Source organism: Homo sapiens, chromosome 14 (genome assembly GCF_000001405.40).
Source record: "Homo sapiens chromosome 14, GRCh38.p14 Primary Assembly".
In the NCBI taxonomy this organism is placed as follows: domain Eukaryota; kingdom Metazoa; phylum Chordata; class Mammalia; order Primates; family Hominidae; genus Homo; species Homo sapiens.
Window position 1 is genome coordinate 55,233,014 of NC_000014.9, and position 288,358 is coordinate 55,521,371.

A 288,358-nucleotide genomic window follows, 5' to 3' on the forward strand; every position below is an offset into this window, starting at 1 on the left:
TTGGCCTCAAGCGATCCTTCCACCTCAGCCTCCCAAAGTGTTGAGATTATAGGCATGAAACACTGCATCCAGGCTATATTTTATCTCATACTTTATCGTTTGATTCAGAATTTGAAAGGCATGGTAGTTATTGGCCCCCTCAAAGACTTCAGCATGGGACAGGAGAAGCAGCAATTTACAAAAAAGTTTTGGACATGTGCAATAGTAATGGCTAAAGTAATAATTACATTCTTAGACTTTTTTAAGAGTCAGAAGGGATCCTGGAGATAATCTAGCAGCTAGATTCTAACTCATAGAGGTTAAGTAATGTGTCCAAAGCTACCCAGCCTTCTAGTGACATATCAGAACTACAATCCAAATTTTCTTTTGGCCCACTGCACTTTTCACCATGCCCTGCTGCTTCCTTAATATGCTGAGATGTTTAAAATATCACATTCTGCTATTTTGTTCTCATTTTATCTGTTTCCCTGAGTATCAGACTTTTGTCATTGTTATAAACAAAGAAATAAATGCACTTCAGGTTAAATAAGTTTCCCATGGCAATAGGACTTATCAGAGGTAGCGCTGGAAGTGAAATATAGTACTCTAATTTTAGTCCAAGGTTGTACTCATGAGATTTATTTTTTCTGTCAAAATGCCAAATTGAAATAAATAGAAGAGTTGGGCACCATGGAAGTAGAGTTGCTGTGGTGGAGGCTGTGGTTCATATATTAATTCAGCCAACGATCTCTGGTTCCTTTTCTGCCATGAAGTCACAGTATGTTGTGGGATTAAAATTTCCTCCAAAAGAATAGAAGGAAATAAGTAGAATGGGGTGTCACTGCCTAACTCCCAAAGCCTGTGATCTTAATTAACTCTGACGTTGACTGCCTTCTCAGATCTGTAAGGTGCAAAGGTAAACTTTCAGACAGTACAATAAAAGTTTAAGCGAATTTCTAGAAGCAGTTAATTTATACATTATTCATCAAAGTAATATTAATTTAGCACTTGTATAGTATAGGTTTCTTTAAATAACCGTCCCTGCAGTTTTATTGCTGGAAATGCATTAATGTGAAAGATACACATTAGGCTGCAATTAGGACAGCATGGAGAATTACTTTACAGACTGGCAATCTGTTAATGAAGCCATTACTCCGAGTTTCTACAAAACCTACAACTGAATTTCATTTGATTTCTGACCAACGGTCTTTAATCTTACCTGCTTTCCATGTTGAGAATTAAATCATTCATTCATTCACAAAATAGCTTTTAAGCTGCTGTGAATCTGGCACTGTTTTAGGCATTGGGAATAGGGTAATAAGTAGAACAAAGTTTCTGACCTCATTGAACAGAATGTGTTACAAAATAATAAGCATAATAGAACCCTTTTTTTGCTGCTGTTAAAGATAGGCATACATCCTGTTTAATAAAGATATTACACTTGTGTCCTTAAAAAAGAAAAAACTATGGTCAAATAAATTTGAGAAATAATGCAATTATAGTCCCTTTTTAATGCTTCAAAATACACACTAGCTTATTAAAGACCTTAAGATATTACACAATAAAGGAATCTGTTTGACTTCTTTGACTACTTAAACTTAATGTTTCTCTTTTGGAATAGTTCTTCTTCTTCTTCTTCTTCTTCTTCTTCTTCTTCTTTCTTCTTCTTCTTCTGGAATAGTGCTTCTTCTTCTTCTTCTTCCTCTTCTTCTTCTTCTTTTGGAATAGTGCTTCTTCTTCCTCCTCTTCTTCTTCTTCCTCTTCTTCTTCTTGCTCTTCTTCTTCTTCTGGAATAGTGCTTCTTCTTCCTCTTCTTCTTCTTCTTTTGGAATAGTGCTTCTTCTTCCTCTTCTTCTTCTTCCTCTTCTTCTTTTGGAATAGTTCTTCCTCTTCTTCTTCTTCTTCCTCTTCCTCTTCCTCTTCCTCTTCCTCTTCCTCTTCTTCTTCTTCTTCTTCTTCTTCTTCTTCTTCTTCTTCTTCTTTTCTCTTTTTTCGAGACAGAGTCTCGCTCTGTCACCCAGGCTGGAGTGCAGTGGTGCGATCTCAGCCCACTGGAACTTCTGCCTCCCAGGTTCAAGCAATTCTCTGCCACAGCCTTCCGAGTAGCTGGGACTACAGATGCCCGCCACCACGCCCAGCTAGTTTTTGTATGTTTAGTAGAGACAGGGTTTCACCGTGTTGGCCAGGCTGGTCTTGAACTCCTGACCTCGTGATCCACCTGCCTCGGACTCCCAAAGTGCTGGGATTAGAGGTGTGAGCTACTATGCCTGGCCGGAATAGTGCTTCTTAACCTCCTGTGAATGAATGTTTCAAGAAGTCATTTTTAGAAAATACTAAGCTGTAAGAACTCATTATTATACACGAGATAAGGAGCTAATATCCAAAATATACACAGACCCCAGACTATTCGATAACAAGAAATCAAGTAACCCTATTAAAAATGGGCAAAGGACTTGAATAGTTACTTCTCAAAAGAAGACATACAAATGGCCAATAGATATATGAGAAGATGTTTAACATCTCTAATTATCAGAGCAATGCAAATGAAAACTACAATGAGATGTCACCTCACACCTGTTAGACTGTATATTATCGAAAAGATGAAAGATAGCAAGTGTTGGTGAGGATGCGCAGTAAAAGGAAACTTGTACACTGTCGGTAGGAATGTAAATTACTACAGCCATTTTGGAAAACAGTATAGAGGTTCCTCAAAAAACTAAAAATATAATTACCACAAAATCCAGCAATCCCACTATGGGGTGTGTGCACAAAAGGAATGAAATCAGTATGCTGAAAGAATATCTATACTCCCACGTCCATTGCAGCAGTATGCATGTTAGCCAAGGTATAGAAACAATCTAAATGTTCATCAACAGATGAATGGGTTTTTAAAATTTGATGTATATACACAATGGAGTACTATTCAGCCTTTAAAAAAATAGGGAATTCTATCATTTGTGACAAGGATGAACCTAGCAGATATTATGTTAAGTGAAATAAGCCAGGCACAGAGAGACAAATACAGTATGATCCACTTATATGTGGAATCTAAAAAAGTTGAACTTCTAGAAGTAGAGGGTAAAATCGTGGTTACCACAGTCTTGGGGAAGGGGCGGGGGGTGAACCAGAAAGGAGGGATAATTTATCAATGGGTACGAAGTTACAGCTAGATAGGAGGAGTAAGTCCTGGTGTTCTACTGCACGGCAAGGTGACTATAGCTAATAATAATGTGTTGTATACTTCAAAAGAGCTAAAAGAGAGGGTTTTTAATGTTCTCACCACAGAGAAACAATAAATATTTGAGATGGTGGATATGCTAATTACTCTGATGTGATCATCCCACAATTTTTACATGTATTGAAATATCACTTTGGGGCCAGGCATGGTGGCTCATGCCTGTAATCCCAGCACTTTTGGAGGCCGAGGTAGGCAGATCATGAGGCCAGGAGTTGGAGACCAGCCTGATCAACATGGTGAAACCCCATCTCTACTAAAAATACAAAGATTAGCCTGGCATGGTGGCACATGCCTGTAATCCCAGCTACTCAGGAGGCTGAGGCAAGAGAATTGCTTGAACCTGGGAGGCGGAGGTTGCAGTGAGCAGAGATCAGGCCACGGCACTCCAGCCTGGGCAAGAGAGCTAACCTCTTGCTGAGGCATGAGAATCACTTGAACCTGGGAGATTGAGGCTGCAGTGAGCTGAGATGGTGCCACTGCACTGCAGCCTGGGTGACAGAGCAAGACTCAAAAAAAAAAAAAAGGGAATATCACTTTGTGTTCCATAAATATATACAATTATTACTTGTCAGTTAAAAGTTAAATAAAATTAAAACCAACAACCAAAAACCAAACCTTGGAATTTTGGAATCAGCCATTTCTCCAAGAAACCCTGGTTTCTTCTAATGGGAAATGATATTTCAAGACCACAATGGAGTCACTGTTTCTAAGTCTTTTCAGTGGAAAGAACTACATATAATAGGTATAATGCCTTATGAGTTGTGAACTCCAAAAATCTGAGGCAGTTCTCAGTTAATTTAGAAAGTGTATTTTGCCAAGGCTGAGGACCCACACCCATGACACAGCCTCAGGAGTCCTGATGACATGGGCCCAAGCTGGTAGGAGCACAGCTTGCTTTTGTACTTTTTTTGAGACTTGCTCTGTCACCCAGGCTGGAGTGCAGTGGCGCCATCTCGGCTTACTGAAACCTCCGCCTCCTGGGTTCAAACGATTCTCCTGCCTCAGCCTCCCAAGTAGCTGGGATTACTGGCATGTGCCACCACGCCAGGCTAATCTTTGTATTTTTAGTAGAGATGGGGTTTCACCATGTTGATCAGGCTGGTCTCCAACTCCTGGCCTCATGATCCGCCTGCCTCGGCCTCCCAAAGTGCTGGGATTACAGGCTTGAGCCACCGTGCCCGGCCTGGTTTTGTACATCGTAGGGAGACATGAGACATCAATGTGTGTAAGATGTACATTGGTTCAGTCTGGAAAGGTGGGACAACTTGAGGCAAAAGCAGGACAACTCTAAGCAGGGAGGCGGCTTCCAGGTCACAGGTAGATAAGATTCAAATGGTTGCATTCTTTTGAACTTCTGATTAGCTTCTCCAAATGAGGCAATCAGATATGTATATATTTATCACAGGGAGCAGAGGGGGGTGACTTTGAATAGAAGGGGAGGCAGATTTGCCCTAAGCAGTTCCCAGCTTGAGTGATTTTGGGGCCCAGAGATTTATTTTCCTTTCCAGAGTTTATACTAACATTTGCATTTTAAATTATAACTACAAGGTTTTTAGTTAACTTCTATATTAAATCTATATCTCCTTTCCTCCATGCCAAGAACCCTAGTTCTCAAGGTAACAGGGGATGATAGAATTTGAAAATTTCATGACTTTCATTTACTTTTTCCCACATAAAACCAGCAATCTCAGAATAATAATAGTAGTTATTTTAGAATAACAACTTTACTACTGGCAATTAATATTCATAATACAATCACCACCAACTACTGAAAATGGTAAATAATTTTTTATATGTTATCCCCATTCTTACCCCAGTTTTAAATTGTTGTATCATAGCTACCCTGTCAGAGCATATAACCTTTATATTCTATCATCTGCCTCCCTTTTAAATTTTATTTTGTCTTAGTTCTACAGGCAACTTCCTCCTTTCATCTACTACTTCTCTTAAAGCATTTTGTGTGTGTGTGTGTGAGTGTGTTTCCCTTTTTTCTTCTAGTTTAGTGTTAATCGTTACTATAATTTTTTTTTCTTTTTTCCTCTTTTTTAGAGATGGGGTTTCCCTATGTTGCCCAGGTTGCTCTCGAACTGCTGGGCTCAAGCGATCCTCCTGGCTCAGCCCCGCGAGTAGCTGGAACCACAGACGTGCACCACCACACCCAACTAATTTTTTGTAGAGACGGGGTTTCGCCATGTTGCCCAGGCTGTTCTGGAATTCCTGGGCTCAAATGATCCACCCACTTTGGCCTCCCAAAGTGCTGGGATTATAGGCATGAGCCATATGAGTCATTGCGTCTGGCCACATTATAGTTTTTAGTCTTTTTTTTCGCATTATCGTTTTGATCTGCTTCTTGAATATGTCTTTATGGTGTACTTTCATTTTTTGCAGGAATGTTATTCTGCTCCGTATTCTCTTTTTTTCTTTTAGTAAATTTGGAATTTGACCTTAGTATTTTTCTATTGTTCGTTCTTAAGTAAAATTAGTTTTTCTGAACTTCTAATGGTGGCTAGGTTCAGATAGATTTTGCTAACATCACTGAGGTACTTCTTCGCTTTTGTGTAAAGTTTTAAATATATAACTGTCTGCAGTTTTGAGATTTCCTGGCTCTGCTCTCCTTATTTACTTTTTATCTGGATCTCCTTTTTTTTTTGAGATGGAGTCTCACTCTTGTTGCCCAGGCTGGAGTGCACTGGCGCGATCTCGGCTCACTGCAACCTCCGGGCCTCCTGGGTTCAAGTGATTCTTCTGCCTCAGCCTCCCGAGTAGCTGGGATTACAGGCATGCGCCACCATGCCTGGCTAATTTTGTATTTTTAGTAGAGACGGGGTTTCTCCATGTTTATCAGGCTGGTCTCGAACTCCCCACCTCAGGTGATCCACCCGCCTCGGCCTCCCAAAATCCTGGGATTACAGGTGTGAGCCACCATGCCCGGCCTGGATCTCCTTTTTATGTGTTGTCCCTATCTTGATCAATTTTGATCCCACACCCAGCAGTTTCTCTCAGAGCTGTGTCCTGGAAGTGAGATTTGGACATTCAGTATTGTAAATTCAGAGGGGTTAGAATGTCCCCACCCCTTTAGGTCTTACTGAGTTTCCTTGTGCTCTTCTGCAATTAAAATGGGCAAAACCCCTACCAGTTTCAGTTGCCACTCATGGATTGACCCATTGTGCTTTCCAGTGAATGCTGTTGCTCTTTGGATTCTCCTGTTCTCACTCTATCAAATGTCTCATGGGCTCCCTTTCCTGTCTCTTACACACACTCCAACATCATGCAGGTCTTGTGGTTGACGATGGTGTGTCCCCATATGCTTCTATTCTGTGGTTTGTGGGGATGCCTTGCCATCTTCTTTAGCTGTAAATGTTATCCTTGAGTTTTAATTTTGTTGTCTAGTTTCTCTGTTCATATGCAGGGGGTTTGAGAAGATCCAAAACCATGCTCTCACTGTCATGTTTCTAGAAGCCCTATAACTTTCAGGGAACTGAAATTTAATATATTTTATATGATACATTATGCTTTTAAAAAATAATTCTAAAATAATTTCAATCTTACAGCAAATTGCAGGAATAATTCAGAGACTTCTCTTTATCCTTTACTTAGATTCCCTAATCAATTAATATTTTACCATATTATCTTTTTCTCTCTCATTTTGTATATAAAACATATAAAAGTCCAGTAAAATCATTATAATCAATAAATTAAAATTAATACAATACTAACATCCAATCTGCAGACTAGATTCAAATTTCACTGATTGTCTCCATAATGTGCTTTATAATCACCCTTTCCTTTCTGACCCAGGAACCAATAGAAGATCATGTGTTGAATTTAATTGTTATGTCTTCTTAACCTCCTTCAACTTGGAGATTCCTCAGTTTTTCCATGTCTTTCATGTTGACCGTTTAAAAGAGAACAGGCAATTAATTTGTAGACTGTCCCTACGCTTGAGTTTGCCTTAAGTTTCTCATGGTTAGATTCAGGTTATTTGTTGGTAGTGGGTTTTTATGGAGGCGTACCACAGAAGTGATGCTATGTTCTTCTCAGTGCAGCATCAGAAGGCAACAACGTAATTTGTTCTATTTCTATCAGGGTTGACTTTTATCACTTGGTTAAGATGGTGTCTGCTGAATTTCTTCACTGTAAAATTAATTAATAAGTATTTTGTACTTACTAGGTTAAAAGTTATTAATAGGTATTTTGTGGAGAGCTACTTTTTTTTTTTCAGTTCAAACTCATTTCCCTTTTATTAAAGTCCAGGTTACCATTACATGGGTTGGTACTCAATAAAGGAAAACTTGTTCAAATAAGGTATATATTATCATCAGTATTTCCAGGTAACTGTTTACACACAAGTAGCAATATCAATAAATCCTTGCAAAGCCCATCCATGGGGTTTACACCTTGTCAAGGCCCAGATCCTCCGGAGTGGAGATTCCCAGTTCATTTAAAGTTGGTCTGAGTTCCTGTATGACATAGGGGTAGATTTCCTTATGAGGTCCTGCTTTGTCCTTAACAGCCTCTAGGATGCCAACTGCACTAGCAAAATCGTTTAACCGTCTGCATGCCCGCAAAGCAGCATCAACAATTTTGGGCTCTGGAACCGGATCATAGCTAACAAGTGTGTTCATCCCTTTACGCAATTGCCAGGCATCTATATCTGGCTTGTTGAAGTATGTTACTCAGAGAGCATCAAACTCCTCATCTGTCTCGTGACCCATGGGAATAGCAGTGAACTGACTGGATAGCCGCGGCGGGGCCGGGGGTTGGGGCGGAATGCAGGAGGCCTCGAGGGCCGGCCCGGGCGGTTGCAGTCACCGCGCAGCGGTGGAGAGCGGCCCCAGCACGACGGCGATGGTGGCGCGCAAGCTGAGGATGGAGAGAAACCGGTGTGAGCTCGCTCGCGGGTTGCTCCGCAGCTGGCGGGGGCCGGCGAGAGCTACTTTTATGTTATATGAATATCGTGTTCTTCATCACATTCCCCAGCACCCCCGCCACTGGCTTTAGCATCCATTATTGGTTCTTACCTAAATCAATTATTACTATAATGGTTGACAAACGATGCTATTCTAATTACATTATTATTTCTACATTTATTAGTTGGCATTCTATTATAAGGTAAAGTTTTCCTTGGCCTGCCTCAGTGGCTTATGCCCGTAATTCCAGCACTTTGGGAGGCAAAGGCAGGTGCGCTTGAGGCCAGGAGTTCAAAACTAGCCTGGTCAACATAGTGAGACCTCATCTCTACAAAAGAAAACAAATCAAAAGATTAACTGGGAATGGTGGTGCATACCCGTAGTCTTACCTACAGGGGAGGGTGAGGCAGGAGAATCACTTGAGCCCAGGAGTTCGAGGCTGCAGTGAGCCATACTTGTGCCACTGCACTCCAGCCTGGGTGACAGAGTGAGACTGTCTCTTAAAGAAAAAAAAAAACAAAACAAAACCTTTCCCTTCTCCCTTATCTGTTTTATTCAATGGACGATAATCTGTTGCTATCATTTATTTTGATATTCAAATTTTTCCAGATTTAGCTAATGAGAGCCCTTCAAACTAGGACTTCTCCTTCTAACATGTCCTCATCATTCTTTCATTGCTTTCCTACTTTCGTGACAAACAAGATGTTCCAGGAACATTTTGTACTGTCCTTGTTCCAGTCCTAAAATCAACCATTTCTTCGAGGACTTCTGGATTCTGTTAGTGGAGAATGGTATTCAGAAGCCTCCATCTGGGTGCTGGGTGTGATCATTGCTACTAGGAGATCACTGCTTCCAGGTTTAGTTTTCACCCTTTCCGAACTGTTAATTCCCTTCTGTGACAGAGAAAAACCTGGCTCTGGCTCTCATCTCAATACACTCACTTAATTAATCTCCCTGTATGTAACCAATCTCCTGACCTTATGGCTGCCTTGCAGACCAAGACATCACCTTACATGGAGGCCATTGTGTAGTAGAAATGAGACTAGCCCCTTTGCTTTTCCCACTATAACTTGTAAATGCACTACACAAAGCCAATGAGACCCTTTTCTAAACTAATTCCTATTCTTTATGCAAAAGAGATTATGTATGAAATTTGGGACTCCATTGATTTAATTTATCATAATTTTGTGAAATTTATTTTGCTATAGAATGAATGTATATTATAATATTGGAATTAAAATTTCTTTTTAATCTGAAGTTTCTGGCTTTGTGTTTCATGAGTTTGTTATGATACAGTGAGAATATTTGCTCAACTGCTTTTTGGATATACAATTTAACAAATGAGGCCTGACCAGCAGGAAAAAAATTAGTGAGAATTTAAAAAAATTAACTACAAGTTCAGTTATGTTTTTAAAAAGTGATTTTAAAAGATAACAAAAGTCTCATATCACTTTTAACTCAATCAGTGTTTTCTAAAATATTTACTACATCATTGTAAGCTTTGTTATTACTAATAATAACTTTGATCTGTATGAGCATTATTGTTTACAAAGAACCTAATATTATCTCAATCTTTTCCCAGCTTTGTGGAGTAGATGATGTTATCTCCATTTTACACACAGATCGTAGGCTTATTGAAGCTATGCAACTTGTTAAAGATTGCCCAACTGTTAGGTGGCAGAAACGGTATATAAACAGAGTTATTTTAACTTACCATTTATTCTTCCCTTTTCATTGTTTCATTCCTCTGAATTGGGATTTTTTCTCATCTCGCCTGTCCTGTTTGACAGATTATAAATGAATAACTACTCTCCTATGTAATTTACTAATTTTGTCACCTAGGTTTAGATCAATCAATTCTAATAGGTTCATTTATTCAAGTTGCTGAAAGTGCCTATTGTCCCCCAGTATTTATATCCCCTGCATTGCACAGTAATAGAATGTTTAGCCAGACAAATGGCCACCTCAGAAAAAAGTTCATTTCCGGCCGAGAGCAGTGGCTCACACCTGTAATCCCAGCACTTTGGGAGGCTGAGGCAGGTGAATCACTTGAGGCCAGGAGTTCAAGAAAAGCCTGGCCAACATGGTGAAACCCTGTCTCTACTAAAAATACAAAAATTAGCCAGGTGGTAGTGGTGCATACCTGTAATCCCAGCTATTTGGGAGGCTGAGGCAGGAGAATCACTTGAACCTAGGAGGCAGAGGTTGCAGTGAGCTGAAATTGCGCCACTGTACCCCAGCCTGGGCGAGAGAATGAGACTCTGTCTCAAAAAAAGAAAAAAAAGAAAAAAAGAGAAAAGTTCATTTCCTAGCCTACTTGTCAGGTGGGTATGGCCATGTGATAAAGGGTAGTGATGCTGACAGCTCCTGGGAACCTTCCTTCAAATGTGCCCCCTGTACTCCTTTTTTGTCACTTCCTCCATCCTGCTTCCTGGAGCAGAAATCCTGCCTTGCATAATGAGAATTAGGCTCTACCCAAGGAATGTCATCAGGGTGGTGAGCTAGAAGGAGGCTCCTGGGTCCAAATAACTTTATGGGGCAGGGCTACCATATCTATCCGGACTGCAAAATTCCAGACTTCAGAAAACTCAAAAGCCACTGGATGTTTTTAAGAGATGGCATGTCGCTTTGTCACCCAGGCTGGAGAGCAGTGACTATTCACAGGCACAATCTTAGTGCTTTGCAGCCTCCACCTCCCAAGAGATCTCACCTAATCCTCTGGAGTAGCTGGAACCACAGGTGCAGGCCACCATGCCCAGCTAAGCCACTGATATTTTGACTTGGCCAATCACAACCTAATGTATACATTCAGTATCTATCTGCAGATCCTACCTAACCAGTCTCAAAGTTGAGTGAGACTGGCCATTCACCCCACATCCAGAGGCAGTTCCTGATTGCTTTAGTGCCCTTCAGGGTGATTTCAATGTACGGGGTAGGGCCGTAGTAGTCGGTTCAGTAATGAGCGCCTAAGCCAGTCAGCTTATAGCCTTCCCCTAGCCCCAGTGGCTGGTTCCCTAAGATACAAATCATGGTAGGTTTGGAAGAGGCGCCCTCTCTTAGGGAAGGATGTAGCCCAGCTATAAACACGGAAGCATGTAGCTTTAGAGAAATCAGGCTGAGGATGTGGCTGGCTGGTGGAGGAAGGTAGAAATAAAAGAATTGTGGGTGTTTTCCTTTAGATTCGATCAACCCTAAAACCTGCCTAACTTGTGGTCTTTTCAGAGAATGAGCCAACAATCATCCAGTTATATTGTTTAAGCCAATTTCAATTGAGTTTTCTGTTCATTGTAACCAAGGTCGTATAACTGATATACCTTCCAGTGTCTTCAGGATTACATCAATGTTTAATAATGTAGATTGACATTTTTAGGTAGTATTTTTAAATTTTTTTGACCAGTTTGAACACAACTGTAGTGGATTCCTATTTTATTCAGTATGTGATCACCTTTTGCTATCTTTTTTTTGTGTGTGCGTGTGTGAGTGGGGTCTCACTCTGTCATCCAGGCTGGAGTGCGGTGGTATAATCACGGCTCACTGCAGCCTCAACCTCCTAGACTCAAGGGCCCATCTCAGCCACCCAAGTAGCTGGGACTACAGGCATGTGCCACCATGTCTGGCTAATTTTTTAAATAATTTTTTGTAGAGATGGGGGTCTCACTGTGTCGTCCAGGCTGGTCTTGAACTTCTGGGCTCAAGTGATCCTCCCGCCTTGGCCTCCCAAAGTGCTGGGATTGCAGGTGTGAGCCACCACACCCAGTCTTATTTATTTTCATGTTCAAATTGTCCCAATTTAACACAACTTTTTCACACAGTTTGTCCCATTGCTTTATTCTCTGATTTTATTTTTTAAATCTTGAAGGATGGTTTTGTAAAGGCTGCGATGGCTGTGTTAAAATTCAAATGTGAAGCTTACCCTTTCTGAAAAATCACTCCTTGGTTTTCTTATGCTGTCTCATTTCTCTACTGTCTCATTTCTCTACCTTTTTCTTTGCCCATTTTTCAAATTGTTTCTGTACTGACTCCCTTCACAAATCTGTTTTCTTCTCCATCTCCTGAAAGGTGGTAGTTTTTTGGTTTTGTTTTTTACATCTTATTTTTTAAATTCATTTTTTAAAAATCTTGTATGTTCTTCCAATGAAAAAATTATTTCTTTAATTGACAAATTAAAATTGTATATATTTATGGTGTACAGTATGATGTTTTGAAATATGTATACATTGTGGAATGGCTAAATTGGGCTAATTAATACATGCATTACCTCATACACATCATTCTCTTGTGGTAAGAACGCTGAAAATCTACTTTCTTAGCAATATTCAATTATGCAATTCAGTTTTGTTAATTATAGTCATTGTGCTCTACAGTAGATTCCCCAAACTTTTTTACCTTGCAGTTGAAAGTTTGTGTCCTCTGACCAACATCTCCCCATTTCCCTTCCCAGCTCTGGCAATCATCAGTCTACACTCTTGCTTTTCGGTATTCCAAATTTTTAGAATCCACATATGAATGTGATCATGTGGTATTTCTTTTTGTGCCTGGCGTATTTCACTTAATATAATGTCCTCCAGGTAAATCCATGCCGTTGCAAATGACGAAGCTTAGTTCTTGACCCACAGATTTAATGTGAAGTCTTTCTCAGAGGTGTCACTCACTCATAACTTCAAATAATCACCTTTGCAATTGTCTCCAATCCTTACTGTGTTTCAGGCCTCCATTTCCAACTCCACTAGGAGGCACTGTAGTGATCTAAAGGCAGTACACCTCAAACTGAAATCTTTCATCCAAAACTATTAATAGCTGTCTCTAAGTTTTTCTATTCTTACCTAAGCATGTTATTCTCTCAATCTTTCAATTTTAAAACTTTGAGGTCATTCTTATCTTCTACTTTTCCTTTTCTACCACATTTAGCCCATAAGCAAAGTGTAGTTTCTTCTATAAAGTTTTCAAGGACCACTACTAGGACATAGCCCTTCACAATCTCACATCTGAATAACTGTGTTTATTTTTTAACTTGTCATTTTATCTACCCTTACAACTCATTTTATATGTGAATTATGAAAAACCGCCCTGCTAAGAACCTTTAAAGACTTCTTAAATCTCTTATCCTAGCACTTAAGGCCCCCAAATTGGTTCTTTACTTAGATCTCCAAACCCATCTCCCCCTACTTGTTTACATCAACTGGACAAAGTGGTGTACCAATTTCTTCCCAAATGCTATATTTGCCCACCTTCTTTGCTCCCTCTTTGTGAAATGCCCTCTGTCCTCTTACATGTTTAATCTTATCTGTTTTTCAATTATTATTATATTTTGAGACAGGGTCTCATGTCTCACTCTGTCACCCAGGCTGGAGTGCAGTTACATGATCTCAGCTGACTGTAACCTCTGCTTCCCAGGCTCAAGCCATCTTTCCACCTCAGCCTCTTGAGTAGCTGGGACAACAGGACTGTGCCATGCTAATTTTCATGCCTGGCTAATTTTTGTGTTTTTTGTAGAAATGGAATTTCACCATGTTGCCCAGGCTGGTCTCAAACTCCTGAACTCAAGTGATCCACCCATCCCAGCCTCCCAAAGTGCTGGAATTACAGATGTGAGCCACCACACCCAGCCTAATTTTATCTCTTTTTCAAAGCTCAGCCCGAGTCAGTTTCTTTGTTTTTCCTTTGGCTTTTTGTTTTCTTTTCTGAGATAGAGTCTCACTGCCATGCCCAGGCTGGAGTGCAATGGTGCGATCTGGCTCACTGCAACCTCTGCTTCCCGGTTCAAGCGATTCTCCTGCCTCAGCCTCCCAAATAGCTGGGATTACAGGTGCATGCCACCACGTCCAGTCAATTTTTGTATTTTTAGTAGAGGCAGGGTTTCACCACATTGGCAAGGCTGATCTCGAACTCCTGACCTTGTGATCTGCCCGCCTCAGCCTCCCAAAGTGCTGGGATTATAGGCATGAGCCACCGCACCCAGCCTCAAAGAAATAGTTCCTAAGGTGGTAAGATGGGGGTCCGCTCTCCACTTTTTCCCTTTCTCTTCCTAGAGTCAACCTAATCAAAGACACCCAGCTGTCTCGCACACCTTCCAGCAAATGCAGGAAATACCTACAGGATGTTTAATCTTACCTGTTAAAACCATCTGATTATTTTATAGACACCACAATCTGAGGGCAGACCACCAAGAAGGCCTCTTTTTTATCCTTCTACCTTGAGCTTCCAGTGTTGGAAACCCCAACCCCATCTGGAAAAACCAGACCAGGTCCAAAGACTGACAGTCAGCACCAGGAGTAGTGGGTCCCTGGAGTCAAGAGAAAGAGAGATTAAAGAGAGAGAGAGAGGAGGGAGGGGGAGAGAGAGAGAGAGAGGGAGATTACAGGGGAGGAGGCTTCTCTGCGAAGGGGATGGGAGAAGGAGAGACTGAGACCTGGCCTCAGTGAGAGAATCTGGGGGAGTAGAAACTACTAGAAGAAACAGGAGTTTCCTGTATCTCCAGTGCTAGAAGTAAAAGGCTGTTTTGTACATTCTTTCAGACTGTGTGAACTTGCCCTAATTGGTAAGGTCAGGCAGTAAGACTACTTGGGGACAAGTACAGAACTATTCCCTCCTTTTTGGAATATGAATACAATGTATCAGTCAGGGTGCTGGCTAGAAATAGATGACACACTTAATGGGTTTCACTGAAGAGTTTAATAGAGGGACTCTTTTCAGAGGGGTGGACAGGATTGAGAGACCCATCAAAGGCTAGTAAAGTACCCAGGGATTAATGACAGCTAAAATCTATTACCACTGCAGGCCTGAAGAGACAAGGGAAAGGCACGGTGTCACCAGAGACTGGGCAGCTACAGCTGTGGAAAAGAGACAACCTGGCAGTACCTGTGGCCATAGAGGGTGGTAGGAAACCAATTCCTCTTTCCCTCTTCCCATTACCAGGAGCAGTGCTTCTCTTTGGCCATTCCCAATAAGAAGCCACAGAATAAGGGAGGACAGGGCATGCAGACCTTGGAAATCATCCTTGTAAGATACAGAGGAGGGCAGAGGAAAGGCAGATTATGGATCTGTGGTGAGAGGATAAACCCAGCATATGTAGTGCACTACAGTTATCACAGTGATTGTTCTCTACTCTGAATCCCATAGCACGTATTGCTAAAACCCTCATTTCAATTTTCAACGACCATCTCCTGAGTGCTTCCCAAAAGTACTAGATGCTTGGGCATGATACACAAATTAACCACACACGGCCCCTTTAGGAGCTCAAATCTGGTGGGCAACCTTTGGACATAGAATTTGCTGCTTTATATTGTGTTTTATCTTTTCTAGTGGGTGCGGTGGGTTGGATCTTTATAGATTACAAGAGCAGAGAAGTTTTCAAGTCTGATGTGATGGGAGTTCTACATCAGGCTCCACATCAAATTAGAATCTTAGTCCAGATACTGTGGCAAATGTAGTGACACCATAGCAGGTTTCGTAACTATCGCATGTAACTCAGATGATGGTGTCGCTCTGCTTCCTACTTTTGTCTGACTCCCATTCTTGTAACCTGACTTTCTCTGCCTGCTCACTGCTGACCCTCTTTGTATGTCTCACTTTCAGATTCCCTGAAAGAGGATTAAATTGGGCCAGTTTATCCTTCTCTGTTCCTATTGGGCAGAGTTCTGCTACAAGCCATCTTAAATGGCAATGCTTTGCTTTATGTCCAGTCTATAGATGAGCAGCTTTGTCCTGAGTAGCCAGATCACATGAGACAAGTACGGCAACTGTCATGAACATCTGTCATTCGCAGCTGCCCGAAATCTTCCAAATAGTCTATCTTCGTTATCATAGTTCCTCAGTAGAAATCCTGCCTTCTCAATGTAGAACCCCAAACTCCCTTTCCAAGATTTCCTTCTTGTTAGGGTGCATACGAGTGATGTAGATTCCACTACCTAGACTCAAGCATTTGTTTCAAGATGGAGTTACATGGGGAAGGAGGGAGAGTACAGGGCCTGCATTTTGCAGGTGCAGATCCTGGCAAAGATGGTGTGGTTCTGGAGCCGGTGAAGTGAACCACAGAAACCAAAGAAGCAATGGACATTCACATCTGCACTTACTCTATATCCCAGTTCCAGATAACTTTTTCTTTCTCTGAGGATGAGGACTTCATGGAGACAAAAGGCCATCAAAATAGTTGCTGACATCCTGCAGCCAGAGAAAATGTTTCAAAAATGCAGATTGGATCATTACCCTCCAAAGACTTTCTTGTGCCTCTGCTATAGCCAAGGGAAGTCAGGAGTGAGCTCTCCTGTTGTTCTAGGAAGAGGATGAGAGACAGGTAAGGCAGGTCCCAGTGCATAGCTAGGGCCAGCATACATCACTGACTCCCAGCTGACCGAGAGATACATTGAGCTTGCCCAGCCCAGCCCACATCAGCTGACCCCCTGCTGACCCCAAAACACATGAGCAAGTCCAGCTGAGATTAGAAGAGCTGCCCAGCTTAGCCCAGATCAGCGGACCTCCGGGTAACCCTGGGACACATGAGCAAAGCCAGCTGAGGTCAGCACACTTACTCATCCCTACCCAGTTAAAATCAACCAATCCCCAGCTGAGCCACAGTTTCATTGTTAACAAGATAGAGCTACTCATTGAACTGGACCAGTCGTGGCTCCAGGACTGGAGACTGGCACTTTTCAGGTGCCACATTGAAAAGATGCTCAGGTGGCCCAATACTCTTGCCTCTGTGAGAGAGAGGAGATCCCTCCAGCACTCAATACCCCCTCAGATTATTATTTTGAACAGCAGCAACCTGAAGGGCTTCTGTCATCAAACATTTCACCCCACATGCAGGAAACATGTGAGAATTATTAATTATTTCCATGATCACAGTTGGACTCCACATTCTAGAAATGTGAAGACTTTGAAAGTACCACTTGCTTTGTCCTTAGGTTTTTTTTGTTTTGTTTTGTTTTGTTTTTTTGAGGTAGAGTCTCACTCTGTTGCCCAGGTTGGAGTGCGGTTGTGAGATCTTGGCTCATTGCAACCTCTGCCTCCCGGGTTCAAGCAATTCTCCTGCCTCAGCCTCTTGAGTAGCTGGGATTACAGGCATGCGCCACCATGCCCGGCTAATTTTTTTTTTTTTTTGAATTTTTAGTAGAGACAGGGTTTCACCATATTGGCCAGGCTGGTCTCGAACTCCTGACCTTGTTTTCTGCCCTCCTCAGCCTCCCAAAATGCTGGGATTATAGGTATGAGCCACCGCGCCCTGCCTTATCCTTAGCTTTTTAAAGTTAAAAGTAGTGAAGTAAGTTGAAACCATTTGTATGACTCCTCCAGTAAATTGCCCCATTCACATTCAAAGGCTAGACAAAAATCAAGGAGGGAGCTGAGAATGGGGAGTTTTCTTTGACCTTTGTGGCAGAATAAAGCCCTCATGGCCTCGGAATGAAATATGTACTCAGAAGAGGAAGAGCTTTTGGCCAGCGTTTTATGGGCTTCCCTCCCCTGCTTCCACTGAGGTCTGTGCCTGTTGCCAGCTTCTGGTTTGGTTCTAGGTGCAATGCTCACTGGTGCTCTCTGCATCTGATGTGGCTGGCAGTGTCCTGGCAACCTGAGGGGTTCAGAGTGATGGTGATGATGCTGTGTCACACCTGTCCTGGGGACACTGTGCCAGGTGGTGGAGGCATAACCAGGTACCTCATCCCAGGCCCAGGTCCTCATGGATTGCTGTGGAAAATGGTGGTATTCCTAGTCATATTTCTAATTATTAGAAGTCTACTTTATGCAAGTAGAGACAAATAACTGGCCACTTTTGCCCTTCTGGAGAAAGACATTAAATATTTTACAATCTTAACCTCATTCAGAAGAATTTTAAAAAGGCCACTATGGCTGGGTGCAGTGGCTCACACCTGTAATCGCAGCACATTGGGAGGCTGAGGTGGGCGGATCACGTGAGGTGAGGAGTTCGAGGCCAGCCTGGCCAGCATGGTGAAACCTCGTCTCTACTAAAAATACAAAAATTAGCCGGGCATGGTGGCGGGCACCTGTAATTTCACCTACTTGGGAGGCTGAGACAGAATTGCTTGAACCCGGGAGGCGGAGGTTGTACTGAGCCAAGATTGTGCCACTGCACTCCAGCCTGGGCGACAGAGACTGTCTCAAAAAAAAAAAAAAGGAAAGAAAAGGCTAAATACGTATGATTCCAAGTATATGACATTCTAGAAAATGCAAAATTATGGAGATGGTAAAAAGATGAGTGGTTACCAGGGATTGGAGGAAGAGGTGTGAATAGTCAGGACACAAAGAAAGGACTTTTAGGGCAGTGAGGCTATTCTGTACAATACTGCAACGGTGGATACATTCCATTAAACATTTTTCAAAACCCAAAGAATATATAACACCAAGAGTGAGACCTAATGTAAACTATGGACCTTGGGAGATAATGATGTATCAATGTAGGTTCATCAGTTGTAACAAATGTATCACCGTAGTGTGGGATGTTGATAGTGGTCGAGGTTGTGCATATGTGGGAACAGGGGTATATGGGAACTCTCTGTACTTTCTGCTTAATTTTGCTGCGAACCTAAAAACTGCACTAAAAAGAAAGATCTTTTTTTTTTTAACTTGAAACTTACACTAAAGTTGCAAGTGCAGCACAGAAATCTTTTTTTTTAGACTGAGTCTCACTCCGTCGCCCAGGCTGGAGTGCAGTGGTGCGATCTCAGCTAACTGCAACCTCCACCTCCTGGGTTCAAGCGATTTTCCTGCTTCAGCCTCCCGAGTAGCTGGGACTACAGGTGCCTGCTGCCATGCCCAGCTAATTTTTTTGTATTTTTAGTAGAGACAGGGTTTCACCGTGTTAGCCAGGATGGTCTTGAGCTTCTGACCTTGCGATCCACCCACCTCGGCCACCTAAAGTGCTGAGATTACAGGTGTGAGCCACTGCGCCGACCAGAAACCTTTTTTAAAAAAAAAATATTGGCTGGGCGCAGTGGCTTACGCCTGTAATCCCAGCACTTTGGGAGGCTGAGGCAGGCGGATCACTTGAGGTCAGGAGTTCAAGACCAGCCTGGCCAACACGGTGAAACCCCATCTCTACTAAAAATACAAAAATTAGCTGGATATGGAGGCACATGCCTGTAATCCCAGCTACTCGGGAGGCTGAGACAGGAGAATCGCTTGAGCCTGGGAGGCAGAAGTTTCAGTGAGCCGTGATTGCATCACCGCACTCCAGCCTGGGTGACAGGAGTGAGACTCTGTCTCAAAAACAAAACAAAACAAACAAAAAAACAAAAAACAAACAAAACAAATCTTAAACTGTTTGGGAGTAATCACTATTTGTGATGCCCTATCACCCACCCCCAAATATTTTCGGGGGTTTACGTAGAATACTCTCCTATTTAATCACAAAAAAATCAGGGAATTAACATTGGTAATTAGCGGTATCTAATCCTGAAATCTCATTAAATTTCATCAGTGGTCCCAGTAATAAGGCAAAATAAAGAATCCACTTCAAGAAGAAAAAAAAAAGGAATTGAGAGACCTTGAATAATTTTAACAGAAGTCACATTTGAGAACAAATGATCAAAAACAGAAAAACTGGAGGCCATTAATAAAGAGCTGGAAATTTTCAACTCTTTTCTTGGGCTTAAAGAGTTTGAGAAAAGGACCGATAGAAGAGAAATCTGAACATTTAAAACAAGTTGAGGTATGATTGACATTAAAAGAAAGATTCAGTCTTCAGAAGATGCATCAAAACACGTACAACTTCAAGTAGTTGCAACCAAAACAGCTTTCAAAATACATGACAAGAATGAAAACAAATTCAGAAGCACTAAAAGATGCTTTGGATGAAAATTCTGGTTTTCAAGAAAACATAAAGGGCTGGACGTGGTGGCGTCCGTTGTTAACAGTGTAATCCCATATTCCCAGCACTTTGGGAGGCTGAGGCGGGTGGATCACTTCAGTCCAGGAGTTTGAGACCAGCCTGGCCAGCATAGCTAAACCCCATCTCTACTAAAAAAAAAAAAAAAAAAATACAAAAAATTAACCAGGCCTGGTGGCACACGCCTGTAATCCCAGCTACTCAGGAAGCTAAGGCAGAAGAATGACTTGAACCCGGGAGGCAGAGGTTGCAGTGAGCCGAGATTGCACCACTGCACTCCAGCCTGGGTGACAGAGTGGGACTCTGTCTCAAAACAAAACAAAAAAAAGAAAACATAAAGTGAAAAGTGGAATGGGAGAGTAAATTACCTTATCTAACAGAAAAAAAAATTAGAAACTCTAAATTGCATGAGACAAGGCTTTTTGTTTGTTTGTGTTTGAGACACGGTCTTGCTCTGTTGCACAGGCTGGAGTGCAATGGTGCAATCTTGGCTTATTGTAGCCTTGACTTCCCCAGTTCAAGCAATCCTCCCACTTAAGCCTCCCAAGTAGCTGGGACTACAGCTGTGCACCCACACGCCCGGCTCATTTTTTAAATTTTTTGTAGAGACAGGGTCTCCCTATATTACCCAGGCTGGTCTACGAACTCCTGGGCTCAAGTGATCCTCCTGCCTCGGCCTCCCAAAGTGCTGGGATTACAGTCATGAGCCACTGCGCCCAGCCACAAGGGACAAGCACTAAATGATAAAAAGCAAGCCCCTGGGTGAACATGTGCTAAAAGTGGGAGATTAGGCTGCCGTTCTTGAAGAAGCAAGCCTAGATGGTGGGAACTTACAATTGGATATAATGAAGATAAACCAAAACGAGCTTGAATAAATGGATTGGTACTGATAAATTAATTGTTTAAAACCTCTTGGCCGGGTGCAGTGGCTCACGCCTGTAATCCCAGCACTTTGGGAAGCTGAGGCGGGTGGATCACGAGGTCAGGAGATCAAGACCATCCTGGCTAACACGGTGAAACCCTGTCTCTACTAAAAATACAAAAAATTAGCCTGGCGTAGTGGCGGGCACCTGTAGTCCCAGCTATTTGGGAGGCTGAGGCAGGAGAATGGCATGAACCCGGAAGGCGGAGCTTGCAGTGAGCCGAAATCGCACCACTGCACTCCAGCCTGGGCGACAGAGTGAGACTCTGTCTCAAAAAAAAAAAACAAAAAACAAAAAACAAAGCAAAAACAAAAAAACCAAAAACCTCTTGAAGAAAAAAGAAACCAAATGTACACTAACTGAAAGAAGGTAAATTAATTGGCACACTTAAAGATCATCTTAAAAGTCTCCAAATGAGTAGGTGTCATTGCAGGAAACAAACAAACAACAACAACAACAAAACAGGAAGGGAGAGGCCAAAGCTTTGGCAGAAACTTTAAGTTCTTTCAGAATTGCATCAAGGAAAAAAATGAATTTTCACTGAAAAAACAATTCAGAGAAAGTTTGCCCTGTAAATACAGAGCAGAATCTTTTGAAAGCAGATATGAAGAGCAGTCATGCATGTAAAGAGCTGAACACCTATAAAATAGAAATCAAATTCTTTCCGAAAAATCCAAAAGAAAAGCTGGCTATTATCAAAGCTAGCTTATTACCTATAAAAGAAAGGCTTATGATAATGAGCTGGGAGCTGTGTTGGTTGAGAGAAACCCTGATAATTTAAGAGGAGAAAATGCATACATTCATATGTCTGGAAAAGAATCCTTATATTCCAAATGGGATATTTGGCAGAGGCCCAAGAGGTTCACTAGGGAATCCTCTGGATGACCAGATCCCCAGGGAAAAAGGAACATTCAACTGTACTGTCATGGAGATCCAGGGCTCAGCATCTTGTATGAATCATATGCTGCCCTTGTTGGGTCAGGATCCCAGAGAAAGGCTCCCTTCATCAGGAGGCCAACTCCATCTCAACGTGAATCTTCTACAGGAGCAAGTGAGACCTTGTCTTGGTGTTCTTCACACTAACAGACACTTGGGATCTTCTTTTGGCTTACCTTCCTACATGACCCGGGAGCCGCTGGTTCCAGTTGATTCTTCTCTCATCCTCCTGTCAGGGTTGAGATGTTATAGAGGGGACAGAAGAGCACCAGGACGTACTATGTTGCCTTTCCATCCCTTGCTGTAACTTCATCATCAAAAGCTCCTGACTGTGGTGTGCTGGAGCTAGCACTCAGGTGCTAGTGAGAGCAGATTGTGCGCATCTCTTCCCAGCTTCACATCAGTAGCTTGAAACTGGCCATGATGGGAGTATTTACACCATGAAATAGGCAAATGTGATATAAATCAGGCTTTCCTGCACAGCCCACCCCCATCTCCAAGACCGGCACTTTGGCCGGCACTCCCTGTCCCTTTGGCAATAATTCTTCATTGTTCATCAAAATCACCCATGCCTGGGCTCCTCCTCCCACAGATTCTAATTCAGTTGCTCTGGGGCTGTCACTATGCATCCTACTTTTCCAAAGCTCCCTAGATGATTCTAAAGTGCAGCTAAGGTTGTGAACCACTGCCTGTAAATGCTTTCAACCAGCCTTTGATCTGTTTGTTGTAAAAGAGGCCTTTAGATGTTACCTTAACTTTCTTTAAGGAAAAACAAATCTACCTTGAGTTCTAAGTTGCCATCTACTCCCCTGAGGCAAGTAAAGACCAGCATGGGAAAAGGTAGAATGCCTTGCACCGAACCCAGGGTGTTCTCAGCTAGCAAAAGCCCTCTGAGTGTACTTTGGTGTTACTAGCTCTCCTTCTCATCAGGTATCTTATATTATCCCAGAATGATTTCTTTATGTTGGGTGGTGCTTTTGAAATAGGTCTCGGGCACTCCTTTAAAAAAAGTGATGCCTTTTCTTTTTTTTCACAAGACTTTTACACGTTTTAGGCAAAAGTAAAAGGTTTTAATAATTTAATAGTTTAGAGCCTGGTGAGGCTTCATTAGCCCTAACAATGTATTTGCAATTTATTTTGCATGAAGCATATGGATCAAGAATGTGGGCATTTGATGCAGTGTGACCACAGACTTTGCCGTATGTCCATAAAGACAGGCTGGGATCCTGTGCATTTCTCCTTATGTATTTCTGGGCTCCCTGGGCCCTCCACTGTGCTTGGTCATTGAATGGTACTGTTTTGTAACAGGTCAGCCATGTATCTCTTTGCTTTGTGTACGCATTCTGAGAGTGATATGGACAGGAGCCAGGGAAACAATGGGTAGAAGAGGGCAGTTCCCTGGCAAGGCCCCACCCCCAAGCCTGGAAACCCATGGCCCTAAATGAAAACAGCCATTCCTGTTTTCATGCCCAAATGTTGCCTTTTGGCCCACCACGCCCCCCATCCTGTACCCATATAAACCCCAAACCCCAGGCTCCATGGGCAGATGAACAGAAGAGCAGAGGAGCAAAAGAGTGATGTGGCGTGGAAGAAAAGGAGAGAAGAGAAGAAACATTTAAACATTGAGAGAAGTTCGGCTGGGGACGGTTGGATAGGTGATCGGCTGCGGGATGGCTGAACTCCATGGCAAGATCATCTTCCCACTCCATCCTCTTTCCAGCTCTCCATTTGTTCTGCTGAGAACCACTTCCATCTGGCAATAAAATCCCCTGCATTTACCATCCTTCAGTTTGTCCATGTGACCTGATTATTCCTGGATGCCAGACAAGAACCCGGGTACCAAGAAGGCACTGAGCTGGTTAACACTTAAGCTGTCTGCGGATGGCAGAGTTAAAAGAGCACTGTAACATGCCCTCTGGGGCTTCAGGAGTTGCAGGCACCCAGCCCTAGATCCTACCATGGGGCTGGAGTCCAAAAGCTCTCACCCCAGCTCCTGCACCTGCCTGTCTGCGTGCTCCCCCTCCCATAAGGAGACACACCCCTGTCGCACGTCCAGTGAGGGGGGTCAGGGAACTCCCCTTTCAAGAGTATGGAACCAATTAGAAAAGCAACTGACAGAAGGACGATTTAGGGATGAGAGGAGAACTTTGATATCCGTCTCATTGCCGTTTCTGTGTATGCTTTTTACAGCATTACAGAAGCATTTGCTTGCCCCTAGACTTCAAATTCCACGTGTCTTATAAATGCCTAGGATCTGTTATTGTCTTCTCAGTGGAAAAATAGAGCAGTCATGCCCATAAATAGAGGTAGAAATCACAGCTTCGCTTTTTTCACTTAAAAAGAATTATGTTTTATATAGTAAGGCTTTTAAATGTTTAGCTAATAGTGTCTATGTTTCACAAATGATTTGGGATAAGAGCAGAAAATAAGAATGAATCTAAGGTTTTTTTTTGTTTCATGTCAATATTACCTAGAGGTAATTAATAAGTTTATTGGTTTTCTTCTCAAAGGTATTCACATCACAATTTCTTCTAAAATTTTCAAGTGAAAAATTTGCATTTACTTGTTACTTTTATGAAATATATCTAAGATGCAAAAAATATCAGAGTTATTTTACAAACATCCACAGATTCACCATATTTTGTTCACATATTTTCTTTCTTAAATATGATGTTATGGATAAAATTGAAGCTCTTTTGTTCCCCATTCCAATTCTCTCCCCCTTCCTTTCTCCCCAGGGGTAACTATTATTCTGAAGTTGTTTTGGGTATTTTTCATTGAAGTCTTTAGGCTTTTATTGCAATGGTAGCTGTCCATAAGCAATACCAAGTATTGTTGTGTGTGTGTGTGTGTGTGTGTGTGATTTGTATGTTTTTAAGATTTGAATAAATGGTAGCATATAGTGTATGTTGTTTTGCAATTTGCTTTTATCACATGAACAAAACGTTTTCTGGCCCTTTCTCTATTTTTTTCCCTAATGAATAGGGAAAATAATACGTAGGGAAAAAATAGTTTGCATTTTCTTAAGTATTTGAAAACAGCTTTTAAAAAATAATTAGGTACTTGTGAGTCTGGCTCTGGATTTAGATTTTACCGACAGTTCCATAAGACTGACAGGGAATCAAATAAAAGGGTACTCAGACTGGACTAAAATGTTGTCAGGTTTTTTACTTTGATCTCTATTGCTAAAAAAAAAATTGTCAGATTCAATTGTCACTTAGATGAATATTAAATTGTGTTTTTATTTATTTATTTTGAAACAGGGTCTCACTCTGTCACCTAGGCTAAAGTGCAGCGGCATGAACATGGCTCACTGCAGCCTCAGCCTTCTGGGCTCAAGTGATCCTCCCACCTCAGCCTCCCAAGTAGCCGCGAACACAGGTGCACGCCATCATGCCTGGCTAAGTTTCTTTTTTTTTTTTTTGAGACAGAATCTCGTTCTGTCACCCAGGCTGCAGTGCAGTGGTGTGATCACAACTCACTGCAGCCTTGGCCTCCCAGGCTCAAGTGACCCTCCCACTTCAGCCTCCCTAGTAGCTGAGACTACAGGCACGTGCCACCATGCCTGGCTAATTTTTGAATTTTTTGTAGAGATGGGGTTTCACTGTGTTGCCCAGGTTGGTCTGGAGCTCCTGGGCTCAGGGAGTCCTCTCCCTCAGCCTTCCAACTAGCTCAGACTACCGGATGTGCTAACATGCCCTGCTACTTTAAAAAAAAATTTTGTAGGCCTGGCGCGGTGGCTCACGCCTGTAATCCCAGCACTTTGGGAGGCTGAGGTGGGCGGATCAAGAGGTTGGGAGATGGAGACCATCCCGGCTAACACGGTGTAACCCGTCTCTACTAAAAATACAAAACGTTAGCCAGCTGTGGTGGCGGGAGCCTGTAGTCCCAGCTACTCGGGAGGCTGAGGCAGAAGAATGGTGTGAACCTGGGAGGCAGAGCTTGCAGTGAGCCGAGATCCCGCCACTGCACTCCAGCTGGGCAACAGAGTGAGACTCCATCTCAAAAAATAAAAATTTTTTTTTTTTTTAGAGATAGGGTTTTGCTATGTTGCCCAGCTGGTCTCAAACTCCTGGCCTACAGTGATCTTCCTGCCTTGGCCTTCTAAAGCATTTGGATTCCAGGCATGAGTCACTGTGCCTAGCCTCAGATTCATATAATTTATCTTTGATAACAATGTGCAAATTTTAGTCCCATCCATGATAATAAGGTCCAATCTGCCAACATTTGAAAAACTCCCTGAAAAGAACATGTAAGTCATCTTACCCTTGAAAAGGCACCAAGAAAAATGTCAGCCTTTGGAAAGGCCAGTAAGATTCACTCCAGCACATTCAGGTAACGATTCAGGTTAACGATTCAGGAAAGGATCACAAAGCTATGGCCTTTAGGGAGGGTCATACTCTTTAATTTTGTTCCATTTATGTAATATCGACAAATGTGGCAATTTAAATATCACTGCACTTAATGAAGAAGTATTTTTGTCTCTGACTAGTGTGATGTAGTAAATGAAATTGTTCTCATTGATTATTCATGCAGTCACTGATTCAATAAATCAGTAGTGTATGCCCTTAAAGAGCTCACATAGGGAGAGGGGTAGCTCTATGTAAAAATTACATTAAAATGTTTTAAATGAAATAGCAAACATGGAAACAAAGTATACAACACGATCATAGATCTTGGGAATAATTTGTTTAGAGAGTGAGGGAAGAAGTCATGGGGATGACATTGCAGTAGGTGGATAGGAACATGTTGGTGTGCATCACAGTGCTTGTGCCTTCTCTGGATGGCTTGACAGCCACCCAGGAGAAGCGCAAGGGTGGAATTGAAAGAGGCAAAGAATACCAACTTTACTCATTTTATACTTTGTACAGGCTCTTGAAAGAAGGATGGCTCAGCCAATAATTTTGGAGCTTGAAAAACTCCACGTTTCTTTTTTTTTTCCTGTGATGTTCCAATAGGGCTTTTACTTATCAGAACTCAACTTCTTCCTTAAAGCAGGAAATTAAGAATTAGATGTGCCGGCTGGCCACAGTGGCTCATGCCTGTAATCCCAACACTTTGGGAGGCCGAGGCGGGCAGATCACAAGGTCAGGGGTTCGAGACCAGCCTGGCCAACATAGAGAAACCCCGTCTCTACTAAAAATACAAAAATTAGCCAGGCATGGTTGTGCATGCCTGTTGTCCCAGCTGTTCAGGAGGCCGAGGCAGGAGAATTGCTTGAACTTGGGGAGTGGAGATTGTGGTGAGCCAAGACTGCGCCATAGCCTGGGCAACAGAGTGAGACTCTGTCTCAAAAAAAGAAAAAAAAAAAAGAATTGGATGTGCCAACACACAGAATAACACAGATGTGGAAACATATTTAGGGTATTTTTTAGAAGGATTTAATGAACTTAAAAATGGAGCTAGTGACCACACTGTTTTTTTTAGAAACAGGGTCTCAATCTGTCACCCAAGCTGGAGTGCAGTGGTGCAATTATAGCTTGCTGCAATTCCGAACTCCTGGGTACAAGCAATCCTCCAACCTCAGCCTCCCAAGTATCTGGGACTACAGGCACACACCACCACGCCCAGCTAACTTTTTCTATTTTTTGTAGAGACGGAGTCTCCTTATGTTGCCCAGATTCGTCTTGAACTCCTAGACTCAGGCAATCCTTTCTCCTAGACCTTCCAAAGTGCTGGGATTACAGGCATAAGCACCCGTACTCAGCCATTACCACACATATTAGCATTATTCAGAGGACAGAACTCTATAGAGTTTTGCCAGTACTGAAAAATGTAAAAAAGAAAATGCATGCATCCATGCAAAAGCAGCCCCCGAGTAGCAAGGAATGGAGGAAATAGTTGAGAAAGGGAGAGGATTCAGATCTATACTCGACATGCAGAGACCAGAGGGATGTCATGTGTAGATCAACAGGAGTCTTCTTGGCTAGTGATGACTATAGAAGTCAAGCCTATTGGAAAGAAAGTCAAAATATATTGGAGATACGGTAGGGACAGAGGCAGGAGAGAGAAAGAAACACAGAAAGCTAGAAAAGTGCAGCAATAGTAAAAGTAACAGATGGCAGAAGCCACAGGAGCAATGGGGCATTAAGGAGCATATAATCTGCGAGTGAAAATGTCAGCTCCAAGATAAGAAAACCAGAATAGCTCTGAATCAGGAGGAGCAATGAGATGCTCACACCTTCAGTAATTTTATAAGGTCGTCCTTATGCTACTTTGAAGGTACACTTTGGCTTTGCTGAGGGGAGGGACATCAAGAGAAAGGACAAAAAGGCTCAATTGACTTTAGTGATACATATAGGCATTACTGTTCAGAGTGTGTCTTGCTGAAGGCACACAAAAATATGTATAGCTCAGCAGTCTTAAGAAGGGGCAAGGCGTGAGTTGCTGTGAAAGGTCAGTGGGATTCTCTGTCAGTGACAGTGAACTATAATATAGTGGCATGATCGAGCCTATATAATGGTACACTAAAAAAAAAGCCAAATTGGCCTGGCGTGGTGGCTCACGCCTGTAATCCCAGCACTTTGGGAGGTAGAGGCAGGTGGTTCATGAGGTCAGGAGTTCAAGACCAGCCTGGCCAAGATGGTGAAACCCTGTCTCTATTAAAACTACAAAAATTAGCCAGGTGTGGTGGTAGGCACCTGTAATTCCAGCTACTCGGGAGGCAGAGGCAGGAGAATTGCTTGAACCTGGGCAGCAGAGGTTGCAGTGAGCCGAGATCATGCACTCCAACCTGGGTGACAGAGTGAGATTCCGTCTCAAAAAAATAAAAAAGGCCAAATCACCATAAACTTTTCCAAGGAAAGTATCTGAAGGCACCCCTATTCAAGTTCAATACTAATTAACAAAACAAATGCTTTTTTTTTTTTTTTTTTTTGGTAAGGAAATCTTGATATCCAAGCTCCGCTTTTTGAAAAGTTGTCTTTGGTATTTTAAAGTAAGACTTGGCAATAAAAGCATAGTTACGCCTGGTAAAAAAATGTCAGCAAACCCTAAAACTGCAGAATAAGTTGCTGGGTTTTTTTTGTTGTTGTTATTCAAAGAACTCAATGCTGAGCAAAATCTATCCCTAGGACCATTTTTAGCAGGCTGATGTAACTAGGTTGTTTTAGCCAGGCAGCTCCTCCTTTGCTGTAGCAGGTGCCTGTGAATTAGGTGTGCTAGGGCTTGAGAAGAATAAGGACAGGCTGGCTGGTCTCATGCTAATGCTGCAGGCTCCCCCAAATTAAATTGCAGTGACTGGAAAATATCATTTTCTTGAAGATTTCAAAATGTCACATGAGTGCCTACTCATTTACTTAAATAACACAATCTTATGCATTAATAGACAGACTGTTTCCCCCACTGATTTTATCAACTTCTGGTATCATTAGTTTAAGATCATTCTGGAAGCACAGCAAAGAAAATTATTTTATTACTGGACAATTGTAGAGCCTGCCCCCAAAGGAGGTTAGTGTCTTTCCTCCCATATTTTATTTTCTCTTCCACATATCAAATAAAAATATAAAATATATATCAGGATGTTTTCAGCTATGAAATGTTTTAAAGCCCTATACATGACTTAAATAGCAATAGAATTTATTATCTCATATAACAAGAAGTCTCAAGGATTGGTTAAATCAGAGGTGCACTGATGTCCTCAGCCTCAGGTAACTTCCATCCTTCCGCTTTGCCATCCTCCTGTTTCTTCAGCTAACTCCTCTCATGGTTCCAGGATGACAGCCATAGTTCCAGATATCACATTGCAGACACAATGGCATCTAGCAGCAAACAGATGGTTTCTTGCATGTTTCTCTTTTTCTCGTTGTTGGTAAATATGATTTTATTTAGGAAAGTAATGCATTTCAACAGAAAATGAATGTCTCTTTTTAGGGGTAAGAGAAGATTTTTTCAGAAGTATCTCGGCCAACTTCCCATTGCATTTTATTGGCTAGAATTACATCACACTCCCATAAGATTATTATGTGAGTTGAATCAGTTACTGACAGGGAGATTGGGACCACACTGATTACCCTAGAGCAGGTTCTCTCAACCTTGGCACTACTGACATTTTTGGTGGAATAACTCTTTGTCGTAGAAGCTGTTCTGTGCATTATAGGATATTGAGCAGCGGCATCCCTGGTCTCTCCCTTCTAGAGGCCGATCACGCTTCCTCTCAAGTAGTGACAACTGGAAATGTCTCCAGACATTGCTGATGTCCTCTGGGAAGCAAAATCAATCACTCCATGAGAACCACTAGCTGAGGTCAATCATTATTCACACGATGGTTCTGGGCCCACCTCACCAGAAGCACAGATAGGGTAGCCCAGATCAGGATTCTGTTAACAAGCAAGAAAAGGGGAAATTGCTGTTCAGTAGGCAGTCAGAGGGCAGTGACTCCCACGCTCACACCATTTTCTATCTTGCTATTCTCAACAAACAGACCAGGGGCTTATTAAAAATATAAAAGATGTTAACACAAGTTATTTGGCATTACCTGATGAATACTGGTGGTTATCTAAATGCCAAGTGGCTAATGTAAATATCCTTGTAATCAATGGGTGAGCTAGGTAATTAAATCACGGGTAATTTGTGTTGAAGCATCAAAATCATGACTGGCTGGTTGGCTAGGTTCTGTAGGGCTCAGATGTTCCTACTTTTGGTCATATATTTGCAGCAATGACTTAGATTTTGCCTTTATTCAGGTCCTATTTTTAATGTACAAGTCGCTCTACTCATGTTACTTTTATTAGTCATCCACTGTAACATTTGTGGCCTGGATTAAATCTTTTAGTAAAAGAAAGTATATTTTTATTAATTCAACAGATATTTATTGGGTGCCTATTATGTACCAGGCATGAGGCACTGCAAAGGAAAACAAGGCTGAAATACTACACTGGATAGTTAAGGAAGGCTCTCTGAGGCGATGACATTTTAGCTGAGACAAGTTGGGAGAATAAAGAGAGTTGATAAAAGGAACATGTCTGATTATACTGGGCCACAGTAAAGGGTTCTGATTTTATTCTAAGAGCGGGGAGAAGAATCAAACGGCTTCAAGATTTTGTGTGTGTGTGTGTGTGTGTGTGTGTGTGTGTGTGATGAGCTGCTTCCCTTTGCCTGCTATATTTTTGTACTTGGAATGCAGCTGGGTTTAATTCCTTCTGTGCTATAATAATTAGCGGGCTATGCAAACCTGCGTTCTCATTTTGTGGTTTTTTTTTTTTTTTTGCCTTCTATTTCTTAAGGCAATGTTACCGTTTTGTCTTCTAGTCTCCTATGCACAGCTCTTCCATCTCCTGGTTCTTTAAAAGGTCCCAACCTCTGGATTCAAGCTCCAGGGTCTATGGCCTCATCCGAATCATGTCTTTTTTATTTTATTTTATTTATTTTTTTGAGACAGGATCTTGCTCTGTCGCCCAGGCTGGAGTGCAATGGCGTGATCTTGGCTCACTGCAACCTCCGCCTCCCGGATTCAAGAGATACTCCTGCCTCAGCCTCCTGAGTAGCTGGGATTACAGGCGCACACCACCACACCCAGCTAATTTTTGTATTTTTAGTAGAGATGGACGGGGGGGGGTCTCACCATGTTGGCCAGGCTGGTCTCCAACTCCCGATCTCAAGTGATCCACCCACCTTGGCCTCCCAAAGTGCTGGGATTACAAGGGTGAGCCACCGCGCCTGGCCTGGATCATGTCTTTTAATCTTACTCCATTGGCTTTGGAGAGAACACTTCCTGGGGAACATCCCACTTTCCTAAGGAGCAAGGTCCCTCATTTTCTTCCATCTTCCTTTCAAAAACGTCTTCCATCTTTCATAATTGCAAGGGCTAAATGATTCTAAATATAGATCACTGTTGTCCTTGCAGAAAATCTTTCTAGCATTTGAACATAAATTATTCCATTGTTGTTGTAGAACCCCAAAAGCCAGATTCAAGTACCTGGTGCGCAGTAAGCCAAACACAGATATGTCAGTCTTAGGAGCAGAGAAGGCTTATTCAATTTGGCCAAATTGTGAGGATAGGACAGGCAAACTCTCAAATCCAACCTGCCTTTGAACATGATTGAGTGTTTCCATGAGAAAGGTAGCTACGTGGAAGGTGAGATCCCTAGGCCGATCAAACTTCTGAATGCCATCAAGGCCGATCAAACTTCTGAATGCCATCAAGGAGGTCTGAATGACCCAAGAATCATTGTTCTTTGGAAAAACAAGTTCATTAATCTTGTGGGCAGCCCCTGAGGGTTAGGATATGAAGTTAATCAATTAGTAGTGACTACCCTCTACCGAAATGACTATGTGCGAGCAATCACGCATGGGGGAAGAAAAGAACAAAGAAAAAAGGAAAACAAGTGTTAAATCAAGTTTAGTCTAAAGCTGCCTCCTTACATATTTTAAGTTCAGCCCAAAAATTTCTCCATGCATAGTAAACTGAAACCTAACTGAATGTGCAAACAGACTAACCTACCTATTAGTACTAAACCCCCTGGCTTGTACCAGCCACCGGGTTTTGGCCAATAGGTGGCCAACTATTGAAACTGTGTTCAAATAAGGCAAACGCTGAGCTGTATCCAATGTGGCTGTTTCTGTACCTCACTTCCGTTTTCTGTATGTCACTTCCCATTTTCTGTCCACAAATCTTATTCCACCACGTGGCTGTGCTGGAGTCTCTCTGAGCCTACTCTGACTCAGGAGGCTTCTTGACTTGTGAATCTTTCTTTGGTCAGTTAAACTCTGTTAAATTTAACTTGTCTAAAGTTTTTCTTTTATCACAAGTAAGACAAACACCTTATGATGTGGTCGTTTTTAAAAAATAATATAGGCTTGGCCGGGCATGGTGGCTCACGCCTGTAATTCCAGAACTTTGGGAGGCCGGGGGCGGGTGGCGAATCACCTGAGGTCAGGAGTTGGAGACCAGCCTGGTCAACATGGTGAAACACCATCTCTACTAAAAACACAAAAATTAGCCAGGTGTGGTGATGCACCCTTATAATCCCAGCTACTTGGGAGGTTGAGGCACGGGAATTGCTTGAACCTGGAAGGCAGAGGTTGCAGTAAGCTGAGATCACGCCACTGTACTCCAGCCTGGGCGACAAAGCAAGACTCCATCTAAAAAAAAAAAAAAAAAAAAAATATATATATATATATATATATATATATATATATATATATATGCTCAATGACATCACCATTACTTATTGAGTACCTTCTAGGTATTAGGCACCGAGGTTGGTATTGGGATAAAGTGATGAATAAAACTCAGTTCCCATGTTTTCCAAAGCTCTCATTCTACAGGGGTTATAATAAATAAACTCTAGTGTAATTAGTGTTATGAAGGAACTAAACAGCTTTGTGAAAGAGAATAATTTTGGGGCGACTAGATAGGAAGGCTAGGGAAATCCTGGCTTGAAGAAGCTCTAACTGCATTCCCATGCCACCCCAAATAAAAATAATATCTAAGTAAAAATTGTGCTGGCTAGGCAAATGTTCCTAACATTAAGTTCCCCAGTTTTGTACCCCCCTCCCGCCCCCACCACCCCCAGTGCCTCCAAAATCCCTCTAAATATAAAGTCTGGCACCTTCAGTGCCCTGAGGAGACTGTTAAGCCAACACCTAAGGTAGTGTTGGGGCCAATGAGGTGCAGAGGGGAGAGGAAGCTTCCGGGCTGAGGGACCTCGAGATGGAACAGAGATTGCCTGACTTGACGGAAGAGCTAACATAATGCTGTCATTGACTTCTGTTGTACTGCACTTGAGTTCCATAGACTACATAGAGCTTTTAAATGTAGGGACATCAGGAATGCAGATTGTTACTTGTGCCTAGAATTCTAGTAAAAATTCAAACATTAAGGAGGGACTTGGAGACCACTGTGGCCTGTTATCTAATCTGCCCAAGTGTTAATTTTGATGAAAAGAATGTGACGATTTCAGTCTAAGCCTTGCTTATAACTTTAGCAAGAGAAGGAATTTCTCCTTTTTTTTTTTCTTTTGAGACAGACTCTCGCTCTGTTGCCAGGCTGATGTGCAGTGGCGTGATCTCAGCTCACTACAACCTCTGACTCCCGGGTTCACGCCATTCTCCTGCCTCAGCCTCCGGAGTAGCTGGGACCACAGGCGCCCACCACCACGACTGGCTAATTTTTTGTATTTTTAGCAGAGACGGGGTCTCACCATGTTAGCCGGGATGGTCTCGATCTCCTGACCTTGTGATCCACCTGCCTCAGCCTCCCAAAGTGCTGGGATTACAGGCATAAGCCACTGCGTCCGGCCAGAATTTCTCCTTTTATATGCTATCAGAAGTGAAATATGGGCACAGTGACTTATACCTGTAATCCCAGCATTTTGGGAGACTGAGTTGGGAGGATCATGTAAGCCTGGGAGTTTGAGACCAGCCTGGGAAACATAGGGAGACCCCATCTCAACAACAATAAAAAATTAGCCAGCCACAGTGGCGAGCATCTGTGGTTCAAGCTACTTGTAAGGATGAGGTGGGAGGATCACTTGAACCTGGGAGGTCAAGGCTACAGTGAGCCGAGTTGGTGCCACTGCTGCCTAGCCTAAGTGACAGAGCAAAAACCCTGTCTCAAAAAAAAAAAAAAAAAAAGAGAGATACCTATGGAAATTGTGTGGCTCACTGTATTGACAGTGTAGAAACCACCTTCTGAATGTTCTGAGGGCAATACTGTGGGGATAGGAGGATCTGGGACCTTGATTTGTTTCCCATCCATTGTACTGGAAGGGCTGCCCTTGCTCTACATGTCTCTTACACCGCCCCACCATGAGAGTGCAGATCACTATAAGATAAGTTAATCTAAGGAACTTTTAAAAAAATTAAAATTATCTTCTAAACTGTCTGTATATATCAGGGTGTGCTTTTTTACTTCTGCTAAGAGTCTCCAAAGAGACTCTTGATTTTTAGCTCTTATCAGATTTTCACAGGGGCACAAGATCTAAAAAGAAGGATAAGAAGGATAAGAACTATGATTTCCTGGGTTTCAATACTTATTCAACTTTATGTCCCTCACCATCCACATCTTAATTATAAGATAGAATCATATCTGTTAGACAGTGTGCTGCCTTGGTGCTCTAGTTTTCCCTGAGTTGTTCTATTTATTGTGGATAATATTTATATTCTCATGGCTGAGTAGCTCCTGCCCATCCCCCCGTCATCACCAATGAGCTTCACACATGCATAAACCTGGGCATAAGCTCAGGGCTTGAAGCATGCTCCAACGGCCACATTCCAGGCATATTTTTTAAGTACATGCTTTACTTTTGCAAAGTTGAAACTTTTAAAAGCACTTCTGCTTCTCTTTTCTTATTTGGTCTTTATAATAACACAGTCAAGTAGGTAGGGAAAGGCATTATCACACCCAGCGGCCTAGGTTCTGCAGCAAAGTAGGTCTAGATGCAAAGTCTAATGGAGCCTGTCTCTTGGTTTCCTTTCTCCAGCAGCGGGGAAGTAAGTTTGATAAGGAGGGTTGGGGGGTGAGAGAGAGAAGATGAAATGGTGGGTGTCCTAGTCTGTTTTATGCTACTATAACAGAACACCTGAGACTGGGTCATGTATAAAGAACAGAGATCTATTTCTTACAGTTCTGGAGCCTGGGAAGCCCAAGGTCAAGGGGTTCATAACTCTTGAGGGGCTTCTTGCTACATCATCCCATGGTATAAGGTGGAAGAGCAAGAGAACACCTAACAGAGTGAGAGATAGAGAGGGCCAAGCTTGCTTTTATAGTAACTCCCTCTCTTGATAAGTAATCCACTCCCTTGATAATGGCATTAATCCATTCATGAGGACGGAGCCCTCATGACCTAATTGCTTCTTAAAGGTCCCGCTTCTTAACACTGTTGCATTGAGGATTAAGTTTCTAACACATAAACTTTGGGGGACACGTTCAAACCATAGCAGTGGGTGTTTTTATTTGGAGGTTGGAGTAAGCTTATTAAGGAATAAGCAGTAAGTTCTTAGTTTTTTTTTTTTTTTTTTCTGAGCAAAGAACAGAAATGAAACCAAGTCTATACAAGACAAATCCCTTGAACTGAGTTTTAATTAATATGTTTGCTGGCTTGAAACAACTAAGTTTTAATTACTAATGGAATAACCAAATATATATACTATATATATTTAGAACTTTTCTGCTGCTGTGCCACCTCAGTCTTGTTCTTCTTTCGGCTCTCACCAGTCCCATGGCCTCAATGTGCCACCCCATGCCCACCTGGGGAGCACCTTCCTGAAGACCTACCACAGGACCTGTGGGTTGATAAACTATACTGGCTCTACTGGCTTTGCTTCTAGGGGATCATTGCCATTATACAAATGGAGAAACAAAATCAAGGGAAGTTCTTGCCTAACATGGTTATGCTCTCTCCTAGTTCTTTTCTCCTAGACTGGGGCTATTTAAAGTGTGGTTCACTGGCCAATCTGAGACAAGAACTGAAATTGAGAATCAGATTTTAGAAACTTTACTAGCAATTTGACAGAATAATTTTATGTCTGTGGACTTTAATAATCAATAATTCATAGGCTAGGCATGGTGGCTCACTCCTGTAATTCCAGCTATTTGGGAGGCTGAGAAAGGAGGATTGCTTGAGGCCATGAGTTTGAGACCACCCTGGGCAACATAGTGAGACCCTGCCTCAAGAAAAAGATGAAAAAATATAATAATTAATAGTTCGGGCTTTTATTATGTCTTTTAAAATTAATTTCATTTTTATATCAATTTTTTGAGTCCTCTAATCAACAGGAATCAAGTTTTGTTTGTTTTTTTTTTTTTTTTAGATGGAGTCTCACTCTTGTCGCCCAGTTAGGAGTGCAGTGGTGTGGTCTCAGCTCACTGCAAACTCCACCTCCCAGGTTCAAGCGATTCTCCTGCTTCAGCCTCCCAAGTTGCTGGGACTACAGGCGTGCCCTGCCACACCGGGCTAATTTTTGTATTTTTAGTAGAGATAGGGTTTCACCATGTTGGCAAGGCTGGTCTTGATCTCCTGACCTCAAATGATCTGCATGCCTTGGCCTCCCAAAGTGCTTGGATTACAGGCGTGAGCCACCATGCCCAGAAGGAATCAAGAGGTTTTAAGAAGGACAGTGTTTGAGATGAATCTGAAAGGATAAACTGAAGTTTTACAATTTTGAGCTAACTATGACATAAAGAAGCTTCAAATGATCATGATATATTGAGCTAATATTGCTCACATATTAAATCAGACATACAGTTTGATGCCACGGTGTACCATATAACACCCTTCCTTAATTTTTTTTTTCCTTTTTGAGATGTGAGCCACCGTGCCTGGACTTCCCCTCTCCAATTTTTATTAAAAATATGTATATAGATAAAGGTCTAGATGGAGATACTGAGTGGTTATTTCTTGGTGATGAGATTATGGGAAATATTTTTATTTTGTTTTTACGTTTTAATATTTAAGATTTTACACATATATTTTACAACAGTAGTTTTATAATTGGACAAAATTATTTTTGTTAAGGACTGGCTAAAATCAAAGTTGCTGGTTTAAGTGTAACTTGGTACAACCTTTTAAAAATCATTTGGCAGTTTGTATTAGTAACTGTGAAAGTGTTGATAGTCTTTTTCACCTAGTAATTTCACTTTTGGGTATCTTTAAAAATCTACATTCATGAAGATGTTCTATGATTTCTTTATAATGGCAAAAAGTGAATGAAGGAAACAAGTTATGTCCAAAAATAGAGAATTACTGCAGTAAATTTTATGTCCACTTAATGTAATTTTATGCAGCTGTTAAACTGGTTATGAAGCTTATGTGGAAATATGAGGAATGCTTATAAAAGTGAAAAGAGGATGCAAAATCGCGTACAACTACTATTACAGTGTAGTAAAATATATGTGATGGGGCAAAAGGTCTAGAAGAAAATACATTGTCCTCATGTTTTTCAATGTGGTTAATATTATTTTCACAATGAAAACAATAATAAGCTTAAAGATTGGGAATCAAAAGTTCCTCACTGGCCCTCTGATTTGAATATAAAGTGTTAAAAATTTATATCCATCATTAACCAGCCCTTAAGCTTCTACAGACTTTAACAGTTTCGTGTCAGCCTCAACGTTTATCTACTTTCTGACCGGTATCCCTGCCATGATTTTCATAGGAAAGAGAGTCAGAAGGGACCTTTCCAATTTTGTCATTTTACAAATTGAAACTCTGAACCCCAGCCTTCCAAGCTAGCAGCAGAACCAGTATGAGGATCCAGGTCTACTAGGTTATCTAATAGTATCTGAGACCATTTACAGCTTCAGGTCCACCCACGAATATTCATAAACTTGACATGTCTGCTGATTGAACCCTGGCGTCACTACCCTTCTTGGCTGGCCTGGGAGGTTTGATTCCTTTCCCTACAGTCGTGCTCAAACTTTCATTCTCTACCACTTGGGGGCCGCAGACGCGTCATCCAGGTCTCCCTTTTCACTTCCCCCTTCCCGCCCCCAGTGTCCGGCAGGGGGCGCCGTGAAACTCTGGATCCGTGGCCCCTCCCCCGGCCAACCGTCGATTGGGCCGGCGCGTGACGTCACTCCGTTTTAGCCAAACAAATGGGTTTCGGGGCGAGCGTTGGGCGCCGCCGCGCCGCGCTGGGTGCTCGGTCCGACTCAGCGGTGGGGAGTGAGCCAGGCCTCCCGCCACCGCTGCTGCCGCCACCACTGCGTCGGGCTGGTGCAGCCCCGGGCCAGGCCGCGGCCGGGGCAGGAGCGCAGGTGGGTCCGGGCCGAGGTGGGGCGTGGCGCGAGGGCCGCGCGACTGGGGTCCGGCGGCGGCCACCGTGGCCGCTCCCCGCCCCCTACCGCCGCCTGCCTGCGCTCCCGGGGCGCGGGGCGGGTGGGGGTGGGGGCGGGGGCGCCGCCCGCGGGTCCGGGGTAGGGACCCGGCCGCCTGCGCCTCCTCCGGTGCGGCTCTTTCCGCGCGCACGGCCCGGGCGCTGAGCGTCCCCGCGGGCCACGGAGGGTCGGGCGGGTAGGGAGCGGGGTCCTGGGTCCCCGCTGAAGCCGAGGAGATTCACGGATAGGCCGTGAGCTTGCACCGGACCGGCGCTCCCACTTACGGGACCCAGGGCGGTGAGGAAGTCAGCCTCTGGACTGGGGTCGCCTCGCCCCTGTCGCGCCCTCCCGGGCTCGGCCACTCTGCCCTTCCCTGCCCCAGCGCAGGTGAGCTGGCGCTTGTCCTTAACCTTCTTCAACGACGAGGCGGGACGGAGGCTCGGACGCCTCCCCAGCCTCTGGGCTGGCGCAAGTCGACTGCGGTTCGTCCTCAGTCCACGATGAAGTCATAGGGCTGTGGGTCCGTGTGTCTGTGACGTCAGAAGATGGGTCCTGGGATGTCACTGCAGGCCCGGGCGGGGACCTGGGCTCACGGAAGGGCCGGGGGGACCCGCAGGGTAGAAAAAGGAAGTTGTCTTCCACGAACGCTTGGAATCGCAGTGGATTTGAATCGAAAGTTGTTCGGTATCAGCATTTTGCAATTTTAATGTAATAGTTGTCAATTTCTTTAACTTCTTGTCCAGCAAGCGTTGCGAGTACAGCTCAGTATAAGACATTTGATTTAGAAAAACTTAAGTCAGGGTAGGAGGTTTTTTGGAGGGTGTAATGTAAAAAGCCTTTTAGGAAGCTAAATTCGTAGTTTGATAGTTTGCAATCAGAATTACTGAAAAAAAAGAGAACCACTTCTAGTGTTGATAAATCAGTTTGCTTTTTTTTTTTTTTTTTAACTGGACATCTATCTGCTTGTTAGCATTTTTTGTTAGAAAATGGCCAGGAGGAGGGAGAGTGGATCTTACATGATTTTTTTTTTCTGTTGTAAAGGGAGGGAGGAGTTTGAATTAATCCAACATTTGTCTTAAATAATAATTACCTGAGGAGTTAATTTATCCAGGTTGTCCCTATCCCACCCTATGGTACCATGCTACCACCCCATGCTACCATGGTTTAGAAGTCAGCAACAAGCTGTTTTCTTGCTTTCTTACTGAGACCCGGCTATAACTTAATATAAAAACATATTCCAGGACCGCTTGTCTGGATAGGTAACTAAAATTTTGTCTGTAGTGCTTTTAAATATGAAATTAGAGAATAAAAAAATGATTTGTCTGTGAATACTGTTTTTCTTCCAAAGCTTTCAGAAGAGATCTAACTGGAAGAGAAGCTAGTCACTTTGTCATAGTGACCCTCTTCGGGTATTCCAGCATATCAGTACTTTTCATTTCCTCCTCTGTAGAATAATGTAAATGGAATCTAGTTCAAAAGGTAGATGGCTTAAACTTGAAGCATAGTTAGTCTTTAGCAGGAAGCTTGGGTAGAAGTCCTTAATCCTTCCTCACTGACCTTGACTTGTAATGGTACGGTTTTTTTTTTTTCCTCTCTCTCAATACTTCCTGCTCCCCATTTGCCTTTTAGAGGTGATTGATAAGATACTGTCTCTCTGGGTTTTACATCAACATGCAGATGGAAGTTATGCCCATTTTCAGGCAGGAAATAAAAGCAAAAATTTACCCGTTAGGTACTATTGGATTTGACTGGAAGTTCACAAAACAAGGCTTTCCTGTACATGTTATTTTGATCCTCACCACAACCTTGGGAATTTGACAGCATTGTGTGCGCTACTGAAAGTTGTTCTGGTTTTTTCTTCCTTCTTTTAAGAAATGAGGAATTTTATGCTGACAGTGTTGAGTGAAGTCTCTAAAGATACAATTTTGTATACAAATTATTTTTCGTATGTACAAATTTTGTATACAAAATTTTGTATGAAAGATACACATTTGAGCCTTTGGATCACCAGAGACTGAGAGGCACTTGAATTATTATGCAACTGCTGATATTGAGAGTGTTAGTCAACCTTTAAGATGAAAGAATCTTGGCAAGATACTATGTAATGCAATTGAAGGAGGTCCAAAATGGACGCTTGCATGTGTCTTTCCCGAGCGGTAGCGATTCTGGGGCCGGCTACACGGCTGTATGTAAGTTAGGTGTACTAGTTTTTTTGTATGTTTTTTTGAAACAGAGCCTCGCTCTGTCACCCAGGCTGGAGTGCAGTGGTGCGATCTCGGCTCACTGCAACCTCCGCCTCCCGGGTTCAAGCGATTCTCCTGGCTCAGCCCCTCGAATAGCTGGGACTACCGGTGCGTGCCACCATGCCCGGCTAATTTTTGTATTTTTAGCAAAGACGGGGTTTCACTGTGTTGGCCAGGCTGGTCATGAACTCCTGACCTCGTGATCCGCCCACCTCAGCCTCCCAAAGTGCTGGGACTACAGGTGTGAGCCACCGTTCTCGGCCAGGTGTGCTAGTATTAATGGGAAAGGATGAAAGTCAGACTAAATAAGAGTTGAAAGACCTGCAGCTGATAAGGAGATACCTGCTATTCGGCAGTGCATTTTTCCTCTCTATTTTGCTTAGCAGTTAGGAAGTTTTTATTTTTCCTCATGGAAAATGAGTTAATAGGTGAAGAATAAATGTCATAGTGCATACTGATGTGACTGAGGGACAACGACAGATATTTAAAAAGCCAGCTTGTGAGTGTTGTGTAATTATCTAACAAGCCAGAACTCGTGTGAAACATTTTTACAGTCTGTTTCTATTTTTGGCAGGATCTTTTTCACCCATGCTTTCCAGTTTTGGGTCTGGGAAGCAGCTTTTACTTCATATAAATGGTTTTATGGAAATTAATTTTGAGATTGGTTTATTATTTTAAGTCATTTTATTCACTTATATAATTTGAAGGCACTAAATTAAACAGTCATTCGTTATCCATCTTTCTGATGGATAAAAGCAAATGTCAAGATGAGAGTGCTGTATTGTAGAAATTCCTCAGGATATGTTTATTGGATCAGTTATTTTATTAACATTTAGAATTTAAATTCTTAAAAATTTTTACTTTATTTTTTAAACTTAATTTATGTTCAGCTAGCTTAATTTGACAGTTTTTATGTTCTAGTAACTTTAATCTTGTTTTAATATTTGTTTGGGAGAAAACATACTTATCTTTAGAGACATCATTTAGTGTTATCTTCCAAAATTTGCAGCTGTTTAGAACCAGATACTTGAGGGAAGCTACTATGGTATGATGAATGCCTTCCTTGTTAGGTCATGTGTGACAAAGGCAAAATTCAGCAAGTGCATAATCTGCAGTCCTTTGGAAGCAACAAAAACAAAAAAGAGCAGATTAACTCGAAATGCATTTAGGTCATCTGGAAATTGAATTCCTGTCAGTTCTTATCTTTGCATAATTTATCTTCTCCCCTTTAGTTAATGCTTATGGTATTTTGAAGCTGATGACATACTTTATTTTCCAGGAGAGCATTAATACAGTGTAGTTGTTTGTTAGTGTTGGTTAAAAGAACTTATCAACCTTTCATTCCCACCTCCATCTTCTAGTTAATGCTCCACAGAAGAGGCTCTCAGTAATCCATTTTAAAATATTCAGCTTCAGAAACCTAACATGTACATTTCCTATCCTCAGTAGAGTATAGGTGTAAATATGAAACTAAGTGCTATGTAAGTGTGGTTATTGCATTATTAGGTATGGATTTCATTCATCCAGCAAACATTTTTTTGAGTATTTCTGTGCCAGGTACTCAGATAGGGACTGTGACACAGAGATGATATATCCTTGCTGCAAGGACCCTTAACCTTTGTTTTAACATTGCCTTGCTATGATGGGTCTTGGGTGTGAGAGGCTAGAGTTGGGTCAAGAGGATAAACTATTGGCCGGGTGCAGTGGCTCATGCCTGTGATCCCAGCACGTTGGGAGGCTGAGGCGGGCAGAACACGAGGTCAGGAGATTGAGACCATCTTGGCTAACACAGTGGAACCCCATCTCTACTAAAAAAAAAAAAAAATACAAAAAATTAGCCAGGCGTGGTGGCGGGTACCTGTAGTCCCAGCTACTTGGGAGGCTGAGGCAGGAGAATGGTGTGAACCCGGAAGGCAGAGCTTGCAGTGAACCGAGATGGCGCCACTGCACTTAAGCCTGGGTGACAGAGCGAGACTCTGTCTCAAAAAAAAAAAAAAAAAACGAGGATAAACTATGTTATGCTAGATTGGCCAGAGGTGTTAGTTAAAGGTCAATTTAAGGAGGTATTAGAAACTCAGTTAAAAAGAATAGGGAATAGCTTATCATAGCCCAAGACAGACAAAGGGCCTAGATAACCACAGATTGAGATTGTGCTAGAATGAATGGAACTTGGTGAGTTCGGGCTTCCTTAGAGGCAAGAACAAGTGCTCAAGGCCAGAACTAGTCTATCTAGGCAATCTAAAATTAGAAGCATAGAAAAGAGGGACAACCCGAATACCTTTTCTCCTTTTCTTTCCACTCTCAGGCATGCATATACCTTCTTTTCCTTTAAAGTCAGTCCTTTAATTGATGAACTTGGGAAATACGCAAGCCTCTCACAGCCTTCATTTCCAGTGTTTGCTTTCTTTCTGGAAGATTTCATAGTGAAACATTTCATTCATTACAGAAAAGTGGAAAGAATTGTTTGTACATTGCATACCTAAATACCCACCACCCCTATATTGTTAGTCATATTTTGGTGTATTTGCTTTATTGCCTATCTATCGGTCTATCCATTCATCAATCCTTTTGTTTTTGTTGTATTTCAAAGTATACTTTACACCTAGACATTTCCCCATGCCTATTATTAACTATTTGTTTACTTGTTTTGTTGTGCCTGAGCGAGTTAGAAAAATGCCACACTTTGAGACGAATTAAGAGTCCTTTATTAGCCGGCGACCGAGAGACGGCTAACGCTCAAAATTCTCTCGGCCCCGAGGAAGGGGCTTGATTAACTTTTATATCTTGGTTGAGGAAGCGGGGGGGTCTAGTTAAAACAATTTTACAGAAGTTAAGTAGTCAAAAAAATTAAAAGGATAAATGGTTACAGGAAAGTAAACAGTTCCAGGTGCAGGGGCTTTAAGACTATTACAAGGTGATAGATTCGGGGCTTTGGGCATTATCAATCAGACGAATTCTTGGGGACTGCGGATATAGCTTCCCACAGTATCTTATCAGTTAATTGCATTCTTGGATGTGCTGGGAGTCAGCTTGCACAAGTAAAGTCCTTGAGGGAAGGGGCTGCCAGTGAAAGCCAAGATGGAGTTTGTCTGGTTCTCTTAGCTAAGGGAGAAACAAGGCCAGGTGAATAAGGATAAAACAAGGTTGGGCATTACAGTTTTTAGGCAAAACTTGTATATAGTAAAATGTACAAATCTTATGTATACCATTCCCTTAGTTTGAACAAGTTCATACATCTGTGTAATCCATATCCCTGTCAAGATATAGAACATTTTCATCACCACAAAAAGTTCCTTCCTGCACCTTCTAGGTTAATTTCATTAGCTGTTTAATCTCCTGCAATCATATTTCTACTAGTTCCTTCTGAAACTACTTGTTCAAATGGTCTACTTTGTTAGAAGTACATTAGGGTCGCATTGTGCTTGGTGTTCAGAGTATAAAGAAATGAAGAACATAGCCCTTGCTATATGATTTAATTTTTTGTTTTGTTTTGTTTTTTGAGACAGTCTCGCTTTGTTGCCCAGACTGAAGTACAGTGGTGCAATTCATAGCTCACTGTAACATTGAGCTCCTGGGCTCAAGCCGTCCTCCTTCCTCAGCCTCTTGAGTAGTTGGGTCTACAGGTGTGTGCCACCATGCCTGGCTGCTTTTTTTTTTATTATTATTTTTTAAAGAGACTAGATCTTGCCCAGTTTGGAGTGCAGTGGCTGTTCAAAGGCCCAATTATAGTGTACTGCAGCCTTGAACTTTTGGGCTCAAGTGATCCTCAGCCTTCTGAGTAACTGGCATGTACCACGGGCTTAGTCTGGGTTGTAATTAGGTATCTGAAGAGAGATAAGTAAATGTTACATGAATTCAGAGGACGCAAGTTTCTTAGGAGTGGATCTTGAATTAGGGCTTCTCAGTTATAATTCTATCCAAGTCGTGCCTACATTTTTATTCATAAACTGTTAACTCTTGTTGGGTTTCTGACTACTAGGAAGATGCTTCTTTTGTATATCCCTTTTTACTTTGGCTTATTCAGGATCCTGTAGCAAGATCATTTGCTTTAAGTAGTTGTAGCAAACAGGATTTATTGAGAGAAAGATATGTAAACTTTGAGCGGGCTGAATCAACAGATTAGTCTGAACTTCTAGAAACAAACCCCTGAATGACACTGCAGAGCTTGCCTGCCAAGGGGGCTACTGCCACCGCAGCACCGAGAACCATGTCGTTGAATCAGAAAGCCGCTACCAGAAGTTTAACTTCCTTGGGTAGGACTGTTGTTTCTGTTCTCTGTATCTTATGCAGGTATGTCTGCTTGCCCATACTTAGGTCATATGTGAAACCTTAGCATTGCCTATATGTAAAACAGGAAGTGCATGTGAGAGCTTTATTGCATTATTGAGTCTGCAGTACATTCAGTTTGTGAGGAACTGAACTCATTTTCCCCAGATTCCCTCACTGTGACGAAGTTAAGCTTTTTCTAAGTTTCCTTTTTCAGTCCAAAGGGATGGGTATTGTTCCAGTTTTCTGAGGTAGAAACTATTGAAAACTGTATCATTTAGATTTTTTTAATGCAGATGTAACAGAAAACCAACTCAAATTCACTGGCTCACAATATTAAAAAGTCCAAAGTTGAGGCTTGATTCAGTTATACTTGTGTGATCAGACTTAATCTTTCTCTTCCTTTATTTAATGAGCTCAGCTTCCGTGGTTTTGGTCCCTTTGTGTTCACATGTTTGTTGCAGCTCAAGCCCTACAACCTCATGCTATCAAGTCCAGAGGAAAATACATAGGACTACTGTACAAAGAAAACTAGTTACATTAAAATGTAGTTATAAAAGTATTTTAAAAAATTGTTGGTAATACCTGTTTCTTTTTTTGAGACAGGTGCTTGATCTGTTGCCTAGGCTGGAGTACAGTGGTGCTAACAAGGCTCACTGCAGCTGAACCTCCTAGGCTCAAGTGATCTTCTCACCTCAGCCTTCTGAGTAGCTGGGACCACAGGTGCGCACCACCACACGCAGCTAATTTTTAAATTTTTTGTAGAGATGAGGTCTCGCCATGTTGCCCAGGCTAGTCTCGAGTTCCTGGGCTCAAGCCATCCTCCTGCCTTGGCCTCCCAAAATGCTGGGATTATAGGCGTGAGCCACCATGCCCACCCTGTTTCTTTATTAAAGAGATTTAGTGAAGGCCGGGCGTGGTGGCTCACGCCTGTAATCCCAGCACTTTAGGAGGCCGAGGTGGGTGGATCACGAGGTCAGGAGACCAGCCTGGTCAAGATGGTGAAACCCCATCTACTAAAAATACAAAAATTAGCTGGGCATGGTGGTGGGTGCCTGTAATCCCAGCTACTTGGTAGGCTGAGGCAGAGAATTGCTTGAACCCGGGAGACGGAGGCTGCAGTGAGCTGAGGTCATGCCACTGCACTCCAGCCTGGGCGACATAAGCGAGACTCCGTCAAAAAAAAAAAAAAAGGAAAAAATATATTTAGTGGGGTCTAATAATTTCCAAGTGGTGATGAGTATTATTACTATTTGGAGGTATCTGTAACGAAAGATCATGTGATAGGAAAATAAATAAACTGTGATTTCTACTGGTGACAAAATGAACAGATATTGCTAATATAATACTATTGTGGTGTTTTGGCTGAATTCACAGTGAAAGGAAATGCTAAATTTCAGTTAGAGGTTAAAGTAAAGATGTAATTTGTTTTTCTCAGTTTAACGACACCCTGAATTCTATATATAAACCCTTGGAGTATGTGTGAACCTCAGCTTAAGAACCACTGCTAGAAGAGTTTCTCTTCCTAGAAGTTCAAGAAATGTATTCTTGTGTCTCATTGACTTTGGGTTATGTTGTCATTTCTGAATGAACCATTAAGGCAAGAGAAATAGGATTTGCTAATTAGTTTAGCCAGCCTGGGCCTACCTCTGGAGCTGGGGGTCATTCCCTCCTAACCAGCATCATGGGAGAGGAAGTGGATTTCCAAGGGAAAATCAAGAAGCAGTGGATGGCAGGATCTGGAAGAATTTGCTAAGTGCCCCTAAATAAAGAGCCAGTAGATACTGAGTAGCAAATAGCATTATGTCCATCCTCTCCCTTTACCTCCATGGTCAACCAGTCATTAAGTTTTAGTGAAACTTTCATTTGCATTTGCCTTTTTGTGTTTAGTCTCTTTGATAATATCTTAAACCTCCAGTGTGGTAGTGTGTGGATTAGTCCATTGGATTGTGGAAAGAAAAATATTGAAACTTCTGTTTATTCTTCTCATCCTACTAGTATTTATATACATTTTATATGTATGTAAAATATATTAGTACATGATATATGTACATACATGTATATATATCACATCATATTTGTGGGTACATGTTAAAAATGTTTTAAAAAATGGGAATGGGAGAACCAGAAAAGTTGAGATAACTATGTAGAGCAGCGCTGTTGAGTAGAAATAGCCCTCTATCTGTGGGTTTATCATCCATGGATCCAACCAACCTCAGATGGAAAATACCTGAGGAAAAAAAATTACATCTGTATTGAACGTGTACAGATTATTTTTTTCTTGTCATGACAGTACAGCATAACTCTTTACATAGCGTTTACATTGTATTAGGTATTTTAAGTAATCTAGAGTTTGTTTAAAGTATGCGGTAGAATGTGCGTAGGTTATATGCAAATACTACACCATTTTATATCAGGAACTTTTTTTTTTTTTTTTTGAGATGGAGTCTCACTCTGTCACCCAGGCTGGAGTGCAGTGGCGCGATCTTGGTTCACTGCAAGCTCCGCCTCCCAGGTTCACACCATTCTCCTGCCTCAGCCTCCCAAGTAGCTGGGACTACAGGTGCCCGCCACCTCGCCCGGCTAATTTTTTGTATTTTTAGTAGAGACGGGGTTTCACCATGTTAGCCAGGATGGTCTCGATCTCCTGACCTCGTGATCCTCCCGCCTCAGCCTTCCGAAGTGCTGGGATTACAGGCGTGAACCACCACGCCCAGCCATATATCAGGAACTTGAGCATCCATGGAGTTTGGTGTCCAAGGGAGGTCCTGGAACCAATCCGCCATGGATACTGAGGGATGACTATAATATGAACCTTGTATGTATGTAATTTACCATTTTCTAGTTAGCCACATTAAAAAAGGAAAAAGAAACAGGTGAAAAATATTTAAAAAATACGTTAACACAATATATCCAGAACATGATTTCACATTGAAATCAATATAAAAATTACTGAAATAGTTTACAGTCTGGTGTGCATTTTAGACTTAAAGCATATCCCTTTGGGCATGGTAGCCCATGCCTGTAGTCCTAGCTGCTTGGGAGGCTGAGGCAGGAGAATCTCTTGAACACAGGAGTTTTAGGTTATGGTGAGCTATGATCGTGCCACTGGACTCCAGCCTGGATGACAGAGTGAGACCCGACTCCTTAAAAAAAAAAAAAAAAAAAAAGCACATCTCAGTTCAGACTACTAATATTTCAGGTGCCAAAGGCCACATGTGGTTAGTGGCTGCTGTATTGGATAGGACAGATCTAGACCAATGATCATTGTGAATTTAGATTTCTGTAATTGTCTCTATGACGTTTTTTTATAATTCCATATTTGCCCCCTTCAATCTTATACACAGTTGGCAGGTTAGTTGGACAAAAATTCCAGCGGGATGATGTTACTCTCCAAATGAGAACCTGCTCTAGGTTTAGACGTCATAAGATAGTCCCACCCTTCCTCTTCATTTTCTGGGACTCCCTGCAATAAACCTGGTATTCAGGCAGTTTCCTCAGCCTTGCTTTCTCCTTTCATTTCTCCAAATATTACATCTGTTTTACGAAGTCTATTCCCATAAAACCTTGTTGGACTCACCAATCCCTCTGTAACATCCTTACCATTTCCCAAATTTCTATGGTGTATATTGAGTACTTAGCCACTCAGCACGTTGGCATTTCATTGTATACTGTTGCTTGTTGCTCTTTGTTTCACGTGTAATGAGCCTTATCTCCCCTAATAAATTCTAAGCTTCATATATTATCCCTGAATTGTAGGCACATATCGAAGGCTTAGCTTTTCCTTATCTTTAGAAAGGACATAGCTGGGCTATGTAAATTTGTAGCTTTACGTTTTTTTGAAATGAATTGTTTATTCCAGTAAGTTTCATTTTTAAATTTAGCTTTTTTTTTTTTTTTTTTTTTTTTGATACAGAGTCTTATTCTGTTGCCAGGCTGGAGTGCAGTGGCACGATCTCGGCTCTCTGCAATCTCCGCCTCCCGGGTTCAAGCGATTCCCCTGCCTCAGCCTCCCGAGCAGCTGGGACTACAGGCGCATGCCACCATGCCTGGCTAATTTTCTGTATTTTAGTAGACAGGGTTTCTCCATGTTGGCCAAGATGATCTTGATCTCCTTACCTCATGATCCGCCCGCCTCAGCCTCCCAAAGTGCTGGGATTACAGGCCTGAGCCACCGCGCCCCGCCAAATTTAGCTTTTTGACTCTGTGCTTGTGCTTTCAACACTTTCACAATGATTTTCTGCTTCTTGATAAGGAAGGCACCCTTGATCCTGTCATGGATTCATTTAGCACACATTGGACCACGATAGGCCCTGCTGACATGTTTTTTTCATTGTAGACAGCATTATAAGAACTTTAAATCTCACGGCACAAACCCCTCGAAGTCTGTCTGGGCACATGCCACATGCCAATCTTGTGCCTTTCCCAACCTTCTTGGTTGGTAAACAGTTCTATTGCCAGGGGCTTGGGACACCCTATTTCTGTTGAAGGCTGTGTTGTAGGAAAGCTGATGATTGTATGTCATACACTGGACCATTCTGAGTGACTGTAGACAATGTCCCCGGAAAAAAAAGCAGTTGCTGTGTTTTCTACTCTGCTTGTTAACTTAGACACTTTTTAGCAGATTCATTTGTAGGAGTTGGTGTTCATTTGCTTTATGACAATTAAAAAGATTAATTTTGTTCATTGAGTAGTTTATTTGAAACTGTAGAATCATTCTTGGAACTACAGAATAGGGAATTATTGATTAGTTGGAGTTTCTGAAGATGAAATTTGAGTTTCGTAAGGTAGTCTCAAAGGACACTTTTGCTTTATTGTCCAGAAACCAGGAGAGGCAAACTTGTTTCCAAAGTAGGGCAAGAGGTTTTATTTCAAGTTCAGTCATCAGGATTATTCTCTGGAGGTTGTCAGTACTTTTTTACAAACCCTAGTCACTTTAACCCTAGGGAATAGGTTTCTCTTGTTCAGGCTGTCTTCTTTCTTGGATGAAGAGCTCTACCATCGTCACTATATTTTAGCTCATTTGTGGAACGAAGGACTATCAAAATGTTTCCTGAAAATAAGTCCAGGGAGGGCCTTAAGAGCTTTATGCTTTATTGAATCGTCTTTCATTTGACATTTTCTTTGCTGTATTTTACTTAACATAGGCTATGATTAGATTGATAAAAAGCTAAAAAAAAATACACCAACATTTTTAACTTGTGGAATTTCACAGCCGATTTATTACAACCTATTTTATATGCGAGGTAGTATGTTAAGTGTATTAGTTATATTTCCATCACTTTTTCTTTTAGCATAATTTTACAGATATTTATATTCTTTGGCAAATAGCAGTCTGTAAGAATTTATTCTTTTTTTCTTTCTTTTTTTTTTTTTTTGAGACAGTCTCACTCTGTTGCCCAGGCTGGAGTGCAGTGGTGTGATCTCAGCTCACTGCAACCTCCACCCCCTGGGTTCAAGCGATTCTCCTGCCTCAGCCTCCTGAGTAGCTGGGATTACAGGAGCCAACCACCATGCCCGACTAATGTATTTTTAGTAGGGATGGGGTTTCACCATGTTGGTTAGGCTGTTCTTGAACTCCTAACCTCATGATCCGCCTGCTTTGGCCTCCCAAAGTGCTGGGATTACAGGCACGTGAGCCACCATGCCCAGCCAAGAATTTATTCTTTTTATTTAACACTTTGTGTTTTCCCCCCTTTTAGGTAAATATAATAAAATTGGTTATTAAAGTCCAAAAAAATACTAACTTTACTGGAGAGTTCACATTTTTGTTTTATTAGCTGGTAGGAGGTTATAACTTTTCCTAAAATTAAAACGTGACTTTACATTCTAAGACTATGTGTGTGTGTGTGTGTGTGTGTGTGTGTGTCTGTGTGTGTGTGTATGTGTATGTATGTGTATGTATTTTTAGAGGTAGGGTCTCATTCTTTTGCTCAGACTGCAGTGCAGTGGCACGGTCATAGCTTACTGCAGCCTCAGACTCCTGAGCTCAAGCAGTCCTCTTGCCTCAGCCTCTTGAGTAGCTAGGACTTACAAGCATGCACCACCATGCCTAGTGCTAATTGCATGTATTTTTAAGACTGTAGGGTATAAAATTTTTTTACACTTAAAAATTACAGTATATGGGTTGGGTGCGGTGGCTCACGCTTGCAGTCCCAGCACTTTGGAAGGCTGATGCTCATAGATCACCTGAGGTCAGGAGTTCGAGACCAGCCTGACCAACATGGTGAAACCCTGTCTCTACTAAAAATACAAAATTAGCCGGGCGTGGTGGTACATGTCTGTAATCCCAGCTACTCGGGAGGCTGAGGCAGGAGAATCTCTTGAACTCGGAGGTGGAGGTTGCAGTGAGCCGAGGTTGTGCCATTGCACTCCAGCCTGGGCAACAAGAGTGAACCTCTGTCTCCAAAAAAAAAAAAAAAAAAAGTGAATGATTTATTTTCTTCTCTTTTTATTTGATTCAGGGACCTAGCCTCTGGATTTTGAGTGTTTGTGGTTACCTAAAATTTTGTTACTTTTTTTTTTTTTTTTTGAAACAGGGTCTCTGTCACCCAAGCTAGAGTGTAGTGGTGCATTCTTAGCTCACTGCACCTCAACCACCCAGGCTCAAGCAATCTTTCCATCTCATCCTCCTGAGTAGATGGGACTACAGGCATGTGCCACCACGTCCAGCTGATTTTTGTATCTTTTGTAGAGATAGGGTTTCACGCCTTTGCCCAGGCTGGTCTTGAATTCCTGGACTCAAGTGATCCTCCCTCCTCAGCCTCCCAAAATGCTGTGAGAGTGCAGGCTTGAGCACCATATCTGGCCTTACCTTGGTTCTTACTGCAGTTGTCTTGTTTTGTTTTGTGAATCTTTACCATGTTTATCTTGCTTTTAATTGTCCTATTTTAAAATGCAGAGAACATTCTCTCTGGCCAGGTGAGGTTAAAAAAAAAAAAAAACTGCAAAGATCAGTTGTAAAGCTTCTTTCAAGAATTGTTCCGGCCGGGCACAGTGGCTCACGCCTGTAATACCAGCAGTTTGGGAAGCCGAGGTGGGCGGATCACGTGAGTTCAGGAGTTTGAGACCAGCCTGACCAACATGGAGAAACCCTGTCTCTACTAAAAATACAAAATTAGCCAGGCGTGGTGGCGCATTCCTGGAATCCCAGCTACTTGGGCTGATTCAGAAGAATGGCTTGAACCCAGGAGGCAGAGGTTGCAGTGAGCCGAGGTAGTGCAGTTGCACTCCAGCCTGGGCAACAAGAGCGAAACTCTGTCTCAGAAAAAAAAAAAAAATTGTTCTTTCTCCTGGGAGTCGAGGAACAGCATGTTACCTAAGGTGGGGTGAAGGGAGGTTTCCAGGTTGGAAACAGAGCAGGTCAAAACTCCCATGCTGATCAGTAGTGGGATCGTGCCTGTGAATAACCACTGCCGTCCAGCATTGGCAACATAGTGAGACTCTGTCTCTTTAAAAAAAAAAAAATTCCTTTATGAACACTTCATGGGATTTCCTCCATCCCCTTTTAGGGGACATAACTAGAAGGAGAACATGCCTCCTTAAAAGGTATTAGTTTTAGCAATTAAAATCTCCCTGCCAGCTCATTTGTTGGTCTACTTAAATATTCAAGTTTTATTTCATTAAAGGTCTTTTCAGGTGTTTCAAGTGTTCCTTTAACCGAACACTTGTTGAACTGAACACTTGTTCATGTTTCTCATGTTTAATGGCTATGATTTAAATACATGTTGGTGTTACTGAAGTCATAATCCAGTGAGAATTCCTGTTAAAAGTGTTAAGATTTTGGACTCTTGCATAAGTCCCTTAAGGAGTGGTCTGACAGTTACTAATCTTTGTTTCCCATAGAATCAGGAATACCCTCTATCTTTAGATGTTCAGTCAAAATTCGTTAGAATTGAATTTGAGTAACCCACATGCTTGTATTTATACTGCTTATTTAGTATTCATGGAGAATGCTGTATGAAAATTTGATTAGTTCTTTTTTTTCCTTCCAAATTCCTTCCAATCAATAACTTAGAAGAGAAAATTAATCTCTACCTCTTTCCCTTCCCAATTTGTAAAAAATGAGTGTAACTTCCCATCTTTCTACTTTTAAAGGATGTTAGACTTCTTGGTTTATTAAAGTAAGAGTGATATTCTTGAAGATTCGACGTGAATTCAATTTAATGTTCTTGGCAGACACAAACTTAGTTTTTTTCCCTTTTAGAAGAAAACCATATCAAGCCTTCATTAATGAACCTCGGTGTAACTTTTGGCTTTCTCAAGACATTTGTCATTTGCGTTGTACGGCTGTGGTGTAGATATCTTGAAATAATGCTAAATTTTAATTTTATTTCCTTGTGCATTGTATTTGTTTTTAAACTCCTGCTCAGTTTACTTACCAAATATTAATAGTGTGCCTACTTTCAGTCTTCTATGTTTGAATGTCCCTTTAGTCTATGTTGCTGAAATTCTACTTTATGGAATAATACAGATAACTGTATTGGAAAGTGTAGTGTTTGCCCTCAGGAGCATTTACTCTGATAGGGTTAATGATTGTAAGCCCCTAACGAAATTTCCACACTAGTTACTAAGAATTTTTAAAGGATAAGTGATTTTGTTTGTAACCCTACAACCCTGTTCAAAACAATTTGATGTTTGTACTACAGGTTGAGTATCTCTTATCTTACATGCTTGGGACCAGAAGTGGTTTGGATTTTGGATTTTTTTTTTTGAATTTGTAATATTCACATATACGTAATGAGATATCTTGGAGATGGGACCCACATTGAAACACGGAATTCATTTATGTTTCATTTACTTTTTTTTTTTTTTTTTTTTGAGACAGAGTCTCGCTTTTTCGCCCAGGCTGGAGTGCAGTGGCTTGATCTCAGCTCACTGCAACCTCCACCTCCCAGGTTCAAGCGATTCTCGTGCCTTGGCCTCCCCAGTATCTGGGATTACAGGTGTGCCATCACACCTGGCTAGTTTTTGTATTTTAGTAGAGATGGGGTTTCACCTTGTTGGCCAGGCTGGTCTTGAACTCCTGACCTCAGGTGATCCATCTGCCTTGGCCTCCCAAAGTGCTGGGATTACAGGCATGAGCCACTGTACCCGGTATCATTTACATCTTATACACATAGCCTGAAGGTAGTTTTATACAATATTTTAAATAATTTTGTTCAGGAAACAAAGTTTGTGTACATTGAAGTGTTAGCAAAGGTGTCACAATCTTAGTCACTCATGTGCACAGTCTGTAGTTATTTAGCATCACCATCACACTCAACTGAATTTATATGATACTGATAAGCAGTCATTTTCTTATACTTATTCACACATAAGTATAAGAAAAAAGTAAAAAATAACAGTAAAAAGTATGACATACCATTAATATAGTGGAATAATAATGTGTTCAGGGTAACTAAGCACAATAGCATCACCAGAATATGTGTATCTGCTGTTAAGCAACATCATCAACAAATAAGGTTAGGCTTTCAGTCCCCACCTATGATGTTATTTTTTGATTAAAAGGTTTCTAGACTTTTTGTTTGTTTGTTTGTTTTATTAAGGCCGGAAGAAACATCAGAATCGATTGAGGGACCAGGAAATGGGGCCTCTAGGGAAGAGAAGGCATTCTGCTAGATGGCTTTTAAAAATATTTCCGCCAGAGTCACTTGTCTCATTAACAACAGTTTTTGTCTTAGAAGTCTCTCTGTGATTTTATAAACTAGCATGATTTTGTTATGAATGCATGCTGCTCTGGTTCTCTAATAAGCCCAACATGCATTTGCATCATGTCGGCAATAAGCACTTTTTTTGCTGTGTTAACAATGTCATCTTCATTGTTGTGTGCCTGTGTTTTGACTGTGACCTGTCACATGAGGTTGGGTGTGGAATTTTCCACTTGTGGCATCGTGTTGGAGCTCAAAAAGTTTTGGATTTTGGACCATTTCGGATTTCGGATTTTTGGATTAGGAATTCTCAACCTGTGCTATCAGCCAGGAGGTATAAATGATGTCTCCTTTGTGGGTTTAAATATAATTTATTACTTAAGAAGTTGCTTGTAATTGGTATGGATCAATAATTTATGCTTCATGACCTCTACCTTATGATGTGGTTAGTCATCTTTTGGCATTGGTGTGAGAAACAAGGTTTTCCAAAAGGAAAATCCAATTTTTTTTGGGTATTTCTAAAGTAAAGAAATTTTTTTAATTTTGTGCATTTAAATTATAATCATTACATAGAAATAAGTACATAAAAATGGAATATAAAATTACATACACTAATCATAGCTGGGAAAAAATAGTCCAAGACTTGGGCTACTGCAAAATTAAATGGTTTAATTAAGAGTAGATTTTGAGTAACTCTTGTTGTGTTGTTTATGCCATGAAAAAGGCAAGAGTTTATATTCACATATTTTAAAATAGTGTTGAAAAGAAAACCACGTACGGCCTGTTTGATACATTTCTCAGAAATCCTCATTTTATTTCAGTCTGATTCATAGACTTTCAAATGATCCTACTTGTAACTGTTTAGAAACTGTACTCCTCTAGCAAGAAAGAACCTTTTGTAATGATTTCTTCAGTTAATCAGAGAAAAGGCTTGTTGGACGATTTGATTTAGCTAGCTGCTTTGTTTGTTTTACTCCAAGAGTAAATGATGAGAAATGAAAAAAATATATAGGGCCGGGCATGGTGGCTCACGCCTGTAATACCAGCACTTTGGGAGGCTCAGGTGGGCGGATCACTTGAGGTCAGGAGTTCGAGACCAGCTTGGCCAATGTGGTGAAACCCCATCTTTACTAAAAACACAAAAATTAGCCAGGCGTGGTGGCGCATGCCTGTAATCCCAGTTACTGGAGAGGCTGAGGCAGGAGAATCGCTTGAACCTGGGAGGTGGAGGTTGCAGTGAACTGAGATCAAGCTACTGCACTCCAGCCTGGGTGACAGAGCGAGACTCTGTCTCAAAAAAACAAAAAAAGTATATGTAATATATATTTCAAGCAGCAAAATGACCCCAAAACTTCTCTTTTTGGTGAAAATGTTTTCTTGCCCTTTTCTCTCAAATGATTTAGAGTTCTTAGCCTTCTCTTTTTTCCCCCCTTTCCAGCATTTTTAAATTTTGTTATTTTTGTATCTAGTAGTTCTTAGGTAATTAGTTTAGTGTGGAAGTATTTCAAAACCAAAATCTAATATAAACCTTCAAATCATTGAAATCTGCATATACCAAAATTTCAAAAAAGTTTGTATATTTTAGTAGGATGGAAGAACATTTACTTTTTGAATAATATGTTCACATGCTTCAAACACAAAAGGTGCAAAAAATGAGAAGTTTTCTTCCTTCCCCTGTCTCTTGGGCACACTTTACCCCTCTCTGGAAGCAAACAGTGTTACCAGTTTCTTATCTATTCTTCCGGTATACGATTCTTTCTTTCTATGTATGTGTGTATGTGTGTATATATGACAGAAAGAAAGAGGTCTTGCTTTGTGCCCCAGGCTGGAGTGCAGTGGCATGATCACAGTTCAGTGCAGCCACAACATCCTGGGCTCAAGAAATCCTCCCACCTCAGCCTCCCAAGTAGTTGGGAATACAGGCATGCACCACTACGTCCAGCTAGTTTTATTTATTTATTTATTTATTTTTGTAGAGACAGAGTCTTACTTTGTTGCCCAGGTTAGTCTCAAACTCCTGGACTCAAGGATTATTCTGCCTTGGCCTCACAAAGTGCTGGGATTACAGGAGTGGGTCCCCAAGCCCAGTCACTGTCTACCTTTAAAAAAAAAAACAAGTATGGTAGCATACTCTGTATACTATTAGCTTGCTTTTTTCACCTAACAGTAGTTTTTAAATTCTTTACATATTGGTGTATGAAGAGTGTATTTGTGATAGAAAACTTAACAGTGACTTAAACAACAACAAAGTATTTTTCTTTTAAAAATTCAGGAGGGTGATTTAGGGCTCATCTGGAACTCATGGTGTGCTGTTTTTCTCTTACTCTCCTTTTTTTAAATTGAGGCATAATTTGGCCGGGCATGGTGGCTCACGCCTGTAATCCCAGCACTTTGGGAGGCTGAGGCGGGCGGATCCCACTTGAGGTCAGGAGTTTGAGACCAGCCTGGCCAACATGGTGAAACCCCGTCTCTACTAAAAAATGCAAAATTAGCCTGGTGTGGTGGCAGGTGCCTTAATCCCAGCTACTTGGAGGCAGAGGCAGGAGAATCGTTTCAACCCGGGAGGTGGAGGTTGCAGTGAGCCGAGATCGAGCCATTGCACTCAAGCCTGGGGGCAAGAGTGAGACTTCTCTCAAAAAAAAAAAATAAATAAAATAAATAAATTAATTAATTAATTGAGGCATAATGGATACAGTAACATACACAGATGTTAAGTGCATGGTTCAGTGAGGTCATCACCCCCTACCATCACTTTTCTGATTGGCCTTTTTCTATACTAATACTGCTCTATGTATGCTGCCTGTGTCCTCATTGACTTAGCAAGATCTCCAGCTATTGGAGCCCATTCCGAGCAGCAGGGTGCATGAAAGGGCAGAGGTTCTATGTTACCCTTTTAAAGGAAGGTTTCTAGAAGCTGTCACTTCATAGCAGTTTGAATTATGTTTCATTAGTTAGAACTTAGTGTCATAGCCACATCTGAATGCAAAGAAGGTTGAGAAATGCAGTCTTTATTATCTTTTTTTCCCATTATAAACAATGCTGCAGTGAATAACCTTATTCAGATTTATTTTTATTTATTTATTTTGAGACAGAGTCTCTGTTGCCCAGGCTGGAGTGCAGTGGCACTATCTCAGCTCACTGCAACTTCTGCCTCCGGAGTTCAAGTGATTTTCCTGCCTCAGCCACCTGAGTAGCTGGGATTACAGGCACCTGCCACCATGCCCACCTAGTTTTTTTTTTGTATTTTTAGTAGAGACAGGGGGTTTCACCATGTTGGCCATGCTCGTCTTGAACTCCTGACCTTAAGTGATCCTCCTGCCTTGGCCTCCCAAAGTGCTATGATTTTAGGCATGAGCCATCATGCCTGGCCTCAGATGGTGTTTTGTGGGATACATTTTTAGAAGGGGAACTACTGGATCAAAGAGTATTTGCAGTTGGACAATACACTTGTTTTCTCATATCCTTGCTGACACAGTTTTTGTATTTGCTAATTTCATAGGTAAAAAAATGACAGAGGGTAGCTCTAATTTGCCTGATAGGACATGTAGGTAGAGAAAATACTTCTATGCTTACATACTGATGATACCTAGAAAGCATGGATTACACAGTTAGCTAATGTAATGCTAGTTGGGGTGAAGCATATGCAGCATGTTTTCATTTTATTTAGGCCAATTGTAGCAGAAGATTGATGGTTAAAGGTAGATGAGAAACCCTTCTACTCACAAACATGTCACTGTGAACTGACAGGAAAACAGGGTAATAATGTATTCTTTAGGAGTTTTTAAATTAAAAAGTAGGTTAGGGCTGGGCATAGTGGCTTATGCCTCCTCACTTCAGGAGGTGAAGTGGGGAGGATTGCTTGAGGCCAAGAATTGGAGACCAGCCTGGACAACATAGCAAGACCCCACCTCTAATAAAAACCCCAACAAATTAGACAGGTGTAGTGACATGCACCTGTAATCCCAGTGCTTTGGGAGGCCAAGGCAGGAGAATTGCTTGAGCCCAGAAGTTTGAGACCACCCTAGGCAACATAGGGAGACCCTGTCTTTAGAAAAAAAATAGCTGGGCATAGTGGAGTGCACCTGTAGTCCCAGCTATGTGGGGGTGGCTGAGATGGGAGGATCGCTTGAGCCCAGGAGTTCAAGGTTACAGTGGGCTGTCATTGCACCACCGCTCTCCAGCCTGCGTGACAAAGTAAGACCTCATTTCTTTAAAAAAGAAAAAAAATCAATTCATGTATAAAGTTAATTTAGCATTAATTTTCTTTGGTCCTGTTTTCTATCACATACATTTCTTAACATTCAGAAACATATTTTTAACTGATCTTAAAGTACCCTTTAACCTAATGGGGAAAAAGAAAGTAATATATATTTTTTGGTTCTTTTTATATAATATTTTTTGTTGTGTTTTCTTTTTATTCTCTGATTGCTAAATGGGTTCAGATACATTACATGATATGTATTCTGCTTAAACTGTAATTTTTTAAATAGAATGTTAAGTGTCCTTAATTATATTTTTAACTATGAGCTTTTGGTTGGGACTTAAGGAAAAACTTCATAGTAATTTTCTATGCCACTGGGTAGTATTATAAGCTGTATTTACATTTTTTTTTTTCTTTTTTGAGACAGGGTCTTGCTCTGTCATTCAGGCTGGAGTGTGGTGGTGCCAACACAGCTCACTGCAGCCTCTACCTCCTAGGCTCAAGTGATCCTCACACCTCAGCCTCCAGAGTATCTGGGACTACAGGCGTGTACCACCATGCCTGGCTAATTTTTGTATTTTTCTCAGTAGAGATGTGGTTTCACCATGTTGCACAGGCTGGTCTTAACTGTTAGACTCAAGACCCTTCTGCCTCCCAAAGTGCTGGCGTTACAGGTGTGAGCCACTGTGCTCGGCCTGTACTTACTTTTAAAGTAGGAAATGGGAGCATTAAAAGAAAGGATATATATGCATGTTTTCCCCATACCACCTGATGAAGTCTTAGATAGCAGAGACCTCCTACTTAGCTACCATAGGTACTGTGGCATAGTAGATTAGACTCCCAATAGCAATGTTTTGGCTCTTCTGGGTGAGAGGGAGGGGTAGATGTTAGTACTTTTAAAATGTCAGTTCTTTAGGTAAAGAAACTTTTCTCCTTTTTTTTTGAAACGGAGTCTCACTCTTTCACTGAGGCTGAAGTGCAGTGGCACAATCTCACCTTACTGCAGCCTCCATCTCCCAGGTTCAAGCAGTTCTCCTCCCTCAGCCTCTCTAGTAGCTGGGATTACAGGCGTGTGCCACCACACCCGGCTAATTTTTGTATTGGTAGTAGAGACGGGGTTTCACCATGTTGGCCAGGCTGGTCTCGAACTCCTGACCTCAGGTGATCTACTCGCCTTGGCCTCCCAAAGTGCTGGGATTACAGATGTGAGCCACCCCGCACCCGGCCTTGTTTTTTTCTGAGACAGGTTCTCACTCTGCCACCCAGGCTGTGGTGCATTGGCACAATCTCGGCTCACTGCAGGCTCCGCTGCTGGTTTCAGATGATTCTTATGCCTCAGCCACTCGAGTAGCTGGGATTACAGGTGTGTGCCACCACACCCAGCTAATTTTTGTGTTTTTAGTAGAAGATGGGGTTAACCCTTGCCATGTTGGCCAGGCTGGTCTTGAACTTTGACCTCAAGGGTTCTTCCTACCTTGGCCTCCCAAAGCACTGGGATTACAGGCATAAGCCACTGTACCTGGCACTAGGTAAAGAAACTTTGTAAGGGCCTGATATCTATAATCTGAAGATAGAGACTTTGAGATACTTTGAGTACAGTATCGTCTCACTTATCTGGAGGTAAGATTTCTGTAAATCTCTGCTTTTTTTTTTTTTAAATCAATGAAGGCTTAATAAGCCAAGGAGTAGGAAAAAAGTATTGCTTAGTAAATGGGCATTGTGATCAACCTCAGGTTCTTTGCTAAGGTTCCTGTGACAGAATAGAAAGTATTGCCTGTCATGTTCTTTTCTGTATCCTTAGCACGGAAAGTGGGACCTAGCACATGGGTATTGTTCAGTAAACATTTGTTGAATGAATGAATTTTTATGAAGTGTGGTTTTTTTTTTTCCTTCCCTAGCACAGATTTGTGTGTGTGTGTGGAGAGAGGGATATAGAAACTTAACAGCAGTGGCTGACATTTTTGCTTATTTGTTAGGTATTGGTGGTGGTGTTAATCGGGTACGCATATGCTTTCCTTAGGATTTGCATTTGCTGTTCCCTGTGTCTAGAACGCTATTCCTTAGATAAATCTTCATTCCTTACCTCCTTAAAATGTTTTCTCATCTATCACCTTCTTAAGTCTGTACTGATCACCCTACTTAAAATTATAACTGCCCCTCTTTGCTTGCACTTCTAAGCTTCCTTACCCTAGTCTGTTTAGCAGTTACCTCCTTGAAACATGCTCTGTAGAATTTACTTATTATGACTATTGTCTCTCTTACTACCAGAATGTTAGTTCCTTGAGGGCTTTGTCTATTTGTTCACTGTATTCCAGGTGCCTAATAGATGCTCAAAAAATTATTATTATTTTTTTTGAGACAGGATCTGGCTCTGTCTCCCAGGCTGGAGTGCAGTGGTGTGAACACTGCAGTCTTGACCTCCCAAGTTCAAGTGATCCTCTGACTTCAACCTCCCAAGTAGCTGGGAGTACATACGCACACCACAGGGTTTTGCCACATTGCCCAGGCCGGTCTTGAACTCCTGGGCTCAAGTGATCCACCTGCCTTGGCCTCCCAGAGTGTTGGGATTATAGACATGAGCCTGGCCTCAAAAAACATTTGCTATATGTGTGAAGAGAAGAAAGGGTATAACGTAAGAAAGTTAGCTATAAAATAGTTTACATTTTAAATACTTATATTTGAAAGTATTATTTCCATTATTTAAAAAGTAATTTTAAAATTTTGCTTTTGGAGACTACTGTGTTCCATAATTACACCGGGGCAAACACAGCTGTGCTAAGTTTAAGAACTGTATATTCTGTTGGTGGAAAAGGACTGAATATTGCTTTGCCCAATACATCACCTGCCTCAGTCTTCTAGTGGTTTTGTGGTGAAGTTGCTTTCAGTGGTGGTTTAGTTAATGCTGTTTGACTTACGTCCCGATAAATCAGTTGAAAATAAATGCATTTAATATATTTAACCTACCAAATATCATAGCTTAGCCTAGCCTACCTTAAACATTCTTAGAATATGAACATTAGTCAACAGTTGGATAAAATCATCTAACGCAGAACCTACCTTGTAATAAAGTGCTGAATATCTCATTTACTTTATTGAATACTCAAAGTGGAAAAGCAGATCAAAATTTGAAGTGCAGTTTCTACTGAATGTGTATCACTTTTGCGCCATCGTAAAGTCAAAAAGTCATAAGTTGAACCATCCTAAATTGGGAACCTTCTGTAATGGAAAAAACCTCTAGGTTTGAATGTGTTCCATAGTGTCCAGATGGAACATCCCTTTCCTACTGGAGGTAGCTTTCTGCACAGTGCGGTGTGACAATGTTAATAGTTAGCTTTATTTATTTATTAACGTGGACTAGGCCTTATGCTAAGCATTTTATGTATATTATCTATTCTATATAATGGCTCTATGAGGTAAATATTCTTTTCTATTTTTTTTTTTTTTTTTTTTTTTGGAGACAGAGTCTCTCGTCTGTTGCCCAGGCTGGAGTGGAGTGGTGTGATCTTGACTCACTGCATCTTCTACCTTCTGGGCTCAAGCGATTCTCCAGCCTCAGCCTCCCGAGTAGCTGGGATTACAGGCATGCACCACCATGCCCAGCTAGTTTTTTGTATTTTTAGTAGAGACGGGGTTTTGCCATGTTGGCCAGGCTGGTCTTGAATTCCTGGCCTCAAGTGATCTGCCTGCCTCGGCCTCCCAAAGTGCTGGGATTATAGGCATGAGCCACTGCGCCCAGCTGAGGTAAATATTCTTCGCCATTTTTTCTTGCAGAAAATTGATTATTCATTAAACACCTTGTCTAGCTAGTAAGTGTTGAAGCTGGAATTCAAATCCAGCCAGTCTTACAGAGGAACTTCACTACACAAAACACTTTCCTGTTATAGTAAAGAATACTTTGAAGTAAAAAAGAAATTAGGAACAGCTTAGTGGAACAGTAATGTCACAAAGAGACCATTATCTTTTATTTGCTTTAGCTTCCCATGATTTACTAGATTGAATGAGACTGCTGTGACTGAAGCAGTAATGTTATGTTAAAGTTAACCAATGCTGTCAGGCACAGTGGCTTGCACCTGTAATCCCAGCTACTTGTGAGGCTGAGGTTGGGAGGATCTTTTCATGCCTGTAGTTGAAGACCAGCCTTAGCAAGTCCCCCCCTTTTTTTTAAAGTTAACCAATGCTAATTTAAATAAAGTAAATATATTTTAAATAAAGCCAGAGTTGGCTCCTAATTATCTCTTCTACTACTTAGACTTAGTTCAGGAAGAGTTTAGCTTCTTTTTGGGACAGAATTTTTATGTTCTCCCTTTATCCCTAAAAATTAGATTCAGCAGGAAGGCAAAAGTTGTAACTGTATAGCTGGACAGGAAGTATAATTTAGTGAAGGAGTAGAGGGGTAGACAGTGGGTAGGTTTTGCTGTTCTTGTGTTTTTTTTGTTTTTTTTTTTTTTTTTTTTTTTTGAGACAGTCTCGCTCTGTCGCCCAGGTTGGAGTACAGTGGCTTGATCTTGGCTCACTGCAACCTCTGCCTTCAGGTTCAAGCAATTATCCTGCATCAGCCTCCCGAGTAGCTGGAATTACAGGCGCCTGCCACCACACCCGGCTAATTTTTTTTGTATTTTTAGTAGAGATGGGGTTTCACCATATTGCCCAGGCTGATCTTGAACTCCTGACCTTGTGATCCACCTGCCTTGGTCTCCCAAAGTGCTGGGAATACAGGCATGAGCCACTGCGCCTGGCCGCTGTTCTTGATTTTTAAAAGAAAAACTTGCCCATAATTTACACAAAATTATAGTAGTGGAAACAGTCTTCCCCTACCTACTATAGAAAGCAATTTTTAATTTAAAATTTTGACTAGAATATTCTGATTCTTTAATGTGAATTAGTTTTGAACCTTAATTAGCCATTTGTCTTCTAAAAAAATATATTTTATTTCCCAACATGCAAATATTTGTTCTGTTCTAAGGAGCTTCAGACTGTACCTGGTTATCTCCAGTATATAAATCAGTTTTAATTTGTTTTAAAACAGTAGTTTAGGGGAGTAAATTAGAATCTACAATTGTAGGAAGACCCACCCTAATCTTAGGATGCAAATGTACTTTCCCCTTGACCGGCGTCATTTTGGCTGCCCTTTACAGTACACGTGGCTGGCAGAGAAGGGAAGATGGAGCCGCCATTTTGAACCTGATTGGCACAACTGCCGGCATATATGTCTGCAGCTCTATTTTATAGGCTGCTCTTTGTTAGGAAAGTGATTTGGGGCTGCTTTTCATTAAAAGGGAAACCTTACTGAGGACTCCCGTACCCTATCTACCCAAGTAATTTCTTTTTAACTCCTATGTCAGTATTAACACAGAGTAGTTCAAATGTTGCAGTCAGATTGCTAGGGTTCACATCCTGGTTTTGCCATTTACTATTTGGTGCCCTAAGTTAACACCTTACTAGCCTCTCAGTGCCCCATTTTTCTCATCTGTAATATTTAGACAATAATATTACCCACTTATTAGGGTTGTTAGGAAGATTTAGTTTAAAATACATGTTAAATGCCTAGCATATAGTAAGTGCACAGAGCATGTTAATTTTCCTTTCTCTTTGCCAGCAAAAACGATTATGTGATTTAGATATGGTAGTGATAGCCTCTATTGGAAATTTTGATAGGATTAGGTAATTTTAGATTATTTTTCTTTTTAGAACCTCAAAGAACACTTGGTATCATTACATGAAATGCTAAAATGTATATCTATGTGTATGTGCAAATATTTTCATAAAAGTCTTTGAAAAACCCTCTACTTCTTCCCAAGAAAGGATCTCACTAAAGATTATTTGGTAAAAAAAGAAATCTTGGAGCACAGCCAAAAAACCGGGAATGAAAAAATACTGTTTTCACACCCAGAAACTCTGTATGTATAATCAGAATTGTACATCTTAGGATGTTAGGGAAGCTTTCTTTGTTCCATGCAAAACAAACACTGACCGTCCACTTCTTGGACTTGAGAAATGTTGAAAGTTTCTTTACAAATGGATGTCTAGGGCAGGACTGGCAGGAGGAAATAATTCTTTTCTCAAAACACTTTTTTTGATTCCAGTAAGTGGAGGAACATTGTTGAAACTTCCCTCACCACGCCCTCTGCTGAGTGTTTGTGAAACTCAGGTGAGTTAAATGTGTAGCACACGCTTGTCCAACCTGCAGCTTGTGGTGGCTTTGAATACTGCCCAACACAAATTTGTAAACTTTCTTAAAACACTGTGAGTTTTTTTTTTTGCGTTTTTTTTTAAGCTCATCAAATATCGTTAGTGTATTTTATGTGTGGCCCAAGACAGTTCTTTCAGTGTGGCCCAGGGAAGCCAAAAGATTGGACACCCCTGGTGTAGTGGTTCCTCCCACTTCTCCCATACTTGACCCTTATTTGAACTAGGATTATTTCTTTTTTTTTTTACCCTCCTGGATGAGTGGAGGAAGTCCTTGAAATCTATTTTACTGCTACTGTTATTACTACTTTTTAAAATGGAAACATACACAGAAGTAGAGTCAGTGAGCCCTTATGTTTGTACCAGTTTTATCCTACCCCTACATTTGACCTACTTCTTGTCCTCATCTTTGAAAAAAGCAAATTTGGCAGGGTGGAGGCGGAGGAGGGCGGGCGCCGGAGCCCAGCCGGAGCGGGCGTTGAAGGCTGGCGCGGCGAGCGCTGTTCGGGGCTGGAGGGGGTAAGGCCGGCAAGGGCGGCCTGACCCTCCAGGAGGCCATCCAGCGGCTGCGGGACACGGAGGAGATGTTAAGCAAGAAACAGGAGTTCCTGGAGAAGAAAATCGAGCAGAGGCACGGCACCAAAAACAAGCCCGCGGCCCTCCAGGCACTGAAGCGTAAGAAGAGGTATGAGAAGCAGCTGGCGCAGATCGACGGTACATTATCAACCATCGAGTTCCAGCAGCAGGCCCTGGAGAATGCCAACACCAATACCGAGGTGCTCAAGAACATGGGCTCTGCAGCCAAGGCCAAGAAGGCGGCCCACGACAACATGGACATCGATAAAGTTGATGAGTTAATGCAGGACATTGCTGACCAGCAAGAACTTGGGGAGGAGATTTCAACAGCAATTTCGAAACCTGTAGGGTTTGGAGAAAAGTCTGACGAGGATGAGCTCATGGCGGAATTAGAAGAACTAGAACAGGAGGAACCAGACAAGAATTTGCTGGAAGTCAGTGGCCCCGAAACAGTCCCTCTACCAAATGTTCCCTCTATAGCCCTACCATCAAAACCTGCCAAGAAGAGGAAGACGACGACATGAAGGATTTGGAGAACTGGGCTGGGTCCAGCGCGGGCAGGATGGATGTGGTGCAGGCAGGTTCCATCGCTCTCGACTCTCACTCCAAAGCAGTAGGGCCGCATTGCTGCTCGCTCTCTGCATAGCATGGTCTGCACCTAGTGGGATGGGTGGGGGCGGGTAGAGGGGGGTTGCGGGGCACGGGGGCTGTGGGGGAGAAGTGCCTGCTGTTTATAATGTTGAATTTCTGTAAAATAAACTGTGTTTGCAAATCCAAAAAAAAAGCAAATTCTAGATATGTCATATTGGCCCTAATTACATCGGTATGTGTCTTTTAAAAAGATATTTTCCCCCCATAACCACAGTGCCATTATCCCCACCTAACAAAACTAACAGATTGATCTGTTGCCTTAGATCTGAGTCTTAGTATCCTCAGATTCCTTTTGATTATCTAAAATATTAAAATAAATATTGAAAATATTAAAATACATTCAAGTTTGTGGTTATCACTTTTAAATGACCCATTTTTCTTCATTTACATACAAATATTTTGTAAATGTTTGACTTTCTAGCTTGCTATGGAAATTTTCAAACAAAAGTAGGTGGAATCCGTATAAGAAACCCTCATGTACTTATCACCCAGCTTCAACAGTTATCAACCACTCTACTCATGTAGGAGGGGAAATTATCAAATCATGCCCAAGTTTGGTTGAACTGTTCCCCTCCAACTTCCCCCTCCTGAATTATTCTCAGGCAAATTCCAGAGTGGATATTATTTCATTGGCAGTCTAGTAAGAATCCTTGTCTTTTAAAGATACAGACTATATCTGCATATGTATATATCCACAATACCATTATCACCCCTTCATTCTTTAATATCTTCAAGTATCTAGTATTCAAATTTGCATTTGTCTCAGATGTCATAGTTTTAGTAATGGTTTAAATCAGGATCCATATAAAGTCTCTACCTTGCAGTTGGTTGGTAATGACCTTTAAGTCTAACCCTTTATAGGTCCATTTTTAGGCTTTAGTCTATAGTCCATTTTACTACCTCTCTTTGGTAATGTTTTTTGTTCAAGAAACCACGTTGTGGCCGGGCGAGGTGGCTCACGCCTGCAATCCCAGCACTTTAGGAGGCTGAGGCGGGTGGATCACGAGGTCAGGAGTTCCAGACCAGCGTGGCCAATATGGTGAAACCCTGTCTCTAGTACAAAAAAATACAAAAATTAGCCAGACCTGGTGGCACGCATCTGTAGTCCCAGCTACTCGGGAGGCTGAGGCAGAAGAATCACTTGAATCCGGGAGGCGGAGGTTGCAGTGAGCTGAGATTGTGACACTGCACTCCAGCCTGGGCGACAGAGCGAGACTCCGTCTCAAAAAAAAGAAACCACGTTATTTGTTCTAGTGTTTTTCAGAGTCTGGATTTTAATGATTACATCTGTGGTTCAGTTCAACACGTTCTTATGTCCTGTATTTCCTGTAAATTGGTGATTGAATCTAGAGGTGTGCTTAGCATATAATATATATGCACATGGTAAAATTTAAAACAGTTCAAAAGTCTGTGTAATGAAATGTCGGTCATTTTCCCACACAGTATTTTAGGTATCTTCCCCAGAAGGAATTATTCTGTCTAGAATGAATGATGTGTTTTTATTAAGCCTTATATCCCAATGAGCATACTAAATGTTCTTGTAATTCTGAATATACTAAGGTTATTCTTTTGTGAATTTTAGAATTTGATTTAAATACTACAAAAGCACATGGTGCCAGTCACTAAGGTGTGGTGTTTTCTTTTTGGTAAAGGAGAATTTGTAAGGTGAAATGACAGTGAATTAGAAGTTGTAAACCAAATTCCTTGTTACTACAGTGGACTACTTTTCATAGAACGAACAAGAAAAATCAGCTCTGTAGGACAATGTTAAAAAGAGTGTTCTTGGCTGGGCACGGTGGCTCATGCCTGTAATCACAGCACTTTGGGAGGCCAGGAGGGGAGGATTGGTTGTCTCCAGGAGTTTGAGACCAGCCTGGGCAACACAGTGAGACCTCCATCTCAACAGAAATTCAAAAATTAGCCAGGTGTGGTGGCATGTGCCTGTATTCCTAGCTACTCGGGAGGCTGAGGTGGGAGGATCACCTGAGCCCAGGAGGTCAAGGCTCCAGTGAACTGTGATTGTGCCACTGCACTCTAGCCTGGGTGACAAAGTGAGACTCTGTCTCAAAAAAAAAAAACAAGAAAAACTTCTTTGTTAATATTATACAGCATCTAGCATTGTTAGGTTTATTTTCTTAAACATGAAGATAGTGAAGTACCATAGTTTTCTCATCTGTAAAATGAGGGCATTACTGTATTTATATCAGTGGCCTTTGGTAGGTCTTGAGTGAGAAAGTATCTAGGGAGGAGACTTGAATGTTAATTTCCTTTTCTATAAGTATGTCCATAATTAATTGTGAAACTCTGCTCTCTTCAGTAGAAAGTTTTAGGTACAAGGCATGTGGCCAGGGATGTCATGCCCAGTGTAATGGGTTTGATTGGGATCAAGAACAAGTCTGTCAGAGTGAGCCAGGCAGTATTATCTGAGCCACTTGGTCAGGACAGGTTATGGAACAGTTAGAACAGATGAGTCATGTCATGTGTACCATACCACAGTCTACTTTTTCTTGGCCTCTCTCCCCATGCCTACTCTTCTGGTGTCTGTCTGGCAGATAGTACAATTCAGCAGATAGGCATTAGATCAGTTCTAAGCATATAGGAAGAATGATAATTGGATTACCAGCAAGGCAGAGTGGCAGATCAGAGGCCATAGGGAACTGGGACCAAATAAGGAGACTCTCCAAAAGATGCAAATGTAGCTCTAGCAGCAAGGAAAGGCAAACTGGTTGCAAAGTTACATGTGTAAAGTCGATTGAGAACAAAAATAAAGCAGCAGTCCTGGCTCCTTAAGTGATAGTTTCTTTTATGAGACCTCAAAACAGTTTACTGATAGGAGTATTCCATCTGAACTTCTAGGTTTGAATAGCGGGACATTACATGGAGGTGATTTTTTGGAATATATTTCTCTGTCAGCTATATAGAGATAGATAGGTAGATAGGTAGATTTGGACCTGGGATAATTGTCATCTGTTAGTTTACCTCGCCTGGTTGTGTACAAAGTTTGTATGATGTTAGACAGTTAATAGAATAGAAATTTTTAAATAGCCTTGTTCTCATCAAGTGACTCTGTAGCCTCTTTTTTGTTTTTTTTTTTTTTTTTAATTGAGGCAGGGTCTCACTATGTTGCTCAGGTTGGTGTGGAACACCTGGCCTCAGGCAGTTCTCCTGCTTTGGCCTCCCAAAGTGCTAGGATTACTGGTGTGAGCCACTGCACTTGGCCCGTATTATCTTGTTCGGGGGCAGGGAAGTATGGAGATACAGGAGTCTTTTCAAGCCTTTTAAACTCTCTTTAGTAGCTATTTTACTCATAGACTCTGTGGCTAGAGTAGGCTTTATAATTAGAAAGTAGTGCTAAGTGCTTACTTACTAGATACAGAAACAAGTTTTATGATGTTTCTTGGGTTTAGAGAAGAATTGGTTAAAGACTAAGAAATTCTGTTTTCTTCTTTGGAAAATCTTTTAAAAACTAATGTAAGTAGTTTTGGGGCAAATGCGGCAAAGAATTAGGGACTTGCCTTTGGTTTGAACTAGATGTGTTTCCTTTTTTTGGTGAATAGTGGAAGTAGTAAAGAGGCTAACAGTTGTCAGGGCTTGTCAGCCGATCATGGGATTGAATACTACTGAGGTGAGCAAGTCTTGGCAGCAGTGTTTTGCCTCCTAAAGATCTTTAATTTAGGCAAAGATAGTTTCTCTTTCTGGAATAAATTCTGAAAACAGAATAGTGCGTTTTAATGTGCATTAATTTCTCTTTACAGGCCTTTTTTTTTTTTAGCATTGGCTATTCTTTAAATTTTGAGTGCCTCCCTGTGTGTTAGCATCATTATAAGAACTGTCAGCTGTGAAAAAAGATGATGCAAGAAGGAGCACTAATTTTGATTTGCTTTGAACAAAGTAGACAGAGTGAACCTGCATAATTATAGTATCAGCTGGATACTCTGCTAAGTAATCTAATCCTCATCACAACTCTGTGAAATGTCAGACTCAGAAATAGTGACATGCTCAAGGCCATAGAACTAAGATGTAGCTTCTCTTAGGGCAGAATCCAGGCTTTATAGGACTTAAGATGCTATTTTGCTTTAAAAATTTTGGGAGGAGTGAGAGTCTTATATGTGTAAATGGGTATATCTAAGGTCATGATATCATAATTTACTAAGTAGACCAACTTTTATCAAGTATCACAAAGTAGAATTTGGTAGCTAGGACAACTCCCCTCTCCCATTCTTATCTTTTTTTTTTTTTTAATAGTTGTAAAGTTTCTGGGAATTTATGGGAACATACTTTTCTTTCTTTTTAAAAAAAAAACCCTTTATTTCCTTCTTCCTCATTTTGCTTCCCACTCCCCCTTAATAAAAATAGTAACTTTTGTGAAAGAGGGAGAATGATGTTATGAACTCAGCAGGTTCAGACAAGTGTTGTGAGTGTGGAGGCCAGGAAGCCATGTGTATGTACCAGGACCATGTTACTGCCTAAGAAGAAATGAGAGTGTCCAGATGCAAGGGAGGTGAATAGAGAGTCAATTTCAGTTCCCCTTGATTATTGTGATTTATGTGGTTCTTCTGGGACTGATGTAAAGAATGTTTCACGACTTACTGGGAAGCCCTCTGTTTTGTGTCCCTTGTAATAGTGATTTTACATCAGAAATAAGCCATCTGATAGAGGGAAAGAATAGTGTTTGGATTTATTGCTTAGTTACAGTGACATGTGTGCGGTTAAAGTGATGAAATTGTTTAGTATGAGTTAGCATATATCTTAATTCTAATGAAACTAGCTCTAAGTCTATGTTTATGCTTGTGATTTTAGCTTTTACTATGGTAACCTCATTTCTATCATTAAAAACAGTAAAAACTCTACCATGTATTGAGTGCTGTACTTTTTATGTTAGGAATAGCAGATTATTTTCAGTACTTGAAACACCAGCTCCTTAATTCATTAACACCATCATGGTTATTCTCATCCTTGAAAATCTTTCTCTTTTACTTTTTTTTTAATTTTTAAGATTTTTTTGTAGAGACAGGATCTCACTATGTTGCCCGGGCTGGTATAAAACTCCTGGCCTCAAGCAGTCCTCCCTCTTCAGCCTCAGAATGCTTGGATTATAGGCATGAGCCATAGCAGCCAGCCAGTCCCTCACCCTGCTTTTCCATTTTTGAGACAAGGTCTTGCTCTGTCACTCAGGCTGGAGTGCAGTGACATGATCTTAGCTCATTGTAAGGTCAAACTCCTGGGCTCAGGTGATCCTCTGCCTCAGCCTCTGGAGTAGCTGGGACCACAAGTACATACCACTGTGCCCAGCTAATTTTTACATTTTTAGTAGAGATGAGGTCTTGCTGTGTTTTCCAGGCTGGTCTCGAACTCCTGGCCTCAAGTGATCCTCCCGCCTCAGCCTCCCAAAGTGTTGATTATAGGCTTGAGCCATTGTGCCCAACCCACCCTAGCCCATTTTTATTGTAATAATCTTTCTAGGTTTGGAGCTCTATGAAACAGGTTTGGTTTTTCAAAATCTTTTTTAAAAAGATTTATTTAAAATATGTTTTTAACCTATTTTGTTTTTGTACTTTTTGGTGAAAATTATCATAGTCTGTTCCTATTCTTAGAGTACATTAGGGCAGGAGTTGCTGAACTCCCCTTTTAATCAACTTCCCTTTCAGTTTAGTTTGAGCAATAGATTTCTCTCACACCAGCATTTAACTAACCTCAAATAAAAATCCTAATTAGTGATTGGAATTGCAACTGAAAAAGACTATTTCAAAAATGAGTCTTGGCCGGGCCTGATGGCTCATGCCTATAATCCCGACACTTCAGGAGGTCGAGGCGGGTGGATCATGAGGTCAGGAGATTGAGGCCATCCTGGCCAACATGGGTGAAACCCTGTCTCTACTAAAATAAAAAAAGTTAGCTGGGCATGGTGGTGCGCACCTGTAGTCCCAGCTACTCAGGAGGCTGAGGCAGGGGAATAATCACTTGAACCCGGGAGGTGGGGGTTGCAGTGAGCCAAGATTGCACCACTGCACTCCAGCCTGGTGACAGAGTGGGACTGCATCTCAAAAAAAAAAAAAAAAAGTCTTAGTCCGGGTGCGGTGCGTGGTGGCTGAGGCGAGTGGATCACTTGAGGTCAGGAGTTCGAGACCAGCCTGGTCAACATGGTGAAACCCCATTTCCACCAAAAAATACAAAAATTAGCCAGGTGTGGTAGTGCGTGTCTGTAGTCCCCAGCTACTCGGGAGGCTGAGGCAGAATAGCTTCAACCCAGGAGGCAGTGGTTGTAGTGAGCCGAGATCGTGCCACTGCACTCCTCAAAAAAAAAAAAAAAAGTCTTAAAGCCTCTACAACAGGAGTCGTACAGGTGAGGGGGAAAGTCAGCAATAAAATTACGTTATAAAAATTTTTACTGAATTAGCTCAATAGCAGGATTTTTCCCGATCTGAATTTTATCCCCCACATTTCTCCCGGTTACTGCAAGTACTGTATCTGTGTATAAGGGTACACTGATTTGGCTGTAAAGTCATGATTTATCATTGTTGAGGCTGGTTTTTCATCTCCTTTCTGATTTTTGCTCTGAAGCCTGTCAACAGAGCCACAATGAGAAAGTATCACATTTTAAACCTGTGTGGTCTAGTAGTAAAATAGTTCAATGTTTGATCAACTGAACTTTACATTCTATCTTAAAGGCCTACTTAAATATGTGTGCATGTATATAATACATAGTCCTCCTCTTTTCCCAGTCATTAAAAACAATTTGAGTTTATGCTCAGTTTGAGTTTGTAGTAAGCCATGAAGTTGAGTTATGTGAACACTAAACTTCCAAAAAGTTGCTTAATTGCTAAATGTTTTGGACTTCATTATGATTAGGGAAAATGGAGTCAGGGAAACCATATGAGAGAGTAATTTGTTTCCTAAGGAATAAAAGCAGTAGAAACCCACAACAAACCACACATTAGCCTTTATGTTGTTACTTGTTGGCTTCATTCAGTTTGCACTTCTATTGTTTGTGAAACAAGTGGTTTTCTTTAGAGTTGCAATGCTTATATGTTTTTAAAGTTTTCCACTAAAGTCATTTCTACACAGCGTCATTTTGAAAATTACATGATGTCAGATCCAGTATCCAGTGCATATATTTTAAGTTAACAAATTATAGAAGGAAATAGTACGTGGTCTTTCAAACTTTTGTTTAAAAACAGGCTGGCTGGGTGTGGTGGCTCACGCGTGTAATCCCAGCACTTTAGGAGGCCGAGGGGGCAGATCACTTGAGGTCAGGAGATGGAGACCAGCCTGGCCAACATGGCGAAACCCTGTCTCTACTAAAAATACAAAAACTAGCCAGACGTGGTGGCACACGCCTGTAATCCCAGCTGTTCGGGAGGCTGAGGCAGGAGAATTACTTGAACCTGGGAGGTGGAGGTTGCAGTGAGCTTAGATTGCATCACGGCAGTTCAGCCTGGGTGACAAAGCGAGACTCCATCTCAAAACAAAACAAAACAAAACAAAAAACAGGCCATATTTAGGTCTTACTAAATGGAAACCTTTCTCAAGTAGTGCTTTTCAAATAATAAAAATTTTTATTGTGTAAAGGAGGAAGGGAACTTAGCATCTGCATTGGAATCATTTTTTCCTATATCCTATTAGCTAATTCCGAGATTGTTTAATATGGTATCCACCCATTTCATTTGGCTCACCCTTTGCTCTCATGAAAGTAAGACTGATTGTTCTGAATTGCTATGTATATGTGCTTTGGCACAGCATGAAGGTACCCTTAATCACATTGCCATTGTCTTTAAAACAGCTTGCAGTTATGGCTACAAATAAAAGGGTGTGACAGGAGGGCATGACAGATAATGGTTCTTTTTTCCGCCCCTCTGTTTAGCAGATCTGCTTTGTACTACTAGCCTTTTGTGTTCTCTGGACTACCTACTGTATTTTCAGTATGTTTTTCTAGTCAACTAAAATGTGTTTGCATATTTGTCACTGCAACTTTAAGCGGACCTCTTTGAATTCTTTTCGTGGAGGCAAGCAAAACAATGTGCGGGAAGAAGGTGAGTGGCCTTGCTGCTGTTGGCATTTTTTCCCCCACTTCTGTGATTAAACACTTAAGCTGTTAAATTATTTTGTGTGACTCTTGTCCTCCAAATGTTTATTTACTTCTGTCTGGTTTAGAAATTTGGTTATAATCCCTTTACTTCACTGCACATCTTTACCTTGTAATTTCTTTATAAACAAGGTAGAAAGAATGGCTGGCGATTTGAGTGTTTAAGTTGCTGAGAGATAACCTACTGACATGAGCAAAGGTTTTTTTGTGTCCTACTTGATTCTGATTTAAAATAACTTTATCAAGTGATGGAGGAAAAAGTAAATATAATGCAGAAATTAGAAAAGTTTCCTTGTTGCTTTAGGAGGTTACCTCTAAATTATATATTTGTCATGGATACCTTTTAAGAGAAGGGGACTGACATTTAATGACCTTCATGCTCTCATATGACTGTTAGCATTTATTCCCATTTTACTGATTCAGAAATGGAGGATGAAATGGTTTGGCTGTGCCCCCACCCAAATCTCACCTTGAATTGTAATAATCCCCATGTGTCAAGGATAGGGCCAGGTGGAGATAATTGAATCATGAGGGCAGGTTTCTCCCATACTGTTCTCCTCGTGGTAATAAGTCTCACGAGATCCGATGGTTTTATAAATGGGATTCTCCTGCACAAGCTCTCTTGCGTGTTGCCGTGTAAGAGTGACTTTGCACCTCATTCACCTGCTATGATTGTGATTAGTAGTGCGAGAACAGACTAATACAGAGGGTCAGAGAAAACAAGCATTTTGCATAGAATTGCAGGCATATATTTTATTACAGGCACATATCTGACTCCAAAGCTAGTTTTTTGTTCTAAACATATTTTTCATTTGAAGAGACTTATTACTAAGGTCAGTTTGTTCTTCAGGAGATCTACTGGATAGTTTTAAAGGTATTTAATGTATGAAATAAACCAGTATTTGATGATACTTAAAGTACACTAAGGAAAAAGAATAACTTGTCCAATTTCTCATGTAATTTATTAACAGCCTTGCCTCGCTGTAGTACTTAACATGGATTTTAAAATTTGGTTTTCATGTTAAGGTTCTTCCATAGTCGGGTTAATTATCTTTATTTTACAGATGATGAAACTGAGGTGCACACAGAAACTATAATAGGTTTTCTTACCTTGAAGTATATTGTTCTTTACTCTCTATTGTAACTGCCAAGTATTGCTAGATTTGAGGTTCAGGTTTTCAGAAGAAAACAGTGGTTTACTGTAAACAATACCCAGTGATTCCTGATTTGGAATCAAGATACTCTAGGCAAGCAATATCATCAAATTCCTCCTTAATTCCCTCATCTTTAAAATGAGGAGTTTGAACCAAGAGCTCTCAGTACCTCTTTAAATGCTTGAGAATGATTATGGTTTAAAAGCTTCAGAGGTCTGTGAATTTGAGAAAAAAGTTACTTATTTTTGCTGGTCTCTGACTGAAATGTAGCATTTCTTTCTAACCACTGCAGTACTACCAGTACCTGTGATTTTGTCATCAACAGAAATCACAGCTATTTTCTTATTACAGTGTAGTTCTTGCAGACATCATGAAAATATCATTTGTGTTGATCACAATTTAGAAATTATGGTAACTAGTAGACTTGTTATTAGAGCTTATTTAATATGTTAAAAAGACAAACATGTATTTAATATCATTAGTTTTTGAAACTATTTTAACTGTATTTTAATATAATTGGTATTCTGTGTGTGTGGGTATACACTTTTTGCTTCAAAAAAGTATTATGGGAGTTTATAGTCTTTACACACTTCCAGAAGAGTTTATGGAACAAAGTTAAATATTCCTATGAATACAGAATGGCCAAGGTTGATGTGAAAAAAACTTTTTGGACACTGCTGGTTTTTTTGCAGGAGTGTGGCGGTGTGTGGATGGGGGAGATGTCTCTACAGCAATGTCTCAGGTTTCCAGAACGATGGGCTATGATTGTGTCACCTTCCTCTAGTACTGAGCAAGCTAGATAGAGCAAAATGATGATAAAAATAAATTTATGATTATTTGGATATCCTTTTTGCAAGAATTAAGCTTCTAAGCAGTTGTTCCATTTGAGGGGTTAGGAGAAGACCTCTTTTTTAAACTTATCTGATTTTTCAAGCAGGAGGACTAGCTTGCCAAGAACAAAAGTTACCCACACAACACATGTACTGCATAAAATTATTTCTGAAACAGAAAATCATTTGGAAGGCTGCATTACTTTAAAAACATTAGTGCATTCACTGCTGAGTTTTTGTGTGTCTGTTTTTTATTTTTTTGCTTGCTTGACTGTTAGTAATTTACATACTAACTGGTTATGAGGGAAGAAATGGTAATAATTTCTTCATATTTGTAATAATTAGAAATACATACAAAACTCAGTAGCTTCATTGTGACACAAAGACCACTGGAGTTCTGTCCTTTGGTGAGCCTGTTATTCCATTCGTAATGCATTTATCTTTAGATTGGGTAGGGTGGGATTTGCATTGAGTTACAATGAGTTTTCTGATCCTTATCAGTCAGTATTAGGAGTGACTGTTTTTAATAGTGATAATGAGGCAGCTATTCCCAGGAGAAGACTTAGTCACAGGCAGAATTGTCAGAACCCTGAAATAGTTTGGAAAACTCAGGATGGAAAAAGTAAGCTGTTTCAAAAACAAAACAAAAAACTTGAGTTGCTTTTTTGGGAAGGTTGAGATGGGGATGGATGGAGGTAGCAAGAAACCAGATGAACTTCCTTGAAGCCTGTGAGCTATCTAGAATGGAGAAGAGATTAGTACTGTTTACCCAAAGTACTGGAGTGTGAACATAAAGGTTTGAATAAGACCAAGTTGGTAATAGCTATTAATGTGGAAGTATGTTTGTTCTCTGTGCAAATTGGCAAAATTTAATTTGGCTTTGAGAAAAAGAGAAATGCTAGTAGCAGGTTACTTTTGTTGCCAGTTGAGAGAAAAATTCAAGTAGCATTTCATGCCAGGAGAGTATTTTACTGGTGTTAGAGTGGAAGTGGGGAGTGCTCATGGATCTGCAGGTCACACCACCAAACCAGGATTTACTGATTAATAATGGAGACAGGATAATTTTTGGCCTCATTAGGAAGAATGAAGATGAGAAATGTAGACTATGCCTTCAGGTATGTCTGTCCTACCTCAATTTTAAGTGTACAAGGAATCTTTTAGATTAGGGTTTCTTCATGCCTGCCTGCCTGCCTGCCAACATAATAAGCTGTAAAACCTTGTTTAGTTTTCCTTAAATCCAGAAATGATTCTATACCAAATCCATACAAATCGAATCACTCTTAAGGGAGTAAGTGAAAACATGTGTATCTGCCTTGGCTGGACTATATCTATTTGCAGATTGCCTCAATTCTCTTTGCTAAGCAAATTTCTTAAACATCCTATGATGACCATCATCCAGTTTGGAGGTAAATACAAGATGTGATAGCGTTTTCTTATCTGAACTGTTTTATAAACTCTGACCACACTAACTTTTCTAGCTACATAAGAGTCAACCTATCACTGCAAGGAAAAAAAAAAACATCCAACCTGACATATATAAAGACAAAATAAGAACAAATGCTGTTTGATTGCATTAAAACAATATACTGCATGTTGCAATTTACATATTGTATTAGTCCACACTGCTGCAAAAAAACTGCCTGAGACTGTAATTTATAAAGGAAAGAGGTTTAATTGACTCACAGTTCCACATGACTTGGGAGGACTCAGGAAACTCAATGGTGGAAGGTGAAGCAGATACTTTCTTCACAATGTGGCAGGAGGGAGAAGGAACACAGGAGGAACTAGCAAACACAAAACCATCAGATCTCGTGATAATTCATTCACTAACATGAGAACAGCATGGGAGAAACTGCCCCATGATTGTTACTTCCACCTGCTCTCTCCCTTGACATGTGGGGATTATGGGGATTATAATTCAAGATAAGAGTTGGGTGGGAACACAAAGCCCAACCATATCATTGTTTTCCTGGCCCTTCCTAATCTCATGTCCCTTTTACATTTCAAAGCCAATCATGCCTTCCCAGCAGCCCCCCAAAGTCTTAATTCACTCCAGCATTAACTCTAAAGTCCAAGTCCAAAGTGTCATGTGAGATGAGGCAAGTCCCTTCCACCTAGCAGCCTGTAAAATCAAAAGCAAGTTAGTTACTTCCAAGATACAGTGGATCGGATACAGGCATTGGGTAAATGTTCCTGTTCCAAGTGAGAGAAATTAGCCCAAACAAAGGGCCTGCAGGTCCCATGTAAGTCCAAAATCTGGCTGGGCAGTCATTAAATCCTTTTTTTTATTTTGTTGTTTGTTTTTTTGAGAGGGAGTTTTGGTCTTGTTGCCCAGGCTGGAGTGCAGTGGCATAATCTCAGCTCACTGCAACCTCCACCTCCTGGGTTCAAGAAATTCTCCTGCCTTAGCCTCCCAAGTAGCTGAGATTACAGGTGCCCACCACCATGCCCAGCTAATTATTCATTAAATCTTAAAGTTCTGGCCAGGTGCAGTGGCTCACGTCTGTAATCCCCAGCACTTTGGGAGGCTGAGGCAGGCAGATCACGAGGTAAGGCGTTCGAGACCAGCCTGACCAACATGGTGAAACTCCGTTTCTACTAAAAATACAAAAATTAGCTGGGTGTGGTGGCATGCGCTTGTAATCCCAGCTACTTGGGAGGCTGAGTCAGGAGAATCACTTGAACCTGGGAGGTGGAGGTTGCAGTGAGCTGAGATCACACCACTGCACTCCAGCCTGGGAGACACAGTGTGAGACTTTGTCTCAAAACAAACAAACAAACAAAAAACCTTAAAGTTCCAAAATGATCTCCATGTCTCACATCCAGGTCACACTGATGCAAGATTTAGGCTCCCATGGCCTTGGGCAGCTCCACCTGTGGCTCTGCAGGGTACAGCCCCCTTCCCAGAGGCTTTCACGGGCTGGTCTTGAGTATCTATGGCTTTTCTAGAAGCACGGTACAAGCTGTCAGTGGCCCTACCATTCTGGGGTCTGGAGGATGGTGGCCCTCTTCTCACAGCTCAACTAGGCAGTACCCCAGTGGAGACTCTGTGTGGGGGCTTCAACCCCACATTTCCCTTCCGCACTGCCCTAGCAGAGGTTCTCCATGAGGGCTCCACCCTGCAGCAAACTTCTGCCTGATCATCCAGATGTTTCCATACATCCTCTGAAATCTAGGTGGAGGTTCTCAAACCTCAATTCTTGACTTTCGTGCACCTGCAGGCCCAACACCATGTGTAAGCTGCCAAGGCTTGGGGCTTGCACCCTCTGAAGTAATGGCCTGAGCTGTACGTTGCTCCATTTTCACCCCAGTGGGGATGCGGGGCACCAAGTCTTGAGACTGCACAAAGCAACAAGGCTGTGGGCCTGGCCCAGGAAACCATTTTTTCCTCCTGGGCCTCCAGGCCTGTGATGGGATGGGGCTGCTGTGAAGACCTCTGGCATGCCCTGGAGACATTTTCCCCATCATCTTAGCAATTAACATTTGGCTCCTTGTTACTTATGCACATTTTTGTAGCTGGCTTGAATTTCTCCTCAGAAAATGGTTTTTTCTTTTCTGTCACATCATCAGGCTGCAAATTTTCCAAACTTTTATGCTCTGCTTCCTTTTTAAACTTAAGTTCCAATTCCAAACCATCTCTTTGTGAATGCTTAGAACTGAATGCTTTTAAGAGCATCCAAGTCACCTCCTAAGCTTTGCGGCGTAAACATTTCTTCTACGAGATACTCTAAATCATCTGTCTCAAGTTCAAAGTTCCACAGATCTCTAAGGTAGGGGCAAAATGTTACCAGTTTCTTTGCTAAAACATACTGAGAGTCACCTTTATTCCAGTTCTCAATAAGTCCTCCTCTTCATCTGAGACCACCTCATCCTGGACTTCATTGACCATATCACTATCAGCATTTTGGTCAGAGCCATTCAGCAAGTTTCTAGGAAGTTCCAAACTTTCCCACATCTTCATGTCTTCTTCTGAGTCCTCCAAATTGTTGCAACCTTTGCCTGTTACCCAGTTCCAAAATTGCTTCCACATTGTCGGGTATTTTTATAGCGCGGTGCCCCACTCTTGATATCAATTTACTGTATTAGTCTGTTCTCACATTGCTGTAAAAAAAACTGCCTGAAACTAGGTAATTTATAAAGGAAAGAGGTTTAATTGACTCACAGTTTCACATGGCTGGGCGAACACAGGAAACTTACAATCATGGCACAAGGTGAAGAAGCAGACACCTTCTTCACAATGTGGCAGTTGGGAGAATGAATGCAGGAGGAGCTACCAAACACTTACAAAACCATCAGATCTCGTGAGAACTGACCTCACTGTCATGAGAACAGCATGGGGGAAACCACCCCCACCATGATTCATTTACCTCCATCTGCTCCCTCCCTTGACATGCGGAGATTATGGGGATTATAATTCAAGATGAGATTTGGCTGGGGACACAAAGCCTAACCATATCACATATACTAGAAACTGTGTGTGTGTGAGACAGGGTCTTGCTCTGGCATGCAGGCTGGAGTGCAGTGGCATGATCACAACTTACTGCAGCCTCAACCTTCCTGGCTCAAAGTGATCCTCCTAACTCAGCCTCACAGGCAGCTAAGACCACAGGCATGCCACCATCCCTGGCAATTTTATTTTTTATTTTAATTTTTTTGAGAGCTGAGGTCTCCCTTTTTTGCCCAGGGTGGTCTGGAACTCCTAGGCTCAAGTGATCCTTCCAGTTAGGCCTCCCAAAGTGTTGGGATTACAGGCATGAGCCACAATGCCCAGCCCTGAAAACCTGTAATTTAGTGTTGGGAATAATAAAGATATGAAAAAAAAATGGATTTTGTTACCACCTTAGGGCACATTCTAGAGTTTATTGTGTTTATCAGTTTCTCACAACTTAAGTGGAAACGGTCTTAACAGTGCTTTGACAGACTGTAGCCTTGCAGGGGGAAACCTAATGTGAGATAGTTAACCAAATACACACCTTGGTGTAAACTACTGAGCTACCTCCCAGAAGGGAAGCTGCTATCTTCCTGAGGTGTGCTAGATTGGGTATCACATAAATGTTTTGTCTCCCCTTGAGTCTGTTCCCTGGGAATGGATTGGGTATCATTATGACATAGGAACAGCTGAAAATAAGGGAGTTACAGATGATTTTGAATATCAGACAGTAGTAACAGGTATGTATAAAATGATAGATGATAATATTAAATTTTGATTATACAGCAATAAATTTTTGTTGTAGAAAAATTGGAGAATACAACAAATGAAAGAAAAAAACCTTGTTGGAAAAATTTAATCTGAAAAAAGAACTAAAACATTTTGAACTTTTATCACTATTCTTATCCTTTTATATTGTGTTTTTCATTGAAGTATTAAATGTACATAGTTTAGTTGATAGCTGTTTAAGACTTGTTTTGAAAAGTGTCAGTCTTTCTCCCACTTCATCCCCCCACTTCTCCCTCTTGGAGGCTTGCTTTTAGCTTATTATTTTTGCATTTACCTCCATGTTCTTAACAGCATTCTTGTATTCTGATTTCTTGATTTCTCAGCTTCAGGTATCTTTTGATTTCCATTGTGGCACTTGAGGATTTAGTTCTTTTTTCTCATCCCCAGGAATGTTTTTGTCCCCCCATTTCCCTGGTATAGGTATTTATAACATTGCTTAGACTAGTATTCTAGTATTCAGTGTTGACACATTAAGACTGAAAGTGCATGTTAAGATTCACAGTTAAGCCATGTAGTAATTGTGACTACTTTTACTTTATTACTTTTGGTTTTCCATGAAATTTATGTTTTTCTTTATTGTTTACTTTTCTGTTAACTTCTCACTAATTTATTTCAAATTGTAACTTGTCCTTATTTACTTTCAGGAAAGTCAGACACTTCAAGTATTCTATTATCTTCATATTCCTGAAGATGTGTTCCCATCTGGACTGGTTGCCTACTGGTTTTATGTATACCTGTTATCCTGGGACTTCCCTTTACCAGCACCTTAGAGATATTCATTACCTCTTTGTATTGGATTACCTGTTTTTTAGATTTCATGTCTTCTTTCTTGGTTTAGTCTTTCATCTTGGCAGAACAGGTTCTCCAAGTAGCTGCCTGTGAAAGGGTTTATGTAAGTTAAACTTTGAGATCCTAATAGGCTGAAAATGTCTTACTCTGTTCTTACTCTTAATCGATTGTATGGTTGGGTATAAAATTTAGCTTGAAATTTTCCTTTGGAATTTTAAAGGGAAGTTCCATTGTTTTCTAGTTTCTTCTATGCTTCCTGCATTGCTCCTGAAGACCTAAGCCATTCTGATTCCTGATTTTTCATGTTATCAGTTCTTTTCTTTGTCCCTCAGCATTAGACATTTCACAATAATGTGCCTTAATGTGGTGAGGTACTTGATGCTGAGTACTTGAGGAATCCTTTCCATCATTGTGAGTAATTATGAACCCCTGCAATCTGGCAACTACTTTTGCATTATTTTGTTGATGACTTTCTCCCCTCCTTTTTTCTTCCTTAGTTTTCTCTTGAACCTTGTTATTCAAATATTGAACATTTTGGACTGGTCTTCCAATGTTTTTCTCCTTTTCTATTGCGTTTTTCATTTCTTTGTATTTTTTTGAGCTTTTCATTTCTACTGAGAAAGCATGCTTGTGCTTGCCCTGTATCACCTTTTAGTCTTCTTTTTTTTTGGTAGCATACTGCTCTTCTTATTTGAATATTTTCTCTTATATTTCTGAAAATAATAATGATTTCTTTTTCTCCAGAGGTTTCTTCTGCCTGCATAGTCTCTATCAGGAATTGACTACATAATTTGCAGGGCTGAGTACAGGATGAACATGTAGAGTCCCTTGTTCAGCATTTGTTAAACAATTCCACTACAGGCTGGGTGCAGTGGCTCACACCTGTAATCCCAGCACTTTGGGAGGCCAAGGTAGGTCTATTGCTTGAGCTCAGGAGTTCGAGACCAGACTGGGCAAAATGGTGAAACCCTGTCTCTACAAAAATAAAAAAAAAAAAATTAGCTGGGTGTAGTGGTTCACACCTGTAATCCCAGCACTTTGGGAGGTAGAGGTGGGTGAATCCCTTGAGCTCAGGAGTTTGAGACCAGCCTGGGCAACATGGCAAAACCCTGTCTCTACCAAAAAAAAAAAAAAAAAGCCTAGCACAGTGGCACATGTCTATAGTCCCACCTACTCAGGTGGCTGAGGTGGGAGGATCACTTGAACCTGGGTGGTTGCAGTGCATTGAGCTGAGATCATGCCACTGCACTACAGCCTGGGCAACAGAGCAGGAACATCTCAAAAAAAAAAAAAGCCATAAAAGAATTTCAAGACGGCAACAGCAGAGCATTAAACCGATTTTCAGACTCAAAGTCCACGGCTCTGCATGACTGGCCAAGTCACACGCCTATAAAGTTGATCCTGCTCTCTTTTTTCCAACTTGTTTTTCTTGTTTTTATCTCTATCTTTTATGCTAGAGATGTCTAGCTGTTTGCTCATATTCAATAGTGAGATTCTAAAAAAACTGATTAGAAGCTCTGAATATGCAAGTACGGCTTATCAACTAAGCTTCACTGGGGGATGATCTGGCTGGCAAATTTAGACTGGGGAATTTTTCAGTATCTCTGTGTTTCTCCTTTTAGAATAATGGCTGATCAGATTTCCCACAGAAGTCTCTTCCAGTTTCCCCTCCCTGGAAGTCAAGGCCTTACTGTGTCAGCCTTTTGGGAAGGGGTAGAGTGGGCTCGGGTCAGTGGTGTGTTAGAGCTGGTTCATACTAGCTTATCAGAGCCAATTGTTAAATTTTCAGAAATTTTGCAAGCCAGTTGCTAAATGTAACAATTATTTAAAATTATACAAATTTGTAGTTAAATAAGTTATATAAAAAGCCAAGGTAAATGTAAAAATTAGCCAGGCGAGGTCGTGCATGCCTGTGGTCCCAGCTACTTGAGAGGCTGAGGTGGGAGAAGCCCTTGAGCCCGGGAAGGCAGAGGTTGCAGTGACCCGAGATTGTGCCACTGCACTCCAGCCTGGGTGACAGAGTGAGACCCTGTCTCAAAAAAAACAAAAACAAAAACCAAAAAACGGTAATAAATACTAAAAACTCATCACTTTCTAATTGTTTTGTTACATTTTGTTATTATGGATGCTCTCCTATTCTGTTTATATGGTGAAATACTGTATAGTAATATATACTGTGCATCTCTTCTGAACTGTGTTCAGTGACATCATTTAGTAGCTTGAAGCTGCCATGGTAAGATATTTATACCGCAGAATCAGCAAATACTACAAACAACTGCCCTCATTCTCCCCATTACCCCTTCCTTTAGCCAGCTGGTAAACATTTACCAACCCACCATGGAGTGGGATCTGGCATGCACATGTTCACTTAAACTGTCCCACCTTACATCGTGATCCCTGGTCCAGATAATCCTCTGTTTTAACCCTCTGCAAAGATTATCTTCAGCCTTGTGCAAGGGTAGGTATTTGCCTGCCTGCCTAAGAGTAAGAAAGGGAATATGGGAATTGGATTGCATTTCAGAAACATTTTCTATTAATCCCTCCTGTTTTATCTTCTACTTTTAATTTCTGAACGTTTTGTAAGAGAATGTTCCCTGATGCTTACCTTAGGGTTTGGCTTTATTGGGGGTTATCTGAGTTCTTTAACTCTTACTCATTTATTTTTCAGCTTTTAAAGTTTATGGCTATAATCTCCAGTTCTTTTTGACCTGTGAGTTTATGTCTTTACATTTCCCTAGGTCTTTGGGGAAGGATCAACAAAGAGCTATGTGTTTAGTCTACCATCCTTAACCAGAAGTCTGGGACATAATTCTTTATAAAAATAGGTAAATAACTTAAACAATTTAAGTTCTAAATAGGCATAGCCAATCCCCTGTTGGTTTGCAAGTCATATATATATATATATATATATATATATATATATATATATATATATATATATATATATATATATATATATATATATATGCAGTCAGTAACTTTTTTTTTTTTTTTTTTTTACTGATTCTGGGGTATTTTTCATTTCCTTAAAGAAGTAACCATCTATATGTGGTTGTTCAACTACATGACTTGTATTTTTTTTTTGTTTTTGTTTTTATTTTTAGAGACAGGGTCTTGCTATGTTACCCAGGGCTGGTCTCAAACTCCTGGCCTCAAGTGATCCTCTTGCCTTGTCCTCACAAAGTTTTGGGATTATAAGGCTGAGCTACTGTACTGGGCTTTATCAGTTTTTTATATTTTTTATATGGATGTATGAGGAGATAAGAAAACACACAAAATAGTTTCAGGTCATATTGTTTGGTCTTGAGAATTGGAACAATTAGTATTCCATTGTCTCTAATTCTTCAGCAATTCCAGTTGCCCATCAGTAGCTGGATCTGGTGACCTGGTCATCTCACTCGCTCTCAAGTAGGCATTTATTGCTCTGTTATCCAAGACTGGAAGATTGAGTCTTCCAGTCTTGTGACTGTCTCCATGGGATTTCATGTTATTGAGTTGGTTAGACTCTCATTGTGCTTAATTTCACACTAGGTCATCTCACAGTCCACTAAGTTCTCCTTTGTCTATTTGTTGATGGTTTTGTTGTTGATGGCCAGTGTAGAAGGGTCATAGGATATGAAGGTGGAAATTTAAGTAGGAAAATTTGCCTATTATTCCTATGGATTAAGAAGGGGGAATGTGGGTCTGTTAGGCACTTAAGAAACTCCTGGATTCCTTTATTGAGGAATGCACATATTTACACTTTTTTTAAAAGAAGATTTTTGTGGTTCAAGACAATGACAGCTGTATCTAAAAGAAATAAATACCTGTTCAAGTTTCTTTTGACACTGTACCTATCATACAGTGTACATGTGATCGATTTTTAGGTGAACCTTCTCTTTCAAAGTTGTGAAGATGGTAATTATTTTTAAAAATCCAGTATACAGAAATATCCAGTTGCCAAATTTTATTAAGCATTTATATAGAAAGGACTTCTGGCAACAACTTTTTGTTCTTCTTCTTTCCATTCTGTCCTTCTTCCCTCACTATGGTTTGTGTTTGAGTTGTTTTCAGTTTATATGATGACTCTGTATGGGTTAATGGCTGTTTTGTTTTTAATCCTTTGTAATTTTTGGTGATAACCCTGGGATTCTCTTTCCCTGAATGGGTGGCAGGAGAATTAGTCCAGGTTTTTTCATGTGATTGTATGCACAGGACCAACATTCTATATAGTGTGTGAAAGGATTTATTTTTCCTGAACTTTCTTTTTTTAGATGGAGTCTGGCTCTGTCGCCAGGCTGGAGTGCAGTGGCGCAATCTCGGCTCACTGCAAGCTCTGCCTCCCGGGTTTACGCCATTCTCCTGCCTCAGCCTCCCAAGTAGCTGGGACTATGGGTGCCCGCCACCACGCCCAGCTAATTTTTTGTATTTTTAGTAGAGACGGGGTTTCACCGTGTTAGCCAGGATGGTCTTGATCTGACCTTGTGATCTACCCACCTCAGCCTCCTAAAGTGCTAGGATTACAGGCATGAGCCACCACACCTGGCCAATTTTTCCTGAACTTTCATAGGAAACTCCTTTAAGGGTACAACTGTTAAATCACCTTGAAAGGCATATTTAACAAATCACCTTAAGTGAAAAAAAAAATGTATGCAATTGGACCGCCTCAGGTTATCCAGGTCCTTTAACTGCCATGCTTGCCATAATCTTTTCTCAAAGCAGACCTGCATCTACCTTGGCATTGCCTGAAGCGTGCATTTGAAAGAGGAAATCTACCAGCAAGGAGGGAACTCATTGGCATGGTTTGGGGAGAATTATGATAGGTTTATGATAAACTTGCTCAGGCGGTTGACTTTGTCAAGGCGACGGTGATTGTGTGCTTTGACCAGCAGCCTCAGACAAGACAAGCTCCTTTCTCAGCCTAGATGGGAAAGTGGTTAGCTGCCCAAAGCTAAATGGTAGGGTGAATTTTTTGCCAAACATATCAGCAGATTCTTTTTTCCTGTCTCTTTGCTAATACTGGGTGCTTTTAAAAAAATAAGTTTTGGCCAGGTGTGGTGGCTCACGCCTGTAATCCCAGCACTTTGGGAGGCTGAGGCGGGCAGATCACGAGGTCAGGAGATCGAGACCATCCTGGTTAACACGGTGAAACCCCGTCTCTACTAAAAATACACACACACAAAAATTAGCCGGGTGTGGTAGTGGGCGCCTGTAGTCCCAGCTACCCGGGAGGCTGAGGCAGGAGAATGGTGTGAACCCGGGAGGTGGAGCTTGCGGTAAGTCGAGATCTGCCACTGCACTCCAGCCTGTGTGACAGAGCAAGACTCCGTCTAAAATATATATATAAAGTTTTAAGGTGAGAAAGTTGAATAATTTTAATGTATAGTCATAGTCTTTGTTAAAACTTTTGTTAAATCTGGGATACTGTTGAGATAGCAGATGGCTGTTATAAAATGGGAACATGTCAGCTGTAAAAAGAAACCAATGTGGATTAAATCATAATTAAAAATACCTCTGGTTCACTAAAATATTTTTCCTTTGGGTTAAATATTAATTTTGTTATAGTTTTCTTTTTTATTCATCTTTTGAGAAAACCAAAAAATAAACAGTGGACACAGAGAAAATGACCAAGGGTAGCTTTGGAATTCCTTCATTCAGAGACTTTTTAGAATGTGGACTTTCCAAAGTCAAAGAATCTTAAAAATAAGAGTTACTTGTAAAAGCAAGGCTGATATGGGCGGTTTTTTTTTTTTTTAATTCAGTGACTTGTCAAAAAATAGATGATACTTATCAGGAATATTTGGCCATCTTGTAATATAAGGAATATCAGAAGGATATTGTCCACAAATGCCTTAAAATGGCACGTGCTTTACACATCCCACACCCCCCACCTGCAAAGAACAGATGCCTTCTATTCCCTGGCTCCCTTGCATTGTTGCCCAAAGTAGTTACATATGACCTTTTACTGAGACAACTTGCAATGTTTCTTTTTTTTTTTTTGGAGACAGGGTCTCCCTCTGTTGCTCAGGCTGGAGGGATTTCAGCTCACTGCAACCTCTACCTCCTGGGTTCCAGTGATCCTCCCACCTCAGCCTCCTGAGTAGCTGGGATTACAGCCAAATGCCACCACCCCCGGCTAAGTTTCATATTTTTTGTAGAGATGGGATTTCACCATGTTGGCCAGGCTGGTTTCAAACTGCTGACATCAAATGATCTGCCCGCCTCAGCCTCCCAAAGTGTTGGGATTACAGGCGTGAGCCACTGCATCCAGCCAGCTTGCAGTGTTTCTGACTGGTCCCAGTGCTTAGCTCAGTACCAAGGCACAGTAGGTTTTCATCTGTCGAATGGAGAAAGTGAATCAATACCTATTTGCCTCTTATGTCCATTCTCTGTAAAGCTGCCGCAGGGATCTGTCAAAAATACTCATCTTTAGTGGACCTCAGATCCCTACAGTTTTGCCTTTCAGATGCTTTTCCGTTTAAAATTGTTTTTGAAATTATACAATTTAACATGTATTTGTGATCAGAAATTCAAACCACATTGAAATAGCTGCAAAAAAATCTCTAACTTGCCTCCGCAAATATCCAGTTTGCCAGTTATTATATAAGACATCTTTCAGCTGGGCGTGGTGGCTCACGCCTGTAATCCCAGCACTTTGGGAGGCTGAGGCGAGCGGATCACGAGGTCAGGAGATCGAGACCACGGTGAAACCTCGTCTCTACTAAAAAAAGAAAAAATTAGCTGGGCGTGGTGGCGGGCGCCTGTAGTCCCAGCTACTTAGGAGGCTGAGGCAAGAGAATGGCGTGAACCCGGGAGGCGGAGCTTGCAGTGAGCCGAGATCACGCCACTGCACTCCAGCCTGGGCAACAGAGCAAGACTCTGTCTCAAAAAAAAAAAAAAAAAAATACAAACAAGCAACAACAACAACAAAAAAAGACATCTTTCTGTGTATTTGCAAACTACATATAGTCTTTTCAGTTTTTACACCAATAGCAGCATTATGCTAAAGTATTGTCTCTCTCCTCCCCCACCATTGGCTTCAGTAACTGATTTAATGTCATGGAAAATTTTAAAAAACAATTTATATATTTTTGATGAGACGGGGTCTCGCTCTGTTCCCTAGGCTGGTCTGGAATTCCTGGGCTCAAGTGATCCTCTCACCTGGGCTTCCCAAAATGCTGGGACTACAGGCATGAGCCACCATGCCTGGCCAGTGTCATGGAAATTAACCTTTTGTGCATATTGCAAATATTATTGTCCCATTCTTTTGCTTGTGTTTTAACTTTATGGTGTCTTTTTTCCAAATAAAAGTTTAACGTTTATATTTAGATATGTCAGTAATTTATATCTTTAGGAAGGAGGAGTTACCCAACTAAGATTATAAAGCATTCTACCATATTTGACAGTGTTGGATTTTACATTTTACTCAGTGTGCCATTAAAAATTTTTTTACTAAAATTATTTTTTTGGCCGGGCACGGTGGCTCACGCCTGTAATCCCAGCACTTTGGGAGGCTGAGGTGGGCGGATCACGAGGTCAGGAGATCGAGACCATCCCGGCTAACACGGTGAAACCCCATCTCTACTAAAAATACAAAAAAAAAAAAAAAAGCAAAAACGGGCATGATGGTGGGTGCCTGTAGTCCCAGCTAGTCGGGAGGCTGAGGCAGGAGAATGGCGTGAACCCGGGAGGCAGAGCTTGCAGTGACCTGAGATCACACCACTGCACTCCAGCCTGGGCGACAGAGTGAGACTCTGTCTCAAAAAAAAAAAAAAAAAAAAAAAAAAAAAAAAAAATATATATTTTTTTTTTTTTTTTTTTTTTTAGAGACAGAGTCTCACTTATGTTGCCCAAGCTAGTCTCAAGCTCCTGGCCTCAACTGATCTTTCCTTTTTGGCCTCCCAAAGTACTGGGATTATATGCGTGAGCCACCCCCTGACCTGGCCCCCCTTTAAATTTATTTATTTTTTATTTTTTTGAGATGTAATCTCGCTCTGTCCCCAGGCTTGAGTGCTATAGTGTGATCTTGGCTCACTGCGGTCTTCGAGTCTGTGATTCAAGTGATTCTCCTGCCTCAGCCTCCCGAGTAGCTGGGATTACAGGCACGTGCCACCACGTCCAGCTAATTTTTGCATTTTTAGTAGAGACGGAGTTTCACTATGTTGGCCAGGATGGTCTCAATCTCCTGACGTCATGATCCGCCTGCCTCAGCCTTCCAAAGTGCTGGGATTAAAGGTGTGAGCCATGGCGCTTGGCCAAAAATTTTTGTTTATGATGTAGGCCTGTATCTTTTCACTCAGAGATCCAGTTTTCTCAATTTATTCAAACATCTTGCATTTCCCATTTACTTGATGTCTTCTTAATCATTTGAGGTTCAGTTTATTGAACCACTTATTTCTGTACTGCTGCCATACTGTCTTGATTACTATAGCCCATTTTGGGAGTTGTTAAATTTTTCCCACTGCTGATGTTACTGATTTATTTAAAAATTTAGATATTAATCACATACCACAAAATTCACCCTTTGAAAGTGTACAGTTCACTGGTGTTTAGTGTATTCACAAAGTTGTGCACTTATCACCACTGTTTAATTATAGAACATTTTTGTCACCCCCATGGGTGACAAAATGGGTAACTCCATACCCATTAGCAGTTACCCTGCATTCCCTCCTCCCCCCCAGTGGTTGCCCTAGGCAACAACTGTTGTACTTTCTGTCTATAGAATTGCTTCTTCTGGACACTTCATACAAATAGAATCATATAGTATGTGCCTTTTGTTTCTGGCTTCTTTCACTTAGCATGATGTCTTCAAGGTTTATCCATGTTGTAGTGGATATCAGTACTTAATTCCTTTTGATGGCTGAATTAATATTCCATTGTATACTTGTACCACAGTTTGTTTACCCATTTATCTCTTGGTAGACAGAAGGGTTGTCACCACCTTTTATCTATTCTGAGTAGTGCTGCTATAAACATTTGTATATAATTATTGGTTTGAGATCTTTTGGGTATATACCTAGCAGTGGAATTGCTGGGTCGTGTGGCAGTTCTTTAAGTTTTTTTTTTTTAATGTTGATGTTTTATCTCTTAAGTTTATTGAGGTTACTGTTAGACTAGACTAAATAATTTTTAATTTGTTGGTTTAACTTGAAAGCCCCACATAACATGTAGTTTGCAAGTAATGATAGATTTTTTTTTCTCAGTAATATGATAGCTGGCATCTTTATTTCTAGCTCTGTATAGGACTGTTTTTAATATTTTGCCATTGTGTGTATGCTATTTTCTGTTTCTGATGGGTGCCTTTTATTAAAGGAAAAGAAGTTTTCCTCTATCCCTAGTTTGCTAAGAATTTTTATCAGGAATAAGTGCTTGTCTTAGTCTGTTTGGGCTGCTATTATAGAACACCATACACTGGGTGGTTTATATACAACAGAAATTTATTTGAACAGTCTGGAGTCTGAGAAGTCTCAGATCAAGGCAGCAGCAGATTTGGAGTCTGATGAGGGCCTGCATCCTGGCACTTAGATGATCATCTCCGAAAGGACGAGTGAGCTCTCTGGGTCTCATAAGGGCACTAATCCTATTCACAAAGGCTCCATCCTTATGACCCAGTTGTCTCCCACAGGCCCCACCTCCAAATACCTTCACATTGCAGATTAAGTTTCAACATATGAATTGTGTCCTGGGTGTGGGGGAATGAACATTCAGTCTATTAATAGTGCTGAATATTATTATTTCCCTATAAGAATTTGTTGACATATGGCTTCTTTAATCTGTTATATTTTAGCAGCATTGGGCTTGCACAGTACTATTTGCCTTAGTTGGTTCTTAGTTACTTTAGTGGATTTTTCTTCCCAACCAGACTGTTGCATAGGAACCTTCTAGACTTATAAATATTTTAATGTGATTTGTGTGTTTATGGGCAATCTGAAAATCTGTTCTGAAAGATCTGCAGTGCTAAGTTGTGATGGTGTAGAGCTGTACATGTTAGAATACAGTCTAACATGTTTATTTTCTTTGGTCCTCTTATTCCCTTCTTTTTTCTTGTAAACTAAATTATTTTTTTTTTGAGATGGAGTTTCACTCTTGTTGCCCAGGCTGGAGTGCAATGGCGCGATCTCGGCTCATCGCAACCTCCGCCTCCTGGGTTCAAGCAATTCTTCTGCCTCAGCCTCCTGAGTAACTGGGATTACAGGCATGTGCCACCACGCCCGGCTAATTTTGTATTTTTAGTAGAGATGGGGTTTCTCCATGTTGGTCAGGCTGGTCTTGAACTCCCGACCTCAGGTGAGCCGCCCACCTCGGCCTCCCAGAGTGCTGGGATTACAGGCGTGAGCCACCATGCCTGGCTGTAAACTAAACGATTTAAAATCTTGTTATTCAGAATCAAGAAACACACTCCTTTACGTGTTGTTTAAATGTACTCTATAATTGGTTCTGCTGCTCCTCCCACCTCGTTTCTCAGTTAAAAAACCAAAACTATAGAATGCTTGAATTTTCAGCAAAGTGGCAAATTATCCCCATTCATGGGGCGCTTATTACCGTGGTAACAAGGAGCCAACTCATTCTTGAAGTGGGGCAGGATTCTGGTCCATTGGTTTCAGGATCTAAAACAATCCAAATACCTTTTTTGTACACTTGACAGCATGGCCTATTCAAGGTGTTTCTAAACATCCTTAGCATACACAAAGCACAGCTGAGATAGTTTGTAGAGGAAGTAAAATCCCCCGAGTTGAGGTTCTGTCATATTACAAAGCTCTGAAACAAATCCAGTCTTTATTTCTGAAGATAATCACACAGCTTCCTATTAAGGTCCATTTCCCTCCCTCTGTCTCCTCCCCTTTCTCCCCATTCACATTAAAGACAACTAGTAGGGAAGATCTGGGGGACTAGATAATTAAATGAGGCAGAAGTAAAATGTGCTTTTTTAGACTTCGGCCGAGTTGCCTAGGTGAGGGCTGCAGGTAATCTTTGGTCTAAATATGTTGTGTTAGATTTTGAAGTGCCTTTTCTTAGGTCTTGCTGTGGGACAAGGTTGTTTGGGGCCTACATCTTAGAGATTTTCCTTAGCAGTTGTGTTTGAAGCTAAAGTCTGGAGGAGCAGGTTTGGTGAGGAGGAAAAAATCATAGATCAAGATGTGAGACTTGCTGTCCAAAAATGATTTTTAGAGAGCGTAAGAAATAAATTTCCCAGTAGCTCGTAATAGAGGGCAATCTAGTTTCTTAGCTTATGAATAGAATTTAAGAGTCCAGGAAAATCAAAGTATAATTCGTTTTGGATTAGTCAGATCTCTTGTTTATGGATACGATGATCAAAAAGAGCATTACATTTTATTTTTAGGAGAAGGAGAGAATTTCAAATGCAGGATAGAAAACTCTCAATAATACAAACTTTAGGGATGTTTTGATGTTAATGAGGACAAAACAGTTGGTATAATTTTACTTCCTAAAACAGCTGGTATAATTTTTATTCTGTATTTGAGTGTGTATAACGTTATTATTTTGGGCCTGTTAAATATGGCAGTGAACAAAACTAAGTCTGTTGTCTCAGAACAGATGATCTAGTGGAGAGAGATGTACCATGGACACATGTCAGAAAGGGGGAAAAAAGTGCTGCAGAGAATGTATAGCAAGGAAAAAGGGGAATAGGGAGTGTGGGGAATAGTACTATATGAGGACAGTCAGGGAGTGCCTCTCTAAGATGACATTGAGCAAAAGCCTGCAGGATGCAAAAGAGTGACACGGGTAAATATCTGGGGAAGGAGCAGAGGGAACCACAACATGTAAAGGCTCTGAGGTGGGATTGTGCTTTGTGTGTTCCAGAAGCAGCAAGATGTCTCATTGGAGCAGAGTAAGCAAAAGGGAGAGATTTGAGTAGAACATGAGAAAGAGAGGGGGCATCTTAGAAACCATTGAAGGGTGTGGTACAGAAAATGAGATGATGGAACTTCCCCTTTTATAAGATCACTCTGCCTGCGGAGTTTGAGAGTAGAAGCAAAGTGCAGGTGAGAAATGGTGGTGACTTAAAACAGGGTAGTAGCAGTGGAGGTGGTGAGTTGTAGTTTATTCTGAATATATTTTGAAGATAGAGCCAACAGGATTTGCATATGTGGTTTGTGAGAGGAAAATGGAGTCATTTTCCAATAGCATTAGCTATTGGGAAAAAAATGTTGCTGTTTACTAAAATAGGAAAGATTTTGGAGAGTAGTACTGGAAAGTGCATAGGGAATCAGGATTTTTACTTTGGACATGTTGAGTTTAAGGTGCTTGACATCCAAGTGGAGATTTCGAATAGACAGTAGCCCCTCTTATCCTTGGAGGATACGTTCCATGGCCTCCGGTGGATTCCTGAAACCTTGGGTAGTGCCAAACCCTATATATATTGTGCACGAAATCTTTTTTCATTCGCAATTTTATGGACAGAAGATTCATCCTTACCACAGATCTTAGCAACCTCGTCATATGATTTTCTTTGTTGTTGTTGGTTTTTTTTTTTTTTTTTTTTTTTTTTTTTTTTTTTGGAGACAGACTCCCACTCCATCACCCAGGCTGGAGTGTGGTGGTGGTCTCAGCTCACTGGAGCCTCCGCCTCCTGGGTTCAAGCAGTTCTCCTGCCTCCGCCTCCCAAGTTCTGCCTCGTGCCTCAGCCTCCCGAGTAGAGTAGCTGGGATTACAGGTGTGTCCCACCATGATCGGCTAATTTTTTTGTATTTTTAGTAGAGATGGGGTTTTGCCATGTTGGCCAGGCTGGTCTCGAACTCCTGACCTCAAGTGATCCACCTGCCCCAGCATTCCAAAGTGCTGGGATTAAGGCATGAGCCACCATACCTGGCCGATGTTTTTTGTTTATAAAGTCGAGAACTTTGATCTTTTCACTTGAAGGAAACACTATAAGGCTTCTCTTTGGCATATGTGAATTGGCCAGCATCACTACTCTTGCGCTTTAGGGCCATTATTAAGTAAAATAAGGGTTACCTTAACACAAGCACCGTAACAATAGAGCTGATCCCTAGAGATAGCTACTGAGCTACTGAGTGACTAACACATTGGGAAGCCTAGACAGCGTGGATGCCCTGGACAAAGGAATGATTCTCATCCTGCATGGGATGGAGCAGAGATTTCATCACACTTCTACAAATGGGGTGCAATTGATAACTTAATTGTTTCTGGAATTTTCCATTTACTATTTTTGGACCATGGTTGACCTTGGGTAACCAAAACCATGGATAAGGATAAACTACTGTATACAAACTTGTAGTCCTGGAGAGAGGTTTGGGTTAGCCACTTGGAGAAACACGTAGGTAATGTTTAGAGCTGTGAGATCCAGTCGGGGTATTCATTCCTAAACTGTTTGAGGTGCCCTGGGGTATTGCAGTGAACTCACAGGATATTTTAAATTTTCCAGGAAAACAGTATGATAGGGTGTGTGTTTGATGCCTGTGTTTTCAAAATGATGTTTAAGATGTAAGCATGTGTGCATTTTGTATTCCCATGGGGCTGGGTCCAGCTGTATGCCTTTGTGTATGTGTACCTAGTATTCTTCACAGAAAGTATAGTACATTAGCAAACAGTTCCCATTTTACTCAAATTGTCCCCCCCGTGTATCAATCAATCCTGTTGCAGAATGATTGTACTTAATGAGAAGTTCCTAGAGAGTGGAGTAGCCTAAAGGCCCAGGAAAGGGCTGAGGGAGATTTGTGAAAAATGTCTTTAAAACGTGGTTTATTTCTAAAATTCATGCAGCTGAGTTCTTTTCTCATATATTGTCCCAGTCTTAAAATTGTTTCAATTTAATTTTATAGAATGTTTGTTGCAGGAATGAATGTGTCGTAGACTCCTCTCCTTAAGATGTGTACTAGTTAACTTTGAGATGACTGAGAAAATTGGGGAGAATTAGTTGGTAATGGATGAGATCAGACATCTTTAGAAGGAACATACTGCAGTAAATCATCTAGAAAGCTTTAGAACAGTCAAGGAAACTAGTTCAGGCTTAGAATATGAACACTTAGAAAGTTAAAAATGCATTCAATTGTTTCACCTGAAGAAAGTGTGTAATAAACCAATTCAGTAATCTTAAAGGATGTTTCACCAGGTTTTATGTTTCTTGACACTTGAATCACTCCTTTTCTAAAGGTTTAACTTTCTATTCAGTAGTATTTTTGAGGAGTCATCTGAGTTTGTTTCTGAGATTTGCAGGAATTGGGTAGAAATGGTGGAATAGGATTAAAATATCTGTGGACCTATTTTTTAAAAACAGCATTTTGGCTTGAAGTCCTTTTTTTTAAGACCAGAAAGAAAATTTCACAGTAATTTGATTTCTCTGATTAAATTTGACTAGCATATTGAATATTTTCTCTTAGCCTCTTTAAGCCTTACTATTCCTCTTTTCCTAATTCCGTGCCAGGAAAACTATCAGCTTTCAGTGGTGTTTTCTTTACCTTTTTGACTAGCGTTTTTACATTAAGATAAAATATATATATATATTTTTAAACTGCTTGACTGGCCTGTTTTTTTGTTTCTCTACTACTGGTGTTCCTCTTCCTCCTTTTCTGTCTTCCCAAATGAGGACCTGTGGAGGGCATTTATCTGTAGTTTTAGATTTGTGCGTTTCTGTAAGTGTGCAAGGAATTTAGAGTTCAGTGGCATCAGATAGCCATGATGTCACTTTTCTCTTCCATCCAAATTTAGTTTTAGTTTTGTAAACTTGGGAAATACTACACTTAATTGCTAACAAACAGCGACTTAAAAATCTGACATTTTAACCTGATTGGTGGGTGTTCTTTCCACATACTTTCCCTTTTAAGTTTTTTTTGTCTCCGTAAGTGTTCTTCTAAATTTGTTTCAAATCTGTTTTAGGAATGGTTTGAGCACACACCAGGATCAGATTCAGTTTCAAAAAGATCTTTCTTTTTGTGCCGTTTTGTTTCTCTCTGTTACCCTGATGTTCTCATCCCATTCTGGATTTGTCATATAAATGGGTGCACTCATACTATATTCTTTTTGTGGGTTTTATTTTTCAAAACTTTTTGTTCTATGATCTGCATGACTGTAAAATAGCTTTCCGAAATCTTATGACTAAGTCATTTGTGGTGATTCACACCTGTAATCCTAGCACTCTGGGAGGCGGAGGTGGGAGGATTGCTTGAGCCCAGGAGTTCAAGACCAGCCTGGGTAACATAGTGAGACATCTCTACAAAAAAAATTAAAGTAAAAAAAAATTAGCTGGGAGTGGTGGTATATGCTTGTGGTCCCAGCTACTTGGGAGGCTGTGGTGGGAGGATGGCTTGAGGCTGGGAGTTCGAGGCTGCAGTGAGCAGTGATCACGCCACTGCACTCGGCCTGGGCAACAGAGTGAGACCCTGGTTCAATCAATCAGTAATTTGTGTATGGCACACACATACCTTGCTCCCTTTTTTCTCCATAGCCTTTTATATACTGTGTACCTTATTAATCTGTCTCTCAGCTAGAACATAACCTTTTCTATGGATGGAGATTTTGTGCTTTGTTCACTTCTGTATCCCCAGTCTCTGAAAGAGTGCTTGGTACATAGCAGATGCTCAGTATATATTGAGTGAGTGAATAAAAGATCTGTTTGATAATTTAGCTCCCAAACTGTGGGATTTGAATAGGAGAAATGATTGCTTGAACATTCAAATTAGAGACAGGAAATTTTTTTTAGACTTGTGAAACAGAAGAAAATTCACCAAGGTTACAGATTGGGCTTCTATTATAATACCCTGATCTCTTTAGGCCCCACTAGGTAGTTTCAATTTGAGCACAATTCCAGTGTTGCATATTTGGAGGAGACTGGCTAGAAATTTCTCCCTTCTTTGTGGTTTTTATTGAATTTCTCTGGTAAAAATATATTAATGGCTTTTCCTATGCCACTCTCATCCTCTCCTGCACTGAATAATTTCTGTTCTGGAGTAGTAGTTTGTAAATTTGAGTAAGGTATGAATTATATCCAAAAGAAGAAATGTATTGAGGTTCTTCAGTATAGATGTAATTTTCTAATTTCTATGTTACAAATATATATGCAGCTATAAAGAGCAAATAAATACATAACACCTCAATATTATTTTGATATTAATTTGGTTAGAGTTTGGAAAACTAAATTGAGGCGTGATATATATATATACACACACACACATACCAACATGGTGTGTGTGTATATATATAAAAAAATATAAAATATATAAAAATATATATAAAATATATAAAAATATATATATACCAACATGGTGTGTGTATATATATATATGTGTATATATATATATATATGTATATATATATGTATATATATATGTATATATATATGTGTGTATATATATATATATGTATATATATATATATATACCACCATGGTGTATATATAAATATATATATATATACACCACCGGGGTGTATATATAAAAATATATATATACACCACCGGGGTGTATATATAAAAATATATATATACACCACCATGGTGTATATATAAAAATATATATATACACCACCGTGGTGTATATATAAAAATATATATATACACCACCGTGGTGTATATATAAAAATATATATATACACCACCGTGGTGTATATATAAAAATATATATATACCACCGTGGTGGTATATATAAAAATATATATATATATACCACCGTGGTGGTATGTATAAATATATATATATATTTAAATATATATATAAATTTAATATATAACTCATTCTCACTACTTTTCTCCACTTGAACTGCAACTGGAATCTTTGATCACACATCTTCTGGCTTTCATTTTCATTCATTAAATCAGGTTTGCTAGCACATTGGAGCATAGTAGGTGTTAAATCGTTAGTAAATGCACGAGCTCTAAAGTACATCCTTTTTGATTATCCTTGGGCATTTTTCTCACCTATACATTCCATACATAGTAGCAATAATTATGGCAAATGTTACTGTCCTTCAAAGTGTCGTTATGTAAAAATGAACTGATTTTTAAAAGGTCTGCCTAAGTGTGAACCGAGGTCTGGAGCTATCACCTCTTCATAAGATCCCAGGTAATGCAGATTAACTTCTGTTTTGCATCTGGGTAATGTTTAATTATTTGTTGATTATTGTAGAAGTGTTTTTGGATAAAAAGCTCTTTCTCAGATTGTCTTTTACTTTGCTTTCTAAAACTAGGAGGGAAGTATAATACATGATGGGACTGAGTGTTAGTATGGACATATTGTCAAATGTTTTCATAGGGAGAACTTGGTGTACCTCATTATTTAGATTTTTTTATAACTTAAAATGTGGTATGTTTTGAACTTTTAGTTTATCAGAAAATGTTGACTTTTGATGTAATGGCTACTTCTGTAGCTACGGTGATCTTCAGCAAGTTTCACTTTCTAAACTTTTATCTTTTCTGTGCAGTGGTTGCAGGTTGTGAGGTATGGAGATACTGAGGGGTACGAGGCACTGTTTGTGGTGACATGAGAGCCACTAGCGGACAGAGACTGGGGAGAAGGATTGATCAGCTGGCGCATTAGCCCCAAGATGCAGGTGAATTTGGGAACAGAAAGAGGGCCAAATGAGATGTTTGTGAAAATACTTTGTCGATTTAAAACATTCCTTCCAGCTCAGGTGCTGTTATGTTTAGGGAAGATGTGCGTGTTTTCTCTTTCTAGTGGGCTATTGTTAGCTACAAGGTGACCTTGCCTCCTGCTTTGAGGGAGAAGGAAAAAGCTGGACCCACAAGACACAAATCCCAGCAGTCTGTGGTTACTGCTGGAATGATTACTGTTCTTTATTTGTACTATTAGTTGTCTCTAAGATTGGTAACAGGAAAGTGAGAATAAGCTTACTCTCAGAAATTTTTGTTGAGGGAGTTTTGTATAATTTCTGACTATTACCACATTCCCCTTTACTTCGACCCTCTTGGTTTTGCTGTTTGCTGTGCTCTAGTTTTACCATCTAATAACCCAGCACTAAAATCTGATCTTGGGTATCAGATTCTCCTTTGTGGTTTGGTTTGTTAATAATTGAAGTACCTAATGGTTCTGGGTGTGAACTGTGCATACTTGACAATCTAGAACCAGGGAAGTGAGTTTCCTATTGAAGTAATTAATAAAACCTTGTGGCTCTTAAAAATATATAAAAACTGTTACACAGAAATAACCAAAATGTAAACTTAACAGGATATAGTTTAATTATGTTTTTATAACATAAACCTTAAAGATAGAAGTATTTTTAAGCTTGTTGGTGTCCTGTTCCTTTCTAGTTTGGGTGTGTAGGAGTCTTTTTTATCAGGAATTTTGTTAGTGCTAATGCTGGGGTGGCTTTTTTTTTTTAAATCTATGTAAACATGACCCTATTAGACAGCTGTGTTTAATGTAGTAAAGACTCATGGGGAGACTTTATAGTGTTTCTTGTTGGGACTTAGTGTCTGTATATTTTAGTATTTAAAGGATGTGGTTTGGTGCTTTGAAAATGAGAGGGAGGTCACCTAACTCATAGCTGAATGCCTGCGTGTCTAGATTGTTCCGTCCTGGAGGTTATTAACAACATGAAAGTTGTTTTTATTCTAGTTAAACTGATAGTATTAAGTTAAATAACTTTATTGTGGAAGTGTTTGTTTACACATGGCTGCTGAGTAGAATTTTCCTTAAAATCTGATTACATAGGAATGTTTTAGTAAATAGAGTGCTGGAAAAAAGCTGCTACACAAGCCAGAGCCTGTTGTGCTTTGCAGAACAGTAACCAAGATGAAGAGTGGCCTCTTTTTCTCCACCTTTTCCACCGCTCATCTCAGAGAAAGCAGGGCGCTAATCAGGTGGAGCTGCTTAATTGCATTAAGTTCATGGGCTGCTCAAGGGTTGATTAGTCAGACTCATAAACTTCCAGTTATGAGATGCTTGCTGACTGGCTGGTTTAAGTCCTTAGGGTTTGATGCACATTCACTCTAATGAGTACTTACATGTACAGGGCACTGTGCTGTGTGCCCTGTGATGGACACAGAAAAGAATAAGATTACTTCTATCTTGAAGACAGGGTAGAACCTGGGAAGTGTCCCAGGGTAGAAACTGGGAAGGCACAGTTCTGGGAATTCAACGGAGGCATGTAGTTAGTAGCCATTGGGTAATATTGATGGGGTGGGGGTGGGGCAGTAGATGTGATCTGGGCAACGAGGAGCCAGTTGGAGAAGTGGTTTCAGTAGTTGCAGTGGGTAAAGCATGATAAAGATGCTCACAAAGCAGAGAGGAAAAGTAAAATTGACAGGATCAGGCCACTGTGAACATGAAGGGCAAGTTAGAGGAACTCAGGCGGAAGCTCTTCATCAGGAGCCCTGGAGCTTTCCCCAAAATCCTACCAAAATCACTTATGTATGTGCTTTGGTATTTTTGGGTGGCAGAGAACTTAGACCTTTTCTCACATGTTCGGAAGGGTCCAGCATCCAAAAAAGATTGACCACTGCTGCGCTGAGTTTTCATCCATTGGTGACAAGATGGTCAGACTTCTAGAGAAATAAGGTAGTTTTGTGGTAGAACAAACTCTTCCTTGTGGGAGGTATAGTGGGATTTGGGGAATAGGGTTTATGAAATGGTCCCCAGAGTGGGATGGCTTGCCTTTTCAAACTGGGTTTCCCACCCAGCAAGTTAAGTTGACCCATTGCAGTGGATTGAGTGGAGGGCAGGTGAAGGGCAGGTGTTTTCAAGTCAAAGGAGTTCAGGTGAAGGGCAGGTGCTTTTAGTCAAAGGAGTTCCTTAGCATTATTTCCTCCTTTATTTGGAGATCAGATTGAAGATGTAGGGGACTAGAATGCAGTTGTAGTTTGTGGTGTTTACTTTTTATGGAAAAGTGCCTCTTATGTGAAAAGTCTTCTGTGCTTGATCCTGGGGGTAGGGGGGTTATAAAAATGTCATACCTGGGATCCTGCCCTTAAGGAGTTGATGGTAGGTAATGCTTTCCTTTGGCTTTTTGTTCATCTTGAGTCTGTGTATGTTCAGTTATCTTCAGCCATTTCCTGGGCAATGGGAAACATTTCTGTTAAAACAAACTTCTGACTTTGATCTGTGACTTATATTTCTTTTTAGATAATGAAGAACCACTGGGATTAGAGGGTGTATAAAATACAATAATAAGTATAGTGTATGTAGGAACCTCTGTACAACCAATTTGGTGACTTTTAGGCAACTCATTTGACTATTTGACTGTTTGTTACATGAGTGTGCATTTGGCTTTGTTTAAAATTCCTCTATAAAGCACATTTTAAAAAATGACCCAGTACTTAGTATATAAGATGAACTGCCATTTGTATAATTGATCATTTAAAAATGCTTATTATACTTTTAATCAATCAGTTTCCATGTTTATGAAATGGGAATAATTATTATATCTAGCTCATAGAATTGTCCTGAAGATGAAATTTATATCCATATATACATAATGAAGCTCTTTAGAGCAATGTATAACTACATGCCAACTGTTCAAAAAATATTAATGGCTACATCACTATTAATATTTTAAAATTAGTACTGTCATTTTCCCTTCCTACATGACTGAATGTAGGAGGTGACTATTTTTGTTATAAAAGGATTTCCAATGAGATACCTTTGAATGGTAAAATTTCCTATGCATTTATTTAAATGTTTATATATATATGTCTTTAAAGTATGAAAGTTAAGTGCACTTATACAAGGCAGATTCAGGTACTAATTAAACTGCTCATTTAGATTACAGAATGAGGGACTGAAAATTATATGTATTTAATTAGGAATTGGATTGATTGGTCTTGACTGCTGTTGTCTTTCAGTTCTTTTTTATTGTTATACTTCCCATGTGTTTGTCTCCTTTTCTTTTTATCTTTTAAAAATTGCTTTCTGATTTATTTCCTGTTCAGTTTTCAGTAATGGGTGTAGAATAGGGCAAGAACTTATGTTGGTGCCCGTTGTTTGAACCAGGAAGGAGCAACTGCATCAGACAGCCTGGGGCTCAGTTGGGAGGGACTTCAGATCAGTCCCTGCAGAGCTGCCTGGCCCAGGGAACCACTGAATTCCAGTTTCCTAACTCCAAATCGGACAGTTTGTGGGTCTACACTGTATGTACATAATGAACATTTTAAGGCTCATTCATCCAGTGTTTTCCACATGCTCCCATTTGTTTAGTTCTCCTTTTTAAAAACCAATAATTATGGAAAAATTTAGCTATGTACAGAAATAGTAGTGAGAAACCCCCCACTTAGCCATCATGCAGCTTCAGCAGTTGATCATCTCATAGCCAGTCTTGTTTGCTCAATACTCCCAACCATTTCTTTTCTCCCATTTTATTTTGCAGGAAATCCCAGACATTATATCATTTAATCTAAAAGTATTTCAGGATGTATCTGTAAGAGATGAGGACTCAAAAATGCATACACACATTTTGAGAACTTCCCAGAAATGTAAAAAAAAAAAATGCTATACACATATAGAATATATACATGCACGCACACACACACACACACACACACACATATATACTATTTTATGGTCTGTCTGACTCAGAATCCTATGTGGTGTGTTTGGTTGGTAGGTCTCTTCACTCTTTTTTTTATTTTATTTTTTTTTTTTTTTTGAGACAGTCTCACTCTGTCGCCCAGGCTAGAGTGCAATGACACTATCTTGGCTCACTGCAACCTCCACCTCCTGGACTCGAGATCCTCTTGCCTTAGCCTCCTGAGTAGCTGGGACCACAGATGTCCACCACTGTGCCTGGCTAATTTTTGTATTTTTAGTAGAGACAGGGTCTCACCATGTTGCCCAGGCTGGTCTCTAACTCCTGAACTCAAGGGATTCACTCACCTTAGCCTCCCAAAGTGCTGGGATTACAGGCATGAGCCACTGCACCTGGTCCATGCTTATGGTTATATTTTAATGCTATTTTCTTCTATTCTCTAGCATTTCTCATTCTATGGAACAATTTTTTGTAAATAAATCCGTTATAAATTGACACCACAACAGTATATCTGTGCATGTTCTCTTCCATGTGTTCTGTATAGTTGTACCAGCCTTACTCTTTGATAATGTCATCGTCCTCAGGCCTCCGCTCAAGACTATCATATTCAATTTTTGAAGTCTCTTTTTGCCAAAAATAAAACTTGAATGTTTCTAATGATGGCTGCTTTTATTGCTAAGTTGATTTCAATACATTAGAAAATTACAGATTTGGAAATGAAAAGACTAAGGAATTGATGCATCTCTCTCAAATGTGCCTTGAGGGCAGAAATTCCTCAGTTTTGTTCATGCTGAAGCCGCAGGCTAGCACAATATCCGACACTTAGAGGGAAGTTAAATATTTGATAAACAAATGAATTTAATTTTAAGTAAGGTGTCAAACTTGAGGCATCCAGAATTGAACCTGAAGCCACAGTTCTGCCTCCTTTCACAGTCACACATCTTATACTCCACTTACCACTTGAAGATAAGCTTGCTGAGGAGTACCCTGCCATGGGCCCTTCAGAATCTCCTTTCCTCATTGCATAGTGTAGTGGTAAGAGCGTAGGCTTTGACTCCTGACCGCACACATATTGAGCTCTATGATATGCTTCCTGTGCGAACTTAGCAAGTTTCTTAACTTGCCTCTGATTCAGTTTCTCCATCTACAATTGGAGATAAGAGTATGTACTTCTTTTTTTTTTTTTTTTTTTGAGATGGAGTCTCGCTCTGTCGCCCAGGCTGGAGTGCAGTGGCACGATCTCAGCTCACTGCAACCTCTGCCTCCCGGATTCAAGCAATTCTCCTGCCTCAGTCTCCTGGGTAGCTGGGACTACAGGCACGTGCCACCACACCCAGCTAATTTTTTGTATTTTTAGTAGAGACGGGGTTTCACTGTGTTAGCCAGGATGGTCTCGATCTCCTGACCCCATGATCTGCCCGCCTCGGCCTCCCAAAGTGTTAGGATTACAGGCATGAGCCACTGCGGCCAGCGAGTATGGACTTCTTTTATGGGTATTGTGACCTTGATCTTTGTAAGTTCCTTAAGCCATCTCTGATTCAGTTTCTTCATCTACAGTTGTAGATAAGAGTATGTACTTCTTGGGGTTTTATGGGTATTTTGAGCTTAAAACAGTACCTGGCACATAGTAAACATTGTAGAGGTATTAGAGCTGTTATTATTCTAGAATAAAAACAAGTTATTCTCCTCTTACTCATTTTTACCTTTTATCTCTAGCTCTACCTTGGTTTCTTTTCTTAGGCCTAAAAACAGGCCAGGCGTGGTGCCTCACGCCTGTAATCCCAGCACTTTGGGAGGCCAAGGTGGGTGCATCACAAGGTCAGGAGATCGAGACCATCCTGGCTAACACGGTGAAACCCCATCTACTAAAAATACAAAAAATTAGCTGGGCATGGTGGCAGGCGCCTCTAGTCCCAGCTACTCGGGAGGCTGAGGCAGGAGAATGGCGTGAATCTGGGAGGCGGAGCTTGCAGTGAGCTGAGATTGCGCCACTGCACTCCAGCCTGGGCGACAGAGCGAGACTCCATCTCAAAAACAAAAAAAAACAAAAAAAAAAAAGCCAAAAAAAACCCCCCAAAAAAACCAGTTCTCTAAGATACAAAATCCTTGCCATAAAACTTGCACGCTTGTCTTGCTGGTAGCAGTGAAAATTAGCATTATCCCTTTGGAGAGTGGTTGGGCAAGATATATCCAGTTGTGAAAATACACTCTGACTCAATAATTTCACTTTTGGAAATATTTTCTAAGGACATACCCTTAAATGCATAGGAGACAGTATTCATGAAAATGTTACAATGTCCAGGTTTAGAGGGAATGGTTAAATATATTCTGGTACTTACACATTTACAATATTGGTTTTGAAGACTATGTAATATGGAAAATGTCTCCCTGTGATAAAAAGTACATTGTATGTACAATATGATCATAACCATATTAAGTAATATATACTGACATTCAGGAATTTCCCTAGGGTAGGACTTGTAACTGCTCCTTTAATCACCTGCCCCCCCCCCCAATCCTGGATCTATGCTAACCTGGTTCCAAAGGCCCAAATTTTACCTTGAAACTAGGTGCTCTGTATCCTTTGTCGAAGCCATTATCCTTTTTATATGGCTTTAGGAATTCCAAGTTTTGTCAGATTCTTGCAGAATAATACACAACAATGAAGATTCCCTCTGTGTACTTAAGGAATAGTTGTGTTTGGAGGATAAGACAAATACACCAGATAACATTACAGTTTGGGCTCTTGGTGCCCAATGATTGATTTATCTATAGTATAGATTTATTTCTCACAGTACCTCTTGGAATGCTCATTTTTAACCCCAATAGTTAAATTTGCCTTGGTAAGCTACAAAAACAGGCACCAAAGCAGCAATGTTTTTTAGTTTTCTGTTGACCATAAATCTCGTTTCTTTACAAGTAGTAATTCTAAACAGAGTATACCTTAACCAGCCAGTGCACATACTGCTACTTCAGTCTTGGTTCAGCAGATCTTAGAGGCATGTGGTAGAAGGAAGAATAGTTACTCAACAGGTGAGCAGGCAGGACAGTGGTTTTGGCTTTCTTTGGTAAACACTATGGGGCCTATTTCTGAAGTAATTCCCCACCCCCTTCACTCCCACTCAGTATTGCTGACAGAAGTCTTAACTTGCCAAGTCTTTTGTCTACATTGATGCTATAAGCAAACTATTATTTTTAGAGACCAGGTCTTGCTGTGTTGCTCAGGCTGGACTCAAACAACTGGGCTTGTAGCTACCCTTCCACCTCAGCCTCCCAAGTTGCTGGGAGTACGGGGGTGTGCCACTGTGCCTGGCTTGCAAGCAAACTCTTTTGCTTGGTGCACTAATACTTGTTATCCTGAATTTTTACCAACGTTTGCTTGCTTTTGAGACCAGGTCTCTCTGTTTCGCCCTAGCTGGAGTGCAGTGGCATGATCATAGCTCACTGCAACCTCTAACTCCTGGGCTCAGGCAATCCCATGGTCACCTCCCAAATAGGACTACAAATACAGGCCATCATGCTTGGCTTTTTTTTTTTTTTTGAATGGGGGTGGTACATAGGGAACCTCCCTGTATTGCTCAGTCTGATCTCGAACTTTTGTGCTCAAGTGATCCTCCTGCCTTGGTATCCCAAAGTGCTGGGATTACACATGTGAGCCACCATGCCTGGCTGGCTCGTAATTTTTATTTTAGCCTCTTTTTTTCTTTCCCTGGGGTCAAGCCATTTTAAAATTCAGTTACGTATAACTGTGTTAATGGGCCAGCCTGTGCCCAGGTGGCATGTGTTAGGTACTTGGCCTAAGATCATTGTCCAGCCAGGGATTTGTGTGTGTGGTGGCAGATGTGTGCGGTGTCAGGTTGCATTTATACTCTAGAATTAGTAGCTGTACTCTTATTTTTCATATCAAATGTTATTTGACACATAATGGATTTTTGAACTGGATTCAAGGCTAGCCTTGGAATCTTGAATATTATCCCTTAAGAGAGAGCCTTTTGTTTGAGTTACATTTTGGTCAAATAGGGCACATATTAAAGCACTGATCAACTCTTTGAAAGTACTGCAAGTGATGTCAGAAATTGCTATTGCCTTAAAAATATTTTTAAAAAATTTATGTTTACATAAAAATACATGTTAAAGAAAAAACTGATACTTGTTAAAGGTGGGCAAAAAAGACTATTCAGGACCATCGCGATAAGTATAGGGATCACTGCAGCGGGGTCTTGCAGCAAAGGAAAGAGGTTGGGCTCAACTCCAAATACATCATGGGCAAGGAGCAGGATAGGGGTCAGTTGAAGGTAAACTACTAAGAGGAAACATTTGGAGTAAGGGGGATTCTGGCTAAACCCATCTAACAGGATTCTTGCTGAAGACAAGCCAGGGTGATCAGACATCACCTGGGGGATGGTGGAAAATGAAGAACCTGATCAGATATTGAAGATGGGAGGGGGTCTTTTGCTAAAACTGGATTTTGTGAGAAAGTGCACAGATGGGCCTAGAAGAAAGTTTAGAATCCTTACTCAAGTTTGGCCAAGCAAAGGATCTTTGTCATATGGAAAAATGATTGGTTTCAAAGTAAAAGCAAGCATCAGCCCACTCAAGGAAGTAGTGGTTTGCTATGCAAAGGGATAGGAGTTTTATTTTCCTTCAGTTTCTGTAAAAAATATTAGAATAGGTAAAATATGCAAGAGAGTTGTTAATAGGAACTCCGAATATCTGAAAATCCTTGGAAATTAAATTTTCCTGGTAATGCTCAATGTATTTTTCAAAATGTATTAATTTTTTTGGACTTTAACTTTTTATGAGGTTTCATCTGCATTTTGTTGTTCATTCTAGTGGCATTTACCACTGGTAGGCTTTTCATTTGCCTGCTTAGCAGTAAATGTGATATGCTGGAGTTTTGTGGGTGTTTGGCATTATGTCATAGGAGCAATAGGAAATGACTACGGATTAACTTAAACATCATTAAGTTTAACAAAATGGAATGCTTTATTTTGTCTCTATCCTGAAGTGTTATTTAATAATTCACAACAGCTTAAGCAGAAGTTCTTTCCTCCAGGCCCTTCTCTTCCCTCCCTACTCCAACAAAAGTGGGCTGGGGAACTGTGTAAATTTGCATAATATTACTAATTCACTATTTTGTAATACTGTCAAACTATTAGGTGTTGCATTTATTGCGAGCACAAAAGAAAACCAAAGTGTAGTGGCTGTCATTCCCAACTTGTCAATATTCCTTTTTAATATGTTCTGGATACTTTGTTGTCCCATCAAACTTATCATAGACCTTTCTCTACCTTCTGGAAGTTAGCTTCATTTGGTCAATATTATAGATAACTTTGAAGCAGGTAGGTGCTGTATTTAAATCCCATTGTGAATTCTAAGATGGAAGCCGTGAGCAGTTTTTGAAAACCATACATGTGTTTCCAAAGGCCATTCTATTACTCAGTATCCATTAACAGACAATAAAGGACTTTTCTGTCGTTCGCCACTAACCCTAACCACCCAGTCCTCATAAGGCAAAATTAAGAAGTTACATGAATTGATTTTAGAGAATATTCCCTAAAAATAAAAGGGAGTGGACTGCCTCCCCGAAAAAGTCATCCCCCAATATTTTGAAAGTTAATTTGAGAAATACTGCATTTTCTGACCGATAGGGTTATTTTTTCTCCCTTTTTTCCTTTTTTAAAAAAGGCATGCTGTGGGAGTTGGATGCATTTTTTCTGTCAGTGCTTAGAGACATGGAGGGGGAAGTCTTTTCTTGTGCCTCTGCCTATATTCACACCCTCCTGGTCTTGGCATTTTTTCCAATTTAATAGCCATTGAAACAGCCTTTTATATGCTTTTAGATTAGTATGGTTTATGTGATCTGTCTGCCATAATGCATCACAGCTCTGTGTAGTAGTTTTATGTGGCACTTATTAAAAACTGACCTAGTTTGAAAGATAAAAGCTCTTGGAATAGATGCTGTCAGAATTATTTAATTTTATTTGCGTCATAATTTATCGTAGGTTTTCGATATATCATCCTTCATAGTGGGGAAAGTATAGATCCAGGAGACTGTATTTCCTATCTAATTCTAATCTTAATTTTACCACTGTCTAGCTGTGGGGCTTCAGAAGTCACTTTATTTGTGCTTCCTCATTTGTAAAAACAAGGATTTCATTATATATATCTGCAGCACTTTGCTGAAGTTGCTAATCATTTGTACAATGGTCCAGTGAAGAAGGCTGTCATAAGATGGTCTCTGGAAGCTTTTACAGTTTTTAAGACACAAATGATGAATTTTCTTACTGTATACTTTTTTCCTCTCTAAAGGTATTATATAATGAGAAGGGGCCTTTGTATACTATTCTATTTTTATTCCTCCGATTTTTTTTTTTTTTTTTTTGGTCTCCCAAGACGGAGTCTTGCTCTGTCGCCCAGAACTAGAGTGCAGTGACGTGGCCTCAGCTCACTGCAACCTCTGCCTCCCGCATTCAGCAATTCTCCTGCCTTAGCCTCCTGAGTAGCTGGGATTACAGGCGCATGCCACCACACCCGGCTAATTTTTATATTTTTAGTAGAGATGGTGTTTCATCATGTTGGCCAGGCTGGTCTCGAACTCCTGACCTCGTGATCTGCCTGCCTCGGCCTCCCAAAGTGCTGGGATTACTAGCGTGAGCCATGCCCCCAGCCATTATTCCTCCGATTTTTATAAATAAAGAGTGGCTCTTATGCTAATAAGTGACTCCTTTTTGGAATTAGCATTCCTGTGCCTTTACTGAAGCAGAAAGAAACATGAACTGTCGTATCTTCTAACTTGTTTTGATAAGCAAGGCTGAAGACTAGCAAGTTAGAAAACTGGCATCTGCCTTTGATATTGTGGCTTCCTATTAGCACTAAGAGAAATATCGTCCTTTCTCCTTTTCTGACCACGTATTGTCATTCGATTCTTCATCAGGTTTACCCCTCTGTGGACAAGAGTTAGTATGACTCTTTAGGTGTTAGGATTTATCCAAGTACATTTTTTAAAAAGGAAAGTTTAGTTGTCTTTTATGGCTTCATTTTGGGGAGTGTATACTGTCTTTAGGTGAGAGTTTTCTTTTCTTTACTTTTTTAAGCTGAACTTAGAGTCTAAAAGGAATACTGGAATTATTGAATGCAGGATTTGGGCCTTTACTGGAATAAAGTTGCTCAAATTATACCTGGTTCACTATTCTATCTCCCCATAGACCTGGAAAGGATTTAAGCTGACAGGTATGTTGAGACTGTCCTTCATAGCCAAGCTTAGTGAGAGAGTCGCTGTAGTTGGTGCTCACCCTCTCACCTTCTAGTCACCCCTCCATCATGAACTTTTGACTTCTTGTCCACTGTACTTCCTCACAGCAGGGTCACCAGGGGTCTTTATCACCAAGTGGGCACAATTCTTTATTTGACCTTGCTGCTGACTGTGCCTTCCTTTTACAGACTTTTTTTTTTTCCTGATTATGAAAGTAATACATGGTCATTGTGAAAAATTTTGGAAAAAGAGTTGTTATCTCTATCCAGAAAACTTTCTCCTCATTGAAATGTTTCTGTGACAACTGTCTTCTTCCTTTCCTCCTGTTTCTCTTGACCAGACCTGAGTCATTTCGCCTCCTGGATATCTCTGTCTTGTAGGCACTCAAGCCCAATGTTAATTTTTGTGTATGTGTATTTTTTTTTTTTTTTTTACTTTAAGTTCTGGGATACATGTGCAGAATTTGCAGGTTTGTTACACAGGTATACACGTGCCATGGTGGTTTGCTGCATCTATCAACCTGTCATCTAGGTTTTAAGCCCTGCATGCATTAGGTATTTGTCCTAATGCTCTCCCTCCCCTTGTCCTCCACCCCCACCACCCACCAACATCCCCAGTGTGTGATGTTCCCCTCCCTGTATCCATGTGTTCTCATTGTTCAACTCCCACAGTGAGAACATGCGGTGTTTGGTTTTCTGTTCCTGTGTTAGTTTGCTCTCCCCATGGGCTCTCACAGCACCCTGTGCTATCCTTCTGACACGTATAACATTTGTTGTAATTGTCTGTTTGCTTTTCTGTCTCAAGGGCAGCAACGATGTTTTACTCATATTTATACCAGTGTCTAGCCCAGAGCGGCTAGGACATTTCTGATAATAAACGGGTAGGGCTGGGTGTGGTGACTCACTCCTGTAATCCCAATACTTTGGGAGGCCAAGGTGGGAGGCTTACCTGAGTCCAGGAGTTCAGGATGATGATGGGGTCAAATGATGACCCCAACATTTATTAAAGTGAATTTACCTCTGCCTCCCCTGCTCCAAGTATGCTCAGCCACCTGTTGCCATCTCACTGGGAGGCATCACTCTTCATGTAGTTGCTGAAGCCATAGATGAGGACCCATCCTTGACTCCTCTCCCTCATCCTCCATTTTCAGTCAGTAGTTAGAAACCTTCTTGTTATTCCTGTGAACCCATTTACTTGTCATCTCTCTACTCTTAGCACCTTAACTTAGACTCTCTTTATTTCCCACCTACCTGAATTTCCTAAAAGCATCATCCACTTTTGAAGGCTTAGGACTTTGCGTATCTTCCCTCAGGGCTTAGCTTAGAAAATCAGGACTTCTCTGACCTGTTCCTATACCCTCAGGTGAGCTTGGTGCTGATGTCCCCTTCTCCCTCTTCATCCATACCTCTTCCTTCTTCTCCCCGTCTCCCCATGGGCTCTCACAGCACCCTGTGCTATCCTTCTGACACATATAACATTTGTTGTAATTGTTTGCTTTTCTGTCTCAAGGGCAGCAACTATGTTTTACTCATATTTATACCAGTGTCTAGCCCAGAGCGGTTAGGACATTTCTGATAATAAACAGGTAGGGCTGGGTGTGGTGGCTCACTCCTGTAATCCCAATACTTTGGGAGGCCAAGGTGGGAGGCTTACCTGAGCCCAGGAGTTCAGGACCAGCCTGGGCAACTTAGTGAGACCCTGTCTCTACAAAAAATTTTTAAAAAGATTAGCTGGCCATTGTGGCATGTGCTTGTGGTTGCAGCTACTTGGGAAGCTGAGGTAGGAGGATTGCTTGAGCCTGGGAGGTTGAGGCTGCAGTGAGCCAAGATCACGCCACTCACTGTAGCCTGGGTGACAGAGGAAGGCCCTGCCTCAGAAAGAACGAAATTAAATAAATAAAAAATGAGTAGAAGGAAATGAACATTTGTAGGTTGGAGGTTAGTATAAAAAATCTGATGCTACATGTTTTATGGTCTTGGTCTTGGCTGCCTTCAAATTGTATCTTAATATAATTGGCTTTCACTACCTAGTCTAGTAGTCATGGTTCTGTGAACAAGCTTTCAAAGTGTGAAGTATGGTAGAGCAAAGCAGGAGTAAAGCTGTCAGGTTGGCTGGAATGGGCCTCAGCACTTTGCTTGTATTGATAGAGGTTAGGTTTTCCAATAACTGATGACAGTGTAGCAGAGATGACTAGGGCAGTTGTGCTAGGGATAAAGAGTGGCACAGTTTAGTGACTTGGCGATGAGATGTGGGGATCAGAAAGGAGGAATCTAAGTGACTCAAGCTTCTGGCTTAATGGACTAGGTATACTTGAGGCTATCATTAACTAGTAGTGTTGATTTTGAGATTCTTTTTGATATCCAGGTGAGTATGTCTACCAGGCTGTGGGATATGAAGTTGGGGAGAGTGTGTCACTGGAAATGTTTGAGTTAAAACTACAAGAAATCACTTAGATATATAGCTTAAGAAGAGTAGTGGTCTAGAAACAGAAAGAACTCTGAAGAACACTGATGTTTAGGGGCTGGGGAAGAAGAGAGCTGGGAAGTCTATGTCAAAGAAACTGAGGAGCTGGTGGTTGAAGAGGGAATTTGGCAATAAAAAGGCCATTTGACCTTCAGCTCTAGAAGCCAGGAAATTAAGAGAAAAAAGGCCGTTGAGTTTATTGTGTTTTAAAAAGAAAATATCAAGAAAACGGGTGTGTTTTTACCCAGCCCTTAGATGAGATGCTTCAGTATGGACTGTCTGCTTGGCATTTTGTTGGGCAGTTCCACCTTACCCGTTAGTAGCCCAGCACCCCAGTCCACATCCAGAATCCTACTCTTACATTAGATCTAACACATGACCTCTAAAGTCCCTTCCAATTTCAACCTAACATTAAAAACAGATTCTGGGCCCAGTCTGAGAAATTGTGATTCAGCGGGCCTAGGGGATCTTAATTTCTTCTAAGGGCCTTTCTGAGAATCTGAAGAACATTGATGTGTAGGTGCTATAAACCTGCATTTTACTTTATTGCAAGAGAGCAGGACTTTATTATAGCAACAGTTTAAAATACAATTGTGATGAAGAGGTTGGCAACCATGGAAACCTAGCTGGAGCTTTACCCCACCCATGCCTGCCTTTGTGTGTGGGGGTGACTTGGGGGTGGGAAAGTGCCACCATCTGTTGTAATCTGTTGGAGATTTAAAGTTTTTGCTTTATGGATTTTTGCAGCAGATGCCCTTTGCTCCCTGCATTATATCCTCTCAGGCCATCACTGGTTTCAAACAAAACTTAGATTTTTGTAGTTTCTCTGTGTCTTGCCAACAGCTTTCTATTTTCTGCCTCAGGGCTCTCAAACCCAGCAAATGATGGGGAAAGGCTAACCTCAGGCAACCTTCAACCAGTGAGGGATTGGAGCTGGTGCCTAAATGTCCTGCTTCTTTCAGGGGTCTCACAGAATCACCCCACTTTGCAGCAGTCACCCTGTGTGTCCTTACTGGCTATTTTCCTTCCCTCACGTCTGTTCCCTGGGATCACCTCCTATTTTAATCTTGCTAAAATCTTGCACACAAAGTGTTAGTTGAGCTGACTTTAAAGCTGGAATGCAAATAAAAGCCTTCTGTAATTACATTAGTTTCTTTTTAATGTCCCTCTCTATCAATAATAGCACCTAAAATAATATATGGGGGAAGAAGTCAAAGAGAACATATTGTGCAATGCACAATGGCGCACATATTGCTAAAGTTTAAATTTATTCATAGATACTGTGTAATGAGATCATTATGTGAGAATTTATTGGGTTTTTCAACACTTCCATTTCTTTCATTTAGGAATGGGGTTGAACGGATATGAAAATGTAGAAAATAGTTGGCACAGAGAGCACTAGGTGTGCCTCTTTTATTCATTTATATGTCATCCGTTCTTGAATTCTGGGTAGCTCTATTTGTAAGACTATACAGTATAATGATAGAAAGCTATTAAAAATGTCACAGTGCAGAAAGGGGGAAGATCTCTACAGATGATTAGGCTATAAATTGCCAAAGATCAGAAAGACCCTGATAAGATCTGTTTCAAAGGTTTTGTTTGGTTGGTTGGTTGGGTTTGTTTGGTTGGGTTTTTTTGTTGTTGTTGTTTTTGGAGACAGGGTCTTGCTGTGTTGCCCAGGCTAGAGTATAGCAGTGTGATCATAGCTTACTGTAACCTTAAACTCTTGGGCTCAATAGATCCTTCTGCCTCAACCACCCCATTAGCTGAGACTACAGGCACGTGCCGTCACACCTGGCTAATTAAAAAAAAATTTTTTTTAGAGATGAGGTCTTGCCGCGTTGCCCAGGCTTTCCTAGTTGAAGCATACATCTTGGACAGCTCAGTGTATTCATCCTCGTTTGCTCCACATTTACTGAGTGCCTGCCATATGGCAGCCTCTATGGTAACTGTTTTCAGATACCAGTTTTAATCACTAGGAATAAACTTGGTCCCAAACTCCTGGCCTCAAAGGGTCCTCCCACCTATGCCTCCCAAAGCACTGGGATTATAGGTGTGAGCCACCATGCCTGGCTCCTATTTCAGGGGTAACTTTTAAAAAACACTTTGTATGCTTTAAATGCAAAATTTCTCTTTATCTGGCTAGAAGATATCAATATCCATAATTCTTTTATCTGAGACTAGAATGTAGGATTTAAAAGTTGAAGGTGAAAGGTAAACTTGTTCCAGACGATCACTTTCATTCTTGGTGATTAAAACTGATAACCTGAAATCAGTTACCACAGAGGCTGCCATATGGCAGGTACCCAGTAAATGTGGAGCAAAGGAGGATGAATATACTGAGCTGTCTGAGATGTATGTGTTCAGCTGCTGTCCCAGTGAGCAAGAGTAGGTGAAACTTCACGTGCTTAGACCTGTAGGTACTATTGCCTCACTCCCACCAAACTGGGACTGCAGATCTTTAGTTTCTAGGTTTATTTTGCAGGAGTCCAGCCATCCCTAGAAAACACTCTTTCCTCAATCCAGGGTGTTTTGTGTAGCAGTGGGCTGTTTTATGTAAATTGTACATTGACAAGTTCATTAGGTTATCTAGTATTTCAGCCCCTCAGTTAACATTTCAGCTGAGACCGAGAGAGGAAGTGACTTGCCCAAGGTAAAATCACCATGTCTAGATAATCACTGATATGGCAGGGACTGGAACACTAGTCTCTGCATGTAATCATCTTTTTGTCTCGTTTCTGAAATAGCTCCCATCTCTACCCCTGGCCAAGGACCAAAACAAGGCACCATCTTTCTGAACTAGTTTAAAATGGTTTTAGAATTAATAAGGACTGTAGGGTCTATATTTAAGATGGTTACAGGAAATTCGACAGTTAAATGTTTCTACACATAGATTATTTAGAAAATCAAGACTAATAGATGGGCAAAGTACACAGGAAGCAAATGAAAAATTGTAAACATCTAAATATTCAGTATTCAGTGGTATGGGAATAGTTTAGGAAGCAATAATTTTCTTTTTTTTTTTTTTTTTTGAGACAAAGTCTCGCTCTGTTGCCCAGGTTGGAGGGCAGTGGTGTGTGCGATCTTGGCTGCAGCCTCTGCCCCTAGGTTAAAGCAATTCTTGTGCCTCAGCCTCTCGAGTAGCTGGGATTACAGGCACGCCCCACTACGCCCGGCTGATTTTTGTACTTTTAGTAAAGACAGGGTTTTCCCATGTTGGCCGGGCTGGTCTTCAACTCCTGTCCCCACGTGATACGCCTGCCTTGTCCTCCCAAAGTGCTGGGATTACAGACGTCAGTCACCATGCCCGGCCAGGAAGCAATAATTTTGATGGGCTGTTTGCAACTAATAAAATGCGAATTGTGATGATTTAGAAAGGGTGTTTAAAAATCTAGTAGGGATCTTGGAGGAGTTCTTTTTATACTTTCCTTTCTTCTGTACTATGCCTAATACTTAGTTGTTTTCAGGAAGTTCAGATTTTTTTTTAATTTAAAAGGTTAAAGTTTACCAAATGTTAACTGAAGTCAGTTTCTGAAGTTCTTCAGTCAAAACCAATTTATTTTCTGTAAAAAAAAAAAAAAAGTACTACACACCATATAAACTGGTAGCTGTTTGTTATTCTTGATATGTGCAGTAAAAACTATCATGAGAGAGTTGGTAAAGATTTAATGAACTGGTAGAACATGTTTTTCTTAGTTGCTAAGAACCATCTGAGCTTAAATTTAAAAACATTTTTTTCTAAAAACAAAATTGGTTTCTGAATCAAATGTGTATTTCTTTCCTATAGGGGCTTTGTTATGCACCTAAAGCCATATTGGAAGCTCCAGAAGAAAGAGCACCCCCCGGAAGTCAGCAGGGAAACGCAGAGAACTCCTATGAACCACCAAAAGGCTGTAAATGATGAAACATGCAAAGCTAGCCACATAACATCAAGTGTCTTTCCTTCAGCCTCTCTCGGTAAAGCATCATCTCGAAAGCCATTTGGGATCCTTTCTCCAAATGTTCTGTGCAGTATGAGTGGGAAGAGTCCTGTAGAGAGCAGCTTGAATGTTAAAACCAAAAAGAATGCACCATCTGCAACGATCCACCAGGGCGAAGAAGAAGGACCACTTGATATCTGGGCTGTTGTGAAACCTGGAAATACCAAGGAAAAAATTGCATTCTTTGCATCCCACCAGTGTAGTAACAGGATAGGATCTATGAAAATAAAAAGTTCCTGGGATATTGATGGGAGAGCTACTAAGAGAAGGAAAAAATCAGGGGATCTTAAAAAAGCCAAGGTACAGGTGGAAAGGATGAGGGAGGTTAACAGCAGGTGCTACCAACCTGAGCCTTTTGCATGTGGCATTGAGCACTGTTCTGTGCACTATGTGAGTGACAGTGGGGATGGAGTCTATGCTGGGAGGCCTCTGTCAGTTATACAGATGGTTGCCTTCTTGGAGCAAAGAGCCAGTGCTCTGCTAGCTAGCTGTTCAAAAAACTGCACAAACTCACCTGCAATTGTGAGGTTTTCTGGCCAATCCAGAGGTGTGCCTGCAGTGTCTGAGTCCTATTCTGCCCCAGGAGCTTGTGAAGAACCCACAGAAAGGGGAAATCTTGAGGTTGGTGAACCACAGAGCGAACCAGTCCGTGTCCTTGACATGGTAGCCAAGTTGGAGTCTGAGTGCCTGAAGCGGCAGGGCCAGCGTGAGCCTGGGAGCCTCTCAAGGAATAACAGCTTCCGTCGAAATGTGGGCAGAGTATTGCTTGCAAATAGCACTCAGGCTGATGAAGGCAAAACAAAGAAAGGCGTCTTGGAGGCACCTGACACTCAGGTGAATCCTGTGGGGTCTGTATCTGTGGATTGTGGCCCTTCAAGAGCTGATCGTTGTTCTCCTAAGGAGGACCAGGCCTGGGACGGTGCTTCTCAGGACTGCCCCCCATTGCCAGCAGGAGTGAGTTTCCACATAGACAGTGCAGAGTTAGAGCCGGGTTCGCAAACTGCCGTGAAAAACAGCAACAGATATGATGTGGAAATGACAGATGAACTCGTTGGGTTACCTTTTTCCTCTCATACCTATTCCCAAGCCTCTGAATTGCCCACAGATGCTGTTGATTGTATGAGCAGAGAGCTTGTGTCCCTTACTAGCCGAAATCCTGATCAAAGAAAAGAATCTTTGTGCATTAGTATCACTGTGTCCAAGGTAGACAAAGACCAGCCTTCCATTTTAAACTCCTGTGAAGACCCAGTTCCAGGGATGTTGTTTTTTTTGCCACCTGGTCAGCACTTGTCAGACTATTCCCAGTTGAATGAAAGCACAACAAAAGAGTCTTCAGAGGCCAGCCAGCTTGAAGATGCTGCTGGGGGTGACAGTGCATCTGAGGAAAAAAGTGGGTCTGCTGAGCCATTTGTACTGCCAGCCTCTTCTGTGGAAAGTACATTACCAGTGCTTGAGGCATCCAGTTGGAAGAAGCAGGTGTCGCATGACTTCCTGGAGACCAGGTTTAAAATCCAGCAGCTTTTGGAGCCTCAGCAGTACATGGCTTTTCTGCCCCACCACATTATGGTAAAAATCTTCAGGTTACTTCCCACCAAGAGTTTAGTGGCCCTTAAATGTACCTGCTGCTATTTCAAGTTTATCATTGAGTACTACAATATCAGGCCAGCAGATTCTCGCTGGGTTCGAGATCCACGCTATAGAGAGGATCCTTGCAAACAGTGCAAGAAAAAGTATGTGAAAGGGGATGTGTCCCTGTGCCGATGGCACCCCAAGCCCTATTGCCAGGCATTGCCCTATGGGCCAGGGTATTGGATGTGCTGCCACCGGTCTCAGAAAGGATTCCCTGGCTGTAAGCTGGGGCTTCATGACAATCACTGGGTTCCTGCCTGCCACAGCTTTAATCGGGCAATCCATAAGAAAGCAAAAGGGACTGAAGCTGAAGAGGAATACTAAAGTCCATGTGAGAGGCAACAAAAGGACCGGTTTCTAAAGCTGCAAAACACCTAGATACACCGTTCAAATGAGCGTAGCCCCCTGAGTCATCACTCTAGAAGAATCTGTACATCATCAGGACTGCATTGCTCAGGCATTTTCTAAACTCTAAATTTACGAGCTGTACAAAAAAATTGGTCTTGTTGTTTATAGTGGCATCTCATGTTTGAACCCGGGTGGTATCCCACAGTTGGATTCAGTTGGCTGTGAATAACTGCCTGTTTTCCTAAATCAAACCCATCCTCAAAGGATGAAGACTCACCACCATCCAGGACATTCAGAAGAGTTCACTGCAGATGCTGCAGGTAGTCCTCAAAAATGGGTTCCAGAAATGTTTTGAGCACTGGCAACATATTTGAAATAAGTGAATATTGTCCTGTGAAAAGAATAGCAGGACTTTTAGATGAAAAGTATTCTTAAAAAGAAAAGTCAGGCACCCCACCTTAGACCTCGTATGCTTGATCCTGTGAGATTGATGTTTGTGGCTGGAGGTGGATTTCATGCCCTGTGGTGTTTACAGTGTATATAATGGTTGTGTTTTCATGGGGCTATGAAAGTGCACGTTAAACCTGAGCGCCTTTACCTTTAGATGAGTGCTTTGGCCCCTCTGTGAATAGCACGATTAAAATCCAGTTGTATATAATGGACAGCTAACGGAACAATATAATCACCACAATGCAGCTAGGATAGTGTTGCGGCTATAATTTTGTGTTTTTTTTTTTTAATTGTCTAGTCTTAAATTTGTACATCTTGTATAAAATATGAATGTTTCCCAAATAAACTATGAATGTTTCCTGTATAATATATGAATGTTTCTGAGAAGAAACTCTAAATAGTTGAAAGGCTAACCTGCTCAAAGGATACCAAATAATGGTTTAACTGGACAACCTGAAAATTAGCATAGAAAACAATCCTTTGTTATATTTTAGTGATCCACAAGATTGAGAAAATATTATATAGTTAGATAATAACATTCTTGTCTACTTTATCCTGTCTGGTTACAAAATTTTTTAAAACTTAAATAAAAACATGCATCTTAAATGGAACCCAAGTTTTGCAAAGATTTTTTCTCCTGTTTTGATACAATGTTGAAGAAGGTTCTTGTGAATTGAATCATAAGAATTTTTTAAATTGTTTTGAATTGTTGGAGATAAAGTGTTTTTTTCTGCCACGGAAGAGGCCATCTTCACTTAACATTGAAGTTTAAATTTTTGCAACCTGTCAGTTCTTCCGTTTGTTGTCTGTTCACAACCATTGTATTTCCTGTTCGAGTGACGTATTATCTAGGAGATTCTTACAGCTTATCTAGGCGTCATCATTTGGGAGTCACTAAGGATCTATTCAAGCCTGTAGCTGCTTAGTGCTTGGTGGGGTTGGGAGGTGTTGGACCCCAGAAAGCTGCTGTGGGTGGAAGATCTAAAAACTAGGCTGGCTTGAAATCGAGTACCCACCAAAAAGCCTTGAGACCAGTGTCGGCTGCAGGCTGTGGAGAAGGATGGTACGTGCTCTAGGGGAGGCGCTGTGCTGGGCTGATGTGCTTGGTGACATGGTAGGCTGCAGCCTCCAGGCTCATCAGATTTGTCTGTGACACGGGATCAAGAGGAGGCTGAGAATAGCTTTTCCTTCAAGAGTGTTTTTCCTTATGACTCACCCAGGTGAGGCATGTTGGAAAATGCTTCTAAATCCTAGCTGTCCCCTTGGTTGAGGTTTCCAGTGTTTGTCCTACTCCCCTTGTATTTGCTGTAAACTGGCCATCTCAGTAGTGCCTTCTTAATTGGTTTGTTATGATTCATAATTTAGGTTTAAAGGAGATCAACATAAAGGACCTAGAGTACAGCTTGCCTGTAGACGTCAGCTATGGCTGACATTGACTATGGCTCTACACTGGCCCAGCCTGGACACTGGATAAACAACTCTCTTGGTTGGTTTTCACAGATCAGCCACTCTTGATCTGGTTTTCATGTGGGACACAAAGCTGTGACTGCGTGAGGGGTTAAAGTGACCAAGAGCAGAGGGCACAGTAAGTATGTCCCAGCCCCAGTTGGCATGCAGTACTTGGGTCCCTCAGAAATCGCCGGTTATCTGTTTTGAACTATGTGGCAGGACCTGGTTCCCGGTGCTGTCTGCATGAAAGGTGGAGGATTAGCAGGTGGCATCAGAGGACACCCCCTCCCAGGGCTTCATTTCTAGGCAAGTGTAGCTTTCCTCTTAGGTGAAAGATGCTGTTCTTCAGGGCCCCCTAGTGCCAAGCTGGTGAAAACAGCAGGCTTTTAAAATGTCTCCAGTAGTGTGCCGCACTACCTGCTTTCCTGCATTGCTGTAGGATCACAGAATTCAAGAAAGGACATGATAGTGTGTCAGTGTGGGCACCAGCACCCTAGCCTCTCCCCACTGCACCCCTGCCCCCACCAAAAAAGAGAAAACCTCCCCCCTCAGCTTTTCTTCAGGGACTCAGTACACCTGGCTTAGTTTTTTTCTCTCCTACCTCCTACTTCAAGCCCTTACTTGATCATCTGAAGCAAAAACCAGAACCAGGGAAACTAGAGGAGGAGTCAGGGAGCTGCTGCTCCTATTCCTGGAGTGGTTCACCTCTCCCCTGCCCAGTGGATGGTCCAGACCCAAGGAAGGAGTGAATTGAAAGCTAAGGAGGGGCTCAGGTAAGAGTAACATTTGCTTTTTTAGGCTCTCTTAAATGACTCCAGGTTAAAACAGACATACGAGAGGACTGTTCAAACCCTAAGCACGTTGGTGGCTCTGTGCTTAGGAGATACCTCTTTTGGAACCCAACCCTATGCCCCTGCTTGGCTGGGTGCCTTTCAGCGCCCTCTGCACATCTGCCACCACATGCCCCTCTTCTTGTCTGTCACCGTATCTTTGGCCCTCCCCATCTGTAGGTTCTGCATCGCAGATTCAACCAGCCTCAGATTTAAAATACTCAGAAAAAAACATTGTGTTTGTACTGAACATACACACTTTTTTTCTTGTCATTATTCCCTAAACAATACAAGCATAACAACTGTTTACATTAGGTATTATAAGCAATCTAGAGGTGATTTAAAGTAGATGGGAGGCTATGCATTGGTTATATGCAAATACTAAGCCATTTTCCATCAGAGACTTGAGCATCTGCAGATACCGAGGGACCACTGTGGAGCTTGCCCACCCACTGCACTCAACTCAGAGGGCATCGCCCACAGTGCCTCACACAACACACTCTGTAAAATGTGTGCATTCCTCTCGAGTGACCATTTTAATGTGAGGAGTGCCTCCAGGACCTGACTGCTCTGGGCCATACCATAATTTTCTGTTTAGTATGAGAAACCTGACAGGGAGGTAAAGGGGTCTTGGAGGACCTTGTCCTCTGGCCATAGCTGGTCTCATGGGAGCATCCTTGGTGGAAACTCCCACTGCAGCTATGTGGGGTTTGCTCGGTACCTCTCATTGTGCATCTGGTATAACCTCAGTTCTGTTAGCACCAGTAGTAGCTCCCCTAGCAGCAGGCTCTGAGCCGGTGGTTATGTTATGACCTAGAGGTTCCCTTCCTGGGCTTTGTCCAATCACCGCTTCTAACTTGGACTTGTCAGTACCTTCGTGCCAACCTTTTTGGACCAGCTTGGGGCACTGTTTTTATGTGAGTGTTCCCAGGTATTTTCCATAGCTCCGTTCCTTCTTCACTCAGCAGACTGGCTGTTTGTCCTCCTTTATCTACAGCCTGATACAAAAACATGAAATTAGCCTGCACACTGCGAGCCCTTCTTTTGTGTACACCACCGACTAAACCAATGAGAGCTGATGTTATCTAGCTGTATGTCGGGTATGCCTCGTTTAAAGGCATTCTCTACTGTGCAGTGTCTGACACTTGGGGAATCTGATTGTTTCTGGGGTTGGTTTGTTTGTTTTGAGATGGAGTCTTGCTCTGTCGCCCAGACTGGAGTGCGGTGGTGCGATCTCAGCTCACTGCAACCTCAGCCTGCTGGGTTCAAGTGATTCTTCTGCCTTAGCCTCCCGAGTAGCTGGGACTACAGGCATGCGCCACCACGTGGGCCCAGCTGATTTTTTTATTTTTTTATTTTTACTAGAGATGGGGTTTCACCATATTGGCCAGGCTGGTCTTGAACTCCTGACCTTGTGATCTGCCCACCTCAGCCTCCCAAAGTGCTGGGATTACAGGCGTGAGCCACCGTGCCTGGCTGTTTCTGTTTTTTTGAGATGGGGGTCTCTCGCTTAGGCTGGAGTGCAGTGGCATGATCTCGACTCATTGCAGCTTCAACCTCTTGGGCTCAAGTGATTCTCCTGCCTCAGTCTTCCGAGTAGCTGCAACTACAGCTGCATGTCACTATGCCTGGCTAATTTTTGTATTTTTTTGTGGAGACAGTTTTGCCACGTTGCCCAGGCTGGGAATCTGATTGCTTTTATCCCCGTTTTTCCTCAAAAAAGCTAGTGTTGCAATCTTTGTGAGTTGGTCAAGGTACCTGTGTGGGAGATGTGCAGTCTCAACTGACATACATGTCATTTCCTGCCTGTCATTTGTGGCCATAGCTGATGTTTGCACAACCTCTTGGGAAGAGCAAACATTGGTGGTTATAAACCCTTGGGTAACATCCAGTGCATTTATACCAAACTGATGTGAGGAAAAGCACAGTAAGGTAGCATCACCATTCCAGGTGGTTGGTTTGACCTTAACAGTTTTAGGGGAGCAGAGCCAGTGTCTGGGAAGAACTGAAATGGAAGCAGAGATGGCAGTCCCTTATGTGGCAGCAGCCCATGTAAGAGGTGATGTTCCTCTATCTGCAAAGCAGAACAAAACCTTTTACCCTTTCTCCCAGAGGCCCCCTCAGCCAAGCATCCTTCAGTGAGCAGAGAACAGGCCTCAGAACAAACTCCTTTTGGGACCCCCCTCTCATTCTTTTTGAATTAAGGTGGACTTTTCCTTTACATACTGGTACTGAAGTCTCAGATCTGTTTATTAAGAAGTATGAAGGGCTCATGCCTGTAATCCGAGCACTTTAGGAGGCCAAGGTGGAAAAATCATTAAGCTCAGGAGTTTGAGACCAGGCTGGGTAGGAAAGTGAGACTCTGTCGTTGTACAAAAAATAAATGAGTGAGGCATGGTGGCACACACCTGTAGCCCCTGCTATTCAGGAGGCTGATGCAGGAGGACAGCTTGAGCCTAGGAAGTTGGCTGCAGTGAGCCATGATTGCATCACTGCACTGCAGCTTGGGTGACCCTGTCTCAAAAAATATGAAGATGTTGATAAAGTTCTTAAAAAACTAAAAATCAATTAGTTAAATAAAAAATAAAAAATCAATTAGTTGCCAAACATGAGTAAAATGGAAAGCAAGGTTGTATTTAATTGTATCTGTTCCCTCTCCACTGTGAGGCTGGATAATCTATTTGCATAACTTGAGTGTTTGCAGTCTGGTTCAAGGGTAGGGTTGGAGCCAGGCCTGGCCCACCCACCCTTCCCTATTCTGGGACCGAACTGTTGGCCTTCACTCTGCCCTTCCTCACCAATCCTCCCCTATACAGACAACGCAGCATGATTCTGCTACAGGGTGTGTGGCCTGTCTTGAGCAATACCCTTTCTCTACCAGCCCTTATTTTCTCTCCTAAGCAGAGATGACTTGGCTGCCCTAGTGCCTAAGCTGGGACCTCTCGTGAACTTTTCCTTTTCCACGGCCAGTGGTCTTGGCTTTAGGCCCCTCAGATTTCTAAGTCTGTGCTCCATGCAGGGTCTTGAAAGGAAACTGCTGCACACTTGAAATGAGTAAATTCAAGGATTTATTATAAGGGTGTAGATATAGGGACAAGCCCTTCCCAGTATTTGCAGGGCCCATGGCAGGAACACAGAGAGCCCTCCTGCAGCACATCCCCTCCAGCATCCTCCCACCCTCTGTACTGAGCCACGCCTCAGCCACTTCTCAGGACGAAGGGATCTGTCTGGAGGACAAAGCTGGGGAAGGGCTGGAGGTCCTGAGGTTCTGGGAACCTAGGTAATGGTTTATAAGGAGAACAAAGATTCTGGAACAGTGCCTGCCCCCTTGATCCTTCAAACTCCTTGCCCATGAAGAGGCGCAGGGCAGGAAGGCCAAAGGATTGGCCCTACTAATGTGCAGGAGCTGGTGCAGAGGCCCCAGCTGCCTGGTTGGGGGTAGTAGTGGGTGGGGTAGTAGTGGGCAGGGTAGTGGCTGCACATTAGAATCAACTGTGGAGCTTTTAAAATTCTCAATGCTCAGGGCACACCCTAGACCTATTAAATCAACCACTGGGGGTGGGAGCTCCCAGGTGATTCCAGTTGCAGGTGGGGTTGAGAACTACTGACACGTGTAATAGAACCACGGGGTGATTGTGGTTGGGATGATGGTTCCCAGGTCTGGTGGAAGGAGGAGGGTGGTTGCTGGGATGGGAAGGAGGGAGGAAGGAACAAAGACATGGCAGGGAAGGAGCCAGGGAATGAACACCTTGAGCCTCAAAGGGCCTGGAGACCACCGATGCACCACTCCCAGCATAGTCTCTCTGGCAGTGAGCAGGATGAAGGGGAGGGAGTGGACCTAGAGGGGCAAATGTGAACCAGAAACAGCCTTCTGTGGGACATTTCAAGCAGGGAGAGAGTCACTATTTTGTCAGAACAAGCCTCCCCCCAGCTCTTCTTCAGCTTCCCAAAGGCCAGTGCAAAATTTCCTTCCTTCTCCATGCCTGTGGAAGAAGGAAACCTATTTCCTAAAACTTGATGATCCCTAGGAGGCCCTAAATGCACACCTGGGAAGCTGTTCACCAGGCTCTAGATAAAATTCGTTCCATCCAACAGTTCCAGACCACTGCAATAAAGCAAGTCATGAATTTTCTGGTGCATATACAAGTTATGTTTATGTGATACTGTACTAAGTGTACAATAGCATTATGTCTAAAAAACAATGTACATTAAGGAATGCTTTATTGCTTAAAACATGCTAACAATCAGCTGTGAGTCATAATCTTTGCTGGTGTATGGTTTGCCTCAATATTGATAGCTGACGACTGATCAGAGTTGGTGGCTGCAGAAGGTTGGGTGGCTATGGCAATTTAAGACAACAATGAAGTTTGCTGTATCGATTAACTCTTCCTTTCACGAAAGATTTCTCTGTAGCATGTGATGCTGTTTGATAGCATTTTACCCCCATTATAACTTACTTCAAAATCTCAAACCTCTCTGTTGTCATTTCAATGATGTTTGTAGCATCTTTATCAGGAATAGATTTCATTTCAGTTTCTGCCAGTAATCTCAGCACTTTGGGAGGCCACGGTGGGAGGGCTGCTTGAGCCCAGGAGTTCAAGACCAGGCTGGGCAACATAGGGAGACCTTGTGCCTACAAAAAAAAAAAAAAAAAAAATGGTGTGGTAGTGTATGCCAATAGTCCCAACTAGTTGAGGCGCTGAGGTGAGAGGATCACTTGGGCCCAGGACGTCGAGGCTGCAGTGAGCCATGATCATTGCTACTGCACTCCAGCCTGGATGAGAGTGAGGAAAAAAATAATTTTTTTTTTTGAGTTGGAGTCTCGCTCTGTCTCCCAGGCTGGAGTGCAGTGGTGCGATCTCAGCTCACTGCAGCCTCCACCTCCTGGGTTCAAGAGATTCTCTTGCCTCAGCCTCCCAAGTAGCTGGGACTACAGGTGCGCACCACCATGCCTGGCTAATTTTTGTATTTTTAGTAGAGACGGGGTTTTACCATGTTGGCCAGGCTGGTCTTGAACTCCTGATCTCAGGTGATCTGCCCGCCTCGGCCTCCCAAAGTGCTGGGATGACAGGCATGAGCCACCACGCCCAGCCAAAAGAAACACTTTCTTTTGCTCATCCATAAGAAGCAACTCCTTATCCATTCAAGTTTTATTATGAGATTGCAGCATTTCAGTCACATCTTCAGGCTCCACTTTTAGTTCTCTTGCTGTTTTTCACCACATCTGTAGCTACTTCCTCCATGGGTCTTAAACCCCTCAAAGTCATCCATAAGGATTGGAATCAACTCATAAACCCTGGGATTTTTTTGTTTTTTTCACTCTATTTTTATCTTTTCTGTTTTACACGCGATGTTTATTTTAAACAACGAGAGGCTAGACTTGAAGGTGAAAGTAGAAAGGATTGTAAGCCAAACTCCTGTTAATGTTGATATTTTGGCCGGGCATGGTGGCTCACATCTGTAATCCCAGCACTTTGGGAGGCCTAGGCGGGCGGATCACCTGAGGTCAGGAGTTTGAGACCAGCTTGGCCAACGTGGTGAAACTCTGTCTCTACTAAAAATGCAAAAATTAGCTGGGCATGGTGGTGAACACCTGTAATCCCAGCTATTCGGGAGGCTGAGGCAGGAGAATTGCTTGAACTCGTGAGGTGGAGGTTGCGGTGAGCCGAGATCACGCCACTGTACTCCAGCCTGGGTGATAGAGTGAGATCCTGTCTCAAAAAGAAAAAAAAAAAAAGTTGATATTTTTCCTCTTTCCATGAATCACAAATGTTTTTAATGGCATCCAGAATGGCGAATCCATCCCAGTTTTCAGTTGACTTTGCCCAGATCCATCAGAGGAATCACTATCCATAGCAGCTGTAGCGTTACAAAATGTATTTCTTAAATAAGACTTGAAAGTCAAAATTACTCCTTGAGCTATTGGCTGCAGAATGGATGTTGTTATCGTGCATGAAAACATTAATCTCCTTGTATATCTCCATCAGAGCTCTTGGATGACCAGGTACAATGTCAATGGGCAGTAATAATTTGAAAGGAATCTGGTTTTCTGAGCAGTAGGTCTCAATTGTGGGCTTAATCTGTAAACCATGCTGTAAACAGATGTGTTGCTATGCAGGCTTTGTTGTTCCATTTACAGAGCACAGGAAGAGTAGATTTAGCATAATTCTTAACAGGCCTAGGATTTTTGGAATGGTAAATGAACACTGGCTTCAACTGAAAGTCACCAGCCGTATTAGCCCCTAATGAGAGAGTCAGCCTGTCCTTCCCAAGCTTGGAAGCCAGGCACTGGCTTCTCTCTAAGTTGTGAAAATCCTAGATGGTATCTTCTTCCAATAGGATGCTGTTTCATCTCTATTGGAAATCTGTTGTTTAGTGTAACCATCTTCATCAATTACCTTAGCTAGATCTTCTGGATAACTTACTGCTTTCTCTTACACTTTTATGTTACAGAGACAGCTTCTTACACCTCATGAGCCAACCTCTGCTAGCTTTTGACTTTCCTTCTGCAGCTTCCTCACTTCTCTCAACCATCAGAGAATTAAAGAGATAGGGCGTTGTTCTGGGTAAGGCTTTGACTTAAGGTAATGTGGCTGGTTTCATCTATCTAGACCACTAAAGCTTTCTCCGTATCAGCAATGAGGCTGTTTTGCTTTTTAAATCATTTGTGTGTTCACTGGAGTAGCATTTTTAATTACTTTCAAGAACTTTTCCTTTGCATTCACAACTTGGCTGTTTGGCACAAGAGATCCAGCTTTCAGCCTGTCTTGGCTTTTGACATGCCTTCCTTACTAAGCTTAATCATTTCTAGCTTCTGATTTAAAGTGAGAGACATGGGACTCTTTCATTTGAACACTTAGAAGCCTCTGTAGGGCTATAATTGGCCCGATTTCAATATTGTTGTGTCTCAGGGAATAAGGAGGCCCGAAGAGAGGGAAATGAGGGAACAGGAGGTCAGTGTAGCAGTTAGAATACACACATTTATTAAGTTTGCTCTCTTATACAGACAGTTCGTGGGCCTCCAAAACAATTACAATAGTAACATCAAAGATCACTGATCACCATAACAGATATAATGAAGAGATTTGAAATATTGTGAGAATTATCAAAATGTCAGACATGATGAAGTGGGCACATACCACTGGAAAAATGGCGCTGATGACTTGCTCATTGCAGGGTTATCACAAACCTTCAATTTGTAAAAAACCCACGGAGAGGTGTGACAAAGCAAAGCGCAAAAAAACAAGGTATGCTTGTATAAAGGAAAAAAAGAATGTAAAATGTCTCAAAGGAGTAGCAGAACTCCCTTAAGCCAGTACCAGTGGCCCCTGAACCAGAAAACAGTTATTTCCTCCTGTGGATACTAGACTTAGTCCTCTTTATTTTGAATGCAACTGTGAAACTGCTGATCACAGAAGATACTCTCTGCTCCTATCGTTCTTTCATCAGCCTTGGGTTGGGAGGTCTTTCTATTCCATCTACCATCAAACCACTTGGCACTTTCATTCCCAAATTGAGAGCAACATACTTACACTCCAGAAATGTTGTCTTGACAATTTTTTTTTTTAATTAGGGAAATAAGCTGCTGGAAAGGGTAGGAAAGTTCTTTCCTCAAAATCCGGGTGTCTTCTGAAGCCATACAGAAAATGCTAAAATACCACACCCAAAGGGAAGGTGAGGTCAGGAACAATCTCATATGGATCTAGAGGTATCAATGCCACAGGACCCCTTTTTTCTCTCTCTCTTTTTTTTTTTTTTTGGAGACGGAGTTTCGCTCTTGTTGCCCAGGCTGGAGTGTAATGGCACAATCTTGGCTCACTGCAACCTCTGCCTTCTGGTTTCAAGCGATTCTCCCGCGTCAGACTCCTGAGTAGTTGGGATTACAAGCACACACCACCACGCCTGGCTAATTTTTTTTTTTTTTTTTTAATTTCTAGTAGAGATGGGGTTTCATCATGTTGGCCAGGCTGGTCTCGAACTCCTGAGCTCAGGTGATCCACCCACCTTGGCCTCCCAAAGTGCTGGGATTACAGGCATGAGCCACCGAACTTGGCCTTTTCTTTTTTTCAGATAGAGTCTGCTCTTTCGTCCAGGCTGGAGTGCAGTGGCATGATCTTGGCTCACTGCAACCTCAGCCTCGCAGGTTTACATGATCTTTCCACCTCAGCTTCCCGAGTAGCTGGGATTACAGGTGCCCACCACCACACCCGACTAATTTTTGTATTTTTAGTAGAGATGTGGTTTTCACCATGTTGGTCAGGCTGGTCTTGAACTCCTGACTTCAGGTGATCCACCCACCTTCGTCTCCCAAAGTGCTGGGATCACAGCTGTGAGCCACCACGCCCAGCCCACAAGACTCTTTAATGCAAGCTTGTTCAACCGGTGGCCCATGAGCTGCATGCGGCCCAGGATGGCTTTGAATGTGGCCCAACACAAATTTGTAAACTTCTTAGAACATCATGAGATTTTTTGCAATTTTTAAAAAATAGCTCAGTAGCTATTGTTAATGTGTTTTATGTGTGGCCCAAGACAATTCTTCCAATGTGGCCCACAGAAGCCAAAAGATTGGACACTCCTGCTTAATGCCTCTGCGTTTTTTTTTTTACTCAACTCGCTCTAGCCCATTTTCAACACTTAACTAGTGTCATCAAATACCTTCTGCCAATTTTCTTTTTTTTTTTTGAGACAGAGTTTCGCTCTTGTTGCCCAGGCTGGACTGCAATGGTGTGATCTTGATCTCAGCTCATTGCAACCTCTGCCTCCTGGGTTCAAGCGATTCTCCTGCCTCAGCCTCCCGAGTAGCTGGGATAACAGGCATGTGCCACCATGCCTGGCTAATTTTGTATTTTAGTAGAGACCGGGTTTCTCCATGTTGGTCAGGCTGGTCTTGAACTCCTGACCTCAGGTGATCCACCTGCCTTGGCCTCCCAAAGTGCTGGGATTACAGGTGTGAGCCACCACGCCCAGCTAATTTTCTCTTTTTAAAGGGCAGCATTCATTCAAAGGCTCCTTTAGATCCCTCCCACCACCAGAGTATCTCTGGCTCCTCCCTACAAAAGGCACAACAAAAAAGTCATTGATGTAAATAACTCTTTAGTTTACTATCCTCTTTCTTGGAGGAAAGATTGTCCCACTGGTGGTTTCTGGTTTTGTGTTGTTGTTGTTTTGAGATGGAGTCTTTGTCGCCCAGGCTGGCATGCAGTGGTACGATCTTGGATCACTGCAACCTCTGCCTCCTAGTTTCATGTGATTCTCCCGCCTCAGCCTCTTGAGTAGCTGGAATTACAGGCATGCACCACGACACCTGGCTAATTTTTTTTTGTATTTTTAGTAGAGATGGGGTTTTGCCATGTTGGCCAGGCTGGTTTTGAACTCCTGACCTCAGGTGATCCGCCTGTCTCTGCTTCCCAAAGTGCTGGGACTACAGGTGTGAACCACAGTGCCCAACTTTTTTTTTTTTTTTTTTTTTTGAGACAAGGTCTCACTCTGTCACCCAGGCTAGAGTAGAGTACAGTGGTGCAATCACAGCTCACTGTAGCCTCAACATCCCAGGCTCATGTGATCCTCCCAGCTCAACCTCCTGAGTACCTGGGACCACAGATGCACACGACCATGCCTGGCTAATTTTTCAATTTTTGTAGAAATGGGGTCTCACTGGCTGGGCGCAGTGGCTCACGCCCGTAATCTCAGCACTTCTTTGGGAGGCCGAGGCGAGCAGATCACGAGATCAGGAGATTGAGACCATCCTGGCTAATGTGGTGAAACCCCATCTCTACTTTAAAAAAAAAAAAAAAAAAAAGCCAGGTGTGGTGGCAGACACCTGCCTCAGGAGGCTGAGGCAGAATGGTGTGAACCTGGGAGGCAGAGCTTGCAGTGAGCCGAGATCGTGCCACTACACTGCAGCCTGGGCAACAAAGTGAGACTCTATCATCTCTTCTATCATCTCAAAAAAAAAAAAAAAAAAAACAAAAATGGGGTCTCACTATGTTGCGCAAGTTGGCCTTGAACTTCTGAGCTCAAACAATCCTCCTGCCTTTGGCCTCCTAAAGTGCTGGGATTTCAGGCATGAACCACTGTGCCCCGCCCTAAAAAAAATTCACTTCAACTATCTAAGCACTGGAAAATACTCTTTGCAGTGTATTTTCTTACCAAGTCGGCTGGTGGTGGTTTTCCTCATTGAATTTCAAGGCTGAGGTGCAGATGGCTTGCCCAAGAGTCCAGTTTCAAGTTTTCTGGTACATTTTATTGATGCAACTTTTAAATAATCTCCCCACTACCAATGACAAAGTTATCCTTAATTCCTCCCAATCTGTTTCCTGCATCAATCATGACATAACTCAGGATGGAGAAATCTCCCTTTAAACACCAGATGGGAGCATGCTTTAAACTGCTGCCTGGAAAGACTGAAGGACAGTACCACCAAAGCACACACCCTGTTCGAGAACCCTTCCGTTTCCTTGCCTATTTCCTCCTGTTGCCTGCCAGCCTTCTGCTCCAGATAAAGGGGCAGTATGACCATGGCAATAGCTCCTGAGGGTATCCTGGCTGGCCTGGCTCTTCCACAGTAGTCACTCTTGGTATCTTCTCCACCACCTGCAGGTGGTCCTTCTCTACAATAATCTAATCTGAAGGGTACCGCCGACTACCCACCTGGGAGAAATTAGTTATAAAAAATAAGGGTGTTGGGTTGGGGAGGGATTCTCCAAAGCTACTCAGGCATCTGAGTGGTTCCAACATTTCCCTTTTCCTCTTGTCCTGAAGAAAGTCTGGGCAGGTTCCACGTGGGCATCCTAGAGGCCTTCTGCCCCAGGGGTCTGTTGCACAAAACCAGGTCATTGTAGGTCACATGCATCAAATGATGGCTACCAAAGAAAAACACGTCTTTAGGGAAAGTATGCAACCAGCTTCTCAGCTTGGGAAAGATCATTGTTAATACCACCATAATCCATAATTTTAAAAAATATATTAACATTTTTTCTTACCTGGCAAAAAAATTCTACAAACTTCTTCTATAATTTGTATAAAGTACTCCAGGGTTCAATCTCATTCTTGCTACCCTCGATGCAGCAGTGCAAATGAACAGTTTGAAAAAGACATACACATGAGCAAAGTACTGTTAAAAGATTTATTGCAGTAATACAATAAAAGTTTAGAAAACATTTGTATGACTCAAACTGGTTTGGAAGTTGCAGAGCAATGGGGAATTCCTGCAACATGATACTGTGAGGAGATTCTCGGACACTAGTCCTCTAACAGCATGCCACTGAATGCTCTTCCCCAAATTGAGTCCTTACATGAGTCCCGTCCACTCTACCCAATGGTGATATACTGTTTTTCCCCCTTACAGATGTGCAAAACTTTTCTTATATTCCATAACCAAAAAATGTCTTTAACAGACCATTTTAAGCAGCCTGTTTGGTGCCTGTGGGTTTTTATTAGTATTACTTTGTTTCAGTAAATCATTTTAAAATGGAAAACATGACCAAGTTCTATGGCTTTTTGTTTAAACAAAATACCAGCTTCAATTTTTTAAAAAGCTGTTTACATATGGTTCTGGCACCTACATGAAAGATTTTAATGAGCAGCAAAAAGAGTAGAAAAAACAGTGGTTGAAATGTATACTTAAGAGTATTTACAGGGTGGATCCAGTGCAAAATAATGAAACCCAAAATATTTCAGCAGTGTAAGCCAGTATGTTGGTGTTCAAAACCACAAAAGGGTTCGATCACTTAACCCTATGTAAAGTGCCTCTAGTTGATATTAACAACAACAAACAAAATATATCCTATCCATAAAGTTCCCACATCTTTGTAAATTTTGTGGAAGTACTCTAGATGAGTTTGTGATCTCTGGATTCTATTCTTTAGCTTCATCTCTCATTCATGGTTTCATAAGAGGCTTAAGAAAACCATGACTGTTGTGCATCTCTCAGCTGAAGTCAGTCTCCACCACCAAGCTCCAAATCCCACTCTTACAACTCGTGAGACTAAGCTCTTACTTCTGAGGGTTTTAAGTAGCTAGACAACTCTTACAAGATCGTTAAGTTTATTTATCTGTTCAAGTCTACCATCTTCACTCTCTACGAACTCCAGAACTGGATGGGAAAATGGAAGCCCAGCAATCAATCATGAAGCTGAGCACTTAAAACAGAGATCCCAGCAGTGTAGAAGAACCCATAAGGGGCCGGGCGCGGTGGCTCAGGCCTGTAATCCTAGCACTTTAGGAGGCCAAGGCAAGCGGATCACCTGAAGTCAGGAGTTCAAGACCAGCCTGGCCAACATGGTGAAAACCCCCGTCTTTACTAAAATACAAAAATTAGCTGGGCATGATGGCAGGTGCCTATAATCCCAGCTACTCGGGAGGTTGAGATGGAAGAATTGCTTGAACCCAGGAGATGGTGGTTGCAGTGAGCGGAGATGGTGCCACTACACTCCAGCCTGGGCAGCTGAGTGAGACTCCGTCTCCAAAAAAAAAAAAGACCACCCACAACGAGAAAAGCCTACTTCCTCCTTTCATGGAAAATTCATAGAGCCAAGGAATTTGTGACTACCGGATAGAAATAAACTCCGTTCTGCAACTCTACCCAAAACTATACAAAACACCAAATATACCATTAGCAAAAGCTATATAGCACCTCGGACTTGGAGGCAAAGTATCAACTACAATTATTATGATGAGAAAAGAAGCTGGGGCATGGCAAACCTCTGAATGATTTATCAGAGGTGCTATCATGCCAATCACATAAGATATGGTAATAATGCCTGTTAGGACTCTTTCATAGGATTTCTTTTGGTAGTTGTTACATAGGATTTTTTTGCAGTTATTAAAAATAAACTACTTACATATTTGTACATAATGCCTCTCTCATTATAGTTTTCTTGTAAGATTGTCACTAAAAGAATGACAAGACACGTGAGCTGAAAATGATCTCCTGCTGAGGGAAATTCTTTTTTTTTTTGAGACGGAGTTTCGCTCTTGTTGCCCAGGCTGGAGTGCAATGGCACAATCTCGGCTCACTGCAACCTCTGCCTCCCGGTTCAAGCGATTCTCCTGCCGCAGCCTCCCGAGTAGCTGGGATTACAGGCGTGCGCCACCACACCCGGTAATTTTTTGTATTTTTAGTAGAAACAGGGTTTCACCATGTTAGCCAGGCTGCTCTCAAACTCCTGACCTCAAGTGATCCGCCTGCCTCGGCCTCCTAAAGTGCTGGGATTACAGGCGTGAGCCACTGCGCCTGGCTGGGAAATTCTTTCTTTATATTGTGCTTTCCCCAGAACAGAGCAGAGTAGCATCAGCCGTAAGGATCTGCGCTGCATTTCTGAGCAAAGCTGTGTCCTCAGAGCAACAAAGAGTTCGGGGAAACAAGTAGGATGGTTTCCCCTGAAAACACCTGCCACCTACTCAATCCCATAGAAAGAAAGTGGACACCACAAGAATGACCAGAGGCCACTTAACTAAGTGGCTTTTCCCCTGTGCCCAGGCAGGCATTGAGCTTACATAAGGGAATGACCTTCATGACTTATTTTCACCCAGAAAATATAAGTTCAATTTCAAAATGCTCATAGTGTGGATGGCAGGAATTCAACTAGGTAAGAATAAGCTTAATTCCCCTCAGAATACAAGAAAATAGTTAAAAACTCTCTAGACATTATTGCAGCCAGGATTTCTTCCATTTATGGATGTGGGTCCTAAAGAAAAAGACTTTCATTTTCTTTGGTGTGTGGGGGAAAGAAAAACAGGAATGTCTGACAAACTACGACAGAGCAGCATGAATAAAATACGTGTAACTCACCCCTCCCAAACAAAATCAAAGGACCAAATTAGAAATTTTAAATTGCCTGCTGGTTCTCATACAAAAAACAATGGCAGAAAAACTCTTATTAAAGAGCTTTTATCTTTCATGTCCTAATAATCAAGAATCACCTCTTGTGATTCAACCAACCTCTAAAACTTAAAGTGTCAGGAACAGTCTCAGCACCGCAAGGACCAGCACACTGACCCATATCTGTGGGCCCGGTGGCCCGGGCCCAGAGGGAACCCAAATCAACTGCTTCCTTGGCAGAACTGGCCACACGCACAGGTCCTCCTTCCACCAGCACTGGTCTGGGTAGAAAGACCTTCGACCCCTGTTCTCTTAATTATCATAAGCATGTTGGTCACCATCACAGGCCACTTGGCAAATAGAAATGTTTGTCTCCCTGCTTAAAAAGACAAAACAAAACAACACTTTAACCTCTTTGTTCCAGACACTATCTTAACTTAAACAGAAAATGTTTACTAGAGTGTAGTGGGAGAAGAACTTTCTTGATGCAGATTTGGTATGTTTTGGTCCATGCTCGTTAACGGTGTCCAGTGTAAGCTTTAAACCAGGAGGTCACCGAGGCTGCTGCAGAGGAGATCATCCCACCTGCACTGCTGCTCGCGATGGGTGGGGACGCCTGGGTGCTCTGACTCTGGGAGACTTCCACAGACTGGGAAGGGATATCACAAAACCGGGGACTAGGCAAGTTCTCCCAGTCTGTGCCCAGGTCGGTTTCTTCATCGCTGACGCGCTCATCTCCGCTCTCATCTGATTCTCCAGCAACTCCGGGATCCACAAATTCCATGGACTCCTCAAGGTCTGCTCGTACTTCAAAGGGCCCTGACCTGTGTGCAGACAATGAGGGTCTCTTTAGGATAACAACCATTCTCAACACCAGAAAATATGCCATCTTCCTGAAGGCCCTCACCTGAGGGGATGAGGGACGCCGCACACCCCATTCATTCCCCAAGTCTATGCAGCACTCCGTGTTGACATATGATTGCGTTTTCCTTTACCCAAATAATCTCCACCCAAGTTATAAATAAAATCATGATACCACACTTTCCCACAAGTCTGCCTACTTCATTGGTGATGACCGTGCATAGGAAAAAAACCTATTCACTGAGATGGCCCATGCTGGTCCTAAGTCTGACTTCCTGTTGTAAAGAACTGCAGTGTCTACGAAGTAAATACACGGCACTCCAATGAGACAATTCTAACAAAAAGCCACTTGATGTATACTCTGGATATTATTTAGTGTAATAAGTAATAAATGGTATACAAAGAAAACTCAGTGGGTTCCTGTACATATTTAAAAATATCACCACAATTTTCTAGGACACATTTCTAGCACAGAATGAGGCACAACTGTTTAGAATATATTCAGAGGCAATGTTGTATATTTCTGCACTGTATTTCAGGAGAAAACAATTTTTATTTCTCAAAGGTCCCTAATAACACCCTCACTGCCAAGTCCAATAACCCTTTCTTAGGCCTCATCCTCTTTGCTGGCACCTCAGCACAGGGAACCGAGTCAGCAAACCTCAGAAGCCTTTCTGCATTTCTTTTTTTTTTTATTTAGACAGAGTCTCGTTCTGTTGCCCAGGCTGGAGTGCAGTGGCGCCATCTTGGCTCCTGCAACCTCCACCGCCCAGGTGCAAGCGATTCTCCTGCCTCAACCTCCTGAGTAGCTGGGATTACAGGCACCTGCCACCATGCCCGGCTAATTTTTGTATTTTTAGTAGAGACGGGGTTTCACCACGTTGGCCAGGCTGGTCTTGAACTCCTGACCTCAAGTGATCCACCCACCCCTGCCTCTCAAAACGCTGAGATTACAGTTGTGAGCCACCACGCCCGGCCGCCTTTCTGCTTCTTTTTCCCCTCCCTTTCAAATGCCCCTCAGCTCCTGCTCCAGGGCAGCCAGGCTGCATGTCCTCCCTGTAGGCAGCCACCCCCACCCACTGCCTTCCAGGGAACTGCCCTGCAACCAGCTACAGGGTGGGACCAAGGTGCCGCTCTCTCCCTGCTGCTGCCCCCAAGATAAGCACACGATGCCTTGGTTCATTTAAGGGTTTCACTGATAACGACTTTGGGGAAAATAGGAGAGGTCGAAATAAATAGCAGGCAGAAATGAGAGCCTAGAATCGTATAGCTTGCCATTTCAGCCTATGGTCCCAAATTCTCCACAGCCTTCACAATGATGAATGGCTAGCACTGGCTTCCAACGCACCTCACCAGGTCTGCACCGTTGACTCACTTTTTACAGAAGCAAGCAGCCCTCATTCCTCCCAGACACCTGTGCTTCCCAGATGGATTAAGCAATAATAATAGCTAACATTTATGCTCCAGGGACTGTTTTTAGGGCTTTATTAAATTGGAAGATACGCCATGGGGTTTCCCACTTGGTCTCCAGTGAGCAATTTACATTTTCCAAGAGCCCCTCAGGCCGGGCGCGGTGGCTCACACCTGTAATCCCAGCACTTTGGGAGGCTGCGGCGGGCAGATCACGAGGTCAGGAGATCGAGACCATTGGCTAACACAGTGAAACCCTGTCTCTACTAAAAATACAAAAAATTAGCTGGGTGTGATGGCGGGCACCTGTAGTCCCGGCTACTCAGGAGGCTGAGGCAGGAGAACGGTGTGAACCCCAGAGGCGGAGCTTGCAGTGAGCCGAGATGGCGCCAGTGCACTCTAGCCTGGGCGACAGAGCGAGACTCTGTCTCAAAAAACAAACAAAAAAACAAAGAGCCCCTCAGACTAGGGGTGCTCTCAAGTTTACTAGGCCCCACCCTGCCCAGAAGTCAGTATTTTGCAAGGGTGAAAGGAGTAGGACTTTCTACTGCCCCTTGAATTTCTCTGCCAGCAAACTAATGGCCACTGCAGTTTTTAGCTCTGAGCACCCTCTTCTCAAGTTTCTCCTTGCACTTCATTTCTTTTCTCCCCTTTTTCTTTTCCTTGGCAAACAGTTCTACTCTAGAGCCATCTTTTCCGATTCCTCTCCTAGCGCCACTCCCAAATATCCTCTGGTTACTAAACCCTCAGGCTCATCTCACATATCTGAACCAGTCTCAAAACTTTAGCTGGCTGGGACTCCTCCCCTCCCACCTCCCACTCTGTCTGGGGTCACCAGGGCTACCTGTTATCATTAAATAAGCCCCCTTTCCATTCTCAATTTGTCACCCTGGCCCAGGTCCTCACCATATCACCACCACTTTCCCATCTGCCTCCTCTTGCTGGAGAGCTGCCTCTCTCCTCCTGGCACGCACCCACTAAAAAAGTTCACAATTTAAATTCCTTCCCTGGGCTCCCTCCTTTACTAAACCAAAGATGCTCTGATTCTGTTCTGTTCAGCTGTGCAGTCTAGGGGACCTCAGAACTGACTGCCAGGCTAAGTCTCTCATCTTCCCCAGGATCCCCCAAAGGTCCCAGTCAGCTTTTTACCACAGCTCACTCCTCCCTTCCTTCTTTCCCTTTCTCCCTCCCTCCCTTCTTTCCATCCTTTCTTCCTCACTCCTTCCCTTCCTCCTTCCCTCCCTCCCTTCCTTTCTTCCCCAGTCAGCTTTTTCCACAGCTTGCTCCTTCCTTCGCTCCTCCCTGCTCCCTTCCTTCCTTCCTTCCTTTTTACCACAGCTCCTTCCTTCTTTCCTCCCTCCCTCCAAGGCTCAGCCTGTTTTCTTCTTTGATGCTGCCTTCTCCAATCCTGGGGTCTTAGTTTTCCCAGGAGACAGGCAGAAGGGACAGAGAGGAGGAAATGTCCAAGTTCCCGGTGGACTCCGGTTCTCTGCGTGGAGAAACCCACCTGGCACGGAGCAGGCGCTCAGCTAAGTACAATGAAAAGCGACTGAATGGAAGACTCCTCAAGGGGCCAGTATGGAACAATTTTGGTTCCAATGATCAACCTACATTTCTGAGAAGCCACAGAGCAGGAGGAGAGGCCCCTGCGATGTTTCTCCACCCAGTGCCTCTCCCACTTCTAGATTAGAGATACATCACCTGCCTGCCAGACCCCAAGCTAGAGACACAGCACACACAACCAACTAGCAAAATAATTCATCCTATTTTGCTTAATGTCTTTGGGGAATTAAGATTATAAAATTGTTTCCTAATTTTTAGTTTAGCTGAATAATGGATATCTTTTTATTCAAGACCCTGAACCAGGAATACTCATTTTCTCATGGTGCTGCAGGGAGGTATTCTACCAATTAAGGCAACAAAAGGATCTTTCTAGCTTTGTAAAAGTCACTTTTATAATATATCCTATTTCAAATATGTGGGAGTGTGTGCATTGATGGACACAGAAACTGCACAAAGGATAAGCAATGGGCAAAATATTAATAGGTCAATCTGGGTAAGGGTGTATATGACTGTACTATTTTTATTACTTATTTTTTTATTTTGAGATGCAGTCTCACTCCGTTTCCCAGGCCAGAGTGTAGCAGCACGATCTCAGCTCACTGCAAACTCCGCCTCCTGGGTTCAAGCGATTCTCCTGCCTCAGCCTCCCAAGTAGCTGGGGTTACAGGCACCCGCCACCACGCCCAGATAATTTCAGTACTTTTAGTAGAGATGCAGTTTCCCATGTTGGCCGGGCTGGTCTCAAACTCCTGAACTCAAGTGATCCGCCCACCTCAGCCTCCCAAAGTGCTGGGATTACAGGTGTGAGCCACCATGCCTGGTCCTATTTTTATTTTTTTGTAATTTTTCTGTAAGTTTAAATTTGTTTCAAAAAAAAAAAAAAAAGTTTATCTTTTCAGAATAGAATCCTCAGTTGTGCCGGTCTGAACAGAAACAGGAAATCCCACCCAGGTTCCATGAACAATCTTCTCTACACTTTGATTCTGATGAAGCAGGTGTGAAAAGGGGACTCCTGAAGTTCTACTTCCTGTCCTCTGGCCATAAACTTAGATGTGACTCACAGCCTAATTGTGTGTGCAATTCTCAATGGAAAACCTGACTCAAGAGTAAGCCTACAGAAAACTTCAGACCCGCTACAAAAATTCACCTCCAGTATGAGTGCTTTTTTCCCTCAACTACCAGCAACGCTGGATTCATCGAGCCTTCCTATTTTTGTCAAACTGATGGTTGCAAATGGAAACTTGTTTTGAATTGCATTTTAAGTTTTTTATTATTTTAATGTTTTTTTTTAAAGAGATGGGGGTCTCACTGTGTTGCCCAGACTGAAGTACAGTGGCTATTCACAAAAGTGATCACAGTTCACTGCAGCCTCCAACTCCTGAGCTCAAGTGATCTGACTACTTACATTTCTTGTGTGAGCCGCATGTTTTAATCTTTTGTCTATTTTTCTAATAGGTTGTTGGTCTTTCCTGTACTGATTTGAAAGATTTCAGTTGTCTAGATTTTAATCTGTTGTCTGTTATAGAGGTTGTGGAACCTATCTATGACATGTCTTTTAACTTTGTTTATGGCAGCTTTCACTAGACACACTCAGAGTTCTGACACAGGAAGATGTCTAACTCCTTTCCTTTATGGTTTTTGGGTTTTGTGGCTTACTTGGGAATTCCCTCACCACCCTATCATTATAAAACACTGTCCTTTTGCTTATTTTATAGCTGTATTTTTTTAAATAAGGTTTTTTATATCATCTGGATTTTATTTTTGTATATAGAATGTGGTATGAACTCAACTTTTCCCCCATATGAATACCCAACTGGCCCAACGCTATTGAACCATTATCTGATTCAACGCCTCCTCTATCATAAGATTATATTTCCACATATACAAGAGTCTGTTTCGGGACTATTTTCTTCCTCTAATCACTCCACCTATTTGCATGCTAACAGCACTCTGTTTTAATTACCTTTATGCTATGTTTTAAATGGACCAACCCCATCCCTCATTATTGTTTTCAAAACTTCCTTGCAGACTATACTTCTAGTTGAACTTTAGAATCAGCTTGTCAAAGCTCCATGAAATACGATCAGTCTTCCTTTTGAGAAGTAGCCCTTTTGCAACACTGAGCCTTCTCATCCTGGAAAATCATAAGGGTTTTCCCTGCCTGTGGCTTTCTTTCAGCTCCACTCCTCATACGGTGTGTAGAGCCATTCAAATAATACATGTGGAATAAAAATAAGCTTCATAATTTTTATAATCATTTTACATATATTTTATTAAGATCACTGCTATGGAATTTATAGTTTTTGCTGCTACAGTAAAAGGAATACTTTTTCCATTAAATTTCCAAACTGGTTGTTGTTGGCACACAAGACAGCAACTGTTTTTTGTATGTTTATCTTTTTCTTTGTGAAGAGACAGGGCTTCATTCTGTCATCCAGGTTGGAGTGCAGTGGCACAAACTTCCACAGCCTGGAGCTCCTCAACTCAGGCGACCCTCCCACCTCAGCCTCCACAGCAGCTGGGACTACAGGCATGCATTACCACGCCGGGCTAAATTTTTTTTTTTTTTTTTTTTTTTTTTTACTTTTTGTAGACATGGAGTCTCACTATGTTGCCCAGGCTGGTCTTGAACTCCTGGGCTCAAGTGATCCTCCCACTTCAGCCTCCCAAGTAGCTGGCATTATAGGCGTGAGCCACCATGCCTGGTTTGAACTATCATTTCAAACAGTTTCTTAGTTCTCTTGGATATCCAGTTCAATAATTATACCATCTACAATACTCCCAACTTAGTTTCTTTCTTTCCAATATAAATACACTTCACTTCTTTTTAAAAATGCTTTGCCTTGGCAAGGCCTTCAGAGCTGTTAACACAGCACTGATAGTAGGCATCCTTGATTGTTCCTATGTAATCTATTGCATAAATTACATCAGTATCTATGTAAGTAACGTGCCATGAAGTATAACTTTCCTTGTAGGTTTATGATAGATATCCACTAGTAATAATCTACTTTTAACTTGCTAGTAATTTTCCCCCCTAATTATTAATGGGAACTGCATTTTATTTAATTCTCTTTGGCATCTATCAGGTCGATCTTATGTTTTTTCTTCTTTAATCTGTTAATGTGATGAAATAATAAATACTGGTTAACTGCATGAGTGTCTACTACTGTGGAGTCAGCCAGGTGTGCACTGAGACCCTGGCTCCACCACTTGTACTGGCTCTGTGACCATGGCCATGAGTTACTTGACCATACTAAGCGTCAGTTTCTCCTGTCTATAAAGTAGGAATAATATCCAAGGCAAGTAAAGTGGTTGGCCTTGTGTCAATAAATAGTGGCCCAATAAATATTAGCTCTTATTAGTAAGGATAAATTTCCTAATTTGAGCCCTTTACAGGTAAGGTACAGAGAGGATGGTGAGTAAACTCACAGAAACCAACCATCAAAACTGGGATGGATTTCTAATGTTCACGTTTCCATGGCTCATGAACCAATGAATGGGATCAGGGGTGAGAGGCATGAACTCCCTGTAAAATGGCACAACATTGTAAGTATATGTGCAGTTTCCTGGCGAGTTCACAGCTTTTTATAAAGGAGTCTATGTCCTGGAAATGTTAACTATCTGAGGTGGGGAGGGGGAGGAAGCATAAGACAATGGTTAAAAGCAGATTATCACTGAAAGTTAACTGCTGCATGGGGGAAGCCAGGCACACGTGTTAGTGGACGAGGCCTCCCCTAATGCCTTGGGTTTCAGTAGATGGATGATGCGGAAGGGAAACCCAAAAGAACTTTCCCGCCATTTGTCTTTTCTTGAGTTCTCTTTCAAAAGTGTAAATATATAACCATATCACATCTCTGCAGAAATGTATGGACAGACTGCTAAGAGCAAGGAAAAAAGGGCAAACACCCAGCACAGGCGTGCATGGATGGAACGAAAGCTAAGGCTCGTACAGTACATGCTTTCATGGGCTGAGAGAATAAAAAGATCTCACACACCAGCCCTGGTTGGTATTTTTTGTTTAACTGTTTTTAAGCTCATTGATTTCAAACCAGTTCATCCCCTACACCTCTAATACCTTTTATCTCCAACAAATGGTGATCAGATTGACTCAGTGATAAGAAAATTGTGTGGCCAGGCACGGTGGCTCAAGCCTGTAATCCCAGCACTTTGGGAAGCCGAAGCGGGTGGATCACCAGAGGTCAGGAGTTTGAGACCAGCCTGGCCAACATGATGAAACCCTGTCTCTACTAAAAATACAAAAATTAGCCAGGCATGGTGGTGCACACTTGTAATCCCAGCTACTTGGGAGGCTGAGGCAGAAGAATCGCTTGAACCCAGGAGGTGGAGGTTGCAGTGAGCTGAGATTGCACCACTGCACTCTAGCCTGGGTGACAAGGGTGAAACCCCATCTCAAAAAAAAAAGGAAATTGTGAATTGTTACGACGGACAAGGAGTGAGGAGGAGCAAAAGAAAATGTGCAGGAAACAGGGCAGACACTAGGTAGGGCTAGAGAGTTCACAGCTTTTTATAAAGGGGTCTATGTCCAGGAAGGGCTGGAGAAGAAATAGACGCAGATCCAAAGACATGGCCTTTGGACTTCAGGAAAAGCACAAAAAGGCACTACTCCAGGAACATGTGGGTTCTTCAACTGCGCTTCAGGTATTAAAAATGATTGATATTAATTTTTTCTAAGACATGATTACAAAAAAAACCCATAAAAGTTCAAATATAATTACCTTTGTTTCTTTCTGTATTGGACTCCACTATTTTTGTCCGGTTTGAGGAGTTTGGGATTAGGGAACACGACTCTACTATGCCAACATACAACTCCTCTAACAGGATTCACAAAAACACTTAGAGAAAAGCAACAAATATCTTCTTACCTGCCTAGGTGTTCAGAGCTTGGACTGACCAGGTACATTAGATTCCTGAGGGTATGCAGTGGTTGTAATTGATCTAAATTTACATGCTAAAAAAAATTAAAGAATTGGTTAATATTTTCAACTATTTAACAAAGTAAAAATTAGTTCACAACCTATTTTTCATACCTGAGAAAAACAAAGGTAAAGAATATTTGCATTCAGTTTCTTCACTGCTCGAGTAAATTTCTGCTTGCTTAGATTTTCGCCACAAAATTCACTGTAAAACAAACATACAATTTATAAAGTTGCATTTTTTGAGGAAATTCTATGTTAAAATTTCCATTTACAGTACAATTAGGTATAACACATACTCTGTGCCCTTTTACTCCTTAGTAAATTGCACTTAAAGACTTTCTAAGAATACACCATTCCCCTCAGAGAACAATTATACTGCATCTATACAAATTACAAATGCACATACCCTTTGACCAAGCAATTCCACGTCAGGACATTTATTCTACACAAATATCTGCACACTAATGAAATGAAAAATGTACAAGATTATTTCTTGAAGCATCAACAGCAGACTGGTAAGATCTTGACACCTTTACAGAAAGGCAAACTATACAACTGTCATCTGCTTTATGCAGAATGGCAGTCAAAGGCTTATAACGGCCCTATGAGGCCCACAAGATTTGCACCCCATCTTCCTCTCTGCCCTCGTTATTCTATCCAGGACTTTGCAACTGCCATTCTTTTTACCCACAGCCTCTTTCCTTAGGGGTCCACACAGCTTGCTTGCTGCCTCCCTCCCTTCCTCCCTCCCTCCCTCAGTTCCCCTATGATCACACACCTGCCCACTCAAACACAGCAAGCCCCTCTCTCACCACATTCCCTCTTACCTTTTTTGTTTGTTTTTTAGGCAGGGTCTCACTCTGTCACCCAGGCTGGGGTGCACTGGCATGATCATAGCTCACTACAGCCTGCAGCCTCAATCTCCTGGGCTCAAGCGATCCTCCCACCTCACTCTCCCAAGTAGCTGGGACTATAGGTGTGTGTCACCACATCCAGCTAATTTTTTTTTATTTTTAGTAGCGACAAGGTCTCACTATGTTTCCCAGGCTGGTCTCTAACTCCTGAGCTCAAGTGATCCTCCTGCCTCAGCTTCCCAAAGTGCTGGGATTACAGGCAGGCATGAGCCACCATACCTGGCCCTCTCATCCTGTTTTAACGTTCTCCACAGCACTTACTGCCATGTGACATGCTGTTGATTTGTTTACTATTTATGCTGGGCCCTCCATGAAAATGTGAGCTCCAAGAGGGCAAGGATTATTTTTTTGTCACCAATGTACCCTCCAGTGTTGGCACACAGTAGGTACTTCATAAATATGTGTTACATAACTAAAAATTTTAAAAGCAAAGTGTAAACAGTGTTTATTTAAAGGGGGAAGATGATGGCCGGGTGCAGTGGTTCATGCCTGTAATCCCAGCACTGTGGGAGGCAGAGGAGGGCGGATCGCTTGAGCCCAGGAGTTCAAGACCAGCCTGGGCAACATAGGGAGACCCTGTCTCATACAAAAAAATACAAAAAAAAATTAGCCAGGTGTGGTAGCATGAACCTGTGGTCCCAGCAACTCGGGAGGCTGAGGTGGGAGGATTGCTTGGGCCTGGGGAGGGACGGAGGTTGCAATGAGCTAAAATCGTGCCACTGCACTCCAGCCTGGACGACAGAGTGAGACCCTGTCTTAAGAAAAAGAAGAAAGTAAACTTTTAATTTTTTAAAAAAATTAAAAAGAATAAGAATTTCTTTAAGTGGGAGAAGATGGTAATAATATGTTTATATATGCTTGAAATGCAATGATAGTTGGAGGGTAGTAGGAAGATTGTAGTGCAAACTGGGTAGGCTGTATATCTTTAAATTTTCTGAATTTTATTTATTTTTGAGACGAAGTCTCATTCCGTCACTCAGGCTGGAGTGCAGTGGTGTGATCTCAGCATCACTGCAACCTCCAGCTCCCGGATTCAAGCGATTCTTCTGCCTCAGCCTCCAAATAGCTGGGATACAGGCGCAGGCCACCATGCCCAGCTAGTTTTTGTATAAATGTTTTGAATTTTAAACCATGTGAGTTTTTTATTAAAAAACAACAACAACAAACAAAAAGAATTCAGGGCAGGGCACAGTGGCTCACCTGTAATCCCAGCACTTTGGGAGACCGAGGCAGGTGAATCACTTGAGGTCAGGAGTTCAAGAGCAGCCTGGCCAACATGGCAAAACCCCCCTCACTCCTAGAAATACAAAAATTAGCCAGGCGTGGTCGTGGGTGCCTGTAATCCCAGCTACACAGGAGGCTGAGGAGGGAGGATTGCCTGAAACTGTGAGGTGGAGGTTGCAGTGAGCAGAGATTGCGCCACTGCACTCTGGCCTGGGCGACAGAGCGAGACTCTGTCTCAAAACAACAACAACAACAACAACAACAAATCAAAGAATTCAACGGCTGCGATTTAACATATGAGGATCTGCAGCAAACCCTCTGAACATCCTGATACTCCCCTTTATATTCTCTGTGGTCTTCTGGAAGACTTCACGTACAACTGTAAGATAATGAAACGAATCTGCACATAAGGCTTTTGAAATTAATCTCAATATTTCAATCCGACCTTCTCTGTCTTGGTAATACTTACATTCTTATTTTTGGTTTATTGGAATAAATAAAGACAAAATAGAAACTTGAAAGAGCCATGATAAAGATGACATTACCACCTTCAATTACTTGCCTGTTGCAGAGCTTTTTGGGAAGATTTACATCAAGTATATGAGACAGAATGTTGACCAGCTGAGTTGCATAGCACAGCGCAGCACTGATGGTGTAGGCAGGGTTACTCTGCTCCATGTCTGCAGTAAGAAAACAACCACCATGTACAAAACCTTAATTCCAACAAAACTACTAATAATCCACGAGTTTATCATTTATGATTTTATCATGATAGCACTGTTACGTTTTAGTGCTTCCTTAATAGATGCTCCATGACCAGACATAAATGGTCCATTCTTTGTGTGTATATATATATATATATATATTTTTTTTTTTTTTTTTGCTGAGAGCAATGTAACAGAGCAAATGGGCCTAAATAGACCCAACATAAATGAAATTAAAGTCTGACCTGTGTGAACCTGATAACGTAATATCAAAACAATAAATGCCCAACTTGAATGTCACCTCTCCAGAGAGGGCTCTCCTGACAACCCTACGGAAGAGTCATCCCTTCCTCTGTACCCCATCCTGCCCCAGGATGCTCCCCTAGTTCCTTCCATGGCACCCACTCAATGTACAGCATCTCGATCATTTACTTGCTTCCTACCTTTCTCCCCTGAGAAGGGCAAAGGGCCACCTCTGTCTTGGTCACCTTTGTATCTCCAGCACCCAGCAATGTGCATGACACAAAGCATGAGCTCACTAAATATTTACTGAGTGACGAAATGAACAAAGAATCTTTCTCCACCAAAGAGAAACTGCAGGGGTTTTAAAGGGTTTTCCCATTGGGGCCTTTCAGTCTCCATTTAGGACTACTAAAACACATTACAAAGTTATACACTATAAATATGGGTCTAAACGGGTTAAATATACTTCTTTAAATAACGTCCTCTTACATAAACAAGACAATATTAACCCCCAAAAGGTGAGACATCTAAAAAATGTTTTCAGTCCATCAAGTGATGAATGAATAAATAAAATGTGTCTTATCCATATGATGGAATATTACTCAACCATAAAAACGAATGAAACACTAATATATACTATCATGTGGATGAATCTTGAAAACATTACGCTAAGTGAAAGAAGTCTGACACAAAAAGCTATATGTTCTGTGATTCCATTTATATAAGCTGCCCAGAACAGGCAAATCTATAGACACAGAAAGCAATGTGTGGTTGCCAGGAGCTGAGGGGAAGGGAGAGTGGGGAAATGTGACACTTTCATGCCATGGGGTTTCTGTCTGGGGTGATCAAAATGTTTTGAAATGACATGGAGGTGATGGGAGCACAGTGCTGTGAATGTACTAAATGCCCCTGAATGGTTCACTTGAAAGCTCTTCATTTTGTTATGTCAATTTTACCTATAACTCTCTCTATATATAGATTTCAAAGGATATGCTGCTTCTCACCAGGCCCCTGGGTTGTTTTCTTCTCCTCCACCCAGCTGTAGTAGGCAGAGTAGTCCCCATTGTTAGGGAGGCTAATCCAAGGCCCTGTAATGCTAATGCTGGTGTCTCCGTTGTGATCGTCACAGACCCATCGTCCTGAGAGGTAAGTTGTCCTCCGGGCTTCAGCAAGCTTGCTCACAGTGCTGGAGGTCATGGCACTGTCACTCTCTGAAGACACATCTGCGGGGTCTCTACAAGTAGGAAGACACACACGGATTTTCAAGAGAGAGGGTTTTTAAGGGCATGCAATATAACTGCAAGACATGCTAGAACATCGAAAAGCTGCCTATGAGCACAGAAATTTTACATTAAATTTTTATTTTTTATTTTAGAGATGGGTGTCACTCTGTTATCCAACATGGAGCGCAGTGACAGATGTAATCATAGCTCACTGAAGCCTTGACTCCTAGACTCCAGAGATACTCCTGCCTCAGCCTCCTAAGTAGCTGGGACTACAGGTACCTACCTACCACCACACCTGGTTAACTTAAAAAATTTTTTTTTGTAGAGATGGGGTCTCACTTTGTTGCCCAGGCTGGTCTTGAACTCCTGGCCTCAAACAATCCTCTGAAAGTACTGAGATTATAATCATGAGCTACCGTGACCAGCCAAAGTGCAAATATTTCAGTTGTGAGCCACCATGCCTGGCCAGGAATTTAACTGAAATATACGTAGATAAGAGCTTGCTATCAGAGAGGAAGATCAAACCAGCTGTGGCACAGAAGCCCACACAATGTGAGGAAGACGGAACCATGAGGTAGGGCTGAACATATAAGGTTCTCAAACTACTTGGTCTCAACACCTCTCTACGTGTTTAAAACACTTTGGAATTCCAAAGAACTTTTGTTTATATGGGTTAGATTACTGATACTGAATTAGAAATACTGAGAAAAATATAAATAATTCATTCAAAAATACCAATAAACCTATTATACATTTTTATGAAAAAACTTTCAAAACAAAAAATTAGTAAAGAGTGACACTGTTTTACATTTTTTAAACTCTCTTTAATACTCAAGTCTTTCTGTTGTTCTTTCAAGTAAAAATAGCATCCCACAAAAAGAGCAGCTAGTTCAGCGTGCAGCTCAGTCTCTCAAGTGCTTTTCCTTGAGCCAGCAATGGTACTTCAGTGTGCAGCACAAGGGCCTTACGCACGCGTCCCATGCCATCATATGCCACAGCCAGCCCTGTATTCACAGGTTCCATGTCTTGAACTAACCGAGGACTGAAAATATTCGGGGGAAAAAAAGAAAGAAAATAAACAACAGGGCTAGGTGCAGTGATTCATGCCTGTAATCCCAGCACTTTGGAAGGCTGAGGCAGGCAGATCACTTGAGGTCAGGAATTCGAGATCAGCCTGGCCAACATGGTGAAATGCCATCGCTACTAAAAATACAAAAATAAGCTGGGCGTGGTGGTGGGTGCCTGTAATCCCAGCTACTCGGAAGGCTAAGGCAGGAGAATTGCTTGAACCTGGGAGGCAGAAGTTGCAGTGAGCCGAAATCATGCCACTACACTCCAGCCTGGGTGACAAAGCGAGACTCCATCTCAAAAAAACACAAAAAAACAAAACAACAACAACAACAACAAAAAAAACCCCCAAGAACAACAAAAAATAACAAGCCCATCATGATGACTCATGCCTGTAATTCCAGCACTTTGGAAGGTCAAGGCAGGTGGACTGCTTGAGCTCACGAATGGTGCTATAATCATACCATTGCACTCCAGCCTGGGCAACAGAATGAGACTCCCTCTCAAATCAAAAAACAAAAAAAAACCCACCATGAGAAGTCACAGCAGGTACAAATGCAGTGAGGGGGAAGAACATAGCATGCTTGGGGAACAGAGATGGTCAGTGTGGCTGGTGTGTGGGATGCACAAGGGAAGTGCCAGGCGACAGTACTGGGAAAGCAGGTAGGAAGCAGGCAGTCTGGGAAGGGCCTTCTGTGCTGCACCAAGTTTAGATTCTGTCCTCTTGGCCAGTGGTTCTTCGTATCTTTCCTTCTGCCACAACATACGTATAAGATAGCTGCTACTGCCTGCCACAGATAAGACTGTGGCCAGTTCTGAGCTGTACTGCTGCGTCTCCCTTCTCCCACAAGAAGTTGAGAGAAAGGCAAACAAGAAACCTTATTAGAAGGGTAACTTTAAAACCACCAGCTTCTTTTTAAAAAATTAATGGCATATAATAACATACACTAAATAAAAGATTAAAACAGCACAGAAATAGTTTTTCTTCATATTTTCTCCTCGTGTGTGTATTTTCTTTTTGAAAAAAGTCAGCCTTACAGAAAAGCTGCAAGAATTTTAAAGTTTCCCTGTATACACTTCACTCAACTTCCCCAAAGTATCAATTCAGGAAAATATTATACAATAATCACAACCAGATAATCAGCACTGCTACAACACTATTAACTAATTTACAGACCTTATTCACCTCTCTCCAACTGTCCTGCTAATATCTCTTTTGGGGTTCAGGACTCAAGATCACACATTGCACTCAGCTGTCAGTCTCCTAAAAACTTTCTATTTTGCTCTATTTTGAATCTGCCTTTTTATTTTTCTATTTGCCAACTCTTACTAATGACAAAATACTTAGAGTCAAGAGAGCAGCTTCTCAAGCTGGAAGTAGCAATCAGTCTTTTTGGTTTTTAGGAAGCCAACTCTGGCAACAGACTAAAAGACAGACTGAAGAGAATAGTTATGAAACTAGCAATAGTCCAGTGAACGTCAGTTTCCAGGAAAAGGTGCTGGAGAGTGAGAGCAGCCAGAAGAGACAGGAAAATCCTCAATTAGAGCAGCCTGGTGGCTTGTGGGAATAAACGGAAGCCTTCGGTAGTAGTTTCCAAATCTGCTGATCAGCAGCAGCATCAGGGAAGTTTAAAGATATAGAAATATTACAAGATGGACTGGGAGGTTGGAGGGGTGCCCTCTGGAACCTCTATTTCTCAGATGAACAGCCAGATGGGGGAACCACTGTCCTGTCTGTCCCACCAGGGGTTATCCATGCACTACCGCCTAAGACCGAAGTCACGGTATTCAGTGCTTGATAACAGTTATCTTAGCAGCGGTCACCAGGAAAAGGCTAAGCCAACATGTAGTGCCCACCATCTAAGAGACCCCAAGCTCTAGATGTTTTCTTATGTATTTGTCATGATTTCTCTGTGAAAAAGGCATTTTTAAATCCCCATTTATCAGACAAGGAAATCAAGATTTTGAGGTCCAAGAACATGCCTCACAACACACAACTAATAAATGGCCCAATACCACCCATCAGATGGTTCTCTGGTTTTTTTTTGTTTGTTTCTTTGAGACAGAGTCTCGCTCTGTCACCCAGGCTGGAGTGCAGTGACACAATCTTGGCTCACTGCGACCTCGGCCTCCTGGGTTCAAGCAATTCTCCTGCCTCAGCCACCTGAGTAGCTGGGACTACAGGCACGCGCCACCACGCCTGGCTAATTTTTGTATTTTTAGTAGAGACAGGGTTTTGCCATGTTGGCCAGGTTGGTCTCAAACTCCTGACCTCAGGTGATTCGCCTGCCTCGGCCTCCCAAAGTGCTGGGATTATAGGCGTGAGCCACCACTCCCAGCCATCAGATGGTTCTTAATCAGGAGTGTGAGTCAGCACCTCATCTAGAAGCTCTAGGACAGTACACAAGTGTGGGCCCCACCCCTCACCTCGCTGCCTCCCCAGCTTTCTGCGGTGCGTACTGTTTGTTGAAACAGATAAGACTTATGTTCCATCACCAGGAAAACCAATGACCCTAGAATAAGACCCAATAAATAAGGTAATGACATACTTTAAAAAGTATTTGGAACTTGATCTATTCCTGGAGTCAAAAGACTTGCTTAATGTACCTCACACCCGTCTTTACTTCCTCGATTGGAAAAATGACAGAGGTGAGCTCTAATATATGGGATCGTCGAAGATTTGCCAGACGCTCATAATGACTTCTTAAGTCAATGGTCTTTTTTTCTACCAGGTCACCAAGTTTGCGATTATGCCTCTGAATCTTCTCCTTTTTCTCTTGGTGCCGTTGTGCTCGACTGTAAAGCTTCTGATTCTTTTCCTTGGTTTTGAGAAGGCCTTCAGAATCTAAAATAAATAAATCACACCCAACAATTATCTCTGCAAACAGTTCCTGTGTACTGCAGAGCTCCACCCCACAAACATGCGTGTTTTCCCTTGCAATCTAAACTGAAAGCAAAACCTGAATAATATAATGTTCACTAAGTGGAAAATTTGAGAGTTTAGTTCAAGTAGATATTACACATAAAGCAAAGAGAACCATGATTAAAATGACTCTGGATCTCTATTTGTAATCATCACTAGTAAAAGGAGTCACTCAACAACTATCGAGTTTAAGTTTAGCACAGGAAGGACCTGATTTTCCTACAGTGTGCACCAAAGAATAGTCACATTGGGCAGAAAAGAGATCTAATTCAAGTTTGAAAAACTTACTGGCTATCTGATTTCCCTAGAAACTTCTTAGGTGTGCCTTGGGCTATAATCAGAGAACCCAGGGATAATCTCACAGCAGGTGGTCATCCAGTAGAGGAGAAGGGCAAGAGAAACAGCCCAAGAGCTCTGAAAAGTCACAGTGGAGTGTGGCAGCAACCAGCAGGGTGGGTGGGAACACATCTGGTGAGGTATCTAGACACGCATGCCCAGCATTTTAAGTGCTGCAAGGGAAACAAAAGCCTGGCCACACAACCACGAGGAGACATACACTCGTCCTGTCAGATTTAGGTCCTTTTTGTGGAGTCCTTTTGAGTTCTGGATCCTACACCTGCTAGGGCTGTTGGGCTGTAGCTAAACTTCACTTGAATGACAAAAACAAGCTGTAAACTCTCAGACAGATATCTAGGAGTTGCTTAGGCAACTTAAACCCAAGTTCAAAATCAAGTTCATTATTTTTCCAGGAAAATCTTCTCCAGTTTCCCTACTTCAAGATTATTTTTGACGTGTCCACTGCCTAATCAACCCTTGATGGTCAATTCCATTTCCAGTCCAAGTCTGTCTATCTAGGCCTTTCTTTTCATTCCTACTATCACAATCCTAGTTAACGCTCACCAACACTCTGCCTATCTCCAACACGGCTCGACTCCACGCCTTCATGCCCTCTTTCACTTGCTCAATCTTTACAAATTATAGTCAATGCTCAGTGGTTCTCCACTGCCCATCAAATACAGAGCAAACCCCTCAGCCTCAAGGCCTCCTCCAAATTGGTACATATCCCCACAGTTCCCCTCTGCACACCCTTCGCTCTAGCTGTACTCAATTGCAACATATTTCAAATCCTTTCTGCAAGATGGAACCACTTGAACGTATGGATGGATGAATGCTGAATCAGTTATCACTCCCTAACACTCAGGCTATCTATTTGCTCCTGTTTTCTAAATGTTTGAATTTTACTCATTCAGGAAGGCCCCCCTCCATAAACACTCCCCAGACCTTTTGCTCTTCGGAACCCTATGGTAATGTGTTCAGACTCTTCTGATGGCGCATAGCTCTTGGTTCCTCAGATGAGGTCCCACTGAAGCCTTGCTGTCTCCTAACTAGGGTATAAAACGTACCTGATAAATGTCCATGGGTCCAAACCACCCTCCCACCCTCTTTCACTGAGCACCACTGAACTTAGGTATTTGGTTGCACGCATTAGATTTCTGACAGTTTTTTCGTTTTGAGACGGAGTTTCGCTCTTGTTGCCCAGGCTGGAATGCAGTGGTGCATCTCGGCTCACTGCAACCTCCGCCTCCCGGGTTCAATTGATTCTCCTGACCCAGCATCCTGAGTAGCTAGGATTACAGGCACACACCACCACACCCAGCTAATTTCTGTATTTTTAGTAGAGATGGAGTTTGACCATGGCTGATCTCAAACTCCTGACCTCAATGTGATCCGCCCGCCTCGGCCTCCCAAAGTGCTGGGATTATAGGCATGAGCCACTGCACCTGGCCAATTTCTTACAGTTTTGAAACAACAATCAGCCAGGTGTGGTGATGGGTGCTTGTAATCCCAGCTACTTGGGAGGCTGAGGCAGGAGAATTGCTTGAACCCGGGAGGTGAAGGTTGCAGTGAGCCGAGATCGTGCCACTGCACTCCAGCCTGGGCGAAAGAGCGAGACTCCATCTCAAAACCAACAACAACAACATCTCTTTGCCATCCTGCTTAATGTGAATGTCCTAAAGGTTCAGTCTCTTGGTTCCATCACATGCTAACTTATTTTCATTATCTTTACCAAGCTCTTTACAAGTGCTGAAATTAATCTATCCAGCCATGATTCTGAGTCATACAGTGGTCAGATTTCTGGGGGAAGATCCATTTCAAATTTATTATCATGACCACTTGCAGGTGGCAGGAAATCATCAGTCACCTCATCTGCACCCAGTGCAGACTCAGCAGGCAGTCATCCTCTCTCCCTACCATCTCCCCATAAACATCAAAATGTTTGGTGCTGTATCTGTAATCTACTCTTGCTTCTTTAGATAAGTAACTCTGACTAGAGCACAGATCAACTCAACACTGCAATGGCATATAACCTAACTTCCCTATCTATGCCCTATATCTGTATTATACTATATAATGTATATCATGAAACCTTAAGTCAAAAGATTCTAGAGAAATAATTCATCAGTCTCTACAATTTATAATTTGTGCCCTTTCATGACTACATGTCATAATTCAACAACAACAAGCTCTTAAGCATGAGTCCGAGCATAGTTTCTGGCCTCTAAAATTGTTTGCAAATTTTCTAAGTCTGGTCTAGAGGGTGGGAAGGAGACATGTACATTCTAAAAGAGCAGCAGTTCCCAACCCTGGCAAGTCATCAGAACCACCTGGAGTAGTGCTATTCAAAGTGTGGCGTCTAGATCTGGGCCCATCTGTAAACTGTTAACCAGTCATGATGAGAGGAGGACAGAAATACAGAGTAAGCACGTTGAAGCTTTTTTTTTTCAACATGGCGATTTGACATTGCCATCACGTTCAAGCATGTGATCATTTTCCTAAGTCCAGGATAGATCCTAGGGTTCTCTCTCTAGATTTTAAAAGGGTCACCAGGTGACTGATGATTTGCTAGGGATGGAAACCACTGTTATAGGGTCCACTCCTTTAGATCTATGTCTAATTCTTTGTGGTGGTTGTTTTTGTTTTTGGGAGTTAGGAATGTGTTAAAAAGAGCTGATCAGAGCTTTTAACATGCTCATCAGAGAAACACGCATGATCAGTAAATTCAGCAATTTTCAGGAGGTTCACAGATGCCCGGTGGCAAAGCCCTGAATATCATGGTAAGACGGGGAGAGCATGAACTAATGTTAAGGAATGGGTTTTGATGTTGCTACTGAACAAAGAGCCTTTGGAGAATGCATGCAAGACTGGGTGGAAAGTAGGTTCTATATAGTTCTGGGCACTGTTCAGTGTGCTGCCCTAATTCTCTAGTTTAGTAATCCCGTGAAACTCCACGTGAGCACTTTATTAGGACAAATGTTTTCAATGGAAGCTTTACACCATTACATGCCACTATAAAAGACTTGCTTCTGGAAGCAATGAGTAGACAAGAAAAAGGGATTCACGAGGTCTGATGGTGACTCATTCTAAACTTTAAACAGTGATCTTCAGAAATTCATGGACTGCAGCTTGCTGCCGGCACTCATTTAATGTTACATAAACATGCTCTTTGAGTCTGAAGTAAATCTGATTTTCAATGTGAAAATAAAATATAAAAACTGCTCTTGGAGTTATTTCTAAACAGAACTTGTCTCTAATCCTAATGTAATAGAAATGTATATGATGTTACATTAGGATTAGAAACGAGTATTCTTGGGGCAAATGGGAAGTGGCTTAAGGATGTAGGACTTCTAAGAGAATTCATTTTGACAACGATCTATGATAAAGTATAAAGTGTACAAATATGATGTAAGATTAATACAGATTACAATGTGGAGACTCACTAAGGGAAAAAAAAAACAATATTCTGTGCTTCTGGCATGGGCCAATAATTATTACAAGTGAGTACCAAGTTAAGACTCTGAGCTTCCTGCTAGCCAAGGCAAATGGGAACATACATTCCTTAACTTTTTTTTTTGAGACAGAGTTTTGCTCTTGTTGCCTAGGCTGGAGTGCAATGGCACGATCTCAGCTCACCGCAATCTCCGCCTCCCAGGTTCAAGCAAGTCTCCTGCCTCAGCCTCCTGAGTAGCTGGGATTACAGGTGCCTGCCACCACGCCCGGCTAATTTTTGTATTTTTAGTAGAGATGGGGTTTCACCATGTTGGCCAGGCTGGTCTCAAACTCCTGACCTCAGGTGATCCACTCCCCTCGGCCTCCCAAAGTGCTGGGATTACAGGCATAAGCCACCGTGCCTGGCCAACTTTTTTATTTTTTTCTTTTGAGACAGAGTCTGGCTCTGTGCCCAGGCTGGAGTGCAGTGGCGCAATCTCAGCTCACTGCAAGCTCTGCCTCCTGGGTTCACACCATTCTCCTGCCTCAGCCTCCCAAGTAGCTGGGACTACAGGCACCCGCCACCACACCCAGCTAAGTTTTTGTATTTAGTAGAGACGGAGTTTCACCATGTTAGTCAGGATGGTCTCGATCTCCTGACCTTGTGATCCGCCTGCCTCAGCCTCCCAAAGTGCTGGGATTACAGGCGTGAGCTACCACGCCTGGCGCCTAACTTTTTTAATTGAGAAAAGAATCTGGTTATTTAAGGCCTCTGAAATTGTGTATTTAACTTTTAAAAATTCCTTATACAAATGTTTTACAAGGAAAGATGAGGGCGAGTAGTAAAATTCTCCAAGTTGCCACTGCCCCACCATCCCCTTCCTTTCTGTGTCCCTCTAGTTTATTAATCCCATGAAATTCCACATAGGCACTTTCTAGGGCTGGAAGGAAGGACACGAATTACTTACTTTTCTCCATTTCTTCATTTCCTTTACATATTGTTTGTTTTAACTGTTCAATCCTCATCTTGCAGGACATTATTTTCCATCTCTGAAAAAAGCATGTAATAAATATCACAAACGTTGGTCTCTTATGGTTAATATGATTATCTACCTGGGATCACTGCTTATTTTCAGATATGTCAGAAAACATAATGAAGAAAAAGACCTTATGTTATAGCTTTTGTAACTATGGAACATTACGAAAAAGAGAACGATGTTTTTCTAGTTCAATGCAGAGAAAAGAGAAATTAGGCCAGTGCGGTGGCTCACGCCTGTAATCGCAGCACTTTGGGAGGCCAAGGAGGGCAGATCAAGAGGTTAGGAGATCAAGACCATCCTGGCCAACATGGTGAAACCCCATCTCTACTAAAAAAATACAAAAATTAGCTGGGCGTGGTGGCGCATGCCTGTAATCCCAGCTACTCGGGAGGCTGCGGCAGGACAATCACTTGAACCAGGGAGGCGGAGTTTGCAGTGAGCCGAGATCACGCCACTGCAGTCCAGCCTGGCAACTGAGTGAGACTCCATAAAAAAAAAAAAAAAAAAAGGAAAGGGAAATTACGAGAAAGAAATTCACATAGTTTTGTATGTATCAGTAAGCAAAGAGAAAAAAGTTGAAGGACATTCTCTAAACCCGCTCTAGCTATATAGCTACTAGCCACATGTGGTTACTTAAAACTCAATTTAAATCATACAAAATCAAAAATTCAGTTCCTTACTCACACCACCCTCATGTCAAATGTTTGACATCACATATGGCTAGTGGCTAATGGACTGGACAGCGCAGATACAGAACTCAAGCATCATCACGCAAAGTCCTACTGACGTGCAGCTCCAAACCTCTAGTTCTGGTTACTGAGGAGACGGTTAACATAACCAAGTCATCTCACCCAATAAGCAACTAGTACTTGCAAGTTAATAAAAATGGCAAAAAACATTATTTTTTCAGTGCATAACTCAAGTAAGATTTCCTGAAAAGCCTCAGAAAATTATATGAAACATGAAATTGACTCTTTATATTACCAGGAGTTAGGTTCAGCACCCCCTAAAGCAGTGGTCCCCAACTTTTTTGGCACCAGGGACCAGTTTTGTGGAAGACAATTTTTCCACGGACAGGGTGGCAGATGATTTACAGGAATGAATCTGTCCCACCTCAGATCATCAGGCTTTAGAGTCTCATAGGAGTGCACAACCTAGATCCCTCGCATGTGCAGTCCATAATAGAGTTCGCACTCCTATGGAAACTAATGCCACCACTGATCTGACAGGAGGTGGAGCTCAGGTGGTAATGCTCACTTGCCCTACTCACCTCCTGCTGTATGGCCTGTTTCCTAACAGGCCACAGCCCAGTAGGTATATGTGGCCTGGGGGTTGGGGACCCCTGCCTTAAAGTGAACAAAGGATCAATAAAAATAGGATCTATGGCCGGGTGCAGTGACTCACACCTGTAATCCTAGACTTTGGGAAGCTGAGGCAGGCACATCACTTGAGCTCAGGAGTTCGAGGCCAGCCTGGGCAACATGGCGAAACCCCATCTCTACCAAAAATACAAAAAATTAGCCAGGTGTGGTGACATGCATCTATAGTCCCAGCTACCAGGGAGACTGAGGTGGGAGAATCGCTTGAGCCCAGGAGGCAGAGGTTGCAGTGAGCCAAGATTGTGCCACGGCACTCCAGCCTGGGTGATATAGCAAGACTCCACCTCAAAAAAAAAAAAAAAAAAAGAAGGATCTACTAGTTAGTTAAAAAGAATGATTATTCTCTAATGACTCCGTAAAGTGAATAATTAAAAGCTTAAAACAATGCTCAAATGTTCATGGTGTTACACTTATCTAAGTAGTCTGATGGTAAGAGACACAGAACAGATTACAGGGATGTTATGGTGAGCGAAACTCTAACATCTCGAATAGAGTCAGACATTCAAAAACAGATCCACAGGGACTGAGGGGTTCAGAAATATATCAGATATGACCTATCCTCAATTTTAAAAGGTAACAGAGTCTTTAGAAATGAATATTGAAGTCTTAGATAGAAAAACTAGAAACATTACAGAAAACTCAGGAAAATCTTCCACAGAACATGTTTTGTTTACTAAAACATTCAGAGAATAAGCAAAATTCACTTCTATCACAAATTTTAAGTATAATGAAATATATGACTGGGCGCGGTGGCTCACGCCTGTAATCCCAGCACTTTGGGAGGCCAAGGTGGGCGGATCACGAGGTCAGGAGATTGAGACCATCCTGGCTAACACGGTGAAACCCCGTCTCTACTAAAAAAACACAAAAAAACTTAGCCGGGCGTGGTGGTGGGCGCCTGTAGTCCCAGCTACTCGGGAGGCTGAGGCAGGAGAATGGTGTGAACCCAGGAGGTGGAGGTTGCAGTGAGCCGAGATCGCGCCACTGCACTCCAGCCTGGGTGACAGAGCGAGACTCTGTCTCAAAAAAAAGAGGAAAAAAAAAGAAATATATGAATAATGTTTACTGTTGTGAAAAAAAATTACACATTACAGAAGAAAAACAGAAAATGTGACTGTTAGCCTGACTCCTTCCCATTTCTCAGGGGTAATCCTTTAAAATTAAAGTTTAATGTGTATCTTTTCAGATTTTTTTTTTTTTTTGAGTCAGGGTCTCACTCTGTTGCCCAGGTTAGAGTATGGTGGTGTGATTACAGCTCACTTCAGCCTGACCTCCCTGGCTCAAGTGATCCTCCCACCTCAACCTCCCAAGTAGCTGGGACTACAGGTATATACTACCATGCCTGGCTAATTTTTGGTTTTTGTTCGTTTTTGTAGATATGGGGTTTTGCCATGTTTCCCAGGCTGGTTTTCAATTCCTGGGCTTGAGCAATCCACCTCGGACTCCCAAAGTGCTGGGATTACAGGGCATCCACCACCACACCCAGCGCAGATTTTATAAGAGTATATTTATATTTAAAATACATAAATGAAATCATACTTTATCCTAGTTTATTATTTTTTTCCATTAATAAATACAACTTGGACATCATTCCACAGCACGTAGACTGACCACATTCTTTTTAACAACTACACAGTATCATAATTTTTTTTTTTTTTTTTTTGAGATGGAGTGTTGCTCTGTCGCCCAGGCTGGAGTACAGTGGCGCAATCTCGGCTCACTGTGATCTCTGTCTCCTGGGTTCAAGTGATTCTCCTGCCACAGCCTCCTGAGTAGCTGGGATTACAGGCGTGTGCCACCATGCCCAGCTAATTTTTCTATTTTTAGTACAGATGGGGTTTCACCATGTTGGTCAGGCTGGTCTCGAACTCCTGACCTTGTGATCCACTTGCCTCAGCCTCCCAAAGTGCTGGGATTATAGGCATGAGCCAACGTGCCTGGCCCTTTTTTTCCTTCATAATTGAGATTTCACTGGTTGTGTTGAAGATCAGTACACAGACATTTCAATTTGTACCCAATTCTTAATATACATACCCAAAATCTAAAAGCCATGTATTTTAATTCTTTTTTAAAGTTATTCCAGTGACTTTCCAGCTTAAAATCTGGAAGCAAACTTTCCTTATAAAGTCATCAAGTACCACTATCTTCACACATTGATAAGCTGTTACGCATGTCCCACCAATTCACAACTGAATAGCATGTACACTACAGATTCAAATTTTCAATCTTTCACAGCACTGTATCAAAGTTATTAGGAAAACAGGACTACCACGACCAAAGAGCTCACAGAGTGCACGAAATTCTGACAGGGAGAGCCATCATCAAGGAGCAGTTTTCTTTAGGAAACAGTTCTACTAAAAAACAACACGGGAACAGAAGTAATTAAAAATGTTCAATACATTAAATGCAGGACTGTGACTCCATAGTGCCATTTAGTATGCCTGGTATTATAGGATATAAAAACTAACCCCCCAACTACGGAATGCTAAGCTGACACCCAAGACAGTAAAAGCCTCCCACTACTCAATATCCCACACTGTCTTCTGGTTGTACCAAAAAGTAAACAACCAGAGAATGATTTCACCTCCTAAAAAAAAGCACTGACACTTCAAAGGGGCTCTCCTCAGTTTTAGTTTCTTGTTTTCTGCAGGTAAATCTTCAGTTTCTTGGTTAGCCACTTCTGACTTTTCCCCCTTTGCTCCCCTTTTCCCTTTTGTTTGCACTTTTTTGTCTGAAGATTTATCCTTTCCTGCTGCTTTCTCAGCTTCGTTTCCACTTTTGCAGGAGCAGGTTCAGCTGATAAGCGTGCCGATCTCCTCTTGGGCTCTTCCTCTGTGGCCCATTCAGTGGAGCTGACCTTCCTCTTGGGCATCCTGGCTGCAGGGAAGGCGTGTGCCAAGCGCCTGCGAGGCATAGTGCATCTAGAGCCTCAGCAAAGCCGGGCTGCCTGGCTGCTGCCACGCCTCTCCCAAACTCTTTAATTGTTAAATTTTTTGTTTGTTTGTTTGTTTGAGGGAGTCTCACTTTATTGCCCAGGCTGGAGTGCTGTGGCACGATCTTGGCTCACTATAGCCTCTGCCTCCCGGGTTCAAGTGATTCTCCTGCCTCAGCCTCCCAAGTAGCTGGGATTACAGGCATTAACCCTTGCACCTGGCCGGAAGTTTTAAACTGTTATATGATCTGTCAAAATGCTTTCCTCTACGGTTTATAAAGGTTCTCCCCACTCCAAGATTATGTAAATAGCCACCCATATTTTCTTTGACACATTTAATCATTAATCCATTTGGAGTGTGTATGATAAATAATTTTTGCAAAAAAGAATAACAGCCCATTGTTTTTGTTTTTCTATGTCAACATGTCAGGTTTCATAATTATCCTTTACAATGGCTCCATAATTAATTGCCGATACCCCATTTTTGGTAACTAGATGAAATATTTGAGAAAGCCACGCTACAAGTGGATTAAGTAGAGGACTGCTAAATACGATTTTTAAAAATTTTAATTAAAAATAATTTTATAAGCTCTACCAACTTAAAAACATGTAGCCTCAAGTAAAAAGAACATGTATTACAACTTACCAACTGATCTGTTATCCATTTTCCTTCCATAGCTTTTAACACTCTGTGAGGAAAAGAGACAGAAAATAAGCTCTTAAAAATAATAAAATTCTGTGAAGTTCAAAAATGTAAAATCAAACACTTAAAATTAAGTCCTTAGAAATGGCTAGAAATATCAAAACGGGACTTAGCATTTAAAGTGTTTTCCAAATTCCCTGTTCTCTGCAATTTTTTTCATCTCCTTCCTTTTGTAGTTCTGAATATTGCTAAGAGCCTTTCTACAAATGTCCACAATAAATCTGCCTAACAGTCTTAGCCTTTGTCCTCAGTCATCATCAGTAACTGCCATCCGTCATAATTCATAGCAATAGTTACAAGAGAATTAATGATCTAATAGTTCCCAAAGAAATGATACATGCCAGCATCTCCACATATTGGTTCTATGGAATAAAATGTTCTATGGGAAAAATAAAGTTTTTGTGTTTGAGTAATTAGGGAAATTGCAGAGTTAAATAAATTCAAGCAAGTTTCTCTAATACAGAATATCCTGGTAGATTTAAATTGCTCATGAATGTGTTTATCAGACCACTGCAAACTCTAGAGAAGCTTGGGTTACACTTTGGGAATCAGTGGCCTGAGCATTAACTGTTTTCATCGGGGGTGTGAGACATCCACGTTGGCATGGTTTGGGGAGATGCCACAAAAGAGACAACCCTTTTAGAACCTTGAGAGTTGGGCAGGGCGTGCTCAGAGAAGAGGAAAAGCACTGAGGTAAAGAGAAACTGAATGAAGGCACAAGAGATGCAAACCTCTAGGGTGCATCTAGGGAGCAGGTTTTATACCAGAAGGTTCTATAGGACAATTCTCAATCCTAGGGGGTCAGAGATTCATCAGGGGTGCCTGTTAATAACTCAGATTCCCACCATTCCCCCCCACAAAAAAAACAAACCTCAGATTCCTAGGCCTCTCCCCAGAGCTACTGAATCAGAATCTCTGAGGATAGGATTCCAAGAATCTGAATTTTTAACCATTAACTCAGCTAATGAATTCTGATACAGGTAATGTGCAGACCATATGTTGTAAAATACTGATATGGACAAAAGAAGAATGGTAAATGGAAGCAGTAATGTCCTATGGGAGCCACCAGCACTAATTTAAGTCTACTAATCATGCTGACTGTCCTGGACCCACACATCAATTATCAGTGCCAGGGATTTGATTCACTGAGTATCTACTGTATACCACACACCGGATCTGAGGCCAGTATTTTCTAGAAACTTGGTAACTTCTCCTGCTTTACCTCTCCCACATGCACTCCTTTCCTACACTTTAAGAGGTTGTATCCTAAATTCAGTAAGTTAGCAATCCGTATATCTGCATACCACAGCACTGAATTCAACCAAATGTTGACTAGATCACCTCCACAAATTAAAAGACAAAACAAAACACTCACTCTTTCTGAAATTCTTCTTGCTTGCTCTTAAGTCGGCTTAACCTTTCCTTCTTGTCGATAAACCTGTAACAAAAAAATTCAATGTCTTATTTAAATGGTCATTTTTTCAGTTCAATGAGACTATGCAAATTCCCAAGAACCAATCATTCTGCAGAGTCATGTGAAAATGTCATTGTCCTGATAGTAAATACACGTCTTCTCAACGGGGTGCACACAACTGCTAACCATTTGGTTCTTTTAAAACTAAGCTCAAATCCTCAACTTTAAAATTATTTCCTGTGTTTATAAAATATGTCTATAGATATCTTCCGCCCAGATTAAATTATTTGTCAAAACAGGCACATCAGAACACTAAAGTGAATTTGAATTCAAGGAAATTGATGCTTTCACTAGAAAACAAATTTTAATTACTAATCTGGATTCAATCCTGCTCTCTCCTATAAACTGATTCCTTATAATAAATTTTTAAAAATTGTAGACTTTTTTTCACTAATTTTATTGCTAGTTATCATAGGCTAAAAAATTACTTGTAAAAGTTATCAAAAAGAAGAGGTATCACATTGCAGTAATTCTTTTTTTTTTTTTTTTTTTTTTGAGATGGAGTCTCATTCTGTCACCCAGGCTGGGGTGTAGTGGTGCGATCTTGGCTCACTGCAAGCTCCGCCTCCTGGGCTCACGCCATTCTCCCGCCTCAGCCTCCCAAGCAGCTGGGACTACAGGCGCCTGCCACCATGCCCAGCTAATTTTGTTTTTGTATTTTTAGTAGAGACGGGGTTTCACTGTGTTAGCAAGGATGGTCTCGATCTCCTGACCTGGTGGTCTGCCCGCCTCTGCCTCCCAAAGTGCTGGGCTTACAGGTGTGAGCCACCGCGCCCAGCATAGTTATTATTTTCTATTTGCCAGTTTTCTATCTTTATTTTCTTCTTGCCAACTTACTTGGGTTTTTTGTTTTTGTTTTTGTTTTCTTTTTGCAGTTTAAGGTGATAACTCAGGTCAATTTTAAACTTCTATTCCTTTTAAATATAATCACATGAAGTTTAAAATCTCCTTCTATGCACTGTTATAGCTATATCCTAAGATTTGATATTGTGTATTTTCATTATCATTTAGTTTGAAACTTTTAATCTTCCATAAGAATCCTTCTTTTACCCATCCATTATTTAGAAGCATATTGTTTAATTTTCAGATATACAGGCTTTTCTAGGTAGCTTACTGTTATTGTTTCTAATTTAATTCATTCTGATGTAGTTACAAAATATATTGTGTGATTTCGATCTTGTAACCTGAGACTGTCTTATGGCTTTGCATATGGTATGCCGTGGAGAAAGTTCCACGCGTACTTGAAATAACGTGTATTCTACAGCTGTTGGGCAGTGTTCTATAAATGTCTTCTAGATCTGTGCTGTTCAATGTGGTAGCCACCAGCCACACATGGCTACTGAGTGCCTAAGATGTGGCTTGCTGCTTAATAAGGGCATGGACAAAAAAAAAAAAATTGTATGACTAACATCATACAACTGACTGTGGAGTGAACGTGACCCACTGACCATTTTCAAGGGAACAGGGATAATGACTCATGCTGCAGTAACATGATGTGGTGTTCAAGAATAGGCTTTTGGCTATTTCCCAGCAAAAAGGAAAACAATTCAACAGGCCATAACAGACCTAAAAATATTCTGGACAAAGAAGTCTTTCTAAAATACTATTTCTGTAATCCCATGTTGGAAACATACCCCAAGATGTCTGCTTCTAAGAGGAATAAATAAAATGGTCTAATCATGACCCTAACAAATTTAATAGTCACTGAAAATGCACAATATACATTAAACAGAAAAAGCAAATAGGCAATATTATATGTGACAGAATTATATACTTATAATGTGACTATTTAAATTTAAATTAATTAAAATTATATTAAAAGTTCAGTTCCTCAGTTGTACTGCCATCCACATTCCAACAGCCACATATGACTTACCGGATGGTGTACATACAGAACATTCCCATCATTGTGGAAAGTTCTACTGAATAGCACTGTAATGTCCAGTAAGGTGGCAACAGCATGAACCAGTATTAGAAAACTCAGAAACCAATGTGGAATGTGGATGAACCCATAGATTCATCAGTCAGTCTATCAGGCATTTACTATGTACCTGCAACACAAAACAAGGCATCCTCCAGAATACTAAGAAATCTAATTATAAATTCTCCTGCAGTTGACTGTGAATTCTTGGACCTATCACTTGTTATATGCTTCTGTTTCCTTGTATCAAAAATGAGAGACTAATATAGTATTTACTTTTATATCAGTGAGACAACAGGGTGATTTATGTTCTGATAATTAGAAAATAATAAACTCACAAGTTAGCAATCTCAAACCATGCAAAGGACTGACAGGGAAAATCAAATCTTGACTTCAGAGGCCATAAAAGTTCTCCTTTGAGGTCTGTTGTAAAAATGCCACTTTGCTCTAAAACAAATTGGGAAGACAGACAACTGTGTCTAGCTTAATAGTGAGCTGGTTGATTTTCTTGGACTTTGTTAAAAACACAAAAGAAACAAACTCTTACAAATATACAGATGGCAGCAGGAATAACAAACAAAAGATAAGTCCTAGTGTATCAAATATTGAAAGGAATGGCAAAAACAGCAATTACTTTTGCACCAACCTAATACTTCATGAGTCACGTCCTCCTTCATGAAAGAAATCAAAAATAGGTGGTGTCAGTAAAGCAAAAGAGCAAATGATACCAAACCACATGCGTGGGTCAGGGCTGCAACTGCTCACTCAGTCACTCATCCAGGCTCTGCAGTCTCCATCCCACCACTCACAGAAGGAGATAAAAAATTCATTCCACAAGTCTGTGCTTTCTCAATACAGCTTCCAAGAGGTGAAAAATAGAGTATCACTATATTCAAACCAAATTTAATGATACATATTATATATATAGTTTTTAAAAGTGTGTGTAGGGGGATCCATATTTCACATATTGTTTTCCAAATTGCAGCTGTCACATAAAGTATCTTGGTCTCTTTTTCCATGCCAGAACATATTGATCTAATTCACTAATAGGTACACGGCATTTCACTGGATGGACACCATATAATTTATTTATATAAACCTCTACAGGTGAACACCATTCTTCCTTCCAAATTTTCACTATGATCAGTAACGATACAAGTGAATAGCCTAGTGCACTTTTATAGGCTTTCAAGTTTCTCCATGAGAAATTCCTACAAATAAAATAAACTGGGCCGGTGCGGTGGCTCACACCTGTAATCGCAGCACTTTGGGAGGCCAAGGCGGGTGGATCACCTGAGGTCAGGAGTTCGAGACCAGCCAGGCCAACATGGCGAAACTCTGTCTCTACTAAAAATACAAAAAATTAGCCAGGTGTGGTGGCGGGCACCTGTAATCCCAGCTACTTGGGAGGCTGAGGCAGGAGAATTGCTTGAACCCGGGAAGCGGAGGTTGCAGTGAGCTGAGATTACGTCACTGCACTCCAGCCTGGGTGACAGAGTGAGACTGTCTCAAATAAATAAATAAAATAAAATAAAATAAAATAAAATAAAATAAAATAAAATAAAATAAACTGCTTAGTCAAAGAATATTTACAGCAAAATTGTGGGCAATCCTCAAATTTCCTCTAAAACACTTTATACAGTTTACAACCCCACCAACAGCACCTGTTTTCTCACACTCTCCCCAAACACTGGACATTTCTTTTTATTCTTTGCTAATCTGATTGGCCTCCCATCCCTCCCTCTGAGAGATGGTTTGTAATTCATTTATTTGCATTTATTTCATTATGAGAAAGTTTGAACAACTTTTCATATTTTACTGGCTACTGATTTTTCTTGTTATTTCCCTATGTCCTTCATCCAATTTTTTATAGTTTTTTTTTTCCTTTGAGGATTATTTAGCAGGGAAATTGGCCATTTTTATTTCACACAAATTATTTTTTCTATTTTCATGTTACTTATGTTTCTGCTCTACAGAATTTTCTGAACTTTTATGTAGGCATACATCTTTTTGTTGTTGTTGTTTAATGACACTAGTTTTTGTGCTGTTTTCTGAAAGAAATCTGCCAGTGAACCTGTTCCATGCCTGGCTCTTACAACACTATTTTCCGTATTTTCTCTCCCAATTAAAAAAGTCTTCTATATTATTCACTAAATTATTCCATACTTATATGATTTGGGTTGTTCCCCCCTAAAAAGTATTCTCTCAAATGAACTTTGTTGTTTCATAAATTCTTCCATACTTTTATGACTTATGATTTTTTTTTCTGTTAAAAAAAGGTACTCCCTTAAACTGACTTTCCAGCAGTCCCTCTGTGATACAGATTGATGGGAACAAGGAGAAGGGTGCTCGCACACAGCCCCAGTGGCACCAGAGAAAGCACACAACCCAGCTCGGGCTTCAGAGGCAGCCACCCAGGAGCGCTGCCTGTCCAAGCTGAGACCTGAGGGTGAGCCAGAGTTGATCCTGTTAAGGGAAGGAAGGGTATGGAGGCAGAGAAAATTCTATGTAACTGCACCAAGCATTTCAACACGCCAAGTGGGAAAACAATGACGGGAGTATGCTACTAATGAGGTAGTGGTTATGAATGCGAGTCTCACTTCCACTCTGTTCCCCGGCTACAATCATGGGCAACTGAGTGGACCTAACCACAGGTCAGACAATTCACATAAATCTGCCTTATATTACCAGAAAAACAACACCAGGGCATGCACTCTATTAGGGATGCAGACTATTAATTCTGTGCTAGGAATAACTAGCCTCACCGTAACACCCACAATTTACTGAGCACTTACTATGTCCCAAGCACAGCACCTTTCATAACATAACTCTCACCCCTCCACCTGCCTGTCTAGTCCTTTCCCTCATCCTAGGGCTAAACATTTACTTTGTGCCTAAGGTTATGGCAATGAAAAGTCTCAGAAACACTACTAATGTATTTTAAGAAAGGCAAAAAATAGATTTCAAATAAGCAATTGAGGGCCTAAAAAAAAATATTCGACCTTTTGATTCGGTTATTGCATTTCAAAGAATCTATCCTAAGAAAATAACAGAGATGAGGAAAGATTCATGTTTGAAGGCACCAATCACAAAATCAGTCCTAATAGCAAGAAACTGGAAACTAGTGTTCAATGGGAGAAAGACTAAATGATAGTATATTGCCACAAAAGACATTAAAATATTTTTATCGGCAAAGATATGAGTATGCTTTTATTCTTTAATCATACAAGAGTATGATTTTCATAGGCAAATAAGATTTAAAAACCTGGTCCTTATCAGGATTTTTTAACTTTATGTTAGAATATTTAGGATATGAGAAAGCATAGCATAAATATATCCCACTGTCAGGAATAAAGGTTAAAAATCATTTACAGAAATTAGAAACAGGCCAGGTGTGGTGGCTCACACCTGTAATCTCAACACTTTAGGGAGCCTGAGGCAGGAATATTATTTGAATCGAGTTCAAGACCAGCCTGGCAACATAGTAAGACTCCATCTCTACAAAAAAAAAAAAAAAAAAAAAAAAAAAAAAAAAATATATATATATATATATATATATATATATATATATATATATAAATAGCTGGGCATAGTGGTGCATGGCTACAGTCCTAACTTCTCTGGAGGCTCAGGTAGGAGGATCATTTGAGCCCATGAATTAGAGGCTGCAGTGAGCTATGATCCTACACTATACTTTGGCCTGGATGGCAGAGTGAGAACCTGTCTCTCAAAACATAAAATAGAAACAAAGTGTTGTTTAGTTTCCTCATTTGTAAAATGGGAATAATGCTTACATACTCCTTGGTAAAGGGATTAAAAAAATGTGAAAGCAGTGGGTACAGATGCTTAGCACACACATATGCCAGCTTTCCATTTCTTCACTGCAACGAATGATTCTGCACTTAATCTTACCATGCATTAAACTCAACTATAGAATCAGACCACAAAAAGAGACTGAGGGATTATGAAACCAGGATAAGGCAGTTCTAACTACACTCGCTTCTTCTGCACACAGAGAAAATGTATACTACAGTTCCTTCATTCAGCTTACTCTAAACTGGGACAGCCTTTAGAAACAAAAATAGAAAAATTCATTTTTGTTTGTAAAATAGTAAATAAACAGAAAAATAAAAGGGATAGTCATATATAATCTTTTTTTTTTCATGAAGTGACCTGAATGATTCTAACTTTGGGTTTTAAAAAGATAAAAGTTTACAGCTGTAAAAGGAATAATATTGTGTACCGGCATGAAAAGACGTTTAGGTATGTTAAATGACAAAACAACAACAACATCAACAACAACAACGAACCAGCAAAATAGTATGTATTGTGTGATCCCACTTTGGCAGAGAATATGCATAGGATATTGAGGACTGTGCATCATCTATAATAGAGGCACCTTTATGTGGTGGGATTGTGAGAGAATTTTCCTATTTCTACAATGTTTGAGCTAAACATTTCAAAATTTCAAATGTCATATTTACAACATTTAGCTCTCTTTAAAAACATGCATTTTAGATTTAAAATGTAAATTTAAAATTCAAAATACTCAAATTCAACTACATCTTGTTTGAAGAAAATATCCAAAATAAAAATGTTTTTAAAATTTGATGGGATGGAAATGGTCACTGAGAGTTATTCTTTACCAAGGAGGAGACCCATGGAACTGACCTTCTGGGAGCCTGGATTATATAATTTACTTGAGGTAGATCAGCTCAAGAGGAGTTCACAAATATCTATCCCAAACAGGGTCTGATTATTAAGTGTACTAAGTTTTCCATTTTAAGACATGACTACAAATTCATCTGAAAAATATTTTAAAGGATTAAAGTAGGGCTGGAGACTTTCACTTGGCTCTGGCTGAAAGTAGTTCAATTTTACTAAAAAGACACTCACTGAAATCTCACAATGACACCTTAACCACAACCCTGATCCCTAAAGCACTCTGCTCCCTTCTAAAAGAAAACACATGCTCTCTCTTAATCCTTACACTGCCCTCTGGGATGTGCCATCACTGCTCTGCCATGCGCAAGTAAGCACTCAATTTCCATCATCACGTCAATTCAGTACCTTCCCTAGCAACAGGAAGTGGCAAATCTCAGGATTACTTTTATATAATCACATTTTATTTTCCATGAAGTATGTCTTTTGGTGTTCAAAAGAGACGAGATTATGAAAACTCTTTTGCATTATGACAGGCCTTGAAAATATCTAGAGGGAGAGAACCTGGGCATTCCAGGAATCTTCACACAAGTGGCAGGGTGTACAGGTGGGGGGTGCTGCCTCTCCAGGGTTAATCCCAGCCCTTGGTTCACTAGAGCACATATGACCTTCCAAAGATACAGCGCAATCTGTATAACAAAATGGAATGTTTTTCTTTTCCGATACTGTTATACACACACATGCAGAGTATAAAAATATAGTTCAGATCTAAATGTGAACTTAAGATTAGTATAACCCAGGAGTAAGTCAGCCACAACACCCCTGAGACTCAGTTTCCTCTGCTTAAAATACATTAATAACTCATGGGGTGAGGGTAGGGAAGAAATGAGATAGTAAATGCAAAAACCTTTTATAAGTTCTAAAAGGTATAATCATAAGAGTAGCCAGTGATACTAGCTGAAAATAAGTTATATTTTCTTAGCAGATCCACATTTTCTGGTGGAAATACCATAAACAAACTCCATGGGACAGGAATTGAGACCCTCTGAAGGACACAGTGAAACAGTCGTAAGGCTGATGAACTCTTGTCTACCTGTAGAGCTTTTGTTCTGCTGAGTTCAGTATACAGAATTGAATTCTCAAGACAATAGATTTTTACGGGCCACAGTGGCTGACAAACAAAAATATACTGAAGGGAGAACAGAAGTATCTAAAGGATATTTTTTGGATGTTGGTTGTGCCTTCCCCTTGAAATCTGCAATAATATTTAAATTTCTTCCTCATCCTTTATCCCATTTCTCAATTTGTTTAGGGCATGCATTTCTGTTTCCTGGCAAAAGTATAATCATATATTCTAAAACTTGTCAGTGAAGGTAATGTGGCATCATTCCTGAAAACATAATTATAAAGTAGTATCTATATGTTCATACAATTTGTCTCTCTTTTTAATCCACATGTGAAAATCAGTGGCTCCTAAACCAGCAGATACATTTCCCCAGGTATCCTTAGATTAATTCTCAGTCCCATTCCCCCACCTAACATGAACTGGTAACCAATTTCTTTCCTGTTGTGAGTGGAAAGATTACTTCAACCTATCAGGTATCTACTGGGTAGCAGTGCTATTTCTGGTGTCAGACAAATACATAATCCATACAGTTCTGTTCCTGTAATTTTAATATGTCCAGCAGTACAGATCCAAAGACTGTGTTGGAGGTACTGCCTAATATCATTCTTCTTCTTCATCCCTTAAGGAAGCATACAGTTTAAAAGGCAGATGACAGGGAACACGCCTTCAGTTTACACTGAAGCCTGGGTCTCCCCTGGGGGTGGGGTGGCGGGGGGGGCAGGGGAAGAAAAGGCAGATGTGAAAGCAGAGGAGGTATTGTTCAGGACTGGGGGCAAGGTGGGGGATGAGGAAAGGATGATGTGGGTGAGGATACCAAAGTTGTAGGGAAGTCTTCCCATCGAACAACGACAAAAAAATAATGAGTTTAGGTATTTCTCAACTAATCTGCCAAACTCATATTGTCCCCAAAAGTAAAGACACATGGTTCCCTTCTTAAGAGTCAAAGGAACTAATTAATGTGAGATCAATTTATTTCTTTAATACTTAATTTTCCTTGAGCTGCTAAACCACTAAAACCTAGATATTCAGCTAGTCTGTTAATGAAACCTGAAAAAAATACATTTACCTTTACAAGAACTTTGATATGCATTATCACATTCAAGATCCATGCAGGCACAGACGGTTTGGCTAATTTACTGAAAATCAGAGGTTAAACAAGGGTTTTAAAACTGTGCTGTAAGGTTCCAGATTTTATTAACAAGTGGTTTTCTACAGTTAGTGAGGGGCTTTTCATGAAGTTAAGGGGAAAAAGAGTCTAAAGGCAATCACAGAATCAAAATTTTCAAAAATTATGAAGATAGAATATCTCACAATCAACCTGTGGCCCTCAGAGTTCAAGGCCTATTGACAGTCGGTAAAAATCCTTGAGAGCAGAGACCTGTCTTTCTCCTCTGTATTGCCAGAAAATTTTGTGCACATAACAGTGCCCAATGAGAGCTCATTAAAAAATATCTGGCTATTAGAACAATGGTCCTGGGTCTCGAGATTCTTTCACCTTATTAGATACTGGGCACTATTCTGGAAACAAAGAAAAACTAACAAACTATTCTTCTTAAAGCACATAGTCTGGAAAAGAGAAAGATGGAGAGTTAGGTGAAGCTGACCTAAGCAGACCACTGTGACAGTCCTGTTATCCCTGAACCCTAAAATTTCTTTTTTATTCTAAATTTTGAATGGTTATTTGCTTTATATTTTTCTGCTTGGTCAGGAAAAGAAATCTACCACAACATATCTCTCTTCTGAAAATCTAATGCTCACATTTAGCCAAGAATTTTTGAGATTGTCTTTTTTTTTTTTTTTGAGATGGAGTCTAGCTCTGTTGCCCAGGCTGAAGTACAGTGGCGTGATCTCAGCTCATGGCAGCCTCTGCCTCCCAGGTTCAAGCAATTCTCGTGCCTCAGCTTCCCGAGTAGCTGGGTTTACAGGCCTGCAACACAACACCCAGCTAATTTTTGTTTTTGTTTTTTTGAGACAGAGTCTCGCTCTCTCGCCAGGCTGGAGTGCAATGGTGTGATCTTGGCTCACTGCAACCTCCGCCTCCCGGGTTCAGGCAAGTCTCCTGCCTCAGCCTCCTGAGTAGCTGAGACCACAGGCATGCGTGCCACCACGCCCAGCTAATTTTTGTATTTTGACTAGAGACGAGGTTTCACCATGTTGGCCAGGATGGTCTCGGTCTCTTGACCTTGTAATCTGCCCGCCTCAGCCTCCCAAAGTGCTGGGATTACAGGCGTGAGCCACTGCCCCCGGCCTCATTTTTGCATTTTTAGTAGAGATACGGTTTCATCATGTTGGCCAGGCTAATCTCGCTCTCCTGGCCTCAAGTGATCCGCCTGCCTCGGCCTCCCAAAGTGCTGGGATTACAGGCATGAGCCACTGCGCCCAACCCCTATGTTGAGTTTTAAAAGTTGTATTGCTTTTGACATTCCTTCAACAACATGCCTAAGTTCTGCTACCTGCTGCTGCTGGGCTGGTGATCTGAAAGAACAAGACCAGAATTCATGCCTTCATGAAACTACATTCTGGATGTGGCTATCTTCCTCAAATAAATAATATTACACATTGTGTGTGGTACCATGAAAGAAATAGGGTACTGTGATAGCAAATAATGAATAGGGGAAAAGATGGAGGTGGGAACCTATCTTAGTGAAGGAGGTCAGGAAAGGCCTCACCGAAGAAGTGGCCTTTAAGTTGAATGGTGAAAGACAAGGTATCAATCAGGAGGAAAAGTGTTCCAGGCAGAAGAAACGGCAAGGAAAAAGCCCCATTGGTGGAAGTTTCATGTGACTGAGGATTTGAGAGAAGGCCTACAACTGTGGAGCAGTGAAAAAGAGGGAGCACAAGGATGAACTTATTTGAGTGCGTAATACATTCTAGGCATCATGCTAACCACTTTAAATGCATGCTTTATGTAATCACTACTAGAAACCTATGAAGTTAGATACCCTGCCATTTACAAAATGAAATAAACATGAAGTTAAGAAACTTGCTCAGGGCCAGGCATGGTGGCTCACACCTGTAATTCCCGCACTTGGGGAGGCTGAGGCTGGTGGATGGCTTGAGCTCCAGAGTCCAAGACCAGCCTGGGCAACATGGCAAAACCCTGTCTTTACAAAAAATACAAAAAAACTAGTTAGGCGTGTTGATGTGCGCCTGTAGTCCCAGATACCAGGGAGACTGAGACAGGAGAATCGCTTGAGAACAGGGAGGTCAAAGCTGCAGTGAGCTGTGATCTTGCCACTGCACTGCCTGGGTTACAGGGTGAGACCCTGTCCCCTCCCCCCTCAAACAAACTTCCTCAAACTCACATAGCAGCCAGGCGTGGTGGCTCATATCTGTAATCCTAACACTTTGGGAGGCTGAGGCAGGAGGACTGCTCAGCCCACAGGTTCGAGATCAGCCTGGACAAGATAGGGAGACCCTGTCTCTACAAAAAATTTAAAAATTAGCCAGGTGTGGTGGAGCATGCCTGTAGTCCCACCTACTCAAAAGGTTAAGATGGGAGGATTGCTTGAGCCCAGGAGTCTGAGGCTGCCGCATGCCATGATTGTGCCAGTGCACTCCAGCCTCGGTGACAGAGCAAGATCCTGTCTCAAAAAAAATAAAATAAAATAAATCACGTACCAAGTGGTAGAGCTTGGAATCAATTCAAGGGAGCATGAGTCAAAAGCCCACATTTTAAACTCAACCTTAGAGTCTAAATTAGAGAGGCAAACAGTAGCCAAATCACATGAGGCTTCGTATGCCATAGTAAGGAGCTTGGATTTTATTTTAAATGCAATGGGAGCCAATGAAAGGTTTAAGCAAAACAGTGACATTATCTTATTTACATTTCTATTGTGGCTGCTGTTTGGAGACCAGAGGCAAGGTAAGGAAGAGTTGTCTGACTAAAAGAAGGGAGATCACTACGTAGTCAGGAGAGAAATGATGGTGGTCTGAACTAAAACTCGGATAGATTCAAGATATATTTTCACATCAAAGTGAATTAGACTTGCTGAGTTTTGGATGCAGAGAGGAAGAGAAAAAGAAAAGTATAGGATAACTCCCAGTTTTCTGGCTTTAGTAACAAATGGATCATGATGAATAATACTGAAACGGTCTAGAAACTGAGTTTGGGAAAGAGGGACAGAGTCAGTTCAATCATTCCATAAATCTTTATTGAGTTTCTACTATGTGAGAATACAACAGTGTATAAAAGAGAAAAACTCTTGCCCTCATAGAGTTTATATCACTGGGGTGGGGGCAGTTAGACAAATTAATATGTACAACCATCACATGGTGGTAAGTGTTATGGAAAAGAAAAGATAATAAAGCTGGTTAAATACGCATGAGGTTAGCATTTTAATAGAAGGATCAGAAAGAGTCTAACGTATGAGCAGGCACCTAAAAAAAAAAACAAAGGAGGCAGCCCTGAAGATTTCTGAGAGAAAGAGTTCCTGGCTGTCTAAATACCACTGCGAAGGTCCTGAGGAAGGAGTGTTCTTGGTATGTTTGAGGACAGACAAGGAGGCCACAGTGGCACAGCAGATTAGGTAAGGGAGAAAATAATAGGAGATTAAATCAGAGGAACAGATAATATAGAACTTTGGTTAAGGACTCCAGCTTTTACTTTGGGTAAAGTGAAAAACCACTGGAAGATTTGAACAGAAATGGAGGAGTAGCATAACTGTGGCTGCAATATGGAAATTGTACAAAAGGGGAGCAAGGACGGAAGCAGAGACATAAGAGGAAATAAGTTTATGTCTCTGGTAGATTGGACCAGGTGATGGTGAAAGGGTAAGATTTAAGATAAGTTTTGAAGAGTAGATGGGATTTGTTGTAAGATAAGTTTTGAAGAGTAGATGGGATTTGTTGATGGGACTAAACAGAGTTGGGTTAAGAGAGGAGTCAAGGAGAACTGAAAGGTTTTTTAGCCTGAACCAAAGGAACAATGAGATTGACATTTACTGGGTTGGGATGAGCATGGGAAAACAGATTTATGATGGAAAACAAGGAGTTCAGTTTGCCATATTAAAATGAAGATATCTATTACAAATCTAAAAATATTGATGTTGAATAAGCAGCTGTTTTCTGGACTTTAGAGAAGACTAGGTTGGAGATACAAGTCTGGCAGTCTTAAGCATATAGATGGTATTTAAATTATGTGAATAGACATAGTAAAACGTGTAGACAGACAAGAAGGTCCAGAACCAAATCCTCGATTCACTCCATCAGTTAGACATTTCCATCTCATACCCCGTATTCTTATAACTGGTTTAATTTTTAAAGCTATCACTTACTACATAAGCAGTTTCTAAAGTCATCAAGAGCACCAATAAGACACAGCAACAAAACTAAAAAAGAGTTTGTCATTCAAACCTCCTCAAAAGAGAAAGGAAAGAACTCCATCCACGATCACAGAAATACTAAGAACTCAAAACATTCCCAAATATAGAGGATATAAAGTCTAGTGGTTAAGTGCGGGTACATAGGTCCAAGCTGTCTGAATTTTAATTCTTGTACCAACACTTAACTATTTGTGTGACCTGGGGCAAAGCACTTACTGTGCAGCTTCCTAATAAGTTGGGGATAAGTCATTCGGTTGTTGCGAATGAATTAATACCTGAATTTTTGTGCTCAGAATGCTAGCTATCTTACTATCATTGACTATCATTGACACTAAATTGTTGAAACATAAGTTGAGAGTGGGAGATCCTGCAGCTAATCACACTAATTTTTCAATTTTCTTAACCAAGAACTTGTAGCTGTTTAGATTTCGAAATGAAACCAAAACATTTTCCTAAAGGCAATTCTCTTAACTAAAAGCATGCAGCTCCCAATCTGAATTTTAAAACAAGGCCAAAACACGTTCCCAAATTCCTAAGAATCTAAAATAATCTTTAGAGGCAGGGAGGGGAAAGGGGCGTTAACAGCAAGCCTCAATTCACACATTAGAGTAAGCATGTCTGATAACAAAGTCCATCTGTGACAGACTACCAGGCCCAAATCCCTCTAAAGCAGTTATTTGATTCTCTTCTACTCTCTCCTCTAGAGAATGAGTATAAATATGCTTTCGAAAATAGAAAGCCAAGCTTTTGAATGGGAGTACATACAGCAAAGAGCTGGGAATCTAACTTAATGGCAGCAACGGGAAAACTTCTCCAGAGAGTCACCACTTATTCCTTTTTTCCCCAGTGACCAAGAGCACCGTGGGGTCAAACTCCTCTTGGGTGGGTGATGGGGAAACGGCGACCTTCCCTCATCTGGCCCCTACGCTGTCCTCTGGTAGCAAAGCTCCGGTGCAGAGCAGCTAGCTACACTCCCTCTCTCTCGCTCCTCTCGCTGGTATCTGGTGCCCGGACGGGGAGCCCCAGGTTCCAGCCTTCGGCTGCCTGGCTGGAGGACACACAGCAGAAGAAACAATAGGGCCGTGGCGGCCGCCGTACCTCTCCCGGTCGCGGCCGTCGAAGTAGACGAAATCGCCGCTCTGAACGCATTTGGCGCAGGTCAGCCGCCGGCGGGTAGTGTTGCACAGCGGGCAGCGCTCCACAGCCACGTACAGCCCCTCCGCATCGTCCACGGAGTCCACCAGGTCCCGGGCGAGCGGCCGGGGCCCGCAGCCAGGAGCCTCCAGCGCCCGGGCTCCCTTCCCACTGGGAGACGCCATGATGGCCTGAGAGGAGAGCCAGTCACGTGGGATTTTGTTTTCAACCGGGTGCATTCTGGGCCAGGAGGAGGGGCCTGGGGAAGGGGGGCTGGGATGCCGGCGAGCCCCCGGACCCCTCCGCCGCCGCGTGTTCCTGTCCCGGGCACTGTTGTTTTTCCGGTCTGCTGAGGGGCAACAGGTCCCGAAGCAGGGGGAGAGTTATATTAGAGGGGCTAGTCGGCCAAACAAAATGTCATCTGCTGGCTCAGGCCAAGACTACGAGTTAAAGCCTCAAACTTGTGCAGAAAATTGTAATACCATACCCTAAGGATTCTGGGAAAACGGAATGGGAGCGGAATAAGGGAATTTAACTTGCTGTGGATGCTTTAAAATCTGGCTAAACTACAGCAAACAAAGTAGGGTGAAGGGGCTGGGTCTTGGAACTAGGTTGAATTTTGGCTCACTCACCTGCTTAATAGCTGTGTGACTTGGGGCAAGTTCCTTAATCTCTCTGCGCCTGTTCTCTCGTGTTAAATGGATAGAATTATAGTACCCATCTAATGCCGTGAGGATTAATATGGTTAATAGTATTATACTTTACCAATAGTGAAAACAACCAAAGTGAACGTGCAAAATCAGAATTGTATCCTTCTGAAAAGTTAATCACGTGGCTAACGTACCTTCCCTACCCTGGGCCATGCTCTAAGAGAATTTGAACTAGGTAGATGGTTAGGACTTCCCTTCAAGTTTCTTTTGGTGGATAGGGGATATATAAGGTGATGTGTTGGGAGGATCATATCAGAGTAATTAGTGTTTGAATATGCCTCTAAACTACAGAGAAAAGTGAGTTTATAGGTGAGATTAAATAGACCAGTGATTCTCAAGGATGATTTTACTAGGCTATCTACTGATAAACTGCCCTGAATTCTCTCTCTAGCCAGGATTCCTTTCTCAAGTTCCATACCCAAAGATCCAGAACTACTTACTAGGTATCAGGTGACATTCCAGGACACCACAAACTCAAAGTGTTGGAAACTGACTTCTGCCTCCCTACAAACCTGTTTTCTTACTTTGGTAAAGGACGTAATCACTGATGATTTACAGCCAAGAGCCATGATTCATATTAGCCCGTCCCTCCCTGTTAATCTCCACATCACCATCGAAAACTGGTGATTCTACAAGCTAATTAGGTCTTGAATCTGAGCCCTTTGCTCCTCCGTCTTCTTAATCTTACCCAGTCTTTTTAAATACAAATCACGTAGGATTACAAAAACAAGCAAAAGCAAAAATTCTCTATATTCAGAATACAGTTTACACTAAACTTGAATGGTTCCTGAAAGTTTAAGATTTATTTTTAAGTGAGAAGTCTTTCTCTCTGATCATTTCAAACAAAAGGATTATTTTTTAAGGTCTCGGGCTTATGTTTCATTTGTATTCAGACAGGATCCTTCACAGTGCTTAATACCTAATGATCAGGATCAACTGTTCAATATTTTAAAAGGCAAAAAATACACATTAATTCCTATCGTGCTAGATGATATCACAGATAGTATCTAGCTTATGCAGTTATTTGAAACTCCTATATGTTGCTATATATTTTCAGAGAACGCATATTAATGTATTACTTAACAGCAGAGCACTGAGGTTTTTGGATACAAAATGTAGTTTAAATATTTCTTTAAGGGGAGGGGGCGGCGCCACACTTCTCAATGAAGAGAAACATTTGTACAGTTCAGAATTTTTTTTGACACCTATTATGCCATGAACTCATAGGGAATAGGTTCCAGCAGCCCAGGCTCCCTCCATTGGTTCTAAGTGCTTGTCTGGGTGGAGCAGGCTGGCGCTTCAGTTGAACTCAGACACCTCTCCCTTTGACGTCTTTTTCTGATTATTTACCTTCACGCGTTTCAGGAAACTTACTTGGCTCTTAGAGTGCCAAGGCCCAGGCAGATGGATCAACTGAGGTCAGGAGTTCAAGACCAGCCTGGCTCAGTAAGCACATTCATTCTCTTGGCAAAAATCTTGCCCTTGTTTACAATGCCAACAGCATGCTGGGTAACACTGTAGACTCTTCCAGCTTTGCTGTGGTAACATTTGCGGAGCACTCCTTTTTGAAAAGCAGCCATTCCCTTGATGTCTACAATATCACCTTTTTCGTAGATTCGCATGTATGTGGCCAAAGGAACAACTCCATCTTTTCTAAAAGGCCTAGAGAACATGTATCAGGTGCCTCACCTCTTTCCCTTTGTGTTCGTCATTTTGGCAAATTACTGGAAGATGGCCCTTCCGGCTAAAAGGAAACGCATTGAGTCTTCATGATGCTACAATATCATTCTAGTGAGACCCTAAATCTCTCAAATTTTGAAATGTTTACTTGTTCAGTTTTTAAAATAACACAAAAGGAGTCATTTTGAATAAGAATTTTTCTTCGTTTCTTAGGTTACTTACACAGAGTCGCCCTTTAATAAGTAACGTACTTGTAACATCTACAATTAAACGTAGAAGAATCCAGCTGTTTCTGTGCTGGGCTTATGGACATATTCAAACCAGAATAATGTGAGATGCTGAATGATATGCTCAGGCTTTTTTAAAACCTTTTAGAATAGGATAGATGTTTTCAAATGCTTCATAGATCTCAGAACGTTCTTTGGCACCTATAAAGAAATCCAGGTTTATATAATTTTTAATATAAAAATACCAACATTTACTTAAACACTAAAATTTCATTGTATTGTCTCCAATTACTTTTAATATGACATCTCTTTAGCTGTACCTGAGAAATGGCATTTATTCCGGGTAAATAATTTGGCAACTACAGCCATATTTCCACAAGACAGAAACCTTAGAGCAGAGTTTTCTAGAACTTCTCTGTGGGTGTCATCTTTGCTCACACAGTGCTCAGTATGAAATGTGGAATGTTATCTCTACATGTGCCATGAATATGGCCTCAGAGTAATTTCATCAGCACCTGCGGGCACTTAGCTACCAGCAAAAGGGACTTCTTTTGATCCACGTCCTCTCTAGTTAACATCTTGATTCCCTAATATTGATAACAGATGGAGACAAATGAGCTTTAAATTTGTTTTAAATTTTAGTTTAAAATTCTAAATTTAAAAGAGTTTTAAATTTTAGTGCATGGGAAGGGATTATTAGAGGGGAAAACTGTACTACTGTCACTCGTAAAGTCTTGTTTCAAGAAATTGTAAATCATAACTGCTGTAGGAATTACAGGGATAAAAACATGAATCAAACAGTCTCCACCATTGAGAAGTATTAGTCCCTACTCATCTCTCACCAACAACCAAACACCACCATTACCTCCAGCTTCCAAATTATGCAGGCACGTTGTGCTAAGGGTCATGTACTTGTACTACTTATATTTATATGGAGCTTCAGCTAATCAGGACACTAATCAGTTAATCTGATATTTTGTGGGCTGGAGGCAAGGAAGGAAGAAAGGAGGATAATGAAAGGACTATAACAACTGTTAGCATGAAGAGAAATGGAAAATAGCTTTAGTTGATAAAGACTCTTAAGAACTATAAAGTACATTGCTGATAGGAACAAAAAATGGCTCAGCTACTGTGGAAACTAGTTCGGTGGTTAAGTTAAAGAATTACTACATGACCCAACAATTTCACGCCTTGGTAAATACACCCCAAATTGAAAACAGGTACTCAAAAAAAATACTACGCACTTTCATTGCAGCACTATTCACACTTGCCAAAAGGTGGAAACAGCTTAAATGCCCGTCAATGGATGGATAACAATTTATAGTGTAGGCGGGGCGTGGTGGCTCACACCTGTAATCCCAGCACTTTGGGAGTCCCAGGCAGGTGGATCACCTGAGGTCAGGAGTTCAAGACCAGCCTGGCCAACACGGCGAAACCCCCGTCTCTACTAAAAATACAAAAGAAAATTAGGCGTGGCGGTGGGCGTCTGTCATCCTAGCTATTTGGGAGGCTGAGGCAGGAGAATTGCTTGAATTTGGGAGGCGGGGGTTGCAATGAGCAGAGTTCGCACCATTACACTCCAGCCTGGGCGACACAGCGAGACTCTGTCTCAAAATAAAAAAATGTATGGTGTGTATATACAATAGAATATTAGTCATAAACAGAAATGAAGTACACATGCTACAACATATAGCATGTTTCTTAGGCTCATCTAAGTGAAAAGCCAGACATGAAAAGTCACATGTTATAAGATTCTATGTATAAGAAGTATCCAGAAGAGTTAAATCCATGGAGACAGAATTCAGATTGGTAGTTGCCAGGGGAAGTGAGGAGAGGGGAATGGGGGGAATGGTTTAATGATATCAGGTTTTATTTTGGAGCAATAGAAATGTTTTAGAACTAGGTAGAGCCGGTGGTATATTCACAATACACAACCAGCTACTAAATGCCACTGAACTGTTCACTTTAAAATGGTTAAATTTGTTATGTGCGTTCACCTTAAATATTAAACAATCAGGGATGAAGTCCTTATAAGCTTAATTTTTTAAGAAATAAGGGCAGGCATGGTGGCTCACACCTGTAATTCCAGCACTTTGGGAGGCCAAGGTGGGAGGATCCCTTGAGCCCAGGAGTTTGAGACCAGCCCGGGTAACATAGGGACACCCTGTCTCCATAAAAATAAAGGAAAAAAATAAAAAGAGAAAAAATAAAGAGAAGAAAAGTTATTTATTCATTGCCAAAAAGTTTACTATCTGTAGGTCTTCACCTTCAAAGATTTGCGGTGGGGAGGAGAGTGAGTTACTGACACACATAAGAGAAACTGGTTCTTTGGGGTAGAAAAAGCCACAAGTTTCAGCAGATTTTTAGTTCCAGCTCTAAAATTTTGGTTTCTACAAAACCAAACTCTTTAGAAACTAAACAGTGAGTTGGTGAAGAAGCAAGAACCACTGCCTCTGGTTTGATGGACTTTTTGGGCTTCTAGCTGCATTCGTCTTGAACAACCTTGTTAGCAGACAATGAAGCATAATAGGTACAGCAAACACACACATGCCCCTCTCCCAAAATCCCCAAAACCAAGGTTCTTCTTTTCATATTTAATTGAGGAACAGTGTCCAGGTCCAGTATTTTGGACAGCCATGAACTTCACTCATTTTCCATAACACTTTTATATTAAAAAATCCTAACTAGGAGGTGGTATAGCTCAGGAGTAGAGCATTGGACTTCAGACCGAAAATCATAACTAAGAGCATTGCATTCAAGCTCAAGGAGTATACCATCTGGAGGCCCCTGGGGGGCGCCCTTTCCCAAGAGGGAATGGACATTTGAGGGATCATTATATCATAGAGAAACGATTTTAGACATAGGAGGACTTTAGGGAAATTAGTACAATTTCTTCATTTCATAAAGGCATAAGAAACAGATGTTACCTGAACCATACAGCAGCAGCTGTGGGAGAAGAGTGCGTGTAACCGGTGTTCCTTCCTTTACACCAAAAGTCAACAAATCAACATTGCCAGTATTTGTAACAGGTTGTTAAAATGAGGGGATTTGGTCAATTTAGTCAAACATTTCCTCACTAAAATATTGCCATCAAAAGTTTAAGGGAACCTAAATTGGCTCCATAGTCCTATTAATAATCAATCAATAATCAAAAACCCCAATTTGTAATACCAGGCTCCAATGAGATGACCCTTGCCTTAAAAAAAAAAAAAAAAAAAAAAAAAAGTCTCGCTCGGTCACCCAGGCTGGAGTGCTGTGGCACCATCTCAGCTCACTGCAACCTCTGCCTCCTGGGTTTGGGTTCAAGTGATTCTCATGCCTCAGCCTCCCAAGTAGCTGGGATTACAGGCAAGCACCACCATGTCTGGCTAATTTTGTCTATTTTCAGTAGAGATGGGGGTCTCGCTATGTTGCCCAGGCTGGTCTCAAACTCTTCGACTCAAGTGATCTGCCCACCTTGGCCTCCCAAAGTGCTGGTATATGAACCTTGCCTTTTAAGCAAAACTTACCATTCCTTTTCTTCAGGCTGTAATTTCTGGGGAATAAATACCATTCCTAACCTTGGTGACTAAGGTGAAAATTGTGTGGCCTGGTGCACTAGAGAAAGGACTGGCTTTGAGATCAAACAATATGGGCTTAAGTGCCAGCTCTACCTCTAACTAGCTTTAAAATAACAGGAAAATAAATTACTTAACCACTTTCAGTTTTCTTACTTGTAAAATAAGGACAATAAACCTTCTTGTAGAGTTGTGATAAAGGATGTGAGCTAAGGTTTGTAGAAAGTTGGGACATTTTATAAAATCTAAGCCATTTTATTACCCTAGAGGAATATACTTCCAGCTTAGGGACATTGGCATGGCTAGTCCAAGTACACATGGCTTATCATTTCATTCTGATAAGCCAGCAACATGTAATTTATTTATGTCTGTCTCCCTCAGCAGGGCTGGATTCCTGCCAGATGGGGAGTATATTAGATTCACCTTTGTCCCCAGCCCCCAGCACATTACAAGTACTTGGTAGGCACCCAAAATTTATTAAATATCTGTAATTTGTTGATAAGGTTTATAAGTTCATCCCTACCCCTTAGTCAGCTCCAAATATCAACCTCCAATACTACGTGGATTTTCCAGTTCTGTTCTTACATCAAGTCATAACTGCACATATTTTCCCGAGTGATGCCACAGTCGTGTGTGTATAAGTCAAAACCTTACAAGTTTGTAAAAATAGCATTGCACCGCTCAAGTTATTCATTTTATGACATATACCAATTTACTATTAGTTGGGGGTTACTGTTAACAATTGGGAGGCACATCCTGTCGTGTCTCTGGCCCACTCACTAACAAGTCTTGGCATTTTTCTGCTGCCCTCTGACCTACTCATTTCCGAGAAGCACAGATGTTGAGCTGATTAAGGGTGACCCTCAGCAACAATGACACAACTTCTTAGTTCTTTATGCTAGAGGGAAATAAATAAATAAGCGTTTTCCTGAAGCATCTTTGTCTTCATATTCCTATCATCAGGGCAAGGCATCACAGCAAAATTCCAGTCTTTGTCAATGATAGAGAAAAAACCAGGAGAGTGTGTTTTCACTAAGATAATAATAGCTCAACAGTGCCAGGCACTGGTTTTCTGCTTCCTTACAACACTTAGGTAGATTCTATGGTCACTTGCATTTTGCATATATGGAAACCAAGTCGGAGAACTTAAACTCACCAAGGCCACACAGTCAATAAATGGCAGATTATGATTAAAACTGGACAACTCTCCAGTCCATCCTTTTAGCCACTACACCTGCTGACCCTCACTGCTAAGAGAATCTTAATCATTCTTTCAGCTGACAAGGAGAATTAAGAAGTTGGCCAGGAGACCACACAGGTGTTATTGTAGACTTGCAAATTGCTGTGGGACAGGGTGAGCCCAGTGGGCTCTGGAGCCTGGCTCCTCACATGCCTGTTGCCCTGCGGCACACACAGCTGCTTGATATCGTTAAGTTTACTAAGCCGTTCCATTTTACAGGTGAGGAAACTTAGGTATAAAGTACAACTCACAGAGTTAACCAGACCCCATGTGAAAGTCCTTATGAAGCAGTGTCTGTCATATGAGTGCCCAATATGTTAACTCTGATGATTATGCCTGATCTTAGAAGTGGAAGTTGACATATTTGCTGTTTGTTATACCCCATTCCAGCAGAACCTAGCTATGCTATTAATTTTACTGTGGTTTAAGAAAAAAACATGGGCCCTAAATGTCACACCAGCCACAGAAAACAAGCACAGATCCAGAACAGTGTAAGCTGGGCCCAGGTCCTGTTGCTTTCTGCTCAGGACCATGACAGTAGAACAGCAGGGCCTCTTTGTTTTCAGCTTACTTGACTATAATTAGGACATTCAGAAGTAACCTTAGACATGGTGGCTGTAGCTGTGGCAACTCAGGGGAGTAAGACCATTTTATATGGATAAATTATTTTCAAAGACCTGCAAATGGCATGATACAATGGTTTCAAATTGCCACACATCTGTACTATGGGCATTGGCATTCTACAGTTCCCAACTAGGCAAGAGCTGGAATTCATTATTTTCTACAGTCAGACTCAAAGTTCATTTGTAATTGCAACACTTTACATTTTCTAGGCAAGTTATTTACCATTATTGAGATACTGCTTTCAGAACATCTCTGTAGAGTACCCAGTTGTGCCATGCTGCACTAGGCCACACATGAGCTTCCCCAAGCTTCAGTTTAGGGAGGAGCCTGAAAGGAGACCGCCTTGGTTCCTTTCCTGAGGTGTTCACCTGAAATTAGGCCCTTAAGGTTTTTTTTGTTTGTTTGTTTGTTTTGAGACAGACTCTTGCTCTGTTACCCAGGCTAGAGTGCAGTGGCACGATCTCGGCTCACTGCAACTTCCGCCTCCCAGGTTCAAGCGATTCTCCTGCCTCAGCCTCCTAAGTAGCTGGGATTACAGGCACGCACCACAATGCCCGGCTAATTTTTGTAATTTAAGTAGAGACAGGGTCTTGCCATGTTGGCCAGGCTGGTCTTGAACTCAGCCTCCCAAAGTGCTGGGATTACAGGCGTGAGCACAACGCCTAGCCAGGCCCTTAAGTTTTTAATCCATTTGCGGGTGAAAAGAGTCTAGAGACACAGGATTAAGTAATAAGGAACATTTGTCTCTAAGGCTGAGGCAAAAATAACCTAAACTGCGTAGCTCTAGGCTAAATAGTTTAAGACAGTATAGCATGAACAGGTAAAACGCCAAGAGATGATAATTATTTATCATTTCAGTAGTAAGTCATGGATTAACTTTTACTTCACAGTATAAGCAGAATTTGGATTTCAGTTAATGTATTTAATCCTCACCTCCAGAAAAGTCCATGTCTTGCAAGAAATTTAAATTTGCCTATTCTGTATACTTAGAAATTTTAAGGGAAGTGTACTGTATAGTCTTCAGTATTTAGTAACAATCCTTTACTTCTGTGATTTGAAACTGGCAAATGTGTAAATGAAAGCTTTTTAAAAGAAATTTGGGGGTTGGGTGCGGTGGCTCACTCCTGTAATCCCAGCACTTTGGGTGGCCGAGGCGGGTGGATCACGAGGTCAGGAGATCGAGACCATCCTGGCCAACACGGTGAAACCCCGTCTCTACTAAAAATACAAAAAAAATTAGCTGGGCATAGTGGCAGGTGCCTGTAGTCCCAGCTACTGGGGAGGCTGAGGCAGGAGAATGGCGTGAACCCGGGAGGCGGAGGTTGCAGTGAGCCGAGATCGCACCACTGCACTGCAGCCTGGGCAAAAGAGTGAGAATCTGTCTCAAAAAAAAAAAAAAAAAAGAAAAAAGAAATTTGGGGTAGGTGGGAAAGCTGATCTGAATTAAGGGCATTTAAAGAAATCTATAATAGGAACTTTGCCTGTATTTGGCAATTTGCACTTTTAATAAGATTTATTTGTAATGATACATGGCACTTATGAAAGTTTCCTTCCAAAGGACTTGAAAGTGTGTTTCCCTAAGTAGGGTATGTATTTGCCTCTGATATCTACACTATTCAATTTTATTGGCAGGCTTTTCTCACTTCCTCTAGGACATGTAGAGGTAAACTTTATGTCAGTCACTAGGGGGTCTTAATTACTCCAGACTCTAAATTAGTGCCATCTGAGGAATTGTAGTTTTGCTGCATTCAAAACGTTCTTGGATTCCAAACAAGCTTTCCCCACTTTGTTTTTAATTTTTTAATTAAGATGAAGTCTCACTCTGTCACCCAGGCTGGAGTGCAGTGGCGCGAACTTGGCTCACTGCAGCCTCTGCCTCCCAGGTTCAAGTGATTCTCCTGCCTCAGCCTCCCAAGTAGCTGGGGTCACAGGTGCCTGCCACCATGCCCAGCTAATTTTGTATTTTCAGTAGAGATGGGGTTTCACCATGTTGGCAAGGCTGGTCTTGAATTCCTGGCCTCATGTGATCTGCTTGCCTCAATTTCCCAAAGTGCTGGGATTACAGGCGTGAGCCACCATACCCAGAAACTTTCCCCTCTTTGAAGACACATTAATTATTTCTTAAAGAAAAGCAAACTATACAACTCAGAGTTATAAAAGAACACTTAAAACAGACATGTCATTTTGCTGGATGCTGAGTTATGACTTAATCAACTTTTCTGAATTCAGGTAATATAAAAGTCTCAATTTTTTTAGATGAGGCAAGATTTTATAAAATTCTAGTTTGGAGGAATATACATTTAAGAGAGGCTAAGAAATATAAAAATTAAAGTAATGAGGGGAAATTGGCCTTATTAGATATACCATGAGTATTAAAGCTACAATAAGATAAAGGCAATAGGATTATAATAGGATAAACCTAGAGCAAAGGCAGAACCGAAGAACAGCCACATATGTAAAAGAAAGGTCAAAAGGAGTCATCCAAAATTAATGAGAAGATATGTAGCGTTAAGTTGGTTGGCTAGCTATTTGGGACTGGGGCATGGAGATCAGTTTGGCTCAGGCCACATAAACTTGGCATTCATTATGGTAGAGGAGAGTGAAATGTATAAAAAGACAAAAGTAGACTACGCGATCTCAGCTCACTGCAACCTCCACCTCCTAGGTTCAAGCGATTCTCCTGCCTCAGCCTCCTGAGTAGCTGGGATTACAGGCGCTTGCCACTATGCCCAGCTAATTTTTTTTTTGTATTTTTAGTAGAGACAGGGTTTCACCATGTTGGCCAGGCTCATCTTGAACTCCTGACCTCATAATTCGCCTGCCTCGGCCTCCCGAAGTGCTAGGATTACAGGCGTGAGCCACCGCGCCCGGTCATAAAATAGCAACTTTCTGTAGGTGGGGCACAGTGGCTCACACCTGTAGTCCCAGCACTTTGAGAGGCCAAGGCAGGTAGATCACTTGAGGCCAGAGGTTCGAGACCAGCCTAGCCAATTTGGCAAAACCCCATCTCTTCGAAAAATACAAAACATTAGCTGGGCATGGTGGCATGTGCCTGTAGTCTCAGCTACTCAGGAGGCCGAGGCAGGAGAATCACTTGAACGCTGGAGGTGGAGGTTGCAGTGAGCTGAGATCGCGCCGCCATAGTCCAGCCTGGGCAACAGAGTGAGACTCTGTCTCAAAAACAAAAACAAACAAACAAACAACAATATATATAGCAACCTTCTGTAGAATGACATAGAAAAGAGTCTGAACCATTCCCTCAAGTAGTTTTAAAAAGTGCTATTTATGCAAAAATTATTTAAAAAAAAGCCAACAGGAAAAAATAACAAATATAGCAAAGAATAATTTGTCTTTAATAGTATTATAGTAAACTCAAATCCCGAGAAAATACAAGCTAAGTAGACAAAAGGATAAGTTATGTCATGTACATATTATTTACAAGAGACAAAATGCTATTTATTGGATGTGTTGAAAAATGGTCGATTTCTGTCTCTGATTACCGGTGGGGTTAAAGTAGTGAGATAATTTTTACATATACAGTTAAAGTTTTCTTTGGTACCATTTTGTTTGGAATGCTGCCAAGCATTTGGTAAAAGATATTTAGATACATTGCATTTAAGACCATGTGATACAGAACTATGTCATATATCCCTTTAAAACAATTGGGCGATTTGTTCTAAGAACAAAATGGACATAGCCTTAAACGAAAGTCCCATTTCTGAGTGTCCACACTAATATCATAATTGTCTACAGGTAAAAGCAGCCAAATGTCTGCCCTTCATAAGTAGCAAACAAAGAAGGAACATTTACCTATCTAGCAATGGGACAATACGTTTGATTCAATAACATGTTAGAATGGGTTCAGCAAAGGTAGGTCTGCTGGCTAAAGCCATCCTGCTGCCTGATTTTGTTAGCCTATGAGCTAAGAATGGTTTTTATCTTTTTCAGCAGTTGGGGAAAAAATATTACATAACACACATAAATTATGTCACGATATGAAATTCACATTTCAGAGCCCATTCCTTTATATAATGTAACATTCAGAGCTGCTTTCACACTACGATGGCAGTGCTCAGTAATTGTGACAGACCCTGTGGCTCACAAAGCTTAAAATATTTAGTATTTGGCCCTTTCCAGAAAAGAGTTTGTTAACCCCTGTGTTAGGACCTTGTGTGGCCATTAAAAGCCTTTATGAAGAGTTTGTAACAGTAAGTTTAAGCCATATATGTTATCATGGATAATTCTGTAAAAAAATCAGGATGTAAAGATGAAATACTTAATAAAATGACATAAAAACATGAAAAAAATGTTGTTTTAGGTACTGGGACCTATGGGTGATGTTATTCCTTTCTTATTTTTCATTCCAGGTATTCTGTATAACAAGAATTACTTTACCATGGTGAACAAAGGTATTTAAAAGAATAAGCAAAGCACATGCATAGCAATTACATTTTATGAGTCAGAAAATAATCTTAGCACTTACCTGTCAACACAACTTTTCCAGATACAAAGATAAGCAACACAATTCGTGGTTTTACCATTCTATAAATAAGACCAGGAAACAGTTCAGGCTCGTAACTGTTAAGATGTAAAAGGAAAATGTTAAAAATAGCACTATTCAGCTCCTTTCCCATAACATGTAAGGCCCAGTATATTAAAGTGCATATTAAAGCAGTTGTAAATAAGTTAGCTATTTTATCAAAAACTTTTTAACTATCTTGATGAAGAGTCTTGAGTGTCCTAGGTAATATCTTATGGAAGTTAGGAACATAATTAATTTTGGGTCATAACACAAGTGCAAGCTATCCTGGATGGTTATTAGAAATCAAGGTAACTTAGGGCATCTGATTTAGTGTATTGAGAGCTTGTTGGTTAAACATCCTCTATCTTTTCAAAAAAGTCTGTTAATAAGAATACATAATCATGTTTTTCTGGGTTTCCAAATTCTCCAATAATAAACATATTTTGTATGCTTTTACGAACTGCTGAAGTTAACATTTTTAGCAGATAGAACCTAAAAATATTTCTAGGCCACTGCTATTTGTATTTGAACAGGTGCTATATAAATAAAGAAAATCCAATTATCCCGAGTTTTTACAATTCAGGATTTGTTGCTATAAATAGTAACTCATATTTACTACTAAATATAAGCTGGCCACTCCATGGAGCGAAAGATGATAGCACTTAAGAGCTTCTTCTCCACACTCCAGCCTGGAGAGGAGGGCAGATTCTTAGAAAGGCTTGAGGAACCTACCAAAAAGAAGTCAGGAAGTGAGAGGAGGTGAATAAAACTATTCTCAAAGCAGTGGCTAATGGACAAGAAATATAAGAAAAAAAGACATCCAAGCAATGGAACACTAGCATCTTTGCACTTAAAGGGTGAATCCAGACTGCATGGAAAAGCTCCATTCAGTTCAGCAATGAACAAGACCCAAAAACAACAGCAGATGTGGAACCTTTTACTGGCTCCAGAAAGGCGCATCTTGAAGTGAGTCTTGCCCATCTCAAGTATAGGAGGTCATTGTGGGTGGAACTGTCTTCTGGAACATCACTCTGTCTTACTGCAGGGAGCCTGTCAAGACTTTCTCCCACTAACCACTTCCCAACACTGGGGAGACCATGACACTAGGGGGAGCCCTGAAAAACCCTCCAGGGCTATGAGATCCAGGCCAAGAAAATGAAGGCTGGAGACACAAAAAGAAGATTTCCATTTGATCTTCCAGCTAAATTTTAAGACTTAGAAAAGAGAAAACAAAAACTTTGGTATGTAAATGATATTGAACTGCATTTAGCTTTTAGAACCATGGTTTTAAGATTACCAGTATAATGTGCTCCCAATTAGGAATATACTTCATTTTATTTATTCTCTGCCTCATTCCAAAAGAAGGCTGAGGCAGAGAAAGAGAGTGGTTTTGGTTAGGGATGGAGAACATTTCACAAAGATTGAGAATATCGAACACCTGCCAATTTCTTGGCCAACCCAACTTTGACCCATCCTTCAAGTCTCATTTTAAATGTTACTTCCCCAAGAAAATCTTCCTTGATCTCTACCCACCCCCAATTACATTAAAGACCCTGCTTTATGGTCTCATAGCCCCTGAAGGGCCTTACCTTCACAGTCACCATGTTTCATTACTGTCATTGACTTGTCCATCTTTTCTTTTAGACAGTGATCTCTATGTGGGCAAGGGACTATAGCTATATTGCTTGCCATTATCATCCTAGCATCTGCTACATGGTAGTCACCTAGATCTTATTCATATAGCAAGTATTTATATCAGGATACCTTTGAATTAAAAATTAAAGAGGGGGCCGGGTGCGGTGGCTCACACCTGTAATCCTAGTACTTGGGAAGTCGAGGTGGGTGGATCGCCTGAGGTCAGGAGTTCAAGACCAGCCTGGCCAATATGGTAAAACCTCGTCTCTACTAAAAATACAAAAATTAGCCGGGTGTGGTGGTGGGTGCCTATAATACCAGCTACTCAGGAGGCTGAGGCAGGAGAATCACTTGAACCCTGGGGGGTGGAGGTTGCAGTGAGCTGAAATCATGCCACTTCACTCCAGCCTGGGCAAAAGAGCAAAACTCCATCTCAAAAAAAAAAAATAAATAAATAAAATAAAGAGGGAAAAATTCTCATTGACAACTGTGGAAATGATTATGTCATAGAAAGATTACCAGAGAAAGTGCCTGGTAACAAAAGGAGATACTTGTATTATTAAATGTTGACATACAAATTTGCAGAACCTGGGAAACTGAATGACCTTAGGGGTTTAACACAAGGCAAATTTGGCCTGATAATTATAACTGATTATGTAGCATGGTTCCCCACAGAGCTACAGACAATTAGAGAGGCCTCATGTTAAAAATTCAAATCTTCTAAGAGGTGTTTTTAATGTTCCCAGTGTCAAGAATACACACTCTGGAGTTGTAATCCATAACCTGAGGCTGACAGCCGAATGGAGAGGATGAGGGGGAGGCAAGAATGAGACTAGAAATAGAAAGTTGTGGGAATACAAAGCAAGCTTCCTGGCCAGATTAAAAAAAAAAAAAGAAAAGAAAAGAAAAGATGACTGAGATCATAAAACTGTCCCAGGAGGAAGATAGAACAGGGATGGGCCCACTCCGTCTGATGTATTCTCACTGCGCCTTACTGGCAACCCTTCCAGAAGCTGGTAGTAATAACAAGGGGCACCTATTCTAGACTTAGATCTGCTCTGCAAGGAAGATGCTGGTGAAAAAGAAATGAATGGACACTTGGGAAGAACCACACACATCATTTTCGAGCCCTGAATGGCCAGAAGGGAATGCTAAGTCTAATGTAGACACAACCTTAGAGTTCGGGCAGAGCTCTTGCAGATGTACACTAAGCCGATTCAGAGAAAGATAGGCTGGAGGCTCGTGACTTGAGAGTCTGGAAGATAAGACAACTTAAGCACTGGGAGACTCTTAGAAACAGGCTTTATTAGGAAATCTGCAAATTATGCCAAGATTGAAGGAAGAAAGATACCTAAAGAGGCAACATGTCTTACATGGGGGAATGGGAGGACTTTATAGGGAGCTCAGATTTTTAAAAAATGGGGTATATTTAGGCATTCAATAGCATACAGTGAAAAAACTGAAGAAAAAAGAAAACATAATCAAGAGAAAAATAAACATGTCAAAAGAAAAATAAGCATATCATAAAAGCTGAATCTCAGAATGAATGAAAATATTTTAGAAGAAAAAGGAATTTTTAACTTCCATTCAGATCATATCTGAAAGGAAAGCTAACAAATGTTAGGGAAAGCACAGCAATATGATCCCTATCTACTCTATTGACGGGATAATCATTCGATGGCCAAGAGAAGATAAGGCGTTGGAATGAAAGAACTTCAGTTCCAGCTTGGCCAAGAGAATTTAAGAGCATCTGTGATTAACCCAGGCCAAGTGCCCTAGCCCAGGTGTATATCTTGGTGAGTCAAGGGGTTTGGTGTCCATGAGTCACCCTCCATCCCTGCTCTCTGAGGGCCTGGGATGGGAGAGCCACCAAAACGGCTGGGGGCGGGGGAGGAGCACTAGCTGTTGAGACGGGAAGTCTGAAGTCAGGAAGGCTAGAGATATTCCCTAGGAAAAGGAATATACTACAGGCAACATTGTGTTGCGGGCTGCAGCTATATACACACACACACACACACACAGATAGGGGACAAACTAGTTAGGATTGCTTTTTTTTTTTTTTTTTTGAGACGGAGTCTGGCTGTGGCCCGGGCTGGAGTGCAGTGGCGCGATCTCTCACTGCAAGCTCCGTCTCCCGGGTTCACGCCATTCTCCTGCCTCAGCCTCCCAGGATTGCTTTCATAGAACGTGCTACAGCATTCTTTTTTCATCTTCTCCCCAATCCATTCTCCCCTCACCAGCTGTCAAGCCCCTTCCTACCGGCCTAGTCCATTTCACATGCCTTATCTTTTTTTTTTTTTTTTTTTTTTTTTTTTGAGACGGAGTCTCGCTCTGTCGCCCAGGCTGGAGTCCAGTGGCGCGAGGTCGGCTCACTGCAAGCTCCACCTCCTGGGTTCTGGCCATTCTTCTGCCTCAGCCTCCCGAGTAGCTGGGACTACAGGCGCCCGCTGCCACGCCCGGCTAATTTTTTGTATTTTTAGTAGAGACAGGGTTTCACCGTGTTAGCCAGGATGGTCTCGATCTCCTGACCTCGTGATCCGCCTGCCTCGGCCTCCCAACACATGCCTTATCTTGCCAGTGTCATTGCCAAGCTACGTTTGTATGCTTACAAATCTGTAGATTACTGGATCTCAATGTGTGGGCCTCTGACCAGTAGCACTGTCATCACCTTTGAGCTTTTTAGAAACACAAATTCTAGCAAAATCTCTGGTGAAGAAACCCAGCCAGAGATGTGTGCTTTAATAAGCTAAGTGATTGCTAAGCAATGTAAGTTTAAGAACCATGGTTTCAAAAGACTGGGCACATGTGGTAACCTATGAGAACTCAGGCATAGCATCTTAATCTTTTCACTATTGTGTCCCCCGCCTTTTTTTTTTTAATCACAATTTCTCTGAAAGATACTTTACGTAAGCAACCCATAATGTAACTTAAATATCTTGGTAAATTCAAAGTTCAAGCTATATAACCGTCATACCTACTGAACTGCTGATGGGTTAGCACCAAACCTTCCAGCCTGATGGGAAATCTCACATCACAGCTTCCAACCATGTTCTGAATTTTAAAATCGAGGAATCTGGCAGGGAACCCAAGCTTCTGCACCACACGAGCATATTTTCTTGCTGCAAGTCGAGACTGCTCTTCACTGGGGAGGGGCAAATATGTTTAAAGATGTCTTAATCGCTACATCCTCTCAACTACTGGTGTTGTATTGGATTGTTACCATTTGTACCACGTTTATCTTTCAATGTATACTATGAAGCTGTAGGCTTTGTGAGGAGGACTTACTTCCCATACTTTCGTCCCTAGCACCTTATAAAAGGTCTTGTAAAATTGTACAGCTGTTGAACAGAATCATAAATTTTTGTCTTCATTTGTCACCTTTCATATATGAAGTACTTTTACTTTTACTTGGGTGTTATTTGCTAAAACGATTCCAAGGATTCGCAAAGTGTGTCCCCAGACCAGCAGCTTCACCTGGGAACTTGTTAGAAATGCAAAGTCCCAGGTTCCACCTCAGACATGCAGAAACTCTGGGGGTGGGGCCGAGCAATCTGTCTTTTAACAAGCCCTCTAGGTAACTGTGCTGCTCACTGCAGTTTGGGAACCATTCATCCAGTCTCAAAGTATGTCCCATTTAGAAGAGAACAATGGCTGGGCACAGTGGCTCACGCCTGTAATCCCAGCACTTTGGGAGGCTGAGGCAGGCAGCTCACCTGAGGACAGTAGCTCGAGACCGGCCTGGCCAACATGATGAAACGCTGTCTCTACTAAAAATACAAAAAAATTAGCTGGACATGGTGGCGGGCACCTGTAATCCCAGCTACTCAGGAGGCTGAGGCAGGAGAATCACTTGAACCTGGGAGGCAGAGGTTGCAGTGAGCTGAGATCGCGCCATTGCACTCCAGCCTAGGCAACAAGAGTGAAACTCCGTCTCAAAAAAAAAAAAAAAAAAAAAAAGAAAACAACAAGAAAAAATAAGGACACATGCATACAAAAAAAAATCGCATATAAGGAGGTAAGATATGTGCTGATTGAGTGGCACAGACAAGGTATCAGTTCTTGAGTCTTTATTGGACACACTGTCCAAAACAACCACATGAAAATACCTCAAAACCCCCCTTGTTTTGCTCGGCTTTCTCACCCAATCTTCAATTCAATTCAAACTCAACACAAGAAGGACAGGAATTTGTCCTACTCTGTGGCTATGTCCTTTAAGTGTCTGTCCTGCTGCACCCCTAAATTCATAGCAGAGCCTGTGGAGTCCTGAGAGGTGAGGCTTCATTTCTCCTTAGGTATTTTTCAACTGTTAGTGACAAAACAAAACAGTAGGTAGCAACACCTGCAGGGTGAATCAGGTGAATTCCACCCCCCTCATGGGTTTGGCCCTATTTTTAGGCTGTAAATCAGAAACACCTGAAAGAAAAGCCAGTTTGAACTTGTTTGCCTGGACTAAAGCAAGTGTTTGATTCTCTTATCCAGATCCTTCACCAACACTGCCCCCTCTTGGGTATTCGTTACTACATACATGTGTCACCTCATTTAATGTTGATTCTCCTCACCCACTTTAAAAAAAAAAAAAAAAAAAAAAAAAGAGATTGGGTTTTTGCTCTGTTACCCAGGCTGGAGTGCAGTGGCATGATCATAGCTCACTGCAGCCTTGAACTTCTGGCCTTAAGTGATCCTCCTGCCTCAGCCTCCTAAGTAGCCTGCAGGGGCATGCACCACCACACCTGCCTAAATTTTTATAGAGACAGGGTCTTGCTGTCTTGCCCAGGCTGGGCTCAAACTCCAGGACTCAAGTGACCCTCCCAACCTCAGCCTCCCCAAGTACTGAGGTTACAGGTGTGAGCCACTGCACATGGCCATCTGTTGATCTGGTATCTACTCACTAGATTGACTACAGCTGCACAGCACTGCCCTTGGCTCTCTTCACCCACTTCTCACTCTTGAAATGTCCTTAGCAAGGCCATGTCCCCAGGTTAGCAGTAAAATAAACTGTTTCCATTTTGAACTACATTTTGCCTAACTAATCTATTACATTTCCCGTAATGTAAATAAGTTCAAATTTGTTCAAGTTTGCATAGTCCTGTAGTTTCTTGGGATATCAGCTGTGATATTCTAAGGACACAGAAGTTTCTATTGAAACAACTAATAGTTGAAAGTCTATATACATGTTCATTGTACAAACATTAGAAAGTAGTTTAAAAATCTTAAAATCTCACCCATACTGGTGTTAACTACCTAAATTTGATCTTCTGCACTTTTCCTACGCAAACACAGGTATCCCTCATACTCTTGCTGTTACAACAAAAGAGAATAGGTTTGGATAAAATGTGGAGATAATACTGGCACCTCTTATTAACTAAATTCTCACAACTCACTATCCAAAACTTCAAAACCAAATATATTTGGATAAAAAGTATCTCTTATTATCTGAACTCATTATCCAAACTTTCACTATCAGATTTTAGGAATAAATTCAGATAAGAAAAGACACTCATGAATGTGTGTAATATGTGTAACATGAGCATATTTTACAATGAAAGTTGGATAACAAACACCATTTAGCTGCTTACTTCTCCCTCTGCAATCCAACTTAATACAATGTGACCATCCTTTCAGCTCAGTATGTGTACTATATGGCTAATACAATTTTACTTTATGACTTCAAATTGAAACCCTATTATTAATTAGGTTTTCCCTGTTCTATTGCTGAAATGAACATTATTACAGACATCTTGCACAACTGTCCAATAATCACTTTAAAATGGAGATTCCTGGGATCAACATAAGAGAAAGTCCAGCAATGTACTCAGACACATGTGAAGAACTTAATATGTAAAAACAGATTGGGGGAAATGTAGTAACAATGGATCCTTCAATAAATGTATCTGAGTACCGACTGATCATTTGGGAAAAATAATTATCTTACATTGAAACAAAATTCTAGATCTGCTCTGTCCAATTAATATAAATTCAGTCCCTCAGTTGTATTAGCTGTATTTCAAGTGCTCAGTAGCCACATCTGACTAGTGGCTATATCATTGCATTAAACAGTGCAGATATAGAACATTTCCATCTAGAGAAAGCTCTAAGTGAATCAAAATACCAGCTATCCTTTTCCTATCACAAAGCAGGACCTGAAAAAGACCAAAAAATATATGAAAGTCAATATTTGTATAATACTGTGCACAAATGCCTTAAGGGCAAAGCCAAATGTAGAAAACAAAGAAAAAAATGGGATAAAATGAGTATACCCTTCAAAATTTGTGTTTTTTAAAAAACCCACCATAGGCCAGATGTAGTAGCTCACGCCTGTAATCCCAGCACTTTGGGAGACCAAGGTGGGAGGACTACTTGAGCCCAGGAGTTCGAGACCAGCCTGGGCAATATGGGGAAACCCCCGTCTCTACAAAAAAAAAAAAAAAAAATTAGCCAGGCCTGGTGGTGCATACCTGTGGTCCCAGCTACTTAAGAGGCCGAGCTGGAAGGATGGCTCCAGCCCGGGAGGTGGAGGTTGCAGTGAGCCCAGATCACACCACTGCACTCCATCCTGGATAACACAGTGAGACCGTGTCTCAGAAAAAAAAAAACAACAAATAAACAAACAACAAAAAAAACACCATAAAATACCATAAACAGTAATCTGAGAAAAAATATTTACAGTATAAAATGGTGAAAATAGTTAACAAAACAAAAACAAAAGATAAATCTCTCCATAGATAACTGAGCAAATGACATAGCAATTTCTGCACTTCTAAAAAGTTATTTAATCTCACTAGTAAATCAAAGAAATGTAAAACAATGTAACTTTTTGTCAATCAATTTAGCAAATATAAAAAGAATATCGACACCCAGTGTCCACAGGATAAAATGAACACTTAGTACATTTATAGAGCGAGAAATTGGCACAACTTTTCAGGAGGAGAATTTGCTTCTTATCTTTTAACACCTACAGGAGAAAACAGGCTCTGCCACTACAGAGTTATGGTGAAAGAATACCCATCAACACAGGGCTTCCTCTGCGTGAGATCCAGGAGAGATGAGATTTTTAAGGGATGCCTCCTGAGCTAATGCAAGCTAATGCTCAAGGAATGTCTAATTGAGCTCCTTTAGAAAGTTCTATCCATTTATCTGCAATGAGGAAAATCCACAATAACTACTTCCCCAGACTTATAACACACTTCATCATTACTGTAACTTAAAAAAAATTCACCTTAGAAACAAGTTGTAGCAGCGCAGTTAAGTCCCCTCGGTTTAATAGGGGAAACTGTAAAATGGGGATATGTCAGTATTTTATTATTTTTTTTAATAGAGACAGGGTCTTGCTCTGTAACTCAGACTGGACTGCAGTGGTATGATCATAGCTCATTGCAGCCTCAAACTCATGGGCTCAGGTGATCCTCCCACCTCAGCTTCCCAAGTAGCTAGGACTAGAGGCATGCACCACCACATCCAGCTACTTTTTAGATTTCTCTTTTTTTTTTTTTTTTTTTTTTTAACAGAGATGGAGTCTCACTGTGTTGCCCAGGCTGGTCTCAAACTCCTGGGCTCAAGCGATCCTCCTGCTTAGGCCTCCCAAAGTGCTGGGATTACAGATGTGAGCCACCATGCCTGGCCCAAGTCAGTATTTATAGGAGTGTTTTTAACCCAAAATGTGGCATTTCATTGAATAAAGTCTTCAGCAAAGAAAGGCATTTTGCTTCTACTATGTGCTTTAGCACATTAATTCTATGCTTCCTTGTTTTACATACTAAATTGTTTCTCTGGTAGGGGTGGAGGGATGATTCCTCATACCTTTTGGCTCCCGTGCAGACCATCTTCCCAGAGCTAAATATAAGGGCTGTTGTCCTGGGCTCTCGGATCCTCATTATGACAGCAGCAAACCTCTATACCCAGAAACCAAAAGAGAATTAGCCTCTGCTAGGAGTTAACATTATCCCAGTTGAAAAAGCCGAGCTGAATATGAAAATCTCAAACAGATTGGATGGGAAAACTAAATGTCTGGGTCTTTTCTCCCTACATTAAGGTTAACAAAAATAATGATGATTCTAAAATGTACTTATTAACAGGTAAAAATAATATCAGTAACTCTTAAATTTGAATGCCTGTTATGTTTCAGTTCCTATTTATTCTCATGATAGGATGAACTTGTGTTTATTATCCTCATTTAGTGCTCAGGGAAAACAAGTAGCAATATAACCTCCAATATTACACAGGAAGTGGTAAAGTTAAGATTCAAAACCCACACTAATCAGATTCTCTGCTTTTTACTTTGACACACTTCCTTTTTCTTTTGAAGAATCTTTTGGGAAAAAAATAAGTATGTTAAAGGCTCACCAAGACTTCAGAATGTACTGAAAAATGACCAAAATGCAGAAGAGTCTGTATGATAGGCATGCTAAAGATGAATGACAGAAAGTTGATGTCAAGGTTCTTGCCTCTTATAGTTCTCAAAGTGTCATTCAAGACCAGCAGCATCAGCAAGCCCTGCAGGTGAGGCTGACACTCGTGAGGGTAGGGAACCTCTGGCCTGCCACATGGACGTGTCATCAAATGGCCTGCTCCTACACAGATAGTCTCTTCACCCCAACTCCTCTCCCCGGTTAAGCTAGGAAGGAAACTGGGGTGGGTGCTAGCTTAAGGGCCAAGCCAGAATTTCTCTGGGTGTCAAGCACAAGTTCAGAGAGATCCTATACACTCATCCCCAGCCCTGCCCACCCCTACCCCTCGTCCAAAATGAGAGGTGTGCTGAGGATGGTGGACAATAAAAGTTGCCTAAAATGCTGATTGTTCAATAATGTGATCACAGCTGCAGCTGTGAGGATCTTAGCTCATCTTTGTGTCTGTCCTCACCATTGTCAGCTGTATGAAATATCAAAAGGAAAGCTTTATTGTATTCGGGTAACATCGAGGTAACATTTAAATTCAGATGTCAGCAACAATACTAGGGCAACAGCAAAAACAAATAATAGTTGATGCCTGCAAGGTCTCTGGGTTCCTACGAATGTGACCTTTTTTCATCTAATTCCATAAATCCTCCACCACCTAAGCCAGTGAACTTTTTCCCAGTAGGAAGCAGGTCTTACTCATCTTTGTACTCCTAAGTACAGAGCCTGGCAAATCGTTAAAAGTTGATAGGATTGACAAACCCAATTACCCTAGGTAAACAAGCCATTGAAAACAGGATGCCTGGCCTTGGCAGGATACAAGAAAGAATAGATTTTATTAAACTTTGAGGAGGACGAAAAAAAAAATCCCTGAATCTTACATTAGTAAATAGGAGCTTGAACTTTATACTTTAAGCAGTTTAGCCTTCTCAGATAAGAGGAATTGTAATGGAAAGATACATAAGTGTCAGGTAGCTGAGACAACATTTGGCAAAAATTATTTCCAGAAATTTGATGGCATTTTAAGATAGTTAGCATCCCAATAGTCAGGTGAAATTTTTTTTTTTTTTTTGGAGACGGAGTCTCGCTGTTACCCAGGCTGGAATGTAATGGCATGATCTTGGCTCACTGCAACCTCTGCCTCCTGGGTTCAAGTGATTCTCCTGCCTCAACCTCCTGAGTAGCTGGGATTACAGGCACCCGCCACAACATCCAGCTAATTTTTGTATTTTTAGTAGAGACGGGATTTCACCATGTTGGTCAGGCTGGTCTCAAACTCCTGACCTCGTGATCCACCTGCCTCAGCCTCCCAAAGTGCTGGGATTACAGGAGTGAGCCACCGTGCCCAGCCTAAGTGAAAAATTATAATCATACTAAAAAATATTTTTGAATGACAAGGGAGAGAGCTTATCTTTAAGGAACTGCTCAATTACTGCTTTATTCAGCATAAAGAATGAGATTATTTTTTATAACTCAAAACAGATATTAACCCTGAGTTGCCAAAAGCTTTTTCAGTAACAATTTTTTAAGAAAAAACAGAGGAATTAGTCAATATCATGATCATATTAAGAAAAGTAAATCTAAAGAGAAGCTAATTATTGGAAGGAATACTGAGAAATGTTACCTTTGGGTTATATTCTGCATTTTTTGCATGCAAAGCTATTTTCTTCAGATCCAACTTACAGGCCAGGTTTACAGTGGAAACTATATTCCTGAAGAAATAAGTCAGTTTAGAAACTTATATCAGATATAAAGAGTAAAAAAAAAAAAAGACAACTTATTTTCTCATTTCTTAGGTTATACCTTAGCAATTTCCTAGGGGGAGAATTATTCCAAATGTGAAATACATGACATGATTCCTAGTTAAGTGTAAAATCCCAAAGTGAAGTGCTAAAGAGCCTTTCCTAAAATTTCATGACTAGCTGCTAAAATTAAGTTTTAGATCTTTTTTCAAAACAATGCCTCAAAATAGAAATTACAATTCTGAATCAATTTGCAAATCAAACTCAATTTTACATCTTTATATCCTTGGTGTTTATCCAACCCTACCCACAATTTTCAGCAACTACAGTGCTGTAGTATAAACAATACAATCCTTCAAGAATGCATCTATTAATCTTTAAGTCCCCTCCGCCCACCTTAGAGGTCAAGAATTAGTGCTTTGCCTTACAGATAATCAAACTGTCTAAAGCCACAATCCATTTAGAACTGATAAAACAAAGAATTATGAAATCTGAAATTCTCTTCCCTACTATTATCCTGAAATTAGTTGTCATCGCATTCAGGAATATAAAATGTGTACCCAATGTGCTCAATTAAAACAAAAATAAAAACTTACTGTAGTTGAGGTACAATTCCACAACATTCTGAAATAGGGGTCATTGGTGTCATGGGAGTTATGGATGCCAGAGACAAGGAGTCGGAGTTTGGTTTCTCAGGAGAGGGCTGGACTGAGTCAGTATCACCAGGGTGCAGCTGTGAATGGGAATTTGACAAACTGCTGCTGTTTAAGCCCAGCCCAACGTCCTGTTCGCTGGGTGATGGCAACCTACTTTGTGGACTTTGGCTTTCAGAATTTTCTTCAGTTTCGTGTTTGCTAATGACAGGCTGGTCTTTATTTTCCTGGGTAACTTCATCTGGTAGGAAGCTAAGATCCACAGATGAGAAATCACCAGATGTTTCTTTGACTTCAGGGTTCGAATTAAATGCAGTATCCGGATTGGATGCATTCAGTATGTACATATCATAAGGTACAACTGGGCTGAACAGGGGAGACCTGGGTGGGGCAAGGCCATCCTAGGCAGTTCCCAAAACAGACAGACAAAAACACAACAGACAGAACAGCATGTTACACAAAAGGGATGTCACTATGGCAGGCAGGCAGGCAATGTATTCAGTGTAAGAGGCAGTTCAAGATTGCTTGTATTCATGCACTGCTTTTTTCTAGAAAATGCCATTAAGATTCTACTACAGGCCAGATGTGGTAGCTCACGCCTGTAATCCCAGCACTTTGGAAGGCTGAGGCAGGCGGATGGCTGGAGGCTAGGAGTTTTGAGACTAGCCTGGCCAATGTGGTGAAACCACGTCTCTACTAAAAATGCAAAAATTAGCAGAGCATGGTAGTGCCTGCCTGTAATCCCAGCTACTGGGGAGGCTGAGGCATGAGAATCTCTTGAACCTGGGAGGCAGAGGTTGCAGTGAGTCGAGATCATGCTACTGCACTCCAGCCTGGGTATCAGAGCGAGACTCCATCTAAAAAATGATTCTATTACAGTTACAGCACACTTAATGGAAACAGAAAAGAATATTTTAAAATGCAGAAAAAGCATTCTTCATAAACTATCTTAGCTACTTTGGTTAGATCTCTAGTAAGTTGCCACTCTCTAAGTCCAATTTTGCAATAGAGGCAATTGAGCAACCATGCTCTAAATTGTTGTATACTTTGAAGAGAACAGATATACTGTATTATTTAAGTTAATTATAAACTTTAGTTGACTTTACTTTGAAATAATTTTGAGTTTTAAATGTAAATAGAATAAATGAAGGAAGTTTAAGATATAGTTGAATGCTAATCAAGACTCACTAAAGACCCATGGTTATTCCTTCTAGGCAAAGGCGTAATAAGAATTCTTGTAATGTTCTAGTTAGAAGAATTTACACTAGGAAAAAAGTTATTGAAACTTAAATGGTAAGAATAGTGTAAATCAATTTATTTTCAGTCCAGGGAAGGCTGCTCAACTACCATTATCCAGCAACGGAGAGAATGATGTGTGCACCTGAGGAAAGCAACTAATGTAAAATTCATGGACTTTATTATGGGAAAAAATCGATTAGCTTGATAAATGCATTACCACCTGCTTCACTCAAGTTACGGGCCTGGACTCCAGATTTTGAGCACTGCTTGCAGGAGAAACTCAAAAAGATCTTATTTCTTTTCTGACCACTGAAGGGTCAGGAATGCACCGTGTTGCATCTTCTCAGTGACAATGCTACCTCCGCTAATGTACGTCTGACTGGAGCCTATTGGAGTGTTCTGTTACTACAAGTCCAGCAGGTGGCAGGGGTGACTAATTGTTTAAAGAAAGCACTTAGAATTAAAAACAAAATCAAGCTATTCTCTTGAAATAAGATTTTTGACCTCTATTTCATTATGAATACATGATACGCTCCCATCTTTCCCCACCCTCAACCCACAGAGTGGCCTAAGAAAAGTGAGATGGGGACAATGGGCCCCAATTCCACTGCAGGGTTTCCTTGGTCTCACCTGTCCCAGATGTAAAGGGTCTCCTCCCGCAATTTACGCTAAAGCACCAAAGCTGCAACAGTCAGTGTCTCCCTTCCCCTTCCCCTTCCCCATCATGGCATTTTATCAGGGAACAAAGCTACACGTACACAAGAATGTAAGGCAATGGCGAGGATTTGAAGGAGGATGTTTTATGGTAATGGAAACTTGACCGGCTCCCTGCAGGGTCTGCCTGTAGTGACTCTCCTCAGAACATGTCTGTGTAGCACGTTCACTGCATCCTTGGCTTCAGAATCTTTAGTCATTTTTGTTAAACTGTATCCACTTACCTTTCTCAGAACCTTTCCTGTCTGGGCTCTTCTTTGCTGTGTTAAATGCTAGGGAAAGTCACCATTTCTACCTCAGTGCTGATCATTGTCTTTATAAAAAAATTCTCCCACCAAAAAAAAAAAAAAAAAAGTAAGTTGCTCTCTTGCCTTTTTTTTTTTTTGAGACGGAGTCTCACTCTGTCGCCCAGGCTGGAGTGCAGTGGCACCATCTCGGCTCACTGCAACCTCTTCCTCCTGGATGCAAGCAATTCTCCTGCCTCAGCCTCCCGAGTAGCTGGGACTACAGGCTCCTGCCACCACGCCCAGCTAATTTTTGTATTTTTTAGCAGAGGCGAAGTTTCGCCATGTTGGCCAGGCTGGTCTTGAACTCCTGACCTCAAATGAGCCACGTGCCTCGGCCTCCCAAAGTGCTGGGATTACAGGCGTGAGCCACCTCACCCTGCCCAATGCTAAGGATTTTTAAGTCTTAAGAGTAATTAACTTTAAAAAAAAAAAAAAAAGCCACAGGTGTTTCTAGTTGACATTTGGCAAACCCTGCAACCACCAGCTCCACCAGAGACTTGACTTCTAGAGGGAGGCCTAGTACTGGCATCCATGCTGCAGGGGACAGGGGCTCTCTGTTTCCCCTGTCAAAGCAGAAACCCGTGGGAACCTGAAGTCACTACAGCTAGCACAATGCACTCTCTGTGCATGTCCTTTAGAACCAGGCGGGGGGCCAGGAGTGGTGGCTCACGCCTGAAATCCCAGCACTTCGGGAGGCCAAGGTGGGTGGGATGACTTGAGGTCAAGAGTTCAACACCAGCCTGGGGAGAAAAGCAAACCCCCCCCCGTCTCTACTAAAAAATACAAAAATTAGCCGGGCATGGTGGCTCACGCCTGTAATCCCAGCACTTTGGGAGGCCAAGGCGGGTGGATCACGAGGTCAGGAGATCGAGACCATCCTGGCTAACACGGTGAAACACTGTCTCTACTAAAAATACAAAAAAATTAGCCGGGCGTAGTGGCGGGCTCCTGTAGTCCCAGCTACTCGGGAGGCTGAGGTAGGAGAATGGCGTGAACCTGGGAGGCAGAGCTTGCAGTGAGCCGAGATCGCGCCACTGCACTCCAGCCTGGGTGACAGAGCGAGACTCTGTCTCAAAAAAAAAAAAAAAAAAAAATTAGCCAGGTGTGGTGCGTGTGCCTGAAATCCCAGCTACACGGGAGGCTGAGGCACGAGAATCGCTTGAACCCAGGAGGCGGAGGTTGCAGTGAGCTGAGATCGCGCCACTGCACTCCAGCCTGGGCGAGACTCCATCTCAGAGAAAAATCAATCAATCAATCAATCAATCAATCAAAAACCAGAACAACCTGGGAAGGGCCATGTAATCTGGTAACTGAGTGAACGGTTCTGGATTCGTGCTAGATGAAGTTCGAGCTCTGTTTGGCAACCTTGGTCAAATTATTTCACTTTTCGAAGCTTCTAACCTTCAACTTAATGACTTGGGAAACCAAGCCCGCCTCTTATGGTCGCTATGAGTTTTAAGAGGAACGAAGGCAAAGCCCTTGGCACAGGACCGGGCGGGACTTGGGTCCTGACTCTGGGACAGTGGCGGCAGCCTCACCTGAGCGGCGCACTGGTCCAGGTAGAGCTCCAGGTAGGTCTCCTCCTGCTCCATGGACCGTAATCCCACTGTTGGGGGTGGGGGCGGGTAAGAGGGTAAGCGCGGAGCGAGCAGCCTCGGAACCCGCTCCGGCCAGGGCGCAGAGGCCATTTATGAGCCTGGGGGCAGCGAGGCGGGGCGGCCCTCGGCCCAGGTTCCTGCAGAGGGCGCGAGAGAAGCGTTGGGCGATGGGCTTGGAGCGGGATGCGGAACCCAGCTACCGGCCCATGGGCGCTGGGAAGCGGAGATGGGCTAGGGGTGGGCCGGAGAGGGGCGTCTCGCCTGGGGGCAGTCACCCCACTCTGCCCGCAGCTGGGAAGGGCCTGGGCCTGCAGATTTGATTTCCTTCGATACTCGCAATGTGGTCTTTGCTCCCAGGAGAGAAATTCTCGGTGCAAGTGCATGGAAAGTGAGAAAAAAAAAGGGATTTTTTGTTGTTGTTGTTGAGATGGAATCCCACTCTTTCGCCCAGTGCCATCTTGGCTCACTGCAACCTCCGCCTCCCGGGTTCAAGCTATTCTCCTGCCTCAGCCTCCCAAGTAGCTGTGATTACAGGTACGCACCACCATGACCTGCTAATTTTTGTATTTTTAGTAGAGACTGGTTTCACCTTGTTGGTCAGGCTGGTCTGAAACTCCTGACCTCAGGTGATCCACCCGCCTCGGCCTCCCAAAGTGCTGGGATTACAGGCGTGAGCCACTGCACCCAGCCGTTTTTCTAAGAAACTTAAATACTAGGTTTCCACCCTGTCGCCAAGGCTGGAGTGCGGTGACAGGCGACCATAGCTCACTGCAGCCTCGACCTCCTGGACTCAAGCTCCTGCCTCAGCCTCCCTAGCAGTTGGAATTACAGGCGGGTGCCACCACGCCTGGCTAATTTTATTTTTATAATTTTTATTTTTAGTAGTGACAAGGTCTCGGTATGTTACCTAGGCTGGTCCTGGACTCTTGGTCTCAAGCCATCCTCCTGCCTCAGACTCCCAAAATGCTGGGATTACAGGCATGAGCCACTGCATTCCGCCAGGGATGTTTTTTTTCTCTTGAGCAGAGTGAGTGGAATGAGTCACCTTACCTAGTCAGGTGTAGTATTTTTACATTATCATTACTTCTCACCATCAAATCCCACGTGGTTTTTCTCCAGTCACTGAGCGTTCCGTCTAAAGCCACATACAAAACAGTGTGTTGCTGCACAGTTAGGGTTGAGGAAATCTCACGAAAATAACGCAAAACATTCAGAGAGGGTTTCTCTTTCCTGAAATCATTATTTTAATTTTCAGTGCCTGCATAAGAGCTTAACTGTGTAGAACAACTTTATAAACATAATTGATACCTTTTTTCTTTTCTTTTCTTTTTTTGAGACAGAGTCTGCTCTGTCACCCAGGCTGGAGTGCAGATCTTGGCTCACTGCAACCTCCGCCTCCCAGGTTCCAGCAATTCTTGTGCCTCAGTCTCCCGAGTAGCTGGGATTACAGGTGCCTGCCACCATGCCCAGCTAATTTTTGTATTTTTAGTAGAGACGAGTTTTCACCTTGTTGGCCAGGCTGGTCTCAATCTCCTGGCCTCAGGTGATCCACCTGCCTTGGCCTCCCAAAGTGCTGGAATGACAGGCACGAGCCACCGTGTCTGGCCTATAATTGACACTTTTTATGTAAGATACGTAAAAATGTACAGATTCCCGGGTGTGGTGGGTCATGTCTGTAATCCCAGAACTTTGGGAGGCTGAGGCAGGTGGATCACCTGAGGTCAGGAGTTCAAGACCAGCCTGGCCAACATGGTGAAACCCCATCTATACCTAAAATACAAAAATTAGCTGGGCATGGTAGTGTGCGCCTGTAATCCCAGCTACTCAGGAGGCCGAGGCAGGAGAATTTCTTGAACCTGGGAGGCCGAGGTTGCAATGAGCCCAGATCATGTCACTGCACTCCACCCTGGGCAACAGAATGAGACTCTGTCTCAAAAAAAAAAAAAAAATGTACAGAGGCAGACATAAAATACATCTTTTTTACTAGATTTTGCTCTCTGAGAGCAAGAATTTTGATAACTAATTTTAATGTCTCTGTACCAAGCTTATCTGCTCAGTAAAACTGGATGGATGAAGGAAACTGACCTTAGAACGTAGCATAGGAAGCACATTATAGTAGAGACAGCTCATTCTAAGAATCAAATCACAACAAGTCTTACAGAATTTCTAATTAAGAATAAAGGAAACATTTTGATGAGATTGGAATTTCATATAATTGCTTACGATGGTATTTAATTTAAAGGTTTGTGTTGAGATAACCTACACATTTTTTTAGCACAGTACCTGCCTAGTAGCTCAAATATTAGCTCTTAATTTTGTTATTAGACTGTTATAGACTGAATTGTTTCCCCCCAAAATTTATATGTTGAAGCCCTGATTTGATCTGACTGTTGTCCTCACAAGAAGATGAAATCTGGACACACAGAGACACCAGGGATGTTCACACAGAGAAGGCCAGGTGAGGATGCAGTGAGAAGGCAGCCATCTGCGAATGAAAGAGAGCGGCCTCAAGAGAAACCAGCCCTGCTGACACCTTGATCTTGGACTTCCAGCCTCCAGAACTGTAAGAAAATAAATTTCTGTTGTTTAAGCCACCACAGACTGTAGTATTTTGTTGTGGCAGCCCTACCAGTCTTACACATAGACTTATAAAGTCTCTCATCATATGTGGTAGGCAGAACGGTGAGATGCCCCCTAAATTCCTATCCCTAGTATATACACACCTTCTCCCAGTTATTCAAATACCAATCTAAGTGCTGCTATGCCGCACTTTACAGATGTAATTAAGGTCCCAAATCATTTGACTTTGAGAAAGAGTATCCAGGCTTTTCTTCGGTAAGCCTAACCTAATCAGGTGAGCCTTTAGAAGGAACTGGCTCTTCTTTGGGAGAGAGAGTCAAAATCTGAGAAGGATTTGCCATGAGGGAGATTTTTCATTGCTGGCTTTGAAGATAAATGGGGCCAAATATTGGAAAGAATGTGGGCAGAGCATGGTGGCTCACTCCTGTAATCCCAGCACTTTGGGAGGCCAAGGCAGTAGGATTGCTTGAGTCCAGGAGTTTGAGACCAGCATGGGCAACATAGTGAGACCTCATCTCTACAAAAAATTTTTAAAAAATTAGCCAGATGTGGTGGCATGCACCTGTAGTCCTAGCTACCTGGGAGGCTGAGGCAGGAGGATCACTTGAGCCCAGGAGGTTAAGGTTGCAGTGAAACATGATTGCGCCACTGTACTCTAGCCTGGGCAACAGAGTGAGACTTTGTCTCAAAAAATAATAATAATATTTAAAGTAATAATTAAAAAAATAAAAATCATATTGGAAGGAATGTGGGTACCTCAAGGAGCTTAGAGTGGCCCACATTTGACAGCCAGCAAGGAAATGGGGACCTCAGTCCTATGACTGCCATCAATCATGAATTGGCTTGAAAGTGGATTCTTCCCAGAGCTTCCAGAAAGGAGTTTAGCATGGCCAATACGTTGGTTTTAGCTTTGTAAAGATCCTGAACAAAGAAGCTGGCTATGCTATACTCAGATGTCTTAGAACTGCGAGCTTGTAAGTTGGCGTTTAATTGCTAAATTTGTGGTAATTTGTTACTTTACAAGAGAAAACAAATACATCAAAATTATAATAAGTAGAGACACAAATTTGCAGTGATGTGCCATGCAAATAATAGAGGAATAAAATGGTAATAAGCTCATTTGGGTAAAAGGTGTACCAACGTTCCTTATTTTTATTCCTGTAACTTTTTGTAAGTTTGAGATTGTTTCCAGGTAAAATGTTTCAAAATATAATATTAGTGATTGTTTTGTGAGTGTTTTAGTTGTTTGAGATTTATACAAGATCTTGTTTTTTTTTAAATTATTTTTTGAGATAGGGTCTTGCACTGTCACTCAGGCGGGGAGTGCAGTGGTGCGATCTCAGCTCACTGCAGTCTCTGCCTCCCGGGTCCAAGCAATTTTCCCGTCTTAGCCTCTGGAGTAGCTGGGATTACAGGCTCGTGCTACCTCGCCCAGCTAACTTTTGCACTTTTTTTTTTAAGTATAGATGGGGTTTCACCATGTTGGCCAGGCTGGTCTCAAACTCCTGACCTCAGGTGATCTGTCTGCCTCGGCCTCCCAAAGTGTTGAGATTACAGGTGTGAGCCACTGCGCCCAGCCCAAAATCTTAAGCTATTCTTTTCTGGGAATCAAAGATTGCTATGGTTTGATTGACTAACAGTTAATTGCTAGCATTTATTCAGCTCTTACTATGTACCACACGCTATTCTAAGTGTTTCACATATATGAACTCATTTAAATGTCTCGAAGACCTGGTGAGATAAATACTCTTTTTGTCCCCACGTTACAGTTGAGGATACTGAGGCACAGAGAGGTTGAGTAACTCGTCCCAGAGTGTCTGACTATGGAGTCATTTGCTATGTATTGTCCCTTACCAAAGGCTTACATAGACCATTTCAAATTAGTTTGTTTTCTTTTGAACTGTGGTGGTTATCTGTTTTGATTCTGACTTTTTTTTTTTTTTGGCTTCAGAATTTATAATATTTTATACTTTGGCAAAAAAAGAAGAAAACCGAAAAACTACTATATCCAATTCATTCTTTTCTTTCTCAATTTACTGTTGTAAAGATTAAATGCCTTAAATAGAAGCATATGTTAACTTTTTTTTTTTTTTTGATATAAGGTCTCACTCTGTTGCTCATGCTGGAGTGCAGTGGCACAATCACAGTTCACTGCAGCTTTGACATCCCAGGCTCAGGTGATCCTCCCCGCTCAGCCTCCCAAGTAGTTGGGCCTCTAGGCTTGCGCCACCACACCCAGCTAATTTTTTGTATTTTTTTGTAGAGATGGGGTTTTGCCTTGTTGCTCAGGCTGGTCTTGAATTTCTGGGCTCAAGCAATCCACCTGCCTTGGCCTCCCAAAGTGCTGGGATTATAGACGTGAGTCACTGTGCTGTGGCCATACGTAAACTTTTACTAAGCACTTTGCAAGTATGAAGTATTGTTATTAGAATCTTTAAAAGAATAATGTTAAGACAGGAGTGCATATTCATGGTCATGAAGAGTCTTGAACAGAGGTCAATTCTATGGAAAATATGGCTTTTACTCGTATTTTAAGAGGACCTGTCCCTCCTCACAGAAAAAAAAAAAAAAATATATATATATATATATATATATATATATATATATATACACACACATATATACATATAATATATATTTGAGACACTCCAGGCTGGAGTGCAGTGGTGTGGTCATGGCTCACTGCAGCCTCAACCTCCCAGGCTCAAGTAATCCTCCCACCTCAGCCTCCTAAGTATTAGTTATGACTGCAGGTGTGTACCACACACCTGTCTACAGGTGAAAACTCCCATCTCTACACAAAATTTTAAAAAATTAGCTGGAAATTAAAACAAAAATTTTTGTAGAGCTGAGGGTCTTGCTATGTTGCCCTGGCTAGTCTTGAACTTCTGGGCTCAAGCAATCCCCCCCCAACCTTGGCCTCCCAAAGTGCTGGGATTATAGGCGTGAGCCACAATGCCTGGCCTCTTCATAGACAATTTAAAAATGAACCTACATTCTACATTAAATATAATTTATATGTAACAATTTAAGAGTTGAATTGCTTATGATTAGTTGATATTTTATAGACATTTAATCAAATTCACTAATTTCAGTTTTGGAATAGAAAAAAATGTTTGGAGTCAACAGACTTTCTTAGCTCTCAAACAATTTTACTGTCCCTTGAAAAGCTCCTAAGCCCTGGGCACTGAACCTCAACCTCTCAAATGCAGTCACGTCACCACTGGGGCCTGGGATTCTCTGGCAAGAATAATGAAGATGGAAATTCAGTGTTGGAGGGATGTTGAGAAACATTGTTCACTAGGGGGCGCACTTTCATCTCCATGAGGGGAATACCTTCTGGTTTGGGGAGAAAACAAACAGCTTTGAGGGGAGAGAGGAAAAAAAAAAGGGGGGGGAGCATGCATTCCCTAAATGTTAAAGAAAAAAAGGGTAGCTACTTCTCCATGGCAGAAGACCAGAGGGTACTTCCAAAAATAAATAAGATTAGTTACTGTATCAGTCAATGTGAATATATGTGCTATTTTATACAAGGAGGTCCTATTTATAGGAGCTAAACGGAAAGTGCTTGTAGAGTAATCCACATTCACACTATCTTGATGGTTGTTAAATGTGAGGGGCAATTTCGCTGCCCAGGAAAAAACGGAAAAGAATTTGCATAAATGAGATTAGGTTTCTAGAAGCCATGTTGGGAGAGAACTTTTTTTTAATGGTGGCAATATTTGCTAAATGCAGCCTTCTCTTTCTTTTAGAAGCCATGGACATTGGGTGTGATTGATCTCTACATGGAGCTGTCAGTTTCCAGACAGTGATTTTATACACAAGAATAGGGAGGTGGATTTGAGCACTGCACAGAGGCCTTTTCTAGATCAAAATTCAATGAATTCTTGTCCTTTCAGTAATCGTTTGAAATAAAAACCCACAGTAATTCTTCCTCCCCCTTTTTGGTGGAGGTGGAGCATGAACTTCAGCATCTGGGAAGGAGCCTGTGTAATGGCTTAGTCAGGAGCTGCTGAAGCACAACACAGATAACCTTGATCTCCATAGTCTTTGCTCACCAACCCCAGTCCACTGAAAATCTTGAATCATAATGGTGCAGCTTTCCTTCTCAGGCAGTGCTATACACTGGCCATAAAGAAGACTTGCTGTGTTTAAAGTTTCTCAGGAAAATGGCTTAATTTCACGTAATATTAAAGACAAGAATTAAAATTTCACAAGTTTCTTTTTCTCCCTTGACTGATCCCTATTATTTTCTTTCTGTGTGAACATATTCCATCACAGCGTTTCTACAATAAATAATGCATTCTTTTAGAAAGCATATTATAACTGGGAAGTGTTATTTATAAGCATCGTTTTGGCAGTTGTTTCATGGAAACAGAACCAATCAATCAGCACTGATTCTGGGCAGGAGAGAGTTGCTTTACCATTTTCCACGCTGAGCACATCAGGGATGTCTGATCCCAGACAGTAGCTACCTGTCTCCTGCCACGCACAGCAAAACAGGGAGATTAGGTTTTACCGTATTTGCTTGGGAAAATATGGATGAAGATTTCAGCTTCTGTCTGCTCTGAACTCCACTTTTTTTTTTTTTTTTTTGAGACAGGGCCTCACTCTGTCGCCCAGGCTGGAGTGGAGTGGCACGATCTTGGCTCACTGCAACCTTTGCCTGCTGGGTTCAAGCAATTCTCCTGCCTCAGCCTCCTGAGTAGCTGGGATTATAGGTGCACACCACCACACCCAGCTAATTTGTTTGTATTTTTAGTAGAGACGGGGTTTCACCACTTTGGTCAGGCTGGTCTCGAACGCCTGAACTCAGGTGATCCGCCTGCCTCGGCCTCCCAAAGTGCCATGCCTGGCCTGAACTCCACTTTGTGTGCACCTGACTAGGAATGGATTTTTGTATGTGTTTGTACTTGTACTAACAATGAAAATCTTCTATATACATCTACTAGGTACCCATAAAAATTAAAAATCTTCTAGAAGACTTCGGTCTGAACCACGTATCTAGAGCACTGGCCTTCTAGAAGGCAGCTTTATAAAATAGCTCATGGGATTATGTAGGGGAAGATTATGGTGTGTGTAGAGAATTACCAGAGCCACCACTAAAGGCTTCCACAGCTCCTGTGAGGTCCTGGAGAAGCAGCAACCTTTGGGAGGAGGCCGGAGGCAGAAGTGAGTCAGCACACCTACCCAGTTCCTGAGAAGAGGCTCCCTAGGGCCACTGAGTCACTCTTCCCTTAAGCCTGGGAGTCAGCCCCTCCCCTATCCCCTTTTTTTCACTTCTATTTCAGAACCACATCAGTGCTAAGAGGTACAGTGTACAGTGGGAATAATAAAATATAATTACCATGATGACAAATCAGCAAATGATGCTGTTTATGAAAGGAATTCTTTGGATATGCTGTACTTGGAAACACCAGACTGGCAACTCTCCAAGTTGTCCTGCTTGTAAATCAAAGGGAAAACTGTTGGCAGGGAGTTTTGACCAAGACTTTTCACTTCGGGGAAGACCTGAGTACTTTCCTGCTGGTTGAATGTTGCATAGAGGAGTCACTCTTCACGACATTTCCAAACATGTCCCTGTATTGACTATCTCAAGATGACTTAGCTGTCATTCCCTCCTTCTCCCTGATATGTTCGCTCGTCCATGATTCTGTGCGAGATACTTTTTAGAATCCATGAAGGCTGCAAAGATGACTATCTTTAAGGAACTTACAATATAGTAGGGACAATATATGATAATAAAGATAAGGATAATAATAGCACATATGGATGATTTGCTATGTCTGGCTAGTGTTCTAAGTCCGTTAAAACTTCTTTTTATCAAAATAATGCTATAGGCTGGGCACAGTGGCTCACGCCTGTAATCCCAGAACATTGAGAGGCCGAGGTGGGCCGATCACCTGAGGTCAGGAGTTCAAGACCAGCTTGGCCAACATAGTGAAACCCTGTGTCTACTAAAAATACAAAAATTAGCCTGGCATGGTAGTACATGCCTGTAATCCCAGCTACTTGGGAGGCTGAGGCAGGAGAATTGCCTGTACTCAGGAGGTGGAGGTTGCAGTGAGCTGAGATCACACCACTGCACTCCCAGCCTGGGCAACAGAGAGAGAGACCCCATCTCAAAAAACAAAAACAAAAAAAACCAAAACCCAAAATAATGCTAAAAATAAATGTAATAATCATCTCTGTTTCAAAGATGAGGAATTGAGGCCTACAGAAGTTAGGCAACTCACTCAAAGATAAGCTGTTCATACAAACACAATATCACAAAGTCAAATTCAGTTGAGTTTCTTGGCAGTTCATAGGAGGGAGAAATTCCTTCCTGGGGCTAGACATCAAGGCATATTTCATAAAGGAGGCAGCAAGAGACCAAGGTCTTAAAGGGTATACGGGTTAAATTGTGGCCTCCCGAAAGACATATCCACTCGGAACCTGTGGTTGTGACCTTAGAAAAGGGACTTTGTAGATGTAATTAAGGCTCTCAAGATAAGACCACCCAGGATTTAGGATGGGCCCTAAATCCAATGACAGGTGTCCTTATATGACAAAGGCAGAGGGAGATTTGAGACACTGAGACACAGAGAGAAGAAGGCCACACATGTGAAGACAGGCAGAGATTGGCAGCCCCAAGCCAAGGAATGACAAGGGCTGCCAGCAGCCAGCAGCAGCTAAGAGAGAGGTATGGAGCGGATTGCCCCTCAGAGCTGCCAGATGGAACTAGCCCTGCTGACATCTGGATCTTGGACTTGTAAGAATACATTTCTGTTGTTTTAAGCCACCCGGGATGTGGTAATTTGTTACAGCAGCCCTAGGTAACTAACACAAAGAATACGTGAGAATGGCTGTGAAACAACAGCTCAAGCAAAGACACTGAGGTGGAAAAATACAAAGGCTTAGGTTTGTTGGCTTTGGTTTGTCTGAAGCATAAGGATCCTGAAATGGAATGTGTTGTTTAAGATGTGGATCATATTATGGAGGGTTTTGAATGTCAGGTTAGGAAATGTAGATTTTATTTGATGATCAGTGAAGAACTTGTTGAGTTGTGTATTCAGAAAATGAAGGTGTCCCTGAGCTAACAGGAGGTAATATGGGCCTGAACTAGGGCAGGGACAGTGGAATGAAGTGTTAAAAGAAAAACTTCAGCTGAATTGAATTTCAAGGAGTTTAATTGAGCAATGAACGATTCGTGAATTGGGCAGCCCCCAGAATCAGCAGATTCAGAGAGACTCCAGGGATGTCTGGTGGTCAGAACAAATTTATAGACACAAAAAAGGGAAGTGACATGCAGAAATCTGAAGTGAGGTACAGAAACAGTTGGATTGGTTACAGGTTGGCATTTGCCTTCTTTGAACACAGTTTGAACACTCAGCAGTCTATGAGTGGTTGAAGCATGGCTGCTGGGATTGGCCAAGACTCAGCTATTGTTACAGGCACATACTACTAAATTAGGTTCTCAATCTTGTCTGCCTATTAAGCTAGGTTACAGTTCGTCCACAGGGACTGAAATATAGAAGTATGGGGTCCTTCTTGGGCCATATTTAGTTTGCTTTAACAGAAGGGACAGAGAGGAAGTGTGTTGCAGGACTCAAAGAGACTTGGCAATCAATAGATTCTTGATCTAACTTGCTAAGTAGGTTGGTTCATGTTTTACCTGCTGTTGTTTACACGTGTTTGTCTTCTGGGCTGCATAACACCCACACTCTAAATGAGCTACCCCAAGTCATTTGGCTGCCTGTCAACTAGGATTATTAGCTTTTTCTGGCTCCCTGGTAATTAATCTGTGTTCTAGGTTGAGGACTTTCCCTTCTCTGTCTCTATTCCGCTTATGTGAGCTAAACCTTTGGAAATTGTTTCAATACCCCATGTCGCCTTCCTTTGGTACCTGAGCTGGGGGCAGGAGGCAGGGTTTCAGGGCAACTATGCTGGCCTCACTCCAGCATCCTATTATAGATCCTGTCTCAAAACACTTTATGCTGAATATGGTATAGAGGAGGCCTTGATCAAGCTGTGACATCTCAGACAGATGTGAACCTTAGAGCCATGTAAAGAAGTTGGACATTACCAATGCCCTGGAGACCTTGAATGTGGTCTGAGGCTTCAAGCCTTATTAGCATCATATTCTGTTTTTTAGTTTCCCCAAATCACACTGACCCTTTTGATCTGGCTTTCTAATATTAGACTAGTGGGAAGAAAAGAAGAGGAACCAGTGTTTACCCAGGGCTTACTCAATGGCCAGATGTGGTGTAAGGTGCTTTGTATACATTACTTCATTTAATCTTTACATCAGAAGTATGAGGCAGGTGCTATTATCCTCATTTTACAGATGAGGAAATTGAAGGGCAAAGCAATTAAGTCACTGCACAAGGTCACACCGGGAATAGAGCTGCCAAGATACAACCTTGGGATTTTCTCAGATATCACACCACCTCTTACCCAGGATATATTTTTTTTCAGTGTTACTAAGGTGGCAGAATTCAGTTTTTGGCATATGTGCAGGATTTGGCTGGTGCATGCTGGGTTTTGACTTTGTGCCATGATTTTGTACGATCATTTCCCCTGTGGTCCCTCCTATAGCACATGCCCTGACCTAGCACTTCCTGGACATCAGCTTTGAGAATGTTTGAGAACTTTCCAGGCTGATGAACTTGTGCTGTTTTCTGAAGGAACAAGAGCATGTTTTAGCCTCACGTGGAAGTTTTCTGGTTGCATGCCTAGGTTTGGTTGAATTGGAAAGAGTGAATAAAATGGATCCTCGTATATAGCCTTGATCTCTGCATTGGTCTTGGAAAAGAAATGACTTTGGTACAGTAACTGTGGGTAGCACTGCCTGTAAAACCTGTGATGTTAGGGCCTCTGTTCACACCCTCTAATCTCTAAACCCAGGCCAATATCCTTAGGAACCAAGCCAACTGTCCTTGGTCCATGCTGTTTTTGTCCCATCTTCCACCTGCTCAACCCCAGAGTGCATTTCTCCTTCTTTCTGCAATCCTGAGTCTAAACGTTGTTCATACCTCCGCTCCAGATCATTTCCTCCATTAAGCCTCTCCCAGCCAGCTTTCCTTTTCTGAATTCCTGCAGCCAGTTTGCTCATATGATGCTCTTGCCAGCTCCCTGATTCTGGGTCTGTGTATTATCTCTTTAACTGACTGTAGCCTCTTAGAGTGAGGAGTGCAGTCTTCCTTCTGACCCCATGGTGCCTGGCATAGTGCTGGGCATGCAGTGGGGGCATCAATTATTGATTGAGATCTACCTTTCAGATTCCTGCTCTCAGAAAATGGAGTAGAATGGAAGGGCTGTCTGTCTCTAAATGATAACAGCACATAAACTCCTGGATGGAAATATACCAACATTCACAGGGGATATTTCTGGGTACCGAGCTTATTGGTGGGTTTCATTTCTTCTTTGAACTTTTGGTATTGTCCAAATTTTCTACAATGAACATTTATATTTTACTTCTTACAAAAAGAGTATTTTATAAAAGTGCATATTACTTTTAAGAGAAAGGACAGTGCCTTTTTTCCATCCCCATTTCTATCTCCTTGATGCCCATGGAGATATGATTTTTCGATTTAACCATGTGCTTCAAGATCAGGAATCTAGATTTCTCTTTAGCCCTGCTATTGACTTTTTAATTTTTAATTTTTTAATTTTTTGTAGAGATAGAGTCTCATTTTGCTGCCCAGGTTGGTTTCAAACTCTGGGCTCAATGATCTCCCACCTCAGCCTCCTAAAGTGCTGAGATTACTGACTTTCTGAGCGCCTCTTAAAACTCTCATTGCTTTGGTGTCTCCATCTGTAAACCTGACCAAGTGATAAAGGAATTCTTATATCTGCCCTTTTCCAGAACTGTAAGGCATTTGATGAGGAAATGTTGCAAAATCACTTTAAAATAATCTGATAAATGTTTACAGACCCAAGTTATTTGGCTGTGCATGCCCCAGATTTCTATGCACCCCATTCTCTGTGCAACTCAGTTTTCTAAAGCACTTTTTGTTGGAAACTCAGCTCTTTGTTTAGAATATTTTAGCCTCAAGAGTACTGTCTTAAAGAATATTGGAAGACATATGGGATTTCTGCTGAAAAGTACCATACTAGGACTGTATACTGGGAGGCAGAATAGTGCTGTGGCTAAAAGTATAGGCTTTGGACTCAGTGTCCCTTGTCCTGAGAATGTTTGAGAACTTTCTGGGCTGATGAACTTGTGCTGTTTTCTGAAGGAGCAAGAGCATATTTTAGCCTCACGTGGCAGTTTTCTGGTTGTATCCCTAGGTTTGCTTGTATTGGAAGGAGCGAATAAAATGGGGCCAGGTGCGGCGGCTCATGCCTGTAATCCCAGCACTTTGGGAAGCTGAGGTGGGAGGATCACCTGAGGTCAGGAATTCGAGACTAGCCTGGCCAAGATGGTGAAACTCTATCTCTACTAAAAATGCAAAATTAACTGGGTGTGGTGGTGGGCACCCATAATCCCAGCTACTCAGGAGGCCGAGGCTGGAGAATCACTTGAACCCAGGAGGTGGAGGCTGCAGTGAGCCGAGATTGCACCACTGCATTCCAGCCTGGATGACGGAGGGGGACTCTGTCTCAAGAAAAGAAAAAAAAGCGTCCTCTTATATAGCCTTGATCTTTACATTGGTCTTGGGGAAAAAAAAAGACTTCGATACAGTAACTGTAAGTGGTACTGGCTGCAAAACCTGTGATGTTAGGACCTGCTAACGGAAGTTAACTTTGGCCATGATGTTTAATCTCACTCAGCCTCAGTCTTCCCATCTGCAAAATAAGGACATTAAAAGCAATTGCCTAAAGAGACAATGTCTAAAAGTTTTAGTATAGTGCCTAGCCATGCTCAGGGGCTTAGTAAATTTCAGGTACATTTCTAGAACCCAGATCACCTTGCTAAAATGTAAAGTTTACCTCACTCCATGCTTCCGCAAATCTGCATTGTTTTCCACACTGAGTTTAGAATAAAACACAAATTCCTGAGCCTGGGCAAACAAACATAAACCTTCCCATCTTCAGTTCCCAAATGACACTTCCAGGCTCTGAAAAAGCTCTGAGTATCATTGTTCCTATAGTTCCCTCAGCTGAGAATGTTATTTTTCGATTCTCTGTCTTCGGAAATCCTTCCTAGCCTTCAGATGCCACCTTCTGTGTGGAGCCCTCCTTGATCTCCCAAGACAAAGCTAAGACACAGTGTTTCTTCTGAATGCCCATAACAATTTGGCCTGTGTTTCATTTAACCTTGTCCTACATTTCATTGTTTACACTCCCTTCTGGATTGCACACTCCTTAAGGAGTGGAAGGTTGTTGATTCGCTTTTGCATCCAGATAATGCCTAACAAAAGATAGGCAGCCTTTCATAAATGCTAGGCGTGCTTAGTATAATTCCTTCCTGATAGGAATCAGCAGCAGCTCTAATGCTTTTTAGCGGCAGCATGTTTGTAGAGCAGCTAAAGGGGAGGTTTGAGGAAGGACTGTGCCTGCTCTTTCCTTCTTTCTACCCCCAGTCCCCAGAAGCAGAGATAGAGTTCCTAGGTCTCCAGCTCTGCATGCTTGACTAGCCTCCCCTCGCAGCGTTTTTGCTGGAGAGGAAATAGAAATTGTTCCTGATTTAAGTGCATGCATCCCATCAGAGGCAGGCCAGGGCCCCTGCGTCTTATGAGTCAGCAGGCATTAAGCCAAGCTCATCTCTTCCCCTTACCTAAAAGCCCACAAAGCAGTAAACTCATTATCACTGCGCAGAGAATAATGAATAGGCCAAGGACAGATCAGTCTGGATTGTTGCCAGGGCTGCTTTTGTACGGAAACAGGCAGCGAGCCATTTTGCCTTCAATCGCTCGTTACTTACACTACTCACTGCCTGAACCAGAGACACCCACTTGACATTATGCAGTAGGTACCCCGAATACTGTTATCAAACAACTAGGTCTACTTGCCTGGCACAAAAATCCAAACACTGACATCGGGATTGCAGCGAGAGAAAGTGAGGCATTTATTGCCTGGCACCAAGCAAGGAGAATCAGGCAGCTCAGGCTGAAGACCCAAACTCCCCAAGAGCTTACAGGTAAGGATTTTTAAAGGCAGGAAGGCAGAGCTTACAGGCAAAATCATAAACCAATACAGGAAGGCTGGCCGGGCACAGTGGCTCATGCCTGTAATCCCAGTACTTTGGGAGGCCGAGAAGGGCGGATCACTTGAGGCCAGGAGTTCGAGACCAGCCTGGCCAATGTGTTGAAACCCCGTCTCCACTAAAAATACAAAATCAGCCGGGCATGGTGGCATGCATCTGTAATCCCAGCTATTTGGGAAGCTGAGGCAGGAGAATTGCTTGAACCTGGGAGGCGGAGGTTGCAGTGAGCCAAGATTGCAACACTGTACTCCAGCTTGGGTGAGAGTGAGACTCCATCTCAAAAACAAAAACAAAAAACTTGCAGGATATACATTGGTTTGACCTGTATAAAAGGTGAGACATCTTGAAGCAGGCACCCACAGGTCGTAGGTGGAGTCAAAGATTTGCTGATTTGTGATTGGTTAAGGAGGTGGAGCTTTGTCTAAACATTTGGGATCGGCAGAAAATAATGTTAGTTTTGGCTCTTGGGTGTGATCTCCTCCAGGCCCCTCAGAAAGAAATTTATCTTTTTTTTTTTTTAACTTCTTTTTTTTTTTAATTAATTAATTTATTTATTTTTATTGATCATTCTTGGGTGTTTCTCGCAGAGGGGGATTTGGCAGGGTCATAGGACAATAGTGGAGGGAAGGTCAGCAGATAAACAAGTGAACAAAGGTCTCTGGTTTTCCTAGGCAGAGGACCCTGCGGCCTTCCGCAGTGTTTGCGTCCCTGGGTACTTGAGATTAGGGAGTGGTAATGACTCTTAACGAGCATGCTGCCTTCAAGCATCTGTTTAACAAAGCACATCTTGCACCGCCCTTAATCCATTTAACCCTGAGTGGACTCAGCACATGTTTCAGAGAGCACAGGGTTGGGGGTAAGGTCACAGATCAACAGGATAAGAATTTTTCTTAGTACAGAACAAAATGAAAAGTCTCCCATGTCTACCTCTTTCTACACAGACACGGCAACCATCCGATTTCTCAATCTTTTCCCCACCTTTCCCCCCTTTCTATTCCACAAAACCGCCATTGTCATCATGGCCTGTTCTCAATGAGCTGTTGGGTAAACCTCCCAGACGGGGTGGTGGCCGGGCAGAGGGGCTCCTCACTTCCCAGTAGGGGCGACCGGGCAGAGGCGCCCCTCACCTCCCGGACGGGGCGGCTGGCCGGGCGGGGGGCTGACCCCCCCACCTCCCTCCCGGACGGGGCGGCTGGCCTGGCGGGGGCTGACCCCCACCTCCCTCCAGGACGGGGTGGCTGCTGGGCGGAGACGCTCCTCACTTCCCAGATGGGGCGGCTGCCGGGCGGAGGGGCTCCTCACTTCTCAGACGGGGCGGCTGCCGGGCGGAGGGGCTCCTCACTTCTCAGACGGGGCGGCTGCCGGGCGGAGGGTCTCCTCACTTCTCAGACGGGGCGGCCGGGCAGAGACGCTCCTCACCTCCTGGATGGGGTCGCGGCCGCGTAGAGGCGCTCCTCACATCCCAGACGGGCGGCGGGGCAGAGGCGCTCCCCACATCTCAGACGATGGGCGGCCGGGCAGAGACACTCCTCACTTCCTAGATGGGATGGCGGCCGGGAAGAGGCGCTCCTCACTTCCTAGATGGGATGGCGGCCGGGCAGAGATGCTCCTCACTTTCCAGACTGGGCAGCCAGGCAGAGGGGCTCCTCACGTCCCAGACGATGGGCGGCCAGGCAGAGACGCTCCTCACTTCCCAGACGGGGTGGCGGCCATGCAGAGGCTGCAATCTCAGCACTTTGGGAGGCCAAGGCAGGCGGCTGGGAGGTGGAGGTTGTAGCGAGCCGAGATCATGCCACTGCACTCCAGCCTGGGCACCATTGAGCACTGAGTGAACCAGACTCCGTCTGCAATCCCGGCACCTCCGGAGCCTCAGAAAGAAGTTTAGAACAGCGGTCGGAGTTCAGTCCTCAGTTCCCCCTTATCAGAGGTCTCTGTACCAGTGTACCCATTTAGTGGAGGTCCAAATTCTGAAAAACAACTCAAGAATATATGCTAAGGTGTTATCTTTAGTTTCTCTTGGGAACCAAATATTCGTGTGACTCTAACTTCCTTGGCTATTGTTTTAAGCTACTGTTACCGTCTTGCTTATCAAATTGCTCATTTACTTGTCAAGGCTAGCTAGGTGACTGTAAATTCCCTTGAAGGAACTCAAGATTTTATTTCCCTGCTTGGGGTTGGGGGTGGAGGAGGGTGCTGCAAGCCCTTAAGAGGGGTCCCTGCTCCGTCTCAATACTTGCCCAATAGCTCTGAGAATTCTTGCTAGTGGGGCATGTGAAAGGAACCTGTGCTCCCTCTGCCACGAGTCTCTGCTTCCACTGCCTTTCTGGCATCTACTCTGGGCTCTGCCTCTGCATATCTCGTTCCTTTTGCATAGCCTATGTACTTACTCAACTCCCATACAAACCCCTCAGTCTCCAGACTGCCACTGGTCATGGCTGTGCGTGTGGTGCAAGCTTTAATGAAGATTTGGGCACCGGTGTGTGTATGTGCACGCATGTGTGTGCATGAGTGTGTGTGCATGTGTGCATGTGTCTGTGCATGAGTGTGTGTGCGTATGAGTGTGTGCATGTGTGTGTGCGTGCATATGTGTGCATAAGTGTGTGTGCATTCATGTTTGTGCATGTGCATATGTGTTAATTTCCTAGGGCTGCCATAAAAAGTAACACAAACTGAGAGGCTTAAACAATAGAAATTTCTTGTCTCATTGTCTCACAGTTCTGGAAGCTAGACACCTGAGATGAAGGTGTCTGCAGGGCTATGCTGTTTCTAACAGGTGCTAGGGAAGGATCTGTTCCAGGTCTCCCCTCCAGCTTCTGGTAGTTTCTTGGCTTGTGGCAGCATCACTCCTGTCTTCATATGGCTGTCACCGTGTGAGTGTCTGTGTTCAGATTTCCTCCTTGTATAACCACAGTAACATTGGATTAGGGGTCTACCCTACTTCACTATGACCTCATCTTAATTAACTATATCTGCAATGACCCTATTTCCAAATAAGATCATATTCTCAGGCACTGCGGGTTAGGACTTTAGCATATGAATTTTCAGCGGACACAATTCAACCCATAATTGTGTGTTTGTATGTGTGCGCATGTGTGGTCATGGTTAGGGATGTTAGATTACAGAATAGAAGGGTAAAACACTTTGAACTGCATACTCAACCATCCCAGTTCTCAAAAGTCCTCAGCCTTTCTGTCCTCTGAGGGCGCATCCTGTGTCCTGCCTTCCCCACAGCCTCCTGCCATGCAGTGGGACACCTTCTGGCCCTCTTCTTGGGATTTTCCCTGCTTCTTCATGGCTCATTCAGCTCCAACTCCAAAAATCACTGTGCATTTCTGATATAAAAGTTTCACTATTTTCCTCCCCAGGCCAACCATCCAGGCCTGGTCTAGAGGGCCATCTTAATAACTAAAAAGTCCACTAGAGATGTTTCTAACAAAGACAGTTCTCTTGCTGAGGAGGAATTCTGTGGTCAGCTCTGATAGTAACACTTTTTTTCTCTTCCTTTCATCAGTTAAATGAAATTATTTATTAGCCTAAATGTTTTATGCACTAGTTTCTGTTATTTCTGGGTATATTTAAAAAACAATGCCTCCTGTACAAAATCAGAAAAAAACAGAAATGATAGTGAGGACAGGTTGTGCCTCATGGGCCAGGGATGGACAGCTTATTACCCCTCCTTCTACTGGAAACATACTAATAAATACGATAACTCTTTCCTGCCAGGCAAGGTCATGGTTTCAGAACCGTTCTCTATAGAGTTGACTCAGGCCATCGTTATGAGTTCATTAGAGCTGATATGAGAGATTAAGTCAATTTGCCATCACTGTTCTAGACATTCTGTGGAGGGAATTTTATGCTTCTGGTGATGACTTCTATTTGTGTTCATTAACAGTTGCTAGTGTTTGGAAATGAATATAGGGTGGACAATGTGATTTCTGTATTAGTCAGAATAGGCTGAGTCATGCAATGGTAAAAAATGACACCCAAATCTTGGTAGCTAACATGAATAAAGGTTGATTTCTTGCTCATAACACGTGTCCTTTCAGGATCACCTGAAGTTCTGCTCCATATCCCCTTCATTCAGGGACTCAGGCTGACGGAGCAGCCTCTACCTGGAATATTGCTGCTCTCGTAGCAGAGGGAGAGAGGACATGGGCGAACAATAAGCTGGCTCTTTAAAGCTTCTGCTTTTAAGTGAGCCAAGTCAATTCCACTCACATTTCATTGGCTAAGCAAAATGTCAATGCGGAGAGGAAGTATTAATTCTTCCTCAGAGAGGGGCAGCAACAGCATTAAAACAGTTTACATCAGGTACCTAATTTTTGTTATTGATCTTAAATGTCCGAGAAATGAAGTGAAAGAAAATGGAGACCTTTTATATTAATTTTAATGGCTCTTCTTTACTCTTCTTACTATATGTGGTAGAATTCTTATGAGGCTTAAAGAATAGAAATACATATTTGATGGGATTGACATCAGAACCTTTATTATTTAATGCCTTTTCTGTAGCAGGAATGTAACTAGTTTTAAGAGAAGGCTACTTAATGGTCAAAATAGTTGTATTAATGAAGGACTAAGATAATCATGGTTAAATCCCAACTCTAATGATCTAATACAACACTGTTGTTATTTATCTTCATAGCAAATTATGGTAAACCTAACATTATTATCCTAATGAAACATATGTTGTACTTTTTTACATGCTTTTGCTAGGCAAATCATATTTTCATATCAAAATACATTAAGGCAGATATTAAAGGGTAGGTGCAGTGGCTCATGCCTGCAATCCCAGCACTCTGGGAGGCCTAGGCGGGCAGATCACTTGATGTCAGGAGTTCGAGACCAGCCTGACCAACATGGTGAAACCCCATCCCTACTAAAAATACAAAAAAAATTAGCTGGGTGTGGTAACACATGCCTGTAATCCCAGCTACTGGGCTGAGACAGGAGAATCGCTTGAACTCGGGAGGCGGAGGTTGCAGTGAACCAAGATTGCACCACTGCACTCCAGCCTGGGTGAAAGAGCAAGACTCTGTCTCAAACAAAACAAAAACAAACCAAAAAAAAAAAAAACCCAGATATTAAAAAATGATCACTTGCTGTGATAATTATTCACTTCATTCCATTAATGTTAGAGTTTCAGCAGGTTACATGCAAAGCAGAAAGTTGCTAAAGTGTGTTTGGAAGAACATTAGTTTAGAAGACTGCTGATAAATATTGAACCAAAAAAAATTTAGTAATTCAAAGGTTCAGGGAATATTTGGTTAAACACAGTAAATAGGATTCTTTGATTCAAGATATATCAGAACTTTAATAATGTGTCATTAGTGCATAAGCCCTTTGTCAAGCAATGTTCTGTAGAAAACACTTTGGGAACTGCTGGCTCAGATTTTAATCTGTGTGTGGTGGGGATCTCCATCTCACTTCATTTTTATTTCTTTTTATTTTAGTTTTTTGTTTCTTTTTTTTTTTTTTTTTTTTGAGATGGGACCTGGGTCTGTTGCCCAGGCTTGGAGGCAGTGATGCAATCACAGCTTACTGCAGCCTTGACCTCCTGGGCTCAAGCTATCCTCCCACCTTGGTCTCCCAAGCAGCTGGGACTATAGGCATGTACCACTACACCTGGCTAACATTTTATTTTTTAGTAGAGACAGGGCCTCGTTATGTTGCCGAGGCTGGTCTGGAACTTCTTGGACTCAAACGAACCTCCTGCCTCATCTTCCCAAAGTGCTTGGATTACAGGCATGAACCTCCACGCCCAGCCTCCATTTCACATGAGCCTTCCAAACCCATGGCCATTTTGGGGTCTACCATCACCCAACATGCCCGGAATCACCAGTTCAAGCTTTCCCTTTCTGGCCACAGCATCTTTTCCTGCCAGCCTGCTTTCAACCAGTCCCAGTACAACCACTTGTCAACCTCACTGGAACTCCAATCCTTGCGGACTTCTGTTTACTTCTAATCATTCTGTCTCCTGCTGTCTTGATTTCCTGCTTATCACCTTAGACTGCATGATACATTGTTTTAGTAACATACCTGGTCAATGATCTAAAGGCCCTTTCTATCCTATCTCTTAGTTGGGTTTGGTGAAACCCAACTAATAGCTGATGATCCTTCTATATTTCCCTGTTCAGCTTACTTTTTACTCTCCTACTCACTGTAATGACTATTCCAAGGCTTTTCTGCTTCCTGGATTCCACAACCACCTCCCTCCACTCCCTCTGCATGCCCTATCTCCTTTAGGGCCTGGTGTTCCTAATTCTGAAAACTCCCTATAGCGATCCCCATTCTAGCCTCCTTCTCCCCTGTTGGGACAGTAAAAATGTTTCTCCCCATCTAAGAACAATACCTTTCTGGGGAATTTTGACTCTCATACCCTCCCAACTTTCCAAACACCTTGTAGTATTGATTATACCTTCTCTCTTTTTCTCTTTTTTTTTTTTTTTTTGAGACCAAATCTTGCTCTGTCGCCCAGGCTGGAGTGCAGTGGCATGATCTTGGCTCACTGCAACCTCCTCCTTGCAGGTTCAAGTGATTCTTCTGCCTCAGCCTTCCGAGTAGCTGGGATTAAAGGCACGCACCACCACGCCTGACTAATGTTTGTATTCTTAGTAGAGATGGGGTTTCACTATGTTGGCAAGGCTGGTCTTGAACTCTTGACCTTGTGATCCGCCCACCCCGGACTCCCAAAGTGCTGGGATTATAGGCGTGAGCCACTGTGCCTGGCCCACCTTCTCTTTCTTATATAGACTCAATCTTACTTTTCAATTGCTCTTTCTCATCAGCCATCAGCTTTGAGATATGCTTAAGTCCCATTTTAAAAAGGAAGAAAGAAGAAAGGGAGAAAAGGAAGGAAAGAAAAACCTTCCTCTGACATTACATTCTCTCTAGCTAGTCCTGCCTTTGCATAGACAAAATTCTCATTGTCTCCATTTCTTCTTCCATGCATTCCTCAATTTGCTCCTATCTAGTTTAAAAAAATGTTTTATTAGGATGTTATATATGGTAAAGTGTGCTCATCTTAAATGTACAGCTCAGTGAAGTTTTACACATTTATACACCTCGTGTAGCTATCACCCAGATCAAGATATAGAGAATTTCCAGGAACAAAAGGTAGAATATTCTCAATGTTTGAGAACTTGTTATCTTCACTTAACGATACATCTTGATCATTCCATAGCAGTATATAGAGACTTTTCTCACTTCTTTCCAACTGTGCACTGCTTCATTACATAGCTGTACCATCATTTATCAATATTCTGCTGACGTACGTTTATATTGATTCCAGTCTTTTGTTATTACAACTAGTGCTTCAATGAACAGTTTTGTGCAAATGTCATTTTGTATTTCTGCTCATGTATTTTTGGTACAGATTCTTAGAAACAGAATTACTGAGCCAAAGAAAACACATTTGTAATTTGGCTAGATATTGTCAAATTTCTCCCCTAGAGGCTGTAACATTTTACATTCCCACCAGCATTGTATGAGAGTACCTGTTTCCCCATAGACTTACAAATAACATAAGTTGATAAACTATTGAGGTGTGTTTTTTTTTTGTTTTGTTTTTGAAACAGTCTTGCTCTGTTGTCAGACTGGAGTGCAGTGGCGCGATCTTGGCTCACTGCAACCTCTGACTCCCTGGTTCAAGCGACTCTCTTGCCTTAGCCTCCTGCGTAGCTGGGATTACAGGCATGTGCCACCATGCCCAGCTAATTTTTGTATTTTTAGTAGAGACGGGGTTTCATCATGTCGGCCAGGATGGTCTCGATCTCCTGACCTCGTGATCCACCCACCTCAGCCTCCCAAAGTGCTGGGATTACAGGCATGAGCCCCCACGCCCAGCCCAGCTTCTGAGTTTTATATGCATACCTTTTTATTTATCTTTTATTGCAGCTTAATTGAGATACGATTGACATACAATATAATGTCACAATTTGATAAGATTTGCTATATGTATATAACCATGAAACCATCACTACCGTCAAGGTAATGAGTATATCCATCTCACCTGGAAGTGTCCTTATACTCCTTCGTCATCTATCCATCCTTCCTTCATCCCATCTCCAAATATAAGACTTCCCTCAAATTTTGGATTTCCTGTACCCTTTCTCAGGGTATCAGGGGATATGCCTCCCAACATGAGAGTGTAAATTGAAGAAGAAGAAAACAGCATAGTGAACCCAGGAGGGAGGAGAGGTAATCCTCAGCATGAAAGTGAAGGGAGATCACAGTCTGATGACCTGCTGCAGTTGAAGCTGACAGCGCCAGCCTGCAGGACAAGGATGACATCAACACAAGGCTTGATGTGTCAAGAGTTTTGAGTGGAAATTCAGAAACTTTAGAGAATTTGTGGCTGAAAACCAAGCAAATGAAAATAAAAGATAATTTAAAAAGTGAGAAAGGAGAAATAATCATATGCCAGGTGACTCATATTGTCACTGTAATGTAAATATTGAAGTTGATTTAACCAAGATTGTGATATGATTCAGAAGAGTGGCTGAACGGGAGGGCTGGTGCATGTGGCAGAAGCAAGAGGAGGCCAAATCCTTATCTCCCCACAGGAGAAGCTGAAGGACAGCACTTACAACTGAAAGATAAAAAAGAAGCAATAGGCCAGGCGCGGTGGCTCACGCCTGTAATCCCAGCACTTTGGGAGGCTGAGGTAGGTGGATCACTTGAGGCAAGGAGTTCAAGACTAGCCTGGCTATCATGGTGAAACCCCATCTCTACTAACAATACAAAAATTAGCCGGGTGTGGTGGCAGGCACCTGTAATCCCAGCTGCTCTGGAGGCTGAGGCACGAGAATTGCTTGAAACCAGGAAGCGGAGGTTGCAGTGAGCTGAAATCACACCACTGCACTGCACTCTGGGTGACAGAGTAAAAAAAAAAAAAAACAAAGCAATAGAAGCGCATTCTCAGCTACTTCCTCCATAGCCTTACATCTTGGCTTGAGTGGCATGTCCTTGCGTCATTTTTCCTGAATGCTCATAACAGAGCATGGTGGCCTTCTTTCTGGCAATCTTGGGCATACCTCTATAAGGGAACCACTATAATTTTTTTTTTTTTTTTTGAGACAGAGTCTCACTCTGTTGCTAGGCTGGAGTGTAGTGGTGTGATCTCGGCTCACTGCAACCTCTGCCCCCCCGGGTTCAAGTGATTCTCCTGCCTCAGCCTCCTGAGTAGCTGGGACTACAGGCATGCCCCACCATGCCCAGCTAATTTTTGTATTTTTAGTAGAGATGGGGTTTCATCATGTTGGCCAGGATGGTCTCGATCTCTTGACTTCGTGATCCGTCCACCTGGGCCTCCCAAAGTGCTGGGATTACAGGCGTGAGCCACCATACCTGGCTGGGAACCACTACAATTTTTAAATTTACTTTTCTGTATGCCCATCAGATCGTAAGTTCCTTTGGAGAAGGACAATGTTTTATAACCCCTTGGTCTGACACAGAAAGTACTGAATTTTTATTTGCTGAATTAATGAACAGTACTACAGAACACTGCACAAGCAAAACTTGCAAAGTCTAGGTAAAATTAGGAGGCATATAAAAAGTCTATTAAGAAGCATGGTATATTACAATTAAAATAAACTCAGAATAACTTAAGAACATTTTACTGACATTAATCCTAGAAGCCTTGAAACATTACATCTTCCATGGTACTGAACTGTAGTCACACATGTATCTCCACTTAACTCTTCAGGCTGTGAATGTTTCTTAATGAGAATAAGTGCTTGGAGCCCTGTCATGGGGACATTTATTTAACTTTTTTCATTCCTTAATGGAAAGATTTTTATATTCATATTTCTATTACCTCCTGTTGAGATAATTTCATAAACCCTAGTTATATCATTAAGAATAAGAAACCACTATTTCCAGGAAGTATTATGGGATATTAAATTGTGGTTAACAGTGCAAATGTGTTCTACTTTAAAAGCTCAAACAGGTTAATTGATAAAATATATTAATTTTGCTGGAGGTAGAGAGTAGGCTGAGAAAAGGAAGTGGGAGAGTGAAAAAGGGACTACTTGATTAATAAAAATAATTTTCTTCTTGCAGAACAACTTCCTTTATATTACGAGCTCCCCAGATGCATTTAAAATACAGTTCAATTTGCCATGGTTTGACTTACATACAGATTTGTTTTCTAGGAGTACATCTATGAAATAAACACGTCAGTATTTGTTTTCCTAAAAGTACAGTGTTTGAGCTGCTGTTTTGCTCCAGATTTAATAAACATGGTAGACAAGGCAGTGGCACTTCTGACTGCTATACACAATGACCCACTTGCAAAATTTTCTTTGCCCATTTTCAAGATTTTGAAGCTTTGTTTGATGCCCATGGGAAGAATGATTGCTTCCACTAGTGGATACAACTATGTTTCCACCAAGTTGGAAGCTGAGGTTTCCATATGCCATTGGCTGAACAAACAAACAAAAAAACAGGGGGTTTACAATGTTGATGAGGTGATTGTGCCTGGCTCCGAAGGGGGAAATGGGATTGCTGCCTGTAGGAAATATGATGAACACCCAGATACCTTTCAGGCAAGGATTTGCCACCCAGCTGCGGGGAGTGCAGTCAGCAGGCAGCTTCCAGCTCTCTTCTTCAGGGTCTGCCACCTCACCAGGTCACACTCTTCCTAGTATGACAGCCACACGAGGAGCAGGTATTGCCACCTGGTGCAGGACATGGCGATGGCCACACTGGCCCTGGAGCTCCCACCAGGTTGGCCAAGGCTTTGTTGGGCTTGCCTGGCAGTTTAACATCTCCCTCAGCCCCATTCCTCTCCCTTAACTTCCCATTGGCGATCCCAACAAACACCTCCCACCCCAAGCCCCATGGCAGCATCCATTTCCAGAGAACCCAATCTGCAACATGGATCACATGAGGGAAGAAGGGATATGCATGTGACTCAATGAAGCCACTGGTGCCTCTCCACTACCGCTGCCAACAATCAAAGTAGGCAGGACACTCAGTGGAAACTGGACCGCGATAGGCTCAGATCCCTCATGAGTGAGGTGTAGTTCACTTCATCCGGTAGAATCCCAACAAGCTGAGATGCTGGTGGAAGGCAAGGGAACATGGAGTAGCTGGTAGAAGAATAAGTCATGAATACCAGCTATGCTATTTGTACAACATTGCTGATATAAGAATGATTTCAGCAACACATGTTTTCTACTCTGCTTTTCATGGATATGCTTATGTACCCTAACTTCCCTCTTCTTTCCTCTCCTTTTCCTCCTGCAGTTATATACAGGGCATATGGAAGGTGGTTAACCTTACAATTTAGTCTACATATTACAGGCTACCAACAAGGGCTGAGATAGAGCAAATGAGAAATGACATCTCCCAGAGCCTGGACTTAAAGCCAGATGTATAAACTCTTTGGGCTTTGAGACTTTAAAGAAGGGGCGAGTGTATTTTTGTTTGCATAAAGACACTTTAATTTTGTTAGATGAGAGCACTTCAGAGATTATAATTATGTGCAGAAAGGTTGATACTGGGCAGTGAAGGGGTGGAATATAAGAATAATAGTAATAATTACTTTCATATCTCCTAGTTAGTATTTACTGAGCACTTACTCTGTGCTTTACATGAATTTACTCATTTAAACCTCATTTAAAACTCAGTAAACCTCATTTAAACTTAATATTATCTCCATTTCCCAATGAAACTAAATCTTCTATGGCCATAGTTACAGAGCATTTCCCCAGAGGCAATGAGTGTATAGGGCCCATGCTCTTAATCTCTCTAAGCTATATTGCCTTCTTTTACTGTAGAAGAGATAAGTTATTCTTTTAGGTGTCCTAACATCTGAATCTTCTTGTTTGAAAACTCCTCCACATGATTTGGGTAGGAGACAAGGTCCACCTGCCACTATGAAAGCTGAAAGTGAAGATACTCACTTCCCAGGTTCCTTTGCACCTTGGGTGTGGGCCTGTAATTTAGGCCCACCAATCAGGTACACTCTCTGGCGGTCACTGCAGCAAGATCAAGCTTCAGGAGTACCAGCTGCAGCAGTGCCCATGGTGGCTTCCAGCATCCAGTGCCGGGAGTGTTGGGGTTATAGCTGCAGCTTCTGGCGATTGGCAGTGGCAATAGGCCTGAGCTTGCTAGACCAGTCTTGAAGCATTGTTTTGGGTGTTCTTGGCTTTGTAGCCTTTAAGGTTATTTACCTATCCTTCCCAGCTATTCTACAAGGTACCCAAATATTCTGATTTGTAGCAACAGCTCTCATCATTGTTTAGCTTTCTTTCTTTTTTTTTTTTTAACAGCTCTTTATTGAGGTAGAGTTGATATACAAATAACTGTACAACTCAATGTGTACAATATGATGAGTTTGCATTTATGAAAATGTCATAGGATCCTTCAGGTGTCGTTTCACCAGCTGGAAACCTCTGTGGCCGGTGGTGCCTCTTCTTGAGTTTTGCTTGTGCCTGCTGGGCTCGTTCTGCCCACTCAGCCTGGCAGACTGCACTCAGCTCGCACAACTGGCCCGGATTCCATGCCTGCCAAGGGTGAGCCAGGTGTGGCGCAGCGAGGGGTATGTAAGCAAGCGAGCATGGGGTCTGGCCACTGTGCACAGCCAGGCACATTGGCTGCTGTGGCGGGGTTGGTAGCTCCAGGTGCCAGCACAGGCACCAGCTCCATGCAAGGCTGCAGCTGGGCCAGGTGTACCATGAGTGGCTTCCACTGTAGGCACCAGCATCTGGATCTGGACAAAGGGAATGCAGTGGCACCTGAAAGTTTGGAGACTCCAGGAACCACAGAGCCCAAAGAGGGTGTTACGGTGTGTCACAGCCCTGGCTTGGGGAGCCCTGAGGTCTGGGCTTCTAGAAGGGCGACGGCTCTTTTCTCCCTCTTATTGCCCACAGCCTGGTGAGTAGGAGGTATGTTTTGTGGGGGTATGTTTCAGCCGTCTGTGTTACAACTCTGTCAGTCCTGCTGGCCTGCAGATCCTGGGCTGGCTCAGCCCTGCTGCTGCTTCCCATTATGTGGAGTGGCCACCTGGCACTCCAGAGGGCACAAGGGCTAGAGTGTTACAGCTCTGGCTTGGGGAATCCCTAGGTCTGGGTCCCCAGAAGGGTCACCACTCTTCACTGCCACAGTCTGGGAGCTTGTCATCACCCACAGCTCAGCGAGCCAGCTAGGAACATGTTATAGCCCCTTACCTCCCACCCACAGCTTGGTGAGCCAGCCAGGAAAGCGTTACACCTCCTTTCGCTCCCGCCATTTGGTGGATGCTGAGTTCTTGTCCCATGTCCAGGAAGAATGAGAATACACGGAAAACTGGAGGGTATGCAAGGTGGAGAAGAGCTTTACTGGGCTACTGAACAGCTCTCAGCAGAGAGGATACCCGAAGTGGGTAGCTCCTGTCCACCAGCAGGTAGTCAACATGAGTGTCTGAGTCTGGCTGAGTCTGGGGGTTTTTATGGGCCCAGAATGGAGGAAGTGTGTGTTGATTGGTCTAGGGTGGGCCTGGAAAAAGCACCACTTGATTGGCTGAAAGGCATCAAGGAAGTTCTCACTCCAGGTCAGGGACTTCATCTGGAACTGGCAGCCCGGCCCCCAAGCTTCAGGTTGTCCCTGGCTTGAAGGTGGGGTTTCACCAAGGACCCAACCCTTCCCTCCTGGGAACCTGTCTGCCTCCTGCCACCATCACAAACACCCACAAAACTATCACCACAATGAGGGTAATAGATATATCTGCCACCAACATTTCCCTGCGTCTCCTTTTTTGTATGTGTGTGGTAAGAACATTTAACGTGAGACCTACACTCTTAACAAATTTTGGAGTGCATGATACCATAGTATTAATGTTTAGACTGATTTATAAAATAAAATATTAGCTTACACACATATAGCTCATAGCTCTTTTCCAGTGCCAGTCACTGTAAGCATGTTATGTATATGAGCCAAATTAAGTCTTAGAAAACCTTAAGATTTAAATTATACTATGGTCTCCATTTTACAATGAGAAAACTTAGCTACAAAGAGCTCTGGTCCCAAGGTTGCACAGAGACATATGGCTCAGGCCCAGGTAGTCTGTCTCCAGTCTTCATACTCGCTGTGGTGATTTTTACCAGTGTACCTTAATTTATGAATCCTTTCCTGGAGTCCACTCTCCCTTGCATGGCTGGATTTTTATCATCAAAGAGGATTTGTGCTGTTTTTATTTTTTCAAGGAGAGCTCAGAGGTGCTGTTTTGTTTGAGTTTCCCCATGCTAGAGAGTCTTTCTTTTGCCTTTATACATGAAGAACAAATTTGTTGTTTACAAATCCTTAGATTATACTTTCCCATAGAACTTTCTGTGCTGTGCTCTATTGTCTTCCAGAATAGATGATTTTCATGGTGAAGTCTGAGGGCCACTTGATTTTTCTCTCTTGTATGTAAATTTTTCTTTTATGCTTTGTGTGTAACTTTTGCTTTTCTCTGTCTGGGTTGGTTCTTTTCCCTTCCTTAGGATACATCTTGGTTTTGTTTATTCTACCTCACTTTTTCCTGGGACATTGTGGTCTTTTGTCCAGAAAGTTGAAGTATTTGTTTTGGAATAGTTTTCTTCTATCATATTTTGGAAAGAATTTCTTAAAAATTCACTTGTTTTGTTCTAGTCTTCTCTGGTATTCTATAAAGGAATAGCAGCTGTGTGTACATTAGATTTCTCTTTACTTTCACATCTGTCATCTTCACTATTTTTTTTTCTCATTGCTCTTTCCATCTCTTTTGGCGGCTCTAAAAAAACCTGTCCTTTATGATGCTTTTAATTGTATTTTTCCATTTTTATTTATCACGTAGTGTTTTGGGGTAATGGTTTATATTCTGTTCTATCCCCCCCCGAGCTCTACTGGTTTTCCTTTATTCCCTATTGTGTTTGGAATTCTTGTTCTGATTCCTTGGATAATTCCTTTGTTTGCATATATTCTTTATCTGTATTTTGACTTATATTCCTTTACTCTTTTTCTTTTCTTTCTTCCTTTGGTGGATAGTGCCTGGGCTGGTGTATTTCTGATGTCAATAGGGGGGAGGTCCTAGTGGGAGGAGGTGAGGAGTGAAGTTGAGCAATCTTCAGCTTCCCAGAACTGTGACTTCCTCTTTCCTAAGCTTCATATAATCATCATATTTAGCATTCTGGAGGTAAATGTGGTGTCCAGTGAAATCCCTTAAACTACCTTTCTCAACTATGAGACCAGGTCATAGATAAACAGACTATTGCTATCACGATCTCTCTTTCAGTACCTTTCCCCTGCCACTGTCCAATGCAGAATCAATGTCTCCTTAGGTGCCTGTACTGCTTCTCCCATCATCTCCCATGTCCTTGGATCTTGGAGCTTTAATCAAAGACTCTTTGGAACTGTCGCCTCTTCTCAGAAACGTATATACCCTGCTTGAGGGCCAAGGCTGTCAGTGTTCACCATCATTTCTGTTCAAATTTGAAAGTATTTGGCAAGCATTTCTCATGGTCGATGTTTAGAATTGTAGCATTTCCTTGTTCACTGAAGATGGGATTAGAAATCTAGGAGTGACTTACCTGGGTGGTTTTAAATCAGGGTCTCTCATGAAGTTGCGTCCTCAAGGATTGAGTGGGCTTAGAGAATCCTCTGTCAATCTCACTCTCATGTTTGTTAACAGGTCTCAGTCCCTTGCTAGCTGTTGACCAGAGACTTCAGTTCCACACCACCTGGGCCTCTCCATAGGGCTGCTCACACATGGCAGCTTGCCCCCCAAGATGAGAGAGAGAGAGAGAGAAAGAGAACAAGAGAGCACCCAAAATGGAAACCACATTCTTTCATAGCCTGATTTGGACATGACAGCATTATCACTTCTGCTGTATTCTGTTGGACACACAGACCAATCTTGGTACAATGTCAGAGGGGACTCCTCAAGAGTGTGAATTCCAGGAGGTAGGGCTCACAGGGGGCCATGTTGAAGGCTGGCTACCACAGGGGTATATGTATGTATGTGCACGTGTTTATATATGTGTGGATATATATGTGTATGTGTGTAATATGTTACACAATACACAACCATTTGTGTTTATAATGTTATAACATTATAATGTTTATAAAAATTCTAAATTGGAATACACTTAGTAAGATAGCTTCAAAATATGAATCAAAAACTGATAGAATTACAAAAAGAAATAGAAAAGTATCTCATGATAGTGAATGATTTTAACTCACCTCATCCAATAAATCAAGTATATTTTAAAAATCAATAAAAATAAATAAATTTTGACTAAGTCATGTAATAAACCCAATTTAAGGGACATATAGGACCCCGCAAAACAATTGGAGAATGCACATTCTTTTCACTGTCACAGAATCATGTGAAATTTGACTAAATAGTCTATAATGCAAGGGTCAATATATTTTAAAGAATTGGAACCACAATTTCTGACCATGATGGAATTACAGTTGAAATCAATTTGTGAAAATTGACCATAACAATCCCATATACTAGGAAATTTAAAAACATTCATGCAATACTTTTAAATAATTCATAGGTCAAGAAGAAATCATAATGGAAATTTAAAAATATGTAGAACTGAAAAACAAAAACAAGTGCTACATATAAAAATATTTGAGGCCAGGTGTGGTGGCTCACACCTGTAATCCCAGCACTTTGGGAGGCTGAGGCAGGTGGATCACCTGAGTTCAGGAGTTCAAGACCAGCCTGACCAACATGGTGAAACCCCGTCTCTACTAAATACAAAAAATTAGCCGGGTGTGGTGGTGTGCACCTGTAATCCCAGCTACTCGGGAGGCTGAGGCAGGATAATTGCTTGAACCTGGGAGGCAGAGGTTGCAGTGAGCTGAGATTGCGCCATTGCACTCCAGCCTGGGCAACAAGAGTAAAATTCCATCTCAAAAAAAAAAAATTTGAGATTTGGCTTCAGCAATGCATAAAGGGAAACATATCATCTTTTCCTGGTTAATGAATTAATTTTTTATTTTTTATTTTATTTATTTTTTTGAGACAGAGTTTCACTCTTGTTGCTCAGGCTGGAGTGCAATGGCATAATCTTGGCTCACCGCAACCTCTGCCTCCCAGGTTCAAGCAATTCTCCTGCCTCAGCCTCCCAAGTAGCTGGGATTACAAATATATGCCACCACGCCCAGCTAATTTTGTATTTTTTTTTTTTAGTAGAGACGGCGTTTCTCCATGTTGGTCAGGCTGGTCTCGAACTCCCAACCTCAGGCGATCCGCCCACCTCAGCCTCCCAAAGTGTTGGGATTACAGGCACGAGCCACTGCGCCCAGCTATTTTTTATTGTTTTAAAGGCAGGGCCTCAGTCTGTTGCCCAGGCTGGAGTGCAGTGGTGCAATCACAACTCACTACAGTCTCGATCTCCTGGGCTCAGATGGTCCCCCCATCTCAGGCTCCCACCTGTAGCTGGGACCACAGGTGCAGGCCTACATGCCCATCTAATTTTTATATTTTTTGTAGAAACAGAGTTTCACCATATTGCTCATGCTGGTCTCAAACTGTTGAACTCAAGTGATCCACTTGCCTCGGCCTCCCAAAGTGCTGGGACTACAGGTGGGAGCCACTGCGCCCGGCCAATTAATTTATTTTAATTGAGAAACAAATATTGTATATATTTATTGTGTACAACATTATGTTTTGAAATATGTATACATTGTGGAATAGCTAAATCAAGGTAATTAACATATGCATTACCTCATAAACATATCTTTTTTTGTGATAAGAACACAAAATCTACTCTGAGCAATTTTAAAGAATATTATACATTGTTATTAACTATAGCCACATGTATACAAAAGGAAAAATCTTGTATGGCCTTGTGTGGTGGCTCACGCCTGTAATCCCAGTGCTTTGGGAGGCTGAGACGAGCGGATCACTTGAGGTCAGGAGTTCGAAACCCACCTGGCTAACATGGTGAAATCCCATGTCTACTGAAAATACAAAAATTAGCTGGCGTATTGGTGGGTGCCTGTAATCTCAGCTACTCAGGAGGCTGAGGCAGGAGAATTGGCTGAACCCAGGAGATGGTTGCAATGAGCCAAGATTGTGCCACCGCACTCCCGCCTGGGCAACAGAGCAAGACTCAGTCTCAAAAACAAAAAACAAAACAAAACAAAAAAAGAAAAAGAAAAAAGCTTATAGACTTGCATGGGTCACTAAGAAAAGCCAAAAGCCTGAAAATTTTATTTTTTTTAAGACAGGGTCTCACTGTCACCCAGGCTGGAGATAATCAGCTGGTTAAAAAATTTATAAATGTAGCAACAGAATATACCTAGGAGTATGAGAAATATGAAAATAATAAAGAATAGAGTAAAAGTGAATGAAATAGAAGACAAAGGTAAAAAAAGTTCAGTAGAGCAGAAAAATGGTTTTTGGAAATCACTAATAAAATTAACTTACCTCTGGTAGATTGGTTAAAAGAAGAGAGAAAGGGCACAAAAACACTGTATTATGAAACAAACGAAAACAAAAACAAAAATACTGTATTGGGAATGATAACTGGAACATAACCTAAGGAGCAGCAGAGATTGGAAAGAAATTAAGAGGAAAATTTTATGACAATAAATTTTAAAACAAATAAAAATGAACAAATGCCTAGAAAAATGTTACCAAAATTAACTAAAAAAACCCCCAAACCCCCGAGTATTCCCTTAAATGCACAGAATTGATAATTTCAAATGGAATTCTCATAAAGAAAATAATAGTTCCAGATAATTGTGAAGACAAATTCTAATAAACATTGAATGCAAACTCTTCTAGAGAATTGAATAAATAAGAATATTTATTTATTCTATGGATTTATTAAATTAATGACGTCAGAAGAGTGTAGTAACTATTAGAATTAATCAGCAAAATATTTGGTGAATTCATTTGTTAAATATTTAGCCATTACCTAATGTAGATGACGGGTTGATGGGTGCAGCAAACGACCATAGCACGTGTATACGTATGTAACAAACCTGCACGTTCTGCACATGTACCCCAGAACTTAAAGTATAATAATAATAAAATATTTAGCTACTTTAAGGTAATTTGGGGAGGCTGGGCCTGGTGGCTTATGCCTGCAATCTCAGTACTTTGGGAGGCCAAGGCAGATAGATCACTTACGTCTAGGAGTTCTAGGCCAGCTTGGGCAACATGACAAAACCCTGTCTCTACAAAAAATACAAAAATTAGCTGGGCATGGTGGTATGCACCTGTAATCCCAGGTACTCAGGAGGCTGAGGCAGGAGGATTGCGTGAGCCTGAGAGGCTGACGCTGTAGTGAGCTATGATCATGCCACTGCAGTCCAACATGGGTGACAGAACAGGACCCTGTCTCCAAAAAAAAAAAAAAAAAAGGAATTTGGGTTTTATTATATGCTCTATGATTTAGTTGACATAACTGAACTTACATCAGGTGATAAAAGTGCAACAGAATCCTGTTTTAAATTATCTTATTCATCTAGAGTACCAATACAACACAGCTGTTGTGCTGGGTTTTGAACTTTCTAGCAATCTGTGAGAGCATGGTGTTGCAGACATCCGTAAGCAGAGTTCAGTGTTAGCAGAGACCGTAAACTCTTCCCTAGGAATTACAGATAGGGAGGGCTTCTTCCCATATTACCCACATCCGTTCAAATTTGCTCAAACTTTTCCACTTAAATAATCTTATATAAATAACTGAGTTGGTGCAATCCCTTTTCTCCCAGCATTCCAAAGAGAATCTGAATCTGGAAATGCAGTCTTTACCATGCAGTTTAAGAGCAATATCTTTAATTAACATGAAATGTAAATTCAGCCCTTTTCTCTCCCTGCTCTGCATCCTGCCAAAGTTTGGGTCTTGTGAAAATCTTCCTATTAGTTGCTGATGCCTGAAAAATCTTCTCATCAGTTCTCCCTGTGCCCCCCTCATGCTCTTGCTGGAATCCCTGGGGTTCTCCTTTTCTTTTGTGATCAAAGAAATTATTTCTGCCCTAGATGTTTATGAATCACAGTTGCAGACTTCTGGCTGGTTTGTCTATTTTCTCCAAATTTATCTTTTTACTTCCAGTGGAAGCATCACTTCCAGCCTCTTCTGGAGGCCCTTTGTTTCCAACAGTCTGCCCTGTCTTTCCTGCATGACATTATGCTCAAGGTATGGCTCTGGGGTTAGGTGTACTCATTTTGGGCCTACAGAACTCCTGTGTATCCTGGGCAATTTATTCAACTTTTTTTTCTGCTCTTTTTTCCTACCTGTTAACTGGGAACAAGGATTCCTATATTGCAGGGCAGTAATAAGGTTAGAATGAAATTAAGAGCTCAGCATGATGCTTGGAACACAGCACTCAATGCATGTTGACCACCGTTTGTATCATAATCCCTATCCCCAAGGCCCATTTTCTTTGTATTATAGGGGTAAGTAAACCTTTACATTTTTTTATTATATCAATTATCTATTGACCTTATCCATTTGAAGGAAGGGCACATTTTTTTGTTTTCTTTTTTCAAATTTTTTAATATGTACTTTTTAGAGGCAGGGTCTCACTATGTTGCTCAGGCTGTCCTTCAGCTCGTGGGCTCAAGCGATCCACTTTCCTTGGCCTCCCAAAATGCTGGGATTACAGGCATGGGCCACTGCACCTGGCCTCATTTTTAGATTTTGATATATAAATACCTTTTTGAGACCTCGAGGAACATAAATTGCGAACACAATGATGATGGCTTGTTTCTTTCTTCCTTTTCTTTTTGAAATGGAGTCTCGCTCTTGTTGCCTAGGCTGGAGTGCAATGGCGCAATCTTGGCTCACTGCAACCTCTGCCTCCCGGGTTCAAGCAATTCTCCTGCCTCAGCCTCCCAAATAGCTGGGATTACAGGTGCCTGCCACCATACTGGCTAATTTTTTGTATTTTCAGTAGTGATGGGGTTTCACCATGTTGGTCAGGCTGGTCTCGAACTCCTACCCTCAGGTGATCTATCTGCCTTGGGCCTCCCAAAGTGCTGGGATTACAGGCGTGAGCACCGTGTGCAGTCGTGATGGGTTGTTTCTCTGATTGTCTTTAATGTACACATAACCTCCTTCTGAGCTGACATCAAGTCCTTGTGAAATATCTTAGCTATAGCATAGCAATGCCTCTTGCTTCAAGAACCCTTAAAAACTAGTTGATATTGGCCGGGTGTGGTGGCTCACGCCTGTAATCCCAGCACTTTGGGAGGCCGAGGGGGGCAGATCACAAGATCAAGAGATTGAGACCATCATGGCCAACATGGTGAAACCCCGTCTCTACTAAAAATACAAAAAAATTAGCTGGGCGTGGTGGTGCATGCCTGTAGTCTCAGCTACTCAGGAGGCTGAGGTAGGAGAATTGCTTGAACCCGGGAGGTGGAGGTTGCAGTGAGCCGAGATCATGCCACTGCACTCCAGCCTAGTGACAGAGCGAGACTCTGTCTCAAAAGAAAAAAAAAGAGTTTATATTTAAATATTGTAATGCCAGATGAGATCATTTTCTCTGATTATTTCACAGATGTGCACAAGACAGTTTTTCTCATGCTTTAGCCCTTATTGGACCTCTTATCAGTGTTTTGCACACTTGTAGGCCAAAAATTTTAGTCAGCAATTTCTAAAATGTTGCTTGCTAATGAAAAATAATAATGAAAAATTATGATAATCACTTCACATTTATAAGAGGGAAGATAATTATATGCAATTTTTGTCAAGGCAGCAATGACAATGGATAACTTCAGCTGTGGGTCACCTTAGTTTCTTATTTCTTATTGCTCCTTAATTAGAAAACCCAAACTCACAATCATAGGTTGCTGAGAATAGCAGTAGGTGTTGGTTTTTCTGTCATATAACTCTAGTTATTATTTGGATTGACATGGACTCCATATTCTCAAACAATATCCCCCAACCCACAGTCATTTGCAGTGAGCCTTTGCTACTCCTCTCTTCAAGAGGCAAAGTCTATTCCATGTTCTATCCCCTGTGTATAGGTTTTCTATTACCACAGAAATTAGCACAAACCTAGCTTAAAATAAATTTATTATTTCACAGTTTCCATATGACAACAGGCCAGCACATTTTATATGGGTCTTCCACTCAAGGTCTCACAAGGTTGAAATTCAAGTGCCTTCCAGCACCCTCATTTAGAGGTTCTCCTAGGGAAAGCTCCATTTCCAAGCTCCCTTAGGTTATTGGCAGAATTCATTTCTTTCTGGTTGTAGGGCTGAGGTCCCCATTGCTTTGCCAACTGTTGACCATGGAACACTCTTAGCTGCCAGAGGCCAGTCTCAGATCCTTGCCATGTGCCCCCTCCCCATCTCAGTGATGGAGAACCTCTGTCTCACTGAATCCCACCCACACTTCAAATCTCTCTGACTTGCCCTTCTGCTACCAGCCAGAGAAAACTATGCTTTTAAAGGATGCATGGAATTAAGTCAAGCCCACCCACTGTGTCTTCAGGTCATTGATTAGTGGTCTTAATTACATATACAAAATCTCTTTTGCCATGTTACATAATCACAGGAGTAATACGAGGTGCCAGAGATCATGGGAGCCATCTGAGAATTCTGCTTCTATGCTAAATCTGGACTGGCCTCTGACTTGCTTTGTAAGTCGTGTGAAAGTGGCCCTAGGCCTTAAGAAGTCTTGCAGCCTCTTGTTTTGCTTTTTTGAAATGCTCCTTCTTAGAACCCAGATGCTATGTTCTGAGAAAGTTCAAGCTGGTCATGTGGAAGAGACGCAGGGTTCCTGTGGACAGCCCCAGCTGTGCTCCCAGCCAACAGCCAGAATCAACTGCCAGTCATGTGAATAAGGCCACTCTCCCATAGTCCAGCCCCAGTTAAGCCATCCTACTCAACACGAAGAGACAAGCTGTTTCAGCTGAGCCCTGTCCAAATCGCAGGATTGCAAGCACACAAATGATTGTTGTTGTTTTAAGCCACTAAGTTTCAAGGTTGTTTGTTATGCAGAAATATATAAATATATAAGTAGTTTTAGGGCTCTATCAGGTGCTAAGACTGTAATAGATCACACTTAAATGCTGGGGTTTGAATGTGCTGGGTTAGGAGTGTGGGTAAATGGATTATTATTTCATTCTTTCTTCACAGTGGACTCTGGAAATGACTGATTCACTGTTGGAGTTTTTGAATGTGATTTAAAATATGCCAAGACCAGACACGGTGGCTCACACCTGTAATCCCAGCACTTTGGGAGGCCGAGGCTGGCAGGTTGCCTGAGCTCAGGAGTTTCAGACCAGCCTGGGCAACATGGTGAAACTCCGTATCTACAAAAAATACAAAAATTAGCCAGGTGTGGTGGCATGTGCCTGTTGTTCCAGCTGCCTGGGAGGGTAAGGCTGGAGAATGGCTTGAGCCCAGGAAGCAGAAGTTGCAGTGAGCCATGACTGTGTCATTGCACTCCAGCCTGGGTGACAGAGTGAGACTTTGTCTCCAAAAATAAAATAAATAAAATACACCAAATAATATATTATTGATTTATATCCTAGGTGTCTGAAGAATCACCAAGAGTTAGTGAAAATTTAAGGTCTTAGTGACTGAGCCAATTGTACACATTTCAGTCTTCTGAAGAAACCCTGATTTTTTTTTTTTTTTTTTTTTTTTTGAGACGGAGTCTTGTTTTGTTGCCAGGCTGGAGTGCAGTGGCGCGATCTTGGCTCACTGCAATGTCCACCTCCTCGGTTCAAGCGATTCTTGTGCCTCAGCCTCCCGAGTAGCTGGGACTACAGGCGCCCCGCCACCACGCCTGGCTAATTTTTTAAATTTTTAGTAGAGACGGGGTTTCACCATGTTGGCCAGGATGGTCTCCATCTGCTGAACTTGTGATCCGCCTGCCTCAGCCTCCCAAAGTGCTGGGATTACAGATGTGAGCCACCGCACCCAGCCAGAAATCCTGATATTTTATGCTCAACATTAAAAATCTAGATAGTTGGCACCTGAAGTTAGCTTCAGTTAGGCTTCAGACATACTTGTGTTCCTCCTGAGGTTTCCTTGCTTGCCACTCTGAACCTTCAGCCACTTATTGTACCTTAGCCACAACAAGGTCATCCAATGCCACTGTGGCCACATGGTTGTGCTACCTGGGTCTAACTGGCCTCTCACTGGGAGTGCTGGGTCACTCCCCTTGCTGCTATCCTGCATCCAGGCCAACTACTCATGTGCCTGGGAGTTCTGGCTCCTCCTGTCACTTCCTGACCTAAACAAGTGCCATATATACCACAGGGTGTGGGATCTCCCTTCCCAAGAGGTCAACTAAGGTGCTGGTACTAGTCAGGGTTCTCCAGAGAAACAGAACCAACAGGAGATATCTGTATCTATATCTATCAATATCTATCTATCTATCTGAAAGATTTATTTTAAGAAATTGGCTCATGCAATTTCATGCAATGGAGGCTTGCTGAGTCCAAAATCTGGTGGGGTAAGCCAGTAGGCTGAAGACTCAGGGAAAAGTTGCAGTTTGAGTCTAAAGGCCTGGACAGAATTCTTTCTTTCTTAGGAGGTCACTCATTTGTTCTATTCAAGCCTTCAACTGATTCAATGAGACCTGTTCACATTATGAAGGGCAATCTGCTTTACTCAAAGTCCAGCAATTTAAATGTTAATCTCATCCAAAAAATGAGAATCCTCGTAGAATTATGTTTGGCCAAATTCTGGGCACAGTGGTCCAGCCAAGTTGACACATAAAATTAACCATCACAGGGCTGAATAATGCAGCCTGCAAGTGCAGGAGACATAACCATTTATAGGACACACTTTGGCCAGCGGAAAGTTGGAAACTGGAGAGAGAGGCCAGAGAAGGTCCCTCTCCCCTCCCCTCCCATAGACTATCCCCTGAGGTCTGTCTGGAGACACCCCAAAAACTTGAGTGTAAGCACTTGAGGAGTGACTTGCTGGATTTCTTATGGCTCGTTATGAAGCAGTCACCAACACAGCCATGCATCTCCTTGCTCTGACCCTGTTCTTCCTTGATTCCTTTCCCAGAGATGTTCAGTTCTCAAAAAGCATTAGCTTTTTGTCTTAAGAAAAATACTTGTCTTTGGCTCTGTTTTGTAGGGAATCTGGGCTAAGAGAAGGGCTTTCAATATTCTTAAAAAATACCATCAAGATACGCTATTTGAGCAAGACACTTTCAATTTTGTTGTTGTTGTTGTTGTTTTTTAGACAGAGTTTTGCTCTGTCACCCAAGCTGGAGTGCAGTGGCCAGATTTCAGTTCACTGCAACCTCTGCCCTCTGGGTTCAAGGGATTCTCCTGCCTCAGCCTCCCGAGTAGCTGGGATTACAGGCACCCAACACCATGCCTGGCTAACTTTGTATTTTTAGTAGAGATGGGGTTTCACCATGTTGGCCAGACTGGTCTCGAACTCCTAACCTCAAGTGATCTGCCCACCTCGGCCTCCCAAAGTGCTGGGATTAGAGGAATGATCCACAGCGCCGGGCCAACACTTCCAATCTTAAAATTGGTCTTTCTTGGCATTACTAGTATAATTTTAAAAATTTATGTTATTCCGTATACTAGAAATAGTTGAAATATAATGTATGTGTGTATATATATATATTTTTTTTTGAGATGGAGCCTCACTCTGTTGCCCAGGCTGGAGTGCAGTGGCCCGATCTCGGCTCACTGCAAGCTCTGCCTCCCGGGTTCATGCCATTCTCCTGCCTCAGCCTCCAGAGTAGCTGGGACTACAGGTGCCCACCACCACACCCGGTTAATTTTTTTTTTAATTTTTATTTTTAGTAGAGACGGGATTTCACCGTGTTACCAAGGATGGTCTCGATCTCCTGACCTCATGATCCACCCGCCTCGGCCTCCCAAAGTGCTGGGATTACAGGCGTGAGCCACTGCGCCTGGCCTATATATATGTTTTGAGACAGAGTCTCACTCTGTTGCCAGGCTGGAATGCAGTGCCGCGATCTCGGCTCACTGCAACCTCTGCCTCCTGGGTTCAAGCAATTCTCCTGCCTCAGCCTCCTGAGTAGCTGGGACTACAGGCACGCACCACCACACCCAGCTAATTTTTGTATTTTTAGTAGAGGCGAGATTTCACCATGTTGGCCAGGCTGGTCTTGAACTCCTGACCTCAAATGATCCACTCACCTTGGCCTCCCAAAGTGCTGGGATTACAGGCCCAAGCCACTATGCATGACCTAGTTGAAATATTAAAACAAAACCCCACGTGAGCATTTTTCCCTTCAACAACTCATGTACTTCAGTATGGAAAAGTGGAGTTAGAGTTACTATACATTTCTTTACACAACATGCTAAAAAACATATGGTGATTAAACAAGTAATTAAATTGATGGCAACAGTGGGAGACAGATTTTTCACTGTTGGAGTGGGTGTTTATAGATAAGCAAAGGAAATAAGCTAGAATAATTTATGGAGTAATGGATTAGAGCTGGAGACAAACCTGTGAATTTATATTTAGCTTAATACATATATACAGATGATTATATATAGAAATACAGATGCATGTAAATACACAGGTTGGTATACACACATATATTTCCTTGCTCTGACAGTCGAGTAGGCCTAGAAGCAATGACATCCTGGTAGTAATGAGCACATCTAGCACCCAGATCTTGGTTTCGAATATCATTCTCCAATAAAGGGAATAGGGGCTCTTTGGAGAAATGACTGATTCTAGTAGTGTAAGAAAGTACAGTACAACAGTGCTAAACACACACACACACGATGATGTGGGTATGTGAAAATCATATAGGAGTCAACTGAAAGAGCTCCCAATGGCCAAAGATGGAACAATTTTAGCAACAAAATAAAGAAGCACTGCATTTTAACTCAAAGGATAAAATAAATATCATGAGTCTACACTGATTCATCAACAGTGGTAAGTCGTGATGGTAGTATGTACCCTGATATGGATATGACAAAAATGGCACTTCACCTCTGTGGTCTTCCTCTCCAGAACCAGAACCCCAGTCTAATCATGAGAAAAACATCACACAAATCCCAATTAAGAGGTAACCTTCGCAATATCCTACCCGTATATTTCAAAACCGTCAAGGTTACCAAAAACAAAGAAGGTCTGTGAAATTGTCACAGCCAAGACACACCTAAGGAGACATGACTATCAAATAGTTATTAATCAAATAGTCATTCTAGGATGGGATCCTGGAATAGAAAAGGGACATTAGATAAAAACTAAGGAAATCTGAATAAAGTATGGACTTTATTAATAATAATGTATCAATATTAGTTCATTAATTGTAACAGATGTACCACACTAATGTAAGATCTTAATAACAGGGGAAATGAGAACTCTGCTAGGAAATATGAGAACTCTCTGTACTACTTGTCACAATTTTTCTATAAATTGAATCTGTTCTAAAAGTAGTTTAATATAAAAAATGTATAGTGAAACTTGATCATAGTCATAATTTCCACAATTTCCTTTAACATGGAACTGTGGACTGCCTGCTGTTCTCTTTGAATATAGTAGAGCACGCATTGACATTCAGTTGGAGCCTCTTTTATTTGAATATCATTCTTGTAACATACCTATTTGATGCTTTGTCAGTGCTGATCTCAGCATACTTTTTCCTATTACTGTTAGGACTTACGGAACTTTGGGCAACCAAGAAAATGATTAGCATGGATTTTCAGGCATAAGGAGAACAAAGTCATCCAGCACTTCTCACTCACAAATTGTATCACAATCCACTAAGGACTGATTTATGCCTTTGTACTTCTCAGTGATTTCCTCCTGCAGTAAAGTACTAGCATGCATAATGGATAATAACTGCTCTTCCACCTTATATGCTGTTATTATCTTCTACAACAAAATCATCAATTAAAAGATTTTACCAATAGCTTTTCCTGTCTTGTCTCTGAATATTATTTCCTTTGCAACTATTGTTCAGCAATACCATGACATATACCTCCTTTTAATAAGACTCATATGAATAAGCAATAGTCATTATTTCAGACTAGCAAATGTTATCTCTTTCACATTGGAGAATATTAGTCTTTGTTTGTTTTGGAATAGGATAGATAATTGTTTCATGCCAGTGGTTGCTATGCAGTATTTAAATATCACACAAAGGATTCGGTGGCACCATACCACTATTTGACAACATTTGAAGCAGACAGCACACTGGAAACTAGAGAATCGATCGATAAATTAATAACATTCAATTTCAAAGATTCATTGTATTTCCTCTTCACTCTTTTCATCTTTGGTTGCTTGTGGGAAATCAGAATACCCACAGATTTACTTGTCCCAACATGAATAGACTCACATTCTTTGGATTCTTGTTCACTTTTTATGTTTGTGTTGTTCTCAATTATAGTGTGTCTATTACTACTTTCATTACTACATCTACACTTCAATGAACAACTTTTAAGCTACCCTTTCACTTTTGTGATTTGGACATAAATAGACAAATAGTAGTTTCAAAATATGCGTACTCAATACACACAAATACCATTTAAATGGTATGAAAACACACTCTCTGAGACAAAACATACTCTCTGATATATCACATTAACCAAAGGTAAGCTAAAGCAAACGGATTGAAGTAGTCCTTGTAACATATTTACAACTTCAAGGATGTAATGATTATTATGCATGGAATGGGATTCATAGGGACATCATATTTAATTACATGAATACCGGTCACATTTTAAAATGTTTAACAGTTTATTAGGTTTTGCTTGAAGCTTTAAAGTATGATAAGTTTCAGATGCCAAAAGTTCTGAGACCCTCATGTAGAAAGTTTAAAGTAGGTGTTCAAGAATCAATAGATTCTTGTTCTGCAGTGCTGTGAATGTTCTTTTTTTCTACACTGTCCAGTGCAGTAGCCACTAGTCACATGTGGCTATTGAGCACTTGAAATATGGCTAGTGTGAGTGAAGTTTTAATTTTATTTACTGTTTATTAATGTAAATTTAAATGGTGGAGGACAGCACAGGGTCGGATATGTCTGAAGCCCTTCACCCACACCAAGAATGTAGACGGGTCATGAAAGGAAGAATTGGAGAGAGCTGTAACATGGATTCTCCAACTCTTTGGATTTCCTTCAAAGAGTAGAGCTGGTGCATGGATGCACCTCATTGAAGCCTGGTGAAATGAGCTCTGTTCAGAAATGTAAAGGATGAGAGAGGGGCTGGCTATCTGCTGACACGCAAATCAAAGTTTACTGGGACTAAGGCAGCCTGAATGTTTCCCAAGGCCTAGGGTGTGTGTGTGTGTGTGTGTGTGTGTGTGTGTGTGTGTGTGTGTGTGTGTGTGTGTGGTATGGCGTGTGAGAGAGAGAGGGAAAGGGAGGTGTGAGTACCTATCCCAGATACTGTATGATAGGGCTTCCTGGACTGGTGATCAGGACCTAGCCGAGCAATTCTGAAGCTATCACCAGGTTTCCAGGAAGGCCATAGAAGGAATAAAGGGACCAGACAAATTTGAGGTGTGATTACTCAGGTCAAGGAAGCTGCAAGCAAAAGTTCTCCGATTGGGAAGTCTCTGAAGAAACCATGAAAGTTACCCACAAACGAGGGTCAGCTTTAAACATTTGCCAAGACCAAAGTTTTCAAGGCCATCTTAGGTCAATTAGGGGGACGTTCCCTGTCTTCCTTGTCTCTTCCTCCCACCCACTCCCCTCCTTGCCTAAGGGGTCAGACATGGTTAGTATGTAGGACAACAGGGAGTGTCTGAGCCCAGATATTCTACTTCTGACTAAAGTCTGTTTGGGTATTTCAAGTCAAAGTATGGATTTTTAGTTCCTAAAAGCAATCAGAAAAGTTGTAAGACTGCCTGGGTTTCATTCAGAGGAAGAAGAACTTGCCCCATCTAATGAATTTGAAGGGGTAGTGAAAGGCAAAATTAAATTGCTTCATGATTATGGCTCATGAGTCCAGCTTGTTCAGTATTCTAGGTATATATGTGAACAAAAGTTTCATCACTTTTTCCTCTGAAATAGACCACTAGAAAGCCACTCTGGTGATGTACCTGTGACCCTGAACTGGAATACTTGGGTAAATAATGATCTTACTTGTTTTTATTAATTTTTCTTAAATGTATGTATAGCTCATATTTATTCCAATGTCCAACATTAGAAGTGTTTTGGGTCTTCATTTAGAAGTTTGGTGATTTTTTTTTTTTTTTTTTTTTTAGACAGAGTCTTGCTCTGTTGCCCAGGCTAGAGTGCAGTGGTGCAATCTCGGCTCACTGCAACCTCTGCCTCCTGGGTTCAAGCGATTCTTGTGCCTCACCCTCCCAAGTAGCTGGGATTACAGGTGTCCGCCACCAAGCCTGGCTAATTTTTGTATTTTTAGTAGAGATAGGGTTTCATCTTGTTGGCCAGGCTGGTCTCGAACTCCTGACCTCAGGTGATCTGCCCGCTTAGGCCTCCCAAAGTTGGGATTATAGAAATGAGCCACCACACCAGCCTGCGGTGATGTTTTTGTTCCAGAAATATCAGTTAGCCTAGGAAAAATTAGTTTTGTTATACATCATTTTGCTTCAAGTCAGTTTCCAAGAACCTATCAATGACATTAAGTGAGGGCTTCTTGTACAATTTTGGAGCCCTCCCCTCTTTTTATTTATTTATTTTTTTTAATTTTTTTTTTTTTTGAGACGGAGTCTTGCTCTGTTTCCAGGCTGGAGTGCAGTGGCATGATCTCGGCTCACTGCAACCTCCGCCTCCCGGGTTCAAGTGATTCTCCTGCCTCAGCCTCCTGAGTTGCTAGGATTACAGGCACTTGCCACCATGCCCAGCTAATTTTTGTATTTTTAGTAGAGACAGGGTTTCACCATGTTGGCCAGGCTGGTATCGAACTCTTGGCCTCAGGTGATCCGCCCGCCTTGGCCTCCCAAAGTGCTGGGATTACAGGTGTGAGCCATCGCGCCTAGCCTTTTGGAGCCCTTTTTAAGAAAAATTGTTTAAAATTGTCCTGCTTTTTCACAGTTTACAAAAATATACGACCAGATGAATGTATTGGTAGGATCTGCCTTCTCCCCCCAGGCTAGGGTCTTGGAAGGAGCTTGTGTAAGTGAAGGGTTCTAAAGCTTAAGCTTCTTTAGTTTCATGGTAAATTAGTCTCTGGCAGCCTTTCTGTTTTTGGGTATTGTTGTATTTATGGGACAACTGGAACTGTGGCAGCCATCTTGGGACCATGAGGAAAGTCAGGTTAAGAGGACAAGCCAAGATGCTGAGGGCTGCACAGGGCAAAGAGAAAAAGAAACTTGTTAGAAACACTGAGCGCCTAAATTTCTCAACCTTGGAAGCCTTCTAAGTGCAGACTTCTTGGTGAAATGATAAATATATTAATGTTTAAGCCTCTCTCCAATAACTTGTAGGCAAAGACATCCAAACAAAAACTACCACCATGCACTCTCTCCATTGTTTCATACACATTCACACATACACACAAATAACCCTAAATATGTGGAAAGGAGGTAATCTCAGAATATACGATGATCCTTTACATCAAATTAATTTGCTTTGTGAAAAACTCAATTCATTGTCCTACCTTTTCTCATTGGCTGTATACCCAAGGAAAACTTTATCGTGGCATTTGGGAAGCACTGGTCTAGACCAGAGATACTCAACAGTGTGGTTCATGAGCTAGGGTCAGTCCCAACTGTTCCTTACCAGCCTATCATGAGACAAGCACAGAGATGGAGAGGAAGAATTTAGAAATTTTTTGTAGCATTTGGAGATGTGACAGAGTAATTTTACATCTATTGAATTATTAAAAATTGGGGGGCTTGTACTTTGTATATATTTTTTTCCTAATTTTATTTTTATTTTATTTTATTTATTTATTCTGAGATGGAGTCTTGCTCTGTCGCCCAGGCTGGAGTGCAATGGTGCAATCTCAGCTCACTGCAACCTCCGCCTTCCAGGTTCAAGCAATTCTCCTGCCTCAGCCTCTTGAGTAGCTATACAGGCATGTACTACTGCACCCATCTAATTTTTGTATTTTTAGTAGAGATGGGGTTTCACCATGTTGACCAAGCTGGTCTTGAACTCCTGACCTCAGGTGATCTGCCCATCTTGGCCTCCCAAAGTGTTGGGATTACAGGCATGAGCCATCGTGCCCAGCCTATTTTTCCTAATTTTAAATAAACTTTTAATTTTAGAACACTTTAAGACTTACAGAAAAACAATGAAGTAGTACAGAGGGTTTCTAAACACCCCACAGCCCGTTTCCCTTATTATTAACATCTGACTTTAGTGTGGTACATTTATTACACATAATGAACAAATATTGACACATTATTATTAATGAAGCCCATACTTTATTCGGATTTCCTTAGTTTTTATCTAACGTCGTATTTCTGTTCCAGAATCCCATCCAGGACACTATGTTACCTTTAGTTGTCGTGTTTCCTTAGGCCACTCTTGGCTGTGGCAGTTTTTCAGACTGTCTTTGTTTCTGATGGCCCTGACAGTTTTGAGGAGGACTGGTCAAATATTTTGTAGAATGTCCTTCAATTGAGATTTGTCTGGTATTTTTCTCATGATTAGTATGCTTTTTTTTTTTTTTTTTTGAGACGGATTCTTGCTCCGTCTCCCAGGCTGGAGTGCAGTGGCGTGATCTCAGCTCTCTGCAACCTCCGCCTCCTGGGTTCAAGTGCTTCTCCTGCCTCAGCCTCCCGAGTAGCTGGGATTGCAGGCGCTCACCACCACACCCAGCTATTTTTTGTATTTTTAGTAGAGGTGGAGTTTCACCATGTTGGCCAGGCTTGTCTTGAACTCCTGACTTCAGGTGATCTGCCCGCCTCAGCCTCCCAAAGTGCTGGGATTACAGGCGTGAGCCACTGCACCTGGCCTGCTTTGTTTTTTAATTTGATTTTTCTAGTATAGTAATCTATTTTCATTGTATCTACTAAAAGTGTCAGTCTGCAACAGATTAGGAAAAAATAAAACAAAATTCATTCCTTCCTACAGATAGTTTGAGAAGCACTGTTCTAAACCACTATTGTTCCAGCCTTAGTATTTCATATTCTCAATTTCTCCCAGCGAAATCATTGGTTTATTCTGAATACAATTCTGTCTTCTCAGTTAAAGTATTAGGCATAGGGCTTCTAAATTTGAATCTTTAAGAAAAGGTAAATTACCTTTTTAAAAGAGTCTCTTTTTTTGGCAGTAAATCCTGGACGTCTTACAAAGCATTCGAAAGAGCACACAAACCCCCAGCTATGAAGGAAACAGAAAATGTATTGTTTATAAGTCAAGATCTTTATCCAAGGGGCTTTAATAAAATTTAAGCCACAAGTTCTAGAAATATAGAAACCAGAGCATAGCCACAGTGACGACTTACTGCATTCTGATTTGTGTTGCCTAGTTGCCATGTGTTTTTATTTTTCTTTCTTTCTCTCTTAGTTCCACTATAGCAAGTACTTTGAGCATTGAGAGTCAAAGTTTTCTTATTATTTCATATTCCTCAGTAGGTCATCACTGTCATCTTCTTCTTTTAAAAAATGTCTTCCCTGATGTACTCATTTCGATTATATAAGGAGTCCCCAAAACCTTCTTTCTTTTGGGAGTCTCTCTTTGATCCTTGTATTCAGAAACCTTGCTATAAAGAGGCTGCTTTGGGCTTTGATGATAAAAGCTTCACATGGTGTGTGTTTCCTCTCTGGAACTTGATTCTTCCAGTTGCAAGGTTAGTGTTAAATAGTGTATACAAACCGTTGTATCCCACTTCCTTTGGTTTATTTTTGTAATTCATGAAAGTATAGCCATTTTATTCTTTGTTTACTGTCATAGCCTTTAATTTTTGGTTTACACTTCCTTTTTACTTTAGAAGCTTTTGACTTCATTTTGGAAAGTGAGTTCTAAATTCTTGCCTCACTTATTATGATAGACACAGCCATGAGCTTGATTTCATTTTCGTTGGTCAACCAAAAATGATGACCAACTATCGAGTAGCTGTGAGGGCTTTCCAACAATAGTTTGCCTTAAGGCTTTTACATCTCACTTATTTATTTATTTTTTTGAGACAGAGCCTTGCTCTGTTGCCCAGGCTGGAGTGCAGCGGAGCAATCACTGCAACCTCTGCCTCCTGGGTTCAAGTGATTCTTGTGCCTCAGCTCCCAAGTAGGTAGGATTACAGGCGTGTGCCACCATGCTCGGCTAATTTTTATACTTTTAGTAGAGATGGGATTTCACCGTAATGGCCAGGCTGGTCTTGAACTCCTGACCTCAAATAATCTGCCTGCCTCAGCCTCCCAAACTGCTGGGATTACAGGAGTGAGCCACTGTGCCCAGCCCTTAAATCTCATTTTTGAATTGTAGTAAGACTGTCCTCGACACCTTCTTGATCTCTAGATAACAGTTGCCAACACAGAAAAATGACAAAAAGTGCACTTAAGACTTTCTTATTGTTCATTCAGTGATGTTCATGTGCAAGATATAGCTACCTCTGCATTGTGCTTGCTCAAAAGGTACCCGCTCCTGTTTATTAATGGAAATGCAATTATACATATATATAAATATTTTTTGAGACTCCTCTATCTCAAATATATATATAAATATTGAGAATCCTGTCTCAAATATATAAATATAAATATATATAATATATACTATATATAATATAGTATATATACTATATATTATATATACTATATATAATATAGTATATATATTATATAGTATATATACTATATATAATATAGTATATATAATATATATACTATAGTATATATATACTATATTATATATAGTATATATACTATATTATATATATACTATAGTATATATAATATATATACTATATTATATATATAATGTATATATAATGTAATATATATAGTTTTTGGGTTTTTTTGTTTATTTGAGATGGAGTCTCGCTCTGTTGCCCAGGCTGGAGTGCAGTGGTGTGATCTCGGCTCACTGCAACCTCTGCCTCCTTGGTTCAAGTGGTTCTCCTGCCTCAGCCTCCTGAATAGCTGGGATTACATGTGCCCGCCATCATGCCCGGCTAATTTTTGTATTTTTAGTAGAGATAGTGTTTCACCATGTTGCCCAGGCCAGTCTTGAACTCCTTACTTCAAGTGATCCACCCGCCTTGCCCTCCCAAGGTGCTGGGATTACAGGTGCGAGCCACCATGCCTGGCCATCTCAGGTATATATATATATATTTTTATTTTTATTTACTTATTTTTTATGAGACGGAGTCTTGCTTTGTCGCCCAGGCTGGAGTGCAGTGGCGCGATCTCTGCTCACTGCAAGCTCCGTGCCCTGGGTTCATGCCATTCTTCTGCCTCAGCCTCCCAAGTAGCTGGGACTACAGGTGCCCGCCACCACGCCTGGCTAATTTTTTTGTATTTTTAGTACAGATGGGGTTTCACCATGTTAGCCAGGATGGTCTCAATCTCCTGACCTCGTGATTTGCCCGCCTCGGCCTCCCAAAGTGCAAATCTCGGGTATATTTTTAATGCCCTGCCAGAGATTTTTTTTTTTCTGAATATGTTGCTTTAGAACCATTTCCTTGCTAGTTTTAGTCTGTCATGATCAATTTCTTTATTTCTTTTTCTATTTCATTTTAAACACCTCAAGGAAAGACAACTCATATATTATCTTGCTGTGGGCCTAACCAAATGTGATTCTTTTTTTTGTTAATAGATGGGTTCTCACTCTGTCACCTAGGCTGGAGTGCAATGGTGTGGTGATGGCTCACTGCAGCCTCAAACTTCTGGGCTCCAGCAGTCCTCCCACCTCAGCCTCCCAAGTAGCTTTATCCAAGGACTACAGGTGCCTGCCACCATGGCCTGCTAATTTTTAAATTTCTTGTAGAGATTGGGGGGGGTCTCACTGTGTTGCCCAGGCTGGTCTTGAACGCCTGGCCCCAATCCTCCCATCTCAGCCTCTCAAGGCACTGGGATTACAGGCGTGAGCCACCATGCCTAGCTGCCAAATGTGATTTCGCCACAAGGTCGTTTGCTTGTTTATTTGCTCATTTACTTACTCATTTATTCACAAATTCAACAAATGCTTAGTGATAACCTATTATGGGGCAATGCCAGTGCTAGGTATTAAAGAAACAATAGTGAAGACAGACAGGATCCTTGAGCTTAAGAAACTTTTGGTTTAATGGGAAAGAGACACCTTAAATACATATACAGAAACATAATTACAAATGAAATTGTGACCCATGCTGTAAGGAATTAGTACAACTATAGTTACTTTAATTTTGGGATCAGGGATTGGGGAGAGGCAAAGGCTTCCTTAGGACATGATGTTTATTTATTACTATTTTATTTATTTATTTAGAGACAGGGTCTTGCTCCAGGCTGGAGTGCAGTAGCATGATTATGGCTCACTGCAACCTCAACCTCTCAGGCTCAAGTGAACCTCCCATCTCAGCTTCTTTAGTAGCTGGGACTACAGGTGCGCACCACCACACCTGGCAAATTTTTGTATTTTTTTTTTGTAGAGATGGGATTTTGCCACATTGCCCAGGCTAGACTTGAACTCCTGAGCTCAAGCCATCTGTCTGCTTTGCCCTCCCGAAGTGCTGGGATTTCAGGCGTGAGCCACAGCACCTGGCCGGGACATGGCTTTTATTTATTTGTTTATTTATTTTGAGATGGTCTTGCTCTGTCACCCAGGTTAGAGTGCAGTGGCGTGATCTAGGCTCACTGGAAGCTCTACCTCCTGAGTTTAACGGATTCTCTTGCCTCAGCCTCCTGAGTAGCTGGGATTACAGGTGCCTGCCACCATGCCCAGCTAATTTTTATATTTTTAGTAGAGACAGGATTTCACCATGTTGGCCAGGCTGGTCTCAAACTCCTGAACCCAGGTGATCCACCCGCCTTGGCCTCTCAAAGTACTAGGATTACAGGCATGAGCCACTGCCCCTGGCCTGGATGTGGCTTTTAGATTGAGACTTGAGGGAGAAGGAGAGTTGACTGGGGCAGGTGAAGAGAAGTGCTTTCTAAAATGAACCCATATGCTGGGTGGATTTGGCTCTGTTTGCTTTTCTCTTTAGCCTGGAAGAATTTACTCATTCAAATAATACTGAGAATCTACTATATGCAAGGCAGAGATAAAACCTTGTATGTGGAAATAATTTTGTATTAATCACTTTTTTATTTTTTTGAGACAGGGTCTCACTGTGTCACCCAGGCTGGAGTGCAGTGGTGTGATGATGGCTCATGGCAGCCTTGACCTCCCAGGCTCAAGCAGTCCTCCTGCCTCAGCCTCTTAGGTAGCTGGGACTACAGGCACATACCACCATGCCTGGCTAATTTTAATTTTTTTTGTAGAGATGGAGTCTCCTTTGTTGCCTAGGCTGATCTTGAACCCTTAGCCTCAAGGGATCCTACTGCCGTGGCCTCCCAAAGTGCTGGGATTACAGGCATGAATCATCACAGCAGGCCTGTACTAAATACTCTTTAATGATATAGGGAAGTGTTTTTTTTTAAAATTATACTTTAAATTCTAGGGTACATGTGCACAATGTGCAGTTTTGTTACATAGGTATACATGTGCCATGTTGATTTGCTGCACCCATCAACCCGTCATTTACATTAGGTATTTCTCCTAATGCTGTCCCTCCCCTAGTCCCCCGCCCACCGACAGGCCCCAGTGTGTGATGTTCCCCGCCCTGTGTCCATGTGTTCTCATTGTTCAACTCCCACCTATGAGTAAGAACATGCGGTGTTTGGTTTTCTGTCCTTGTGACAGTTTGCTTAGAATGATGGTTTCCAGCTTCATCCATGTCCCTGCAAAGGATATGAACTCATCCTTTTTTATGGCTGCATAGTATTCCATGGTGTATATGTGCCACATTTTCTTAATCTAGTCTATCATTGATGGACACTTGGGTTGGTTCCAAGTCTTTGCTATTGTGAATAGTGCCGTAATAAACATACGTGTGCATGTGTCTTTATAGTAGCATGATTTATAATCCTTTGGGTATATGCCCAGTAATGGGATGGCTGGGTCGAATGGTATTTCTAGTTCTAGATCCTTAAGGAATTGCCACACTGTCTTCTACAATGGTTGAACTAGTTTACACTCCCACCCCAACAGTGTAAAAGTGTTCCTATTTCTCCACATCCTCTCCAGCATCTTTTGTTTCCTGACTATTTAATGATTGCCATTCTAACTGGCGTGAGATGGTATCTCATTGTGGTTTTGATTTGCGTTTCTCTGATGACCAGTGATGACGAGCATTTTTTCATACGTCTGTTGACTGCATAAATGTCTTCTTTTGAGAAGTGTCTGTTCATATCCCTCACCCACCTTTTGATGGTTTTTTTTTCTTGTAAATTTGTTTAATTTCTTTGTAGATTCTGGATATTAACCCTTTGTCAGATGGGTAGATTGCAAAAATTTTCTCCCATTCTGTAGGTTGCCTGCTCACTCTGATGACAGTTTCTTTTGCTGTGCAGAAGCTCTTTAGTTTAATTAGATCTCGTTTGTCTATTTTGGCTCTTGTTGCCATTACTTTTGGTGTTTTAGTCATGAAGTCTTTCCCCATGCCTATGTCCTGAATGGTATTGCCTAGGTTTTCTTCTAGGGTTTTTATGGTGTTAGGTCTAACATTTAAGTCTTTAATCCATCTTGAGTTAATTTTTGTATACGGTGTAAGGAAAAGGATCCAGTTTCAGCTTTCTACATATGGCTAGCCAGTTTTCCCAGCACCATTTATTAATTAGGGAATCTTTTCCCCATTGCTTGTTTTTATCAGGTTTGTCAAAGATCAGATGGTTGTAGATGTGTGGTGTTATTTTTGAGGCCTCTGTTCTGTTGCATTGGTCTGTATATCTGTTTTGGTACCAGTACCATGCTGTTTTGGTTACTGTAGACTTGTAGTTTAGTTTGAAGTCAGGTAGCGTGATGCCTCCAGCTTTGTTCTTTTGGCTTTGGATTTTCTTGGTTATGTGGGCTCTTTTGTGGTTCCATATGAACTTTAAAGTAGTTTTTTCCAATTCTGTGAAGAAAGTCAGTGGTAGCTTGATGGGGATAGCATTGAATCTATAAATTACCTTGGGCAGTATTGCCATTTCACGATATTGATTCTTCCTATCCATGAGCATGGAATGTTCTTCCATTTGTGTTGTGGGAAGTCAGGGACCCCCAAACGGAGGGACCAGCTAAAGCCATGGCAGAAGAACGTGGATTATGAAGATTTCATGGACATTTATTAGTTCCCCAAATTAATACTTTTGTAATTTCTTATGCCTGTCTTTACTGCAATCTCTAAACATAAATTGTAAAGATTTCATGGACACTTATCACTTCTCCAATCAATACCCTTGTGATTTCCTATGCCTGTCTTTACTTTTATCTCTTAATCCTGTCAGCTGAGGAGGATGTATGTCGCCTCAGGACCATGTGATAATTGCATTAACTGCACAAATTGTACAGCATGTGTGTTTGAGCAGTATGAAATGTGGGCACCTTGAAAAAAGAACAGGATAACAGCAATTGTTCAGGGAATAAGGGAGATAACCTTAAACTCTGACTGCTGGTGAGCAGGGTGGAACAGAGCCATATTTCTCTTCTTTCAAAAGCAAGTGGGAGAAATATCACTGAATTCTTTTTCTCAGCATGGAACATCCCTGAGAAAGAGAATGTGCACCTGGGGGTGGGTCTCTGAACTGGCCCCACTGGATGTGGTCGTCTTTTATGGTTGAGGCTGCAGGGGTGAAATAGACTCCAGTCTCCCATAGCGCTCCCAGGCTTATTAGGAAGAGGAAATTCCCACCTAATAAATTTTGGTCAGACCGGTTGATCTCAAAACCCTGTCTCCTGATAAGATGTTATCAATGACAATGGTGCCTGAAACTTCATTGGCAATTTTAATTTCTCCTTGGTCCTATGGTCCTGTGATCTTGCCTTGCCTCCACTTGCCTTGTGATATTATATTACCTTGTGAAGTACTTGATGTCTGTGACCCACACCTATTCGCACACTCCCTCCCCTTTTGAAACTCCTTAATAAAAACTTGCTGGTTTTTGTGGCTTGTGGGGCATCACGGAACCTACCGACATGTGATGTCTCCCCCGGATGCCCAGCTTTAAAATTTCTCTCTTTTGTATTCTGTCCCTTTACTTCTCAAGCTGGCCGATGCTTAAGGAAAATAGAAAAGAACCTACGTGAATATCGGGGCAGTTTCCCCGATACATTTGTTTGTGTCCTCTTTTATTTCGTTGAGCAGTTGTTTATATTTCTCCTTGAAGAGGTCCTTGACATCCCTTGTAAGTTGGATTCCTAGGTATTTTATTCTCTTTGTAGTAATTGTGAATGGGAGTTCACTCATGATTTGGCTCTCTTTGTCTGTTGTTGGTGTATAGGAATGCTTGTGATTTTTGCACATTGATTTTGTATCCTGAGACTTTGCTGAAGTTGCTTATCAGCTTAAGGAGATTTTGGGTTGAGATGATGGGATTTTCTAAATATGCAATCATGTCATCTGCAAACATAGACAATTTGACTTCCTCTTTTCCTAGCTGAATACCCTTTGTTTCTTTCTCTTGCCTGATTGCCCTAGCCAGAACTTCCAACACTATGTTGAATAGCGGTGGTGAGAGAGGGCATCCTTGTTCTGTGCTGGTTTTCAAAGGGAATGCTTCCAGTTTTTGCCCATTCAGTATGATATTGGCTGTGGGTTTGTCATAAATAGCTCTTATTATTTTGAGATATGTTCCATCAATACCTAGTTTATTGACAGTTCTTAGCATGAAGGGCTGTTGAATTTTATCAAAGGCCTTTTCTGCATCTGTTGAGATAATCATGTGGTTTTCGTCGTTGGTTCTGTTTATGTGGTGGATTATGTTTATTGATTTGCGTATGTTGAACCAGCCTTGCATCCCAGGGATGAAGCCAACTTGATTGTGGTGGATAAGCTTTTTGATCTGCTGCTGGATTTGGTTTGCCAGTATTTTATTGAGGATTTTTGCATCGATGTTCATCAGGGATATTGGCCTAAAATTCTCTTTTTTTTGTTGTGTCCCTGCCAGGCTTTGGTATCAGGATGATGCTGGCCTCATAAAATGAGTTAGGGAGGATTCCCTCTTTTTCAATTGATTGGAATAGTTTCAGAAGGAATGGTACCAGCTCCTCCTTGTACCTCTGGTAGAATTTGGCTGTGAATCCGTCTGGTCTTGGACCTTTTTTTGGTTGGTAGGCTATTAATTATTGCCTCAATTTCAGAATCTGTTATTGGTCTATTCAGAGATTCAACTTCTTCCTGGTTTAGTCTTGGGAGGGAGTATGTGTCCAGGAATTTATCCATGTCTTCTAGATTTTCTAGTTTATTTGCATAGAGGTGTTTGTAGTATTCTCTGATGATAGTTTGTATTTTTGTGGGATTGGTGGTGATATCCCCTTTATCATATTTTATTGCATCTATTTGATTCTTCTCTCTTTTCTTCTTTATTAGTCTTGCTAGCGGTCTATCTATTTTGTTGATCTTTTCAAAAAACCAGCTCCTGGATTCATTGATTTTTTGAAGGGTTTTTTTGTGTCTTCAGTTCTGCTCTGATCTTAGTTATTTCTTGCCTTCTGCTAGCTTTTGAATTTGTTTGCTCTTGCTTCTCTAGTTCTTTTAATTGTGATGTTAGGTTGCCGATTTTAGATCTTTCCTGCTTTCTCTTGTGGGCATTTAGTGCTATAAAAGGGAAATGGTTTTATTTATGATGCTGAGATTATTTCTGCCTCTAGAGTTCATTTCTCCTCTTTATTTCAGTAATTGAGTAAGAAAATAAATAAAAGGACTAAAGATAGAGGGATCAATTATAAGGGTTGGCAAAAAATAATGATGATCTTGTACTTGTTAAAAGAAACTTCAGTTGAATTAAATTTAAAGGAGTTTGATTGAGCAACAAACAATTTGCGAATCGGGCAGCCCCCAGAATCACAGCAGATTTAGAGAGACACCAGGGATGCCTCGTGGTCGGAACAAATTTATAGATAAAAAAAAAGGAAACTGACAAAAATCGGAAATGAGGTACAGAAATAGCTGGATTGTTTACAGGTTGGCGTTTGCCTTATTTGAACACAGTTTGAACACTCAGCAGTGTATGAGTGGTTGAAGTACGGCTGCTGGGATTGGCCAAGACTCAGGTATCTTTACAAGCATATACTGCTAAATTGGGTTTTCAATCTCGTCTGCCTATTAAGCTAGGTTACTCTTTGTCTACAAGGACTCAAATATAAAAGTACGGAGTTCTTCTCAGGCCATATTTAGTTTGCTTTAACAGACTTATTAATAATTTTTCCTGGGTTTCAGTTTCTTTGTCATTAATATGATAAGATGGACTAGATACTGTGCAAGGCTTCACCCAGCTTCAAGTTTTTGTCAATACTAACTTCAGTATTTGCCTATGAGAAATAATTCTGGCAGCATTATTACTTGAAATATTTTGCATGAAATATACAAAAAAATTACTTCTGGGAATATATTTGAATTATATGAAGCTGTTTGCAAAATCGTATTTTAATTTAGCTGTCAATAAATTTCGTATCATTATTTATTTCTTTTTCAATTCGCCAAATGTATTATTATTTGGAAAATTATACTTGAAGAATACTAGACTAATCAAGTGTATACTCAGGTAAGTGTAATCAGTTATACAGTTAATTATATATATAAATTTCTTTTTTAATCTGTTGCTGTTTAGCTCTGAGATTTAAAACTGTTATTTGAAACTGGAAAGCAAAATGTAGTGCCAAGCATTAGATTTTTCCCCTTTCTGCTCAGTTGCAGAAAATTATGAAGTACTAAAATCTCAGCCAAGTAATACAGTTATAAAATGATATTTTTTAAATAGAATCATTTGTGTTTGTGTGTGAGTGTATATATATATATATTTTTTTGTTTGTTTGTTTGTTTAGACTGAGTCTCGCTCTGTTATCCAGGCTGCAGTGCAGTTGCAGGATCTCGGCTCACTGCAACCTCCGTCAGTGATTCTCCTGTCTCAGCCTCCTGTGTAGCTGGGATTACAGGCATGCGCCACCATACCCAGCTAATTTTTGTATTTTTAGTAGAGATGGGGTTTCACCATGTTGGCCAGGCTGGTCTCAAACTCCTGACCTCAGGTGATCTGCCCACCTCGGCCTCCCAAACTGCTGGGATTACAGGTGTGAGCCATTGCACCGAGCTTGCATATATATTTTTCAAAGGGATATGCAAATACTGTTAATTGTGTTACAATTTTGGCCAGAAATGAAGCCCCTGGGGCCAGTCCGAGAATGCTGCAGTGTTTTGCCAATTTTAAACCTGTTTTCATTCCTTCTTTGATTTCTGGATGAAGTATGAGCCACTTTTATCATTCTGCATAGATGGTTATCAGCCCGGCTGTTCCCTCATCAAATTAATTAATAAAGATTCCAAATGAGTCATAATTTCATCCAAGGAGTAATTTTGGCAAGAGGATGACTTGGCTGAAGTTTCTCACTTGTCTTTCTCCAAAGAGAACATTAGTCTTAAGAGTCTTGGCCACATTCTGTACTGCATCCCTGTGGACCATCACCTGCCATTGGATGGAGTGGGGTTTCCCTACTCTAAAGATGACAACACAGAGAATAAAATCTCTACTATACTCACATGTTTCAAGGGAAAAATAAACCTAATAACTATTTAGGTGGGAAATGGCTTTGGAGTCTGATAAGTCAGGATTGAAATACTGTTTTCATCAGTTATTTGCTATATAACTTCAGTTTCCTGTCTAAAAATGGAGTAATAATTCTGTAACCCACATGCAAGTAGACCTTGTTAAATTACCGTATGCTTATATAAGATTGAGCTCAGCCTATTGACATTTTTGGGAAAAATAAAAGCCAGAATCTGCAATGAGAAGTAATGAAGACTTATGACTAGAGGTTACTCAGGAAAAAATAAGACTATTGCATTATATATCACATAAGCAAGTTTCTCTAAAACTCCTCTTTAAGCATTTTTACTTCCACCCACCGCACCCCTCCATCACCATTGCAGTACCTACATCCATTTTCATATGCATTAGTTAGGGTAATGCCTAGCTAGTATAACAGAGTCCCAAAATCCAAAATGCAGTGGTTTAAAGGAAAAAGATGCTCTCTGTCTCTGTCTGTCTCTCTCTCTCTCTCCCCACCCCTTTCACAACAGCTAAGATATAAATAATCCTGGCCAGCAGGGCAGCTCTGTTCTCTTGTTATTCAACAACCCAGGTTATTTCTAAACCGTAGCTCTGCATTGTCATTATCTGCATAATATGATAAAAGTATATGGATTCTAGATGGAGGGAAGGGAAAAGAGAGTGTGAAGGAGGCACAGCTCTGTGTCTGAAGATCCAGGCTCATAAGTGCACATTTCACTTCTTCTTGTTACCGGAAAGGGGTCCCAATCCAGACCCCAAGAGACGGTTCGTGGATCTCGCCCAAGAAAGAATTCAGGGCACGCCTGTAAAGTGAAAGCAAGTTTATTAAGAAAGTAAAAGAATAAAAAGAATGGCTACTCCATAGGCAGAGCAGCCCTGAGGGCTGCTGGTTGCCCATTTTTATGGTTATTTCTTGATGATTTGCTAAACAAGGGGTCGATTATTCATTCCTCCCCTTTTTAGACTGTATGGGGTAGCTTCCTGACATTGCTGTAGCATTTGTAAACTGTCATGGTGCTGGTCGGAGTGTAGCAGTGAAAACAACCAAAGGTCACTCTCTTCACCATCTTGGTTTTGGTGGGTTTTGGCCAGCTTCTTTACTGCACCTGTATTATAGGCAAGGTCTTTATTATGCGTATCTTGTGCCAACCTCCTATTTCTTCCTGTGACTTAGAATGCCTAACTGTCTGGGAATGCAACCCTGTAGGTATCAGCCTTATTTTACCCAGCCCCTGTTCAAGATGGAGTTGCTCTAGTTTAAACACCTATAACATGCTGACATTTTGATATAGGAACTAAAAAGAAATTATCTAGGCAGTTAGTGAGGATAAGAGAGTCCTCAATAAGGCTTCCCTTTAAGCAAAAAGCAGCCTCCAAATCATTTCTTTTCTAGCAAAGAGTAGCCTGTAAAATCAAGCTGCAGACCTAAATAAGGAAGCTGGAAGCTCTCATGGGTGAATGTCGGCAACTGCCCTAATAGGAAAAGGCTACCTGGGGGCCAGGCATGGTCAATATGGAGGCTCCATTTTCCCTTTAGTCAACCACGTGTACAGTAAAGGAACAGGCAACAAAGCCCAGCCAGGTAGAGAACCCATCTGCATCATAAAAGATTAGGGTGGGGTGGCCAGCTTCTTCCCGTGCTATGTAAATGACACACCTGGTCCAACCAATCTTCGGGCCATATGTAAATCAGACACCGCCTCCTCAAGCTCATTTATAAAACCCCATGCATTTCACCATGAAACCGAAAGACCCACTCAGGAGTCCCTCTCTTGCCACAGGAGACACAGCCCTTCTCTTTCTGTCACGTATCAAACCTTCGCTCTTAAACTCATTCCTTGTGTGTCTTGTGTCCTTGATTTCCTTGGCGTGAGGCAACAAACCTTGGGTATTACCCCAGACGAATGACGCCGCTTCAGTTTCACTGTTGACAACTTAATCACATGACTGCCCATAAAGTGGTAGTTTGCAAATTGGCCACAATCCTTCACTTTACCCTGTATCCAAGCCCTTTTCAATGTGATTTTGCAGCTTCTCCTACTAAGGAGGTAGAGTCTATTTCTTCTTTAGAATCTGGCATAGATTTGTTTTTTGTAAGTAGAGTGTGGCAGAAGTAAGTGATGAGGCAGTTCAGAGCCTAGACTTTAAGAGCCATTCCACTTTCTCTTTTGGAATTCTCTTCAGGGGTCATGTGAACAAGAAAACAAGTCCAACTGGCCTGCTGGAGGATAAGGCACCATGTGGGGCAGAGATCAGCCATCCCAGCTGAGCCCAGCCCAAACCGATGACCCATAGAGTTGTGAACTAAATAAGTGGTTATCCGTTGCAAATTGGGTTACCTGGGAGGTATTGTAGATGCTGAGATGGAGTTAGGAATGCGAAATAGCTGTGAAAGGGGACAGGAAGGAAGCAAGGCTTGGCTGGAGGAGCCATCATGTTCCTGACAAGTGTCTGTCAGTCCAACAAAAGTTCCAAAATAAAAATTGCCCATTAGAGGATGTAAGGGAGAAAAGTAATCTCTCTCTTTTCCATTGCTAGGTTCATGGCTGAGACATCTGTGAAAAGAAAATAAATCTTGGGACCCCAAAATCACGAAGCCAAAGGGAAAAGCCAACCTGGGAACTGCTTAGGGCAAACCTGCCTTCCATTCTATTTTTTAAAAAGATAGCTACTAAGATTTAAAAGCTACATACCTCCCTCATAAAGAACTTCCTTGTGGGCAAAGGACAGACAGAACTCAGAGTCATTCCTTTACTGACATAAATGCCTATCTGACTGCCTCCTTTGGAAAGGCTATTCAGAAACTCAAAATAATGCAACCGTTTGTCTCTTACCTACCTATGACCTGGAAGTCCCATCCCCACTTCAAGTTGTTCTGCCTTTCCAGTTCGAACCACTGTACATCTTACGTATACTGGTTGATGTCTCATGTCTCCCTAAAATGTATAAAACCAAGTTGTGCCCCGACCACCTTGGGCACATGTCATCAGGGCCTCCTGAAGCTGTGTCATGGGCATGCCCTTAACCTTGGCAAAATAAACTTCCTAAATTGATTAAGGCTTGTCTCAGATACTCTTTGGTTTACAAACCTATAACAAAAGACAGATTAAAAAGAGAAAGGCATATAAATTTATTTAATATGAGTTTTATGTGGCACTCAAACTTTTGAAAATGAAGACCTAAAGAAACAGGGAAACGTATGTATTTTAATGCTAAGTTTGATGAAGTGGAGAGTTGTGGAGAAGTATGATTAGACAAAGGGTGTATGATGTAGAGGTAATAAACTGGGGGTAACTTAGCGAGAACTGTTTGTTCAGATTCTTCTGTGTTCCTGTGTCTTCAGAGATAATGATATTCCTTTCCTCTAGGTATAGGGAGGGTGTCTCTGTGGCTTTTTTTTTTTTTTTTTTTTTTTTTGAGACAGAGTCTCATTCTGTCGCCCAGGCTGGAGTGCAGTGGTGCAATCTCGGCTCACCACATCTTCTGCCTCCTGGGTTCAAGCAATTCTCCTGCCTCAGACTTGTGAGTAGCTGGGACCACAGGAGCGCACTGCCACGCCTGGCTAATTTTTGTATGTTTAGTAGAGATGGGGTTTTGCCATGTTGGCCAGGCTGGTCTTGAACTCCTGCCCTCCAGTAATCGGCCCACCTCGGCCTCCCGAAGTGCTGAGATTACAGGCATCAGCTGCGGCACCCAGCCTGGGAGAGTGTCTCTAGAATGAGGGTCTTGTGACCTGCATCAGAGGAAGGTCAGATAATTCTTTTATGGCCTGCTTCAGGCAAAAAGGTTGGGAGAAGATCAGAGAGTGCTTTCTGCTTCCACGATTTTCTCAAATGCCAAGGTGCCCTATTTTGTGACAGTATGTTCTGAACCCCATCAAGGAGTCCTGCATTGGACAGAAATGGCTAGGCCTTTGCACCACTGCCTTGCTCAGTCATGGGCTAGGGGTTACCCAGAGATGAGAATGACTTCAGTTTAAAAGCTGTCAGCTAATTATACTTCTCACTGTCCAGCAGTGAGTCCTCTCTTGAAGAAGGATCTGAGTGGGGCATCTTCATGTATGCCACATTATTGCTTTAGACCACCAAGTCTTTGGGTTATTTGTTATGTAGCAAAAGCTAACTGATTCACATAACTGCAAGGGAGGTTGGGAATTAAGCTAGGCACCCTTTAAAAAAAAGAGAGAGAAAGAAAGTGCGTGGGTATAGGTGTGTGTGCAGGTGATTCCAAGTCTCTCTTGCAGCCAGTGCAGAGGCACAATGCCTATCAATCAGAGCACATGCCCTCGATTTTGAGATGAAAATAATGATGCAAAGAAGGAGCCCAGCAGAATCCTGTCTGGTAGCTGTCTGGAGGCACAGAAGCAGCGTCTTCAGCAGCAATGTCCAAAGTCCAGTGTCAGTGGGTGGGGAGGCAAGCTGGCTGTGCCCAGTGACAGCACCAGTGGCATCTTCCTTGCACAAATCTGAAATTAGTTCCTGTAGTTCATGGCCTTCCAAAGATTCCATCAGATGCCCAATATATTTTCAATAGATTTCCTCTCCTGCTTAAATCAGCCTGAGTAGTTTTCTGCTGCTTGTGACTGAGAGCCTGACTGAAATAGAATACATGACTTTTTAATTTCAGCCCACACAAGTGGGGAGCAGGAAACATTCCCTTCCACTTTGGGCAAATTTTTACATCTGGAGAATGAGCTTACATGAGAATCTGATGAAAAACATTTTCCTCCTTCAAGTCAAATTACTTGAATTTGATGTCTTTTGCTATTCACTTGCTATATGACCTTGAGCAATTCTCAGTTTCTGAAAGTCTCTAAAATATCACTTATAATACATGCACCCGGGAGTTGTTGTGAGGCGTAAATGTGATAGCACATATGAAAGTAATCTTTAAATTGTTACATATTTAGCAAGTGTAACTTATTTTTAAATAGAAAAAAATCCTACCAAGCTCTTGCTCCAAACCTGATACACTAATTCCCCCCTTGGGACAGTTTGGATAGTAATTAAAGTCAGTTTATGAGCTTGTACACATTCTTCACATAATCTGAGCTTGTTCCAACTTCTTTGTATAATTAATTGGCGGCATTTTCTGTGCCAAATGTACCTTTGTAATCTTCTTGCTGTATAAGTAGTAGGAGTCACTCATCTCAATAACTCATAAGCATTTTTAAAAATTTGTGAAAAAATAAATTTTGTCATTTGGGGTCTAAAATAAAAGTAAATAAATGTAATGTGGGTGAAAAGTACGGCTTTCATGCTCATTTATGCAATCCATGGATTGGACTTTGCATTTTTCCATTCTTAGTTTGGAGTTTCAGAACTTGGTTAGAGAACTTGGATACGAAGTGGGGAAGCAGTTCAGGAGACAGTAGGCCTGAGAGTATTTCTGTAATTCTTCCTGATATTCTTTGCAAAACATTGTTTGGCCTGTTATGATATATATTTATTACAGAGAAATTAGAAAATATAAATAAAAATTTTTTGAATCCTATTATTACTACATTGGTATTTAGTTATCTGTTGTTTAGTTGTTCATTTTGTGTGTAATGACTCATTGTGTGATATGGTTTGGATCTGTGTCCCTGCCCAAATCTCATGTCAAATTGTAATCCCCAGTGTTGCAGGTGGGGCCTGGTAGGAAGTGTTTGGATCATGGGGGCGGATTTTTCCTTTAGTACTGTGTCGCCATAGTGAGTGATTTCTCGTGAGATCTGGTTGTTTAAAAATGTGTGGTACCTCTCCTCCTCTCTCTCTTCCTCCTGCTCCAGGCACGTAAGACCATCCTGCTTCCCCTTTGTTTTCAGCTATGATTGTAGGTTTCCTGAGGCCTTCCCAGAAGCAGAAGCAGGCTATGCTTCCTGTACAGCCTGCAGAATTATGAGCCAATTAAACCTCTTTTCTTTATAAATTACCCAGTCTCAGGTATTTCTTTTTTCTTTCTTTCTTTCTTTTTTTTTTTTGAAACAGAGTCTTGCTCTGTTGCCCAGGCTTGAGTGCAGTAGCACAATCTCGGCTCACTGCAACCTCCGCCTCCTGGGTTCAAGCAATTCTCATGCCTCAGCCTCCTGAGTAGCCGGGACTACAGGCGTGTGCCACCATGCCCAGCTAATTTTTGTATTTTTTTGTAGAGACAGGGCTTCACCATGTTGGCCAGGCTGGTCTGGAACTCCTGACCTCAAGTGATCCGCCTGCCTCTGGTATTTCTTTATAGCAGTGTGAGAACTGACCAATACACTGTGTAACATACCACCACAAACTTAGTGGTATAAAACATTTTGTGATGTGTGCAGATTCTGCGGGTCAGGAATTCAGATACAGAGTTGTGAAATGGTTTGTCTCTGCTTCAAGATATTGGGGGCCTCAGCTGGGAAAAGACTTGCTGGTGACTCACTAGCTGGGGACTGGGGTCACCTGGTAGCACCCTCACTCAAATGTCTGCTAACCGGTCTGGGATGACCTGAAGGCTGGTTTCAGCTGGGTTGGTTGACTGGAATCTGGACCATCTACATTTAGCCTCTCTATGTGATTTGAACTTCTCACAGTATGGTGGCTAGGTTCTGAGAATTGTCCCAAGAGGAAACTTTCAGAGAGTGAGTCTTCCAAGAGAATCAGGCAGAAGCTGCATGATTTTTTATGAATTAACTTTGAGATCTGCATAGTGTTACTTCTGTTTCACTCTATTGGTCAAAGTGGTTACAAGCTTGCTCAGATGCAAGGGGAAGGGGACAGACATAGGCCTCACCATTCAAGGGGAGAAATATCAAAGAATTTGGGGACCAACTTTAAAACACATATCTTGCAAGACTTTTTTGTATGGCCTACAAAATATACCCCCACACACATACATATGCATTTAAGTGCATTTTAAAAACAAAAATATCACGCATTCTGTGTTAAGCACAACCTTATGTAACAAGGAAAGAAAAGTTTTATTGAGATGACTGTTGACTTTCAAGAATATTTAAATTCCAAGAAGTTCTATACAATGATCTTAAGATGATCATCCATGGAAGCACATTTTAGAGTTTCTTAAAGATTAATTCAGTCAAAAAATAAAATTTTGGAAAGACAGTATCCATTGAGAGTTGCGGAATACAGGTCTAAACAGTGATAACTTTTCTAATTTCTAACTTATTGAGTTCAACATTTTATTTGAAGACTCTAAATGGAGCCCTAATGTTAAAAAAAAAAAAAGAGCTGAAAATGAGGTGTTATTTTGTCTCAAATACTTCTTAAGATAATGTGAGTTCCACAGAGCAAAAACATAGTTTGAGTTTTTTTGTGGTCACAGACAGGCTGTAGAGAGGGTCCTTCAAACACGGTCATGCACGAAATCACCTGGGCCTGTTCGCATGCAGCCTAGGCTTGGCCCCAGGCTCTGCAGTTCTAACAAGCTCCCAGGTGAAGCTGCTGTCTCCTCAGCAGAACATTTTCTGAGCAGCAAGGGTTAGAACAGACAGGAAAACAGCCTGCATAGGCCTTACGTTTCATTTCAACTTGTTTTAAATTATAAAAGAAACACATGTTCATGATACAAAATTTATATATTGCAAAAATATATAACTCCCTTAATGATTACTATCACAGAATGAAAAATTATACATATGCATACATATATATATTTTAGAGACAGGGTCTCAATCTGTCTCTCAGGCTGGAGTGCAGTGGTATAGTCATGGCTCACTACAGCCTCCACCTCCCCTGGACTCAAGCAATCCTCCCGCCTTAGCCTCCCAAAGTGCTGGGACCGCAGGCCAGCTATTTTGTTTTGTTTGGTTTTGTTTTATTCTTTGTAGAGATGGGGTCTCATGATGTTGCCCAGGCTTGTCTCAAACTCCTTGCCTAAGTGAATCTCCAGCCTTGGCCTCTCAAAGTGTTAGGATTACAGGCATGAGCCACTGCACCTGGCTGAAAAATAATATTAACTAATGTTTCTATATGTTTGTATTGAGCATTAAGTGATTTATATGCATTATCTGATTTAACCCCCAGACAATCTCAGGCAATGGGGAAAATATTATTATTTGTGTCATTTTATAGAAAAAGGAATGAAAGCTTGGAGGGATTAACTTGCCAAGTGCAGGTGGAAGATGGCAGAGCTAAGATGCAAACTGGCCTTCAGACTTCTGACTTCAGAGCTTTTATTCTGAACCACAGGGTGAGACGGCCTTGTCCATTAATTATTTCCTCTATATGCACTATCATTAATTAGAATAATAATTTTAAAACAGAATTATACCATGCAAACACTTTTATTTTTTAAATTTTATTTTCATTCTTTTTTTTTTTTTTTTTTTTTTGGTGCAAGTCAGTTATTTGGGGAAAAATTTCAGGAAACTGGAGTGGGGAAACTGCAATGAGTGAAATAGGAATGGAAGCAAAACCAGTTACCACTCTGGGCGACTGGGGCTCAATCCCACTGGAGACTCTCTAAGGAATTATGTAGAAAATGCTTCAGAAATGTCCACTTGAGACAGGGATTACCTACTGGATCCCATTACTTGTTGGTCAAGGAGATGCTATCTCCCTCCCATTTCCAATATTGTACCTATTCCTGCCTGCCTGAGAGGACTCCTGCAAGCAGCCGATAGAGTATGCACCAGAGAGGCCTGAGGACATCGGTTCGGAGATGCTCAGGGTTGTCAAGAGGAGATGCCATTAGGCTGCATCTGCATACAACTGTTGTGCACAGTAATGCATATACATAATTAAACATTTAAATAGAAATGAGTCTATGGATTGAGAAGTCTCTCTCTGACCACTGACCTCTAGTCCTCCAGTCCTCCCCGGCAGAGGGAATTTTTGCTTCTATCTTCATATATATCTTTTCAGAGATACCACATTGTATTAGTCAGGGTTCTCCAGAGGGACAGAACTAATGGAATATATATGGGAGTTTATTAAGTATTAACTCACACAATCACAAGGTCCCTCAATAGGCTGTCTGCAGGCCGAGGAGTGAGGAGAGCCCGTCCAAGTTCCAAAACTGAAGAACTTGGAGTCCAATGTTCGAGGGCAGGAAGCATCCAGCACGGGAGAAAGATGTAGGCTGGGAGGCTAGGCCAGTCTTTTCACATTTTTCTGCCTGCTTATATTCCAGCTGCTCTGGCAGCTGATTAGATGGTACCCACCTAGATTAAGGGTGGGTCTGCCTTTCCCAGCCCACTGACTCAAATATTAATCTCCTTTGGCAACACCCTCACAGACACACCCAGGATCAATACTTTGTATCCGTCAATCCAATCAAGTTGACACTCATCCACATCACCCACATGTATTTATATATATTCTTTTCTGAGATGGAGTCTCCCTCTGTTGCCCAGGCTGGAGTGCAGTCGTGCAATCTCGGCTCACTGCAACCTCTGCCTCCTGGGTTCAAGCGATTCTTGTGCCTCAGCCTCCCAAATAGCTGGGATTACAGGCACCTGCCACCAGGCCTGGCTAATTTTTGTATTTTTAGTAGAGGTGGGGTTTCACCATGTTGGTCAGGCTGGTCTCAAACTCCTGACCTCAAGAGATCTGCCTGCCTCAGTCTCCCAAAGTGCTGGGATTATAGGCGTGAGCCATCACACCCGGCACACATGTACATTCTTAGTATTAAGAATGTACCCTTTCTTTAAGCTGTTAATGATCCACCTGCTTAAGGCTCCCAAAGTACTGTGATTACAGGTGTGAGCCAGCGCACCCGGCCTGTATTCGAATTTATTTAACCAGTCATCTTATTGATGATATTGGTATTTCCAGTATTTTTTAAAGCCAAGTTTATTGAGGTATACATGTAGTAAGGTTCACCCTTCTAAGCGAACAGCTCCATGAATGAATTTTGGTACACGTGTATAGTCATGTAACCACAGTCAAGATGCAGAACATTTCCATCACTCCAGAAATCTCCCTAATGCACCTGTGTAGACACACCCCTTCACTCATCCCTAGCCCCTGGCAAACAGCATGGATCGCACTTCCTCCCCACTGCCCTGAGTATCCCACGCATCAGCTTTCTGTCCCTGTAATTTGCCTTTTTCAAAAGGTCATATCAATAGAGTCATACAGGATGTAGCCTTTTGAGTCCAGTTTCTTTCACTGAGCACAATGCATCTGAGATTTATCCATGTTGTTGTGTGTACCAGTGTTTGGCTGTTTCTTATTACTCTACTATTGCACAAATTCCATTGCACCACAGTTTATTTATCCATTTGCCAATTGTAAGACATTAGGTTGTTCCAAGTTATGAAGGATTATAAATAAATCTGTTATTATTGGGCACTGGCTTTTGGGTGGACATAAGTTTCATTTCTCTTGGGTAAACAAAGTTTTTATTTCTCAGAGTGGGATTGCTGGGTAGTATGGTAAGTGTATGTTCAATTTAATAAGCAGTTCCCAGACTGTTTTCCAAAGTGACTATACCACTTTGTTTCTCTACCAGCAATATATGCATGCCTGCCAGCATTTGGTATTATCAGTTGGTTTTATTTTAGCAATTCTGATTAAGTTTGTATAGTTTTTGTCTACTATAATCAGTGCTACAATGAATATCTTTATACATAAATCCTTTGTAATTAGGTGTTAGTATATCCATAAGATACTTAGAGCTAGGCCAGGCGAGGTGGCTCATGCCTGTAATCCCAGCACTTTGGGAGGCCGAGGTGGGCGGATCACGAGGTCAAGAGATCAAGACCATCCCGGCCAACTTGGTGAAACCCTGTCTCTACTAAAAATACAAAAAGTAGCTGGGTGTGGTGGCGGGCACCTGTAATCCCAGCTACTCAGGAGGCTGAGGCAGGAGAATCGCTTGAACCCGGGAGGTGGAGGTTGCAGTGAGCCGAGATCGCACCACTGCACTCCAGCCTGGCAACAGAGCGAGACACCATCTCAAAAAAAAAAAAAAAAAAAAAAAGATACTTAGAGCTAGAATTGATGGGTCAAAGGGTGTGAAAAATTTGATTAGATATTGCCAAACAGCCTTCTGAGAAGGTGGTGCTGTGAATTTACCCACTTACCAAGTAGGTATGGTACTGCTTGTTTCCCCACGTCCTCACCAATGCAGTGTGTTTGTTTTTTTTTTTTCTTGTTCTTTTTCTTTTTCGAGACAGAGTTTTGCTCTTGTTGCCCAGGCTGGAGTGCAATGGAGCAATCTCGGCTCACTGCAACTTCTGCCTCCCGGGTTCAAGCGATTCTCCTGTCTCAGCCTCGCAAGTAGCTGGGATTCCAGGCATGCGCCACCAATCCCAGCTAATTTTGTATTTTTAGTAGAGACGGGGGTTTCTCCATGTTGGCCAGGCTGGTCTCAAATTCCCAACCTCAGGTGATCCGCCCACCTCGGCCTCCAAAGTGCCGAGATTACAGGCGTGAGCCACTGCGCCCGGCCTGCAGTGTGTTTCTTAATTTCAGCACGTGTTTTAAAGTGAAGCTTTACTTTAGAGGATTGCTGTGTAAGTCTCTGGCTCTTTGGGTTGTTGGTGAGGACTCAGTGCAAAGCATTTAGGGCAGCGCCTGCTGCACAGTGAGTGGCGATGGACGTCAGTTACTGCGTGATCACCACTACTACCAGCTCCACCACACGGTCATTGCCTCTCTCTCTGAGTTCCTCATCAGTATATCCAGGAGTGATTTTCTTTGAAGGGCTAAAATGTTCTACCTGTGGAATTTAGTTAATCCCCATAATCTCTTTAAATGCTGGCCAGGAATTCAGGCACTGTGGCTTTATTTTGCTTTTGCTTTTTAATTAATACACTTTATTTTTTTTAGAGCAGCTTTACACTCACAGCAAAGTTGTGCAAGAGTACACGGAATTCCTAGGTACCCCCATCCCCTACACACACACACACACACACACACACACACACACACACATGCTCCTCTACTATCAATCCCATCACCAGAGTGGTACATTTGTTACAATTGATGAACTTACATCAACACACCCTTACAACCCAGAGTCCATAGTTTACCTTAGGGTTCACTCCTGGTGTTGCACATTCCTTGAGCTTTGAAAAATGTATAATGACATGTATCTACTATGATAGTATCATGCAGAATAGTTTCACTGCCCTAAAAATCCTTTGTGCTGTACCTATTCATTCCTTCCTTCCTCCTAACCCCAGAAAACCACTAATCTCTTCACTGTCTCCATAGTTTTGCCTTTTCCAGAAGGTCATGTTGTTGGAATCATACAGTATATTGCCTTTTCAAATTGGCTTCTTTCACTTAGTAGTATGCATTTAAGTTTCCTCCATGCTGTTTCATGGCTCGATAGCTCGTTTCTTTCTAGTGCTAGATAATATTCCATTGTCTGGATGTATCACGTTTATTTATCCACCCACTTACTGAAAAACATCTTGGTTGGGTCCAAGTTTCGGCAATCATGAATAAAGTTGCTATGAACATCCTTGTGCATGCTTTTGTGTGGATGTAAGTTTTCAATTCATTTGGGTTAATACTGAGGAGTGTATGGTAAGAGTATGTTTACTTTTGTAAGAAACTGCCAAACTGCTTTCCAAAGTGGCTGTACTCTTTTGCATTTTCATCAGCAATGAATGGGAGTTCCTGTTGCTCCACAACCTCGTCAGCACTTGGCGTTGTCAGTGTTTTGGATTTTGGCCACTCTAATAGGTACATAGTGTTATCTCATTGTTTTAATTTGCAATTCCCTAATGACATAGGATGTTGAGCATCTTTGCATATGTTTACTTGGCATCTATATATCTTCTTTGGTGGGGTATCTGTTTAGGGTTTTTGCTTATTTTTAAATCAGATTTTTTGTTTTCTTATTGTTGAGTTTTAAGAGTTCTGTATATTTTGGATAATAGTCCTTCACCCGGTGTACTTTTTGCAAACACTTTCTCCCAGTGTGTGGCTTGTCGTCTTGTTCTCTTGGCTTTTTTTTTTTCCTTCAACCTCTTCCTTTTTCATATGACGGTGCCTCTTCTATTTCACTATTTTTCACCTCAGGCTCCATTCTGGGAGGGCTGCTTGCTTGGTGCATAAACTCTGGGCATAGGCTGGTGCTCTCAGGTTCAGATAAGTACTTTTAATAATCCTTCTAGACATTTTTTTTTTTTTCTGGACAGAGTTTTGCTCTGTTGCCCAGGCTGGAGTGCAGTGGTGTGATCTTGGCTCACTACAGCCTCAGCCTCCCAAGTTCAAGCGATTCTCATGCCTCCCGAACAGCTGGGTTTACAGGTGTGTGTACCACCAGGCCTAGCTAATTTTTTGTATTTTTGTAAAGACAGGGTTTCACCATGTTGGCCAGGCTGGTCTCAAACTCCTGACCTCAGGTGATCCACCTGCCTCAGCCTCCCAAAGTGCTAGGATTACAGGCATGAGCCACTGTGCCTAGTCCTTGTGGACATTCTTAACTTAGGGCTTTGAAAGACAAGAGAAAGGTTAGTTAAAAGGATTGACTCTATACTATGGAGTGAATTATGTACAGGTATAGCTTAGGTATAACTATATACTGTGTATAGAGTTATAATAATTTTCAGGCATAATTAATTGCGACTCATTTCTCTTTACTTTTTGAAAAAAAATTATTCTTATTTATTTATTTTTGTAGAGATGGGGTCTGACCATGTGGCCCAGGCTGGTCTTGAAGTCCTAGGCTCAAGGGATCCTCCCATCTTGGTCTCTTGAAGTGCTGGGATTATAGGCATGAGCCACCAGCTCAAATAATCTCCAGCTTATCTCCAGCTCAAATAATATGTTTTTGATCATTTATTTTCTACTAACCAATAAAATATAAGTGCTAGGATAATAGGGACTTTGTTTTGTTCACCAATGTGAGCCCAAAATAGTGTCTGGCACATAGCAGGCTGTGTGTTCATATATGATGAATAACTTGAAGGCATTTATGAATAAATTACTCTGGGATCCTGTATCCTTCAGATATTGGTGAGACCCTAAGGCAGTTGTGGCTACGGGAAGTATGTGCCTTGGTTCTGGGCCATTCTCTTCTCTGCTTGTCTTCAAACTTGCCTGTGTATCCTGTGCCAAGTGATGACTGCATTACTTTCTGCTGTTGAAAATGGGAACCCTAATTGCAAGGAATCCTTGGTTCCCAAGTCTAAAATTGCTCAGAATGCAGATTTAAAGTACAGAGTATCCAAGAACTGTACTTTTATGGCTCTGGTTATAATACATGCCATTCTAATTCTGCAAAATCCTTGCCACAGCTGCCAGGAAATGCCCCTGAAAGCTGCCATCAAGTGCCTTCTGCAAGCACTGCGGCTGCTGGAAGTTTCAGGAGGAAGAGAACCACTTCAAATTTTGGGCTATCTGGAAGATTCTCCATCCTACTCCCTCTACATGGGAGACTTCGCCATTGTCACCTTGGCTACGATAACTAGTTGAGTAAAAAATAAAAGACATTGCCCTGCTGGGGTTGCTATATATCCAGGCCAGGTGTATACATGGGGTATTAGGCAGTCACATAGTAGAAGCCAGTACATTCTAATAGATTGATTAAGTCTCATTAATATTATTTTAGATTAACAATTAGGAAATGTGTATCTAAAAATTACATTATATCAAAGAAGATATGCAAGTGGTCAATAAGCACATGAAAAGATGCTCACCATCACTAATTATTAGGGAAATGCAAATCAAAACCACAGTAAGATACCACTTCACACCCATTAGAATGGCTATTACTAAAAAAAAAATAAACAAATAAAAAACAGTGTTCCCAAGAATGTGGAGAAATTGGAACCCTTGTGTGTTGCCGGTAGGAATGTAAAACAGTACAGTCACTGTGGAAAACAGTATGGCAGTTCCTAAGAAAATTAAACATAGAATCATCATATGATCTAGGAATTCCATGTCTGGGTATATATCAAAAAAAGTTGAAAGCAAAGATGCAAACAGATATTTGTTTGTTTTATAACTTTTATTTATTTATGTATTTTGAGACAGGGTCTCACTCTGTTACCCAGGCTAGAGTGCAGTGGCGCAATCACAACTCACTGCAGGCTTGACCTCACGGCCTCAAGTGACCGTCCCACCTCAGTACCACCGCCGCCACCCCGCCCCACCACCCACTCGCAACGAGTAGTTGGGACTACAGGTCCATGCCTCTACGCACAGCTAATTTTTGTATTTTGTGTAGAGATAGGGTTTCGCCATGTTGCCCAGGCTTGTCTTGAACTCCTGGGCTCAAGTGATCCAGCCACCTTGGCCTCCAAAAGTGCTGGGATTACAGGCATGAGCTACTGCGCCCAGCTTAACTTTTATTTTAGGTTCAGGGGTTTACATGTGCAGATTTGTTACATGGGTAAATTGCCTATCCCTGAGGTTTGGCGTATGAATGATTCTGTCACCCAAGTAGTGTGCATAATAGCCAACAGGTAGTTTTTCAATCCCCCACCATGCCCTCCCCGTCAAGTAGTCCCCAGCGTCTATTGTTCCATGTTTGTGTTCATGTGTGCTCAATGTTTAGCTCTCACTTATAAGTGAGAACATATGGTATTTGGTTTTCTGTTCCGGCATGAGTTCACTTAGGATAATGGCCTCTAGCTGCAGCCATGTTGCTGCAAAGGACGTGACTTCATTCTTTTTTATGGCTGCATAGTGTTCTATGGTATATATGCACCACATTTGCCTCATCTGGTCCACCACAAACAGATACTTGTGTACCAATGTTCATAGTGGCATTATTCACAGTAGCAAAAATGTGTAATCAACCCTAATGCCCATGGAAAGATGAATGAATAAATGAAATGGGATGTAAACATACAAAGAAATAGTATTCAGCCTTAAGGAATAAAATTCTGAAACATGCTACAACATGGATGAACCTTAAAGATATTATGCTAAGTGAAAAGCCAGTTACAAAGGACAAATACTGTATGATTCCACTTATATAAGGTACCTAGAATAATCAGATGTCTTTCTTCATAGGGACAGAAAGTAGAGCAGTGATTACCAGGTGCTGGGCGCAGGGGACAATGAGGAGGAATACATGTGAACAGTTTCAGTTTGAGATAATGAAAAAAAAAAAAAGAGATAATGAAAAAGTTTCGGAGATGGATAGTGGTGGTGGCTGCAGAATGGTATGAATGCACTTAATGCCACTGAATAGTAGGCTTAAAATGTTAAATTTGATATATATTTCACCACAGTAAAAGACCTCTAAAATTACATTATATACATCTGGATCTGACTAATCTATCTCCTTTTAACAATGTACATGAAAAGAAGTAACAAGAGTAGTAAATGCTTAGACTTAATGTTTCCTAAGTGCTTTGTATATATTCCTGTAATCCTTCCAACACCAGTAATGAGTCAGCTTCTGTTATGTTCTCCAATTTACAGCTAAGGAAATGGAGACAGAGAAAGGTCAGGTGACTTGCCAAGGGTCACACAGCTAGTGAGTGGTGAAGCCAAATCAAACCCAGTCCGTGTAGCGAGACTGCCCCTGCACCCACTGTGGCATGCCGCCTCTCCGATCCTGTAATGCACAAATAAGAGTGCAAGTGGGGCAGCTCACCGAATGTGATCTGCTGTTCTGCTGCGCTGCAGCTCTTTCATGTCCTCAGTTGACAAGCTCTGACTTGGAGAAGGCCTGCAGCCTTTGAGCAGTGAGGAGTGGATTATTCTAAACTGTCTCCGAGATCGGGCTCGCAGATTGTTAAACACCGATGTGCGCTTTGCATGGGGCTCCTCTGGGATACGCGTAATTTAAATTACGACATGAGCATTTCATTTTGTATTGGCTGGTACACAGTAAATGGAGCAAGCGGGAGCCGGCTGATTTCCAGAGAGACAGAAAACTCGAAAACTGCAGCTGAGAGTCATTTATTCCCTCCATTCCACAGTGTTCTCTCACTGAAGTGCAGAAATCAGACTGACATACGATGGCCGGCCCTTCCATCTCTGGAGGATGCAGCACTCCAGAAAGGCAAGCAGGGTTGGAGAAGGGGCCCGGATCTGCCCTGGAAATTAGCCAGGAAGAGTCATGGACCCTGCTGTGCTTTGCCATGATTTCAGGATCCCTCATCCCAATCAACTAACAGGAGGGGAACTGAGTCCCATCATCACATGCGGTTACCTCACCCTATCAAGCCATTATCTGTGAAACTTTTCGTTATTTTTGTTGTTGTTGTTGTTGTTGTCGTTGTGATAATACTAAGAGCTGATATCGAGAGCTGACTACATGCCAGGCATTGTACTAAACACTTTATGCATCTCATGTCATTTCCACCCCACCACAACCATCTGAGGGAGGCATTGTTCTTACCTGCGTTTTACAGGCTGGGAGGCCCAGAAAGGTTAAGAAACTGCCCAAGTTCACACACAGAGACCGAGCCAGGATTCAAATCCTGGTCTTTTTGAACCTGTTGCCTATACTCCTAACTGCTAAGTTATGCTTTTTGTTATAAAAGAAGAACGTATTTACATTAATTCTCTGATAGATGGAGAAAAAAAGAGGTAAGATTCTGTTAGGTTGAAAAGGCTGTTCTGTAGGTCAAAACAGTAAACCATTGGCAATTTAAGAGTTCAATCTAATAATTTGCAGCGGAGCAACTGATGAATTTTCTCTTTCATACCCTGGACATGGTAATGGGACTAATATATGTAAAGTTATGAATTGCTGTTAAATTTTGTCATCATCCTGAAAACAAAAGTATCCCTTGATAGCTGGGTTGGAACCCTGGGGTCACCCTTCTCTGTATAGTCTTGATAGGAAAGGAAGTCCCCAGGGTAGGACAGGGCTACTGAGGAGACCTCTGCCCTCTGTCTAGCATATATGGACAAAGAAATCATGCTCTTTATACTGCTTTTTTGGGAAGGTGATGGGACCAGTGTATCCTGGAATGCTTCAGGTTTTTTAGTGTCTCTCCTCTCCAAACAGTAAGTCTTTGCATTATTCGATGCCTGAAAAGTTGCCTCTGAATCTCTTTACTCCATTATCCTATAGTGTCAATTATATTGTTAATACACACATTCTATGCGTGTATGCATGTGTGTACATATATAGTCATGTACCACATAATGACATCTTGGTCAATGACAGACATATAACAGTGGTCCCATAAGATTATAATACCATATTTCTACTGTATCTTTTCTATGTTTAGATACACAAATACTTACCATTGTGTTTCAGTTGCCTACAGTATTCAGTACAGTAACATGCTGTACAGGTTTGTAGCCTTGGCCATAGCAATAGGCCATACCACATAGCTTAGGTGTAGTAGGTTATACCCTCTAGGTTTGTGTAAGTACACCCTAATGTTTCCACAATGAAGAAATCATTAGCCAGGCATGATGGCATGTAATCCTAACTGCTCAAGAGGCTGGGGTGGAGGACTGCTTGAGCCCGCGAGGTTGAGTTTGCAGTGAGGTTGCACCACCGCACTCCAGCCTGGGTGACACAGTGAGACCTCATCTCAAAAACAAAAAAGAAGAAATCACCTAATGACACATTTCTCAGAACGTATCCTTATTGTTAAGTAATGCATGTATATAGTTACTGTTAACTAAGAAAGACTCTCTTGCTTTCAGAGCAGAGCATTTCTATCTTCCTTCTCATTTTTACAAAAACAGGTTAAAGTTAGTTTTTATAATAACACATTAAAAGATTAAAGTTTTTTCACAGGTGGAATGGAAGGTAAAAAATTTTTGAAAGATTAAAGTTTTTAAAAAGGAAGGAAAAATGTTTTATACCAATCCACCAAATGGAAAAAGGAAGGAAATTCTGACACATGCTACAACATGGTTGAAGCTTGAGGACTTTGTGCTAAGTGAAATAAGCCAGTCACAGAAGGACAAACACTGTATTATTTCCCTTATATGAGTAGTCAAACCTACAGAAAGTAGAGTGGTGATTGTCAGGGCCTAGGGGTTGTGAAAAGAGTGGGAAATGACGGGTTTTTGGTGGCCAGGCATGGTGGCTCATGCCTGTAATCCCAGCACTTTGGGAGGCTGAGGCAGCAGGATCACTTGAGCCCAGAGGTTCGAGAGCAGCCTGAGCAACGGAGTGAGAACCTGTCTCAAAAATAAATAAATAGGAAAAAATATGAGAAAGAGTTCTTGTTCAATGAGTATAGAGTTTCAGTTTTTACAAGATTCTGTTTTGCAAGATGAAAAGGTTCTGGAGATTGGTTGTACAACAATATAAATATAGTTAACACTACCAAGCAGTATCCTTAAAAGTGGTAAAGATGGTAAATTTTATGTTATATGTATTTTACCACAATTTTAAAAAATTTAAATGAAAAAAAAAATCCAGCTTTCCCAAGATTTTTTTTTCTTTTTTTGAGATGGAGTCTTGCTCTGTTGCCCAGGCTGGAGTGCAATGGCGCGATCTCAGCTCACTGCAACCTCCGCCTCCCAGGTTCAAGTGATTCTCCTGCCTCAGCCTCCCGAATAGCTGGGATTATAGGCATGTGCCACCACACAAGGCTAATTTTTGTATTTTTAGTAGAGGCAGGGTTTTACCATGTTGGCCAGGCTGGTCTTGAACTCCTGACCTCAGGTGATCCGCCCGCCTCGGCCTCCCAAAGTGCTGGGATTGCAGGTGTGAGCCACCACACTCAGCCCAAGATTTCTTATTATATGGGAAGACATATAGATGGTCTATGAAAATGATTTTAGAATTCAAAAGCGAAAGTGAAGACCTTCTAAGATAGAGATGTATTCCTCTTTTCAAACAGCTAGTCCTTGAGAATTAAGGGGCTCTTTAAATAGAAAAAGCTAATTGACACTTTTTCTTTATTTTGATGTCAGAAATATGACATTTTAACCATAAACATTTATAGGATTTTAATGCCTCAGTTGTAAGCTCCTTCCAGAACAAATAAACATGTAGCTTTAAAAATATACTGACAGCAATTCCTAGGCAAGTCTTGGTTCTGGGTTGGGCTTAGAGCCAGTGGACTAGGGCAGCATGTGACCTAGAGAGACACCAGCTGGGGTGGCTAAGGAAGTGCTTGTGCCACCCTCCCTTAACCCCAGGCAGCACAGCTTACAACAAAGAAAGTGACTCCTTCCTTCTGCTTGAGGAGAGGAGAGCAAAGAATAAAGAGAACTTTGTCCTGTCTCTTGGATATCAGCTCAGCCACAATAGAATAGGGCACTGGGCAGAGTTGTGAGACTCCCATTCCAGGCCTTAGCTCCCAGATAAATCTCTGTACATACCCAGGGCCAGAAGGGAACTCGCTGCCTTGAAGGGAAAGACCCAGTCCTGGCAGCATTCTGTACCTACTGACCAAAGAGCCCTTGGGCACTGAATAACCAACAGAAATACCCAGGAGGTACTCCATGGGCTTTGGGTGAGCCTCTGAGATGTACTGGCTTCAGGTGAGGCTCAGCACATTCCCTGCTGTCATAGCTATGATGAAAGACTCCTTCTGCTTGAGAAAAGCAGAGGGAAAGGTAAAGGGGACTTTGTCTCACACCTTAGGTATCAGCTTGCCCAAAGGCAGGTAGAGCAACCATTGGGTCCTTGGGGTCCCCAAGTCCTGGCCTAGGCTCTTGGATGGCATTTCTGGACCTGCCCTGGGCCAGAGGGGAGCCCATTGCTCTGCAGGATGAGTCCCTTTCCTGGCAGCATTCACCACAAGCTGACTGAAGAGTCCTCAGACTTTTAAGTGAACATTGGTGGTGGCTTGGCAGAACTCCCAAGGGCTGGTGGTGATGGTGGCCACTGGGAGAGGCTTCTTTGACTGTGGAAAGGGGAGGAAAGAGCAGGAAGAATTTGTCTTGCAGTTTGAGGGCCAGCTTAGCCACAGTAGAATGGAACACCGGTAGATTTCTAAGGTTTTTGACTCTAATCCATAGTAACATCTCTGGACCTGCCTGGAGCCAGGAGGAGGTCCTGCCCTAAAGGGAAAGACACAAACCTGTCTGTCTTCTCCACCTGCTGATTATAGATCCCTAGGGCCTTAAGCGAACATAGGCAATAGCCAGGTAGTAGTTACATTGAACCTTGGGTGAGATCCAGTGCTATGCAGGCTTCAGGTCTGATCCAGTGCAGTCCCAGTGGTGGCCACAGTGGTACTTGTGTCACCCCACTCTGAGCTCCAGGCAGCTCAGCACAGAAAAAGAGACTCCATTTGTTTGGGATAAAGTAAGGGCAGAGAACAAAAACCTCTGCCTAGTAATCCAGAGAATTCTTCCAGGTCTTATCCAAGATCATCAACAGAGTACCTTTATGAATCTGCAAGAACCACAGCATTATTGGGCTTGGGGCCTAAGTCCTTTGAATACCTGGAAAGCCTTTCCAAGAAAGACAGGCACAAACAAGCCCAGACTGTGAAGACTACAATAAATACCTAACTCTTCAATGCCCAGACACCAAAGAACATCCACAAGCATCAAGACCATCCAGGAAAACATGACCTCACCAAACAAACTAAGTAAGACACCAGGACCAGTCCTGGAGAAACAGACATATGTGACCTTTCAGACAGAGAATTCAAAATAGCTGTTTTGAGGAAATTCAAAGAAATTCAAGATAACACAGGGAAGGAATTCAGAATTCTATCAGATAAATTTAACAAAGAGATTGAAATAATAAAAAAGAAACAAGAAGAAATTCTGGAGTTGAAAAATGCAGCTGACACACTGAAGAATGCATCAGTCTCTTAATAGCAGAACTGATCAAGCAGAAGAATGAATTATGCCAGGTGTGGTGGCTCACGCCTGTAATCCTGGCACTTTGGGAAACTGAGGCAAGAGGATCGCTTGAGCCCAGGAGTTTGAGATCAGCCTGGGCAACACAGCAAGACTACACACACATACTCTCTCTCTCTCTCTCTCTCTCTCTCTCTCTCTCTCTCTCTCTCTATATATATATATATATATATATATATATACACACATACATCTATATATATACATCTATATATATATATAGATATATGAAATCTTGTAGGCATGCTTCATTATTTTTTATTCTTTTTTTCTTTTGTCTCTTCTGACTGCATTTTCAAATAGCCTATCTTCAAGCTCACTAATTCTAAAGGCCAATATCACTGATTAATATTGATGCAAAAATCCTCAACAAAATACTAGCAAACTGAATTCAACAACATATTAGAAAGATCATTCATCATGGTCAAGCTTTATCCCAGGGATGCAAAGATGTTTCAGCATATGCAAATCAATCAATGTGATACATCACATCAGTAGAATGAAGGACACAAACCATATGTTCATTTCAATTGATGCTGAAAAAGCATATGATAAAATTCAGCATTGCTTCATGATAAAAATCCTCCACAAACTAGGTATAGAAGGAACATACCTCAGCATAATAAAAGCCAATTACAACAGACCCACAGCTATTATCATAATGAATGGGGAAAATGGAAAGTCTTTCCTCCAAGATCTGGAACATGACAAAGAGGCTCACTTTCAGCACCATTATTCAGCAAAGTACTAGAAGTCCTAGCTAGAGCAATCAGGCAAGAGAAAAAAATAAAGGGCATCCAAATTGGAAAGGAAGAAATAAAATTATCCTGGTTTTCAGATGATATGATCTTATATTTGGAAAATTTAGATTCCACCAAAAAAACTATCAGAACTGACAAACTTAGTAAAGTTGCAGGATACAAAACCAGCATACAAAATTCAGTAGCATTTTTTTGAGATGGAGTCTTGCTCTGTCACACAGGCTGGAGTGCAGTGGTGTAATCTTGACTAACTGCGACCTTTGCCTCCCAGGTTTAAGCAATTCTCCT

At 41.7% G+C, this 288,358-nt stretch overlaps 3 protein-coding genes, 1 long non-coding RNA gene and 5 pseudogenes across 19 annotated transcripts, besides 15 other annotated features; 2 read left to right on the forward strand and 7 right to left on the reverse strand.

The window, feature by feature from the left end:
- COX5AP1 (cytochrome c oxidase subunit 5A pseudogene 1) lies at positions 7,434-8,121 on the reverse strand (annotated as a pseudogene).
- FBXO34-AS1 (FBXO34 antisense RNA 1) lies at positions 29,218-39,065 on the reverse strand. Of its 2 annotated transcripts, none has more exons than NR_184222.1 (2): positions 38,869-39,065; positions 29,218-30,143 (listed from the first exon to the last, which is right to left on the reverse strand). It is a non-coding gene; the product is annotated as an FBXO34 antisense RNA 1 (long non-coding RNA). The 2 variants fall into 2 exon arrangements; NR_184223.1 differs by lacking the exon at positions 38,869-39,065 and adding an exon at positions 38,132-38,289.
- On the forward strand, positions 38,408-210,036 carry FBXO34 (F-box protein 34). 14 transcript variants are annotated; one of them, XR_007064022.1, is made up of 7 exons: positions 39,087-39,292; positions 117,368-119,857; positions 121,488-121,572; positions 122,051-122,209; positions 191,030-191,071; positions 203,903-203,959; positions 204,929-205,323. XR_007064022.1 is itself a non-coding variant. In NM_017943.4 (2 exons), exon 2 carries the CDS (start codon positions 117,378-117,380, stop codon positions 119,511-119,513), a length of 2,136 nt encoding a protein of 711 aa, NP_060413.2. In that variant the 5' UTR covers positions 38,408-38,524; positions 117,368-117,377; the 3' UTR covers positions 119,514-120,598. The 14 variants fall into 14 exon arrangements, 5 of the variants coding, with proteins under 5 accessions (NP_060413.2, XP_006720248.1, XP_016876880.1 ...); XR_007064024.1 differs by lacking the exon at positions 203,903-203,959; XR_007064026.1 differs by lacking the exons at positions 39,087-39,292; positions 191,030-191,071; positions 203,903-203,959; positions 204,929-205,323 and adding exons at positions 38,408-38,524; positions 149,320-151,208.
- Positions 38,460-38,959: a silencer, noted in NCBI's record as "silent region_5781". NCBI's record gives its function as "represses an Ori minimal core promoter by ATAC-STARR-seq in GM12878 lymphoblastoid cells {active_cell/tissue: GM12878}" and the evidence as "EXISTENCE:reporter gene assay evidence [ECO:0000049][PMID:35858748]".
- Positions 46,598-46,697: an enhancer, noted in NCBI's record as "active region_8428". NCBI's record gives its function as "activates an Ori minimal core promoter by ATAC-STARR-seq in GM12878 lymphoblastoid cells {active_cell/tissue: GM12878}" and the evidence as "EXISTENCE:reporter gene assay evidence [ECO:0000049][PMID:35858748]".
- Positions 49,283-49,630, reverse strand: RPL34P28 (ribosomal protein L34 pseudogene 28; annotated as a pseudogene).
- Positions 54,840-54,969: a silencer, noted in NCBI's record as "fragment chr14:55754571-55754700 (GRCh37/hg19 assembly coordinates)". NCBI's record gives its function as "represses an EF-1alpha promoter that drives an FKBP-Casp9 reporter gene in an ReSE screen in HepG2 liver carcinoma cells and K562 erythroleukemia cells {active_cell/tissue: HepG2 | K562}" and the evidence as "EXISTENCE:reporter gene assay evidence [ECO:0000049][PMID:32094911]".
- On the forward strand, positions 65,595-66,483 carry CHMP4BP1 (charged multivesicular body protein 4B pseudogene 1; annotated as a pseudogene).
- Positions 68,758-69,052: a silencer, noted in NCBI's record as "tiled region #9702; HepG2 Repressive non-DNase unmatched - State 8:EnhW". NCBI's record gives its function as "represses a minimal TATA promoter and a strong SV40 promoter by Sharpr-MPRA in HepG2 cells {active_cell/tissue: HepG2}" and the evidence as "EXISTENCE:reporter gene assay evidence [ECO:0000049][PMID:27701403]".
- Positions 69,529-69,588: an enhancer, noted in NCBI's record as "active region_8429". NCBI's record gives its function as "activates an Ori minimal core promoter by ATAC-STARR-seq in GM12878 lymphoblastoid cells {active_cell/tissue: GM12878}" and the evidence as "EXISTENCE:reporter gene assay evidence [ECO:0000049][PMID:35858748]".
- Positions 69,639-69,738: an enhancer, noted in NCBI's record as "active region_8430". NCBI's record gives its function as "activates an Ori minimal core promoter by ATAC-STARR-seq in GM12878 lymphoblastoid cells {active_cell/tissue: GM12878}" and the evidence as "EXISTENCE:reporter gene assay evidence [ECO:0000049][PMID:35858748]".
- Positions 94,229-94,368: an enhancer, noted in NCBI's record as "active region_8431". NCBI's record gives its function as "activates an Ori minimal core promoter by ATAC-STARR-seq in GM12878 lymphoblastoid cells {active_cell/tissue: GM12878}" and the evidence as "EXISTENCE:reporter gene assay evidence [ECO:0000049][PMID:35858748]".
- Positions 95,178-95,679: an enhancer, noted in NCBI's record as "NANOG hESC enhancer chr14:55794909-55795410 (GRCh37/hg19 assembly coordinates)". NCBI's record gives its function as "activates a minimal SCP1, AML or CMV promoter by ChIP-STARR-seq in naive H9 embryonic stem cells {active_cell/tissue: H9 hESC(naive)}" and the evidence as "EXISTENCE:reporter gene assay evidence [ECO:0000049][PMID:30033119]".
- Positions 116,599-116,648: a silencer, noted in NCBI's record as "silent region_5782". NCBI's record gives its function as "represses an Ori minimal core promoter by ATAC-STARR-seq in GM12878 lymphoblastoid cells {active_cell/tissue: GM12878}" and the evidence as "EXISTENCE:reporter gene assay evidence [ECO:0000049][PMID:35858748]".
- Positions 121,530-121,619: an enhancer, noted in NCBI's record as "active region_8432". NCBI's record gives its function as "activates an Ori minimal core promoter by ATAC-STARR-seq in GM12878 lymphoblastoid cells {active_cell/tissue: GM12878}" and the evidence as "EXISTENCE:reporter gene assay evidence [ECO:0000049][PMID:35858748]".
- On the reverse strand, positions 133,378-178,817 carry ATG14 (autophagy related 14). Of its 2 annotated transcripts, NM_014924.5 has the most exons (10): positions 178,589-178,817; positions 164,359-164,421; positions 162,927-162,969; positions 157,898-157,979; positions 152,846-153,083; positions 148,949-149,178; positions 147,560-147,677; positions 144,971-145,061; positions 144,806-144,891; positions 133,378-136,912 (listed from the first exon to the last, which is right to left on the reverse strand). In NM_014924.5, the coding sequence occupies exons 1-10, from the start codon at positions 178,807-178,809 to the stop codon at positions 136,606-136,608; spliced, it is 1,479 nt and encodes a 492-aa protein (NP_055739.2). In that variant the 5' UTR covers positions 178,810-178,817; the 3' UTR covers positions 133,378-136,605. The 2 variants fall into 2 exon arrangements, with proteins under 2 accessions (NP_055739.2, XP_011534865.1); XM_011536563.3 differs by lacking the exons at positions 162,927-162,969; positions 164,359-164,421; positions 178,589-178,817 and adding an exon at positions 161,636-161,703.
- HMGN1P1 (high mobility group nucleosome binding domain 1 pseudogene 1) lies at positions 161,302-162,314 on the reverse strand (annotated as a pseudogene).
- Positions 178,807-179,106: a silencer, noted in NCBI's record as "silent region_5783". NCBI's record gives its function as "represses an Ori minimal core promoter by ATAC-STARR-seq in GM12878 lymphoblastoid cells {active_cell/tissue: GM12878}" and the evidence as "EXISTENCE:reporter gene assay evidence [ECO:0000049][PMID:35858748]".
- On the reverse strand, positions 180,527-181,089 carry RPL21P6 (ribosomal protein L21 pseudogene 6; annotated as a pseudogene).
- On the reverse strand, positions 181,197-207,603 carry TBPL2 (TATA-box binding protein like 2). Its single transcript, NM_199047.3, has 7 exons — positions 207,383-207,603; positions 203,548-204,005; positions 202,834-202,921; positions 200,617-200,708; positions 195,794-195,961; positions 191,146-191,240; positions 181,197-181,442 (listed from the first exon to the last, which is right to left on the reverse strand). The coding sequence occupies exons 1-7, from the start codon at positions 207,434-207,436 to the stop codon at positions 181,366-181,368; spliced, it is 1,032 nt and encodes a 343-aa protein (NP_950248.2). The 5' UTR covers positions 207,437-207,603; the 3' UTR covers positions 181,197-181,365.
- Positions 213,243-213,332: an enhancer, noted in NCBI's record as "active region_8433". NCBI's record gives its function as "activates an Ori minimal core promoter by ATAC-STARR-seq in GM12878 lymphoblastoid cells {active_cell/tissue: GM12878}" and the evidence as "EXISTENCE:reporter gene assay evidence [ECO:0000049][PMID:35858748]".
- Positions 214,407-214,907: an enhancer, noted in NCBI's record as "H3K4me1 hESC enhancer chr14:55914138-55914638 (GRCh37/hg19 assembly coordinates)". NCBI's record gives its function as "activates a minimal SCP1, AML or CMV promoter by ChIP-STARR-seq in naive H9 embryonic stem cells {active_cell/tissue: H9 hESC(naive)}" and the evidence as "EXISTENCE:reporter gene assay evidence [ECO:0000049][PMID:30033119]".
- Positions 214,407-215,871: a biological region, named in NCBI's record as "P300/CBP strongly-dependent group 1 enhancer GRCh37_chr14:55914403-55915602".
- Positions 214,672-215,871: an enhancer, noted in NCBI's record as "P300/CBP strongly-dependent group 1 enhancer chr14:55914403-55915602 (GRCh37/hg19 assembly coordinates)". NCBI's record gives its function as "activates an origin of replication core promoter dependent on BRD2, BRD4, P300/CBP, MED14 and CDK7 cofactors, with strong dependence on P300/CBP, by STARR-seq in HCT116 cells {active_cell/tissue: HCT116}" and the evidence as "EXISTENCE:reporter gene assay evidence [ECO:0000049][PMID:35650434]".

Excerpts from the sequence above, each read along its gene's own strand:
- ATG14 (NM_014924.5), bottom strand. The coding sequence starts at position 178,809 with ATGGCGTCTCCCAGTGGGAAGGGAGCCCGGGCGCTGGAGGCTCCTGGC. Across the intron at positions 145,062-147,559 it reads CCCAAAAAGCTCTGCAACAG|TGAATTTTGTGGCGAAAATC; the intron begins GCAAGTAATTGA and ends TTTGTTTTACAG. Across the intron at positions 144,892-144,970 it reads TTTACCTTTGTTTTTCTCAG|CATGTAAATTTAGATCAATT; the intron begins GTATGAAAAATA and ends AATTTTTTTTAG.
- TBPL2 (NM_199047.3), bottom strand. The coding sequence starts at position 207,436 with ATGGAGCAGGAGGAGACCTACCTGGAGCTCTACCTGGACCAGTGCGCC. Across the intron at positions 200,709-202,833 it reads ATGCAGAATATAACCCAAAG|AGGTTTGCTGCTGTCATAAT; the intron begins GTAACATTTCTC and ends TTCTGGGTATAG. Across the intron at positions 191,241-195,793 it reads ACCCATCAGCAGTTCAGTAG|TTACGAGCCTGAACTGTTTC; the intron begins GTATGACGGTTA and ends ACATCTTAACAG.